Raw genomic sequence first — 288,358 nt, 5'->3', positions numbered from 1 at the left:
TACTTGTGAGCTCCAGCTCCAGCTCCAATTTTCTAAATGTGGAACATGCAAAGCATCCGAAAAAAGAAAGAGAACAAAATATACAATATAGCATATACAAAAATACTCTAGATAAGAAGTCAAGGATTCATGTTCTACATATGCATAATTGAGACATAATGTATAGGAGAAGAAAGCACTCTTGTATGAATAAAGGTAGGAAAAGATTACAAACCTTGTAGGCCTTGACTTTGTAGATCTCTCCTAGTTATATTTTCCTTCCTTTTCCAGAATAGTAAGCGTTCAATCACACCTCAAACACATTGATGGATTATGGAACTCTAGACACAAAAGAAAAACATAAAGGCATAATTTAGAGTCTCCAAAAGCCAACCTAAACTCTATTTCAGGTGCGGGATTTATAGGTTAAATGAGTTGGTTTTGGATTTACCATTGTAGGGATTAGATCCACTCTAGATGGAGGTAAGTTCTAGGAGATAAGACATAGGAACTTAATAGTAGGAGTTCGAGATCAAATCCAATAGTAAATGGTTAAATCCATCCCCAATGCTTATAGAGAGGGAAACTTCAATATCATTTTTATTTTTCTTCATTTCCAAGTTTTCATCACACTTTTTGTGAAAGCAACCTGTGATGATCAGTGCAAGTTGCATGCATGTAAATTGTGCCATCGTAGGTTGTCTTAAGGGAAACTGCGATGATCCTTCAAACTAGGGTTTTTAGCCAATGTAATCGAGGACTCTTGTGTCTTCGGGAAAGAGAATACTTTTGGTTTTATAGGGGATGATTGTAAAGTCTATATGGATGATGATAGATTTGGTCTTAGGGCCATCTGTTTGGGCATGAAAAAATGACTTGTAACATTGACAAACTTCCAATGTATTATTTCCAAGATCAAGCATCCAAAATACTATTACAAACACTACAACACCCCATGGCCTTGTACGTTGATATGTCATGCATGCACACAATAATGGCTGAATTTATGGGGTCTACCTAGAGATATCAAAATGAATAAAATAATATTAGTATCCACAGGTAAAACCAAAATTAATTAACAGAATAAGTTAAACCTAGAAATTTTGGTCTATTAAAGCATACCAACAATGCGCAGGAATAGGTATACATTATAGAAATATTTCTGACTTGCAATGCTCATGTGTATCCCTAAAAAGGAAACCAATATCTGTAGAAAATCCTATAATTGTCACATGATTGAAAATTTAAATCATATGTGATCAAAGACTAGAATTTAACGATTCAAAATAAACAAACAATGTAAGGGTGACATTAGAAATAAAAAATGATATGTATTGTTATAATATTTAGATTCATACTCACTCAGAACATATCATGAGAGACCTTTCAAGAATACAAGGAAACTTTCTTCCATATTTGGAATGACACTTGCCATTCCATACACCATCCAAGGGTTGAACTTGTACCATAAAGTAAAGTGAATCTGAAAGGGTGAAGAAATAGAATTTACTTGTAGACTATCAAAGTTGTATAAAAAAAACATATTTTCATTATTCTAAGACTCCGAGAGAAATTGCTCTTCAAACTGTAAATATTGTATAAAAGCACTAGAGTAATCACTTCGAACTTTAAAAACAATCAATTGTATCCACACCCCTTTAAAACCTCACCATTTTGTCTTTGAACCATAAGACCATGCTTAATCATGATACTACTTAATGTAAAAAATGAGGCATAGATGATTGAACCATTCATCTCCTAGCTAATCTTGTGGTTAACATGTTAGAGATGTTGACGTATAATTTTGAACTACTAATTGATATCTTCCATCAACAATTTCTAAAAAAGTTGATACTTTAGTTGTTTCATGTAAGCCTAGCTTGTCCATGTAGATTTTTTTTTTTTTAAGACATGATGCAGACAATACTATTAAAAAGAAAAATAATAGGTGGGAAATGCAAGCAATAGAAATACCTTCAAATTTCTGCCCAAAAATTAATATTTTTGTTTCTATTTTTCATGCAAAGGAGAGTAGCAACAATAATTCCTTCCAAACATACCTGAAATTGATTTTGTCTTTGGAAACATGGAATTATTGTTTGATGGAGGAGGATAGGTATAATCTTACATCACACCATCCTGACATAGACCAACAAACATTCCACCTAACTCCTAAACAATTTCTTGGAGGAGAAATGTTGAATTGTATCAATCCCATGGTCGAGCTCTTTGATAGAATGATAGGTGGGTTATTACCCCCTAAGTGTCTCGCTACATTGACACTACTAAGTTGTTTCATGTAAACCTATCTTGTCCATGTAGAAAATAAATTTTAAGCCATGATGCATACAATACTATTAAAAAGAGAAAGAATAGGTGGGACATGCAAGTAGTAGCAATACCTCCAAATTTGTGCTAAAAAATTAATATCTTTGTTTCTATTTTTTCATGCAAAGCAGAGTGGGAAAAATAATTCCTTCCAAACATACCTTCCATACATAATTTTTCTTTCAAAACATGGAATTCTTGTTTGATGGAGGAGGATAGGTATAATATTGCAATACAGCTTCCTGACATGGATCCACAAACTTTCCACCTAACTCCTATGGACCAACAAACATTCTACATAACTTCTAAACAATGATTTGGAGGAGAAATGATGAATTTTATCAATCATATCCATGAGTTGTTTCATAGAATGATAGGTAGGTTATGACCCCCTAAGTGTCTTGTTACATGGACACTACTACATATAGGTAACATAGAAGAAGGTGGTCTATGAATAACGGGAAGATGGACAAAATTTATGTGTCACAGTGTCGTTATGATGTTGTTAACATATCATATGATCCTCTAAGACCTATTCAAGTTCTCATCTAGCTACTTAGTGGCTAAAAATTTGTGCTTCTTTTTTTCCTTATTAAACAATTCTATGTATATAATTTTCCTTATATATTTATGGGTTAAGCTTATGAATATTAAGGATGTTTTATTTACTGCTACGAGACTAAGTAACTATGAAGTTAAACACGACTCTATTATTTTCTATTTAAATAACAAAATGATTTCTTTTTTTTATATGTAGTTTCTTATCTTAAAATTATTTTCTTTAAATATATCATATGAGAACCAAAAAACATATGAAAAAATTTATATTCATAACAAAAAAAATTCCAAAATAAAAACTACACAGTCATAAAAAAATGCATTTGAAATTGAAATAGAATTAACTAGTTGCCAAATAAGAATTTAGAAAAGCATTTAGTAGTTTCACATAATCCATTTATTATAGTTGATAAAGCCTCTCTAAAAAATCCAATTGAACATGCATTCATGTGCTCATAGTGAATAAAAATAACTTTGGTGGTATACAAATTGTCATATGAAATTATAAAGAATTGTCATTCCTAATATGAAAGAAACTCCTAGAGTATATTTATAACACCCTCACTTAATTGCTACGTTTGATATATATTTCTATTGAAATTCCATGGCCCTTTACTAAGGTGCAAAATATAGTCACCTTTCCATATTTCATCTTGAATGTATGATTTCCCCAACCCATAGTAAGGCACCCTTTTGATTACTAGACATATTTTATAGTGGTTATATGGAATATAGATGAACTTGGATGAATATAGAGACAAGTATAACAAAATAAAGAAGTTGGATGGCCTTGGCTAAAGTGAAAGATGGTTTCTACATGCAACCTCCTCATCCGCATAAGGAATTTGGTATAATATAATACATTACTTGTCTATATGATTTGGGTTCTTAAACATAAATTTATCACTAAGAAATAGAGTTAAGAAATTCATATTTGGGTGTTATGACCTAGGCTATAGGTTCCACAAAGAACATTTTTTTATGGAGCACACTATTAGAGAATAATAGGCATGGTAGGCATTGTAGCACAAATATCTTTTTGTTTGTTTTATGGTGAAGATATTTTTTTAATGTTAAAAAAATAAAAAGAAGCATGATTTTATTTTATGTTATTTATTTAAAGGTTTTAAAAGTTCATTGGTCATCAAATATGTTTGGGCTTACAAGTTCACAGATGCTGCTTAAAGTTTTTTTAAAACTATATAAAAGTGGCCTCTAGGTTGAAATTATTCTAAAACTTAAGAACTGTGCAAGTTCTAGCCCTCATTTCCCCATATGCGTATGAGGCCCACCATTAGACATCAGGCTGGGGTTCATTTTTATTAGAGTTTAAAACAAGTGCGAGTGGTTTGCTCCTCACCATTTCCTCCTTGTTGTCCTGAGAGTTCCTATTCATTTGTATGCTGCAAAGCTGATTCTTTGACTTTTTCTGTATCCGTGTGTTCTTTCTCAGAACGCCCTTTTGCAACACACTCTTTCTTAGCGCATTCGTTCACAACACATTCCTTTGTAGCACGCTCCTTTGCAACGTGTTCTTTTCCCGCAACTTCCTTGTTAGCAGATTCTTTCTTAGTTTGCTCAGCCAGAGATTGCGTTGCCTTATGTGATTCTTCTTTCCTTCATGGTGCATCTCATCCAGCATAGCTTCACCTGTCACACTCCTATCACCCATCGCGCAACCTCCCTACTACATTTTTCACCCCTTCGAGCAACATAGTTTATAGTCCTGCAATCCCTTGCAGCTGCCTAGATTACTAAGAATGTATTGCTTCCATATATTCATTTCATAGGGGTAGGATCCCCTGTGTACAACTTCAGCCTACATCCATTCACCTTCCGAGGAAATGGTTCTCCATTAACCTTCACGAGTTGAACTATGCCACCATCCGTGATCTCCTTAATGACATATGGCCCCAACCAGTGCATTTGAAATTTCCTTGGAAATTTGGCGAATTTACTGTCATATAGGAGCATTAAATCACCTTTCTTAAAAGTGTGCATCTTAATATTCCTATCGTGTCATTATTTATCGTGTTTCTTTTGCACATGCTAGAGAAATACTGTAAGAAAGTAGTCTTCTTCTAACTCCATGATCTGCACGAATCGTTTCTCCAAGGTCTCGCAATCTGCCATCTCTGTCAAAGCTACAATAATTAAACTTGGCACAATATATTCCATAGGCATTACTGCTTCAATTCCATAGACCAACCTGAACGATGTTTGTCCTGTCAACTTCTTACAGGTCATCCATCCTATATTCCCATAGCACCGCTGGGATGTGCATATCTTAGTAATTCCTCTATGCGTTGCAGACCTTCATCAATGAATTCTCTAAAATTTTATTAAATTCTTCCACCATTCCATTAGCCTATGGATGATACGGTGTGCTCCTCTATTGATACACCTATAATTATTCAAGCATCGCACTGATCATTTCATTCAAAAAATGTGTTCCTCTATCACTCATCAATATATTAGGGCATCCAAATCGCGTAAAGACATATTCAAACAAAAACTTCGCAGCAGTGGCAGCTGTACAGTCCTTCATTGGATGTGCTTCTTCCCATCTGGTTAAATACTCTGTTGCAGTAATGATATATCATGTGCCCGTCTTCTTACCTGGTGGTTTTAATGGACCTATAAAGTTAATGGCCCATTTATCAAATACCTACAACGAAACCTGAGGATTTTAGACACTAGATCCAATGGATCATCATCTTTCAACTCAAGGTTGAAGAGTTTCACCATCAATTTGAAAAACTCTAATTTAGAGTGTGAGTCACAAAAATCTTTCAACTTCTTTAATGCACCATACGATTTGTGATGGAAGCAATATGAAAAGGCAACTCTTCACTTACATAGGAAACAATCAAGGCATGGCCTTTGTAGTTCGTGTTCTCCCAAATGGCTAGATCCTTATCTAAAGTGAGATTGGTAGGCATGTTGTCTTCCTCTCTCTCACATATCCCTTTCCACAAGTAATTAAAATTGATGGTAATGCCTAATATTATAGGACCATTCTATGTAGTTCTCTTAGCTAGTCAACATTCTGCCCACAATGGAGATGAGGGAATGCTTCTAAACTCTATTTATCAATACGAGTGAAATTAACGAAATGAATCATCTTCTAATATAAGCACTACAATACCCCTATTAGATTGGGGAAGTGAATATGGTTGGAAAATATATGCATCACTCTAAAGTGGGAAAATTGCTACATGACTTGTTTTACAAGCTTATGTAAGGGTTTGAAGGGTAGCATGATCATGTAATTTACTATATGGGAAAACAATATTTCTTTAAAAAAAAAAAAATTGTTGTGTTAAGGGTACAATTCATATGCTGGTTTTTGAAGCAAAGGGGATCCATGGAAACCATCAAAATCCTATAGTGTGGATTTCAATTTCTTACATGAATATGTGGCATTATAAGTTACTTTAGGAATGGGGGTGCTAGAAAAGTGCCAGGGGTAATACATTTCAGTATGTAGGATCATTAAGTTTTGACTCTAGACACAACACCAAATTTGGGTCAAGAATAACCACGTAATTTACAACTCATAAATTAGAAGGTACTCCTTAACCTTTAGGAAAACATTTGTTTTTGTAACCCATAATAAGACTTTGTTAAAGATAAGTAAGGGGTTCACAGAAAGCATTGGAAAATGTTAAAGATAATGACTATATGTTGTCAAGAAATGTGGGCATGTGAATAATGTGAGGAATTTACATCTTTGAGAGTGATTCATGTGAATCTTCATATCCTTCTCTGAATGAGCATTAAAATAATTAAATTCTCATTTCTTCTTTTTGTTAATTTGTTTCTTCCATTAGATCATAAAACAAACATACAAAACATATCAAGGGACAATTTTAGTGTCGTCACTTAGCATAAGGGAAACCATACCAATGAAAGCAGAAGTATTGCAACATTCTTCCATCTATCAAAATGAACCAAAATAAACCTATTATCTGAGTATTCCTATGCTAAGATGATGCTGGAGCATAAGGATTGAAGACAAATTCGAAGAATTATTCCAAAAATACAAAAAATATTACAGGTGAAGGAGTGGGATCTTTTAGCCATCAATTTCCATGTTTTTCTAGTTAAGCATAGAGCTAGAATATAGGATTTGATCATGATGTAATAAGTTTTAGTTAGTTAGCCATAGTGGAGATTTTCGAGGAGAATGCCTCGCGGGACATATATGGTTAATAAATTTTAGCCTTTGAATTAGGATCTGGTTGTTAGGATGAACCAGTACTTATGTAATTTTCACACTATTGTAAGAGGATTTTGACCGATTGGTTTTATATCATATTGATTAAGGAAAGAGGAGAATATCTCTGTGTATTGGTCGATCTCGGAGGCATTGTGACTTCTAAAACCCTTTCTATACATCTGAACACCTGTTTATCTGTTAAATCTTGAATTTATGCATATCTTTGGGCATTCTCGCATCGCTTACTTTTAAGTCTTTATAACAGTGATTTGGCCTTGGTTTTCCAGTTAATACTCTGATAAAAGTCAATTTGAGTGTTTTCCTTCATATCATCGTGCCTCTGTTTCCAATTTATGCATCGTTTTAGTCCCGCAAGCCGAATTCCATTTTACACTAAGAAACAACGAAAAACATAGAACGGATTCAAAATCTGGACTTGAAATCTTAGAAAGGGTGGCTTATATCCATATCGGGTCTGTAAGGATATCGGATCGGTGCTTTAGAGCAGACAGAGCCTGGCTTGGAGGATTACGACTATGTGATATGTGATTTAATCGCGACCATCAGATTGCGATCAATTGCAACCGTTGGATCGATGGAGTATAATATCACATCACTTTGATCGGCGCATATCATAAATATTCACATAAAAAATAGTTAACTCATTGCAAGTTTTATGCGGAAGGAGCCTGGTGGGGAGGCGTTGAACCTGCCGATTGCGATCGCTGATAAGTGCCACCGTTATATCGCATCAGGGAAACACCGATAGTAAATCGCTGATAGTGTTGTTCCATTTCTCATGGAATAACGCGCCAATAGTGTATTTTTTCATATAATTGCATTATTTCCATTTTAAACAGTGCCGACAGTGTATTATCTAATTCCTATGGAATTACAGCATCGATAGTGTTAAGTGCCTCTGTTATGAAATTGTACCTGATAACCAAGATTAGGCCTATTACTGTAAAGGATTGGTAATAGTGGCTAAAAATGGGAAAGGTTAATAAAATAGTCAGTATTAAATAGATGACCGACACTCCACCTGGGATTGAAGAAAGGATTCCACCTAAATTAGAGGAAATAGTATCAGTGTTTGAGCATTTGTCAATATCGCCTACACCCAAGCCACCATTAGTGGCATCAGAGCAACTTGTTGACACTGAATTGAATCTCAGAAGCAAGAGAAGGAAATCCAATATGGATTTCAAAGTTGGAAGAGGACGAGGACATGGTAGAAGAGGATGACCAGTTGCAAATGCTGAGGTGATGGAAGCTATGCAACAGATGCAGGCTAGATTGGAAGCATTAAAAACAGGGAGAAATATAGATGATGGAGATGTTAGTGAGCCTGAGGTTGAACCTGAAGAAGAGGAGGAAACTATAGCAGTTACTCCTAATATGAGATTCTTCCAATCAGTTTTGAGATCCATAGCTAGGCCAAAATCTAAGGTTTCAATATATGCAGGAGGATTGAATCTAGAAGAATTGATAGACTAGATTAATGGAATGGAGAAATTCTTTGATTACGAAGAAATAGAAGATGTGAAGAAATTAAAGTTTGTTGTCACCAAGCTAAAAGGACATGCAACACTTTGGTGGGATGGAGTGCAGGTATAAAGAAAGAGTCTTGGCAAGCAGCCAATTAGAAATTGGAATAGGATGGTAGCAAAGCTAAGAGGTAAGTTTTTACCAAGTAATTATCAGCAAACCTTGTTCAGACAGATGCAGAATCATAGACAGAGGTCTATGACAGTGAGAGAATATACAGAGGAATTCTACAAGGTAAGTATAAGAGTTGAAAAAACTTAGGATACAGATGAGAAGGTGGCTAGATATGTGAATGGTCTTAGGATGGACATTCAAGATGAGATAAGTATATTGATTCCTAAAATAGTACAAGAAGCTTACTAGATAGTATTGAAACCTGAAGAAAAACTCATGAGGAAGCAGTCTGCCAGAGGAAGAGGTACATTCCGAGGAATAGGAAGTCAAGGTGGTAGAGGAAGATCTACAACACCTAGAGATGGAGCTAGCAGCAGTTCAAAACAGCATGCAACCACGGGAGGTGATGCAAGTGGAATAGCGAGTTTTTCTAGAGGAAGAGGAGGTAGAGGAATAGGAAGAGAAGTAAGATGTTACAGGTGTAACAAACTGTGACACAGAGATTTTGATTGCCCAGAGAATGTAGGAACAAGTTAGAGGAATGCAATTGTTTCTCAAGTTGAAGAAGAAGAAGCAGCAGTGACAGAAGAAGAAAATGTACCAGAGAGAGGAGAATCTTTGGTAATCAATAAAGTTTTGCTGAAGCCAACAAAGGAGATAGTTGAACCATCACAAAGGAACACTTTTTTCAGAACATTATGTAAGGTTCAAGAAAAAAGTTGTCAAATGATTATTGATAGTGGTGGAACTGATAATTTGGTCTCTATGGAAGTGGTAGAGAAATTGAAGTTGAAGACAGTGAGACATCCAACACCTTACAAGGTGTCATGGTTACAAAAGGGACATCATTTTTAAGTGAATGAACAGTTTGAAGTGGAGTTGCAGTTGGGAAAATATAAGGATAAAATTGTATGTGATATGATGCCTATGGATGTGTGTCACATATTTCTTGGGAGACCTTGGCAATATGATAGAGGAGCTATGCATGATGGGAAAAGAAACACCTACAAGTTTGGTAAATATGGTGTCAATCATACATTGCTGCCTATGAAAAAAGAGGATGCATCAAGAAAGAAGACTGATCCAAAAACTCTATTACTAGGAGAAAAGGAATACTTACAACAGATTGAAGAAAATGAGGTAAATTTTGTTGTAATTTGCAAGCCCAATGTAATAATGACTACTACTAAAGTTTTTTATTTACCCATTGAAATTCAAGAAATGTTAGACAACTATTGTGATATCATTGTTGATGATTTGCCTAATGAGTTACCACCCATTAGAAGGATTGGCCATCATATAGATTTGATTCCAGGAGCAAATCTACCAAACAAAGCAACTTACAGAATGACTCCCACAAAAAATGAAGAGGTTAGAAAGTAGGTTCAGGAACTACTTGACAAAGAACTAATCAAGGAAAGTTTGAGTCCTTGTGCAGTACGAACAGTGTTGAGTCCAAAGAAAGACGGAGGCTGGATAATGTGTACTGATTCAAGAGCCATCAATAAAATCACAATCAGGTACAGATTTCCTTTACCTAGAATTGAATATTTGATGGATTGTTTGAGTGGAGCAAAGTATTTTACAACACTAGATCTTAAGAGTGGGTATCATCAGATAAGGATAAGAGAAGGGGATGAGTGGAAAACTGCTTTTAAGACAAATGAGGGATTGTATGAATGGAGAGTAATGCCTTTTGGGTTGTCAAATGAACCAAGTATGTTTATGAGACTCATAAATGATGTTCTTAAAGAGTTTATTGGTAAATTTGTAATAGTATATCTAGACGATATATTAGTTTACAACAGGTCTAAGGAGGAGCACATGATACATCTAAATTCTGTCTTACAAAGGTTACAGCAAGAGAAATTATCATTGAATTTGAAGAAATGTTCATTCATGAAATAGGAATTAGTGTATTTGGGTTTTGTTATTTCTGCTGAAGGGTTGAAGATGGATCTAGAAAAGATCAAGGCAATCATGGAGTGGCCTTCACCAAAAAGTATTTTTGAGGTAAGAAGTTTTCATGTTCTTGCTAGCTTTTATAGGAAATTCATAAAGAATTTTAGTAAGATCAATGCTCCTATTGTTGAGATTATAAATAAGGATAAACAACCATTTAGATGGACTGTTGAGGCAGAAAATAATTTTCAGTTGTTGAAGAAGAAGATCATTGAAAAACCTATTTTGATTCTACCTGATTTTAGTAAACATTTCCAAGTGAAATGTGATGCCAGTGGAGAAGATATTGGAGGTGTTTTAAGTCAGGAAGATAGATCTATAGCCTATTTTAGTGAAAAGCTGAATGATTCAAAGAAGAAGTATTATTCTTATGATAAAGAGTTTTATGCAGTTGTCCAGTCATTGAAGAAGTGGAGACATGATCTAATGTCAAAAGAGTTCAAAAAAGTGTTGTCCTCAACACTCGAGTAGTCCTAGATGCTTCTCTATAAAATTCTCATCCTCCCATGTGGAATCTTTAGCGGATAAGTTCTTCCACTTGATGAGATACTCTGAAATTGATCGATTTCATAGCTGTCGAGTTTTTGTTTCTGTGACTGCTTCCAGTTCCAATATATTTTTTCCTTCCTCGTCAAGTTCTGGCAATATTGTTTGAACTGGGAGCTTTTCACTTATAACCTTCTTTAAACATGAAACATGGAAAACTGGGTGCACTCGAGACACTACAGGAAGCTCCAATTTGTATGCCATAGTACCAATCTTTTGCAACACCTTGTACGGACCATAATACTTTGGTGATAATTTATTATCCTTCTTAGCTTGCTTGAGGGACATTTGTTTATATGGTTGTAGTCGTAGGAATACCCAATCACCTACATCAAAACTTCTTTCACTGCGATGTTGATCTGCCTATTGTTTCATTCTATTTTGTGCCAACACGAGGTTATCCTTTAAGAGTTGGAGGACTTTTTGTTTATGTTCGATGTGATGTTCCATTGCTTGAACCTTAGAATTTTCTTTTAAATATGATGTGATGGATGGTCTCTGATATCCATAAAGTGCCATACATGGGGTCATTTTTGTTGTTGTATGGAAGGAAGTGTTATACCACCATTCAGCCAGAGGCAACCGTTTGACCCATTGTGTCTGTTTATCAGATACAAAGCAACGAATATATCCTTCCAAACATTTGTCTACTATCTCAGTTTTCCCATCAGATTGAGGATGATAAGATGAGCTATGAGCTAACTGAGTACCAAGACAAGAAAATAATTCTGTCCAAAAATTTCTAGTGAAAATGGGATCTCTGTCACTTACAATAATCTTTGGGCTTCCACGTACCTTTTGAATTGTTTCCATAAATGCAGTAGAAACTGCACTGGCTTTAAATGGATGTGATAATGAAAAAAAGTGTGCATACTTGGTGAGTCTGTCAACTACCACCATGATGACACTCTTTCCCTCAAACTTGGGTAAACCTATGACAAAATCCATTGAAACCTCCTCCCAACGTTGGCTTGGAATGGATGAAGGTTGTAATAGACCCAGGGTCTTAAGTGTTTCAACTTTATTTTGTTGGAAAACCAAACATTCCGCCACAAACTTTTGAATATCCGATTTAAGGCCATCACAAAAAAATTCCTTCTTAACCCTGTGGTGAGTTTTTAATAATCCTGAGTACCCTTCTAAGGGAGAAGTGTGCAATTCCATAAGAATTTTTTGTTTGAGTTGCGAATTCTTACAGAGGTATAAGTGATCTTTGTACCATTACGAATCATTTTTCCAACTAAATGTATATGATGTACTGGAATCTTGTTGTAACTTTTGAATAAGTGCCCATACTTCTTCATCATTCTTCCATTCCTCCCTTGCTTCATTTATCCAATCTAGTTGGATAATAGAAATGGCGCACAACAATGCTTCCACATCCTCATCCTTTCTTGAGAGTGCATCTACCACCACTTTTTGCTTCCCTTTTTTGTTGATGATTTCAAAGTCATAACCCAACATCTTTGTGACCCAGTTTTTTTGCTCTTCAGAGGATAATCTTTTTTCTAAAAAGTATTTAAGGCTATCATGATCTGTTTTTACCTTGAAGTGTCTTCCCATTAGGTAGGGTCGCCATTTCTTAAGTGCATGTAGTATTGCCAACATTTCCTTCTCATAAATAGCTTTGTGTTAAAAGATTCCCCTGATTAGACGACTTTCAAAAGCAATGCGCCTTTCATCTTGCATTAAAATAGCACCAATTCCATTTCCTAAAGCATCAAATTCCACAATAAAGGTTTTTGTGAAGTCCGGTGTAGCTAAGACCAGTGCTTGGCACATTGCCTCTTTAAGATGTTCGAAGGCCTTTGTTGCTTCTGGAGTCCATGAAAATGTATCTTTCTTCAATAATGTTGTTATAGGTGCTGCTATTCTCCCATAATTCTTAACAAACTTGTGATAATACCCTGTTAACCCGAGAAATCCTCGCAGATGCTTTATGGATGTGGGGATTTTCCATTCCTTAATGGCTTTAATTTTGCTAGGGTCTACCTTAACTCCTTCATGAGATACAATATGACCTAGATATTCCACCTCTTGTACTCTAAAGAAACATTTGGATCTTTTTGCATATAATTGTTTCTCCTCCAATAGTTGTAGCACCCTGTCAACATGTTCAACATGATCCTTCCAAGACTTGCTGTAGATTAGTATATCATCAAAAAATACCAACACAAATTTTCTAAGGAAGGGTTTGAAAATGGAATTCATCAAACCTTGAAATGTTGAAGGTGCATTGGTGAGGCCAAAAGGCATGACCAAAAATTCATAATGACCCTCATGAGTTCTAAATGCCGTTTTCGGAATGTATTCAATCTTCCTTCTGATTTGATGATATCCTGAACGAAGATCCAACTTGGTGAAGTAAATTGATCCATGCAATTCATCCAGTAATTCATCAATGACGGGAATGGGAAACTTATCTTTAATAGTGAGCTTGTTGAGCTCCCTATAATCTGGACACATGCGCCATGATCCATCCTTCTTGTGCACCAATACTAATGGAGCAGAGAAAGAACTTTGACTAGGTTGAATTATACGAACCTCTAGCATTTCTAGAACCATACGTTCAATTTCACTCTTTTGGGCATAGGGATATCTATATGGCCTGATGTTTGGAGTAACACTTCCTAGAATCAGATGAATAGCATGATCATGATCACGAATAGGTGGGAGACCTTTGGGAGTCTCCAATACCTCGGAATGATTGTCCAAGAGCTTTTGGAGATCTGGAGAAATAGATGATTCTGATGTGGAAACATCTAGCGAACATAATTGAGCAATTACACCTCTGTGTTCCTTTTTTAGAAGCTTTGTCATACCGTTAGAGCTGATTTTCTTTCCTGATTTCCATGCAATACCCCTTAATTCAACTTCCTTTCCTTCAGCAGAAAATTTCATGAAAAGTTCTTGAAAATTAAAATCTATTATACCCAAGGATTGTGGCCATTGGACTCCTAGTACAACATCAGCACCTCCCATTGGAATGGAAAGCATTGGGCTAGTCAATACATATTTTCCCATGGATAGCTTGATATTATGGCACTTTCCAGAGAAATTTATCATTCCTCCATTTGCAGTCATCACTTGACACTCTGGTGTTGGATATAGGAAGCAATTCAATTCTTTTGCTACCTTACAATGAATAAAATTGTGGGTACTTCCTGAATCAATCAACACTATTACCTTTTTCTTCTGATTTGTCCTTCTATCTTGATGGTTTGAGGAGTGGTAATTCCAGAAAATGCATTACAAGATATGGTCGGATTCATTTCTTCTTTATCTAGTCTTTGTTCTTGGAGTATATCCTCTTCCTTTGACCTTTCTTGCTCGTTTTCTTCTTCCTCTTCACAATCTATGTAGAATAATTTCTTCTTAGCACACTTATGACCTTTAGTGTATTTTCTATCACAATTGTAACAAAGCCCTTTTGCTCTTTTTTCTTCCAATTGTTGTGGTGTCAATCTCATAGGTTGTGGAAGGCTAGGGGTAACAACACTTCCATCTGTATAGTTGTGACTAGTATGTGTCTTGGTTGCCATAATTTTGCTTTTCATTTTTCTTGCTAACCTGAATGCCTTCTCTAATGAATCAAATTCCCAAAGGCGAACATCATGTTGGATATTATCCTTTAAAGTCCCTATGAACACATCAATCCTATGCTCCTCTGGAATATTTTTTACCCTTATGTTCAATTTTTGGAACTCCTCAATATGCTCCATTATTGAACCCTTTTGTTTGAGACTTATCAATTGGCTTCAAAAAGTGTTGCTTTTTGTATCCTCATAATGTGCTGTCAATTCTTCCGTAAAAATTGCCCAAGTGATAATTTCTTTACAAGAGAAAAGCCATTGATACCATACAAATTGATTTGGTTCCAAATATAAAGTTGCAATACGTACGTTTTGTGTGTTTTGCACATTATTGAGATCAAAAAATTGCTCCATCTGTAATATCCATGTTGCAGGATCCTTGCCATCAAACTTCCTCATATCGATTTTTGGAATATGGTGGGTCTTCGATCCAACATTAGAGTCTATGGAATCATGATTAACATTTTTTTTGTTCTCTTCATGAGTTTCCTTTACTAACCTTTCACCATTAGTGACCATTTCTTGTAGCAACTTATTCATATTTATCTTCAATTCTTCCACCTTATCATCCATGCCATCCATTTTAGTGTCCATGCCATTCATCTTAGTTTCCATGCCATCCATCTTAGCTTCTACATATTTCATCTTAGATTCTGTTACTTTTTGTGCAAGTGACACTTGTTGCACTTGGTCTCGTAATTTTGATATATCATGTTGCATTTCTTCCTTCATGAGTCATTCTAGAGCTTTCAGGTTGCTTACTAGGTGTTTGCATTTTCTTTCCTCGGGGCATCAATTACCGATAATAATGCTTTACTATGCCCTTTGAATTCCTTCAAACTAATTTTTCAAACCAAGCTTAACAAAAAAAAATTAAAAATTGCACACCTTTTTTCACTTTGTAGGAGCTTGATATTGAATCTGGTGTATCTTTATAATTCAGATCATCTATTTCTGAAATTGCGATCTGCAGTAGCCCTCTGCGTCCTCTTTCCAATGCCACTAGTCTAATACAAATTGGATTCTTCAAGAAAGAGTTATGCACAATCTCCCAAGATGACCTGATTATAGACCTTTCCAGAAGAGAAAAATTGTATGAAGTGCCACGTATCACTACTTCAATCTATGGCACTGAAAATTATATACAAGAAACTACAGTCCATCCTCTTTCTATACCTTCTTACAAAATTTCAATCCGATGCTCAGAGAGAAAGTTATGACAATTTTCCGCAGGTCACCTGTTTTGAATGTAATTCAGGAGTCTGCAAAAAGACCAACTTCCTCAGATCATATCTCCATAAATATAACGCGAAAATCTCTAAAATTCGGAACCGAGGTTCAGTGTAATTTCGTCTCAAATGGGTTTTTTTTCGCTTCTGAAATGTCGCAGAAAAAAGTTATAGCGAAAATGCCACGATGATCTATTTGGAGCAGCGAAACCCTAGAATCCAAAGCTTTGATACCAAATGTTATGAAACCAGCTCACAAAAAGATAGAAAAGAGAGATCAATGCCTTAGAATTCAGCCTCTTCGAGGGGGCAACCTCCTTTACATTACACAAATGAACAATTCTTGGATGATTCAAATGATGAAACCTCCTTTCTATATATAGGAGTCTACAGAGTCACAATATAACCCAGCCAACCTAACAATAATAATATAAAGCCACAAAAATAACAATAGAGGGATTCTATGGGGCACAGTAATAAAAATGTGGGAACAATAGGGTCTCAACAATATTAATAAGGGATACAACTACAATAGTAATGGGGTAATCACTAGTATTATAGGGACCTAACATGATTTTAGTAAACCTTTCCAAGTGAAATGTGATGCCAGTGGAGAAGCTATCGGAGGTGTTTTAAGTCAAGAAGACATACCTATAGCCTATTTTAGTAAAAAGCTAAATGATTCAAAGAAGAAGTATTCTTCTTATGTTAAAGAGTTTTATGCAGTTGTGCAGTCATTGAAGAAGTGGAGACATTATCTAATTTCAAAAGAGTTCATACTTTATTTAGATAACCATGCATTGCAGTATATTATGCAGCAGCCAAAGGTTAACCAGAAACATGCCAAATGGGTAGAGTATCTTCAGGGTTTCCATTTTGTCTTGAAGCATATAAATCGTCAATCAAACAAAGTTGCAGATGCTTTAGGTAGGAGAAATACATTATTTCTAGAGAGTCAAATTCAAGTGTTGGGTTTTGATTTTCTTAAAGAATTGTATGAGATAGATTTAGATTTTAAAGAGGCATTTGAAGCTTGTAAGAATCCTGTTTTTATGGATAGGAATAAAGGGTTGGATTATTTCTTACAAAATGGATTGTTGGTTAAGAGAAATCAGCTGTGTATACCAAATTTTTCTATGAGGGAGAATTTAATCAAAGAGAAACATAGTGGTGGACTTACAGGACATTTTGGTATAGATAAGACTTATGAGCAGTTGAACAGATTTGATTTCTGGCCGAAATTGAGATCTGAAGTGGAAAAGTATGTGAAAAATTGTAAAGTCTGTCAATATGCAAAGGGAAGAAGCCAAAACATAGGTTTGTATGTTCCATTACCAATTCCAGATATGCCTTGGGATATGGTAAGTATGGATTTTGTTTTGGGCTTGCCAAAGAATCAAAGAGGAAATGATTCAATTTTTGTTGTAGTGGACAAATTTTCAAAAATGACACATTTTATTCCATGTTATAAAACCAGTGATGCTACTCACATTGCTAATTTGTTTTTCAAGGAGATTGTAAGATTGCATGGGTTTCCTAAGAGTATTGTCTCAGACAGGGATTCCAAATTTGTTGGACATTTTTGGAGGACACTATGGAAAAGCTGGGAACTAAACTGATTTTCAGTTCTACCTATCATCCACAGACTAATGGACAAACTGAAGTTGTGAACAGAAATTTCGGTAATCTTTTAAGGAGTCTTACTACGAAAAATCCAAAGCAGTGGGATGAAGTATTGACATAGGTTGAATATGCATATAATGACTCACCTAACAGGAGTACATCGCAGAGTCCATTCCATATAGTTTATGGAATGCATCCAAGAGGACTGTCTAAATTAAGAAACTTGGAAAAAGATGAGTTGAGAAGTGCAGAGGAAGATTATTTTGCTTCAGAAATACAAGAAATACATGAACAGGTGAAGCAACAGCTACAGGATAGCAACATCAAGTACAAAAACAGAGCAAACATGAGACGAAGAGAAGTGAACTTTAAAGTTGGAGATTTGGTTTTAGCACACCTAAGGAAGGAAAGATTTCCAAAGAGGGAGTATAACAAATTGAAGTTCAAGAAAATTGGACCACGCAGAGTATTAAGGAAAATTTCTACAAATGCATATGAAATTGAATTACCCCTTGATGTTGGAATATCTCCAGTTTTCAATGTTGTTGATTTGTACAAGTATGAAGGTGAAATTGCAGTTGATACAGAAGAAGACCAAGAGACACAGGAAATTGATTGGGTAAAACAATTACCTACAGCAAAGGAATTACAGCCAGAAAAGATTTTGGACAAGAAAATGCTCAAGAAAACCAGGGGAAAGGAGTACTTTCAGTATTTGGTCAAATGGAAGAATCAACCAATTGCTGAAGCTACTTGGGTAATAGAAGACATGCTATAGAAATTAGGCAGTTCTGTAAAAGAACTCATGGACAAGAGCCCATGAATAATTTTGTCCTCAGGAGTTTGATACAGGAGCATAAGGGTTGAAGACAAATTCTAAGAATTATTCCAAAAATACAAAAAAATATTACAGGCAAAGGAGTGAGATCCTTTAGCCATCATTTTCCATGTTTTTCTAGTTAAGCATAGAGCTAGAATATAGGATTTGGTCATGATGTAATATGTTTTATTTAGCTAGTTGTAGTGAAGATTCTCAAGGAGAATGGCTCGCAGGACAGATAGGGTTAATAAATTTTAGCCTTTGAATTAGGATCTGGTTGTTAGGATGAACCAGTACTTATGTAATTTTTACACTATTGTAAGAGCATTTTGACTGAGTGGTTTTATATCATATTGATTAAGGAAAGAGGAGAATATCTCTATGTATTGATTGATCTCGGAGGCATTGTGACCTCCGAAACCCTTTCTATACATTTGAAAACCTGTTTATCTGTTAAATCTTGAATTTATGCATATCTTTGGGCATTCTCGCATTGCTTACTTTTAAGTCTTTATAACAATGATTTGGCCTTCGTTTTCTAGTTAATACTCTGATAAAAGTTGATTTGAGTGTTTTCCTTCATATCATCATGCCCATGTTTCCAATTTATGCATCGTTTTAGTCTGGCAAGCTGAATTCCAGTTTACACTAAGAAACAATGCAAAAACATAGAATGGATTTGAAATCCAAACTTGAAATCTTATCAAGGGTGGCTTATATCCATATCGAGTCCGTAAATATATTGGATCGGTGCTTTAGAGTGGATAGAGCCTGGCTTGGAGGATTACGACTATGCGATATGCAATTTAATCACGACTGTCAGATCGCAATCAATCGCAACCGTTGGATCGACGAAGTGTAATATCTCATCACTTTGATCGGTGCATCGCATAATTATTTACATCGCAAATAGTTATCACATCACAAGTTTTAAGCGGAAGGAGCTTGGTGGGGAGGTGTTGACCCTGCCGATTGCGATCGCTGATAAGTGCCACAATTATATCGCATTGGGGAAGCGCCAATAGTGTTGTTCCATTTCTCATGGAATAACCCACTGATAGTGTATATTTACGTATAATTGCATTATTTCCATTTTAAACAGCGCCGACAGTGTATTATGTAATTCCTATGGAATTACAGCACCAATAGTGTTAAGTATCTCTGTTATGAAATTGTACCCGATAACAAAGGTTAGGCTTATTAATGTAAAGAATTGGTAATAGTGGCTAAAAAGGGGAAAGGTTAATAAAACAGTGAGTCTTAAATAGATGACCGACACTCTGCCTGGGATTGAAGAAAGGATTCCGCCTGAATTAGAGGAAATAGTATTAGGGTTTGAGCATTTGTTAATATCGCATGCACCCAGGCCACCATAAGACAAATGTCTAGTACAATTATAAAAGAACTTACATACAATCAATAGGTAGTGGTAGAAAGCCACATTTGTTAAGCATATGAGAAAATAAAATATATTTCCTTAAAAATAAACATGAAAAACAAGAGACGAGTGCATGCATCAATCATAAGAGGAAGTAGCTAGGGTAGGATCTTGTGTGCTTGGGCCTATTGGAGAGTGTCTCTCACACTGAAGATACCTTTGAATCTGAGCCAACTAGGTATCCAAGCTAACCAAACAAGAGCACTATTGTTTTTGAATTTGTTGGATGTCATTGAGATATGCTATGATTTCATTGTGATCCTTCTATTTTTCTTTGATGACACATCCCAACAGAGTTTTCATTTGATAATTTAGGTAAATGGAATGAAGATATTTGGTTCCTATGACCTCTAGTATGGCTAGGGTATGAGACCTGGTCAAATACTTACCTTTGCATTTTTTTATTTTGAATGGGAATTCTATTCATTTGCATTCGGGGCTTCAAGTTGGAGAATTTCTTCTTAGATTTCATAAAGGGTGAAAAAAAGATATTTTTTGGTTATTGACTAAACTTGGGTTTAATTAAGAAGCCTCAAACACTTGAATTGTTCCTAGAGCGAATTCTTTTCCTCAATATGATGCTAAGTGTAACCACCTCCTCCCACATTTACCCAATTTTACAAGCTCTAGAGAATAAATATGAACTAAATGTTACATGATTACAAACTAGATTACATACTACCATCCCTCAAAAATACTAAACAACTTGACTTGTGAAAGCTTGTCAGTCGACCGCAACTAACCAACCTGACATCACATATAATAAACATGAGAAAACTCTTGACAGTGAAGTGTCAATGTCAAGCGATCATCATCGATATGGTATTTCAACACATCCTATCTTCCCAATGACGATGCTATGAGAAAGTACGTCCTATCTTCCCATTGATGATGATATCAGAAACTTCTATTAGATGGCTAATTTTGAAGAAAATTCAATCCACCGATCAATAGAAATGATACATTGAAATTTCATTCAGCATTCAAGGAAATCCAATTCAATGACTCGGAAAAATTTCACTCCAGTAAAACCTGATTCAATGATTACCAGGAAATTTTTAGGAAAATTCACAGGATTAAGTAGAAAGTTTCAAGAAAACGTTGAACATTCAAATTAATGATGCCATTATTATTTTAAATTGAGTGGCATTGTTATTTGAAATTGACCATGGTGGGTGTTATTATCGTGGAAATAGTTATCATTGGTCCTTTTCGTTAAGACTTTGCTAATAGATTTAATAAGTATTATTGAAATTGTATTTTTAAATGTAAAAATAAATTTAGTGATTTAGAAAATGTGTGGGATATTAAGGTTATGTAAATTTAAAAATTAAAATTATTGTTTTTTCTAATTTCACATTAGATTTAGATAAAATCTATTAAAAATTTAATCAGAAACCAAAGAAATCATTGCTTTTAACCATTATATTTGTGTTTCTAATATTTCAAAGAAAATATAAGAATCAACTTCTAAGTCAGATTTACTTCCCCTCCTATAAAGTCTATTTTTGTTTAATCATATATATAATTTTGTGTATGGGTTACTAGATCAATAGTATAATTATTTGTTGGGTAATTACATTTATAATTATTATTTTTAAAACTTAGGTTCAATTTCCATGGAAATTGTTATGAAACCAGCTCACAAAAAGATAGAAAAGAGAGATCCACGCCTTAGAATTCAGCCTCTTCGAGGGGGCAACCTCCTTTACATTACATAAATGAACAATTCTTGGATGATACAAATGACAAAACCTCCTTTCTATATATAGGAGTCTAAGGAGTCACAATATAATCCAGCCGACCTAACAATAATAATATAAAGCCACAAAAATAACAATAGAGGGATTCTATGGGGCACAGAAATAACAATATGGGGGTAATAGGGGCACAACAATATAAATAGGGGGTATAACTACAATAGTAATGGGGTAATCACTAGTATTATAGGGACCCAACATGCCCCTCTCCTTCAAAAAAGTGTTGTCCTCAACGCTTGAGCAGTTCTGGATACTTCTGCATAAAATTCTCATCCTCCCATGTGGAATCTTCAGCAGATAAGTTCTTCCACTTGATAAGATACTCTGAAATTGATCGATTTCGTAGCTGTCGAGTTCTTGTTTCTGTGATTGCTTCCGGTTCCAATATAATTTTTCCTTCCTCGTCAAGTTCTGGCAATATTGTTTGAATTGGGAGCTTGTCACCTATAACCTTCTTTAAACATGAAACATGGAAAACTGGGTGCAATCGAGAAGCTGCAGGAAGCTCCAATTTGTATGCCATAGTACCAATCTTTTCCAACACCTTGTACAGACCATAATACTTTGGTGATAATTTATTATCCTTCTTAGCTTGCTTTAGGGACATTTGCTTATATGGTTGTAGCCGTAGGAATACCCAATCACCTACATCAAAACTTCTTTCACTGCGATGTTGATCTGCCTGTTGTTTCATTCTATTTTGTGCCAACACGAGGTTATCCTTTAAGAGTTGGAGGACTTGTTGTTGATGTTCGATGTGATGTTCCACTGCCTGAACCTTAGAATTTTCTCTTAAATATGATGTGATGGATGGTGGTTGATACCCATAAAGTGCCATAAATGGGGTCATTTTTGTTGCTGTATGGAAGGAAGTGTTATACCACCATTCAGCCAGAGGCAACCATTTGACCCATTGTGTCTGTTTATCAGATACAAAGCAACGAAGATATCCTTCCAAACATTTGTTTACTATCTCAGTTTGCCCATCAGATTGAGGATGATAAGATGAGCTATGAGCTAACTGAGTACCAAGACAAGAAAATAATTGTCCAAAAATTTCCAGTGAAAATGGGATCTCTGTCACTTACAATAATCTTTGGGTTTCCATGTAGCTTTTGAACTGTTTCCATAAATGCAGTAGAAACTGTACTGGCTTTAAATGGATGTGATAATGCACAAAAGTGTGCATACTTGGTAAGTCTGTCAACTACCACCATGATGACACTCTTTCCCTCAGACTTGGGTAAACCTGTGATAAAATCCATTGAAACCTCCTCCCAACGTTGGCTTGGAATGGATAAAGGTTGTAATAGACCTAGTGTCTTAATTGTTTCAACTTTATTTTGTTGGCAAACCAAACATTCCGCCACAAACTTTTGAATATCTGATTTAAGGCCATCCCAAAAAAATTCCTTCTTAACCCTGTGGTAAGTTTTTAAAAATCCTGAGTGCCCTCCTAAGGGAGAAGTGTGCAATTCCATAAGAATCTTTTGTTTTAGCTGGGAATTCTTACAGAGGTATAAGCGATCTTTGTACCATAACGAATCATTTTTCCAGCTAAATGTATCAGAAGTACTGGAATCTTGTTGTAGCTTTTGAATAAGTGCCCACACTTCTTCGTCATTCTTCCATTCCTCCCTTGCTTCGTTTATCCAATCTGGTTGGATAATAGAAATGGCACACAACAATGCTTCCACATCCTCATCCTTTCTTGAGAGTGCATCTGCCACCACATTTTGCTTCCCTTTTTTGTAGATGATTTCAAAGTCATAACCCAACATCTTTGTGACCCACTTTTGTTGCTCTTCAGAGGATAATCTTTGTTCTAAAAAGTATTTAAGGCTATCATGATCCGTTTTTACCTTGAAGTGTCTTCCCATTAGGTAGGGTCGCCATTTCTTAAGTGCATGGAGTATTGCCAACATTTCCTTCTCATAAATAGCTTTGCTTAAAAACTTTCCCTTGATTGGACGACTTTCAAAAGCAATGGGTCTTTCATCTTGCATTAGAACAGCACCAATTCCATTTCCTGAAGCATCACATTCCACAATAAAGGTTTTTGTGAAGTCCGGTGTAGCTAAGACCGGTGCTTGGCACATTGCCTCTTTAAGATGTTCAAAGGCCTTTGTTGCTTCCGAAGTCCATGAAAATGAATCTTTCTTCAATAATGTTGTTAGAGGTGCTGCTATTCTCCCATAATTCTTAACAAACTTGCGATAATACCCTGTCAACCCGAGAAATCCTCGCAGATGCTTTATGGATGTGGGGATTTTCCATTCCTTAATGGCTTTAATTTTGCTAGGGTCTACCTTAACTCCTTCATGAGATACAATATGACCCAAATATTCCACCTCCTGGACTCCAAAGAAACATTTGGATCTTTTTGCATATAATTGTTTCTCCTCCAATAGTTGTAGCACCCTGTCAACATGTTCAACATGATCCTTCCAAGACTTGCTGTAGATTAGTATATCATCAAAAAATACTAACACAAATTTTCTAAGGAATGGTTTGAAAATTGAATTCATCAAACCTTGAAATGTTGAAGGTGCATTGGTAAGGCCAAAAGGCATGACCAAAAATTCATAATGACCCTCATGAGTTCTAAATGCCATTTTTGGAATGTCTTCAATCTTCATTCTGATTTGATGATATCCCGAACGAAGATCCAACTTGGTGAAGTAAATTGATCCATGCAATTCATCCAGTAATTCATCAATAACAGGAATGGGGAACTTATCTTTAATAGTGAGCTTGTTGAGCTCCCTATAATCTGGACACATGCGCCATGATCCATCCTTCTTGTGCACCAATACTACTGGAGCTGAGAAAGAACTTTGACTCGGTTGAATTATACCAGCCTCTAGCATTTCTGCAACCATACGTTCAATTTCACTTTTTTGGACATATGGATATCTGTACGGCCTGATGTTTGGAGGAACACTTCCTGGAATCAGATGAATAGCATGATCATGATCACGCATAGGTGGGAGACCTTTGGGAGTCTCAAATACCTTGGAATGATTGTCCAGGACTTTTTGGAGATCTGGAGAAATAGATGATTCCAATGTGGAAACATCTAGCGAACATAATTGTGCAATTACACCTCTTTGCTCCTTTTTTAGAAGCTTTGTCATGCCATTAGAGCTGATTATCTTTCCTGGTTTCCCTGCAATACCCCTTAATTCAACTTCCTTTCCTTCCACAGAAAATTTCATGAAAAGTTCTTGAAAATTAAAAGCTATTGTACCCAAGGATTGTAGCCATTGGACTCCTAGTACAACATCAGCACCTCCCATTGGAATGGAAAGCATTGGGCTAGTCAATACATATTCTCCCATGGATAGCTTGATATTATGGCACTTTCCAGAACAATTTATTGTTCCTCCATTTGCAATCATCACTTGACACTCTGGTGCTGGATATAGGAAGCAATTCAATTCTTTTGCTACCCTACAATGAATAAAATTGTGGGTGCTTCCTGAATCAATCAACACTATTACCTTTTTCTTCTTGATTTGTCCTTCTATCTTGATGGTTTGAGGAGTGGTAATTCCCGCCAATGCATTACAAGATATGGTCGGATTTTTTTTTCTTCATCTAGGCTTTGTTCCTGGAATATATCCTCTTCTTTTGACCTTTCTTGCTCCTTTTCTTCTTCCTCTTCACAATCTATGTAGAATAATTTCTTCTCAGCACACTTATGACCTTTTGTGTATTTGCTATCACAATTGTAACAAAGCCCTTTTGCTCTTTTTTCTTCCAATTGTTGTGGTGTCAACCTTGTAGGTTGTGGAAGACTATGGGCAACAACACTTCCGTCTTTATAGTTGTGAATGGTATGCTTCCTAGTTGCCATAATTTTGCTTTCCATTTTTCTTGCTAACCTGAATGCCTTCTCTAATGAATCAGGTTCCCAAAGGCGCACATCATGTTGGATATTATCCTTTAAAGACCCTATGAACACATCAATCCTATGCTCCTCTGGAATATCTTTTACCCTTATGTTCAATTTTTGGAACTCCTCAATGTGCTCCATTATTGAACCCTTTTGTTTGAGACTTATCAATTGGCTAAAAAAAGTGTTGCTTTTTGTATCCTCATAATGTGCTATCAATTCTTCCGTAAAAATTGCCCAAGTGATAAATTGTTTACGAGAAAAAAGCCATTGATACCATACAAACTGATTTGGTTCCAAATATAAAGTTGCCATACGTACCTTTTGTGTGTTTTGCACATTATTGAGATCGAAGAATTGCTCCATCTGTAATATCCATGTGGCGGGATCCTTGCCATCAAACTTCCTCATATCGATTTTTGGAACATGGTGAGTCTTCGATCCAACATTAGAGTCTATGGAATCATGATTAACATTTCTTTTGTTCTCATCATGAGTTTCCTTTACTACCTTTTCACCATTAGTGACCCTTTCTTGTAGCAACTTCTTCAATTCTTCCATGTCTGTCGTCAAATCTATCTTCAAATCATCCATCTTAGCTTCCACTTCAATCATCTTAGCTTCTACGCCTTTCTTTAAACATTCCATCTTAGCTTCTACACCTTTCTTTAAACCATCCATCTTAGATTCTGTTCCTTTTTGTGTAAGGGACAGTTGTTGCACTTGGTCTTGTAATTTTGATATATCATGTTGCATTTCTTCCTCTTCTTCATGAGTCATGCCAGAGCTTTCAGGTTCCTTACTAGGTGTTTGCATTTTCTTTCCTCGAGGCATCAGTTACCGATAATAATGCTCTACTATGCCCTTTGAATTCATTCAAAATAAATTTTCAAACCAAGCTTAAGCAAAAATTTAAGAAAATCTACACACCTTTTTTCACTTTGTAGGAGCTCGATATTGCCTCTGATGTATCTTTGTACTCTCTGATTATCTAGTCCTGAATTTGTGACCTGTAGTAGCCCTCTGTGTCCCCTTTCCAATGCCACAAGTCTGACCCAAATTGGATTCTCCAAGGAAGAGTTATGCGAAATCTCCCACAGTGATTTGATTATAGACTAGTTCAGTAGATAGAACTTGTACGGCGTGCCACGAGTCACTGTTTTGACCTTTGGATCTGAAAAACACCCACAAGAAACTAAAGTCGGTCCTCTTTCTGTAACTTCTTACAAAACTTCAATCCGATCCCCAGAGAGAAAGTTATGACGATTTTCCCTAGGTCACCTGTTTTGAATGTAATTCAGGAGTCTGCAAAAAGACCAACTTCCTAAGATCATATCTCCGCAAATATCGCGCAAAAAGTTCTGAAATTTGGACCCGAGGTTTAGTACGATTTCTTCTGAAATGGGTTTTTTTTGCGACTTCTGAAACGTCACAGAAAAAAAGTTATAGCGAAAATGCCACGATGACCTGTTTGGAGCAGCGAAACCCTAGAATCCAAAGCTCTGATACCAAATGTTATGAAACCAGCTCACAAAAAGATAGAAAAGAGAGATCCACGCCTTAGAATTCAGCCTCTTCGAGGGGGCAACCTCCTTTACATTACATAAATGAACAATTCCTGGATGATACAAATGACAAAACCTCCTTTCTATATATAGGAGTCTAAGGAGTCACAATATAATCCAGCCGACCTAACAATAATAATATAAAGCCACAAAAATAACAATAGAGGGATTCTATGGGGCACATAAATAACAATATGGGGGTAATAGGGGCACAACAATATAAATAGGGGGTATAACTACAATAGTAATGGGGTAATCACTAGTATTATAGGGACCCAACAGAAATTGATTTTTTTTTTTTGGTCTATTATTAAATCTAATTCCTTTAAATTTATTTAATTAAATTTCAAAAAAATAAAATTATTTTTATCTATTTAAATTTAGTTTTTATTAATTACTTTTTTTTTTGTGCACTTGAGAGGACTATATCTTCAACATGTCTAATATATCACCATTATCCGGCAGAAACTGAACCGATGACTTCACATCATGGAGTGCCTTAACAAAGCACCATATCACCTCTATCCAAGACCCCGTGGACAATTTTTTTTTAATTATTAATGATATTATATTATGTTTTTTTGTTTTCTTTGCTATGTTGTGTGATTCTTGAGATCATTTGCATATTTAACCTTTGACTTTAGAAACCATGACATTGGGGCATCTAAGGCTTCAACTAGAAAAAATATGGTTTTTCTAGTTTCACATTAGATTTGGATAAAATCTATTAAGAACTTAATCAGAAAAAGACCCAAAAAGTCACTGCTTTCAACTATTATGCTTGCTTTCAACTACTATGTTTGTGTTTCTAATATTTCAATTTAATATGGTGGAAAACAAAATATGAGAATCAACTTCTAAGTGAGATTTACTTCCTTCGGCTATTCATATATATAATTTTGAAGTCTATTTTTGTTTAATCATATATATCATTTTGTGTATGGATTACAAGATCAATAATATAATTATTTGTTGCTGTAGTTACATTTATAATTACTATTTTTAAAGCTCAAGTTCAATCTTCATGGAAATTGAACTTTGTTTTCTTTTCCACTATTAAATCTAAATCTTTTAAACTTATTTAATTACATTTCAAAAAGTAAAGTTATTTCTATCTATTTAAATTTAAATTTTATTAATTTTTTTAAAAGTTTGGTAGGACTATATCTTCAACATGTCCAATATATCACCCTTATTGGGCGGGAAATTGAACCAGTGACTTCACATCAAAGAGTGATTTAACAGAGCACGAGATCACATCTATCCAAGACCCAATGGTCAATTTTTATTAATTATTAATGATATTGTATTATGTTTTTTTTTGTTTGCTAAGTTGTGTGATTCTTGAGATCATTGCATATTTAACCTTTGACTTGAGAAACCATAACATTATGGCATCTAAGTCTTCAACTAGGAACATTATTGTTTTTGTAGTTTCACATTAGATTTGAATCAAATCTATTAAGAACTTCATGAGAAAAGGGCCAAAAAATTCAATGCTTTCAACTAGTATGCTTGTGTTTCTAATATTTCAGTATAATATGGTAGGAAAGAAAATATAAGAATCAACTTCTAAGTGGATTTAGTTCCTCTCACTATGAAGTCTATTTTTGTTTATATATATATATATATATATATATATATATATATATATATATATATATATATATATATATATATATATATATATATATATATAGATAGATATATACATATAGATATATAGATATATACATCTATATATATATAGATAGATATATATATATATATATATATATATATATATATATATATACATCTATATATATATAGATAGATATATATGTGTGTGTGTGTGTGTGTGTGTGTGTGTGTGTGTAATGGTTACAAGTTCAGTAATATTATCATTCATTGATGTAATTACCATTATAATTACTTTTTTTAAGGCTCGGGTTCAATCCTCATGGAAATTGAACCTTGTTCTCTTTTCCACTATTAAATCAAACTCTTATTTAATTATATTTCAAAAAAATAAAACTAGAAATTGCACCAAATGTTGCAAAGGAAACGTCGTAAGGCATAATTTGAAGAAGAATCCTACCATATACAACATCATTGAAAATAAAAATTAGTAAACAAAATGTCATTCAAAACTAGAAGATAAAATCACTTACAGATGGTGTTTCAAGTTCCAATAGCAAATATTGATAGATTTTAAAAAAATACTAGTAGATGACATTCGATAAGCTAAATAAAATATCATTAATTCATGAAAATATAATAGCTAACAATATGATGGCTATCTTTCAAAGGTAATTTTGCATCAAAATCTCACAAGTTTCAGACATCACCACATATTAGATGAAAATGTGTGACACACCAGTTCCCAAAAACTCTAGTGCAAATAAGTTAGACACCAATTCCTAAAAACTCTAGTGTAGTGCAGTTGATGATGTTCAATATCTCTAATGTTTCCTCTTAGAACATGATCTCCAAAATTGCCCCCTCAAATGTTCATTGTATACATATCGTGTTAGCCAAAATTCTGTACATTAAATATATTCTACAGGTATCTTTGATCTTAGACAAATATCAGCCCAAGGTATTTCTTAGACAAATATTAGCCCAAAGTATTTATTATTCATCATATAGACTGAATAATAAATTCTAAATTTTTACAAAAGTAACAAATCATCTTCTTCCTCATATAAAGCACTATTTCAGCAATTAGATTTGAATCTTACATCTTTAAGTACAGACATTAAAGTCAATCCTTCCATAATTTGTCGCCAAATCAATCAACTTCTTTTGTACTTTGACCTTTTAGCACCCTTTGATTCCTGGTTTAAGTTCGAGGCTATGACCTTGAAACGAAACCACTAAGAGTTTATTTAGGATTAAATTTTTCTGATTTTGTGGCTTGTTGTTGACCATTATTTTGAACAAGGATTTTAATTTGCTTGGCTGACCATTTTTTATGATTATTATGGAAAATTTTAGAATATCAAGTAAAGTTTTCCTCAACTCATTCTCCCAGAGATTATCAAATTAATATTGTTTTCCTCCACTCTTCATCCTCAGAAATTATTAAATTAAGCTTATCAATGAGGCCCTAAGAGAGATTTTGAAATTAAGCTTGTCAATGAGGCCCTTATACACGATCTTTGCATATGCCAACAACTTAACCAATTTGTTACAATAGAGCTTGCAATGACTCAATAGGCCAGTGACCTTTTGAAGTTTGTTATATATTTCAACAACATGTGCCTACCAATAGCTTCTTGTACAATTCCTCTCCAACCAAATCTTATGAGCAGAATGAACAACTGAAAAATACGACTTTCAAATAGATACATGGAAAAACCAGGACAACACAATAAAGAATTAGGAAAAATATTAATTATGAAAGGCTCTGCACAATAAAGACAAATACAGGGAGAAACATCAGCAAAAGGAACAACAAAATATACTATTTTTAAATAGATACATGGAAAAATCAAGACATCACTATCAAGAATTGGACAAAATATGAATTATGAAAACTCTACACAATAAAGACAAATGCAGGGCCCAATATCAACAAAAGGAACCACAAAAAATATTACTTTCAAGACAAATACTTGGAAAAACTGGCACATCGCTATCAAGAATGGGGAAAAATATGAATTATATAAAAATCTCTACACAATAAAGACTTTGGAGGGTATATGTAAACAAGAAAGATACCATAAAATGATGGTAGATATGGGTGGAATTAAGTATTTATGTACTCATGAATGGGAATTCTAAGTAAGAAGTATAGGCAGAAAAAGATGAAGCAAAAATAAGAAGCTTTTATACACCCTCATCACCAAATAACAATGGAGTTATCAGAACTAGCACCTCCATGAAACTTGGGTAATTAAAAACAATAATTATCTTTGCCCATCAAGAGTTCAGACTTAAACCACAACATTAAATGGTAATGATGCCGCATAAAGATTGCATCATGACAAAATGAACAATTAGACTTCAAGCATAGTTACCACCTGCTCATGTGATGCAGACAAGATCAAAGAATTTAACATTAAGCAGTAACAGTAAGTTTACAACTTAGCCAATGTAGAGAACCAAAGTATCCAATTATTTTTAGTGATGCATGTGTACAAAAGAACCAAGAAAGACAACATAAAACAGAAGATCAAATTTGAAGAATATGATGTGCAAATTTAGTTTGAAACTTTTAGGGTATAATATTGGATGGTGCTAATCAGCAACATTCTTCAAGCTCTCTTACCCGTTTGGAAAAAACAAAACTAGGAATTAGATGGGTTTCCACATAGATCCAAGAGGATAGACCTTTTACACAGTAATATGAACCCTTAACAAAATATATAGACAATTAAACAATACATAAGAAATAGAAAAATGACAAAACTTTTGCTGCTAGTAAAATTCCTCCCTAAAAATATTTAAGGATATCAATACAAGTAAGAGAAACCCCATCACACCATAATTATCTAGACATGGAAAGAAAAGGCTGAAAACCACTCTTACCCCTGGAAAAACCCATGCCAATGATAACAAGAGAACCAAAAATACACATGCATATACCATGCATGCCAAAACTAGCAAGGAAATCATACATGCAACTCGATACCTGCAATTAATCTCGTTGGAGTTGCTTGATCCCACTCTTCCTTGCTTAATATTTGTTTCCCTTTCATTTCTTGTCCTTTTGTTTCCTTTCTTCCTCCAATGTTAGAGTGATCCAATAATACTCTGTGTGTGCAAGAGTATGAGAGAGAGCTCCAAAACTGATCTTACAAAAGTTTTTGAACTAATCCTAAAAATCCTTTTTATTAATGAGGCCTCTATTTTCTTCAATATCCATTATTTTTCCTTCATTTTACTCCTCACATGCAACCTGTGACCTTTCATATTTTTTTATCCTAATTTCCTTAATTTTCATAAATAAAATGTGAATTAATACCTATTTCCTTTTCAAATCCTTTGCCATTGCCTTCGTCAATTTCCCCTTACCTATAAGAAACCAAATGAACACCCACACTACGATGTTTTCCCCAACATTTATCTTGGAATACATGTCCCATGACGTTGGTCTTATTTTTCCTTTATTAACTTTATTACATGGATTTTTAAATCAGGGTTATCACAGACCCCTCTCTCTTAGGGGAATATCTTCCTTAGTGTTCAATGACACTTAAAACTAGAAATACCACTAAAAAGAAAAACATATTGCCCATGATTTTTATAACTTGGCTCGATGTCGTATTTACAACGAAAAACCTACTTAAAAGGAAATTGTCATGACAAACATAACAACATGACATGCATATGATTTATTGGAGCTTTATAACATAACTCATGGTGCTATTTACATACATATACATGTATACATATACCAAAACCCCATGCCAAAACATATGCCAATAGACATATGCCAAACCAACAAATAAAGAAGGATACATATCCCGCATCTGATCAAAGATCTCCCATGTACCTTCATCGGGCCCAAAGTGCTTCATCTGCACTTTAACCTACTTGATAGCTCGATTCTGAAGCATGAACATCTTCCTCTGTAAAATATACTGAGGTTCTGATTGGAATTATCCTTTTGGCTCCACTTATAATACAAACCTATCAATGACATGACCAACATCCTTTACATATCTTTTAAGCAATGAAACATGGATAAAATCATGGGTTTTCACTCTCAAAGGCAGTCGAAGTTTGAAGGCCACTAGTCCAACCCTCTCAAGGATCTCTAAAGGTCCACAATACCGAGGTGTCAGCTTTGGACATCAACCAATCATCAAGGAGATCTTCTTTGGCTTGATGCACAAGTACACATGTTCCCCAACCTGAAGCTCCTTAAACAACCTATGTTGATGTGCATAACTTTTATGCCTATGTTGTGTTGCCTTTAGATTCTTCCTCATAACCTGCATTTCTTGTTCCATCTCTATCAACATGTCTGGTCCTATCAACACCCTATTCACTGGATCACTCCAACTGATGGGATTATTATGATTCCACCCATAGAGTACCTCAAACACACTCATCCTTATTGACTCTTGATACCCATTGTTGTAAGAAAACTCTACCAGTTGAAGATACTCTTCCTACTTTCACTCCTGATGCATGAAGTACATTCACAATATGTCCTCCAAAATCCTATTGACCCTCTTGTCTATCAATCTTTCTGCAGATGATAAGTTATGCTGAAGGCCAACTCTATACCCAAACATGCAACTAACTTTTTCCATAACCTTGGGTAGAAGATCATGTGGAATAAAGAATTTCAGATGTAGGGCTTTGAAACACAATCATGGAGAAATACCTGATATTCACTTTATTTGTTGTGGAAGAGATGGACATGATTCATCAACATGTAGAATCCTCTAAGAGATAATCGAAAATAATTGAAACCAAAATGAAGACATAAGTAAAACACCGAATCCGAATAAGGGTGAAGCACTTGAGTCTACTCATTATATTTTTTTCCATTGCAATATTGGATGATATAAACATTTTTTTCATGTGTCATTTTCTTCTAGAAGTAATGCAAGACTTCTCAATACAGACATAACGTTCCACATACCTTCCAAAGACGATTGGTTAATGAATTACGTGACTATTTAGATGGAACAATGCATTTTTTAGATAAATCAAGTATGAATACCTTGGGACTTGGAATCATTAGGCTTAAACTGCTAGATTTATTAATTTTCTTCTACATGATTTGCTCCACTTTTGAAATATTTCAAGAAATCTATTGCCCGTTTTTTAGATTCAATATCGTTCTCTTGATATTGATGATGGTAAAGTGTAAATAATAAAGTCACCTAACTACATGGTTGCAATGACTAGAGTTGAGTATGAATGATTGTGGAAGTGAAAGGGGCATCTGCTCATAGACATAATTATGTATGCATCTCTCATCATGATGAACGTACATTTCCATCTAATATTTTATGGCATGCTATAATTTGACATATTATTTATCACAACCTTCATTTATTGAAAATGAATGTGAAGCTTATATTTTTGGAAATCATAATAAACAACCATTTCATAATTCCACTTCTAGAACATATAAAAAGCTTTGATTGATGCACTCTAATTATTTTGGCCTTATGCACGTTCATCTAACTAATGGAAATAAATATGTAATGACCTTTATTGATTATTAGCCTAGAATGTATTGGATATATTATTGTAAAGTCAATCTAAACTCTTTAAAACATTCAAAAAATTTCTTGTATGGATTGACAGAGAACGCCAATCACATATTAGCTCTCTTCATATTGATAATGGAAGAGAATACAACTCTAATCAATTTGTACACTATATTTTCCTACATCATATTCAACATAAAACCATGGTTCCATATAATCCTTAAAAAAAAGTTGTAGTTAGAAGAATGAACATGACTACGTTGAATATGGTTCGTTCAATGATGTTTTTCCGAAAATGTGAAGTTAATGTTTTGGGATGATGTGGTTCTAAATGCAGTGTATGTGAAAAAAAAAAATCTGTCTCATGTCCTTATAAGTAAGGCTCCTTATGAATTGTGCTATGGATACATTCCTTGAGTAAGGCCTCTCAAGGTCATTATTTATGTTTGTTATGCTTTGAATCCTAATGAATAAAGAAGCAAACTTGATCCAAGAAGTTGGAAGTGCATCTTCTTAGGGTTGTCAAGTAGTAACAAGGAATATCTTCTTTACAATGGGGTAAACAAGAGGTTTATTATTTCTAGATATGTAAGGAGGTCTACGAGAACAAGTATAAAGTAGATGGCTCACTTTACAAGCACAAAGCAGACCGATGGAGAAATAGTTTTTATAGAGAGAACATGTTGATTATGAAGAAGTTGTTGCCCCTAGAATAAAATGGACCACCATCCCAACTCTCTTTGTGTTGCTAGCTTAGAAGGGATGGAAATTTCTTCAAATAGATATGAGGACAACTTTTTTGAACAGATAGATGAAAGAGAATGTATTCATGGATCAATAGCACATTTTTTTTGTGAAGGAAAAATTAAAAAAAAAAGTGTAAACTTATCAAATCCTTATATGGATGAAAACAAGCGCGAGGAGCTTGGTATGAAAATATTATTAATCATATTTTGGAATTGAATTTAAAGCACTTTAATCTTGATGATGCAACTTTTCTTGTTAAAAAAGTTAACAAAACTATTTATACCTTGTGGTAAATGTATAAAATGAAAACTATATAGAATCCAGAAAAGAAAGATTTGAAGCATGGATTTCAGATGAAAGCTTTGGGACACCTTCCCTACTACTTGGGAATTGAGGTTATTTCACATCCAAAGTATATATTATTCGAAAATAAGTACATTGGAGAATTGTTGAACATGTTTGGCATGGCTAATGCAACACTCTATCTACTATAATGGAAGAAAATTTGAAGCTCACACTGAATGAAGGGAAAGAATATGAGGATGCAAACAAGTACAAATAGCTTGTGGGAAGTCTAATCTACCTCCCAAATACTAGACCAAATAATTCATTTGTTGTTGGAATTCTCTCAATTTTAATGGAAAATCATTTCTAATAGTACAATGGTCTACCATAGAAAGGGATGTAAAGTACTTGAGAGGAACTCAATATTTGGACGCAAATATTCATAGGTGGATGACTTCGTTTTGATTGGATATTAAAACTTATACTTTGAAAAAGAAAAAGAAAATGGAGTTTCGACTTTAGGTTATCTCATGAGTATTAGACTAATAGTTGTCTCCTAGAGGTCATGCAAACAATAAGTTCTATCAGATTCCACGATAGAAACAAATATACAGTAGTTGTATAAGAAAAAAAAAAGATTTTTTAGCTTAGAAAATACTTGAATATTTGTAGAAGAAACAAGTGAATTATACTCCTCTTCTCATCAACAATACTTCTACAATCAAGTTGGCCAAGAATCCTAGATTCTATGATGGACCTAAACACATCAAGAGAAAACATCATTTGATTTAATGTCGTGTATAGACCAAGACTATTGTTTTAATAAATTGTTCCACTAATGAGAAAATTGTATACATTTCACAAAATCATTTGATTTTTTTTTCTTTTTCATTCAAAATAATGCTTGGTCTTACAAACAATCATTCGACTTAATGCAAAGGAACATGGGACATGACCCTTTAGTATTTTGTCCCCCAAGTATAACTATTTAACTGTAAATATATAAAATAAAAAACTACACCCAACCATCATCACACATCATGACATTCAAACCACACATGAAATTTAATTGTACAATGTGACAATATTATTGTCACGTCTTCTCACACATTGTATCATGTCTATCAACGTTATCCATATGCTCCTATTTAGATTATGCACAACCATATTTATTGTCTCAATGATCATATTTATATTTTTTAACATTGATGGAAAAGTAAGAGATGGGTTAATGTCTTTTAAGTTACCTAAAAAAACTAAATGACAAGTTCATCGTAAATATCACTTAATATTATTGAAAACTGGAACCTTATTTAACTTGGTTATCATTCAAGGTAAAACTAATTATGTTTCCTTTAGAGAAACAAAATCATATATATGAGATGTGATAATGATTATTTAAAGTAGCCGTAAGTAGAAGGTAACATATTCAACCAAGAAAAAATATAAAACTAAATTCCATGTTTCAAAGTTTTTAGAATATAATTCATCCATAACCTAAAAGATTTTGAGATTGTTTCAATGAAGCTCATTCCTTAAAAACACGTTACCAACATATCTCAAGTTGTGTATCTCATTTTTCTTAGTTTGCACTCACATAGGAGAACTAGTTCAACTATCAATACCCAGATAGGACAATAAATATTTTTACTTCAACGAAACGAATAACGGAAGCTTTTGGGCATAATTATCCTTAACACGTCTAACTACCACGTTACATAAAATCTGCATATAATGAATATAATTCAAAACAAATATTTATAGAAAGAATAGATGATTATCACACTTATACATCTTCTATCATAATCACGAAGCTTAAGAAGTTTTATGTATGCTTGAGATTTGCTTAGGCACGATTTTTTTAGCACGAGCTTTTATTTCATCCCTGCTTGAATCTTCAAACTTGCGAAAAAAAGTAGAAAGTTTAAGCTCTCTAGATTCTGATCAAAATTTGCCCAGGCTCGATACAATTTTAGCATGCACATACATCTGCCATAGATTTCTTGCGCCATTCTCGCAAGGTTTCTTTAACTGTATATTGTAGACTTTAAAATATTTCGGAATGATGTCACCAAATCCCATGGCATCACCTGGAATTTATCCCCAGTAGCAGCAACCTGAGCAATAGTTTACATCGATGCCCCTCAATCTAGGTTTGTCCCCCAAGAACCCCAGCACCAAGTTCAACTTCATATTGTGCAGCCATTCTCGAAATGAGTAAACTTTGTGGACGAGATTAGGAACCTCTGGATGGGAGGTTTGCAGCATTGAATGGATGAGAATTATTTGCTTCAATGTTTTGCTACGAACCGTAACCTTCTTTCTGTTAATATAATTCACAATAAACACACTCAACAATCAGAGGGTTATGACTTCTTGGAGTTTCTAAGCCATGCAACAGTGAAAATGGCTCTGAAAAATTACAATGGTCAACAAATGCCCCAGGCTAAAGAATTTTACAGGCTAAATTGGGCCAACTTATGGCGATAGAGAAAAGTGTGCCAAATAATTTACTATATTCGTGGGATATTTGGCATTTGATGACACAGAGGACTTGTTGCAAGAGACCTTCAAAGCTGTATACCCATCTGTAAAAGGAGCAAAGGTTATTACTGACAAGACTATAGGAAGTTCAAAAGGATATGGGTTTGTCACGTTTGGGGATGAGAATGAGCAAGTTTGGTCTATAACAGAGATGAATGGAAAGATTTGTTCTTCCAGACCTATGCAAATAGGTCCCACCATGACAACGCAGATTCCATCTTATCAGCAACTGTCTCCTAAAGTGGACAAGTCACCCTTAGAGAATGATCCAAACAATATGACTCTATTTGTTGGTGGCATAGACCCCACTATAATAGATACCTTTGGGAAAGTGTTGTGCATTTGTCCAGTTTAACAACAGGGCAACTGCAGAATTAGCATTACAATGCTTCATGGTTCGGTTCTGGGTCAGCGACCAGTTAAAGTTTCCTGGAAATGAAATCATGCAAATGAACCAGTGTGGTGTGCTCAAATACATAAGTCATAATACTTGCCTTCATAACCATCCCACCATTAATTAAAAGGGAGTTTGGTTTCTAAGTTTATATATGCAATTTTTAAACTCGAACAAATTTAAATGGCTAAAATAATCAATTAACGAGGAGCTTTACGAAACTCTAATAAACCCACCCATGAAAATGAAAAGCGTACAAAAAAAATTTCCCGTTGTCGCCATAGAGGGACTCCGTTGCAGAGTATTTCCTCGGTAAGGGTGATTTCTCATTGAAATGGTGAAATTCGCCTATCCTCCTTGTGGTGTCACCAAGAATGGTATCTAAAACAAATTAACATTACACACAATGCTCGAACCAATTAGATGAAATCGGCAATGGTCATAATAATCAATTAACGAGGAGCTTGAGGAGACTCTAGTACAAAAACCAGTGAAAATGAAATTTGTGCCGAAAAATTTTCTTGTGTCGCCTCAGACATCATGGCGAGGGACTCTGTTGCAGATCGTTTCTTGGGCAAGGGTGGCGAGACTTTCCTGCACATCCTTTAGCATAGCAAATGTTTAGTGCTCAAACGGATGATGGATCAGTTAATAGGGTGTTTGTATAACTGAATTGGCAACCAAATATTTCTAACTACTTTCATCCAATGGCTGAATATTTTTTAATCATCTAACATCGAATCCAACTGCACAAGGTTATGACAGAAAGGCAGAGAGGGAAGTTTTTTTTATATGGAAATGCCTTACGGCGTAATTATTTCTATATATTTATTATTTTTTTATTAATTATTAATGATATTGTATTATGTCTTTTTTTTACATTTAAAAATAGATAAAAATTATTTCTATATATTTAAAATTATTATTTTTTATTAATTATTAATGATATTGTATTATGTTTTTTTTGCTAAGTTGTGTGATTCTTGATATCATTACATATTTAACCTTAGGCTTGAGAAACCATGACATTGGGGCATATAAGTCTTCAAAATCATCCAGGATAGTACTAACCCTTAACATAGTTATATTTTTGCGCATCGATTTTTGAGCAACTGACCTCACATCACAAAGTGCCTTAACAATACATCCCATAACCGTCGATTCCACCGCATGGACTATATTGTATTATGTTGTTGTAATATGTATATGTGTGTGTGTGTGTGTGAGAGGGAGAGAGAGAATGCTAGACACAAGTGAAATTGTCTATATAAATTTCTTTATTACCATCCTAGATATATCTTAACTAGGGATTCAAACCTATCAATTTCCAAGAGTGATCAATTCTTTTGAGGTGCAAACCTTTTTTTTGAGTGCAAAACTTGAGGAAAGATTTGATTTGTGTCGAAGTTTGATAGATCCAAGGCACAATGGATCTAGGCTAGTTTAATTTTTATAAATAAAATGTAAAGCTAAAATGGTATAATTTTCATGTTTAAATATATTATATGGAAAATCAATAGTTATAATTTTGATTTTTCACCCTACGACATCCAAGGGCGCATTTACATGGACTCTTTACCCTTTCAATAAACAATATTCCACATGAATGAGTTCTCATAAACTTGGATTTCAAAAATGACTAGTAAGTTTATACTAGCCAACAAAAGTGAACTAATAAATTCAATATAAATTGAAAAGTGAATTCATAAAAATTCAAAATTCATACATTACATAAGGGCACATTTACATGGACTCTTTATTCTTTCAATAGAGAATATTTCACATGAATGAGTTCTCATAAACTTGGATTTCAAAAATGACTAGTAAGTTTATACTAGCCAACAAAAGTGAACTAATAAATTCAATATAAATTGAAAAGTGAATTCATAAAAATTTAAAAGTCATACATTACATAACGTAGAATTTTTATGTTTATCCTTTTAATTTGATTGAGTCAACATAAATACATTACATAAGGTTTTACAACATCTCTATCACACTACGATGTAGAGTACCTCTTGGCTCAATGAAAGACATTTATTTCAAATTTAATCTTTAAACAAAAAAATAAATTATTTTATTTTATTTTTTAACAACTAACTTATGCTTATAGAATTTGGTATTATCTAACAATTCTACATTTTGAATTTTTTGGTTGGTAAATGAACTTTGGGTTAGATCATTTTATTATTATTATATTTAAAATTAGTTTTTGAATACATAAACAGATTCAACACCCTCAAAACCTCTAGGGAATTTGCAATATGCAAAAGTAACATCTTAAACTTATGATTTTAACAAATTCCTATTATATTCCAGATAAATTTAACTAGAAAATATGACTTCAAAACTTTCAAAAAGTTAAATGATTAGACTATACGTATAGAATTTTATTAAATAAAAATGATGATTTATATATATATATATATATATATATATATATATATATATATATATATATATGAAGCCCATAATTATAATATTATATTACTTTTCTGTTTATTATTTTTCTTTTTTCCTTTTTATTTTTGAATTAAGATAAAGTATACATCATGAATAATGCTATTAAATACTAATTTGATTTTTTATTTTGTAATTTAATTTATTTAAATATAGTTTTGTTTTTAAGAATGCAATAATTGCCTATCAATGAAATGTTGTCATTAATATTGTGTAAGTCTAGATTGAGTCTAAATACCTTATGGAATAAATTATTTCCCTTATAAGTGGCTTCCACCCTTAACCCTCCCCATGAGATTTACATCTTATAGGTGAATTATTAACATTTTGCCACACAAATTTTCGATTAATGTTATTTTCCTTTTTCTCTCACTTCCAAGTGAAAGTGAAAATTGCATATCAATAATACCATGAGGTAGTCCATACACAATTTACTATTGTCATACATTTATATTATTGCAAAAAAAAATTACCAATGAAATTTAATTGTAATTTGATGTAGGTAAAACATTTCTCACATAGAAAATAACTTTTAGGTGAGTCTAGTTTCTCTCTCTTTCTTTAGAGTATAATTTTGTTTATTCATATTTTCAATATTCTTCTTTTAAAAAGACATATATTTTTAGCTAGGTAGATTTTAGGATGAGGTTAACCTTAATGTTGAATAGAGAAAGGACCTTCCCACCAGTGGGATGTTGTCACTAGGATTGTGCGAGACTCACTTGAGCCTAAACATCCATTGAAATAAGTTATTTCCTCCACAAGTGGCTCCCACTCTCAACCCATCCCCACAAGGTTTGAATTTAAAGCCTAATGAGACTAAACTCCACATATGCGAACTAATTTACACCTCATAAGCTAAATGGGTTCTTTAAACACCATCCTCCACTTAATTTTGGAAGGATTGGATTCTTCCAATAGGCTAGAGAAAAGTCTCTTTTCACATTATCTCTAAGACCCTTCCCCCCCCACTACCCCCAACACACACACACACACACACACACAATATAACATTCTAGTGGCATTCAAAAATCCTTTTGGGATCTATGCCATTGACATCTGAAATATAGGGATTCCTTTTAGTATAGCTTTGACTAGTACTAGGCATCCTCCTCAAGAAATCCACCTAGTACACTAAGTGTTTATCTTCCTTTTCACTTTAGCTATAAACCATTTCCAACATCATTTTGTCTACATGTTGGGCTCCAATGGGGAAAAAATAACTTCAATCCATTATCAAGTTCTGTTAATTTGAAGCGAGGAATTTTTGAAATATAGTTCATTTCTACTCAGGTGTACCCCATAGTGAGAGAGTTTATTTATCTAAATTTATGTTCATTCTTTTTACATTACAAAATAAGTCCATAATGTCCTTAAAATTCTCAATTTCTATTCTAGAAACGTAATGTAAAATAAGTATGTCGTCAAAAAATAGTAGATGAGTGAATTTATAATACTGCCCAATTATAACCCCTTACAACTACCAAGTTCAAAAGCCTCATTTAACAATTCACATAATACTTCAAGAATTAAAAGGAAAAGGAAAGGGGATAAGCGGAATCCTCTTCTTAGACCTCTTCTTGGCCTAAATAAGGGAAATGTTACTGCATTTATCATAACAATAAAGATGGATATGTAATATAATTCTTTACCCATACCACAAACTAATGATTGTAACCTAGATGTGTAAGAAAAAAGGTTCAGATATAGTTAGCTTACCCTATCATGTGATTTGGATATATACAATTTGACCACCCTTAATTTTTGTTTGTTGAGTTTCATTGAGTGGATTACTCCCTTAATAACTCCCATAGACTCATCCATTTATATTTTCTAAGAACCCAATCTATTCATCTGAACTTTACCTTGAAAATGATATTTTTAGTCTCCACCCTATTGCCTTAGATATAATTTTGTAGATACAATTGCATAAAAAGATTGATCTAAATTTGTTAAAGAATGTAGGACTATTATCATTTGGAATCAATGGAAGAAAATATATGTCGAATATCCAATCATCTTTCCTATTCTTGTAGTTTCCTTGACCACCCCTCTTAAGTCTTCTCTAATAAACTCAAGACACCCCATAAATAATTATATCTGGCCCAACACTTTTGTATTTCTAGAAACTTTGAAGAATCATAATTGGTTCTTCTTTCCCCACTTACTTTATCAAAGTTTTATTTTCCTTAGAATTGAAAAAACTTGGAAAGTAATTTGACATATTTATCACCTTTACTATGGTGAATTGAGATTCTTTCTTGAAAAGAGATGGAAAGTAATCTACCACTTATTTTTCTATCTCATTGAATTTTTTTCTCATGAACCATATTTTGTTTCTATTTTATATATTTTGTTGATGTTCTTCTTATAATTTACATATCTATGAAAAAATTGGTGTTGTCATCTCCCACCTTAAGCCATAATGGTCTATGCTTGAGCCTCTAATCCTTCTATTTTTGCAAGAGAAATTTACTATCTTTGTCCTCAAGCCTTTTTATGTATGTTTTATGATCCTTTGTTAAATAGTTAAACCCTACATTTTTATAGTATATTTCCTAATCTCACTCCACTTCCATAATTGCTTTGTCATGATTCATGCTTTGTGTCCTTTACCCATTGAATAACTACCTTTTAGATATCTTCAAATTTTGATGGAACTGTGTGCAGGTAGATTTTCTCAAGTCTCTATCATAAGACACACATATCTCTTTTATCTTGTTTATAATCTCCTCTTCCTTCATCCATTTAGATAAAAATTTAAAGGATTGATGGGTCTCTCTTGGAAAAAGGCTATTTCCAACATGACTGGATTATGGTTAGAATCCCCTCTTAAAGAAACTCGTTGTTTGATTCTAGTTTCTTTGTTAAAAAATTCCTCAAAAATAAATAAGCAATCGAGTATATTAGATATACAAGTATCTCTAGTTTTCTTATTAGTCCATGTTTGGGTCAATTTAGCCAGTTTCACATCTAGTAATCCTACTTCTTGCATGTTTTTTTAAAAGGTTAATAGAAAGACATTCCTCTTCTGTATTAATTACTAAGGAAACTGTTAAGGATAGAAATTTATCTTAAAGTTTAGAAACCTTTTTGAATATTACTATTCCCAAGGCTTAGTGATATTTTTGTAAAATTTTCAAATTTATAATGATTGTATATAATTGTATAAAGTTTGGCGATTCTTAAGGTAAAATAATTTTATAATATAAAAATTGGGTGAATCATTTTTAGTAAAAATAGGAAGCAACGAATATGTTTGTTGGAAAAAGAATGGAAAATTAGCCCACTACACATATTAGCCCCTAAAATATTCCCTAGCAATTACCAACATTTTTGAGACTCCCAAAGTAAAGTTTATATCTCCTACCACTACTACTAGCCAAGAGAATCCTTATAGAAGAACATATCTTGATAGTCCACTTTATCCATGTAAGGTCGATATAAATTCATAATAACAATATATTTTGAAGATCTAGAGATAACATAGTGGTCCCTAGACTTGAATAAAAGCATAGGAATTAGAAAGGGTAAATAAGAAATTCTTCCATCTTGTAATGTTCCCCCTCTGATCTCGTTATAGAATTAATATCTATATTTCTAGTTACAATTTGTTTTTTACAACCCTTGAGTAATTTTCTACCAATTAGTGATACGTTTTTGCAATACAATGATAAAGATATATGCAACCTCGTAAAATATTCTAGGGATAGTTTCTTTGAGGGGTTGGACATCCCTTAACAATTTAAGTTCATTAAGATAAATTTAAACCCTCTTTATGGGAATTTTACCTAAAATCCCCAATTAAGGATAAGAGCTCTACAGTATTCATTTATAAGGAAACTTGTTTTGTGCTAGAGACACAAAATACATACTTCCCTAATGTAAACCTTTTTTCGCTATTTATAAGTGACCCAATTATGCTTCCACTTTTCCTAGGAAATCAAGAGTTCCTTTGTTCCTCAACTTAATATTAGACTTTAAAATTCAGAAGGTGGGATTATATTGATCTCCAAATACATTTATATCTATGCTAAGGATAGTGAAGGATTTAGTAATGGAAGTCCCTTCTACTAGGCCCTCTTTTATCCTAGGAAAATGGATAAGGAAAAGGGGATTAAGTGTTTTAATTCTAGGTAATCTAGGTAGGAAATAATTGAAAGGTTTAAAGATTTTGATTCCATAACACAAATCCCATGAAAAAAAATACATTTTCAAATGAAGGAAAATTTGTATAATTACTTAGAAGAGGTGATTCTTCCTTCCCAACATTGGGGGCTTCCATTAATAGTTTCTTAAGATGGCTAGTTTTTAAGAACTAAGATACCTTTTCCAAGGTAGCCTTGTTTTGGGTATTCAATGGTCCCACTTTTCCCTTAGTTTTCCTTCACCCTCCACTACTGTGAATTCACTCAGTTTTTTATATCCTTTGGTCATTCTTTCGACCCTCTGGCGTCACTCTCAGAAGAAATTCAAATTCCAATAAACATTGCATGTCATATAGTGTATATTTAGACATCCCTAGTTTCTCTAGGAATGTTGACATAAATCATGATCAAAACCTTATTCATCCAAGCGAAAGGTATTCATTGAAATCCCTCCACATAGCCATCGTAAATTCGACACACTTTTTTTTTGGTCTAGTGACACCGAGCCAAAGGACATTGTCATAAAAAACTACACATCTACATTAGATTACTGTTAGATTGGTGAGTCAGCTTATCGAGAAAAGGGTCCCTTCTCTTTTGACACATTTATTGTATTATTCATGTTCATAGCCTCAGATGATTGACAAAAGGTGGGGTCAATCTTTTCAGAGTTTCAACATTATTTTTCATTATAACCATAATCAAAAGACTTATTCCAAAGCTAATTTTTTCTTTAGACAAATTTACTATAGCAGCTACATATTGTGCCATGAGAACCTATGTCATAAGACTGATGTCGTCACCAATTTTGAAAAAAGAATTTGAAAACAAAAATTTGTGCTAAGATAATAATATTTCTATTTCTATTTTTTCATGCAAAGGAGAGTGACACTATCTCTTTGACCAGTCATCACCTATAAGAATGAAATCACTACCTAAACACATGCATGCTAAAAATCGCAGTGACCCCTCCTAAAAATAGGAACCCTGGAATGCGAAAATAACACACATGCCAACACTTACTATAATAAGATGTTTAAAATAGGCACTGGTAATAACATGTCTAAATAAATAGCCATCATGTACGTAACGAAAAATTATCCTTTTCAAGTTGTGTCACCAAAGAATAATAATATGTCATCTAATTTACCATGAAACGCTTGTATCCACTGTTACACTTGCTAACTTACTTCCAACTTTAGCCAGTGATTACATGGTATCTAGAGTAAATCAGCACAAGTAGAGGGATAACGCTCCTTCTCTGTTGCATTCGAAAACAATGGTGGGATGTGTTTTACTCATTTCATAGGCAATGGAACCTTTATTAACGAGAACCATTATTTCAAATACAACATGAAGAAACTACATACATTTTTCATGGCCATCTATTTATCAAGGGGCAACAATTGGAGCATTACAAAATGAAAGCTCTCTTAAAGTGAAAACATAAAAAACACTTTTGACAAAATATATAGAGCAAAATTATATATATATATTTTTTTAAATAATAAATGATACACTACACTCTTAAAATTTGAACAACATTGACTATTTTGTGGATAAATTCCTTTTATGGACGAAAGAAATCTCCCTACACCTAGTGGCTTAGACTAGAAACAACCAAGACAAAATTGCAATTATTTTCCTTAGAGATGTTTGAAATATGGAAGGGAAACCTACTTGGAATCTAATGCAAGCTTCCATATTCTCCTTACTTGTTAGCTCCAGATCTAGCTCCAATTTTCTAAATGTGGAACATGCAAAGCATCCAAAAAAAGAAAGAGAACAAAATATACAATATAGCATATACAAAAAACTCTAGATAAGAAGTCAAGGATTCATGTTCTACATATGCATAATTGAGACATAATGTATAGGAGAAGAAAGCACTCTTGTATGAATAAAGGCAAGAAAAGATTACAAACCTTGTAGGCCTTGACTTTGTAGATCACTCCTAGTTATATTTTCCTTCCTTTTCCACAATAGTAAGCATTTAATCACACCTCAAACACATTGATGGATTGTGGAACTCTAGACACAAAAGGAAAACATAAAGGCATAATTCAGAGTCTCCAAAAGCCAACCTAAACTCTATTGCAAGTGCGGGATTTATAGGTTAAATGAGTTGGTTTTGGATTTACCATTGTAGGGATTAGATCCACTTTAGAGGGAGGTAAGTTCTAGGAGATAAGAGATAGGAACTTAATAGTAGGAGTTCGAGATCAGATCCAATAGTAAATGGTTAAATCCATCCCCAGTGCTTATAGAGAGGGAAACATCAAAATCATTTTTATTGTTCTTCATTTCCAGGTTTTCATCGCACTTTTTGTGAAAGCAACTTGTGATGATCAGTGCAAGTTGCATGCATGTAAATTGTGCCATCGTAGGTTGTCTTAAGGGAAACTGCGATGATCCTTCAAACTAGGGTTTTTAGCCAATGTAATCGAGGATTCTTGTGTCTTCGGGAAAGAGAATACTTTTGGTTTTGTAGGGGATGATTGTAAAGTCTATATGGATGATGACAGATTTGGGTTCAGGGCCATCTGTTTGGGTGTGAAAAAATGACTTGTAACATTGACAAACTTCCAATGTATTATTTCCAAGATCAAGCATCAAAAATACTATTACAAACACTACAACACCCCATGGCCTTGGACGTTGATATGTCATGCATGCACACAATAATGGCTAAATTTAGGGGGTCTACCTAGAGATATCAAAAAGAAGAAAATAATATTAGTATCCACAGGTAAAACCAAAATTAATTAATGGAATACGTTAAACTTGGAAATTTCGGTCTATTAAAGCATACCAACATTGCGTAGGAATAGGTATACATTATAGGGATATTTCTTACTTGCAATGCTCATGTGTATCCCAAAAAAGGAAACCAATATCTGTAGAAAATCCTATAATTGTCACATGATTGAAAATTGACATCATATGTGATCAAAGACAAGAATTTAACGGTTCAGAATAAACAAACAATGTAAGGGCGACATTAGAAATAAAAATTGAGATGTATTGTTATAATATTTAGATTCATACTCACTCAAAACAGATCATGAGAGACCTTGCAAGAATACAAGGACACTTTCTTCCATATTTGGAATGACACTTGCCATTCGATACACCATCCAAGCGTTGAACTTGTACCATAAAGTAAAGTAAATCTGAAAGGGTGAAGAAATAGAATTTACTTGTAGACTATCAAATTTGTATTAAAAAAACATATTTTCATTATTCTAAGACTCCAAGAGAAATTTCTCTTCAAATTGTAAATATTGTATAAAAGCACTAGAGTAATCACTTCAAACTTTAAAAACAGTCAATTGTATCCACACCCCTTTAAAACCTCACCATTTTGTCTTTGAACCATAAGACCATGCTTAATCATGATACTACTTAATGTAAAAAATGAGGCATAGATGATTTAACTATTCATCTCCTAGCTAATCTTGTGGTTAACATGTTAGAGATGTTGACGTATAATTTTCAACTACTAATTGATATCTTCCATCAACAATTTCTAAAAAAGTTGATACTTTAGTTGTTTCATGTAAGCATAGCTTGTCCATGTATAATTTTTTTTTTAAGACATGATGCATACAATACTATTAAAATGAAAAATAATAGGTGGGAAATGTAAGCAATAGAAATACCTTCAAATTTCTGCCCAAAAATTAATATTTTAGTTTCTATTTTTCATGCAAAGGAGAGCAGCGACAATAATTCCTTCCAAACATACTTGAAATTGATTTTGTCTTTGGAAACATGGAATTATTGTTTGATGGAGGAGGATAGGTATAATCTTACATCACACCATCCTGACATGGACCAACAAACATTCCACCTAACTCCTAAACAATTTCTTGGAGGAGAAATGTTGAATTTTATCAATCCCATGGTCGAGCTATTTGATAGAATGATAGGTGGGTTATTACCCCCTAAGTGTCTCGCTACATTAACACTACTAAGTTGTTTCATGTAAGCCTATCTTGTCTATGTAGAAAATAAATTTTAAGCCATGATGCATACAATACTATTAAAAAGAGAAAGAGTAGGTGAGACATGCAAGTAGTAGCAATACCTCCAAATTTGTGCTAAAATATTAATATCTTTGTTTCTATTTTTTCATGCAAAGCAGAGTGGGAACAATAATTCCTTCCAAACATACCTTCCATACATAATTTTTCTTTCAAAACATGGAATTCTTGTTTGATGGAGGAGGATAGGTATAATATTGCAACACACCTTCTTGACATGGATCCACAAACTTTCCACCTAACTCCTATGGACCAACAAACATTCTACCTAACTTCTCAAAAACGATTTGGAGGAGAAATGATGAATTTTATCAATCCTATCCATGAGTTCTTTCATAGAATGATAGGTAGGTTATGACCCCCTAAGTGTCTTGTTACATGGACACTACTACATATAGGTAACATAGAAGAAGGTGGTCTATGAATAATGGGAAGATGGACAAAATTTATGTGTCCCTGTTAACATATTTTATGATCCTCTAAGACCTATTCAAGTTCTCTTCTAGCTACTTAGTGGCTAAAAATTTGTGCTTCTTTTTTTTCTTATTAAACAATTCTATGTATATAATTTTCCTTATATATTTATGGGTTAAGCTTATGAATATTAAGGATGTTTTATTTACTGCTACAAGACTAAGTAACTATGAAGTTAAGCACGACTCTATTATTTTCTATTTAAATAACAAAATGATTTCTTTTTTTTTTATATGTATTTTCTTCTCTTAAAATTCTTTTCTTTAAATATATCATATGAGAACCAAAAAATATATGAAAAAATTTATATTCATAACAAAAAAAATTCCAAAATAAAAACTATAGAGTCATAAAAAAATGCATTTGAAATTGAAATAGAATTAGCTAGTTGCCAAATAAGGATTTAGAAAAGCGTTTAGTAGTTTCACATAGTCCATTTATTATAGTTGATAAAGCCTCACTAAAAAATCCAATTGAACATGCATTCATGTGCTCGTAGTGAATAAAAATAACTTTGGTGGTATACAAATTGTCATATGAATTTATAAAAAATTGTCATTCCTAATATGAAAAAAACTCCTAGAGTATATTTATAACACCCTCACTTAATTGCTATGTTTGATATATATTTCTATTGAAATTCCATGGCCCTTTAGTAAGGTGCAAAATATAGTCACCTTTCCTTATTTCATCTTGAATGTATGATTTCCCCAACCCATAGTAAGGCACCCTTTCGATTACTAGACATATTTTATAGTGGTTATATGGAATATAGATGAACTTGGATGAATATAGAGACAAGTATAACAAAATAAAGAAGTTGGATGGCCTTGGCTAAAATGAAAGATGGTTTCTACATGCAACCTCCTCATCTGCATAAGGAATTTGGTATAATATAATACATTACTTGTCTATATGATTTGGGTGCTTAAACATAAATTTATCACTAAGAAATAGAGTTAAGAAATTCATATTTGGGTGTTATGACCTAGGCTCTAGGTTCCACGAAGAACATTTTTTTATGGAGCACACTATTAGAGAATAATAGGCATGGTAGGTGTTGTAGCACAAATATCTTTTTTTTTGTTTTATGGCGAAGATATTTTTTTAATGTTAAAAAAATAAAAAGAAGCATGATTTTATTTTATGTTATTTATTTAAAGGTTTTAAAAGTTCATTGGTCATCAAATATGTTTGGGCTTACAAGTTCACAGATGCTGCTTAAATTTTTTTAAAACTATATAAAAGTGGTCTCTATGTTGAAATTATTCAAAAACTTAAGAACTGTGCAAGTTGTAGCCCTCATTTCCTCATATGCGTATGAGGCCCACCACTGGACATCAGGCTGGGGTTCATTTTTATTAGAGTTTAAAACAAGTGGGAGTGGTCTGCTCCTCGCCACCGCCTTCTTGTTGTCCTAAGAGTTCCTACTCATTTGTATGCTGCAAAGCCGATTCTTTGACTTTTTTTGTATCCATGCGTTCTTTCTCAGCATGCCCTTTTGCATCACACTCTTTCTTAGTGCATTCATTCACATCACATTCCTTCGTAGCACGCTCCTTCGCAACGCGTTCTTTTCCCACAACTTCCTTTTTAGCATCTTCTTTCTTATTTTGCTCAACTAGAGCTTGCGTTGCCTTATGTGATGCTTCTTTCCTTCGTGGTGCATCTCATCCAGCGAAGCTTCAACTGTCACACTCCTATCCCCCATTGCGCAGCCTCCCTACTACATTTTTCACCCCGTCAGGAAACATAGTTTATAGTCCTCCAATCCCTTGCAGCTGCCTGGATTACCAAGAATGTATTGCTTCCATATATTCATTGCATAGGGGTAGTATCCCCTGTGTACAACTTCAGCCTACATCCATTCACTTTCCCAGGAAATGGTTCTCCATTCAACTTCACGAGTTGAAGTATGACACCATCCGTGATCTCCTTAATGGCGTATGGCCCCAACCAGTGCATTTGAAATTTCCCTAGAAATTTGGTGAACTTACTATCATATAGGAGCATTAAATCATCTTTCTTAAAAGTGCGCATCTTAATATTCCTATCATTTCATGCTTTATCACGTTTCTTTTGCACTTGCTAGAGAAATACTGTAAGAAAGCAGTCTTCTTCTAACTCCATGATCTGCACAAGCCATTTCTCCAAGGTCTTGCAATTTGCCATCTCTATCAAAGCTACAATAATTAAACTTGGCACAATATATTCCATAGGCATTACTGCTTCAATTCCATAGACCAACCTGAACGATGTTTGGTCTGTCAACTTCTTACAGGTCATCCATCCTATATTCCCATAGCACCGCTGGGACGCACATATCTTAGTAATTCCTCTATGCGTTGTAGACCTTCGTCAATGCATTCTCTAAAATTTTATTAAATTCTTCCACCGTTCCATTAGCTTATGGGTGATAGGTCATGCTCCTCTATTGATACACCTATAATTATTCAAGCATCGCATTGATCGTTTCATTCAAAAAATGTGTTCCCCTATCACTCATCAATATCTTAGGGCATCCAAATCACGTAAAGACATATTCAAACAAAAACTTTGCATCAATGGCAGTTGTATAGTCCTTCATTGACTGTGCTTCTTCCCATCTGGTTAGATACTCTGTTGCAGTAATGATATATCGCGTGCCTGTCTTCTTACCTGGTGGTTTTATTGGACCTATAAAGTGAATGGCCCATTTATCAAATACCTGCAACGAAACCTGAGGATTTAAAGGCAATTCATCCCTTCGCAAAGGCCTCCCTGTCCTTTGGCAAGCATTGCATGCCTTACAATATGCATTAGAATCCTTGTGTAATGTCAGCCACCATAATCTAGCACACAAAATCTTATGTGTGGTTTCTTTCCTTGCATAGTGACCTCCTGCCACTCCTCTGTGTGCTTCAGTGATGATACTAGTGCGTTCAAACTCCAGAACGTACCTTCGCAGTATCTCATCCATTCCCATCTTATACAAATGACCCAAAATCACTGAAAAGTCCATGGTGCAAATTACTAACTCCTTTTTCTGCGTAGAATAGAATTTTGGAATTTTTCCTGGGGTTAAAAATTGAATGATATCAGCAAAATGATCGTTCGTGACACACACTGCAAAGAGTTGCACATCTGATAGTCCTTCCTCCAAACTATTTGTCTCATCACCTGCTTCAATCCTAGATAGATAGTCTAGACCTACATTCAGTCTTCGAGGCTTCATAATCACTTCAAAGCCATATTCCTGAAACAATAGTAGCCATCGGCATATCTTTCCCCCCAACACAAGATTATTGACCAGGCACTTCAGCGTGGAGTGATCTGTTTACATTTTAAAGTGTCCACTCAACAAATAATGCCTAAACTTCTATAGTATGTAGACCATCACTAGTCCTTCGTGCTCTGTAGCGGAGTAATTCTTCTCAGCTTTTGATAACTTTCTACTTGCGAAGTCTATTAGATGATCAATCTCTCCTTCAGATGCCTGTGTTAATACCACACCAAGTGCAATGCAAGATGCATCTACATGCACATGGAATTCCTTCTTCGAGTCAAAAAATACCAAAATAGGCACAATTACCATATTTTCCTTCAGAACATCCAAGCTGCACTGGAAATCTTCATCCCAGCAAAACATCATATTTTTCTTTAATAATTTCTCCATTGGCACAGTTATCTGAGAGTATGCCTTGATAAACATTCGGTAATACCCAGTGTCCCCAATGTCGCACACAGCTATTTCACATTCCTAGGAGCTTCCAAGCTCACAATTATGATGATCTTTGCAAGGTCCACCATCAATCCATGCTTACATACAACATGGCTGAGAAAAATCCCAAAGGGAACACAAAATATACATTTCTTCAAGTTCAACATGATCTAATAACTTCAACACATATCCAGCATAAGGCACAGACTCACAACATGGCACTTCACCAACCCAAACACAGTCCAATCATCGAAATACACCTCCAAAAATTTATGAATAAATTCCTTCAACACCACGATTACTACTTGGGAGAAAATTGCAGGCGCGTTCTTCAATTTGAAGGGCATTACAGTATATTCAAAGTAACCCCACTCTATCGCAAAGGTTGTCTTTCTTTGATATTCCAACAAGGTCTTTATTTGATGATATCCCAAAAACCATCAATAAATGAATATGCCTCCTATCCATCAACATTCTCTAATACTTCATCAGAAAACGGTGTTGGAAATGGATCATGCACACATGCATCATTCATCTTTGAAAGATCTACGCATATTCGAATTTCACCTTTCTATTTATTTTCTTGGACCACCATTGGGCTCACCTAATCTGATTCTTCTATAGGCTCAATAATACCAGCTTCCAGCATCTTATCTAGTTATTCGCACACCTTCTCTTTATATTTTGGATTTAGTCGATAAGGTATCTTCTTAATAGGCTTCACATCCGGCTTTGGCATAATCTTCATAACACCTAAATCTTTGATGATCCCTTTCAAATCTGAAAAATTCAATGGGAATAATTCCTGGTATTCACGCAGCAGCTCAGCTACCTTATCAACCGTATCTTCGTCCCAATAGTCTCCTATCTTCGTGAACTTAGGTTCTACTTCAGACCCATTATTTACTTGTTGAGTTTTCAAAGGTTCAGATATATCCAGGATCGCCACCTTTGTTCCTTCGACTTTGTGCTGTCCTTCTATCTCTAGAATGGTGATATTCCATGGATCTTGTTCTTCTTCTTCAGCAGTCACATTATAACACTCCAGTGCATGCCACAACTGCGCACTCCAATCCGGTTGAGACCTTCTACTAGTTCCTTTGTTGTTTTGAAAATGGTTGCTTTTATCTCCTAGAGCACTTTAGCAATGCTCTCAAACCCATCTTCAAAGTTTAAAGTTAATAAAAAAATCTCCCTTAAAATATCCCACTTGGTTGTTCCATGGCGAAACTCTATGTCCAGATACCAGTTCACTGGAATTGTGTCTAAAGTATGACATAAAATGTGCACCCATTTTGGTTTTGGTTCTGTTCCTAGGCCTTAGTCCATCGTGTCGAATGATCACATACCCAAACAATAATTTCATCATCCTCTTGTACTCCTTCCATCAAGCGAAGTTCTCCTTATGCGTACCCCACCAATGGGCAGGCATAGCACACAGCACCAACTCCAGTGCCTAGAAGTGATGTTCTTCTGGTACTTCCCTTTCAAATTCATCTAAAAAAAGTTCCACATCAGTTAAACCATCATAATGAGGAAGGTTTCTTACCTCAGTTGAGACACACACGCAATGACTTGGTCATCATATTGCAACAGAGCATAGATACTTCATGTAACTGATTTTGCCAGTGTTCAATCTCTTCATCTAAATCTGAGGTGTAGGAGCTATCCCTGTCCCACACAATTCATCCATCGGCTATGGGATTGATCCAATATTCGTCTCATGTAGTTATATTGTATATCTGATCCAAATCATCGTCACTTTCTACATAGTCATGTAGGTTCAGTATAACGCACTCCTTCTACAGGGTCTAGTAGTACTACCACCCTGAGCGACTTCTTTTCAAATGTCATCTTCCGCTTCTTCAAGTTGATTACCCAATTCATATCAATAACCCAGTCAATTCCTAGCAGTGTGGGATATGGGTTACTATCATCCTCGATTTCAATGACCTCAAAGTCAGCCAATGTGTTCGCACCTTCAATATCCACCGTTACACCATATTAGCACCCCATCGAAATAATCTTGTGTTGATTTGCCATGCACAGTTGAATAGGAGACCACTGTAATGCAGGTCTCCCCATTCTCTCCCAAGTCTACTTAGGTAGGACATTTGCATCTGACCCCAGTTCCAAGATTTCTTGGTCCACTTCATATTCTCCTATTTGGACAGTCAACCTCATCTCGCACCCCGTTCACTTCTTATGCTTATCAATATTTCTCACTATACGTTGTTCCGTAGGATTCTTTTCTTTATTAGTTCACTTATCTATTAACTATTGCAACCCTTCTACTGCTTTTTGATCACGTAGTAACTTCATACAGGTCTTCAGAAAAGTAGCTAGTACTGAAGGATCGACTTCTTGCGTCGCACTAGGCTCTGACAGTTTCTCCTAAATTCCTGAGGTAGAGGCCTGAGTGAAGTTCTTCTTTGCTTCCATGAAAGTCTCTTTAGTGCAATTAAGGTCAAAGTATACTTCCTTCTCAGCAACATTGCGCACCCATCCATCATCCTTAGGCTACTTACCTTTATCTGCACTAGTCATCATGCCACTTCTCAGCATGATATTTATGCTTTTATCTTTCTCTCAAGACTCCTCCATCATCATCTGATTGTTTTGCATAGGCTACATGGGATGCACCTTCATTTCTTGCATATTTTCCATAAGGACCTATTGACGGTGTTGGACCCGCCAACATTCAAGGGATCACCCCTGTATGAAGTCCCAATTAGACCTCACACCATTTGGTGTGGGAGTCCCATCTGGTATGATGGCCTAGTCTCCATTGTCTTAAGGATTTTCCTAAACTCTTGTTTGTCTGCATAGGAGAGTGGTTCGCTTTGTCTTCGAGAAGTGAGATTCACGTGCCTGGTGAGTGTAAGTATATATGTGACAATGGTTCTTTCACTGTGAGGGGAAAAATGTGAAGTTGAGTTCCAGGTTGAAAGGGATCAGTCCCAACTCGGCTAGGAACATACACCACAAAGGACATACACAGCTTCCGGTGAAGCAGTCCACTCAGATGTGGCAAACACAACATATAAGGTAATATAACACGTACAACACTCACAAATTAGTCCGAGACGAGTGCAACGATTGTTAAAACAAGGTTCATTTGAAAGGTCTATCTGATGTCGGCAGAGCAGTCGATACGGACGGGACAACATTAACAACATATACAACTCATATCCATTAATAGATTATGCATTACAACAAATGAATCAGTTCATATGTAGAACACATGGTTAAAGCAACATACATTACAAGTGTTAAAGATCAGTCTTACAAAAAATACAATACATGTGTGAAAATGTGTTGGCATGTTGATAGGCTTCTGAATTAAGCAAAAGTTCCAAGACACATCGTTACACCATACATCACTAACCCCGTAAGTGGGGTGTTGGAGCCACTACTTACTCCTCTAAGAAAATATTACAGAATCTCTTGGCTATGTGGGAGGAACTGAGATGAAAAGTCCTTTCATGTAAAAATGAGGGGGGTATTTATATCCAAGGGTGAAACTGACCCTTGTGGATGTTTGACTACCCTCTTGACCATTCGACTTCCATGACTTTCAAACTTACATGACTCTCTGTTCAACAAGTGGGTCTCTTGGACTTCCACGTTACATCACATTCAATGACAACTAGCCCATAGTAGAGATGTGGGAAACATGACTCATGACTTGACTCGACATGACTTGACATGACAATGCTGGTACATTCATGGTACTACTGGAGTGCATGTCAAGCTACAATGTTTTTGAGTGATGGATGTCTTCATGGCGTATCATAGCTTCACCTCCGCATGGCAAAGTGCGTGGAGTCTTCAATGGTCCTTGGTTTGCTTGATGAAGCTCTAGCATTTTGTTCCTTGCTTTCATGTTGGAAGGCTTGCGAGGCGCACTTGTTCACGAAGTTGCATGTTCATGGCATTCGTCCACTTCGCATGCTCCGTTCATTCATCTGCTTCCCATGCTTCGTTCATCTGTCCACTTCGCATGATTCATTAGTTTGTCCGTTGGTGAACATGTCCATCTGCATGTGCTCCCTTCATTCATCCCAGTCGTTGTCTTGACATGTTTGCTGGTGTACCTATACCTGCAGTGGCTAATGACGAGACATCAAATCCAAAACCTTCTAGTCTACCATAAGACATGATCATTCTGATGCGGTTGACCAAGAGAGGCAGCAAGACTATGATGCGGGATGATGGCTCCAGGAAACTGCTAACGAAAACTGTGCAAGAGTCATTGAGGGATGGAGATAGACATTTTGAATCGACAGTGACTGGCTACAAGGTCTAGCTCAGCTGGGAGGAAAAATTGCACAAATTTTGAGAGGGACAGTCTGGGATACATGAGGACAGGGCATGCATGCTCTTCACTTTTTTCGGAACGAATAGTCAGCAGGGGCTGGACATCAAAATTTTTGCAATTTTCTATAGGAACGGACAGGGTTGCATGAAAGGTTAGCAGGCAGGGGTTGCACAATTTTTTTTGGGAACTGCTTGGGAGACTGGTAGCCATATCTATGCAATTCCTAGAGGGCACTGCCAGTTGGCTACTGGGGTCACCAGCAGTCAGATCTGCACAATTCCCAGAGGGAACTTCCAGTTGGTTGCTCAGTCACAGGCAATAGAAACTGTGCAATTCTTGGAGGGAACAAGAAGTCTTCTGTTGGGAGCTACTGGTTGGGAAAATTGCATTAAGGGCGGGAGGTTGGCCTACTGATCATCTCTGCATAATTTCTGAGCTGAACTGATTGATGGGTGGTGGGAGGCCTTCTCATGACCACTACACAATTTCTGAGATGAATAGTCGATCGACTGTCTGGGTGGCCAACATGAGTGTTGTTTGAGTTGCTTGCAGGCAACGCAGCTTGAAAGAACTAGCTTGGTGCTTCTATGTTGCTCTGGTTGACAATTGATCAAGTCGAAAGTAGGGTGATGGTTCGGCTATCAGTGAGGAGTCTCATGATCATAACTTCAAAAAAAATGACTAAGTGTGTGAACAATAGAAAGATAAATAGGTGATCATAAGAACACACACTCGCATGACTTGATGACAAAATGACCAAACCATCCAGACACACATGTTTAACATGACTGACTGACAGTGCAAGCGACAAGCGCGACACTCATGATTGATGGTTCATGATCAAGATGACGCTTGTGTGACAGTGAATGTGAATCTGTGTGTGAGTGTGACAAATGCTTTCATGGCGAACACAACAAACACATACGAAGCAAAGACTTTGAGCATAACCAGAACATGGTCACAAGCATTACTTAGACATCAACATGAAGAGACTTGAGTGCAATAATCAAGTAAGGCGAATGTAAAGACCCACACAAGCTCACAGAGCGAACTCAAGTGTGTGTAGTCATCAAGTGAAACTCTCGAAGGGAGGCTCCAAAATTGGTACAGGCCAAAATTTTGGAGGCTGGTTGTAGCCGTTGCAACACTTGGCGACACACTGGTAGAACTCCAGCTTCTCTATTTCACTTCATTTCTAGCACAGGGCCTTGGTCTTTTAGGAAGTATTGAACCACTATGTAGGTTACTTTAGTTTCCCAACTTACCCCATGGACATTCATGGTTCACTCTTTTTGAACTCAGTCAAACACAATCAAAAGTTTATCTTAGATCTCATTGTTTTGAATCTAGGAAAGGTAGTTTAGGTCACGAGTTGAAGATTTTCAGAGTATAATTTTTCATCTCTAGTATTGTTCCACTGCCAGCAAGCCTAGACAGTACCCCAGAAAAGCCACGCAGGAACACACACATTGCTCCATTACCATCGAGCCTAGTCAGTACCCCAGTGGAGTTGTATACTTCACCTCTCTGTGCAAGAAGCCTTTCTCTTCTTTCACCTTTGTATTTTTTAAGAGAACTGTGCATAGGTACTTATTTAGTTTTGGGGCAGAAGAGGGATCCCAACTTATTGAGAGCAGAAGAGGTTGTTCCTTGAGAGAAGCATGTAAGACCTCTGACATAGGTTTGCTTGTTTAGATGTTTTCCCCTTCTCTGTTTCTACTAATTGGATTAGCTTCAAAACACAGAGAAAAAGGATGAGTACAGGCATGGGGCTTCCCAGTGTGGACACAAGTTCATGGTTGGAATAAATCTTCCCTTACAGATGGTTCATATTTTCCTTCAGAACTTCATCGACCAAAGGTTGTAACCAAGCATAGAGAAAATGGACATAATATTGGCCAAGGGTTGTAGTGTCATAAGTCTCTTCAAATTTCAGCCACATACTCTATTCAAAAGCCAAAATGTAGTAGTTGGCAGCACTTTTTTCCGGAAACAAAAAAATGATATATCAAACAAACCAAATGAACGTGAACAAAAATAGCAAGTATAATCAAACAAAGCAAAAGAAAAGATAATGATCAAAACAAACTGAATGAAAGCAACAAGCAGCAAGCAGACTATGTACATGGCACGGGCGTGGCCAGGCCTATTGGAAATAATGCTTGAGATCTTGGCCATTGATGGGAAGGTTGTCAATCCTCCCATCGAGTGATCGAAAATGATACATGTGTGGGCTAATATTCTCGTGAACTATGTACGGGCCAATCCACAGGGACTTGAACTTCATATTTTTCCTTTGTCTTCATGGGGTTTATCCCATTTCAGGACTAATTCATCCACATCGAAGCTAGCTTTCCCTACAAACTTCTTATCGAACTACCTGTTGATACAGTTCTGGTGGAGCATGATTTTTTCTTTTTCTTTCATCCTTTCTTCGTGGAGCTTATGGAGAGCATCCATCCTACGTCGAACTAGTTGGCAAGCCTTGCCTTGGGATTCCTGGGAAAGCTAAAGAGTAGGGAAGTAGATATTTGGCGGGAGGATGGCTTCTTTACCGTAGTCCAAGAAGTATGGTGAGGTGTTTAGAGAGGGCTTAGGTGTTACATGATCATCCCATCGTGCATTCGTCAGGGTGATATGCTAGTAATGTTGTTCAGAAGAAATGTTCTTCTTGATTATATGGATAAGGTTTTTATTTGTAGACACTGCTATACTGTTTCCTTGTAAACAGTAATTTTATTAATGCTTTAACACGATACCATTTTGTAATGCAAAGTCATAGAGTTTCAAAGATGAAAAATAAGTTGAATTATAAAAACCAAGTGATACTGAAACACCAAAGAATGAGATGATATTCTGCTAGAGGAAGTTGGTGACCTTTTGGTCATTCACTTGTTTGAGCGGAACTGCCTCTATCCACCACATAAAGTAGTCAATTTTTGTTAGGATATAATGGTGCTTCTTTGACGAGTGAGGGAAAATTTCCCCAATAATATCCAAGCCCCACTATTGGAATGGTTCAGTCACTGCAACAGGGTGTATTGGGGTTGCTGATCTTTGTGTTCTGTTGGTGCATCACTGATAGACCAGGCATAGGCATGCACATCCTTGAATAATGTGGGCCAATAAAAACCATCTCGCATAACCTTGTGTGCTGTGGTATTTCCTGCAAAGTGACCCCTGGCGGGTCCGTCATGCAGATCTTGAAGTACCTTCTCTGATTCCTGTGCCTCCAGGCACCTGAGAAAAACTCCATTACTGTGCTTTCTGTAAATCACTCCATGCACCGACTGATATGCTAAGGCTTTCAGATGCAATGCCCTCTTCTGTTTGATAGAAAAGTGAGAGGGTATGGTGCCATGCTCAAGGTACTTGCATACATCTACATACCAAGAGGTTTTGTTTTCCATGGGGTTTGCTCACCTTATTTCATACATTTCAATCTCCTGCTCCCAACTAGCGAGCTCTTCTTCATTCTCCAGAGCGTGTACTGCTTCAGCTACAAGTCTATAGAGTCCATGTCCTTTGATTATGTGTACTGGCTTGATTTCAATATCATATTCTTGCAAACTTGTCATCAAGTTCGCATGTCATTCTCCCAAATCTTGTTGTACTAGCAATTTACAAACTATTGGGTGGGGAATGAAGACTATGTTGTGGTTCTTCAATAAATAGGACTTGAAGTGTTTTACTGCCTTGTAGACTGCGTAAGCCTGTTTGTTAATTGCAAGGTAGTTAAGCTCTAGTCCCTGCATGCTTGCACTCATGAAAGAGATGGGACATTCATCATTAGACTCATATTTTTGAGTGAGTACTATAGCTAGTGAGTTATCGGAAGCAAAGGTGTATAGTAGGAAATCTTTTTTGAAATCTAGGATGTAAAGTGCGGGCGCTTCGTCAATGGCTTGCTTAATCTAGGTGAATGTGTGCTTTTCTTTCTTGCACCAAGTGTACACTACATCTTTCTTAATCATGTCATGCATGGGCTTGACTATTTGAGCATAATCCGAGATGAATTTCCAGAGGAAGGTTATCTTTCCCAAGAAGGACTGCATAGCTTTCTTGTTGACTGGGTGAGGAATCCATGTGATAGCTTGGACCTGGTCCGGATCCACTTTGATCCTGCTCTTGGCAACAATGTGTCTGAGGAGGTTCCCCTCTGACGTGGTGAACACGCTCTTCTTGGGATTCAAGGAAATCTTGTATCTTCGGCATCACTCAAAAAATTTCTTAAGATTGCGTACATGGTCTTCTTGTCTTCTTGAGAACACAACCACATCATCAATGTATACCACCATGCTCTACCCAAAGAGTCTGCGAAAGGTGATGTCCATAGCACACTAAAATGTTGCGCCTGCATTTACAAGCCCAAATGGCATTCACCTATATGCGAACGTACCCCACTTGGTATGGAAAGTAGTTTGAGTCTGTCAGGTTCTGCTACCAAAACCTGATTGTATCCTTAAAAACCGTCAAGGAGAGAGAACATCTGTGCCCTAGATATTGTTTGCAAAATATGGTCCATAGATGGCACGGGGTAGTTGTCTTTGTCTGAGGCGCGGTTAACATTCCAGAAATCGACACACAAGTGGATTTCCTCAGACTTCTTTCATACAGGCACAAGGTTGGAGACCCAAGTGGAATCACAAACTTTATATATGATCTGTGCATCCAACAATTTAGTAAGCACTTTTTGTATGATGGATTCAAGTGACGGATGTGCTTTTCTCAACTTTTTTTGATATGGCTTGAGCCCTTCCTTGATTGGATGATATGTTGGATGATCCGTGTGTCATAAGGTTTCAAGTCATCATACGTCCATGCGAACACACCTCGATACTGTTTGAACAAGCGGATGAAGGCTTGCCATTCTTACTGTGTACAACATGTGCCAAGATTAACAAACTTTGGATCCTTTTCTGTTACCAGGTTTATCAATTCGTGCCTCGTGGTGGGACTATGGGTCTTAATGTTCCTTATCCCTTGGAATCACTCTTGCAATTCATATAGCTTTTCCAGTGATACCACACCTTTTGCGATAATGTGTCCTTTCATTTCATTAGTTCTTGTTTGCAGAGAGCGCCCATGCTCATCATCATCTATTACTGCATCTTTGAAAATATCAGCATTGGCCATAAAATGTAGTATCTGTTGATCATCATTAAACACACGTAAGTTAGTTATGTTGTCCAGGATATACGATTTGTACAAAATTTCAATAGTGAATGTATCCCTAATCGGTGACATTCTTGAGGTTGCATTTGCTAGTGCATTGGCAGCTGCATTATGCGTATGCGGCACAACAATGATATTAAATGCTTGGAAGTTTGAAATTAGTTGCCATACCTCTTCTTGGTAGTTTTCTAGATTTAGTGATAAACAGTGAATGGTGTCATGTATCTGCCATACCACTATCTTTGAATCACCTACCACTTTAAGCATGACCACTTTGAGGCTGGTGGCCTTCTGCAAGCCCAACACGAGTGCTTCATATTCTGCTACATTATTCATGCACTCAAACTCCAAGCAACTTGACACTAGATGCTTCCTATTGCAAGGGTCAATCAGAACAAACTCAACTCCTGATTGATCCTGTGTCTTGGATCCGTCGACAAAGTCCACAACCCATCTATACATGGAACGCTTGATGTGCTAGTACTTCTACTACTACTATCGTTGCTACTATTGCTACTATTGGTACAATGTGTTGTACAAGTTTCATTACCATCAGTTGGGTAAGGAAGGAGTCCCAACTATGTGTCTAGTAGGGTTGGAGTTGGCCATGTAGGATAACACCCCAATGTTGTCTCAAGGAGGCAGTTGCCGAACATGAGCTCTGCAAGGGCCAATGGTTCATTCTCACCATTGATGGGAGTGACATTATGCTTCATGTACCTCTCAGATTCTACCTGTATTTTGTTGCATTTTCCCTTGTACGGAAGCCACATATGAGACCAGTCTGTAGCGAAATATCCATCTAGCTTACTAGACCAGTCTCTGTTGAGTAATAAGCCATATGCTTCTGGTATGTCCACAACAACTATGTTGATGCATTGGTGGACTCAACTATCATGGGATATTCAAATTTTCACATCTCACAGTTCACCAATGGCTGGTATCGACGTTTGGTCAAGTTGGATGATTCACGTGAATGTCTCACTCCATTGTGCATTGATCTTGTTAGCAATGGAGAGTGGCATGACGTTGGTTTCCGCGCTAGAATCAAACAAGAAGTTGTGAACATTGTAGTTAAAAACTTCAAATGAAAGTAAGAATGGAGGGCAACCTGAGTTTGCTTCTTCCATCCGAAGCGTATTTAGCACTGGGGAAAGTGATCAAGGAGGTGTGCTTGTTCCCTGGCTGGTAGAGACTGCACTTTCTACTGTTGTCTATCCCAAAATGCGTAGCAGGATATGTCGCTGACTCTGGATCTTAGCCAACTTGAACAAGATGATGTTCACTCGAGTTTTCTTCATGTCATCAAAAATGTTATAGTCCAGAGGTGGTTGACTCACCAAGGTGTCCGGGGTGGAACGAATGTTCGTGTTTTCTGGTGGAGTGTTTTACAACTTGCTGCTCATGGATGTACTCTTATCCACCGTTATCTTCCCGAACTTTCTTTGTGTTTGTTTCTTTGAGGGAGCTGGTGGGTCGGTCTTCCTTATCAGTAGTCTGACCTTTTCTTGCATCTCCTTCAGTGTGGGGGAGCCCCTTTGCTTCTAAGACTGTAATGGTCAGTTTGTTTCTGAAGCTTCTTGTCAATGTTCGTCTTTACAATTTTTTGTGAGCACTGATATGTGTTCACCACATGCTCAGAGCTTGATGATTCATTAGGTGAAACCTCTTCATCATTATACATGTCCTCCGATTGCTCCTGCATATTTTTTCCCACCTCAAGTGTATGACTATAAAAAGTATTTGTGACTCACTTCCAGCTAGGACAAGAGTTCTCAGGATGATGTTGTTTGTGGAAAGAATAGAATTTCAGGTTTGCACACTATTTGAGCTGGAACGCAAACTTATGTGTAGTGTTTGGAATGAATTGGCCACTGCTTGATTGGCTGCTTTCCTATTTCTACCTAGGAGGGTGACTTCTTGCAAATGTGTTTGATCCACATAGTTTGATTTCATACATTTCAATGGACAAGCTCTTGAAAAGACGAGTGAGGGTCTCAATGTCCGTTGCTTCCTTGTTTCTACCCTTACATGCCATTGCTTGGGATTTCCTGCTCACATCCTTAGAGTCCTTCGTTGATTGATCATCCTTGATTACTCGAGGTGCACGCAGGTCTTTCTCAACACTGATAGCCTCTTCACAGTTTTCCAATAGTGTTGGTCTCGCAGCTCTCTTGATGAACTACGCAATGTTGGTTGGCAGTGCGGATGTGTAGTAATCAGTGGTGATGGAGTCATGAGGCTTAGTGTCAGCTAGGAACCTATTCTGTATACATGTAAACCTTTGATTGGAATCACTCACTTCCTCTTTTCCCTCCATCTTGAGTCTTCCCAATTCTTTGAGTAGCATGGTTGGGGTCTTGTCATCAACAAACTTTTCAAGGAACATACATTTGAAAGAACCCTAGTTCTGTATAGAGTCGGGTGGAAGGTTGTGATACCAAGTAGCTACCCGGCCATCCAAGGTACATGGAAACAATCTACATGCTACATCATCATAACGTAGCTCAAGGGTCTGTAGTTGTAGGTAAAAGTTGGCTAAGTGGTCTTCTGCCTTCACCACACTGTCAGGGTTAAAATTGATGTTAATTCTCTCTGCTCACTTTGGAATTTTGTGCAAAATAGCCGAGAGTGCCAATGGTCCCTGAGTCATCCATTTAAGATTTGGGTGAGTCATCTCTTCATCCTCTTCATACTCTTCCTCTCCTTCGAAGTCTGTTGTGTCTGACTCTGAGTTTGTTGGTCCGCCTCTGCCTCCGCCTCCTTGGTTGCCTTCCCCTCCACCTCCTATACCCGAGTCTGATCCCAAGACCACAAGAGTGCCTTGTTCACTTTGCTGGAGGATTGGATATTTCCTTTCATCTTCAACACCTTCTCCTAGACCTTCAAGTGTGGCAAGGGTTTCTTCTTCCACTGATGATACAACAACACTTGTGGCAGTGGCCATTGGCTTCCTCGCTACATGTGGAATATGTTGTCTGTCTAGGATTAGTCCAATTACTTTAACGAACTAGAAAGTGATGGGGAAAATTGAGCAAAGGTATTGATTTGAAGTTTGGTGCTCAACACTAGGAGGTGAGGAATAACCAAACGTTGACTCGCGTGTAGGTGAGAGAGAGTGCGAGTTACTACCTTGACCATATGTTTGTTGAATGAGTGTGAGGGGAATTTCAGCCATGTGCAACTGGTTTCCCTCCTTCTAGTGTAAGAAATGTTGATGGTGCTGGACCCGCCAACATTCAATGGATCACCTTGGCATGAAGTCCTAACTAGACCTCACACCGTTTGGTGTGGAAGTCCCAACAGGTGTTATCACTCAAGAAAAAATTTTAAAATTTGCACAGCATTTCGATTGTTTGTCAATGGCACATAAATATTTTCTATCAGTTTCGCAGCGCAGCTCGGTTTAGGTGATTTCGTAGCGAAAAACATCAAGTTTGCACTAATTGCGCTACGAAATGGGAAATTTGTAAGGTCTTGCATGATGGTCACAATATGTTCTTCCTGCTTATGTGTAAGAAATGGAAATGAGCTGCCCTACTGTATCACTCATGTTCCAAGGTGGCGGTAATGCAACATGTCATAATATGGGTGCCTGCAAAGAGACAGTTGACGGTTGTACAAGCAAAAGTTGCGGTGGTCATAAAGTGGACATAATGCACTTTTCAATAGGAACCGCAATTTCAGGTCGTTTGTTTGGCACCAACATAAGTGATAATACAGATGGCGCTGGAGGAGATAGGTTTGGCCATTTGGTTGATTTATATGCATCCACACAGTCGGTATCTTGATGGATTGGATCCTCAAGGAAATGGAAATGATGTTAATTTTAGTGCGCAGAATGATTGGCAGGGAGCGTAGGGATAGGATTTGATTGCCAATTCCTTTGGTTTTCTGGAGAATGCAAGCCCATATGCATCAACTGGTAGCTAAGGAACTTATATTCTTGAGTTTTCCAGGCTCCTGCGCACATCTGATCGTCTTCAACAGGATGTTCGATTTGTTATAAGACAGGGGACATCCAGCAGGCTCGTATTGGTGGCCATATACGAGAGCGATGAGAGCGCTAACGCTCTTTATTGGGCTCTTAACAACGGGTTAACATCGTATCATTCTAATTCATGCTTAGCGCCCTCCAAATCCCCTTTCCATAGCTCGAAGATCTGGTTTCATGGTGCCAGCAAATGTACTGAAGGAATTCGAAAACGATGTTAAGAAGTCTACAGAGAGGAAGGCAAGCTGGAAAAAATGTTTTGGCGGATGACTGGTTTCTCTCTCCCTTCAGCGGTGGATTCAATTTTGGATAAAGAAGCATGTACAGTTGAAGATTTCTTTGCCGAGGAAGAAATTATTCAAAAGCGCTAGACTATCAACAATCGCCTTATTAATTTTCTTCGAGGCAAGGAACAAATGTAACAAATGCTATGTTATATTGTACAAGAGCCACCAGATGGCGCAGAAAGTAAGCGAGCTTTCAGGGTTCCATTTATAGCGTGTGAGATATTCTCTGGTGAAATTGACATTATTTTCAAGACACTGGTTGAAGAGGAAGATGTAATGAATTTACTGTTTTCCCTCTTGGAATCTGGCCGGCTCCATAGAACCTTGCTGGTTGGATACTTTAGCAAGGTTATGATCTGCTTGTTGTTATGAAAGACGGTAGCCACCATTCGTTATATTCAAGCACATCAAGAGATACTGGCTAAGTTGGTAAATTTGATTGGTATTCCATCGATCATGGAGATGCATTGAGCTCAACGAATTGTACTGCAGCACATTAAAATGCAGCAGAAACACTTTGTGCTATAACTCATCTTGCTCCATCTGCACTGGCCTTGGAGCTTTCCAGCCCAAGCTTTATGGAACGACTTTTTTGTAATGCCGTAGAGAACCCACAGTTGAAATCTACAGTAGTGCATTCGTTATCCGTATGCATTTCATTGTTGGACTGTAGTAAATGTAGTTAATTGGGAGCAGCTAGTTCAGCATGGGGAAATCATATCATTGAGCTAGTTATAACTCCAAATCCTGAGACAGGGGATGGCATGCTACACGGCCTCCCCATGGTAATCCTTGGTAAACTGCTTGAGCTATTGAATGTGTCTTCTGATGCAAATGTTCTGCATACCATATATGAAGAGACAGAACAGTTAAAATCTCATCTAAAGGTTGTAGAGTTGCGGCTGGAAGAGGTTATTTAACTCACATGCTTTCTGACTGTTATGGCATTAAGGATATAGTACTAATGGAGCGCAGGTTATATAAGTTCAAGGCTGATCAAAGTTTGAAACAGACAGAGGCCATCAATTTGGAGCGCCTAAGAATGGACATTGAAGATTTGAAATTGGAAGCTGTGGAATCTTTGAAGGACTTTTACTATGCTGCAAAAGGGTAACCTCCAATATTCCACCATCAGACTCAGAGATCAGTATGCTCGAAGGTGAAATTGTTTGGAGCAAATTCAAGACACAACACTCATTCCAATACTGAAGTTATCTCAGCTCTCAGGTTTTTCAAAAATAGTTCAGATAACTGATTATGCCCCTAGTGGTATTGAGCTGACAAAATCTTGATGCTGATTGCTTTCATTTCCAGATCATATATATCTCTTATCAAAAAAGAGAAGTAGATGAGGACCAGGGACCATTAAAAATACAGTAGAATTTATTATGCATATTACAAGACTGTGTTTTTAAAATTACACAGCAGTTTCGTAGCGCGCTACGAAACTGCTGTAGGTGGTGATTTTAAATGCAGAGCTGAATACGAAAAGTTTGGTTGGCACACTTGTCTACCAAGGAAGCCTCCGGCATATCAGGAGCATGGTGTTAACCTATTCTCTTGGGTTATTAAAGAATTAAAGTACCCACTGCTGTATACTCAGTGATGGGGGACCAGAACCAAAAATTTAGGGATATTTTCGGCCAATATAGAACAGATCAAAACCCTCGGTATTCAAAGCCAGCATGGGACATTAATTGCCCATCTTATGCCATCTCATGCCATCTCAACTGAACGAAGAGAAAGCCAGGTGTCAAAGTTGCAAGAAGGAATCTTCAACGAAGGAGATAGAATTAGAATTATAATTAAATTAGGACTTTTTAGAACTTCAGTTAGTGCTGATTGTATTTAATACGTTAATTCAATAGCGGATAGGGGTAATCAATGATAATAATGGAGCTCCCCTCATGCTGGAGGTGGCAGCTCTAAGCAGTTAGAAGTATGTGTCTATATAGAGGAGAATGATCGATGTAATCAAGGGTTGGAGTTTTATAAAAAAAAACAGAGTTTTCATATTGGCTTTTGTAAAAAAGACTTTGACAGTAATACAAGCAGTACTTTTTCTTCCCAAGATTCATCATGTGTTAAAATGCTCAGAGTATATGTAGTTTGGTCTTTATTCTTCTTGTTTTACAGCTCACTAAATATGCAATCACTCTGAATTCACCTAGTGCTCAGACTTCATGTGTATGTTTATGAGTTGAGTCCTTCTTGAGAAATGTTCTGAGGATTTAGACATAGTATGCCTTGGCTTCCATGAATGAGTAATTGATTATTTACTGCAGAAGTGTTTGACTCCATGAGCCCAATGGAAGAGGTCTTATTTTGTTGTTCCAACCAGCTTATTTTCAACATACTGTTTTAAGAGTTAGCCATCTTTTCTTGCCCTTAATTTATATCAAGAAGAAACATTTGTGAGAGAGCCCTCTCTGACTAAGGAGGCTAAGCCTTAGTCTAAAGCCTGGTTTGAAATAGTTACATGAGATCTTGCTAAGTAGCAGCCCTTAGTACACGATTTTGTGATAACAACAGGTATGATGGCTTCGTTGCCATTGTCTTAAGGATTTTCCTTAACTCTTGCTTGTCAGCACAAGAGAGTGGTTTGCTTCGTCTTCAAGAAGTGAGGTTTGCATGCATGGTGAGTGTATGTGTATTTGTGTGAATGGTTATTGCACTGTGAGGGAAAAAATTTGAAGGTGAGCTCTAGGTTGAAAGGGGTTAGTCCCAACTCGGCTAGGAACACACGACACAAAGGACATACACAGCTTCCGATGGAGTAGTCCACTCGGATGCAGCAGTCACAACATAAAAGGTAAGATAACACGTACAACACTCACGATCAGTCTGAGACGAGTGCAATGATTGTTACAGTAAGATTCATGTAAAGGGTTTGTCTGATGTCTGGCAGAGCAGTCAACACGGACGAGACAACATTGACAGCATATACAACACATTTCCATTAATAGGTTATGCATTACAACAAATGAATCAATTCAGATGTAGATCACATGGTTAAAGCAACATGAATTACAAGTGTTAAAGATCAATCTTACAACAAATACAATACGTGTGAAAATGTGTTGGCCCATTGACATGCTTCTAAATTAAGCAAAAGTTCCAAGACACATCATTACACCATACATGACTAACCCCATCAGTGGGGCATTGGATCCACTACTTACTCCTCAAAGAAAATATTACAAACTCTCTTAGCTATGTGGGAGGAGTTGAGGTTAAAATTCCTTTCATGTACAAATGAGGGGGGTATTTATGACCATTGTGGATATTCGACTACCCTCATGACTGTTCAACTTCCATGACTTTCCGACTTACATGACTCTATGTTCAACAAGTGGGTCTCTTGGACTACCACATTACATCACATTGATTGACAACAAGCCCATAGTAGAGATGTGGGAAACATGACTTATGACTTGACTTGACATGACTTGACATGACAATGTTGGTACAATCATGTTGCTCCTGGAGTGCGTGTCGAGCTATAGTGCTGTTGAGTGATGGATGTCTTCATGGTATATCATATCTTCACCTTCACATGGTGAAGTGCACGGAGTATTCGATGGTCCTTGGTTTGCTTGATGAAGCTCTAGCATGTTGTTCCTTGCTTTCATGTTGGAAGGCTTGAGAGGCTCACTTGTTCGCGAAGGTGCATGTTCATCGTGTTCTTCCACTTCGCATGCTCTGTTCATTCGTCTGCTTTGCATGCTTCATTTGTTCTTCCATTGGTGAACCTATCCATCCGCATGTGCTCCCTTCGTTCATCCCATTCGTCGTCTTGACATGTTTGTTGGTGTACCTATACCTATAGTCACTCATGACAAGACGACATCGAATCCAAAACCTCCTAGTCTACCACAACACATGATCATTCAGATGCAGGAGATCGCGAGAGGCAACAGGGCTATGATGTGGGATGATGTCTCTGGGCAACTGCTGATGAAAACTGCGCAAGAGTCACTAACGGATGGAGATAGGCATTCTAAATTGATAGTGACTGTCTGCAAGTTCTGGCTCAGCTGGGAGGAAAAATTGCACAAATTTTGTGAGGGACAGTCTGAGCCGCATGAGGGCAAGGGTAGGCATGCTCTATGAATTTTCCATAACCAATAGTTAACAGGGGCTAGACATTCAAATTTGCACAATTTTCTAGAGGAATGGGTCGGGCTGAATGAAGGGACAGCAAGCAGGGATTGTGCAACGTTTTTGGTGAACTACCCGTAACACTAGTAGTTAGATTTGTGCAATTCCTAGAGGGAGCTGCCAGTTGGCTGCTGGGGTCACTAGAAGCCAGATCTGTGCAATTCCCAGAGGGAACTTCCAGTTGGCTGCTTAGTCACTGGCAATAGAAACTGCGTAATTCTTGTAGGGAATAGGCAGTCTACTGATCGGAGTTGCTGGGTGGGAAAATTTCATTAAGGCCGGGAGGTCGGCCTGCTGATCATCTCTATGCAATTTCTGAGCTAAGCTGACTAATGGGCAGTGGGAGGCTTGCTCATGAGCACTGTGTAATTTATGAGATGAACAGTCAGTCGACTATCCTGGTGGCCATCATGAGTGTTGTTTGAGTTTCTTGTGGGCAACACATCTTGAAAGAACTAGCTTGGTGCTTCTGCACTGCTCTAGTTGATAGTTGATCAAGTCAAAAGTAGGGTGATGGTCCAGCTATCTGTGAGGAGTTTGGTCATCAAAACTTCAACAAAAATGACTAAGTATGTGAACAGTAGAAATATGCATAGGTGATCATGCGAACACACACTCACATGACTTGACGACGAAACGACCAAATCATCCAAACACACATGTTTAACATGACTAACCGATGGTGCAAGTGACAAGCACAACACTTGTGATTGATCAAGACGATGCTTGCGTGATAGTGAATGTGATTCCATGTGTGTGTGCGATAGGTTCTTTCGTGGCAAACACAAAAAACACATACAAAGCAAAGACTTTGAGAATAACGAGAACACGGTCACAAGCATGACTTAGGCATCAACATGCAGAGACTTGAGTGCAATAATAGAGCAAGGCGAATGTAAAGACCCACACGAGCTCATGGAGTGAACCCGAGTGTGTGTAGTCATCAAGTGAAACTCTCCAATGGAGGCTCCGAAATTGGTGCAGGCCAAAATTTTGGAGGGTGGTTGTAGCCGCTACAACAGGACCAAATATTCCTCTATGACATGGTAAAATTGTCATCATTACTAACACGAGGGATGTGTGGGGTTTGTACAATCTAACACGAAGTTTCCAGCTTCGCCATAGTTATAGCAGATTACCTGCCCAAGCCCTTGACCTGGTCCACCACTTCTTCATCGTCCTCGACCTTGGAATCCTCCACGTTCTTCTCTTGTGCCCTGATCCTGAGGCCGATTTTATGCTTGCATATGGTAGGTAGGGCTTCTATCCATCATCAACTCATAACTTCTACAATGGCATTCATCATGTCCCACAAATTTATAGAAATTGCAAAACAACTGTTGAGGGGTTTGTACAAACTTTTGAAGCAAATGGAAGTTATCAGTTGTGTGTTGTTGGTAACCTAACAAATATCGCACCGTAGCATATGTAGTGTTGTTTTAATTAATCTTAATTGACTAAGACTACAACATTTAATTGTCAACCCAGGGTAGGTCTTGCTGTTTCAACAGAGTACACACTGTCTGGGCCAATACACTCCAACCAAGAATAAGAAAATGCAGAAAAATGTAAAAAATGTCACTAATCTAAATTTCTAAATCAAACCATGTGTATAGACATAAAAACACTCTACTAAATTATATCACAACTCGCAGCTATCAAAGTAAAGGCACGCCACACAAGAATTGTAGGTTTTAACCCCATACAGAAATTGCCTGCATACAAATTCTAAAACACAGAAAATAAACAATGCGAGAGCATAACACATAAAACACATATACAGAGAGATTTTCCCCTGGATCCCAAAACCGGGACTACCAACTTGATTTTTCATTATTTTCCTTTCAGTATTACAATACATATTTATACATGCTCAATCATCCAATACCATGGACCGAAAACCATCGCATCCAAAACCATGGACCGAAAACCATAGGTAGGTCCGCCTAACCTAATATAGTGTCCAAAAAAAAAAAAATCCTGGGGTGCTACCCCGGACCCCATAGAGGGGGGCTACCCACCCCCCTCAAACCCTGCTACATAATTGGCACAATGAAGGGGGGCTCCGCCCTCCTTCTAACCCCCTGGTTCGCTACGTAGGTTAGTCGTGGAAAGAATATAACACAACCCAACATTATCCCACTTGTTGTTTTCTTTCCGCAGGAGGTCACAGGAGAGTTTAGTCATTTTTCCAGCCCTGAAACACCCATTGTTTCTCTACACCAGGAGAACTTCTCAGAGCTCACATATTTTTTCAATGCATCTGTAGTATTCTTCAAAGTGTCCACCTTTACCATCAACACGTTTTTATCTTCTATCATATCCATCACAAATTGATACTGAACATCAATGTGCTTTGTCTTTGAATGATATGCAGGGTTCTTTGCCAAGAAAATTGCACTTTGGCTGTCACAGTCTATCCTTATAGCTCCCTGTACTAACCCCATACTTGAACACAATCTCTGCAACCAAACTACTTCCTTGCTTACATGAGTGGCTACCATGTATTCTGCCTCTGTAGTTGATAGTGCCACTACAAATTGTTTCTTACTCATCCAACTGACTGCACCTCCAAATAGGTTAAACAAATACCCACTTGTAGATCTTCTCTAATCCAGATATCCAACCCAGTCTGCATCAACGAAGCCACGAATATCCAACACTTCATCCAATCTTGGTCTTCCTTGGTAGAACAAACCATAATCACTAGTGCCATGCAAATATCTGAAAACCCACTTCACTGTTGTCCAGTGCTCCTTCCCTGGTTTTGACATAAGCCTGCTCAATACTCCCACTACATGTGCAATGTCTGGTCTAGTACATACCATTTCATACATCAAGCTATCGACTGCACTTGCATATGGAACACAGGACATGTCCTCTTCCTCTTCTTGTGTCTTCGGACACTGTTCAACAGATAACTTTACACCTACAAGAATAGGAACCTTCACTGGTTTACTATCCTGCATATTAAACCTCTACAATATTGTCTCGACATACTTCCTCTGGTTTAACCAGAGCTTCCACTTTGCACGATCTCTTTTAATTTCCATGCCAAAAATATAGTTTGTAGCACCAAGATCTTTCATGTCGAATTTGGAGGACAATTGGGTCTTCAAATCCTGGATAATTTCTTTGTCATTTCCAACCAGCAACATATCATCCACATACAAGACCAGATAAATAACACGGTCACCAATTAATTTAAAATACACACAGTGATCTCCTTTGCTTCTGGTGAAGCCAAGTCCCCGTATAAATGTATCAAATTTATGATACCACATCCTTGGTGACTATTTTAACCCGTACAAAGACTTCTTTAACTTCCATACCAGTTCTTTCTTACCCTTCACTGCAAAGCCTTCATGTTGCTTCATGTAGATCTCCTCTTCCAGATCCCCATGAAGAAATTTTGTCTTCACATCCATCTGTTCTACCTCAAAATCAAAAGTAGCAGCAACAAATAAAAGTAATCTAATAGAAGTTACCTTGGCAACAGGAGAAAAAATATCACCAAAATCAATTCCTGACACCTAGGAATAACCTTTTGCTACTAACCGAGCTTTGTATTTCTCCACCTTTCCTTTTGCATTTGTCTTCTTCTTGAACACCCATTTTCTTCCAATGGGGTTCCTTGCAACCGGAAACTCAACCAAATCCCAAGCCTCATTTTTGTGCAAAGATGCCATTTCATTAACCATGGCCTCTTTCCAGAGTTTTCCATCCTTTGAATCTACTGCTTCCTTCATAGTTTTGGGATCATCATCAGTAATAGATAAAGCAAAATTTGAAGAGAAAGCAGATGGACTATACCTTTCTAGCTGCCTTCTTTCTCAAATTGATCTTCTTACACCCAGAGTTTGTGGCTCTTCATCATCTGATTCTTCTTCTGTTGTAGAGTCTGATTTTTCCTCCTTTAGCTCAAACTCTATCTTCTTAGGCTCCTTTGGTTGGACTTCATGTTTAATAACATCTTTCACCTCTCTGAACACCACATCTCTGTTGTACACAACCTTGCTTATTGCTGGGTTTCAAAGCTTATAACCCTTTAAACCATCCTTATACCCAATAAAGATGCACTTTTCAGATTTACTATCCAACTTGGTTAATTTCTCCTTTGGAACATGTACATATGCATCACATCCAAATACCCTCAGATGTGAAAGAGAGGGTTTCTTACCAATCCATACCTCTTGTGGAGTCTTATCCTCCAACGCTGATGAAGGTGATATGTTGACCAGGTAACATGCTATCTCCACCGCCTCTGCCTAGAATTCTTGTCCTAACTTGACATCACTAAGCATGCTTCTTGTCCTTTCCATCAACATCTTGTTCATTCTTTCTGCAACTCCATTTTGCTGATGTGTATATGGAGTAGTCTTCTGTTGTGCTATGCCACACTTCTTATAGAATTCTTCAAATTCCTTACTGCAAATCTCTCCACCGTTATCTGAACTCAACACCTTTATCTTCTTCTCTGTCTGGTTTTCCACCAGACCGTTAAATTCTTTAAACCTGTCAAAGATTTCAAATTTCTTCTTAAGGAAATATATCCATGTATTCCTTGAGAATTCATCTATAAATGATACATAGTACACAGACTTACCCAATGATGGAACCTTCACAGGTCTAAACACATCATTGTGCACAAGCTCTAATATTTGTTTCGCCCTCTTACCACCAGAGGGGAAACTCACCTGATTCTACTTCCCATATACACAATTTTCACAGAAATCAAAATCCAGAGAGCTATTACTCATACCTTCTACCATACCTTTACCATGAAGTATTCGAAGGCCCTTCTCTCCAATATGTCCCAGCCTTTGATGCCACAGCATAGTCTTCTCTCCAAAGATCACTAGATTTTCTCCTCCACTTTCAGGAACCACAGAACTGTTGCACCCGTCAACAACAATGCTACCTTGTAGCTTGTACAAAGTTCCAGTCCGAACTCCCCACATCAATACCAGTGCCCCTCGAACTATCTTGTAGGTATCCTTCTCGAACACTGTTTTTACACCTACATCATTCAATTTGCTTGCATAAATCAGATTTTTGGCTAATCCAGGAATATGCAGAACACCCGAAAGTGTTCTAACCCTTCCACCTTGCAACTTCAACTTTACTTTTCCACGACCAACAATTCTAGCCTTCCTCTCATCCCCTAAGAAGAAATAACCACCATCGTATTTATCATACTTGCAGAACCACTCTGTATGGGGAGTGAAGTGAAAGGATGCACCTGATTCAATCAACCATGCCTCATGATCTACATGTGTACTAGAAGAAGCTAAGTACACATCCCCACCTTCATCTGAGGTGGTTTTTGCCTTTGCAGAAGAAGCATCATCAGATCCCTTTCCTTTTTTAGGAGATTTAGAATTACAGTCCCTTTTATAGTTCCCTTCCTTCCGCATTTTCAGCACACCACCTTTACAGGTTTTCCTAGAGATTTAGATCTCCCTCTAGATTTAGATCTCCCACTTGATGACTTATTTTTGTTTCTATTATGGGATTGTCCTCATACAGACAAGGCATCACCATTCTGGCTCTCCATATTTTTCTATCTCATCTCCTCCATTAGCAAGGATGAGACTATTTCATCAAACTGCAAGGCAGTTGCATTGTTACCTATTGCAATAACCAGACTATCCCACGAATCTGGTAGAGAACATAACAAACTGATGCACTTATCTTCATCTAAAATTTTAATATCAATAGATAATAACTGAATTGCCACTGTATTAAAGGCATTCAGATACTCTGTCACGGAATCTCCATATTTCATCCTCAGGTTATACAACTTTTTCCATAGGAACAGTTTATTCACCAAAGATTTATATTGGTACAAAGTCCCTAACTTGTCCCACAAAGCCTTCATCGTAGCTTCCCCTGATACATTCAGTGATACTAAACCTGAGACACACAATCGTATTGTGCTCTTAGCCTTCCGATCCAACTTCTTCCATTCTTCATTAGACACTCCCATTGGTTTAGTACCTGCATCTACCGTGATCCAGTGATCTTTATCCACCAACAGATCCTCCATCTTGAGTTTCCACAACTCAAAACTCTGACCATTAAATTTCTCGATCTCTATCTTTCCACTGCTCGCCATCTTCTTTCACCACCAGAATTGATCCCGCAGATCTCCCACTGAAGAGGGTCTACCATAGGTCCGATCGAAACCCCTTAGCAACAAAGGTGTCCCCTTGAAGCCAAAACAGCTCTGATACCAAATGTAGGTTTTAACCCCGTACAGAAATTACCTGCATACAAATTCTAAAACAAAGAAAATAAACAATGCGAGAGCATAACACATATACACAGAGATTTTCCCCTAGATCCCAAAACCGGGACTACCATCTTGATTTTTCATTATGTTCCTTTCAATGTTACAATAGATATCTATACATGCCACAGCATCCAATTCCATGGACCGAAAACCATAAATAGGTCCGCCCAACCTAATATAGGGTCCAAAAAAAAAAATGTTGGGGCACTACCTTGGACCCTGTAGCGGGGGGCTACCTGCCCCCCCCCTAACCCCATGGTTCATACGTAGGTTAGTCATGGAAAGAATATAACACAACCCAATAAGAACTAATATCTACTCTAGCTGGTTACTACCATTCCATTAATTAACTCAGTGTAATACCATAATATAAATAGAAACAATAGCGAATGTAATCCATACAGAAAGAAACCATAAATCAATTAACTAAACTAGAATGTACACTACCTATATCATTGCAATCCCTATGAAAGAGGAGGGCCCTACCTCCTCAGCATGACGTAGGAATAACACAAAAGTGATTTAATGAATGAGTTGAACAACAATAACAACATCACTATGCTAATTGATATTAAAAATAAACACAGAATTACAAAAGTAGAGTAACGATACTCTTATATACGCCATCTCTTTGTATATGAAAAATTGAGTTTTTTATAGTTATTACAACCTGAAATTAGAAACAGATCAGTCATGAGAATCTCACGATTCTCATGCTGATAAAAAATAAAAGTAGTTACAACCTATTGCTAAATACAAATATACATCAGTTATGATTGCAACTGCTTGAGCCTTGTTGCTTCAAAAATAAAAAATCCCTATTGCCAACATCTATTATATGGAATAGTACCCACATTTTCCAACTTTGACGTAACAGTATCGAGTGAATGGTGGTTTGGGATGACACGGCATCATTGGCGACAACACTTTTGGTGTGACTGCAGAATCTTGTATCACCGCGTGGTCTAAAAACATCCAATGTGTAACAACAACCTGTAACAACAACCTGTAACAACAACCTGTAACAACATCCAATGTGTAACAAGAGCATGTAACAACATCCAGGGTGTAACAGCGAACCGTTCTACCCTTTTCTGCAGTTAATCTGCGCTGCCTGTCTGCTTCATAGCTTTGTTCTCACGATCCATCACCTAAAAAGAAGAGCTTCCCAAAATACTTCTTCAATACTCTCCTAGTTAGCCACAAAAAGGAATAAAGCCTCGTATTATTTGGTAAAATACAACAAAGTAACATGATAGTAGAATAGGTTAAAAAGGTAATAAAATAGGGAATTTGATCATGTAAAGTCGTAGGCCTGGAGGACAAAAAGGTCAAAACTAGGGAAAGAATGTGCAGAAAATAGGTAAAAAACCACACCCAACATTCCCCTGACTAAAGCAACTGCATGTCCCCATGCAGAATCGCAATTCATTCTACTGTACCCTTGATGCAAATCTATGAAGGTGTAGGCACCAGTAGTATCCTTGCTCGGAGCTCTGAATTCTTGAATGATCATCAACTAACATGGCCAAGATACCTCTTCGTAGTCACATAAATGGAAATCGAGTTGATACCCATCCAATGGCAACCATATCAAAGGAAATTTGAACCTGAGGCCAATCCAGAATGCCCCCAGTGTCTGCACAATCCAAGCATATTCCGGCACCCATGTAACAGCAACCATGAAGTTCCTGTATTCAAAGGGGTTCCCTTCTTGTAACTCCATGCTACAGGCCTCAGTGCACTTGAGACATCTGGCTAGCGCTCGACTTTTCATATTTGTAAACAGGTTAAGGCAGATCCTCACGATTATTTTTCTATAGCTGGCCGATTGTTATCTAATTTCTAGAGTGCTCAGGAATAGTTTAAACTCTCTCCGTATTTTGTAAGCCATTCCTGGTTCAGCCCTGACCCACAATGTTGTTCTTTCCTCATTGGTTTCTGCTATTTTCTTGGCCACATGCTACTCAATCTGATTCCTCATGAATGAAAGGAAGGCCCGCAACTGCAAGTCCCCCATGTAGGAGAGGACACTCACTATCATCTTCGTGTTAACATATTTTCATATGATATTGTGCAAGAACAGCTCACACAGCAAGCTCTGGTCATCAAATTCATAGAGCGAAAAAATTCGAAAAAGGTACGGGTTAAAGAACCAATATAGGGCCTATCAGGATTCCAAGAAACTCTCCTAGATTGTAGCTTGGAGATGCCTGGTAACATATAAATTCAACTATTTTTGCAAGTTTAATGGAAGGAATGATGGGTTGGTTCAAGCTAGATAACCACTTTTACTTTGTTTCACTCCAAACATGTGTGAACACCCTCAGACTACAAGGCTTTAGACCACCAATGCTCACAGTTTTAGATATTAGGTGAATATGGAGAATACTAACCACACCAGCAGATACACAAGACCATGTGATGGCCAGTTGCAACTAGTAAAGAAACCTGCAAATCTAATATACTAATACAAAGACAGGATGACAACTCTCGTACATTAGATAGAAAGAAACCTAGGCAACCTATTCAATGATGCATACAAGACTCTAACACAGAGATAAGATGATAGCTATCTAGTGCTAAACATCAAGAGATCAAGAACATAGCATATCAGGTACAAGCTTAGAATAGAGGAAAATGAAAAGTGAGTAGTTAACAACAAAAGAAGCTTGTATTAGCTGAAAATGAAGACGAGACACTGCAAGTGACAAAAATGTCTACAGTCTCCAGAAGTTGCACCTTACATCAAATGCCAACCTTGATTACATCTTGCTTCTGGATATTTATAGATTTACATTACAAGGGCACTTATCCGTTTAGGTATGGAGGGATCATAATTGACCACCAACTGCATTTAACTACCTGATGGAGTCTCTGAACGCACTTCAGTGAGTGAATCCAATCTGTTCAAGTGTTGTGCTGTCCTTTTAGGCAGTTGGTGTGCTCGTACCAATGGAGTCCATGATTGATAAATTCAGTTACAGGGTCGTGCTTCTCCTTTTCTCCCTTGGCCATGATTTCTGTTAAATATGGTTGTTGGGGGTCTGATAGTGACTGATACTAGCATAGCTGGTCATCTCCTTCTTTGGGCAAACAGAATGGTCAAGGACGTGGGATGCATGGGAAAACAGATAGTCAGAGTGAGAGAGAAGGATGACCGTCAGATCGGGAAAATGAATGGCGGAGATGGCTTGGCGGAGGCTATCGATCGAGTTGGGATCAGGGTGAGTTAGGGTCGTTGGATCTTCAGTAGATGGATCAGACGGTCATTGAGAAACAAAGTTGCATGGTTGTTTATCGGGCAGGGCGGATTGGTCAACCAGTAATGGTATTAGTCGCACCACTTTCAGGCACTAAGTGGTAAATGCTCAGGGTCGCGTGATTCCATCCAGTGATCGACACGTAGCAGTGAATGAGAGAGAAAAACCGCTCTCATTGCACGCTAATGCTCATTTAAGTTGCTGGCATGATGAGAGTGAAGACCGTCAGATCTTGGCGAAAATGATCTGACGATGGGGATGAGGTGCGATGAGCTATGAATGCATGAAGACATATGGTAGGGTCTTATGGTAGGTTTGGGGTTTTGCGCTCGGGGCTTAAAGTCAAAGGGGCTATTTTGCTGAGTTTAGGAGGAAAATAGGGGAAACGGAGATGGAGGAGAATAAGCGGGGTAGAGGAAGAAAGGAGATAGTGACCAATGTGAGCCCCTTTGAAAACACCACCAAACAAAACAAGCTTTTCTCTGACATTAGAAAGTCAGCGCTGCATAGCAAGGCTAACACTGGCTCCTTCTGGGGATGAAAGCCTCCCTACGAGGTTTCAAGAACCGTAGACCACTGCCTTTCATACAAAAACAAGATCAGCAATAATTCCTAGTGTTCCATTGGGCATGGAGTCTAATTAAGCCTACACTAAAACTTGTAAAAGAACATATTTACAATGCTGAGGCCTAAAAGGCCTTAATTAACATAAACCTTCAAAAACCGCCTATTAACTGGGCCATCAAAAACTGTTTCCCCTTCCATACTTTGCAGCATGAAAGGGTTGTTCCCTTGGACCTGAGCAATAATAAAAGGTTCAGCCCACAGAGCCTCGAACTTCCCATGATTGCCTTTCTTTTCTTTCAGTGCGTACCATTTAAGAAACAAGTCTCCAACTTGAAAATTGTTCATCTTTGGCTTTCTTTCAAAGGCTTCCTTGATTCTCTTTTGATGTGCTACAAACTTTTCAATCAATTGATCTTTGATTTGATGAACTTCAGCAAGGTCACTAATCCTCTTTGCCATGTCATTTTCCTCATTCTGCTCTTCCTGCAAGAAATTAGCCATAGGGAGGGTCAACTGAATTGGGAATATAGCTTCAGTGCCATATACAAGCCTGAATGGAGAATTCCCTGTGGATTTCTTGGTGGTTACCCTGTCAGCCCACAATGCATACTTCAGTTTGGAATCCCAGTTCCTTTTGTTGTCTTCCAGCAGCTTTTTTATTATCCTTATCAAGCTCTTATTGGATGATTCTACTAAACCATTACCTTGAGGGTAATATGAGGTGGAATGAACTAGCTTAATGCCCATTGAGTCACACATATCCACCAACTCTTTTGCCCTGAAGGCTGCTGCATTGTTCGTGACCAATTTGTGTGGAAAACCAACTGGTGAAAATATTTTCTGTCAATAATTTCATGACAACTTGGTGATCAATTTTCCTAGTAGGAATGGCCTCAATCCATTTAGTGAAGTAATCAGTGGCTACTAAGATCCATCTGTGTTGGCCACTAGAATGTGGATTAATTTCTCCTATGAAATCCAAACCCCACTGCTGAAAAGGGCCATTGGCATGTATTGGCTTCAAGGGAAAGGACTTCAACTGTTGTTTTCCTTCAAACCTCTGGCACCTGTCACAAGATTTTACAAATGAAAAGACATCAGAAAACAAAGTGGTCCAATAATACCCAGCCCTGAGGATCTTGTGGGCTATGGTTTTCCAATAGTGATGTCCTCCACAAAAGTTGGAATGAAATTGATGCATGACCTCCATAGATTGTTCCTTGTCCAGACATGTTAAAAGGATTCTAGATGGATCCCTCCAATAAAACAAGTCTTCATGAATACAGAACTTGGCTACCCTGAGCTTAATAGTCCTAGCTTGGCTAGAACTAAGGCCTGGAGGAATTTCTAGCTTCATCAAAAATTGAGCTATTGTAGAATACCATTCACAAGAAGCTAGATTTTCAGCCAACAACTGGTCATGCCCTACTATTTCTTCTTCTGTCTGTCCATCCTCTGAATTTGTACCCACGTAGTTTATGTCAAGCATTTTGTAATTTTCTTCAGCCATCAGCTGAGCAAGGCCCTGACCTCTGACAAGCTTGGTGGGCTTTAATTCTATGTCGAATTCAATAAGCTTTGCAATCCATTTAGTCCTTCTTCCATCAACATCTCGCTGTGTTAGGACATCCTTTACTGAAACAAAGGGCACATATGTAATTACCTTGGAGTGCAGAATGTATACTCAGAAAGCTTTCAAATATTTGATAAGGCCATTGGCCTATTTTTCGATAATATCATACCTTAGTTCAGCATCCCTTAAAGTTTTGCTGAAAAATGCCACTAGATGCTCTGAACTCTCATCATCCTTCTGTAGTAAGACTGCTGCAAGGGTGTCACAGGAAGCAAAGGAGAAGATATGGAACTCCTTGTTATAGTCTGGGCTAATCAAAGTGGGAGCTTCCATAATAGCCCTTTTGATGGCTTCAAAAGATCTTCTTGCTGCATCAGTCCATTTGATCTCTGATCCCTTTTTCAGCATGGAGGTGATGTGCTTTACCAATTCTGTAAAATTAGGAATAAACCTCACAAAATTTATTTTGCCCAGAAAGGATTGGATGTCCTTTTTTGATCTTGGGATAGACAATGTCTATATCGCTTTTACTCTCTCTGGGTCAATCTTGACACCCGCAGCAGAAACAATGTGTCCTAGAAGCTTGCCCTCTTCGAAAGCAAATTGTGACCTTTTAGGATTCACTGATATCACAAACCTTTTGCACTTCAGAAACACTTTCTTCAAATGCTGCAAATGATCCTGATGGTACTGGAGTATACTGTTATATCATCCAGGTAGACAAGGACAAACCTATCCTTCTCTCCTACAAATGCTATATCCATAGCCATTTGAAAGGTGGCTCTAGAATTCATCAGCCCAAAAGGCATCTTGGAGTACATAAAAGTGCCCCAAGGAGTGGTGAATGCAGTCTTTTCTTGGTCATCTGTATGTACAACAACTTGGTTATACCCTGAAAATCCATCCAGGAAAGACATGACTTTGGCTCCTGAGACCTTTTGCAGCAAATGCTCCCTCTTGGGCAGAGGATAATTGTCTTTCTTAGAGCATTTGTTTAGGTTCCTGAAATCAACACATAGCCTGATTTCTCCACTTTTCTTCCTCACCACTACCAAGTTGGCTACCCACTTTGAATATCTCAGGGGAACTATGATTTTGGCAACCAACAACTTCTTGATTTCCTTTTCAATTAGAGGGAGAAGTAAAGAATTAATGGGTCTCAGCTTCTATTTGAAAGGAATGGTGTCTTTCTCCAATGGGATCTTATGCTGGATGATATTTTTTTCATAAGTTTTGAGGTCACTGTATTCCCAAGCAAAGACATCAGCAAATTGCTTCATTAAGGTGCAGTACTCAGAACTTTGGGCAGCAAACAAATGAGTGGACAGATTGATATACTTTGGATGATCTGGACTCCCTATGTTATTTCTTTGGACTGCAGACTGATTTTATTTTTGGGCAATCTTATGAGGCACCTCATTATGGTCAAACAGCTTCTCAAGAGGCACTAGCCCTTTACGTATGTGATTTCTAGGCAACTGTACAATACTATCTCAGCCAATTTTGTTTCTTAGCTGGGTTGGGGACTTTGCTCTGAGGTTTCATTCTCTTGATCGATTTTCATTTCAGAGAATTCATCAATGACTTGCAGAAACCTATTCACTTCATCATCATCCTCAAAGATTTTCCAATGCTGGACATTATCAAGCAAGGATGGTCTATAATTTACCTGGACTTCATAAGCCAATCTAGGGGGCATGGGAGGGATGAACATGCTAGCAGACACAGCAAGGGAATTAGTAAGCTATTTTTTTACTCTAGGAATATATGAGATACAAAAGCTATCAAAAGCATCTTTGAGTCTCCATACCTCATCTCTCTATGCTTTCAGCCTTGGGTGCCTTGCTTGGAATGTTTTTTTCACTTGTTGAATGATGAGATCAACATCTCCAAACACCTTGATGTCCCTGATTCCCATGTCTTTAGCAGCGTTTAAGCCCAATATTAGAGCTTCATACTCTGCTATGTTGTTGGTGAACTGGAAAGTCAGTTTGAAAGACAGATGTGTGCTTTCTTGCTTTGGAAACACCAGCACCACTCCTGCTCCTACAGTTTGAATAGGCTCCATCAAAGAGCATATCCCAAACTTGTGTTACTTCTCCTTCCATGGCCTGGCATACTAGTTTTTTGATCTGCACTGAGGCCCTCTGGGATTCTTCAATTTGGAGAATGCATGCTCCAAAATCAGTGTCCACAGTGTAAATGGGATGATTAGTGGGGTTCTTCTCATCACTGATGATATAGGCCAGTTGGGCTTCCCTGTATAGTCTTCTACTTTCTCCTCCAAAAACTGGGACAGTGGCATAAGATAAGTCATTTTGTAATGTCCCACCCAACCTCTTAATCCACCCTCTGGAAAGTAGCATACCAAACTTAGGGGGAGACATCTGCTACCACAATATTCATCATCATGCTCTTCATGGGTAGCTGAGTTAGGGTGATAGCCAAGTCTTTGATTAACCCCAGACATTTCACCTTCCTCAAATCAAAGGAGAAAAAGTCATGATAAGGTCAGGTAATGTCGAGGCCTAACTCTTCCATGATAGCTTTGGGCATCAAATTATCACTCGCGCCTGTGTCCAACAGGCAGTTATGAAGGATTTTGTCGTGTATGGTCAAGGAGACATAAAATGATGAGGAATTGTCATCAGCAGGTTCAGTCATTAGGCTAAGCACAAATCCAGGTTTATCATCTTGTAAATTCACATAGTCATTGGATGCTTGTGTGGCTTTCAGCTCAAGGGCATCAAAGATGGGCTTCTTAAAGACCTCACTCTTTACAAGTTCTATCAGAGGTACAGATATTTTTAAATTCTGGACTTCTGATTCGAAACTGAAAGGGGAAGGGGACTTGTCAGGGCCTCTTACCTCTTGAGCTAGTGCTTTGAGGATGATGGGATCAGCTGCTGGTCTCTTCTGTTTGCTGATCTGCTGCTCTGTGGGGACAGTAGCTCTTTGGGTAGGATTCTCTTTGACATTACTTGTTCTTAACCTCAAGTTATATCTTTGCTGGTCTTCAATCTATAGAACAGCTTCTTTGTCCCACTCTTAACTAGACTGGTCCCTGAGTAATGACTCCTCATATGCAGCTAATGTCAAAAAGGCAGCATTGCCCTTGTCTTCCATGCAGTGAATCTCATCCTCTTCATCAAACTACTCCTCCTCCATGACTACGTTCTGGAAAGGAGCCTTAACCCTTTGTTCTTCACTGGCCTCTTTGCCCCTCTGAATGATCTGCAATTGTTCATTTGCTCTTCTGAATGGATTTAGATTTCTAGGAGCAAATGTGTTAGGAAGCCTTTCTTTCCCAAAACTTTGATCAACCTGCAGCTTAGATATTTCAGCAGCCAGTGACTCTATCATTTTAGTCATTTTGTCTATTTTAGGTTCTGAAGATGAAGAAGAGGAGGAAGCCTCACCTCTCTGCCTCCTTCTATCAGCATGTCCTTTGAGTTTCTCTGCAGCCATGATATTGGATTCCACCTCCAATGCTGCATCTTTCATTTTAGCTAGAGTAGCACATCTTCTTTCTCTTAATAGCAGGCAGAAATCAGAGTCAAAGGCATTGGCATAGGCAAGTTTTTCAGAGGTGGGGGTGGGCTATACTTCAGCTAGTATCTTGCTATACATACGATTAAATCTTTTATTAAAGTCAGACAATGACTCCCCATTTTCCCTTTTCAGGTTGCCAAACTCAGTATGGTAATATAGCAGGTCTTTCTTATCTCCCCAATGCTTTAAAAACACATCATCTAATGCTTCAATGTCTGCTATAGACCTAGAGGTCAGCTCTCTGAACCACTTTCTAGCCTCTCCATCAAGGCTTTGGATAAATACTCTCATCCACACATCATCTTCATTGATATCTAGGCTATCAGCATAGCTATAAAAAGACTCAAGGTGTTCTTCAACGGTTACTCCCTCCATACCAGTGAACTTAGGCATGTATTTCTGATATTCTTCAGCAAGCACAGCATTCAAAGGAATAGGCAGGACTAGGGGTCCATATCTAGCAGCTATGATTCTTTCCATTTTCGTAGGTGCTTGTGGACCTACCATGACTGGGGTAGATGGAAGGGTACTGGTAGTTTGGAAGGTAGGGAGCTAAGAAACGAATGACAGGGTTGAAGGAAACTGATGGACTATAGGGAAGGTTTTCTTTGGACTGAGATCCAAAGGGGAACTTATTGAACAAGGAGCTTTATAAATCTCTGAGAGTATTTCTTCCCTGATAGTGCTAGGCTCTATATTTTCAACATGTGCATGCTCAGCTACAAGCCTTTCTTGTATAGATACATAAGGTTGTTTAGGCTTACTTGATCATGATGCTCCTTTTTGAGAGGTCTTTCTTTGGTTGACAATCTTCTCAGGGTCAGGCACTGGGTCAGCTGGTCATTTTTGAGGATTTCTCCGAGTATGTCTCACAAACAGAGCCAGAATTGTGATGTGGAGTTGCCAAAAGGTTTGTCCTCCAGTAGAGTCGCCAGATAGATGATTACAACCAACAATGTGTCCAGAATTTGTCTATCATCAAAGCTAGATCTGTGTCGTTCTCCCAGGGAAGCTAAGTTTCAATCTCCTCTCCACCGCAACGGTGCCAATTATGTTAGGATTCCAAGAAACTCTCCTAGGTTGTAGCTCGGAGATACCTAGTAACATATAAATTCAACTATTGTTGTAGGTTTAATGGAAGGAATGATAGGTTGGTTCAAGCCAGATAACCACTTCTACTTTGTTTCACTCCAGACATGTGTAAACACCCTTAGACTACAAGGCTTTAGACCACCAATGCTCATAGTTTTAGATATTAGGTGAATATGGAGAATACTAACCACATGAGCAGATACACAAGACCATGTGATGGCCGGCTGCAACTAGTAAAGAAACTTGTAAATCTAATATACTAATTCAAAGACAGGATGACAACTCTCATGCATTAGATAGAAAGAAACCTAGGCAACCTATTCAATGATGCATACAAGATTCTAACTCAGAGATAAGATGATAGTTATCTAGTGCTAAACATCAAGAGATCAAGAACACAACATATTAGGTAAAAGATTAGAACAGAGGAAAATGAAAAGTGATCAGTTAATAGCAAAAGAAGCTTGTATTAGCTGAAAATGAAGATGAGACGCTGCAAGTGACAAAATGTCTACAATCTCTAGAAGTTGAACCTTACATCAAATACCAACCTTGATTACATCTTGCTTCTGGATATTTATAGATTTACATTACAAGGGCACTTGGCCATTTAGGTATGGAGGGATCATAATTGACCACCAACCGCATTTAACTGCCTGATGGAGTCTCTAAACGTGTTTTCTTGCTTCAGTGAGTGAATCTGATCTGTTCAGGTGTTGTGCTGTCCTTTTAGGTGGTTGGAGTGCTCGTACCAGTGGAGTCCATGACTGATAAATTCAGTTACAGGGTCGTGCTTGTCCTTTTCTCCCTTGGCCATGCTTTCTGTTAAATATGGTTGTTGGGGGTCTGACAGTGACTGATATTGGCATAGCTGGTCATCTCCTTCTTTGGGCAAACAGAATGGTCAAGGACATGGGATGCATGGGCAAATGGACAGTCAGGGTGAGAGGGAAGGATGACCATCAAATCGGGAAAATGAATGGCAGAGATGGCTCAGTGGAGGCTATCAACCGAGTTGGGAGTGGGGTGAGTTAGAGCCGTTGGATCTTCAGCGGACAGATCGGACGGTCGTCGAGAAACGGAGTTGCATGGTTGTTTATTGGGTGGGGCAGATTGGTCGGATGGTAATGGTATTCATTGCACCACTTTTTGGAACTAAGCGGTAAATGCCCAGGGTCATGCGATTCCACCCAGCGATCGACACGTAATAGTGAATGAGAGATAAAAGTCGCTCTCATCACACACTAATGCTGAATTAAGTTGTTGGCGCGATGAGAGCGAAGACCGTCAAATCTTGGTGGAGATGATCTGATGGTGGGGATGAGGTGCAATGAGCTATGAATGAGCAAAGAAATATGGTAGGGTCTTATGGTAGGTTTGGGGTTTTACACTTGGGGCTTAAAGTCAAAGGGGCTATTTTACCGAATTTAGGAGGAAAATAGGGGAAATGGAGATGGAGGAGAATAAGTGGGGTATAGGAAGAAAGGAGATAGTGACCAATGTGAGCCCCTTTGAAAACACCAGTAAACAGACCAAGCTTTTCTCTGACATTAGAAAGTCAGTGCTGCATAGCAAGGCTAACAGGGCCAACCTTCAAAGATTACATTTAATTGAAATAAGTAATAACGTTCCCAAAGGAACACTGGGTATGATGGGGATGGTCACCTGCATGCTAGCAGGTTTAGAGCAAGGTCATGGAGTTTGGTCTTATCATCCATCAAGTCCAAGACCTGTCGATTCATTTGACACAGTTGTTCATCCTTCTTCTGTATAACTTCATTGTGCCTCTGTGCCTCCTCTCCTCTTTCCCATTCTTATTTTAACCATTTTTTTCTCAGGGAATCCATCATTCTTTTATGTATTTTTAGTGAAATCACTCCCTCCTATAGAGAGAGTGCCAGCTGCTTCCACTTTTGCATCTCTAGAAACAACAAAAATCTCTTAGAACACCATCCTCATCAGGATCCAGTGTTCTTCCGCATGCACTATCAATTGAGGGTGTAGCAGTCCCCTGAGGGTGAAACTATTCCACCTCGGTTGCTGGTTCCTATGTAACAGTAGCTTCATTAGTTGATTTTGTCACTGTTTCTTTATCTTCCTAGTCAACTTCCATTTTCACTATTGGTTCTTGTGTAGCAGTAGTCTTATCCATAGACTTTTGTACATCATTTTTTTCTGGATCGGCTTATGTCTTCACTGTCAGTTCTTGTGTAGCAACAGTGTTGACCGTAGGCTCATGGATATTATCTTTCTCTTCCTCGTCTTGGTTGACTTCCACCTCTACTGCTAGTTCTGATGAAACAGTAGTGTCAGCCAAGTGCTCATATGTATCCATTACTCGATCACTTCCTGTGGATTGTGTCGTCTCGGTTGCCAGTTCTTGTGTAACAGCGACGTCCTTGACAGGTTCTTGTGTTATAGCTTCCTAGATTTTAGTTTGAGTCTCCCTCAAGGTGGCGTCTGTTGCACAGACTTTGAATCCTACTGCCACCATCTTTTCAGCATAGGCTACACACAAAGTTCCTGAGATTTCTCCCCTTCTGGCCCTATCCATGGCCTCTGCCAAAGTATCTAGTCGTAGGGCTCTTGCCTCTACCTTTCCTTCTGCTAGCTTTTCTCTCAACTCTATATTTTCTTTCTCTAAAATTTCAATTTTTGACAACACAGATTGTGTTTCGCTCTTACAAGGTGAAGAAGGTTCTTCTGGTTGAGCTGGCTCCTCATCCTTCTGATTTGTTGCTTATTTGTTCTTTCTTCACATGGATGGGGACTCTGGGTGCCCACTAACCCTTATCCTCTACTTTGGCCTCCTGTTGCCAATTGGTTTATTAACTGACCTCTTGTCGACCCTTACTGTCAAGGGTTGGGGTTTCTCCTTTGTCACCTCTGGAGCTTCCTTAGACATCTCGGCTTTCCTTCTGCGGGTGGTCCTGGGCCTTTTTCACATAAACTCTCCCCAAATCTTGCCCTGTCGGCTCAAATTATCCAGCACAATGAGTTTGATAAGGCCATGGTTGGTAACACAAGTTTTTGGGTGCGTAGCTTTTTTCACAGCTGCGACCATGTGCCTAATGTTTCCCTGCAAGAAATAAGGAAGTTTGATCAACCGTTGATGCTGGAGGTGGTTCGGCAATGGAAAATGATAATTAAACACAATTGTTTCCCTTCCCTTACAAGTAATGTACTTGATGAGGTAGAGGGAAACATCCACCCATGGCTGGGAGAGTGACAGTCTATCAATTCCCCTTCCTTTCTTTACCAGCGACTCTTTTTCTTGGAGGAAATCCCCTATTAGTGACGGGTCATTGACCTTCCTATTGAACCATCTCTTCCCTTCCCCTGGCAATCTTGTTACTCTAGCAATCACCTCTTCTGTGATTGCTAATTCCATGCAAATTCTTTTGCAAATTCCATGACAACACCACCGTCTGATCCTTCCAAACTCCAGAAGAATTCGAACCAGCCTACATCCTTAAAATTTTGGCATGCTTCTGGGCAATATTCCAAGGCTTTTGTGGACCTTGGCTCATGTCGTATTGCTGCTCCTCCCATTTCTTATACAATTTAGTGTTGTTCCATCTCCTTATCCTTCCCTTTAAGTGCTCCATGGTACTCAACAAACAATCTAGTTATTTCAGCTTGTGATACTATCTTCCTCTCCTCCAAGCGCTCTGAATGGGGTTCAGCAAGGGTGAATGGTAGGGTGACAAGTTGGTGCAAGTGAGGATTTCGAATTGGGATTTGGCACGCATGGTTCGTACTACATAATGAATTTTTCCTTAATGGTGAGTCATGGGGAGGTCTCGTCGATGGTACACATATCCTTTTCGGTATGTTTAGCATTAAGTAACAATAACTACCAGGTCATCATGCCTTAATTGTAGGATTTTTCAAATGATCACAAATATGCGACAGTCATGTCGCAATACGATTCGTTGGCCACCCCACTGGCTTAAATATGACAGTCATCCTCGGCCATCAAAAGTCATGTTAAGTTGCCATAATTACAAAATAAAATGAATTCAATATTACCTTTTTGATGACATACCTAGGTGACGTGGGGCGAAGTAATGGGTGGCGCGACGCAGGAACCAAGTTTCGACAGCGAGACGCATGAACTTAATTCTGATGATGAGGATCACAGTGATGTTCTGCTACTTTTCACAATAAATTATATCATTTATTGCTGAAAATTCGTCGGCTATTACAAGTGTAATAGCCAAGACGACAGATATATATTATTTTAATTTTTATAAAAAGATAAATAATAAAAGATAACGTAACAACACTTATTGTGAGGGATGCACTGAAATAACAAATGTTGTTACAGAGCGTGTAACAGCTGCCACCAGGTGGTTTTCAACTGCTACAAAAAGTGTTTGTCTGCACCTGGGAAAGGTTTTCACAGCCAGATTATTATTATTATTATTTTGTTTTTTTTTTTTTTTGAATGTGTCATAGCTGCCAACCAAAGTTTATTTTCAGTTGCTACACTTATTGGAAAAAATAATTTTTTTGCAGATCAGGGGGGCTTTCCCCTATTCCCGTAATCTGTAGATCTGAATTTGTGACAATGTTTACAAATGAATCCCTTGAGGTAGTTTTGTGATATAACCAAAGATGGTGCCCATTTGCAAGTAATGGTGTCCTCGCACTGTCAATGGCCACCAGATTTACAATCCCATTGTCAAATACTGCATCTACCTTATAAGGACCTAGCCATCTGCTGCAGAGCTTACCCTTGAAGTCTTTAAACCTTGAGTCATATAAGAGAGCCCAATCTATTTTTTTGGAACTTCTTTTTCCTTATTAATCTATCATGCCACTTAGCTCTCTATTATTAGATAATCTTTGTTTGTTGGATAGCAGCCAACTGTTTCTCCTCCAATTCATTGAGCTAGTTTAATCTTTGCCTTTGTACTATAGCCAAATCCAAATTGACCTCAAATGTTGTCCTTACTGTCTTGATTTCAAATTCAATGGGGAATAAAGGGTTCTTTCCATACGCAAGTTCATATGGTGGGAATCAGTGGTATTCCTCCATGTAGTCCTGTATGCCCATAACACTTCTAGAAGTTTGTCAGCCCAATTTATTTGATGACTGGCCACAATCTTAGTAAGGATCCCCTTAATGACTTTGTTGGTGCTTTCTACTTGGCCATTTTCTTCTGGATGATAAGGTGTTTTTCTTATGTGATGGATTTTATATTTCTTGACCAACTCCTTGATCTTATGAGATGTGAACTGAGGCCCTCCGTCTGTGACTATCTCTCTGGGTATGCCAAATCAAACAAATATATCTTCAAACAAAAATTCTAAGACAACCTTCTCTGTGGCTCTAGTTAGTGCCTTCACCTCAACCCATTTTGTGACATAATCAGTGCAGACCAAGATGTAGGATCTCTATCTAGATGAAGGATTAATTGGTCCCACAAAATCTAGAGCCCACTTCTCAAAAGGTTCTAGGACGATTTGGGGTTGTAATGATATCTCATCTGATTGTAGTGGTTGGCCCATCCTTTGACAACTATCACATCCCTTCACAAACTTCTTGGCATCATAAAATACTGTTGGCTAGTAATACCCTGTTGAAAGGACTTTGTATCATGTATTTTTGTCTGTGAAGTGTCCCCCATAGGGTTCCTAATGATAGGCTTTAAAGGATATCAAAGGCCTCATCTTCTCTAACACAACGTCTGATCTGGAAATCTGGTCCAGTGTGGTAGAGGTTCCCATCTATCCAAGTATATGTACCACTCTGTTGTATGAATTTTCTTTTCTCCTTGGAGGAAAAATACTGTGGAAACTTCCCTCCAACAAGATAATTGACTATATCTACATACCAAGGTGAGTAAGTAGAAATAGAAAAAAGATATTCATCGGGGAAAGAATCTTCAGTGGGAGTGCAATTGTCATCAATAGTTAGCCTAGAAAGAAAATTAGCTACTACATTGTCTTTTCCAGGCTTATCTACAATAGTGATATCAAATTTTTGTAACAACAATAACCAGTGTGTAATACTACCATTTGTAATTGGCTTATTCATTAAAAAATGAATGGAAGAATGGTCAGTGTGTACAAATAATTGATACCCGGTGATGTAATGTCGAAATTTATTGATGGCATGCACGACTTCTAAGAAATCCTTCTTAGTCATTGTGTAGTTGAGCTCAGCTGGAGTTAGATTTTTGCTTATGTAGTAAATAGCATAAGGTTTCTTATCCTCCAGTTGGCCCAAAACAACACCTACAGCAATATCTGATGCATCTGTAGCTATGTGAAATGGCAGTTCCCAATTAGGTCCTCACAAGACCGGAGCTGCTGATACACAACATTTCAGCTTTAAGAAGGCCTACTCACACTTCCATATCCATAAGAAATCAACATCCTTCATGAGAAAGGAAAATAATGGCGATGCAATTTTTGAAATATTTTCTATAAATCTTCTGTAATACCCTGCATACCCCAAGAAACTATGTACCACTTTTTGCATTTTTGGGGTTGGAATTTTTAGAATTACCTCTATTTTTGTAGGGTTTACCTTGATTCTGTTAGTAGAAATGTAGTGTCCAAACATGATCCCTTCAATCATCATAATGTGACATTTCTCAATGCTCAAAACAACATTAGTCTGTACACACCATTCCAGCACTTTCTCCAGATTGACTAACGTTGTTTCGAAAGCATCTCCATTAGGTGTGAAATTGTCCATGAAGATTTCTAGGCAGTCATTCAACAAGTAAGAAAAAATTCCCAGTGTTTCCCTTTGAAAGGTTGTTGGAACATTACATAGCCCAAAAGGAAGTACTCTGTATGCGTAGGTTCCCCAAGGACTAGTAAAGGTCATTTTATCCTGGTCTTCAGGGCAATCTATATCTCATTGTAGCCACTAAATCTGTCCAAAAATGAAAAGAATTTCTTTCTAGAGAGAGTATAAAGGACCTGATCTATAAATGGTAAGGGAAAATGGTCCTTCTGAATGGCTTTATTGAGTTCTCTATAATAAACTTAGACTCTCCACTTGCCATTATTTTTAGGAATGATGAAAATTGGTGACACCCACTGACTATCAGATATTGGATAAATAAAATTAGCACTCAGGAGTTTTTGTAGTTCTTCTTTCACCACCTCCTTTAGTGCAGGGTTCATGCGATGTTGTTGTTGTCTGACTAGTTTGCAGCCATCCTTCAAATAAATAAGGTGACTGCATAGGTTAGGGTGGATCCCTTTCATATCCATATAATCCCATGCAAATGCTTTTTTATACTTCTGTAACATTTGTTGGTTTTGTTCAGTAGTTAGGTTGGGATTAACATTCAAAAACTTTCCAGATTCAATCTCAATTGGACTACTAGCAATATTCGGAGCAGTTCTCATTTGTTAAAATCTATATCTTCCACCTCTTCCTCCTCATTCGTGTTTTAAAAAAAGAAACATAAAGTGAGTTATTAATAAAACCATTAATGACATCATCTTTTGTCTCATTTTTAAAGTACCAAGCTTTCCCCAGAGTGAGAAGTGGTAGGGAAAGATCTGACTTAGGCTCAAAATCATCCCACCAAGGGTTGTACACATCCATATTTGGTTTCGGGGGATAAATATTAAGGTTTTGTGTTGCCTGGCCATCCGAGAGCACCATAGATCCCATCCTGTAGCATATAAATGCATCTATAGTGGCCAACCATGGTCTCCCTAGGATCAAACGATGCCCCCCCAAGTTGGATTTGTGCTATAAGATAAGAAAATCAGCCAGATATCTCCAGGAAGCTATTGTAATCACTATATCCTCTAGCATCCCCTCAAGTTTAACATGGGACTTGTCTGTTAATTCAAGCACAATAGGAGTATGTCTGAGTCCCTGTAGCCTGAGAGAAATAAAGACATCCTTTGTCATTACATTAATGGCAGCCCTAAGATCAGTCAATGTGTTGGCTATGGGTTGATCATTAATGTAGATAGTGACCGTAGGATTTCCTGGATCATTATACTTTGTTAGGAGAGTCTAAGCAAACATTAATTCGGATAATTTCCCATCACATGTATGGTGGTAGGGTCTTTAGGCTTTCTCCCAGGTTTCTTGATGCACAAATATCTCAATGTCTTAGCATAGATGGGTACTCATTTAAGGGCTTGTAGCAGAGGAATTTGTACATGCAAATTTTGTAACTCCCTAAGAAAATCAGATTCAGGCTGTGAAGTCATCCTAGGTTTGGCTAACTCTAAGGATACAGGGGGGTCCTACTTACAACAGTCGAATCTATTGTTATAGGTGTATCAACCTTCCCCGAATTGGTTGTTACAACAGTAACAGTTCTTCGCGGTTTGGCTGTCACAGGTGTCACAACTTCCTCTACATCAGTTGTTGTAGGTGCAGTAGCCACCTCAGAGCCTCCAGCATCTCCTCTAGATGGTTCACAGTCCTCCTTTGCAATGATAGGGGAGTGACTCAGGTTAATTATCATGCCTAATCGCAATTGTATTTCATTAAGTCCCACGGGGGTAATAAGGTAGGTCTGGAAGGTAGTCAATGCCTTTATACCTTGATCTGCATTATTTTTTGGGTTTGGGTTAGGTTGCACAGGTAGTTGGGGTCGCACAAGTGGTGGAGGAGAAAGGGCTTGGAAAGGAGGTAACTGCAGTTGTTGTTGCATGGGTGGTCTAGGCAGAGCTGAATTCTAGGCATTTCCTCTCTAGTTTTTGTTCCAAGGGTATGGTTGGAATTGAGGATTTTAAACAGGAGGAGATGGAGACCATTCGTTCCAAGGTGAAGGGAACTATTTTGGAGGGGCAGAATATTGCCATGGATATTGTTGGTTATTATATGCATTGTTCCATGAATCGAAAGAGGAAAAGTCTTGAGACATATCTGGAGGTCGAAGTTGCCATGGCCTCCTTGGTGTGATGAAGTAAGAGGACTGCACCTCTTCGCTTGATTCTCTGAGTACTGCCTTTAGTCTAGGAAGCTCCAGACATTTCTCTGTCGAATGCTCTAGCTCGCAAATATTACACACGCTGATGTTGTTCAATTCGCATTCCCTGAAAGGATGCTTCTTCCGACAAGTCACTCAGAACATAGCCAAGGGTGTGTCAGCTTCTGCTTGTGTCTTCTTGATTTGTGCTATCGTTATCTGGGCCTAGAGAGTAGTAAGGACATTGGTCTTGAATTTTTTGAATAAATTCCCAATCTCCACTTTGGTTACTCCACCGCCTGCATATTTTTGTATATGAACAAAGGCATCTTGAATTGTACTCCTTCCTTTGGACGACGCTCGATAGCATCTTAGGTAGAGCTTGGTAGAGCTTTACAATTTCAACGAATGGCTCTTGCGATATATCCCCTTTTCCCAATAGGTTCAAGGTGTCAAGGTAGTCATCCCTCATTCCTCTGATGAATATAGTCTTCAAGATTTCCTGGTCTAAATCGCTGTGTTTAGACCTCTGCAGATTATAGTGGAACCATTCCACATAATCTTCCAGGCTTTCATCCTCCTTTTGCATCATTCTAAATATTTCTTCCCTTAAGTCCCTGGTCCTGCAATAGTCCTGGTACTTTGATAAGAATGTCTCCTTCATATCATTCCACATTGAAATAGAAGTAGAGCCCAATCCCATGAACCATCTTAAGGCTTCCCATTTTAACGTAGAAAGGAATAGCTTTAATTTATGAGCATCTGTTGTATAATCATAACTTATACATAAGACATCAAACTCAAATAGAAATGTGTTTGGATCTTCCACGGTCATCCCCTAAAAGGATGGTAAGGATGATAGAAGAATATTTTTCATAAGAGCTTCACCTCTTATATTCTCGATTGGGAATTGAAAGGTGGTGATAGTGGCATCTGTTTTAGCATTGTTATCATCGTTATCCCCCATGACTAATTCTTCTAACCCTTGCTGTAGAAGATGTCCTTCAAACTATTTTTGTGATGGCCCTGTAGATGTGATTAGTGCCTCAGATACCCCTGGGGCTAGCTGTTTCACCGCACTACCTGTATCTGGATATTGATAAACCAATAGGTGCTTTTCCATCTCAGGTGTCCGATGTTCCCCATCAATTTCCCCTTACCCCTCAGTCCTTAAGTTCTGGCTACTAGCTTCCCCTTCTTGCTCATGAATTGAATCCTTGGTCTTGGGGGTATGAGTACTAGCTTTAGAATGATACGGTCCTGAGATGGAGGAATTAGAGTTTTCTACTTTCGCTATGGGAGTAACAACTTTCTACAACCCTATTTTCCTTGCATTCCTTTGAGAGCTAGAGTGTTCTTTTTCCACCTTAGAGATTAGTTCCTGGATAAATGTCTTCCTTCCCAAATCTTCACCCTTCCTTTCCTTTTTACGACCCGTCGTTCCTGTGACTTATTAGAGTGGGGGTGATTTCAGTATCTCTATAATTCCTACAAGTGCACACATGGACCCTATGTGTATTAAATCACACCCTAAGTGTCTCAGTCTTCAACAGTGGTGAGCCCACCCAGGTATGTTAAAGCGATGTGCAGGCTCTTACCTCTCATCTTACAGCCCAGTGACTGAAGAGTTGAAGACAAGCTAATAAAACATCAAAATGTCCTAAGTTTCCTAGTAATCATAGTGGTGAGCATACCCAGTTATGTTAGAGCGATGTGTAGGTTCTTACCTCTCATCTTACCGCCCAACAACTATTGACTAGGAACACTCTATATCAAACAAACAACTTGGCTAACTGTATCGTCAACTTCCATCCCCGACAACGACGTCAAAATGTAGTGTCATTTTAATCAATCTTAATTGAATGAGACTACAACATTTAATTGTCAACGCAGGGTAGGTCTTTTTGTTTCAACGAAGTTCTCACTGCCTGTGCCAATACACTCTAGCCAAGAAAATGCAGAAAATTGTAAAAGATGTGGCTGATCTAAATTGTTGAATCAAACCATGTGTTTACACATAAAAACACTCTATAGAATTAAATCACAACTCACAGCTATCAAAGTAAAGGCACGCCACATAGGAACTAATATATACTACAACTGGTTACTACCATTCCATTGATTAACTCAGTGTAACATCATAATATAAATAGAAACAACATCAAATGTAATCCACGATTTGTACAGCAACAACGAGAAAACATAAATCAATTAACTAAACTAGAATGTACACTACGTATATCACTGCAATCCCTACCAAAGAGGAAGGCCCTTCCTCCTCAGCAGGGCGTAGGAATAACACAAAAGTGATTTAACGAATGAGTTGAAGAACATTAACAACATCACTATGCTAATTGATATTAAAAATAAACTCAGAATTACAGAAGTAGAGTAAAATACTCTTCTATATGTCGTCTCTTTGTATATGAAAAATTGAGTCTTGTATAGTTATTACAACCTGAAATTAGAAACAGACCAGTCATGAGAATCTCACGATTCTTATGTTGATAAAAAATAAAAGTAGTTACAACCTTTTGCTAAGTAAAAATATACATTAGTTATGATTGCAACTGCTTGAGCCTTGTTTCTTCAAAAATAAACAATCCCTACTGTTAACAGTTGTTATGTGGAATAGTACCCACATTTTCTAGCTTCGGCACAACAGTATCGAGTGAATGGCAGTTCGGGATGATGTGGCATCACTAGCGACATCACTTTTGGTGTGACGATGGAATCTTGTATTAACGTGTGGTGTAACAGCATCCAATATGTAACAACAACCTGTAACAGCATCCAAAGTCTAACAACAGCATGTAACAGCATCCAGGTTGTAACAGTCTTCAGTTCATCTACACTACCTATCTGCTTGATAGCTTTGTTCTCGCGAGCCATCACCTGAAAAGAAGAGCTTCGCAAAATACTTCTTCAATACTCTCCCAGTTAGCCACAAAAGGGAATAAAGCCTTGTATTATTCGGTAAAATACAACAAAGTAACATGACAGTAGACTAGGTTAAAAATATAAGAAAATGGGGAATTTGATCATGTAAAGTCGTAGGCCTAGAGGACAGAAAGGTAAAAACTGGGGAAAGAATGTGCAGAAAATAGGTTAAGAAACCACACCCAACAGCGTAGCTCAAGTGCTTGTCCCAATGTTATTCTTTGGTTTTAGGGGAACATGCCATCCCCTTATAATATAATTCTTATAGACCGAGAAATGGTCCTTATCATGTCCATGGCTCTTACATGTCAAATACCAGACATCAGCATGCACCTCTAACTGAGCTTCCTTTCCTTTCTTCAGGCTCTGCAACTCCAAGTGCATGCTTTCTAGCTATGAGTGAATCTGTTGCACTACAAGGTTTGTATCCTGTATAGGTGAAGCATCCAACCTCATCACTATTTCCAAAGCTTCTGATCGCATTGATATCTTTTCCTATGAGAGAGGAACTCTTAAATGTGGCAAGAGCGATGCTATATACCAGTCGCAATGCTGGGAATCTGTGATTATCATATTGGCTTGCTTGATTAGGAATTTCAACCTTTGATCGAAATCCCAAGGTGTCTCATATATATTCTGTCGGATTTCCTTAAATTCAATTACTGATTGTTCCTATGACTTAGGATTACTCCCTGTTCAGAGCTAGTTGAGTATCTTCCAAAGTCGCGTTGGGGTTATCAATACTATACATGATGTACCATGTTAAGGCACGATCCTATAAGGCTATAACCAGTTGCATTATCTTAATATTATCATCCATAATCTACTATGTTGTCCAAATAGCTCCTACGACAAACCAAAACTGTTTAGGATATGCATCCCCTATCCCTTTAAAAACTGGCATCTTCATTGCATTCGCCGTGTTGAATGGTGGAAGTGGAGGTGGAGGGGGTGAAGGTGTAGGCGTATGAGGAAATGGTGGAAGTGGAGGTGGAGTGGATGGATGAGGTATCCTCAAGATACACTCTGTAATTAACTAAACTACATTTCACGACATAGTCAGTACCATCCCTTTATCTTTGCCTGAAGGGGGTTCAATGAGAAAACTATATTCTGGACTTGATCTTCCATTCCTTCTAAAGAATCACTCGCTTCGTGTAGCCCAAAATATCAAGGTAACTACATAACCCACTTTTCACATAACAACATTTTAATTGTAGTCTTTAATGATTTCATATACTTACCTTGTGGTGTTTTAAAGAGCCTTCGTTCCACTTTGCTATAGTTGATATTTCTGTCATTTGCAAAATAAGTCACAAAACTTCCCAATGTGTGATCAATCCAATGATCCAACACCCACATGATATTGCTTTCTGATGCTTCCAAACGTCGCACCAGTTCAGGGGTCCACACTATAGGACCTTCAAGCCTCCATGTTCCTTGACTATTAGCTAGCTTAGACAACCACTCGTGTAGTTCCTCATGGAAGAAACAGAAGAATGTATCGGTCTCATCTGTTTACAAAAATCTTTGCAACCACTGTTCCTTGGATAATTTAGAGCTCCTGTTCTCTTGAGCCACAAACATGTGCACGTTTCAATCAATCCACTTATCAATCTCTTTCTTTATAGGAAACCATTTATCAAACATCTCTTAGATAGATCTTGGTCCCGGCAATGAAACCATTTGTTGGCTTAAGGGGGTCTGACCTAGGTTCAGAGTTGTTCGCGCCAACTAAAAAAACCCTAAATGTTAGCCCTTTTGGCAACAACCCACATAGCGCAGGTTGCAGTCACACCCAAAGCATTATTTGGGGATGCTAGAACCAGGTTTTTTTCATCCAAAGACAGTATGATAAGAGGTCTTTAAGCCCTGGTAGCTCAAATCTCCCTTCGCGCAGATCGGTATCCTTCTATGTATTTCTACTATAACTCTAGGAAAACGGCTTCTATACCTTCACGAATGTCTCTGATCAGTCTTTACAAACCCTAAAGAGGCAAACTATCCACTTTCACGCACTAATTAATAACCCTAGATCTGCCTTCATGCAGATCTATCTTATTTCACTAGAAACCATAACAGAATTAACCCTTATCTTTAAGAAATCAGATAATTACTTAATTCATGCATAAATAAGATAGATTCAGTAGATTCATGCAAAATTTATACATTATTCCACATAAAACATATTATTGAGTGACAAAACATAACATAAATAGAATTAACAATAATAATCAAATGCAAGATATTTCTTCAAAATCAGTGTTTATTCAGTTCCAGTGTTCAATTTACATACTTCTTCACCCTACACGCTTAGTTGCAGGCGTCTGTGCACTCAGTTATGGAATTTCCAAGGCCTCCTATGCACTCAGCTGCAAGATCCTTCCCCTTTCGCCAAGGTATAGGAAGCAGAGCCTTCCCGCCTTAGCACTTGCCCAAAAAACTCTATCATGACTTGTTTATTCTTCGTTACTTCTCTAGACTCCTATGACTCAACTATATATAGATTTTTCAATACAATACCATGGTCCACAGACCATGGGTGGTCTAAAAGACTAACCTATCACTTACCCAAACAAGGGGATAAATCCCCTTTGACTCCTATCTAGTTGCGCGCTCCGCATCCACATTTCACGGAGACTTTACATTCTTTACAAAAAAAATTACAAAATTGGGTTAAACTAAACCAAAAACTAACCCCAAGGACCCTATCCCAACACCATCATGTGACACCATTCAACTAACCTTGTTGTAAATATTTGATTATCATCCTTCTCCACCTAATTCACCTTCGTCCTCAGGAAATTCCTCTAGTGAAGAAGGTTCTTCTGAGTCCTCAAAATCAGAAGGATATCCTAGGATGGAAGATAATCAGGGCAACAATCATAACAACCCACAAAATTATTGTATATCCCCTTGGTTAGATAGGGATTTTGTGGTTATTCTTGGTGTGGAACATACCCAACTAAGGAACCCCCACAAGTTCTTACCAAATTTTGACCTTGATTCGAATCAATCTACTGAGGATCATATCAAAGCATTTATGCTTAGCATCAAGAAAAAAAAGCATCTTCCCTGAGGATGTAGTCTACATATTATTCCATATACCTTTGAGGGAAAGGCTACTACGTGGTGTTTCACTTAACCTCCCTAGAGCATCATTTATTGGGTACAATTTGAGTCATATTTTCTTCAAAATTTTGGAGATGGAAAGTGACCAAATGTTCTAGATGATGAACTATCAAACATGAAAATTCAAAACAAAGAGAAGGTAAAGGTCTTCAACGTTATATTTATGTCATTAAAAGACAAGATACATGTTGAATTCCTTTCCAGCTCAAAATCTCATTGTCACTTAATACGTCAAAGATTTACCTCATGATATAGCCATGTGGGTAAAAAGGGAACATAAACCCAACTTACAAGCAACCTTTCAGGAAGCCTTACAAGTTGAAATGGGCATTCTTAGTCTGAAACATATTACTGATAAACAATAAAGCATTGCCTTCTCTTCTGGAAAAAAACCAGAAACATCAAAATAGCCTAGAGTAAAAAAGGACCAATCAGCTTTAGACTTAGAAAGCCTGCAAAAGGTTATAAATAAATTAGTCAATGAAATAATTTACTTTAGAAAAGGAAAATTTTAATGATCAACTGACATGGGAAATTTTAAGAACCCATTTAGAAGACCACCTCCTCCAAAATCACCTCTCCTGAAGGAACGATTGAATGCTGGAGGACTGGAAAATATTTTTCAAGCTTTAATAACGTATGTTTATTCAACCCCTGATAATAGTGAAGAGAAAGAACTTGGATTAGATTATGAAAATCTAGATGAAATTCAGCCTCCTGATTTCTTAACTTAATTTATTTGAAGATTATATTAGTCCTATTTTTACCAATAGTAAAACTTTAGCTGAAGTCAACCACCACCTTCATAAAATAAAAATGCAAACAAATTATCACTTAGCACTTAGGAATCTACAATTTTAAATATTGAATATGGTCCAATAGATGATCTTAAGAAAGTAAAATCTAATATCTCCTTCTATGAACTTTGGAAACTTGTTTCATTTCAAAGAAAATTCAACAACATAATGTTGGCTTAAGATCTCCTGCAAGTAAAGATACAACTAATTTTGACAAGACATATATGGAAAAAGTTCAGATCTTAAAATTCCCTTCTATTTGGGAAAATAAACCCCCACCATTCTTGTTAACTATGTAAATTTGTAGTCGTAATGTCCATAATTGTATGATTGATGTAGGTGCTTCTTCAAACATAATGCCACTTTCCATTTGTAAAACTATTAATGAAAATATGAAACCTTATAATATAAAAATTGTACAATTCGACAGAACGTATGTTAAAGTAGTAGGGGAATTGAATGATGTTTTGATCATATTTTCACAACAACATAGAGTCCATCAGATTATAGATATTATGATTGTTGAGATTCTTAAAGTATATGATTTTTTTTTAGTAGGGATTGGATGTGGCATCTTAAGGGATTTATTGACATTGATTTGACCCAATTTTGGCTACCCTGGATGTTGGGTATGTGTTATATTCTTTCCATGACTAGCCCCTAGCATAGTGCGGGTGTCACAAGGGGGGCGACACCCCCTCTGCACGGGGTCTGGGATAGTGCCGCGGGAAAAAAAAATTATGCGGACCTAAGGATGGGGGGCATACCAAAATATGGTGGGTAGACCTACCCATGGTTTTATGCATGGGTTTTTCAAATGGTTTTGGGCATGATCGTTTTCTTCCCATGGTATTTTGCAGATGCAATCAAGGGAACTATGGTATCTATATGTGTATATATATGTATTGTAACATTGAAAGGAATATAATGAAAAATCAATCTCATAGTCTCGGTTTTGGGATCTAGGGGAAAATCTCTATGTATATTTGTTTTATGTTCTCGCAATTCTATATTTTTTGTTTAAAAATGTGTTTTCAGGTAATTTATGTACAGGGATAAAACCTACATTAGAAAGGGAAGTCGAATAAAATAAAGATTAATATAGAGCCATACATGAAACCTATAATTATTGATTGAGATGATTCAAATGAACTAGTAAATCCTGATGATTTCCTTGCATTTGACTCTATCTTTGGAAATTTTGTTGCCAATTTTTCTCTAAATTTTAAATTTAGAAAAAAAATATGATTTGGAAATAGTCAACACATTAGTTTCAACTGATCATGGGGTTTTTTATATTAGTAGCATGTCAAGTCTGTTGACACCTAATCTTTTGGATTAGGAAATTCATGTAAATAACGTAAATAGAAAATAAGGAGATTAGGAATATGAAGAGACACTAGGAGGTGAACCCCAAGAGTCTCTCCCTCCATGTATATATCTATGAGAAATATTAATGCAAAAACAAAATTCGCATTGAGGATTTACCTCCTGGCCTAACACGCAATCAGAGCCAACTCCATTTTTAGCTTTTCTGCCCTTGTAACTCCCTTCTGCCATTTCAGCAGTCTTCCCCATTTCTACTGTCTTCCATATTGTTTATTCCTATGTTATTTGACATCTGCGTTTGCGTTAGTTTTGTTGAATGCATTATTGTTATGCGTTGAACTATGCATATTGTTGTGCCTCCAAGAAGGACTAAACGCTGATGTGAACTATGGGTTTGTGCCTTCTTAGTGAATGTTGTCTAACATTGAAACCTCTATTGGTATGACCACTGGTTCTGTGTTTGTGTGGAAGACTGTGAGTGTGTGTTTGCTTTTAAGGCTGTTGAAATACAGTATTTATGCATTCAATCGTGCGTTGAATTTTTATGAGCATGAATTTTAATATCACTCGTATATGAGAAGTTTGGTATATTATTTTATGAGTGATGCACCTGCATAGATGACCCTTCTAGTTCATCACTCCATACCACCACTCCATCGGCATCGTCACTGAGCCCTTCGACCTGTCCCCAGTCATAATGCCCCTTCATGGCTTGTCTGTTGTGTTAAACAATGTAGAACCAACTCTCTCATACGTTGGCCTTGCGACATTGACTCTCCCATATCGGTGTTATCTCGATTGTCATCTCATCCCATACTTCCATGTTACACTCCTCAACTTTGGTTACAATACCTCCCTCTGTGGTAATACTACTCAGGTCCTACATGTGTAGTCGTATTACACAGTCATCCTTTAATACTACCTCTTGTGGCTTCCACCATACTGCTTTCCCATACAACTCCGCCATAATACACTCCATATGTTCCCATACCATAAATCCTCTCTCCAATCCATAAATCCACTCCCATTTTTTTATCTGTGATATATTTGTTTATATATGTGTTTTAATAGTGTCTCATACCGTAAGCCCACATACAATATATGTGTTTTGTTAATATATGCATTTTAATAATGTATCATAACATAAACCCACATACCATATATGTGTTTTGTTAATACCATAATCCCACATACCATAAGTCATAAGCCCGAATTTGCCTCCCCCATATAAATCCTCCCTCCCTCATATAATGCCTCTGCTCCATGTTTATATAAGAATTGTGATTTTTTTTACAAAACTACCACTAGAAGTGTAATTTCTTACAATATATTAGCAACACAAGTACATTTTTTTTACAGTACAAACATTTAAAATGCATTCGTTGACATATATTGTTGGAGTAGTTCTCTTGGGAAAGGAGAACTATCGTGAATGGTCAAGGAACATAAAACACACTCTCATTTTCAATGAGTTGTGGAAATGCGTTTTTGTAGGAGAAGGAGATAATGAACCGGCAAAGCCCACCTCAGATAAGGAGATTTCCATTTGGAAAAACAAGAACAGAAAGGCCTATCTCTTGATTTTAGAATCTTTAAATGAAGAGGTTAACTGCCATATTTCACCATTTTCAAATTCTTTTGAAGCCTTATAGAAGTTGTAGGAACTCTATGACTCATACTCTGAACTTGAAGTTGTCCAATTGGTGATTAAATTATTCAGTCTCGAATTGAAAAATGATTATCTTGTTGCTTTAGCATCAAAATTAATATTTGTTATGCATGATATCAAAACCATTGGTGTTCAAACAGGCATTCCTCTCATAGCTTACGTCAGGGCACTATATCCCACTTATTCAAATTATCTTGAGTCATCACAAGAAAGTGGAGCCATCAAGGAGATTACCTTTAACTCCCTTGAGAAGAAGTTTGTTGAGAGAGAGAAGGCTTTTGGGAAGAAGAAAACTCCTCAATCCTCTGAAGAAGTTGTGTGTCTTCCACATAAAGAGAATAATGATGCACAATATTCTTCTAGAGGAAGAGGTGACCGAAGAGGTAGAGGAAGAAGAAATTTTAGAGGCATGGGGAGAAAACATTTCCAAGGATAAAAGTTTGATCTTGATTGCATATGTTTCATTAGAGACGGACATGATGCATCCATATGCAAGTTTCCTTGGGGAAGAATTGATAAGGAAATAAATGAAGCCAAAGGTTAAAAAAATGAAAAATGGAAAAGTAAAGAACCTGAATCCACTCACTATGTTGTGGCACATTGTAATATTGGAGTAACTGAAGACTTGTTTAATGCTTCACTTTCTTCTTGGAAAAATGATTGGTTGTTTGATTCAGGATAAACTTTCCACATGAATTTTAGAAGATATTTTTTTGAATAATTTACTGACAATGTTGATGGAGCAGTATACTTTGTAGACAAGTCAAAACTCAAGCCATCAGGGCTTGGCACGACTAGGCTAAAACTTCCTGGTCTTTTAGAATTTCTTCTGCATGACGTTTTATATCTCTCGAAGCTAAATATAAGCTTGTTGTCTTTGGTCCACATCCTCTAGCAAGGACACTCCATTCATATGTTTGATGGTAGGTTTGAGGTTATAAAACCATCATATCGCTCACTTGTCATGACAAGGATAGAAGAAGAAATACTTCTGAAGTTGCAAGGTACCTATTCTCGTATATAAAACTTCTCGTACAGTTCTTGTTATGATGAAGGTACATTTCCATCAAGTATTTTATGGCATGCTAGATTTTGGACACTTTAATTATGACAACCTTCGTATGTTGAAGAAAGGTTGTGTTACCAGTTTGCCTACAATTCTTAGGAAACTTAAGCAATGTGATGCGTGTATCTTAGGAAAGTACAACAAACAGTCTTTTCATGATTCACAATCTAGAGCACATAGAAAACTTGAACTTATTCATTCAGAGTTATGTGGCCCAATGCATGTTCCTTATCCAAATGGAAATAAATATATAATGACATTTATTGATGACTACACCAAAATGTGTTGGGTTTATTTATTGAAGAAAAAATCTACTACTTTTCAAACATTCAAGAACTTTCATGCGTGGATTGAAAATGATGCACAATCTCATATTGGCTCTATTCACACTGATAATGGAAAATAATTGTAACACCCCCTCCCAGGTCTACCAAGAGTAACCATGCCAACCTGGGGTAAACATGAGAAGAGAGGCCACTATGATCCAATTCGACCTCCTATGCCACCTTAAGGAAGTGGAATCAATGGAACATCACATACAGTCATCCAACATGATCAACGGACCCCTCAAGAGACAAGTTGGCCACTTGGACAGACTTCCCCTAGGTCCCACTTATATTCTACAGCTCTTAACCCTCATTTTCTCTCATGCTATGGGCAAGTGAGCAACCAACAACTCAAAGTCGCTCTCATAGGGATGCCTGCTAGTGACTGTGGTCCAGAATTGCTAGTTTTCTGCCAGCGACCCTAGGATTTGGGACCCTTTTCTAGCCTAGAATCCTAGCCTGTGCCCAAAACTTATTGTAATTTTCAAGAATCATTAAAAACATGATAACGATATTGATTAATCAAAATCACCCTCAAGACTAGGCCTTACAATCCCCAACCGGGACTGACATTCTGTGAAACACTTGGCATCAATGTAACCTACAGGTCTAGGATACAAGACAAAGCATAAATGACTGAAACAACTTATGAAACATAACTAGAAGGATCACCTCCTTCTCCATGGAGCCACTACATCATCAATTAGGTCTTCAATTTATCCTTTTAACAGTTACTAGTAAATATATGAAATAACGATGACATGAACCAGTGATTCAACCATGCTTATAACTAGCATAAAACCATATAAATAACATAGATATGATAACCATTAAATCCACATAAAAATCAGTGAAGAAGTAAGAGAACTTAGATTTTATTAACCACATGCAAATCCGACCAGGTTTGGGACTTTCACGTACCACCCAACCATAGACATGGCTGAACCAAATCTCTCTTTTAGTCAGTCACCCACAAGCCATATTCCAAGCATGAATGTGGGATCTCATAGAACAACTAATCCAATAAAAACTAAGGGAATCCAAAGGTTAAACCACCTCCACCATCATCCAACCATGATCACACCAAAACTGGTGCTCTGATCACAACTGAATAGACCTTGGATTGCCATCCAGAATCCATCACTATCCTTGAGGAATTTTCCGTCTCCTTGTCTCTCAGGCTTTATTGCAATCCAAACCCAGATCACTAGGCCCTAAACCAAGACTTATTCCTTAGGCTTTACTGTGTATCTCGCCAAAACTGTTCAAAGGATTCCTAGGCCTTTGGGAATGAACCTTGAGACCACCCCAGCCCCAGATTCTGAAATCCATCCGACAATTCCAAAGTTCCAAAACCAAAATAAACAACCCAACATACCATGGCATCTATAAAAAGGCTAGGCTAAGCTGAAAACCATTGTCATAACCTGACAAAATCATGCCACTGACAGTAAGAGAACCATACACCAACATGCAAAGCCATGCATGTCCAAAATAGCTAGGAAAAAACACATGCAAAAGGTTACCTTCAAGTATTCCTACTGAAGTTTCTTGATCATGCTTTCATTTCCTTGTTCCTTGCTTTCTTTTCCTTTCATTTCCTTTCCTTCCCTTTCCTTTGCTCCAAATTAGAGAGCTCCAAGAAAACTCTAAGTGACCAAGAGAGTGAGTGAGAGAGAGAATGATGAGAGAGTTCCAAACTTGAACTTGACAAAAAGCCATGAACTGATCCTCAGAAGCGTTTTTATGGATGAGGCTTCTAATTTCTTCATTTTCCATTATATTCCTTCAATTTCCTTTTCACATGCAACATGTGACCTTTTACCTTCCTTTTCTCATAATTTCCTTTATTTTCATAAATAAATGTGCCAAAAATGCCTTTTTTCCTTTTAATGCCTTTGCCTTAGCCTTTGCCAATTTTCCTTAGCCAAAACACACATCCAGTGATTCCCACTAGGATATCTTGCCCAACATTCAGCTTGGAATAAGGGTCCCTTAACAGTGGTCTTATTTTGACTTTATTAAATTTGATTACAAGAAACTTTCACTAGGGTTGTTACAGAAACCTCCCCCTTGGGGAACACCATCCTCGATGTTAAACCACAGCAATACCTCAGAAAAACTATTGAAAAGTAAACATACTGCCTATGGAGCTTTATAACTTTTCTTGTTGCATTATTTACAGCATGACAAGATAATAACCATAATAACATGACACACATATCACTTATTGGAGCTTTATAAATTATCTCATGGTGGTATTTACATCCATATATATACATATACAAATATCAAAACATCAACAAAACATATGCCAACATAAACCAACATCAAACCAAAATTTCTTTGCCTCAATCGGCAAACAATGAATGATATAGGGCCCTGTTGTGCTATACAACAACCCTCCCCATTTCAAAATTTTTATCTAAAACTTTAATAAGAAATGGGTCCCCTTTTTAGAACTTAGATAAAATCAATAAAACTTTTAAAAAATCAATAGTTGTGATAAGTCTTTTTCTTTAAGGTTAAGTTCAATAATAATCGCAACTTTGCAAAATCTATACAACATATGAAAATGCTTATGAAAAGGCCCGATCTAATTTAATATTAAACAAGACCTTGTCATAAAACAAATATAAATGAATGTGTCACATCCTTTGTTTAAAAGATAGACTTAAGGTTTCCATTGGCAATCATCGATGCGATAATGCCATCGGAAAGCGCATATCGCAACTTATCAAGGAATCATTCCAAGGGGTCATATAAATCTTCCAATGCGATAAGCTGATCACAATCGGCCATCGCTGAAAGCACGAAACGCATAACAAATGCCCATTTGGAATCTGTCGATGCGATTTCATTATTGGAAAGTGTGCTTTTCAATAAAGGTGAAATATAATCGTTAAACGAATGTTTGCGGGTCTAAATTATAAGTCAATTATAAATAAAAAGAAAAACGTTTTATTCAAGTGATCTTGCTTACCATCTATCGCAATCGAAACTTTCCAAGGGAAATAGTTAAGCATCACGATTATACACCCCAATCTGCGATACGCGATTAATCGCTTATCATTGATCGAGAAGTTACGATATCTATTTTAAAAGAATCGTTATCAAGATTTGTGATGCGACATATCTTTATGGCATTTAATTGTCACATTGGCAGTTATGGAAAATCATTAATTAAGCAGTTATGGTTGAATCCTTCAAGGATTTCATCCGTAGTAGTGTAATATATCAAATCCATAACACTCATTGCGCTTAATTGCCGTTAATCTTGTATACTGTGTATTATCTTTGAGCAAATATTTCCTCTGTTACGTTCTTCTGTTTCGTTGTGCAGAGCAAGTTTGAATTTATGAATCCAGCGAAAATGACAAAGAAATCAAAGAAACCAAAGGTTCCCATCATAACCAAAGAGGAACTAGTAAAAAAGGTCTTGATAGCTGATACTACCTACCTCGGTCTAGGCCAGGCTTCATGGGAAAGCATATATAATTTACTGGAAGCCGAGGATCCAGAAGAGATTGAAGAAGAAAAGGGAACAACGGATTCCACTGACAAGTCAAAGAGTACTCTTAAGGATTTGGCCAGCTCTTATCTTCACAGAATAGTAGCTCGCGCTAAAATATTACCCTACAATGACTTGGTCAAATGGATAATTGAGAGTATCAGCATAACAGACAAAGCATTCTTTATGGCTGATGGAAGGATGTCCGGGTCATTCAAGGCGGAAGATATCAAAAAGATGTACCATTTGCCTAAATCACAGAAGCAGTACAACAAGGCATTTTTGGAATCCTTCACCAAGGAAAATGGCATGGCGACTGACCCTATCAGGTAGTGGACGCATTACCCAAACAAACACGAGCATGAATCATCGGGTATGTACTCCGTAGACTCCTTCGCATCTCCTTAGTGCTATGTTGGTGCTATGATATGCAGACTCTTTGGAGTCCATGATTCAGCTAAGTTTTCTATAGAAATGGTGCCCTTAATGAAAGCAGTAGTTAACTCTTATATCATGGATTGGGCAACCATTTTATCTGATAAAATGGCCAACCAAATCCTTGATTATATAAGAAACAAGTTTGTGACTACCTGGGTAATACCCCCTTTTTATATGAGTGCCTACATTTTGGACACCATCTGTTTCAATTCTAATTACCCCATTTTAGGTTGGAAATGGATTCCACAAGACCCGACCCCCATTCATATCTATCATAAGGAATTGTGGAAAGGCCATTGTAAAAATCATCTTTATACAATCTGTCATGGTTTCGTCTTACCTGTTCATTATGCTATATTCAACAAACCCGCTCCTCGGTTGTCCAATGAAGCCAGTGTTGACCTAACATCAATTGGTAGTTGGTTCGGTGAAGAGAAGTTCACCTACATCAAAATTTTTGGCATCACTACTAATCCACATGTCCTCCCCTTATACATTCCTAATAAACTATTTGCCATAGAAATAGCTTATCAAATAATAGAATCAGGGATGTCAAGGAACCTAAAGGAGTCCAAAAAACAAATGTAGCCTTCATTCCCCCTCTGATGTGGTACTTTCACACTGCATGACTTCAAACATGAAGAGAAGGAAGCTGAGAAAATTAAAATTTTAAAGTTAGCAGTCATCCCAAAGAGGCAGTATGATCCAAAAGCAGTCGCCTACAATTTCACCTCTCATGTCAAACTTGCCAAGTTTGTACATGAGAAGGAAGATTATGATGATTTTTTCACTTCAATTGAGTTATTTTCTCAAGTGAAACATCTAGCAAAAATTAGATTGGGAGCAAAGGGATTAGAGGAATTTTTGAAGTTCAGACATAGAGGTTGCAAACACTACCTCTGGACTTGTTAAATACTACCTCTATGGTGCAACTGGAAGGCCACTGTGAAGAAAAAAACTATTGAAGAGACTCTTGAAAAGGAAAAGAGCCTTGAAAGGGAGTAGACAAAGGAAGGAACTAGTGAGATCCTTGAAACTAATATAAATATTGATCCTACTTTAATCAAGGAATGGGAGCAGTTTGATCTAATCATCAAGAACCCGAATGACTCCAAAAATCTCACTACACCAAAATTGCCTGCAGCACAAAAGCCTTAGGTTATTAGTGTTCCAATTGAAGGGACAAGCAGCCTACCCAAGATTCAACAGGATACAAAAATCATTCTCGAAAATCCTACATAGTAGATTGTACTAAAAATAGAAGAAATACCACCCCTAAATGTATTCTACAGTCTGAAGCACATGGCTGTGGTTAAAAGACAGAGGAAAAAGAGGAAAATTGATCAAGGACCTCTTCTAACTCCTCGGGCCGAAAGAATGAATGTGGTATGGAAGGCAGAAGTCAATCCTTCTGATGATTTAACTAAATTATCTCAGTATGCAGGGGCTTATATAGCAACAAAAATGGACAAAGCCTCAGAGGTTAGCTAGCTAATCAGGGAAAAGGATCAAAGGATCACCCAACTTGAAGTGCAATCAGCAGAAGAACGACAAAGGATTAGTCATCTTGAACAGCAACTAAGCAGGCTTCAGATGACAATTGAGTAGGAAAATAAGGCCAAGGAAGATCAAATTGCACAATTCAATTACAGATAGAAAAGTATAGGGGTTATCCACAAGTTACTGAATTCAGAAAAGAAGCCTTAGAGATAACCAAAGCCTTGTCCCGACAGTTGAACATCCTTTGCCATAATATATCATTGGCTGACCCATTGTGCGATATCTCTACATCACTGATTGAGAAGGTAGTCGACACCAGACTGGAATTGGAAAAAACAGATGAAAGGATAACAAATTTTCTTTCTTGGCAAGATTCTGAAGAATGAATGGCTGCCAATTTTCCAAAAATACAAGAATCGCACAAGGAAATCCTATTTTCGGAATGGGAGTCCCAGCTAATGAAAGACAAAAGAGAAACTTCTAGATCCAAAGCTGCAATGAATGGTGTAATCAAAGTATTAAATAACATTTTACATATGTCTAATTTGATCTCCGATTGCTCTCTAGGTAAACTCCCAAAAGCAAAAGCACTAGAACATCATTGGAGACAGGAGCTAGCAAGTAGAGAAAAACAGATCGGAGAAGTGCAAAACTTGACATGGGATACATTCTATTTTTTTCTAGTCAAGCCACATAGCCAACAGATGGCCATGAAATGCCTTTCCGACGTAGTCAACTGCATGATTCCCGAACTCTCCGATGCCACCTACATAGCCCAACTACATTCTAGGATGTGTCAACCTCTGGAAATCTAGCCAATTCTCTCAATCTATCAGCTACAAGCACAAGAAAGGAAGCCGGTTCAATGAATTAGTTCAATCTCTATCGCATTGCTATTTTTATTGCAAATCTCAGATTTTCATGTCTACACTTTGAACAGCTCATAGCGATTTTTGTTGATAGTTTGTTTTTATTTTTATTATTTAAGACCCTATCATGTATTTAGAAAGGGTCCTCAATTTGTATAATATTTGACTTGGGAGTTGCACTTCTGTACTTGTAAATATTTTTTTATCAAAAGTGGATCAAGGTTCTACATTTTTGTGAAAGAAGCTTTTTCAAGACTCTCACTTTTGCATCTTCTAGAGGTTTTCTCAAATAGGAAAGTGGAATCGGAGTGTCGTTTACATTGAAAGGATTCAAATGCATGCAATACTTATATCACTGTTTTTGTCTTATTTCTTTATGTGAATGAACATTTCTTAAAAGTTTCTATTGTTGATATATGTATGCTTTTTCAAACGATTCTTTATTATATCATTTCTGAAGGTTGAGAATTGTTTATTTCAAAGGATATATGTTAGTGATATATATTGTGATATATATTGTGATGAATGTGATAATGTTTTTTATAATTTCTTTGTTTAATTTCTTAAACAAGGTAATCATTATATCAATACATCTTTCTATTTACGAATAAGCCATCTTTATGATTAATTGTCTATTAGAAATAATCAGAAATCGCATTGCGAACAAGCTACCCAAGTTATATAGTTATATTTGTATATTTTTGAATTGTAGGATAAAACACTTATCACCTTCATTACACATTATAAAACAATCACCCATCAACTCATACATCACTGGGAAACTGGTCCCATTATATCCAATCGGAGCCACCATACGAAACGGAAAAGGATCTGCACTAAGGTCTAGACCAGGTGGTTTTCCCCCATGTTGATGCTAGGATTTTAGAGGCATCAACAGGCCCGCATCTGATCCACCATCTCCCATGTAGCTTCTTCATGACCAATGTGTTTCCGCTGCACTTTAACTTTCTCTATGGCTTTGTCCCTAAGCATGAGATGTTTTTGTTGAAATATGCACTGAGGCTCTGGCTGGAACTCTCCTTCTTTCTCCACCTACAATACAAAACAATCAATAACATGATCAACATCCTTTATATACTTATTAAGAAATGATATATGGAAAACATCATCGAATTTCACTGTTGGAAGTAGTGCAAGTCGATATGCCACTGGCCCAATCCTCTCAAGAATCTCAAAAGGCCCGTAATACCATGGTGCCAGCTTGTCACATGAACTAATCCTCAAAGAGCTTTTCTTGGGCTTGATGCGCAAATACACATGCTCCCCAACCCGAAACTCTTTGAACACCCTGTGCTGATCTGCATAAATCTTATGTATTTCCAGTGTTTCCTTTAGATTCTTCTTTATAACCTACATTTCCTGCTCCATGTCCACCAACATGTCTGGTCAGATGAGTACCATGTTCACTAGATCACTCCAGTTGATGGGAGTGTTATAGCTCCATCCATACAATGCCTTGAAAGAACTCATCTTCAACGACTCCTGATAACTATTGTTGCATATGAACTCCACCAATGGTAGATACTCTTCCCATTTCTTCTGCTCGTGCATCACATACATCCTCAACATATCTTCTAAGATCTTGTTGACCCTCTCTATCTGACCATCTGTCTGTGGATGATAAGCTATGTTGAAGGCTAATTTTGTACCCAAGCATGCAAATAGATTCTTCCAAAACATGGAAGTGAACTTTGCATCCCTATCTGACACAATATTCTTTGGAACACCATGTAGCCTCACTATTTCTCTGATGAACACCTGTGCTACCTCACTAGCTGAATATGTAGTCTTTACCGGAATGAAGTGAGCTACCTTTCTCAACATGTCAACCACGACCATAATAGAATCATGTTTCTTCACTTTCCTTGGAAGACCTGTGATGAAATCCATGGAAATGACCTTCCATTTCCATTCTGGAATCGCTATAGGTTGTAGTAAACCACCTGGATGCTTGCACTTTGCCTTTACCTGCTGACAATCTAAGCATCTAGCCATGAACTCAACCACTTCTTTACTACTGTCAATGTCTTCTAATATCTTGGATAACTTGAATATGGTTTCACATGAAACTCCCTCAAGATAAGCTTCTTGAGCTCACTGGAATTCGACAAATAGATCCTGTCTTGAAACCTCACCAAGCCACCTACCATGAGATGATAGTCTGCATGTTGATCACCTGTACCTGTACTCTACTATAAAATGTGCATAAAATCCATGTATTTGTCATCTCATTGTCCTACCTACAAAATCCTATCTTGTAACTCTATCCCATAAGAGCTTATAGTTGTTATATTATTTACCTATACCTTCTTTCTAAGAGCATCTACAACTCGGTTCTCTTTCCCTTTGATGTATCTGATCTCAAAGTCAAACTCACTAAGGGTGGCCAACCATCTAGCTTGCTTGGCATTTATATTTGACTGGTCAAACAAATACCCCAGCCCACTATGATTTCTCATCAATGTGAACCTCATGCCCAGAGGATAATGTCTCCACATCTTTAATGCATGTATACTTGTTGCTAGCTCAAGATCATGCATCATATAGTTCTACTCATGCTCATTCATTTTCCATGATTCATAGCACATTACCTTTCCTTCTTGTATGAGAACTCCACCAAGTCCCCTTTTGCAAGAACCTATACACACAACAAACTCTTGGTCTAGATCCACAATCTTTAGCACTGGTGCATGTGTCAATGACTACTTAAGGTGCCCAAAACTATCTTCATATTCCATCATCCATTCAAACTTCTTACCTTTCCTCTATAATGATGTGATAGGATATGCAATGCATGAGAAGTTCATGATGAACCTCCTAAAGTAACCTGCCAATCCCATAAATGATCTCACCTCATCTACATTCTTAGGAGTTGCCCATTCCATGATGGCCCTTATTTTTTCTGAATCTTTTGCTATTCGTTCCTTAGAGACAACATGTCCCACGTAATGTACCTCAATCTAAAAGAAGTTTGACTTGCAAAGGTTAGCATACAAATGATGCTCTCTTAGCAATCTCAACACTGATGTTAAATGTTCAGCATGTTCCTCCTCATTCTTAGAATATACCAGTATGTCATCAATGAATACAATAAAAAAATTGTCCAAATAAGGATGAAACACACTATTCATCAAACACATGAATGTAGTTGGTGTATTAGCTAAGCCAAATGGAACAACAACAAACTCATAATGCCCATATCTAGTCCTAAACATAGCCTTGAAGATATCCTCTTCCTTGATGTGTACTTGATGGTATCCCAATCTCAAGTCGATCTTAGAGAATAATGATGCTCCCTTTAGCTGATCAAACAAACCATCAATCCTCGGCAAAGGATACATGTTCTTGATCATTACCTTGTTCAACTGCTGGTAATCAATGCACAATATATGAGTGCCATCTTTCTTATTTACGAACAACACTGGTGTTCCCCAAGGTGATACATTGGGTCTTATGTATCCTTCGTCTAACATTTCCTTTAGCAGCAACTTCAATTCTTCCAACTTAGGTGTGCTCATTGTGTAACTTGCTTTCGATGTTGGGGCTACCCCTGGCCCCAACTCGATAGAAAAGTCTACCTCCCTATGAGTTGGAAACTCTAAAATGTCCTCAGGAAATACATCCTGAAAATGCTGCAAAACTGGGTACCTGCTTAACACATCAGCATCCTCAACCTCCTTACCCTTTTCACTAGAAATGTGTACTACAAACATCACACAACCTTTTCTGTAACTATAATTAGCCTGCATAGTGGTAACCATCCTCATTAATGTAGGCTTCTTCTTCCCTTGCAAGATCCTCTTTTCCCCACTATCATCCACACACTCAATGGCCTTGTCAAAGAAATCCACTTTGGTTCTGCAAAGGTATAACCAATCCATACCCAAAAGAATACTATATGAACCCAATTGAAGTACATTCAAATGTGCTATTGTAGGCATACCATTTAACTCAAATGCACAAGCTCTTACCCAATGGTGAACTCGCTTCTTTGTACCTATAGCCAACTATACCAACCAAGATTCTACATGCACTTCATTTCTCAAACCACAGTTATCCACCAGGTCATGATTAATATAACTATAATTAGATCCAGGATCAATCAAAATAGAAACAACTTGATCACAAATATTACCATCTATCTTAATGATCGATCCCTGATGATCCGCCTACATGTTGTCCACAACTGCATAAATCCAATGAATGTTATGACCAGCACCACCAACTGTATGCACCTCTTGAGAACTATAGATATGGGTTCTACCACCACTTTGATACTATAGAAAATCCCTCTTACAATGATCCTTACCACATATCCAACACTATAATTGTTCCTTACCACCACCTCTAGCATGCTCCTCACCATGTCCCTTCTCAGCTGCATTGAATCTCTTGTAAGGAGTTTCATTATCTTTCTCACTTGCATCTTGAGGCCTTCCTCTCTTTGGTGGCCATTTTCCTTTAGCTTTGTTGTTTCTTTTCGAGTCATGCTTAGGCTCAACTTTGCACGAAGACTACTCATAACAATGCTTCGACTTTCGAATCGCCGAACTCAATCTGGTCTCTATATGCAACTAGAAATTCACTGATGAATCTCTAAACCTTGGCCTTATCCTCTCTAAGGTAAGGAACATATCTCAACAGCTCCAAAAGTATGCTACTATACTCCTCATCTGTCATAGAACCCATCCACAACTCATAAAAATCCTTAGCTATGTCATAATAATACCTCTCAGACAGGTACTTCTTCTTGAAGAGACTTTCGAATGCATGCCAAGTCAACTCATCCTCATGTATGTCCTTGACATTCTTTATGTCTTCCCACCAAATATCTGCTTTACCTTTGAGACTGAAAAGTTTTATCCTTGCTTTCATGTTTTCTGAGTAATCATGCAATCTAAAGAATTTCTGCATGCCAAACAACCAAGCCTCCCCATCCCGCGATTTCTTTATCTATCCATCAAAGTTAGGTGGCTTTGCCTTCTTTAACTCATCTAGAAAATATCCCCTATCATTCCTCCGATACTAATGATAATGATGATGATCATGAAGTCTATGAGAACTAGAACTAGAGTAATACATGTGTCTAGTACCCTTACTATCCGGAGTGTCCAACAAACTTCCATCTCTGATAGTGTCAGATCCATCTGACCTGTTTCTACTATGCGACCTACTACCATATGCCCCATTAGTTTTTTCCTCATGTCCATGGATGATTCGAAGAGGTCCCTATTGCTGAAAACTTGACAAACTCTAAAGTAATATCGCATTCAACTCTGCTTGTTTCTCTTGTGCCTACATTATTTTGTCATTGTCCAATTTACAAATCCTTATTTCTTCCTTTAGTCTTCTTAAGGTTTCTACTAAGTCAGAAGAGTGCACCACACCACACTATCCATTTGATTCTTAGGGAGATTCTATGTAGTCTACCACCTTGCTAGCCATCTGATCTATTTCCTGCAAGGCATACTATGTCAGCTAAACCAAATCACCATAAATCAACATACCTTAGCATACTTGGGGAGGATACCCTGTCTACAAGATCATCAAATCAGCGTGATGCATATACAATCATAACCATAATAACATATAGGCATATATCAATAAGTGCATCAACACATAACCATCATACTAACTAGGTCCAATCATCAATGCAAGGCCATATCAACAATTCATGTTATGACCTCATGCATGACAACAACCAATACTCCAGTATACACATTGCCTCATGCAAGTATCCAACTACATAAGCAATGCCTAGTCAACTACACATACATATAACTACATGTAGTTAAGCATAAGCAATCAATTCTTGTAATCAACCTACAATACTAATGCATGTAATCAAATAACCAAGAATGCAACCCAACATACAACAATGTAATCAAGTTGCATATAATTGTATAACCAGCCATATACTCATGATGATGAATTCCATAAAATTGACATCAAGTTACTCGTGATAACCTTACTTCTACCATGATCAATATGATGTAGTGCAATAAGCACATGGAACTTCATTGTAAGAGCCACACATGCAACTAACATGCATGCATGACCAACACATTCACCCATATCTGTAGCACCAGATATGACCCAAAGAGAGCGTAACCATGCTCTTATACCAATTTGTAACACCTCCTCCCAAGTCTACGCAAAGTAAGCATTCCAACCTGGGGTAAACATGAGAAGAAAGGCTCCTATGATCCAATTTGACCTCCTATGTCACCTTAAGGAAGTGGAATTGATGGAATATCACATAAAGTCATTCAACATGATCAACAAACCCCTCAGGAGATAAGTCAGCCACTCAGACATCCTGTCCCTAGGTCCCACTGCTATTCTGCAACTCTTAACCATCGGTCGCTTTCATGCTATGGGCAAGGGAGTGACCAACAACTCAAAGTCGCTCTCACAAGCTTGCCTGCTAGCAAATGTCATCCAAAATTTCTAGTTCTATGCTAATGACCCTAGAATATGAGCCACATTTCTAGCCCAGATTCCTAGCCTCTACCCATAACCTATTGTAACTCTTAAAAATCATTAAAAAACATGATAATAATGTTGATTAATCAAAATCACCCTCAATACTAGGCTTGAGCATCCCTAACTGGGATTGACATTATGTGAAACATTTGGCATCAATGTAACCTACAGGTCTAGGATAAAAGACAAAGCATAATAACTGAAACAACTTATGAAACATAATCAGAAGGATCACCTCCTTCTCCATTTAACCACTACATCATCAATTAGGTCTTGCATCCATCCTTTTAACAGTTACCAGTAAATATATGAAATAACCACGACATGCACCAGTAATTCAACCATGCTTATAACTAGCATAAAACCATATAAATAACAAAGATATGATAGACATTAAATCCACATATAAATTAGTGCAGAATTAAGAGAACTTAGCTTTTATTAATCATAGGCAAATCCGACTAGGTTCACATCTTCCACATACCACCCAACCATAGACATGGCTGAACCAAATCTCTCTTTCAATTAGTCACCCCCGTGCCATGTTCCAAGCATGAATGTGGGATCGCATAGAACAACCAATCCAATAAAAACTAAGGGAATCGAGAGGTTAAACCACCTCCACCATCATCCAACCATGATCACACCAAAACCAGTGCTTTGATCACAACTGAACAGAATTTGGAATGCCATCCAAAATCCATCACTATCCATGAGGAATTTTATGTCTCCTTTTCTCTCAGGCTTTACCACAATCCAAAACAGGATCACAAGGCCCTAAACCAAGATTGCTTCCTCAATATTTACCGTATATCCCTCCAAAACCGATCAAGGGATTCCTAGGCCTTTGGGAATGAGCCTTGAGACCCCTTCTTCCCTGGATTCTGAAATCCATCCAGCAATTCCAAAGTTCCAAAACCAAAATAAGCATCCCAACATACCATGGCATCCATAAAAAGGCTCAGCTAGGCTGAAAACCATTGTCATAACCCGACAAAACCATGCCACCAACAATAAGAGAACCATACACCAACATGAAAAGCCATGCATGTCCAAACTAGCTAGGAAACCACACATGCAAAATGTTAGCTACAAGTATTCCTGCTGAAGTTGCTTGATCCTTCTTTCCTTTCCTAGTTCCTTGCTTGCTTTTCATTATCTTTCCTTGTCTTCCCTTTCCTTTGCTCCAAACTAGAGTGGTCCAAGAAAACTCTAAGTGACCCAGAGGGTGAGAAAGAGAGATAATAATGAGAGAGCTCCAAACTTTAACTTGACAAAAAGCCATGAACTCATTCTCAGAATCCTTTTTATGCACGAGGCCTCTAATTTCTTCATTTTCCATTATTTTCCTTCAATTACCTCCTCACATGCAACTTGTGACCTTTTACCTTCCTTTTCTCCTAATTTCCTTTATTTTCATAAATAAATGTGAAAAAATGCCTTGTTTCCTTTTAATGCCTTTGCCTTAGCCTTTGCCAATTTGCCTTAGCCAAAACACACATCCAGTGTTGCCCACTAGGATATCTTTCCCAACATTCAGCGTGGAATAAGTGTCCCTTAACTGTGGTCTTATTTTTCCTTTATTTAGTTTTATTAAATGAACTTTTCACCAGGGTTGTTACAATAATACACTTCAAATGAATTTAAAAACTATCTTCCCTGGCATGGGACAAAAAATCAAACAACTCTACCTTATAATCCCCAACATAATGGGGTAGCTGAAAGAATGAATAGGAAAATCTTAAATATGGTACGTTCCATGATGTTTTTCAAGAATGTAAAATTGATTTTTTGGGCTGATGCAGTTCTATGTGTTGTGTATATAAAGAATAGGTGTCCTTTGAATTCTATTAGAAACAAGACTCCTTATGAAATATGGTATGGTCACATTCCTTCGGTAAAGCATCTCAGGGTATTTGGTTCCACCTGTTATGCCTTGATACCTAAGGAATAGAGAAACAAACTTGGTGTAAGGAATCGTAAGTGTATCTTCTTGGGGTATTCAAATACCTCCAAAGCATATCATCTCTATGATGAATTTAATAATAAGTTTTTTGTATCTATAGATGTGATCTTTCTTGAATCTTCCAAGGCTGACAATGTTGTTGAGTAGAAGCTTGATCGCTTGGATAGATTCAGACATTCAAAATCATTTCAAGAATTTGATAATAATATTCCATTGAAGGGGGGGATTCATGTACTAGATCAATCAGTAGAATCTTCTTCTACAATACTCTCTCCTCCACATGAATCTCTAGACACTGATGATAATTTGAGTGATGTGACTGAAAGAATTGGGAGGATCAATATTGATTCAATCCCAACTCAGTCAACAAAGAAGCTTGGGAAATCTCAGGAAGTTCCTCCAAAATGGCTAACAAAGACACTTGAAAGTGTTCATCGTGATGAGGTTGGAAAGACAGTAACAAGAAATTCAACTAGACAAAATGGAGGTGATGTATACGATTCTGATTCACCTATTGATATGGATGTTTCTTATGTTTTTGAACTGAATTTTTCTACATATTTTGAACCAAATCCCTTCAAAGAAGCTACTTCTCATGATGAATGGAAAGAAGTGATGCAGAAAGAATGTGATTCCTTGATAAATAATGGCACTTGGAAGCTGGTTGATCCTCCATTGGGAACCAAACCAATTGGCTATAATTGGGTTTATAAGAACATGTATAAAGTTTATGACTCACTTGAAAAGCACAAAACCAGGTTTATGGAAATAGGTTTTTCATAGAAGGAAGGGGTCAATTATGAGGAGACCTTTTCCCCAACAAAAAAATAGGCTACCATCCAAATAATCTTTGCCTTGGTAGCTCAAAATAGTTAGAAAGTCCATCAAATCGATGTAAAAACTACTTTCTTGAATGGAGATCTGAAAGGAATGTTTTATGTCCCAACCAAAATGATTTTTTGTGGAGGGCCAAGAACACAAAGTATGCAAGATTGTGAAATCCTTGTATGGCCTTAAGCAAGCACCGTGAACTTGGTATGAAAATTTAACTGAGCATCTTCTGAAACTCAACTTCAAACATTATTGTCTTGATGATGCAACTTTGTTTGTCAATAAAGTTGGAAAAATAGTTGTATATCTTGTGGTGTATGTAGATGATATCTTAATGATAGGGAACAATGAGAGCTACATTGCATCCATAAAGAAGGAATTGAGGAAAGTTTTTGAAATGACTAACTTGGGCTATGTTCACTACTATCTTGGTATTGAAGTAACTCAACATCTGAAGTTTATATTCCTCTCTCAAAATAAGTACATTGGAGATCTATTGAATAGGTTTGGCATGGCTGAGTGCAATCCTTTGACTACTCCAATGGAATAGAACTTTAAGCTCATATCCATTGAAGGACACTAATTTGAGGATGCAACAAAGTATAGACAACTTGTAGGAATTGTCAACTACTTGACTACTACCAGACCAAAAATTTCATTTGTTGCTGGAATCCTCTCCAGGTTTATGTAAAAACCTTGTAAGGGACATTGGTCTGCTACAAAAAGAGTTCTAAAGTACTTGAAGGGAACTCAAGACTTTGGACTGAAGTATACACAGGTGGGTTATTTCATCTTGATTGGATACTCTGATTCCGACTTCAACGGAGACAAAGAAACTGGGGTATCTACTTTGGGTTATGTTATGAGTCTTGGATCAAGAGTTGTTTCCTGGAGATCATGCAAATGATCAGTTCTAGCAGATTCCACAACTGAGGTAGAATATGTGGCAACATCTTAAGAAATAAAGGAAATTGTGCGGCTCAGGAAAATTCTAGAAGATTTGTAGGAGAAAAAAATGCATTCAACTCCTCTCATGATTGAAAACACTGCAATAAAGTTGGCCAAGAACCCAAAGTTTCATGATCGAACGAAACACATCAATACAAAATACCATCTGATTCGACATCATGTTGAGGCCAAGAAAATCCATCTGCTCCATTGTTCAACAAATGAAAAGATTGGAGACATCTTCACCAAAGCGCTTGTAAGAGAAAATTTCGAAAGATTTAGAATGATTCTTGGAGTCACCAACATCCATTCATATTAAGGGGGGGAATGTTGACACCTAATCTTTAGGATTACGAAATTCATTCAAATAATGTAAATAGAAAATAAGGAGATTAGGAATATGAAGAGACATTGAGAGGTGAAACCAAAGAGTCTCTCCCTCCATGTATATATCCATGACCAATCTTAATGCAAAAACACAGTTCACATTGTGGAGTTACCTCCTGGCCTGACAAAATCTTAAGAAATCTAAAATCTGGTCATTGTGTTTCGATAGTTATAAGTCTAAACAATGAGTTTGTGTTGGATGTATGATTTTATATCCTTATCAAAATAAAAATTTTATTGCATGTAGATTATAATTTCAATGTACTAACAATGTTGAAGAGTATGAATCTCTTATTAAAGGACTTCGCAAGCTTTGGACTTTGGAGTTAAATGTTTAAGATTTCATGGTGATTCTAGAATAATTGTTAAACAAGTAAAAAATTATATTCACTACCTTTCAGCACATTTAAAGGCATATCAAGATCAGGTATGGGATTTAATATCAATGTTTTCAGCTTTCAATATTGATTATGTCTCTATAAATGTAATTCAAGAAGAATACTTGTTAGCTAATGTAGCTTCTAAATTGATTCCATCTTTTACAGTAGAATTACTTTTTAGACCATCCCTAGCTAAGAACATCACTAATTGGCATATGTTTGACGATGATAGATATAGAATTGACTTTATACATATCGAGGGTACATGTAATGATGCAGTCATTGATGACACAACGCATGAAGAATATTTGAGGGACTTCTCTCATATCAACAAATAACAGTCATCAGATGAACTCTTTGACATAGTAAAAATGATCCATAAATTTGTTGTTATATTGAAGCATTTATATGAATTTATTGATATATTTAAGAGATTTAGGAATCGTAAAACCAATATCCCTACCATGGAAGTCGAAGTTATAAAATTGGGGTGAAAAGATATTCCACAGTGCATCAATTTAGGAATAAAATGTTCTCCCAAAGAAAGGTCATATTTTATTAACTTGTTCAAGAAGTACAAGGATGTATTTTCTTGGACTTATAATGATCTCAAGACCTTCGATCTAAATACTATATAGCATGTTATTCCTATGAAACCCCAAACCAAACCTTTTAAGTCGAAACTTAAGAAAATGCACCCAAGTCTTGAGTCCTCAGTTAAAGAAGAATTGAATAAACTCCTGACAACTAAGATCATTTTCCATGTGTGACACACTCATTGGGTTTCTAACTTAGTACATGTTAGGAAGAAAATTTGTGACATCCATATTTGTGTTGATTTTAGGAATTTAAGCAAAGCCTCTGAAAAATACCACTACCCAATACCACCCATGGAACAAATTCTCCATCACGTCTCAAGCTCTGAGATGTTATCCTTCTTGGATGGTCTCTCATGCTAAAATAAAATCATGGTAGAAACTGTTGATCAATTGAAGACCACATTTTGAACTTCTTGGGGTACCTTTGCCTATATGAAAATTCCCTTTGGATTGATAAACACAGGGGAAAATTTCTAGCGGGTGATGGATATCACTTTTAGAGGTCTAATTAATGAATCCATGGTTATATACATAGATGATATCACTATTTTCTCAAAATTGAGGCTTGGCCATTTATTGCACTTAAAGAATGTGTTTGAAATATGTAGAAAATTTGGAATCTCCCTTAATCCTAAAAAAATTATTTTCACGGTTACTGAAGGGAAATTACTGGGATGTATTATCTCTAAATATGGAATTAGGATCAATATTGATAGGATGTAGGCCATTAAAACATTAACCCCGCCAAATTCCAAAAAATCCATACAGTATTTTATGGGAAAGATTAATTTTTTCAGACGATTTATTCTTAGGTTTTCCGAAATTGTAAAACATCTTCAATATTTAGTGAATAAAACTGATGTTTTTAAATGGGGAGAATCACAAAATTAGCTTTTAGCACTATTAAAGAAGTAATTGTAGTTTCTCCTACCTTAATAAGTCATTATTTCTCTAAAGAGTTTATTTTGTATACATTGGCTTTAGACTTTTCCTATGTTGTTTTGCTTATGCAAAAGGTTGATCCTAATAATGAAAACCCTATTACTTTCATGAGCTCCACTTTTAAAGAGCATAAATAAATTATGCAGTAGTGGAGAAATAAGCCTTTGTTGTGCACAAAGTAGTTAATATTTTTTATTTCTACTTGCTTAAATCCAAGACAAAAGTTATAGTCACATACCCAGCAGTTAGAAATATTTTTATACAACAGGAACTTGGGGCGAAAAGGGCTCATTGGATGACAACTTTGCAAGAATTTGACCTAGAAATTAAACATGCACAAATCATTAAAGTCCAGGTTCGTTGTAAATTGGATCATGAATCTATTCCTTCTCCTAGTAACTATTCCAATTTTCTATATGATTCCTCTCTAAACAATGGAGTATCCCTAGTAAAAAATGAAGTTTTGTGCTAAGATTATGATCCTAACTCATGGTATGCAGACATTAGATTTTATTTAGAAAAAGGTACAACCCCCTCTCATCTTAATACAACTCAAAAAAATAGCATTGAGATTAAAATCAACACCTTACCAACTTATTAATAATGTTCTTTCATAAAAAATTATGATCGGGTGCTACATTGCTGCCTAGAATAGGAAGATGCTTCAAAAATACTTCATGAAATCCATTTTGGTCCTACTGGTGGACATTTTGGTGGTGATACCACTACACACAAGATTATAATGGTATCTTATTATTGGCCCACTCTATTTAAATATTCCCATTCCCTTGTTAGAAAATGTGAAACCTACCAAAAGATCATTGGTAGGTTGAAGAAACCTGCATTTCCCTACAACCTGTCATTGTTGAGGCTCCATTTCAACAATGGGGCTTGGACATAATTGGACCAATTAATCCTCTCTAATCCCAACAAAATAAATTCATTATATTAGTTATATATTATTTTAGTAGATGGGTTGACGCAATGCCTCGACATGTGGTCAATGCTCATCAAGTTATTAATTTTCTCGAATCTCAAATTATCACCCATTTTGGTGTTCATGAGTCATTGGTATTTGATAATTCATCTTATTTATTATCTCATGAATTAGATGCATATGACATAGAAAAAGGGATAAAGGTTAAATATTCAACAAACTATTATCCGCAAGGAAATGGCCTTGCTAAATCATCAAACAAGAACTTGTTAAAAATCCTTAAACGAACAGTTTCATAAAATCATAAAAACTGGCATACTTCTATTTAATCCATTATGATCTGATATGGTCACACTAAAAGTTGTTATTGGAAACTCACCCTTTTCCCTCGTTCATGGTAGAGAAGTTATATTACCCCCTCATAGTTTTCTTCCTTCTTTGAAATTGTCCCAAAGTTTCCAAGAAATTAAGTCATCAACTATGGAGGATAGAATCAATGCTTTATTAAAATTAGAAGAAGAGAGACATAAAGCTAAAACCAAGTTAAATCAACATTAACAACTAGTAAAATTATGGTTTCATACTAAGTATTATTCTAACAGGGATCTCAAAGTTGGTGACATGGTTTTAAAATGGCACAAGGCCCACGAGGACAAGGGGGAACACACCAAGTTTCATAGGTTATGGTAGGGACCATTCATTATAACAGAAAAGATCAGACCCGAAACATTTCAATTGCATACTTTGGAGGGTCAAAATGAGTCTCTCCCAGTCAATAGGCATCTATTAAAAAGATACTTTGCATGATATCCTTCGAGGAACTTTTGTATATATTTATGTTGATGATTTTATTTAATTTTGTATATTTGAGTTTTATCTTTTGAGTATGCTATTACTTGGTTTTTATTTCTTTTGTTACTACCTTTATATATCATTCCACAGTCAAATATTCCTGGAAACATTTTCAAGCTGTGTTTTTGTTAGATGATTTGTTAATTCATATACTAGTTTTTGAATCAATTCTTTTAGTTTGATTTTAACAAAGCAATTTCTATGTTCAAAGATATCTTTGGATATGGTCTTATTTATAGTAATTATCTCAATATATTATTATTTAGGAAGAATTCATATTTTGAAGAAAAAAAAAACTTTTAACGATGTTATTGATCTAAAGTTTGAAAGGTAAACTTTTCATGCCATACCTAGCTCTTAAGGAGAACATTTTCTTCCCCATCTATTAAGTAATCCATCAAGGATTATCAATTATTAGAGTGTAATTCAAAAATTAAAAATAAAATAAAAAATATACACTAAAATATATGAGGTTTCATTATGAACCGACCTACCAAGATCATCAGTCCTAACAGAAGTGGCATTACTCTCGGTGGTCACCGAGCCAAGGTAATGGATTTTAGTTGTAAGGAAGAAAAACAAGAGGTGTCATAATGGGTTGGATTGTTGATTATTTTAGTTCTTGTGACTGACACTGACATTATTTTCTTACGAAGCCAAGATAGTGACTTTTAGTTAAATACTAAGAAAACTTTTAAGGAAAGTAAATATTTTTAATAAATCTGAAGTCATACCTAATGGATGGTATACAAGCATACTAGTGGGTTAAAAGATACCTCTACCAAGGATATGGATGCCTGCTGGAAGCAATGGCTCTACTTGTGGTATTAAAGTTATAATTGCACCAAATTTCATAATTTTTTGTTTATCTTTTAAATCTTTCATCAATGTGGATCCTTCTAAATATTTAATTAATTATATTCTAATTTATATAAATTGCTAATTCTTTTAATAAAAGTATTGATGAAAAATTATATTGTTTTGCAAATTGAATTCAAATAGGCTAATTTTCAATATATGATATATGGCTATAATTCCATCTCATTCTTTCTCCTTGAATTTTAATTTTTAGGCAAAGAAATTTGATTCAGCCTAGTGAATAGCCAATGTTGGCAGGCCAACGTAGTCCCTTTTATTTTTGACAAACTAAAGGGCCCCTCCTAAAATTTGTACTTTTGCTTTTTTAACTAAATTGGATTTGTGTTGGTTTGATTCCTGAATGCCTTCCTCTAATAATCATTTTGTTTTTTATGGCATGATGGTTCATTGTAGGGTCTATTCCTCCATTCATTGGGATATAAGTATTATTTTCTTTAATTTTTATTATTAGAATCATTTAACATTTCTCTTAATAGCAACCAAATTTTTCAGTTCAAGGGCCACTACAAAATCATAGATTCCATAGCAGCCCAAAATTGAGTTTATGATGGGAATGGGATAATTTTCTTGAACTATCATATTCATTCCTATGTTTATCCTTTTATTTCAGTGTGATGTGTGTTTTGAAATATTTCATGATCGAATCAATGGCCATAACCTAAAATGTATAACCTATATCGTGGCATTGTATATTTCAATTTCTCATTGATATCATTTAATTATGTCGTATCCACTTTTGATATGCACTTTTTAATGGTCCATTGATTTCGAATTAAATACATGATTTTAGATGATGTGTTTTACAGATCAAAACTTATGATAAATAATTGTTTCAGGCAATGTGATATGTTATTACGCCTAGTCATCCACTGATATGGAACCTTAAGTCTTATTTTCTATCTGTAGTAGTGCTAATTTTCATATGGCTCGTGATCCCATGACTATGATTCATTTCTCATATCCCAAGTCCATCCTATTCCTCTACCAACTCAGTACTTGGAAGTAGTTGAATTGATCATTGGGATTTTCTTGAGAAATCTTCATCAAATTACTTCATTTCAATCTTTCTCATTTTGGTCCTAAGGTTTTTGTAACCTAGGGTTTTATGTCTGGTCATTATTTTCCCAAACCTTGTTTCATTATGACCTATAACTATTCCTTTGTAGTATGCTACCAGTAGTTCGAACCGAGCTTATTAGAGCAAAACTTGTCAAGGAAAATGAGGAATCCTTGCCTCTTTTTTGTCAAGTTTGGTGGTGGGAGTTTTTGCAAATATTTCGAGGACACAATGATGAAGAATTAAAATACTTTGTTGAACATTTCAATGGAAGGAGAGCCTACATAGGTGTCTTGGAGATTAAAGTTAATCTATAATTTTTGGCAGCACCACACATTTACCCCTAGAGGGAAAATGCTTGTCAAAAAATATTGTGATCCAAGGCATTCCATGGAGAAAATTGCTAGCTTACAAGGACTATAAATATATGGTCAAAAGTATGCTAGTATCATTCCTAAAACTAAAATGGCGTGAGTTGTGTATTTGATTCATACATACATAACTTGTGAAGGTCGATATAGTGTTGTTTCCATGTATCATGTTCAACTTCTAATGGTTTTCTTAGGCCGAAAGATTAACTTCTCTCATTATGTTCTTAAGAGCTTAACCAAAATGTCTAGCGCTTATGAAGCTGACCAAAAAAACCCCAAAAAGTCAATTTTCCACCATAGTTTAATCTACATGTTACTCAAGTATCATTTGGCTCAAACTGGTGATAGTTGGGAGTCTTTTCTCTCTCATAAAAATTATGGTAAACCTTTGTAGTTTGACCTTGTTCAGCCTTCCAACACTTTGGCTCCTCAACCTTCTCCCATATATTCAACTCCATCATTGGTTGAGGAGTTACAATAGGATGACTGTGAGGCATCTATCCAAGCACCAGGGTGACCTTCTTCAGATGTTAGTTAGGTTAAGGTTTCAAAAATTCTGACCTCTCTTTGAGTTACCAAGAGTGCATTGAAAGCTCACATTTGGAAGCCCTTTTTTTAATCTCCTCGGCATGAACCACTATCTATTCAACTTGCACAAAAACAAGAAACTATTCAAATACATAAAAATGAACAGGGCATGGCTAAGGTAAAACAACTATAAAGGAAAATTGCTAGAGCCCAAAGGACCAGACATAAAATCCCCCTGAGACTATTTCCTTGGTTTTCCTAGAAACTAATCCTGAGCCATCATTGAAAAGAAACAAGCCCCAGTTGTACGTTTCTCCTCATGGTCATGATAATACTGCCAATAGTGGTGATAGTTCTTTAATCACCAATATGTATTAGAAGCAATAGTATTTTCTCACTATCCCTCATCTAAAACACCAAATCAAGCAACTCAAACCTTCGTTCCAAACAAAGGACAAGTCTAATGAATGAAAGTCATCCAGTGTCAAAGGTAAAACATGGTCCAACGATACTCACGTTGTGATAAATTCTATGAATCTCAAGGTTACCATTTCCTCATAATTAGAGTGATTTTTTTTTCCCGTAGAAAAAAGCCGTAATTTTATTCATATTGATAAAATTACATTTTGTAGATGCATGAAGCATATGCAGATGGTTGTTCCTGTAATGACAGGCAGCAACAGAAAAAACAAAATAGAAGATAGCTACTCATGTAATGATAGGAAGCAAAACAGAAAAAACAAAATTGAAAACATAAGTTCCAGCAAGCTTAAACTTTTTTGCCCTTCTTCTTCTCCACCCGTCGCCAACCTCCAGTGTCGGGAGTGGGTGTAATAATAGCTAGCTGATTTTCCATTGGGATCAATGGAAGTTCTTTGTCAGATTTCGAGCCCTCTGATCCATGAGTTCGTTTGATGCCGCTTACTTCCATTTGTGGCTCTTGTTGCAGATCTGAAATGTGTGGCCCCAAATGAGTAATTGGGGCATTCTCTTCCTGAGTGTATTTCTGTCTCATTTGAGTATCAGGTTCTATCTGGTTCTCTGTAGGATCCGTGTTTATGTCTTCTTCTTCCAATGGCTCAGTATGCTACCACCCTCTGGGTTTCTTTTGTTGTTTCTTAGTTGTCCCGGGGTCCTTTCGAGCAAATGGGCAGTCATATTGAAGGTGCCATGTTTGCATGCAGCCCCTGCATCGGAACGTTGTGTTCTCGTAGTCAAGCGGTTGTATCCATTGAGAATTATTGAAGTTCAGAGTGATGTGATCAGGTAGCCCCTGACTCAGGTCCACTTCTACACATATTCTGGCAAATGTAAATATTCCCCTGATAGCTCTGTCTTCATCCATTTTTAGGAATTTCCCCAAGGAGTTCCCAATGGCAATTAATACTTTGTGATGCCAAAAATGTAGAGGGAGACCATGTAGCCTTACCCATACAGGCATCGTTGAGACTTTCATTGTATTGGCGTCGAAATCAGAAAACCAGGGGGTGATGAAGAGGCCAGCACTGCCCCAGAACCAAGGCCCCTGATTGATAATGTTGTCTCGTTCTTGTTCTGTGTTAAATCTAACTATGAAAAACCCTTTTGGGCATAGGTAAATTTCACAGTTAGATGTCCATGTTGAAAAGATCCATTGGTGCAGAGCATCTGATTTTGGCCAGAAACCATTAAATCTACAAATAACTGCATTTTTGGATAGATCTGTGTGTAGACTAGTTACCTCTGGCATAGATACTTGTAGCGTTGGTGATTCTGGCTTTTGTTCAACAATGTAGGGGCCTGGTAGCTCTGGTGGTGGTGCTACTTTATTTTTCATTTTTTCCTTCCCTTTCACTGCATCCCGAAAGGAACCTACATTTTTAGAGCTGGTTCCAGTGCTTCTACCGCGCAGTCAGAGATTTAGAATAATGGTTGAATATTTGGCAATGTCGTAGTACTGTAGAGTTTGGTTGTCCTGCAAACTGTATCCTAAATATATAAGGTTTTGATGTTGTGCTGGGGTTCCAAGGTGACCCTGGATCTCTTTTTTTAACACATGGATGCTCATCCCCTTGCTAAGCCGCATGCAAAAGTGTTTGCCCCCAATCGATTTAATGAAAATTTGAATCAGATCTGCATCCATGCGAGGTAGTTTGGTCTTGTGGAGACCTCGCTTTGTTGGATCTGGTAGTTCCTCTTTGAATCCAGATGCCTCATTTAGCTTTGGATCTTGTCCACTCCTTGGTTTCTCCAGATCTGGCTTATAGAGGTCATTTGTCAGAGATCCACCCGCTCTGTCATGGGCATTTGTATCCAGCAGGAAGATCCAGGCCTCCGGGCTCGTGGCCGCTATGGTTAGGGTCGCTATACCTGACTTCCATTCGATGGTGTATACCCTCGCCTGTTCAGCCGGGTACTGGGGCGTCGCAGCCTGCACAGTCCATAAACTCCTTCGTGCTGTCCAGATCAGCCTTCCTGCCTCGCTTTTGTCCTCTACTACTGGCTGATCTGAACAATTACCCTTGTGCGTGAGTAGAGGGTGCCCAAATATCAATTTTATGAGTGGGGTTCCTGCATGTCCACTGCCTCTGGTGTGCAATACAGCGATGGATTGGCTAGCTGGTACAGTAACCCTAGCCCTCCTATCGTCATAAGCGAAACTGCCTTTGTCATTAAACATGAAAGGGGGCGATCTGTGAGGAATGAGCTCCTCGACTGGAGGATTCAGTTTGGTGAACAGAACTGCCTGTTCTCGTTTGACGCCATTGATACTGCCTTTCAGATCCGCCCAGGAGAGATCAAGGGATCGATTCCCGTAACTCGCCCCTTCTGCGCGCGCCTTGTTCTTTGAAGCCATCCCACGTTCCTCCATAATTAGAGTGATTTGATGCAGGAATATAGTGAATTTATCTTTATCTAAGCATGATAAGTGTTATAGATAACCTTTTTTTATTTAGTTTTTTATTTTAGAATAAAAATGCTTCCACAAAATCATAGATTTTACGGTAGCCCCCATTCGAGTATCATTATCGGAGTGTCTAATGCTAGTCTGTTTCTTTAACAGGTTTTACATGCTCGTAAGAAAATCATCTTGTATATCATGACTTGGGATATCTTTAATCACAATGCTCCCATTCTTAACCTCATATGGGAATCCTACTTGCCACATGTTTTATTTTAATTTGGTCATTTGGCCAAGAGGCCTGAAAATGCAATAACTCTCTTTATTTTCTATAATTTACAAATTTAAAGATAATTTTTAGTTTTAATTTGTGGTGAAAGTCTTAAGGACTATGGTTATATATACCCCTCACTTTGATTATAAAGGGGATTTGAAAAAGGAAAATTTTGGCACAAAGAAATGTTGTTTATATTTTTATTGTGGAATTACATTAATTTAAGTGTGAAGATTTGGCTTTATTCAATCTAGTTCTTGAGTTGTTATGCTCCATAGTCATCTAAATCTCCTCTTTATTTATCTTGTTATTAGTTCTTAAAGAATGAGAGAATAAAGCCTTGTTTGTTTAATGGTTTTATTCCTTAAGAAAACAATTTTTTTATTACATTTTGTGTCAATTACAACATAAATTTGATTTGTAATTATTTCAAGTCGATTGATATTCTCTTTCAGTGACTTAATTCCTACGAAGATATATCAATCTAAGTATTAGTTTAATTTCAATTTCTGTGATTAAATTACAAATTTTCAACTTGGTATAATATGTCAATATTTATTTGCAGGTTAATGATAATGTTGTTGTTATAGATGATAGTCATATTTCTGTTATTACTTTCGCTGATTGTTGACTGATTTTGTTCATTAGCCACTGATTAAAGTGAAAAAGTTTTAAAACTATATCATTTGTAATTGTCCTTTTCATCAATCTTGTCGAAGCAATAGTTAGAGTTGTAGATCAGTTAGCTTTTGAAATTGTTTCTTAATGTAAAATATGAAAAGAGATATAGTTTATTTGTGTTCATATTACAGGATAAGAAACTCTTCATTTACAGTTACTCATTCTAATTCTTATTGACATTCAGGAATAGTATGAATTGAATTTATCATTTCATTTAGGAAAAAAATTATATTTTATTCCAGTTTGTGAAATAGTTCATTTTCTTTTAGCCAGTTACGTTGTGGTCTATCTTGTCTCATTCATTGTTACATAATACTGTACATTTAGTATTATAATATGATTATGTAACAAGATTATTGTATCATACTCTAATTCGAATATATAACTTAAATATATAAATTAGAATTACTTAGTATATATTTAGTTCATTTATAATGAAACATTTAGCCATTGTTTTAATATTTATATATATCGGAATTAAGCTATTGGATTTCCATTATTTCATTTATAGATCTAACTTAATACTTTAATTGTAGTGTATTTTTAACCATAGTTTAGTGTAGAATTAGTTCATATTTGCGCAAAATATCTATAACTTAGATTAGTTTAGATTAGGATAAGTTTTTTCGGATTTAATCCTTCATAAGAAGAAAGGATCCAAGGCTAACACAACCTATGAACTTGTCAAGGGTAGCTATACAAAATGGATTCAGATATTAAAGAGCCTCAGTCCAAACTATTCCTCCCTTGGTTACTTAATTGTACAATGCCCGCATCAACACGTTGGAAATCTCTTTCTGATAAGTATCCAACTACACCATTTCCAAGAGCATATGAATTGATCTCCTAAGACAAAAATGTCTTCAAATCTATAACTCCCCATTTGGCTATGTCAGAGGGTCCAACTCGAGCAGAACAAGAAACATACCACATCAATGTCAATCACACTATGCATCTAACATCAATGCTAGCCCAGTTAACATTAATGCCAACACACTTGATGCCTACTACCATCCTAACAATGCCAACTATCTAACAATCTCCCCGTTTGGAATTAATGAAAACACATCATCATTGATGGCCACTCCTAAAGCTACATCCAACAAACAAAATGTCATCCAATGAATGGTTGTCATTGAGTTTTTTCTATCTTGCATGATCCACTAGTAGTTCTCTCTCCCCCTTTGACATCAATGGAAAAGGGTTACAAAATACTTTATCTCCCCCTTCCAATTAATGTCTAAGATTCTAGTTCCTAATGTACATTCTTCTTTGCAAACTTGTATTCAAGGGCTAATATCTCCTTGATGATGCACTTGAATTCTGCCATCCAAACTCAATAATGCCATCATGGGCAAAGACACCTGCAAAACCAAGCATTAGAAAAACATGTTCTTGTATCTTCTTCATAGCTTCTCTTCCACTTCGAGAGAATTGGGTATATATGATATGCTCCCCTTGAGCATATATTGCCATTTCTTTGAATGGTCATCCAATTTTGGACACCTTATGGTCGTTGGATTAAAACTCTCTGTGCCAAGGCATCTTTTTTACCAATTCAAAATAAATTGATACTAATTAAAACTGAAAATGGTATTGTTATTGTTACAAATACCATAGTTAACGATGCATTTAGGCTTACTCTTCATTGTTGTTACTCCTTCAGAGAATGTGCTCACTTCTCCAAAGCATCCTAAACATCAACTCTTATCCCCTAGATATCATGCTACTCTAGAATAGGGACTATTTCTTAACAACACTAATTGCACTAAAAGATTGATACAAATTAGGTAGTGCACAAGGAAAAATCTTATAATTTATTTTTAAAAAGATGTCCATTTATCATCAGGTGATCAAATTTATGCTCAAAAATGAAAGTGCCCAGAACTTGTTGAAATGGGAACCAAATCGAAGTGCTCATCATTCTAAATCCAATGACATTCATTTCACCTAAATCCAACACAATATGCTCAATTTATCCTGTGCTAACCGTTTGGTGAAACAATTAAAATTTGAGCAGAGCAGTTGATTGGAAAGATGACTAGAATTTTGTACTATTGAGATAGTAGGGTGACTATGCACGCTATAACCCAATCACAGGCTTCCAAGCTTCATCCTCTGATTTGTTGGCATGTGGTTAAATCTGATTGGTTGAGGTGTTTCTGCATGGACCAATGAAATGGTGCTACGTGGCCCAATCACAAGCTTCCAAGTTTCATCCTATGATTCATTGGCATGTAGTTAAATCCGATTGGTAGAGGTGTTTCTGCACAAACCAATGAAATGATTCCACGTGGCCCAATCACATGTTGCGATGTGGCACCCCAATTTCATGCAAAATATTGGTTTGGATGGAACAACACCACACAGGATTCGAACATGAGACCTTGTGCCCACAAGTCTAAAAACCTACCACTATGTCATGCTTTGGTCCTTATTAATCATAGTGGCCAACATATATTTGAATGGGTGCACATTGTATATCGGGGAAGGGGCCATAGCTAAGCCCTAGCCCACGGACACACCCCACACCACAGGATCGACGGATGGAGCCAAGGGCTCGATGCCTAGACCTAGCCCCAAGCCACAGTCACATGATATAGCCCATGGACCCGTGACCCCATGTAACTATTCACCTGGAATTTAAGGGCTAGGCCATCGAGGTCGAACGTTAAGGCCCATCCCTCAGCCCTATGTGGCCATATGGCCACGGTTTTCTCTCTCAAGGGGTTAGAGGGAAATCTAATGGCCCAACAAATTACGCCTATAGAAGGTGAATTTTTCGCTCAGTTAGTGATTTTCAGGGTGGAATTGTAGGATCATTATCCAGAAGGGCGAAATTGTAGGATGGTTAATAATCAAGTTCATGGATGAGCTTGTAGCTCATAATTTTTTGAGATTTTCACCAATTTGAGCTCAAAAAGAGGCCACTTGGAGGCTCTTGGATGTTCTGAATCCATTGGTGACCTCTGTTTGATGGTTTGAGCACATCTAGATGGCCTTTTTTTTTTAGGTTGGAGGCTAAGAAATGGTAGCATTTTCTGAGGGTGTTGGGCATGAAGAAGAACTTGTAGAGGTTTCTTCACCTTCATAATTCATTTGCAGAAATTAATACTTGCAAGTTTTAGATCTTGGACATTTTTCTCTCTATGTAAAGATGAGCGAAGCTTGAATTATGTCCTTCTTTTTGCATGCATGCTCTTTTTCAAATGAGGTCTAGGGTCTTTACAAAAGACTCCTTGTATTGTTGTATTTTACATGGTGATTGCAGGTTGTCATGTTGTTTTTATGTGATAGTTCTCTGAAGAAGAACATTTCCTTAAAAGGAAAATAGCTACATGGTCATCAACATACTTTAAGAACTTCAATTTTACACTGAAATATGAGTGGTCAAGTCATGTTGATAGACCTCGAGATGTAGCCCAGGAGAGGTGAACTCTGTCATCAAACCTTGTGTGTCTCTTCTCATTGCCTACATGAATTATATGTTTTATGTTCATTATGATCCACTTGCACATGATAACTAATTCATTCTTGAATGAAGACTAAACAAACATGTTTCTTATGAAGACTCATTTTCATGCTTGCAAAGTGTCGACACGGTCCTAATAGTTTTTGTTTCATTTGGTTTTGGAAATAGATGCATAAATCACGTATTCCACTTTCAGATCAATTTATGCAAAAGGTAATTGAACAATAACCAAAGGCAACCCACTGACATAGTGATACCAATTGATAGTGAAGAAACTTATAAATATCGCACCAGCTGTGTTCATGAACCTAAATTTTCTAGGCATAATCAAATTCATAAATTAAATGAAATAAGGGTATTTCACCCAACATGCAAACCTTTCATTTCTTAAGAAATAAATCTTCCTAAGAGTAAATATTTTTTCCTTGTACTACTCCTAAAGAAGCCCCCCCTTGAGTTAGTTCTCTCTTCTTTTATGTTTCTTCTTAAGGACTAATCGTGTGGACCTTATTTAAAACTTTGGGTTCCTTATCACTCCATAGTTCTGCTGCAACTCCTCTTCTTTTCACAACATAAAATATCGTTGTGTACACCCCCTGAAACCATGTTGAATACACTTTTCTCTCTCTTTTAATGATGATACATTTGAATAAACAAATTCATCATTGTAATCAATAAGGGGAATCGACCATTCCTCTAATCATTCAAATGCACCTCTTAGTATATTCCTTCTTGAAGCTTGCATCTGGCTTATTTGGCTTCCCTTGAAGCCATTCTATTCTTTTAATGAAGATAAATAAAGCATCTATTCCCCCTAACTAGATTATCCCTTTTTTTATTCCACACCTTCATTGGCCGATTCCACATAGGAGCTTTCCCTTTGGTCTTCTTGTTAATATTTCTTTGTGTTTTAACCTAACTACACAAGGTTAAAAGACACTCCTCATTTCTTTCCTCTTTATTCACCCAATTCTTATCGCTACCATTTTTCTTTGCTTGTAGAGAATAAATATCTCCCATCTTTCTTCTCTCACTGACAATTTCAGAGACATCCTCAATAGGGATAAGAGGGTTGCATCTTTTGTTTTTTCTCTGAATATTCTTGAGAAGGAGATAATATCGCTGCCAACTTCTTTCCCTTTTCTTCAACTTTCCATTTCATTGAGTGTTGAAAGAAAGACTGTATTGCTTTTCCATTTTATTTATTCTAACCTTCATAGGTTGAGTTTCTTCATTTGCATGCATATTCTGAGTGGAATTCCTTGTCTTCTCATATATATAGCTTGTTTCTTAGTGCCCAAAATTTCCACGGTTGTAGCATTCAATATGGCTTAGGAAAGGAGAAAAGGGGGTTTAATTTCTCATACCACTTTCACTATTTATTCTCTTACTATTATCATACCCACTCCTTGGGTAATAATCAACTCTCTTATTGTTATTACTATACTCCTTCTTGGGCATCCTTTGCATCCTTGGATTGCTACTACCCAACACATTTTGTTTTATTGCATGCCATCTACAAATCTATGGATTTATGCCCATAATTATTGTAGGAAAATAAATAATCATAAAAGAGCCTTTGAAAATTAAATACACCTTTTCTTTGAGGGATTTTTCCTTGATGGGGAAAGGACCTCCACTAGTTCTTCATGTTCCTTCCATGGTTGTTTGAATTTCTGCCTCTAGTTTTATGTTGTTGCTTTCTCTTATGCCCATTCATCTCTTCTCCTATCCTTTTTGGTTTTTACTTAACGTTATTAATTACTTTCCTTTGTCATTTCTTTTTCTCTTGCTTCTATTGTTGTCTAACAATCCCTTCACCTTTATTAATGTTGGATTATTTGACTACACCATCCTAGATAGCTAATTCTTTGACCTTTTCTTTCTTGGAGATTAGTTCTTCATTGAAGCCTAAGCCAACCTTGTTGAAAGGGGATCTTTTTTTTCCAAGAATTTCATCCAAAATCTTGGAGCCTCCTTTTTTATTCTAATATTAAGACAATTGATCGTTTACCTTTTCTAGATCATTTATCACTAAAACTAATTTGACTTGTAGTTTCTCACATTAGGATTCCTTCTCATTTTTCTGACTTGTCAGCGTTTCATTCAGTTTATTGGCTTCCTCTTGTTGAGCTCTAATATCAATAATTATTTTGCTCAACATTTCATTCTCAAGCTCATATTCTTGTGACTCCTTTTTCTTGATATTTTCTTCTAAAAAATACTTGATCTCCTTAAGAGCATAGATGATCTTTTTCTTGAAATAAATATTTTGATGTATATCCCTCTCTTCACTATCATATGTGCTAGAAAAATAATCACAAATATCTAGACCCATTTCTAATTCTCGAGAATCCTCCATGGGTATGAGGAGTATTCCTTCTTCATCACTATAGGGAATGCATTAATTTTCACCTATAGATGAACACTCATGGGATCTCTCTTTAATATCTACATGATATGTTCTTCCCTCTTCTAAGAGGTACCTTAATTATCTATTGATACAAATGTAGGTCTTTCTTCACCATTGCTAGATGCATCTCTATCTTTTTCTTCATAAACTTCATATGAAAATCTAGAAGATAAATGACCCATTATCTTAAATTCATAATAGAATAGTAGCATACTTTCTAAGCTTCTTGTAATCTCATCTGAGTCTTCTTCTTGATCATGTTTCGAGAGATGATCAAAAACTTGTGCATTGGGAGGAAGATCTTCAATATTTTGAGCATTGTCCTTATGAGATGCATTCTTCTTCCTCTTTCTTCTCTTCTTCTCATCTCCAGCAACAACTTCTTTAAGATTTGATTCATTACTCAAGTAGTAAGGTTCATTATCCTTATTTGATGCTTTGTAACTATCTCCTCCATATAAGCATTGCAATTTGTCTAGAATTTCCTTTGTTGCCACACAATGTCTCACTTTATCAACATATGACTTTGATATCCCTTTCTTGATAATCATCTTAGCCTCTATATTGAACTCATTCTTGTCTCCATATTTTGTATACAACCAAATATATTCATTGATGGACATTAAATGGGCTCCCATTCTATTCTTCCAGATCTCATAGCTTGATCCATTTAAAAATCGGATTCCCTTTGGTGTAGGCAAAGTTTGATTAATTAGAGAAATTTTGAGGTCTAAAATGGGTCTCAAAACACAAAAGTACAGCCAAAACAAACTTTATAAAAACCAATAGGATTCAATAGGAATTTAATTTTGGATCTAATGAGTGCTCCTATTAGAAGTTTAAGTAAAATCATAGGGAGATAAGTTTAAAAAGTATTTTTTATTTTATCCCTCTAAAATTTGATGATGTAATCTAATATTACTTTATTATTTCCACTACTATTTTATAATATTTCTTAGGAGGCCCATTTTAGACCTCAAAATTGGTATAATGACCATGTTTCGTTTTGATCTACCTTCAAGAAGTTAAGTTGTTCCTAATGGAACCTTTCTCTAATACCAATTGTTGGAAACAATATTTACAATTGAGAAGGGGGGCGAATTAGTGTTAAGGCTAATTTCAACTATTAATGCCAATTTTTATTTTCACATTCAAACTTGGAAACCATCATGTGTGCAAATACTATCATCTAATGTGTAACAAAATTAAATCATCTCAAATATACACACAACATAGTATCATAAGCAGCAAACAGGTGGAACACAAAGGATTTAATGTGGAAACCCAAAAGGGAAAAACCACCAAACATTTGTTTGTATTGTGATGTAAAATATGAGCTCTTATTCCATTTACATCAATATTTGTGAGCACTCACTAGAAGGAACCGCCAACTCCCTTCTTTTGTAGACACCTAATCAACTTATCAAAAGAACCAGATTCTTGGATTTGTTGCAAGCACCAACTTGTAGGAGGCACCAACCCCAAATCTCTCTTCAGACATCCACTAATATGGAAGCTCCAAATCCTTTTTTTGTAGGCTCCAACCCAAACTTAATAAGGAAATCACTGCTCTTTTTTGTGGCACCCACTTGGTCTGATCTCAACTCCTGTTCATCAACTTGGCCCTCAGTTCTCAACAACATACACTCACCCTTCTCCTTACTCCATGTCCACTCTGCAACACCACTTTGTTCTATGCTCTTATCCCTCATATAGTCTATAAGATCAAAAAATCTTAGCCTTGAGTGTTCCTTAGGCTCTCTCAGTGTCATGTAACCAAGTCATAAAATAAAAGAAAAGATAGATCAACGACTTCAAAATCAGCCTCTTTGAGGGGGAAACCTCCTTTACACAAATGGACAATGCTTAGATGATTCAAATGAAAAAAAATCCTTTCTATATATGAGTCTAAGGGGTCACAATATAATCAAAGCCAGCATAAAAATAATAATATAAGAGCACAATAATAACAATAGTGGGCTTCTATGGGGCACAATAATAACAATATGGGGACAATAGGGCCACACGAATAACAATAAGGGCTACAATGACAATATTAATGGGGGAATCACTAGTATTATAGGGACCTAACATACCCCTATCCTTTAGAAAAGTGTTGTCCTCAATGCTTGGGTAGTTCTGGATGCTTCTATATAAAATTCTCATCCTCCCATGTGGAATCTTCAGTGGGTAAGTTCTTCCACTTGATGAGATACTCCGAAATTGATCGATTTCATAGTTGTTGAGTTCTTGTTTCTATGAATTCTTCAGGTTCCAATATGACTTTTCCTTCCTTGTCAAGTTCTAGCAATATTTTCTGAACTAGGAGCTTCTCACCTATAACCTTATTTAAGCATGAAACATGGAAAACTAGGTGCACTCGGGAAGTTGTAGGAAGCTCCAATTTTTATGCCATAGTATAAATCTTTTTCAACACCTTGTACCGACCATAATACTTTTCTGATAATTTATTATCCTTGTTAGCTTACTTGAGGGACATTTGTTTATATGGTTGTAGCCATAGGAATACCCAGTCACCTACATCAAAACATCTTTTGTTGTGATGTTGATATGCCTATTGTTTCATTCTATTCTGCACCAAAGCGAGGTTATCCTTTAAGAGTTGGAGAAATTGTTGTTGATGCTCAGTGTGAGTTGGGTTGTGTTATATTCCTTCCATGACTAGCCCACGTAGCTAACCAGGGGGTTAGACGGGGGCAGAGCCCCCCTTCATTGCGTCGATTATGTAGGGGGGGGGGGGGGGGGGGGGGGGTCATAGGGGGTTTGAGGCATACCCATAACCCCACTTTATGGGGTCTGGGGAAGCGCACCGGAAAATTTTGGTTTTGGACCCTATGTTAGGTTGGGCAGACCCACCTACAGTTAGCGCCCTGGAAAATTTTGGTTTTCGACCCTATGTTAGGTTGGATGGACCCACCTATGGTTTTATGCACGATTTTCACACATGTTTTTGGATGTGATGGTTTTTGGTCCATGGTTTTGGACGCGATGATTTCGGTCCATGGTATTGGATGCTTCAGCATGTATAAATATGTATTATAACATTAAAAGGAATATAGTGAAAAATCAAGCTGATAGTCCCAGTTTTGGGATCCAGGGGAAATCTCTCTGTATATGTGTTTTATGTGTTATTCTCTCCCATTATTTATTTTCTGTGTTTTAGAATTTGTATGCAGGTATTTTTTGTACGGGTTTAAAACCTACATTTGGTATTAGAGCTGTTTTGGCTTCAAGGGGACGCCTTTGTTGCTGAGGGGTTTCGCTCAGACTTGTGGTAGACCCTGTTCAGTGGGAGATCTGCGAGATTGATTCTGGTGGTTAAAGAAGATGGCGAGCAATGGAAATATAGAGATCGAGAAATTTAATGGTCAGATTTTTGAGTTGTGGAAACTCAAGATGGAGGATCTGTTGGTGGATAAAGATCAGTGGATCGCGGTAGATCCAAGTACTAAACCAATGGGAGTGTCCGATGAAGAATGGAAGCAGTTGGATTGGAAGGCAAAGAGCATAATACGATTGTGTGTCTTAGATTCAGTATTGCTGAATGTATCAGGGGAAGCTCCGGTGAAGGCTTTGTGGGACAAGTTAGGAACTTTGTACCACTCTAAGTCTCTGGTGAATAAACTATTCTTGCAGAAAACGTTGTATAACCTGAGGATGAAAGATGGAGACTCGGTGACAAAGCATCTAAACGCATTTAATATTGTGGTAAGTCAGTTAGCATCTATTGATATTAAAATTTTAGATGAAGATAAGTGCATCAGTTTGTTGTGTTCTCTACCAGATTCATGGGATAGTCTGGTTATTGCAATAGGTAGCAATACAACTGCCTTGCAGTTTGATGAAATAGTCTCAGCCTTGCTGACGGAGGAGATGAGACGGAAAAATACGGAGAGCCAGAATGGTGATGCCTTGTCTGTACGAGGACGATCCCAAAACAGAAACAAAAATAAGTCATCGAGTGGGAGATCTAAATCTAGAGGGAGATCTAAATCTCTAGGAAAACCTATAAAGCTGGTGTGCTAGAAATGCAGAAAGGAAGGGTACTACAAAAGGGATTGTAAATCTAAAGCTCCTAGCAAAGGAAATGGATCTGATGATGCTCCTTTTGCAGAGGCGAAAACCACCTCAAATGAAGGTGGGGATGTGTACTTGGCTTCTTCAAGTACACATGTAGATCATGAGGCATGGTTGATTGACTCAGGTGCATCCTTTCACTTCACTCCCCATAGAGATTGGTTCTTCGAGTATGATAAATACAATGGTGGTGATGTCTTCTTAGGGGATGATAGGAAGGCTAGAATCGTTGGTCATGGAGAAGTAAAGCCGAAGTTGCAAGGTGGAAGGGTTAGAACACTTCCGGGTGTTCTACATATTCCTGCATTGGCCAGAAATCTTATTTCTATAAGCAAGCTGGATGATGCAGGTGTAAAAATAGTGTTCGAGAAGGATACCTACAAAATGGTTCGGGGAGCACTGGTATTGATGCGGGGAGCTTGGATTGGAACTCTGTACAAGCTACAAGGTAGCAGTGTTATTGATGGGTGCAACAGTTCTGTGGTTCCTGAAAGTGGAGCAGAAAATCTAGTGGTCTCTGGAGAGAAGACCATGCTGTGGCATCAAAGGCTGGGACATATTGGAGAGAAGGGCCTTCGAATACTTCATGGTAAAGGTATGGTAGAAGGTATGAGTAATAGATCTCTGGATTTTTATTTCTGTGAAGATTGTGTATATGGGAAGCAGAATCGGGTGAGTTTCCCCTCTGGTAGTAAGAGGGCGAAACAGATAGTAGAGCTTGTGCACAGTGATGTGTTTGGACCTCTGAAGGTTCCATCACTGGGTAAGTCTGTGTACTATGTCTCATTTATAGATGACTTCTCAAGGAATACATGGATATATTTCCTTAAGAAGAAATCTGAAGTCTTTGATAGGTTTAAAGAATTTAAGGCTCTCGTGGAAAATTAGACAGAGAAGAAGATAAAAGTGTTGAGGACAGATAATGGTGGAGAGTTTTGCAGCAAGGAATTTGAAGAATTCTATAAGAAGTGTGGTATAGCATGGAAGAAGACTACTCCATATACACCTCAGCAAAATGGAGTTGCAAAAAGAAAGAACAAGATGTTGATGGAAAGGGCAAGAAGCATGCTTAGTGGTGCTGGGTTAGGATAGGAATTCTAGGCAAAGGCAGTGGATACTGCATGTTACTTGGTCAACAGGTCACCTTCATCAGCATTGGAGGATAGGACTCCACAAGAGGTATGGATTGGTAAGTAACCCTCTCTTTCACATCTGAGGGTATTTGGATGTGTTGCATATGTACATGTTCCAAAGGAGAAACAAACCAAGTTGGATAGTAAATCTGAAAAGTGCATCTTTATCAGGTATAAGGATGGTTTAAAGGGTTATAAGCTTTGGAACCCAGTAACAAGGAAGGTTGTGTATAGTCGAGATGTGGTGTTTAGAGAGGTAAAAGATGTTATTAAACATGAAGTTCAACCAAAGGAACCTGAGAAGATAGGGTTTGAGCTAAAGGAGGAAGAATCAGACTCTACAGCAAAGGAGGAATCAGAAGATGAAGAGGCACAAACTCCGGGTGTGAGAAGATCAGTTCGAGAAAGAAGGTAGCCAGAAAGGTATAGTCCATCTGCTTTCTATTCAAATTTTGCTTTGTCTGTTACTGATGATGATCCCAGAAATGTGAAGGAAGCAGTGGATTCAGAGGATGGAAAACTCTGGAAAGAGGCCATGGTTGATGAAATGGAATCTTTGCACAAAAATCAGGCTTAGGATCTGGTGGAGTTGTTGGATGGAAGGAAACCCATTAGCAGCAAATGGGTGTTTAAGAATAAGACAAATGCAGAAGGAAAAGTGAAAAAATACAAAGCTTAGTTGGTAGCAAAAGGTTATTCCTAGGTGCTGGGAATTGATTTTGGTGATATTTTTTCTCCTGTTGCCAAGATAACTTCTATTAGATTACTTTTATCTATTGCTGTTGCTTTTGATTTTGAGGTAGAATATATGGATGTGAAGACAACATTTCTTCACGGGGATTTAGAAGAGGAAGTATACATGAAGCAACCTGAAGGCTTTGTGGTGAAGGGTAAGAAAGAACTGGTATGCAAGTTAAAGAAGTCTCTATATGGGTTAAAAGAATCACCAAGGATGTGGTATCAAAAATTTGATACATTTATACAGGGACTTGGCTTCACCAACAGCAAAGCAGATCACTGTGTGTATTTTAAATTAATTGGTGACTGTGTTATTTATCTGGTCTTGTATGTGGATGATATGTTGCTGGCTGGAAATGAAAATGAAATTATCCAGGATTTCAAGACCAGATTGTCCTCCAAATTTGACATGAAAGATCTTGGTGCTGCAAACTATATTTTGGGCATGGAAATTAAAATATATCGGGCAAAGAGGAAGCTCTGGTTAAACCAGAGGAAGTATGTCAAGACAATACTGCAGAGGTTTAATATGGAGGATAGTAAACTGGTGAAGGTTCCTATTCCTGTAGGTGTGAGGTTATCTATTGAACAATGTCCCAAGACATAAGAAGAGGAAGAGGACATGTCTCGTGTTCCATATGCAAGTGTAGTCGGTAGCCTGATGTATGCAATGGTCTATACTAGACCATACATTGCACATGCGGTGGGAGTATTGAGCAGGTTTATGTCAAAACCAAGGAAGGAGCACTGGACAATAGTGAAGCGGGTTTTCAGGTATTTGCGTGGCACTAGTGATTATGGTTTGTGCTACCAAGGAAGACCAGGATTGGACAGAATGTTGGATATTCATGGCTTTGTTGATGCAGACTAGGCAGGAGATCTAGATCAGAGAAGATCTACAAGTGGGTATGTGTTTAACCTATTTGGAGGTGGAGTTAGTTGGATGAGTAAGAAACAATCTATAGTGGCACTATCAACTACAGAGGCAGAATACATGGTAGCCACTCATGCAAGCAAGGAAGCAATTTGGTTGCAAAGATTGTGTTCAAGTAGTACAAGGAGCTATAAGGATAGACTATGACAGCTAAAGTGCAATTTTCTTGCTGAAGAACCGTCATATCATTCAAAGACAAAGCACATTGATGTTCAGTATCACTTTGTGAGGGATACGATAGAAGACAAAAAGCTGTTGTTGGTAAAGGTGGAAACTTTGAAGAATACTGCAGATGCATTAACAAAATCTATGAGCTCTAAAAATTTCTCTTGGTATAGAGAGACAATGGGTGTTTTAGGGCTGGAAAAATGACTAACCTCCCTTGTGGCCCTCTGTGGAAAGAAAACAACAAGTGGGAGAATGTTGGGTTGTGTTATATTCTTTCTAGGACTAGCCCATGTAGTTAACCCAGGGGTTAGAGGGGGGCGGAGCCCCCCCTTTGTTGCACCGATTGTGTAGCGGGGGGGGGGGGGGTGTCATAGGGGGTTTGAGGCATACCCATAACCCCACTTTATGGGGTCCAGGGCAGCACCCTGGAAAATTTTGGTTTTGGACCCTATGTTAGGTTGGGCGGACCCACCTATGATTTTGTGCATGATTTTCGCACATTTTTTTGGACGTGATGGTTTTTGGTCCATGGTTTTCGACACGATGGTTTTCGGTCCATGGTATTGGATGCTTTGGCATGTATAAATATGTATTATAACATTGAAAGGAATATAATGAAAAATCAAGATGGTAGTCCCGGTTTTGGGATCTAGGGGAAATCTCTGTGTATATGTGTTTTATGTGTTATGCCCTCCCATTATTTATTTTCTGTGTTTTACAATTTGTATGCAGGTAATTTCTGTACGGGGTTAAAACCTACAGAACCTTAGAATTTTCTCTTAAATATGATGTGATGGATGGTGGATGATATCCATAAAGTGCCATAAATGGGGCCATCTTTGCTACAGTATGGAAGGAAGTGGTACACCACCATTCAGTCAGAGGAAACCATTTGACCCATTTTGTCTATTTATTAGATATAAAGAAACAAAAATATCCTTCCAAACATTTGTTTACAACCCCATTTCTCCCATTAGATTGAGGATGATAAGATGAGCTATGAGCTAACTGAGTACCAAGACAAGAAAATAATTTTGTCCAAAAATTTCCAGTGAAAATGGGATCTCTGTCGCTTACAATAATCTTTCAGTTTCCATGTAGTTTTTGAATTGTCTCCATAAATGAAATAGAAACTGTACTAGCTTTAAATGGATGAGATAATGCACAAAATTGTGCATACTTGGTATGTCTATCAACTACCATGATGATGACAGTATTTCCTTCGAACTTGGGTAAACCTGTGATAAAATCCATTGAAACCTCTTCCCAACATTGGCTTGAAATGGCTAAAGGTTGTAATAGACCTAGGGTCTTAATTGTTTCAACTTTATTTTGTTGGAAAACCAATAATTCCTTCACAAACTATTGAATATTTGATTTAAGGCCATCCCAAAAAGTTCCTTCTTAACCCTGTGGTAATTTTTTAAAAATCTTGAGTGCCCTCCTAAGGGAGAGGTGTGAAATTCCATAAGAATCTTTTGTTTGAGTTGGGAATTCTTACATAGGTATAAGCAATCTTTGTACTATAATGAATCATTTTTCCAACTAAATATATCATATGTACTGGGATCTTTTTGTATCTTTTGAATGAGTGCCCACACTTCTTTGTTGTTCTTCTATTCAACCCTTGCTTTGTTTATCCAATCTCATTGGATAATAGAAATGGCACAAAGCAATGCTTCCACATCCTCATTCTTTCTTGAGAGTGCATCTGCCACAACATTTTGCTTCCCTTTTTTGTAGATGATTTTAAAGTCATAACCCAACATCTTTTTGATCCATTTTTTCTACTCTTTTGAGGATAATCTTTGTTCTAAAAAGTATTTAAGACTATCATGATTCGTTTTTACCTTGAAGTTTCTTCCCATTAGGTAGGATCTCCATTTCTTAAGTGCATGTAGTATTGCCAACATTTCCTTCTCATAAATAGCTTTGTGTAAATAATTTCCTTTGATTGGATGACTTTCAAAAGCAATGGGTCTTTCTTCTTGCATTAAAATGGAACCAATTCCATTTCCTGAGGCATCGCATTCCATAATAAAGGTTTTTTTGAAGTGCGGCATAGCTAAGACTGGTGCTTGGAACATTTCCAATTTAAGATTTTCAAAGGCCTTCATCGCTTCTGGAGTCCATGAAAATGCATATTTCTTCAATAATGTTGTTAGAGGTGCTGCTATTCTCCCATACTTCTTAACAAACTTGCAATAATACCTGTCTACCTGAGAAATCCTCACAAATGCTTTATGGATGTGGGGATTTTCCATTCCTTAATGGATTTAATTTTTCTAGGGTCTAACATAACACCTTCATTAGATACAATATGACCCAGAGATTCCACCTGTTGTAATCCAAAGAAAAATTTGTAGCTTTTTGCATATAATTGTTTCTCCTCCAATAGTTTGAGCACCTTGTCAACATGTTGAACATGATCCTTCCAATACTTGTTGTAGATTAGTATATCGTCAAAAAATACTAACACAAATTTTCCAAGGGTTTGAAAATGGAATTCATCAAACCTTGAAATGTAGAAGGTGCATTGGTAAGGCCAAAAGGCATGACCAAAAATTAATAATGACCCTCATGAGTTCTAAATGTTGTTTTTGGAATGCCTTCATTCTTCATTCTAATTTGATGATATCCTAAATGAAGATTCAACTTTGTGAAGTAAATTAATCCATGCAATTCATCTAATAATTCATCAATGACAAGAATAGGAAACTTATCTTTAATAGTGATCTTGTTGAGCTCCCTATAATCCAAACACATGCACCATGATCCATCCTTCTTGTGCACCAATACTGCTAGAGTAGAAAGAGAACTTTGACTAGGTTTAATTATACCAGCCTCCAACATTTCTGCAACCATACATTCAATTTCACTCTTTTGGGCAAAGGGATATTTGTAAGGCCTGATGTTTGGATGAACAATTCCTGGAATCAAATGAATAGCTTGATCATGATCACAAATAGGTGGGAGGCAGTTGGGAGTCTCAAATACCTTGAAATGATTGTCCAAGACTTTTTGGAGATCTGGAGAAATAGATGATTTTGATGTGGGAACCTCTAGCGAACATGATTGTGCAATTATGCGTCATTGTTATTTCTTTAGAATCTTTGTCATTCCATTAGAGCCGATTATCTTTCCTGGTTTCCCTATGATACCCCTTAATTAAACTTCCTTTCCTTCCGAACAAAATTTCATGAAAAGATCTTTAAAATTAAAAGCTATTGTACCCAAGGATTGTATCCATTGGACTCCTCGTACAACATTAGCACCACCCATTGGAATGGAATGCATTGGGATATTCAATACATATTCTCCCATGGATAGCTTTATATTATGGCACTTTCTAGCTCAATTTATGGTTCTTCCATTGGCAACCATCACTTGACACTCTAGTGATGGATATAGGAGGAAATTCAATTCCTTGGCTATCTTACAATGAATAAAATTATGGGTACTGCCTGAATCAATCAACACTATTACCTTTTTCTTCTTGATATGTCCTTCTATCTTGATAGTTTGAGGAGTGGTAATTCTAGGCAATGCATTACAAGATATGGTCAAATTCATTTATTCTTTCTCTAGGGTTTGTTCCTAGTGTATATCCTCTTCTTTTGATGTTTCTTGTTCCTTATCTTCCTCTTCTTCACAATCTATGTAAAATAATTTCTTCTCAGCACACTTATGACCTTTAGTGTATTTGCTATCACAATTGTAACAAATCCCTTTTTCTCCTTTTTCTTCCAATTGTTGTGGTGTCAACCATGTAGGTTGTGGAAGGCTAGGGGCAACAACACTTCCATATTTATAGTTGTGAGTGGTAGGCTTCCTTGTTGCCATAAATTTTCTTTCCTTTTTCTTGCCAACCTGAATGCCTTCTCCAATGAATCAGGTTCCCAAAGGCGAACCTCATGTTGGATGTTATCCTTTAAAGTCCCTATGAACACATCAATCCTATGCTTCTCTGGAATATATTTTATCCTTCTATTCAATTTTTGGAAGTCCTCAATGTGCTCCATCATTGAACCCTTTTGTTTGAAATTTATCAATTGGCTAAGAAAAAGCGTTGCTTTTTGTATCCTCATAATGTGCTATCATTTCTTCTGTAAAAATTTCCCAAGTGATAATTTTTTTACGAGAGCAAAGCCATCAATACCATACAAATTGATTTGGTTCCAAATATAAAGTTGCAATGCGTACCTTTTGTGTGTTTTGCACATTATGGAGATCAAAATATTGTTCCATCTATAGTATCCATGTTACAGGATCCTTGCCATCAAACTTACTCATATTGATCTTTGGAACATGGTGGGTCTTCAATCCAACGTTAGAGTCTATGAAATCATGAATAACATTTATTTTTTTCTCATCATTATTTTCCTTTACTACCCTTTTTCCATTTGTAAACATTTCTTGTAGCAACTTTTTCAAATCTGTCCTTAAATATTCCATGCTTCCTTTATGTTTTTATTTTATACCATCCATCTTAGCTTCCACATCATTCATCTTAGGTTCCATGTCATTCATCTTAGCTTCCATGCATTTCTTTAAACCATCCATCTTAGCTTCCATGCCTTTCTTTAAACCATCCATCTTAACTTATGTTACTTTTTGTGAGAGTGAATTTTGTTGCACTTGGTCTCGTAATTTTGATATATCATGTTGCATTTCTTCCTCTTATACATGAGTCATGCTAGAGCTTTTAGGTTACTTACTAGGTGTTTCCATTTTCTTTATTCAGGGCATCAACTAATGATAATTATGCTTCACTATGCCCTTTGAATTCCTTTAACTAATTTTTCATACCAAACTTATGCAAAATTTTAAAAAAACTGCACACATTTTTTCAATTTGTAGGAGCTCGATATTGAATCTATTGTAACTATGTAATTTTGGATCTCCAAGGTCTTAAATTTCGTCCCACGGTAGCCTCTACATATTATTTCCAACCTCACAACGCTGATCAAGATTGGATTCTCCAAGGAAGAGTTATGCCAAATCTCTCACGATGACCTGATTATAGATTGATTCAGTAGAGTGAACTTGTATGAAAGTCCACATGTCATTGTTTCGACCTGAGGACCTGAAACACATACACCGAAAATGACAAGCCATCCTCTTTCTACAATGTTTTATGAAATTTCAATCTGATTCTCAGAGAGAAAGTTATGCCTATTTTCCCCAGGTCACCTGTTTGATATATAATTTGGAAGCCTGCAAAAACCCTAACTTCCTTGGATCCTATCTCTGAAAATTTAACAAGAAAAGATTTGAAATTTGGACCCAAGGTTCATCATGATTTTGGCTCAAATGGATTTTAATTTCATCTTCTGAAATATTGTATAAAAAAAGTTATAGTGAAACTTCCACAATGACCTATTTGGAGTAGTGAAACCCTAAAATCCAAGCCTTTGATATCAAATGTTATGTAACCATCTCATAAAATAGAAGAAAAGATAGATCAAGGGCTTCAAAATCAGCTTCTTCGAGGGGGAAGCCTTCTTTACATTACACAAATGAACAATTCTTGGATGATTCAAATGAAAAAACCTCCTTTCTATATATAGGAGCCTAAGGGGTAACAATATAATCAAAGCTGACATAACAATAATAATATAAGGGCACAATAATAACAATAGTGGGCTTCTATGGGGCACAATAATAACAACATGGGGACAATAGGGGCACAAAAATAACAATAAGGGATAGAATGAAAATAGTAATGGGAGAATCACTAGTATTATAGGGACCTAACACTCAGCCTCTCTTAGTAGCCCTCACACACACATATCTTTATACATAGATCTCAACAATGTTGTATTCCCCCATAGTGCACACCGGCGATCCTATTTTTTTTTCTCTGTAACATAGAGAACAATGTAGCCTCTGTTAGATCATCACTCTACCTGATATCATGCTCTAGCCAACCCCTCAATTCTACAATTACATCTAATTTCTTAGCAACTAAAGTTATGTTATATTTTAGAATGGGCTTTGGAGGTTTTTCCATGCTTAGAATTAATTCTTAGCCCACCTACACAATGAGAGAGCTCCTCTGTTATATTCTTCTTGTAAAAACAACATGTCTCTCCAATGCTTGATATGTACTTGGACATGGAATTCTGAGATTTTGGTCTAATCTCCATTAATACTCTTCCACATTTCGTGGTCCTTATTGCCTTCTTCATTGCCTTGCTTCTCAATTCTCTACAATCACCATTAATTCTAGTAGTAGGTTTTACTTGTTCTTGTTTGAGCGAGGCTCCATTAATTTACTATGCAAAATCATGGTCCTTTTTTGTCTTAATCTACTGCTCTCGGTAATCACCATTGAATTCATTAAAGCCAACTTGTGCATTCAAACCATTTATTTCCGGTGGTTTAACACAAAACCCCCTTATGTGGTTTTCTAGTATGATGGGGAGGGGCCCCTATTTGAACTTGGATTGTCAATCATTTGATCGACAGTTTGGGAAAATCGCCATCCATGAGACCTCCCTTGTTGTTAACCCACTGGAGGGCATGGGCCTTGCATTTTTTGTGATGATATGGTGGTACAACATCATATCTATCCTGGGCTTGACCATTCTTTAACCTTTCACAACAACGTTTGTCACTCCATTCATGTCATAGGTGTTAATCCCTCTCTAATATGCATGCAACCCCTTTGAAATAATCCCTTCGGCCCTCGGTCACTTTAACACACAAAACCACCCCAAAACTGGCTCCTAGGTTCCCCTTTTGGTAAGCCTAAAGGGGCTTAAACTATATGCACTAACCTTTCACACCTGTGGTCACATTGCATGCACAACACCAAGTACTAGAGCTTTACCTTTACCCATGGTATAAATAAATTGTGCACCTTTTTTTTCCTCTAGGGTAAGCCTACCAGGGTTACTTATCCTTGTGGGACCACTTTTCTATGCCACTTGTGCCCTTCCTATTACTTTACAACCCCAATTCATATGCCAACTAGTACACCATGTTGGCCTAACACCTCATCACCTCTATGAAACTACTTGCAACAAACTTAATAACCTCCAAGGTAAGGCCTATGGGATTACGTGTCTTGGTGGTTCCCTTTCTTCAAACTTGTGATAATCATAAACCTCTCAAGATGGTGTATTCCTACCAACATGCTAAATTGTATGCCACCTATACCAACTGCCACATTTCATCAACTTTTGGCCCACTTGGGTACCCAAAAATTTTGAATCTACTTTCCATGTGTCATGGAATTGGACTTCCACGTGTCTAGTGTTACATCATGCTGACACCATCACTAGCCTTGCACATCCTTTGGATCTTCTAGGGTGACGTACCTAGTGGGATCCTTTGTTGCAGTGATGCACCAATGAAGGCACATTCCATCAGTTGTGTGTGAGCCCACCCCGACACGTTATTACCCCAGCGCTTCATCCTTCTTCCAAAATTTGTAGCTTCAAGGGTAGACCCTTTGGGGTTACTTGTCTTGGGTGGGGCCTACTCACTTCCTCCTGAGCTTAAAAATGGGCAATCCTATTCTTCCACCTATACTCAAGTGCCACATGTATGTTGACTCGATTATTGGGCCTGTGGCTAGGTCACCAAGTTTAACTTTTTGCCTTCTAATTTTGACCAACCATAATGTTTGATCCTAGAGGCCTTTTTTGGACTTTAGCATAGCCTTGGAAAGCTATTTTTGAACACTATCCAATTCCACCATTTCTAGGAGCATTTGAACTAATCTCTTGAGATAGAAATTCCTTTAAATATATAACTCCCTATTTAGCTCTATCGAAGGGTCCAACTCAAATGGAACAAGAAACATACCACATTAATACCAATCACACTATGCATCTGACATAAATTCTACACTAGCTGACATCAATTCCAACACACTTGATGCCACGTGCCATCCTAACAATGCCAACTATCTAAGACATTTTTGCCATCTTATCTTGAAATCCTTGTCACTCTTCTTCCCATATTTGGTAGTGATGGTTTGAACCCATAGCTACATTAATGCTTTGGATTTTTGGAGGGCTATTGTTAAGATATGTTGAAAATAGCAACTAGAAATGTTAGAAATAACATCAAGAAAAATCCTAATTTAATTTGTCCTTGAATTAAATTGGGAATTAAATTCTAATTCTAATTCTCATAGCAACTTCTAATAGTTAACTAAGTTAATTTGACTTAGCTAACTCAGTTAATTTGATTTGGGAGTCTATCTAGAGTAATGTAGAGTGGTTCCTAAATTTTAGGGGCCCAAGTTGAGTTGATTTAAGTTGTAATTATTTAATTCATCTTAACCGAGTTAAATTCAGTTAAACTAGCTCCAATTGATGGAGGAATTAGTGGGAGATCCAGTAATGGGATGTAACATGCAGTAGTGGGGTGTAGCCAACATTTCTAAATCTATGAACTGAATATTCACATATAATTAACTCATGCATGTTAGATCAGAGAAAAACCTAGTTGAGATTAGAGTTTAGGGACAATGTACTATCAGTTGTAAAATCATCTAAATTGAATAGATGGTGCATGTAATCATAAGAAGGCCTAAAATTAATCATTCCTTAATTAGAAAAAGCACGAAATTTAATCATTAAAATTTCATTTAAAAGGAGGAATGAAGGCACAAGTTTAATCATTGTTTTGGTGAGCACGAGTTGGTGATACCAAGCAATAGGAAGCACGAGTTTGTGCATGGATCTTGTAAGAGAAAGGTGTGCCAAGAGAAGCTTGTGCACAAGTTGGTAGTGAGATAGATACAAATAGTGCAGAGGTTGCTCGGGCTTGAGCAAAGCATTGTAATCTTCTCATATTTTCTGGTTAATGTAATATATAGATAGTAGGGGTTTTTAGCTGTGGCTTTCCCCAGAAAATTATCGTGTTATGTCTAATTGAATTCCTTCTCTTTTATGCTTCGTGATTCCATCGATCATTTATTTCTTTCGTTGATGAGTAGAGAAGATTCAAGTAAATTTTTTAGCATATTACAATCTATAGTTTGAATCTACAAGGAATTTGTACATGGTATCAGTGTTGAAATCACTATAGAAAAGGAGAATATGAGTTTGTCTTTTGCAAGAGAAATTGAATTTGCAGTATCATACTTCAAAGCCAGTAGGATGTCATTCTATGGATTGAGATTCGAATATGCCCTTGAGGGTATTTCAAATTATAGTTCTTGGAAGAAGAGGATGGAGGTAGTGTTGGAAGACAACACGCTCAATGAATTCATAAACAAATATATTCCTAAGCGAGTTGATGCTCAGGATCTGGCAGAGTGGAGAAAGTGTGTAGCAAAGGTGAGAAGGATTATTCTAGAAGGAGTTTGAGATCATGTTGTCTCGAACCTCTGTGGTAATGACACTCCCATTTGCAATGTGGAAGGCCTTAATAAACCTGTTTCAAAATAGAAATGACCACAAGAAGATGGCATTGAAGGACAAGCTCAGAAAGATCAAGATGGATAAGGGCGACACAATACCCAAGTACTTGACCAAGTTCACCCAATGTTAGGATGAGCTTGGAAATGTTGGTGTTATAGTTGTTGAAGATGATATAGTGAGCCTATCACTTCTAGGCCTTTTCGGAAGCTAGAATAGCTACTAGGAATCAATTATTGGGAGGAAGAAGCTACCAGAGTGAGAGCGGTTGTGGTCTAACTTGGTGCAAGAAGCGATTCGGTGGAACACCAGAGATGGGATCTCATCCAAAGAAGTGGAATAAGAATTTTCATTAGTCAACCAAGAAAAGTTATCCAAGGGAAATAAGTCCCAAGGAGAGGACGACAATAAGAAGAATGACTTTTCGAACATCAAGTGTTTTCACTATCATGAGTTTAGGCACTATGCCACGAAATCCCCACATAAGAAAACAAACAAGAAGGAGCCTATAGTAGCAACAACAAGTGAATCCCTAGCTTCACAATTCAAACTTAATTTCACTCTCGTTGCATGCATGGAAATCACTGTAAAGGGAAGTATGTGGTATGTCGACAATGGTGCCTCTTTCTATATGATGGGGAACAGAGATCTCCTTAGTGACTTGGAGGAGAAATACCTCAAGCAGAACATAGAGTTTGAAGATGATGTAAGGTTTAGTGCGACCAAAATTGGTATTGTTACCTTCAAGAGGGAGTTTGGCTCCCCTCTTAGACTCACATATGTGATGTATGCTCGAGGACTAAAGAAATATCTTGTTTCCATCACAGTATTGGAGGACTATGGCTACGATATGATATTTAGCAAAGGAAAGGTTTTCCTTAGACAAATTTCCATGGTATGGGTGAAACAAATTGGTGTGTGAGTCAAGAACCTGTATGAAATTGAGGTACAAGATGCATGAAAAGCCTTGAGGAGGAAGGAAAAGGTTAGAGACTTGGTTCTTGAGAGGGAGCATAAATTACCTCTCAACATGCAGCCTCAGAAGCAACCTCAGTAAATTGTGGAGCAGCCACAATTGGAGAAGCATAGAGGAGACCGATTGGAGACATCCACTCAAGAAGATATCTCCATTAGGGGGAAATTTCAAGCCAATTGGGCAGAGGGAGCACATGCATCCATACCTCTAGGCGTGAGGTGGGGAAATATGAAACCATAGTGCCAAGAGTGCAGAAATTTGGGCAGGGTCCATTGAGGTGTTTTTTGTCTCATGGGTCATTACCTTGCTATGGGGGGGCCATAGTATTAGTAGCAGGAAGATCATTGTCAGTCATATATTGAGGAAGTGCAAAGAAGATTTGACAATAGAGCAGGAGGCTCAGTAGTAGAGTTAGCAGCAACACAATTTTCCTAGTAGACAGTTGCATAGACAGTTGATTTTTTTTATTTTGTTTGGATGCTTTTTTGTTGTAGATGTTGTAGTAGCAACAACAACAGTGACGAGAGTTGCATGCATAACATTCCAAAGCTATTAGATTAGGATAGAGTTGAATTCCTTTCTTTTTGAGAGGGATTGTTGAAAATAGCAACAAGAAATGTTAAAAATAGCATCAAGAAAAATCCTAGTTTAATTTGTCCTTAAATTAAATTGGGAATTAAATTCTAATTCTAATTCTCATAGAAACTTGTAATAGTTAACTAATTTAATTTGACTTAGATGAATCAGTTAATTTGACGACTTGGGAGTCTATCTAGAGTCATGTCGAGTGTGTCCTAAATTTTAGGGGCTCGAGTTGATTTCTTTTGAGTTGTAATTATTTAATTCAGTTAAACTAGTTCCAACTAATGGAGGAATTAGTGAGAGATCTAGTAGTGGGGTGTAACCAACACTACTCAACCAATAAACTAAAGATTCACTCATAATTAACTCATGCATGTCAGATCAGGGAAAGACTGGTTGAGATTTGAGTTCAAGGACAATGTACTCTTAGTTATAAAATCATCTAAATTAAATAGATGGTGCATGCAATCAAAAGAAGGACTAAAATAAATCATTCCTTAATTAGAAAACTCACTAATTTTAACCATTCGAATTTCCTTTAAAAGGAGGAATGAAGGCACGGGTTTAATCATTGTTTTTGTGAGCATGAGTTGGTGAGACCAAGCAATAGGAAGCACAAGTTTGTGCATGGAGCTTGTGAGAAAAAGGTGTGCCAAGAGATGTTTGTGCACAAGTTGGTAGTGGGATAGATAGAGATAGTGCAGAGGTTGCTCAACCTTGAGCAAAGAAATGTAATATTCTCATATTTTCTGATTAATGCAATATACAGATAACATATGCTTTTAGGTGTGGATTTCCCCAAAAATTATTGTGTTTTGTGATTGAATTCTTTCTCTTTTATGATTCGTGATTTCATTGATCATTTATTGTTTCCATTGATGAGTAGAGTAGATTCAAGTCAATTGTTTTAGCATATTACAATCTACAATTTGAATGTACACTGAATTTCTACTAGATGTTGATATGCTTAGCAGGAATACTTTTCATCGCATTTTTGCAGCATGCGTATTCTAGGGCCATCATATCAAGCCCTTCAATATAAGTGAAATCTTCTTCCTCGGTCATAATAATGTCCTCTTATTGCTATGGGTTTGATTGTACTTGCTGATAATTATGGGTCACTTCCTCCAGACATTTCCCTTTGTCCTTAATGTTTGGTTACTTAGGTCTTTTAGGTTGACCTTCCTTGGCAAGTTTTTGAGTTGGCTTGGGGGGATTCCTTTGGGAGGTCTCCTAACACATCAAAGTTGTTATTGGTCATTTGGATTTTGGGAGAAACATTGGTGCTAGAATATTTATTATAACATTTCTTGGAGGTGATTTTGGTTTTGGATCGTTCAAAGGGAAATTGTTGAGGAGGCTCCCGTGTTGATGGCATTTCCAGCATTGGTAAGGAACATGCTCATAGATTACAATTTGGACCCAATATTTGTCTTACAATTCCAAGGCTATTTCTTTAGGAAGTGATGCCAAGTTGTTCATATATATGGAAATCATGGCATAGGAAGTGTAGAAGCTATGTTTTGTTTTCTTAGAAAATCAAACAAATTTTCCAATCATATTTCCTATATCTTGTAAGGTTTCTAGATATTGTTAATCATATGGGAGGGAGTACATGTGAATTTAAATGAGGGACCAAGAGAAATCTTCCTTGTATAGGTTGAACCTTTCCCTCCATTGAATCATATAAAGACCTCATGAGTTGAAGAAGTAGGGACCTCCCTCCATGACCGCCTTCAAATCTTCTTAGTATGTGAATATCATTATGAAGAAGCCCTTCAAGCCAAGTTTGACGTCGTAGTGAGATTTAGGTTTCTAGCGCTATTCGATCTAGTTCAGGAGAGCTTCTTTAGTGAGTCAAATCCTGATAAACTTGCAAATCATGGCATGATATTGCATGAATTGTATCCTACCATTTAATCTTACACAGGGAACATGGACTCACAAAATCTCTATCGATTTGGAAATATAGGTATTGGTGTTTCTTTGAGTGGAGGGTTTGATCTGATCTTGTCCTGTGCTAACCTCTGCATCAGCTAGGATGTTGTCAACATTGTTTGAGTTCCTTGGGTGATTCCATTGATTGGCAGGGGTGAGGGATTCCTAACGGAATTGAGCTATTTGTAAGGTTGGAGGGGCTAGGGGCCCCTCCTCCTGGGGTCAAAAGTAAGCCAAAACAATCAACCAAGTTGGAATTGGAACATAGTTGAGAAGGGAGATGAAAATCAAGGACTGAAGACAATTTGTCGCCAGAGCATTGTTGCAGAGAGCTACCATCAAGGGACTTTTACTGCCCGCACTTTGGAGTGTAAAATATTATTTATTAATTAATAGTTTATTATAATCAATAAATTAGAATATTTATAATAGTTTATCAATTAAATAATATTTAATAATAACTAAGTTTCTTATTATTAATAAGATTAATAATTATTACTTAATTAATTTATTAATTATTTAATAATAATAATAATAATAATTACTTAACATTAATTATTTTAAATAATAATGGTAATGATATTTTACTAAGATCCATAATAGCTTCAACTATAAAAATAACATTGTTTTTAAAGAGTTAACGTCATGTAAATTTCAAATGGTTTATTATAGAAAATAAATTATTAAAAATTAAATAATGATTTTAAATTTTATTTTCATAATCTAAAATCACTAAGAATTTATCTCAAATGAAAAATAATTCATTTTGTTCCACCTATCATTTTTTTGTTAACAAAAACTTTATTATTATTTTAAAAGTAAATATATCAAATCCTCGCCATTGGTTAAAAATTCAACGTGGGTTCATCCACCTGAGGTTGAAATAGGATGCCTTCGGCGAAATATGTAAATAATAGGAAATGTGAACAATTAGAATAAGAATCGGCGTTTTAATATGAATTGCAAAGATCACTCTTTTATATTATATAATTATATTCTCATTAATGCAATTGCATCCAAGTTTGGGAGTTACTTCACCTAGCCTAAAAGGGCATTAGAGCTAAGTTTATACATTACCACTTAACTCCAATGTCCATTAGTTTACCCCTATCTCTAAAAAATGTACCCTTCACATCTAATACTAGTCTCTTATAAATACATACTGCATGTGGTACAATAACGCTCCCCTCCTATCATGATTTCCTTTATTTTTCAATTACCTTATTTTCCTTTGGATTTTGCCTTTCGTATTTCATGCTTTGGGTCCCTTTGGAACATTAATGGGCTTGGCAAGAAGCAACAGGGACATGGTAAGTGAGTTGAACAAGACCAATAGGAACAAGACCTGAAATAGGCCTAGCGAATAATTAAAGAGCATTAAGAAAAGAAAAATGATGGGAAGGGTTGGGTGAGGGTGAGGGTTGAGAAAGACCATTGTTGGTGTGTGTTGGGGCATTTCTCCTAAATATGATAGCAGGAAAAATAGAAATAATTTGCAAGCTACAAATTGTTGTGTGAATAACAACGTCAATACAGGGATATCTGATATCTGGGGAGGCAGCCACCATGGGCGAGACAAGGTTAATAGCATATACAATACATTTTCATTAACAGATTATGTATTACAACAAGTGAAATAAGTTCAAGTGTTCAACACAGGTTAAAGAAACATGCATTACAAGTGCTCAAGATTAGTCTTACAACAGTTACAATACATGTGTGAAAATGTGTTGGCCTGTTAGTAGGCTTCTAAATTAAGCGAAAGTTCCAAGACACATCGTTACACCATACATCACTAACCCCGTGCGCGAGGCATTGGAGCCACTAGTTACTCCTCAAAGAAAAGATTATAGACTCTCTTGGCTATATGGGAGGAGTTGAGGTGAAAAATCCTTTGTATTTACAAATGAGGGGGTATTTATAGCCAAGGGTGAAACTGACCCTTATGGCTGTTCGACTACCCTCATGACTATTTGACTTCCATGAATTTTCAACTTTACATGAATCTTTCTACAACAAGTGGGTCTCTTGGACTTCCAAGTTACATTACATTGATTGACAACATGGCCCAGAGTAGAGATGTGGACAACATGACTCGACATGACAGTGCTGGTCCATTCGTGTTGCTACTGGTGTGCATGTCGAGCTGTAGTGTTGTTGGGTGATGGATCTCTTCATGGTGTGTCACATCTTCACCTCTTGTTGTCTTGAGGGGCCTTGACCCAAGTTCAACATTAATTATCCAAGAAAATCCCTACACTACTGGCCCTTTCGGCATCAATCCACAGAGCGTAGACTGAAGTCTCACCTAAAGCAGTATGGGGGGGTGCAGGAACTAAGTTTCCGCACCTTGAGATAGTTGTGATGTTGTTTTATACCCTAACACTTCCTTCGTGCAGATCGACGAGCCGTTTAGGTCTTATCAATGTACTTCTCTTTATTCGGCTTCGAGACCTTTGCGAAGGTCTGCAATCGTCCTTCACGGACCATAAATAGGAAATTCAGATGCTTAAATGCCTCTGTAACTACTCTTACTTCTGTGTCAACCCACATTAGCTTAAGTATTGGTTAACTTCAACAAGTATTATGATTATCTTCACCTAAACAGATATTCTTACTTACGTTCATATGACAAAGTAAAACACACATATTTGCGCATCAATACATCATTAAACCATAAACCTAGTATTCAACATAATATAATCACATACATTCATAACAGAAGTAAAATAAGTCATACACAGATATCTCCAGAACAATTCTCTTTATTGATGGTTCAGATTTCCAGTACAAACTAACTTCCCTGCACACACAGTTGCAGGGGTCCATGCACTCAGTTGTGGAGTTCTACCCTAGGCCTTTGTGCACTCAACTACAGAGCCTCTTCCTACGCTAAGATTCTTTGCTCTTAGCTCTCACAGACTGATTACATCAATTAATTGCCCAAAAAATTACTAAGACCGAACTGCCTTAGACTCGTCTAAGACTCCCTTTTTATACATTCCCATAGCCCGCGGACCAAGGGTGTATCTCATAAAGCTGAGACAAGCTACCTAAACTAAGGGAAGAAACCATTTTTTCCTATTTACATCTTCACACTCCATGACCACAAAATGCAGAGACTTTACATTATTTATACAAAACTTGGGCCTTTAGCCCGAAAACTTGGGCTTTTAACCCCAAAAATTGACCCTAGGGGACCTGTTCCCAACATGCCCCCAAAACAAATCTGGTGACTCATCCTGAGTCACTCGGCCAATGCATATATCTTGGTGTGAAGACCTCCCATATTTGACAGGGGTCTCGCACTGCTCTCTGACTTCTGGTGGAGTCGAAAGCTAGGCCCTCAACTCAAGTTCTGTGATCTTAAGGTTCAGTTCAAACTAAACCTTAGCTAGCTCTGTTCATGCCTCACACACACCTTCAGCAAGCCTTCGGATACATGCATTAACTGGTGCATCTTCTAGGATGTTCATCTCTGGAACAGTTCGGCATGCCTCAGCCACCACAGCTGTTATGCACTCACTCTTTTCTGTGACCTTCTTAAGAAGATCATTCACGGACGATTTTTCGATGAACATCTATGCATTGTTCACCTTTTTCTCACTGATAACATTCAAGGCGTGTTGTTCCCCATCCCGTTCTTCCATGATCACACCATCGTGTAGGGTGTGAAGGGCTTCACCTAGAAGCACGACCAAGTTTAACCCAACTTTCTTGAGGGTGCTCACGGTAGCCCTGTTAGCCTCTGTTTCTGCGGTCAATGCTCCATCCAGCAGCGAGACAGCCCAGGGATCCATTGAACAGACCATATCTACTGTATTTGAGGTTCTAGGCACAAAATCGCTCGACGCTGCATTGCCCCGCCCTACATTATTCTACACATCAGTTGCCTGGATCTGCTGTTCATGCAGACCCATTTGAATGGTGAGCAAGGCCTGTTTCTGTTGCTGCTCAAACTACTACAATAGTTCCACAGTCACGTTCCTTATTGTATCATTGATAACATTCAAATCACCCTCTGTCAAGGTGATTGGGTCAAGGGAGGATTTTTTGGCCTTGGACTTCTTCTGTGGCCCTACTTTCTCCTTCTCCCTTGTGTGCTTAACCTAGAATGGAGTAGTCTCCAAGTCTGCTCCTCCCTATTATGAGTGTTGCTCCTCATCCTCTGTCTGTGGAGAAGGTGACTTCTGACTCCAATTAGAGTCGTAGTCTTCCCCTTCCTCCTCCACTTCTGCCTGCTTTTTGGCCGCGCACTCTGCTTTCGCTTTGTCCTTGGCTTCCTTCCTCCATCTTTTGGCCAACTGCCCCATCCTTAACTTGGCCTCTTCCTTCTTTTACTTTGTGGTAAACTTACTAGACCTAGTTGATAAGTCTGAGGCTGTGCACCACTCTACTGACCAATTCTGCAAAACCGCAATGATTGCGTCATCCGTTGCAAGGTATGGAAGATCATACCATTTTTTTTGTGGGGTCCTTCCGTGATCTGATGGAAACGCAGTGGAAGTTCACCTTGAACTCCACATATTTAGACAACTACTCAAAGACAATCTATGAGAGCCACGACTTTCAGTTGATTGTGGCGTGGACTCTTGATTCCATGAGAATCCAGAATATCTTGTTGTCCTTGACCCTTTGGGGGTCCTTCATGGCCCAGAGCAAAGTGAACTTCCTCGTGATTTTTCCCGCCAAGATCTAGGTGGCTACTTTAACTGGAGGGTCAGTTATGCTAGAGATGGAGTAGCCATGTGGCTTTTTGGAAAGCTTGAACTTGTCCTTCATTCATTCGGCGAGGTCACACTCACCCGTCTTTTTGCCAAATTCCATGGCCAGATTCAAGCCCGAATGCAAGAGAAAAGTGATCATGTGGATCATCATGTCCATGATTAGTATCAGATCTCTTAACCACGGGCACCCATCATGCACCAAGCATAACAGCTACTTGATCACTATCAAAGTTATGGGCACGCGGTTGTAATGCATCACCCATAGTAGGTTCAACAGTCCTGCCTTATCCACCCCTTTTAACCACTGTCTTGGCTCTAGCACAGTCACACCAGAGTCTTTGTAGAAGACGTGGTGCATGAATGTATCAGTCACCAAGTGGGGAAGCACTAGGTATCTACCAAATCCCAATCCTCCAACTTCAAATGGGGGACGTGTGCCAAGCGCGGTCCTTCAAATGTGATTTTGTCTGGTAAAAACAGGGCGAAAAGTGTGATTTTGTTCTCATCAATATCCTTTCGTTCCTTCGCCTTGTCTCGACGCAGAGGGACATATGGTGGTAGCTTCGAGATATGGTCTACTCCCTCAATGTCAAAGTCTTCTCCCCCCATGTCAATGTCTTCCATGTCCACACCAACGTCTTCTATGTCCCCGTCAGTTCCAAGTCTACTACCTTGCCCTTCCCATGTGCAGTAGTATTTTCTTTCTTCTGGTGCTACCTTGGCGACTCACGCATTAGTTGTGTTGTTTTTTTCTTATCTTCTTCATCTTGGGACCCTCTTTGGGCGGTCTAGGCCTCGGTCTAGGCGAACTCGGCGATCTGGGTACTTCCGTAGGGACCTCTACACTCACTACCTCTGAGGCAACTCCCTCAACTACCACCGCTTCTCCAACACTTGCAATCTCCACAGGTGTTTCTAGGAAAACTAGTGTCTTTTTGATTTGCTAGTCCCACTAAGATGGGTAGTTATCTTAGAAACAAACAATCAAAGAACTTTGTAATTTCCTTTATGTATGATAGATAAGAGAGAAGCAAAGAGGGCCAACCTGGATCTTCCGCTTGACTCCTTGCTTGATTTCTCTCTCCCTTGATGGAACTTGCAACTCTTCTCCTACTTGTCCCACTTTACAGAATACTTGTAGAGACAAAGCAACAAAACACCATCAAAGCATCTTGATCTATAATATCATAAACAATGTAGAATCAGAAATACATTGACCATACAATTGCATTCACAAATAACAACATTCACAAATACATGATTGTATGGAGGAAAACTAAAAGAACTTTATTAATAGTAGAAGAGAGGATTACAACCCAGCGGTCTAATCTAGCATCATCCTCCCAGCATCAAAGCCCTTTTCACCTCATGAAAAGCAAGATCACCCAAAAATACAAAGCTTCTTCTCAAAGACAAACTAACAACACTTCTTTACAAATTACAAAGTTCCAGCCTCTAGATCTCTCAGATGAGGGATCCATTTATAGATGTTTGCTGAGGTGTGAGTCATCTCTAGGTTTTTGATTAGTGTCATTCCACTTGTAGTTCTTAGTTCCACTTGGAGATTTCTTGGATCTCGTACTCACCCCTGGGCGAATTCAGAGAGGCAAGTGTCACAGAGGAAGTTTCTAGAAGATTCCATGAGCATCCACTTAGCAAACTGCCTCATAAATTTGTCCATTCTCACTCATCGCACCCCACAAAAGGCCTCTTCAGTATGCATCGCACCTAGCTAGTGTAGGAGTCAGTATGCATTGCACCTTGACCAAGGAGTAGTCAGTATGGTCTAGTTTTGGCTAGTTCTAAGTGGTTTTTCAGGTGGAACTTCTGGGAAATGATGTAACCAGTTGACCATGATCTTTTAGGGTATGAAACAACACTTTAGGGGTTAAAGATCCCTTGGTTTGTCGACATATATGATTGGGGTTGCTGTGCCCAAATATGTCTATAAAAGTTGCCCCCTAAAGCATGAGGTCGTAAATCTTCTGATGTCGAGTGAAATGCTTTATCATGAGGATCCGAGGTATTCGAACTGGAAGGTGACCTGTATAAAATACAATACAATACATCATCATCACATTATTTTCATGATCTCGCTGAGGCAGGCATTCCCATGCTCAGCTTTATAAATTCATTTTCATGCACATAAGACAGATAATCATTTGTTGTTGCAGACTGGTGATTCTTTGTATGTAGAGTCATCATCCCTTAGCTTGGATGATCATCTGTGCAGCTTCTGTATACATTTGATGTCTTTATATTCCTGAATATATCACAGCCTGGATGGATGAAACTAGATCCGAGGTCTTCAAAACTCGTTCAATATTCGCCCGATGTACAAGTCGATCCATGTGAAAAGATGTTCTGAAGTCGAACATGGAAAGACATCGCCTGATTACCAACCAATGATGTAAGTTGTTAACAGGCACGAGAGGAATCACCGATAATGATAATGATCCTCAAGGTACTACAGTACAATTCATGTGGTGTGAATATATGATCTGACGTTGAACACCACGTAAAATCTTTCGGTCGAAGGCCATTGATGTAAACCTGTCGCCGGAAGTGAGAAACTTGCCATTGAGGCATGCAAGCTCTAAAGTACTGAAAGGGTTGTTTCTAAGTCAACTTCTTGGATAATGAGCTAATGTCGACAAGAAGTGACCTGTCATAGGAGTGCCTTAATGTATCCCACATCTATGACATGAAACAAAGCAACTAATTTTCTGGAGGTGAAAACAATCTGACGATACAAGGTTCAGGAATGGCGGTCATGAAAAATGGAGGGTGAAGGTATTGCAGTGGATGAGGCGTTAGCTGGGTGGTGAATTATCTGAATGACTTATCTTGAACATATCGGTGACACTAAAATGGATTGGTAACATTAATCCCAAAAGATGGATGGTGTGAAGGACCAATGGTGATATGACCGGTGAACGGAATAACCCAACCCGACTCAATCATGGTGATGGAGTGAAAGTGTCATGTTCAAGAGCGACCTACTACCAATGAAGTTATTCATGTTTTATTCCCTTTTTCCCCAGTCATTGCTAACTAATACCTCTTTATTTTTGTCAAGCTTGGGGAGGATAACATATGCTTGTTCTATAATTTTCCCTTCGGGCAAACCTGTCGCTATGCTTTAGCGAGCCTAGCGATAGTGAAATGCATTCTTGTCTGGGTGGACAAGTTTGTCACTATTGTTTTAACAAGTTTAACGACAAGGATAACTCGGTCCTTTTCATGTTTAGAGAGTTTGAAAAGAGATGAAAAGGAAACTCCAGCAATCCTTTTTCGTAGCATAATCCCTTAAGTCCAAAAAAGTATAAAATAATATGAAAGGGATGACTTTTCGATCACTTTAGTGAGCCAAAAAAGACAAGCGCTTGATCTTTTTGTGGGATGATCCCTTAGGTCCAAAAAGATTAAAATGTAGATGAGGGATGGCACTTCCCCTTACTTTAACGAGATGGAAAGGCCAGTAGCTCAGCAATCTTTTCATATTTAACGAGTCTAAAAAGAGCTTAAAAGAGACTCGTTTTTTAGGAACGAGTGATGTTTTTGGGTAGCAACTGGTTCCAAGTAAGTTTGGAACTTCTCAAAACATGGCAGTGTGAAGAGGGTGGCTAACAGAATCACTCGTTGTAGCTATTCCTCAAAAGGGTAAACAATCAAGTGGAGGCATATGATCGGCCAAAGAATGGAGGTGATGGTAGGAACATCACAAAGGCTTAAAAGGCTGATAGCAATGCAATCACAGAGGTCGTTTACTAAAGGTGGGTTTATTTTTTAATGAGCTTGAACCTTGCGTTAACATGTGCTTAGTGGCGGGTTTATTTTTTAATGAGCTTGAACCTTGCAGAAACATTGCTCATGATAGTGGTCAAAGATGTTCACTTCACCATTTAACATGTTAGATTCTTTCACTGGTCGTTCAACCTGCTCAACTGCTTCGTCAAATTGATTAGAAATACATATACATGCCTGAAAAAATGAGTTAAAAACCAATATTTTACTCGAAGTACGTGAATAGTAACATAAAAAGCAGTTTTACCTCTCATTTTACTATTTCATTTCAAATTTGGGATTTTGGAGCTCTGGAGTGGTTTTCCCCCTCAAATTTCATCAGTTGATTTCATGAGATCTGGTAGACTATTCTTCATGTCGTCAGGACTAGGTAGGAGCTAACCCTGAGCTCTTCATTTGCATTCCATCCTTTTCTGATTTTGAGCAAGTTTTTTCCTAAGTTTAGGCCCTTGGGGTGTGAAGAATTCATTCTCCCTCCATTGCACCTGGCCTACATCGAAAAGTGCGATGCATAATGAGCTGGACACTGGCCAGTTAGTATGCATCTCATCCTGTGCATAGGTAGGGTGCGATGGGCGCAAAAAGGAAACTTTGTACAGTGATTTTTCATGAAATTGTTTCCTGTTTTTGCTCAAATCAGGATCCTAATTCATCTTTTGTTTGTGTTTCAAAGATTTATCAGATCAATATGGTCATCATATGGCATGAACATGAGCATGAAGAAGAGGACATGATTTCCTTACATGATCAGGGTACAATTACTGCATTGCGAAACTATGGCTTGCTAAAATTCTTCCGCATATCCAGCATGAGGCAACAAATCAGTTTGGTTCAATATTTTCTCGATGCATGGGATCCGATCAACCAGGTATTCTAGATTATAGGCAAATCCACTCCATTGACAGTCGAGGATATCTACTTTTTGACGGGGTTATCAAGGCGTGGGGCCTCTCTCTCACCATCAGGATCTACCCGTGGGGGTGAATCTGTGAGGGATTATATTTGCCAGTTTTGTAGAGATGGATCTCAGCCCAACAGGGACGGTAAGATCAATATCCGAGATGTCACTGATCAGCCCTTGATGGCCATTTTATTCACCTTTGCTAGATTGGCTGGTAGCACGACTCTTCATTTGGCCAACAAATCTTATATGCAGTACGCCCTAGAATGCCTAGAACCAAAGGTATTCAACTGGTGTGAGGCGGTACTTCTGGTCATAAAAGAATAGCTCTCCAAGGTAAAGAATGGAAGATCCAAGAACTTTGGCTATGGTTCCATTTTGACTACTTTTTCCTTAGAGAAGATTCCACTGATGTAGCCATAGTACATTTCACTAGGATTTCCAGCACCGAGGGAACCACAGATGCAAAGACGGGTTGATCTCATGGCCAGACATGCTGGTCAGTCATAGATTTCTTTCTTTGATGCCTTCTTTGAGTGGTTCGACCGTCAGGAAATGGTCTTTGTGGAGTATCCATATGTTGGGATGGATTTCCGAGGCGACCCAGATTTGGCTTTACTGGCTGACAAGCAGTGGAGTGTTATGGTTAAAATTATTTGACCATATCTTTGTTTATCAGTTTTATAATGTTTTCGTGTTTTTAAATGTTATCGAGACTAGTCAAACTCCTATATTTGTGTAGATGTTGGGCCAGTGCAACCAGTGGCACACCCAAGGGCGGCAGCTAACGTTCCAGCAGGAGAGGCTATAGGGAGAGCTTTCCTTCACGATTTAGACATAGTGGAGACCTTGGCAGTGCTGCAAGATCGTATCGAGGGTCTCACTCTTGGTATTCAGGATGTGAGGACCGATGAGTTACCTCTGAGTTTACAGCGACATACTACTGGCGTGTCGAGTCGATGGACTAGGCTCCTACGTATGATCGCACAGGCGGTGACTTGCTATCACCAGCACCATTAGTCTAGGGTGCTTTTCTGCATTCATTTTTGAGTTTCTTGGTCATATGACTGATTTTGTCTTGGACACAAAACTTTTTGTAAAAACTATAAACAGTTATATATTTTTGATTTTCAGAGTTTTATTTTGGTTAAGTTATGTGATCCTGATGCAAATGTTAATGTGAAATGCTTTTCTTTTCAAATGTTGCAAGTGTCTGTCTAACACATAATTTGCTAATGAATCAGTTAATGTGTTTAAGTTTATGGAAATGTGTTGATGTCGAATGGAATCAAACTGCCTTTCCAAAATCCTGACTCATAGGAACATACGATAGATAGCTGGGTTCCGAATGGAATAGACGCCAGTAAGCTGTAAAATGACGAATTGCGAATATAGCCTGACAACAAGTCGGCGTATGCCATGTGAAATGGCATCAGAGAGAAGCTCCATCAATGCACTGTACTCAACGATGTTATTCATTGATCGACCAATACATATCCCCCTGAAACTCACTAACTCGCCGCTTGGAGCAAAAATAGCCCAGGCTGCAGAAGATAGGTTCCGCGTACTATGACTAGCTCCGTCGACATACCCAACGAATGTTTCCAAATAGTCCAACATCTGCAACAAATGCAAAGTAGATTACCTAACCAAAATGACAACTCTTAATGAAAACAAAAATATAACAAAAGCATATTTACTAAGAGATTACTACACTTAATCAAGCATAGTAACACTTAAGATACAACCTGTTTCAGGGTTGCGACAATGGAATCCCATTGTAATCTACTAGCTTGTAGGCTCCTTTTGCCAATACTCTTTTAAAAATGTAGGGGCCCATCGATAACGGTTCAAACTTACCTGCTCCCAATTTTTTAGAGTCCTGATCATACAGTAAGACTACGCCACCTTCTGAGAAGATGCGAGGCTTGAAATTTTTGTCAAATTGTGCTTTGACATGTTTCTTATGAGCTTCGTTAGCCAATGCAGCATCACAACGAGTTTCATCCAAGTGGATTAGTTCCAAGAAATGAGCCTCTTCCTCTGAATTTTCGGTAAGTAGATCGATTGCGAGCTTGAGAGATGAAATTTCACACTGAATCAATAAGACAGCTTCTAGACCATACACCAACTGAAAGGGTGTAAATCTGGTCACATTTCTCACCGATGTCCTATATGCCCACAGAGCTGAGTATAGGATTAAGTGCCAATTTCGTTTGTGGACTCTAATCATCCTTTGCAGCATGCGCTTCAAGACTTTGTTGATTGCCTTAACCTGTGCGTTAGCCTGCGAATAATATGGAGTAGAACTATCGTGGGACAGTCGTAATTTGGTAGCCAATTCAATCATCATGTGATTGCGAAAATGCGATCCATGATATGTGATTATAGCTTGTGGAACACCAAATCTAGAGACTACATGATTGAAAAAGAAAAGAGTAGTCATTTCGCCGCTGTTGTTTAATGTAGGCATCACCTCGGACCATTTTGTAAAATAGTCGACTGCGACTATGATATACCCATGCCCCCTGGCCGAGGTGGGGTTACATGTCATGAAATCTATGCCCCATTTAGCGAATGGCCCAAAAGCGACTATTGGATGCAGTGGTGTAGGTGGTAATCTAGTTTTGTGGTCAAAAATCTGACAAGCATGGCAACTTCTGATTGCAATTATGCAGTCTTTGAATATAGTGGGCCAGAAGTAACCAGCTCGTAAGATCTTTTGTACCATAGCATAACCAGATTGATGCTCTCCACACGCAGCTGAATGACAATCATTTAGGACTTTTTCGACCTCCTCATGCGTGAGGCACCTTCGCAAAACTGTATCGACACCACAACGATAAAGTGTATCACTGACGATCATGTAGTCTTTAGCTTGGTATCAAGTACGTCGTTGTTCAGAGCAAGAGATGTTAGGCCTATAGGTTTGGGTTTGGAGATAGATCAGTATATCTCCATACCACAGATCACTAGATGATATCAGAAACAGAGTTTCATCCACAATTGATGCTTTAGATGTTGAATCATTGGACGATGATGGGAGGTCACAGAGTAACTCTGCGAAAATTAGAGATTTCTTTGATTTGGATTTGGAGAATTCCAGATCAAACTCATGCAAAATGGCTATCCATTTTGAATATTTAACCCGTAGAAATTGACGCGACAGAATGTAGGTCATAGGGTTGCAATCTGATAGAATGGTAGTTTTGCGAAAGAGTATATAGTGTCGAAATCTCTGTACTGCTTGAACATATGCTAGAGCCAGCTTTTCAACATAGGAGTACTTGCTTTTTGTGTCATTTAAGTTACAGCTTAAATAATATACCGAATGCTCTATTCCATTGCCTTCTTGTACTAAAACCATTGTGATTGTTGTATCTGTAGTGGCGAGATACAAGTTAAAGTCTTTTTGATAATCAGGAGCATACATTAACGATGCTTCTACTAGGGAATCCTTTAAAGCATCAAAGGAAGCTTGCACAACCTAATCCTAGTTGAAGGGTACTTATTTTTTCAAAAGACGTGTATAACCTTTAGCAAGTTTGATGTAATTTGGAATGAACCTCCTTAGAAAGTTTGCTTTCCCTTGGAGTTTCTAAATCTGAAGAAAATTTGAAGGTGGAGGCATGTCAATAATTTCCTGAACCTTACATGGGTCGAGTAGAATCCCGTCCTTAGAAACTACGAAACCAAGTAATCGACCTAAACCAATGCAAAACAAACATTTGTGTGGATTGAGTTGTATCTTGTAGTGTCGCCAACGAAGAAATATAACTCTCAAATGTTGCGGATGATCAGTCCACTTTCACGAATGAGCTGGTAGATCGTCGAGATATGGTTGAACAATGTGTTTGATGTCATGGAAGGCATAGTTCATTGCCCTCTGAAAAGTTGCCCCTGTGTTTTTCAAATTCAAAGGTAGTTAACGGTACGCGAATGTGCCCCATTGACATATAAATTTAGTATTTGACTGGTACTATGGGTGGATATTGATTTGATTGTATCCGGAAAATTCATCCATAAATGAAAAGATTTCGCATCCGGCACATTCATCAATTTTCTAGTCGATGAAGGGTGTAGGGTAGTTTTCTTTTAGACAAGCTCGATTTACATTCTGTAATCGATGCACACTCTAATTGTTCCTTGCTTTTTCATCACAGGAACAATATTCAATACCCAATTAGTTAGAGGAATAGGGTAAATGAAACCAGCATGTAGAAGTTTTTCAATTTCTGCCTTAATGGTAGTGGCTTTCTTCGAGTGAACCGGTCGAAGCCGTTTTCGTACTGGTTTGACATCTGGATACATCTTGATTTTATGTTCAATGATGCTCGAGTCAATGCCTGGAATTTCTTCATATGACCATGCAAATACATCCCTGAATTCGCGAAAGAGAGCTCAATATATTTCCAGTTCTGAAGGAGAACAAGATTTTCCAACATGAATATTCTCTACAACATTAGTTTTGGTCGAGATATTAATGGTGATAGTTTCCTCAATATTGGAAAGATTTCACTAGAAATCCACTGTATTTACAGTATTTGATAGAAAATAAAAAACTGAAGGATGTTTAAGGTCGCTGGAATAATATTCGTTGTTATCTTGAAGATGGGAACGATGGTGGTAATCTTCCTATGGTGCCTCTCCTGTCATCATTGACTGAATGATTCCTTCGTCTGTAGAATGTATAAGAGACCAAGGATCGGAAGAGGTGCCATACTCTAGAGACCTGTCTATCTGAACATTCGATGAGTGTTGATTTGGAATTACCGCCCAGGCCCAGAAAATTGATTGCTACAAAATTTCTATGGGGCTTGGAGGCAACACCTGGCGATGATCCATACTAACAAAATGTTCATATTTCTTCTTAATCTTTGATGATGTAGAAGATATCATATGACAGGTTTCAAATGTGTCCACTCCTACCAGATTACTCGGAGGCAGGAGGGCAAAAGTACCCATTAAGGTGGGGTCTTTAAGAGACCTACTTCGACTTTTTGAAGCGATTGAGAGCTTCCATGGATCATTGGAATGCCTCCAGTAGCTTGTGAACTATTGAGGAAAAAGGTTAGTTGGTCAACGATTGTAATTCTGCCTTGGAAGGGAAATGTAATCTTTCTATCTAAAATATGTTGACACAACAGCAGCCATAGCATAAATCCAGTGCCTTCCGAGTAAGATATTGTATTCAAGGTTTCCATCGATGACCTCGACTTCAATTTCTATTGTCTTGCCCCCCAGTTCAGCTTGCAAGTTAATTAATATCCCATATGACATGTATGTTATTCCATCGAACGCTTTTAATGTTGTTGATGATCGTGAAAAGGGTGGTGAGGCTAAATTTTTCCAGCAACTCATTGACATAATACAGGTAGATGCCCCCTCATCAATGATTGTCCGATGAATAGTTTTATCCCCAGTGGAGTCACCATTTTGCTTTCGGGAAAACTAGTGCATTTTCGATCTGCTAGTCCCACTAAGATCGGTAGCTATCTTAGAAACAAACAATCAAAGCACTTTGTGATTTCCTTTATGTATGATAGATAAGAGAGAAGCAAAGAGGGCCAACCTGGATCTTCTACTTGACTCCTTGCTTGATTTCTCTCTCCCTTGATGGAACTTGCAACTCTTCTCCTACTTGTCCCACTTTAGAGAATACCTGTAGAGACAAAGCAACAAAACACCATCAAAGCATCTCGATCTATAATATCATAAACAATGCAGAATCAGAAATACATTGACCATACAATTGCATTCACAAATGCACGATTGTATGGAGGAAAACTCAAAGAACTTTATTAATAGTAGAAGAGAGGATTACAACCCAGTTGTCTGATCTGGCATCATCCTCCCAGCATCAAAGCCCTTTTCACCTCATGAAAAGCAAGATCACCCAAAAATACAAAGCTTCTTCTCAAAGACAAACTAATAGCACTTCTTTACAAATTACAAAGTTCCAGCCTCTAGATCTCTCAGATGAGGGATCCATTTATAGATGCTTGCAGAGGTGTGAGTCATCTCTAGGTTTTTGATTAGTGTCATTCCACTTGTAGTTCTTAGTTCCACTTGGAGATTTCTTGGATCTCTTACTCATCTCTGTGAAAATTCAGAGAGGTAAGTGTCATAGAGGAAGTTTCTAGAAGATTCCATGAGCATCCACTTAGCAAACTGCCTCAAACATTTGTCCATTCTTGCTCATCACACCCCACAGAAGGCCTCTTCAGTATGCATCGCACATGGCTAGTGTAGGAGTCAGTATGAATCACACCTTGCTAGTGTAGGAGTCAGTATGCATCGCACCTTGACTAAGGAGCAGTCAGTGTGGTCCAGTTCTGTCCAATTCTAAGTGGTTTTTCAGGTGGAACTTCTGGGAAATGTTGTAATCATTTGAACATGATATTTTAGGGTATGAAAAAACACTTTTATGGGGTTAAAGTGCCCTTTGTTTATCGACATATATGATTGGGGTTGCAGTGCCCAAATATGTCTATAACAACAGGTGCCAACATAATGCGAGATAAAAGCTCCTGAGTTTCCTTTGGCAATTTCTCAACCACTGAACTTGCTACCAAAGCCTCGAAATAGTCAAGGTTCATGCATGCTTGATATCTCAACACCTCAATTCTCAAAATGCCAAGTTTTTTTCATTGTTCAGTCATCTGTAACTTATAGGCAATTTCAAATTTGAATCCGACCATTCTCCCAAAAATTTGTTCACAAATGCTAGAGTGGTAGCAAATTTTCAAAGATCTTGCTCTTAAATTCCAACTTAATTGCCGCCCCCTCGCTCCATTTAGTCGTTTTCCCACTATTAAGTCATGAATAGTGACCATAACGATCACTTTCCAGCTTCCCTGCATGGTCTCTCCTTCACTAGCGTAGATCCCCTCACACTTCTGTTGACATTATGAAATCCTCCATTCTATGTAGTACCCCAGTCGCACAGCTCTACAACCCGGGCAGTGTAGTTTATAGTTCCACACCTCCTTTCAACTGCCTACAGTGCTAAGACTATGCTTCCACCATATAGTCATCTGGTTAGATCTCTGGTGTATGGCTTCAATTTGCTACCATTCACCTTCCTTGGGAATGGCTCTCCATTCAACTTCACCGACTGAACTGCTCCACCATCGATAATATCCTTGATGACATAGGGCCCCAGCGAATGCATCCAAAATTTTCCAGAAAATTTATCAAACTTACTATCATATAATAACACTAAATCATTTACCTTGAAGGTGTGGAGTTTGATGTGCCAATCGTGCCATGCCTTTTCGTGCTCTTTTTTAACTTGCTAGTGGAATCCAGCCAAAAACCTATCTTCTTCTAGTTTCATCAGCTGTACGAGACATTCTTCCAGGGCTCCGCAATCTGCCATTCCTGTGAATGCTGTTATGCACTGACTAGGTACAATGTATTCCATTGGCATCACAGCTTCAATGCCATAGACCAGCCTGAAAGGTGTTTGTCCAGTCAGCTTCTTACATGTTGTTCTGTAATCCCATAGCACAGCGGGTACACACACATCCTAGTCATTTCTTTGTGCATTGCAAACCTTCATCAATGTGCTCTTTAGTATCTTATTAAATGCTTCTACCATTCCATTAGCCTGCGGGTGATATTGCATACTCTTCTGATGGTAAACCTGAAATTTCTATGTCAATGCACTCATCATCTCATTAAGAAAATGTGTACTGCGATCGCTCATCAAAATTTTCAGACAACCAAGCCTCATCAGCACATACTCAAACATGAATTTTGTTGTTGTTGTGCTTGTACAATCCTTCACAAGCTATGCCTCCGCCCATCTGGTTAAATACTCATTCGTGGTGATGATGTACAGCGCACCAGTCTTCTTTCCTCGAGGCTAAATTGGTCCTACAAAGTGAATCACCCACTTCTCGAATGGTTGTAACGATGTCTACGGATTCAGCAACAGCTCATCCCTCCCCAATGGTCTTCCAATCCTTTGGCATGCATCGCATGCCCTATAATATGCTCTTGAATCCTTATTCAATGTCAACCACCACAACCCAGTGCATAGAATCTTTTGTGTTGTTGCTTTTCCCGCATAATTTCCTCCTGCAACTCCTCCATGAGCCTCAGCAAGGTTGTTGTTTCATTCAAATTCTGGCACATAACGTCATAGTATTTCATCTGATCCCATTTTATAGAAGTGCCATGTAATGACAAAAAAAATATGTCGCGCGCACCACCAATTCCTTCTTCTGTTGGCTAGTATATTCTTCTGGATCCGTTCCCGTCGTTAGGAAGTGTATGTTGGGCATTGGATCCCCCGTAGTATGCTTTGGGGCTCAAAGCCCAAGTTTTGATCAATTAGATTATAAGACTCCACAAATTGCGGGCGTAGAGCGCAAAGTCTAGGATGAGTCATAGGGTTATCCGCCCTAAAATATTGTAATTTAATGTAAAGCTGTGTCAGCCTACCCATGGTCCACGAACCATGGGATTGTATAAATAGAGCGAGGCTCTAAGTGTAAATATAGCTAGAAAAGGTAATAATAGATAGAATAGTGAAGGCATGGTTTGAGGTTAGAGTGGAATTTGAAGTGCGCTGGGTCATAGTAGTAGGAAGAGGCTTTGTAGCTGAGTGCATAGAGGCCTAGTAGAGTCCGCAGCTGAGTGCGCGGACCCCTACATCTGAGTGCGCAAGACAGATTCAAGTCCGTAATTGGAATTGAAAGTTAATAAAGAGAAGTTTACTCTGTGCATCTATTCTTGAATCCATATTTTGATGTTATACATTACTTTTAATCTATTTATTTACTGCGCGCACTTGATGAATACTCATATGAATGCTTATATATGAAAATAATCTAAGTAATCAGCTAACAAAGCCTAACTAAGGAAGACTTGGGTAAATAACATGGGTTGCGTTGTGGCTAGAACTGCGCAAAGACAGTATCGCAAGGCACGGGGTACCCACTGGTGTGCATAGCGCAGTGAGTGCGAAGGTTGGACCGCGTACCAATCACCTCATATCAGACATCCCCAGGGTGTGGAAACCTGGTTCTAGCACCCTCCCATACTACTTCGGGTGAGACTTCAATCTACCCTCCACAGAATATTGCTGAAAGGGCCAGTAGTACCGGGATTTGCTTGGCTAAATCACTTCTCAACCTAGGTGGCTAAGCCAACAAATGGTTCCATTGATGGGACTAGGATCTGCATAAAGGATGTCTGATGTCATGCCACTGGAACCCAACAAAGAAGGAAATTGAAGAGTGGTTGGACAAGAAGATTCACGAGTTCGCAACACAAGAAAATAGAACTCTGCAAGTATCTGAGGAAAAGTTGTTGGAGCGCTAGGTGTATACAGAAATCCACAAGATTTTCTTTACATCCTTTCCTTTTGAGTTGTATGAGTGGATTGCAAGGTTAGCCGATAGCCAGGGAGGGTGTAGGCTCGACCAATCGATAGTGTGGACTCTAGAATTAGTGCACAGACTAGAAGCATCAGAAGATAAGATTGTGCAAGCTATGGACCATTGACTCGACCGGATAATAGGGGGATTTATTACTGAGTTTGCAGTAGACACGACCATGAGCTACCGCGAGGCAGAGTGACACTTTCTCAAAGGACCGCGAGGTAAGTATATTAAATCTTTGAATACTTGGATTAACATTCTATTGTGTGAAAAAAGGGTCATGCGAATACATTAATGTTTGGGACAATGCGGAGCGGAAAAATATACAAAAGTAGCGAAGAATTAGAAAACAGTCCCTTAATTTCACCCTCACAAGAGAGCGAGGAGGAGTTTGCTAAGGTCTCTCCAAGAAGCGCGGTCAGTTTGATAAGGCAACGCATTTCACGCTTACCACCTCCACCCACACCGCCACCCACTTCACCTCCCTCACCTCCATCTCCACCCACTCCACCTCCAACACCTCCACAGTTCAGTATGGCGAGCGTGTTAAAACTACCAGTATTCAAAGGAGTGGAGAATGAAGATCCGAACCAATTTTGGTTCGTGGTAAGAGCAGTATGGGAAGCACAAGCTGTCATAGACGAATATATTAAGAAGGCTACATTTGTGAGCGCATTGCAAGATCGCGCATTAACATGGTATATCAAGGACTCTAATGACCACCCAAATGCCAGGATAATAGAGATCCAGAACATACTGAACAGGGAATTTAGCAAGCCAAAGTCAGAAACACAATCGATCATCGGGTTTAAGGAAATCGCGATGCTCCCGGGCGAGACTCCCTAGGATCTGGATTAACAGCTGAAGAGTACGATCCGCGAAGCCAATATGAAATTGAATATGGACAGCAACGCGCATGGTTTGTAGCATCTCTGACACCGCACTTGAGGACGGTGCTATCACAGCAGAAAATTTCCACCCAGGACGAAGTGTTGGAAATGGTGATGAGATTACATGAGACCCCAATACAAGACCCTGGGTTGGGAGTTCAACAAATCCACGCACAACTATAGAATCTGTGTTTGGAAATACAAAGCTTGGGGCAGGATAGGGCACTACAGCCAGAGGTACGCAAGGAAGTATGGTGCGTAAAATGAAAAGGCTGAGGCCATTGTTGGCTTATATGGGCCTAACCCAAGTTTGGAAGAATTATTTAGCCAAGCAAATACCGCAGCTACCAGCCCTTTCCGCAACATTCCGTGGAGTGCGGATTGAGGTCCCACCCAAGGTAGCAGGGAAGGGTGTTGGAACCTATTTTTACACACCCTTGGGGCATCTAGATGTGATCTGGAGGGTTCGCGCAACCTCTCGCAGTGTCACGTTGGCCTATTTCACGTAGATCTAAACCCGGAACACTCTTTGCTAGTTATCAGTGCATTGTTTATAGATCTACTTTATGTGATGAAGTATTACTTAGAAAGATCTTTAAGAATACATTTATTAGCTTTACTCAGTTTTCATACTTAGATTAACCATAGATTCACATGTATTCAGAATGTAAGCAGATGTGCATAGATCAAACAGCAATATTAATCATTCAAAAAGCTAGATCCGCGATACTTCAGATTAACACAAAATTATATCAATGGAACTTATCTTTATTTCCTTTATTCACCAATACATCCAGATCTTCCCTGTGCACTCACCTGTAGGGGTCTGTGCACACAGCTGTGGACTCTTCCAGGCCTCTATGCACACAGCTGTAGAGCCTCTACCCACTACTGACACTCTTGACTCAGACTTGTTAACTCTTACTGATTCTTCTCAAAAACCCATTACATCAAGATCATAACCAAGACTTAGCTACCTCTACCCATAGAGCCTCACTCTATTTATACCTTTCCATGGACCGCGATCCATGGGCATGCCGACTCAACTTACATTTCTTTACATTATTCTTGGGCGGACTACCCTTTGACTTTGACTTATTGCAAATCGCGCTCTGCGGTCCTTGCAGAAACTTTACCTTTACCTTTCCCAAAATTGCGGGCTTCGCGCCCCATGACCATTGCATGGGGCTTCTGCTACCTAACAGTCCCCAAAAAAATCATCGTGACTTGTCCCGAGTCACTCTTGGTGCTGCTATCTTTGCGCAGATATCGGTTAACAGCCTTTGTGCGTTGTTGGTGCTAGTGGCAAACTCTTCCATCATTCATCGCATTCATTCCACATGTGTTGTAGACACCTTGGTTCCTAACTCTGTTGTCTCCATGGCGGCATACTCAGCCTGCATGTGGGCTACTTGGCGCTCGATAGTGGTTGAAACCACAAATGCTTCATCTAGCCAAGGCTAGAGACGAGCTTTAATCACTACTTCCTCTTGTCTGGCAGCATCAGCTTGGATTTTCAGATCCTGAGCCTCCCGTATCTTTGCCAAGCACTGTGTAATCGCAACAATCTACGTAGTTCCTTGGATCTGATCATAAGCTTGTTGAATTTCCCGAGCCTCGGTTTCCAATCAACGAAGTGTTGGATCCTCCTGAAGGGATGTGAGCGTAACAATCAACTGAGTGAGCAGCTCGGTACATTCTTCCATAGAACATGTAAGCATTGCACGCCCCATAGTGATAATGTTCCTGCGTTGCTCCAGGATCTCTTGTGGTACCGTCGGTGGAACCTGCAGTTTTAAGTCCGCAATCTGCATGTTGAGTTCGCACTGGATCCGCGCGGCCTCCTCCTTTGCATGTCAGAATCCAGTAGCCAATTTCTGGATTTGTGTCTTGGTAGGCAAGTCCACCACAATCTCTAGTTCACAGGCACTCGAGCAAGCTTCTGCTACGACCTTCTCCACCTATTGCTTTTGCGTAACTGCTTCTTCCTGACGGAGCCGCAGTTGGTTGATATTAATTTTTTGTTCCTGGAGTACTTGTTCAGCGCAGCCAGTCCTTGCAGGAGCTTCATTGTGGCACTGTCCTAGAGCTACTACAAACTCTCTCGCAGTAGAGTAGAGAAATTTAATCCCATCCCTTTAAGTTGTCCTAGCACCGCACGATCCTCCGCATTTGTGATGATCAGTGCTCCTATCGGAATCAGGATGGAATGAGCCATTTAGGCCTTCAACAATGGTTCAGTGGCGGACATGCCAGGAATCTCTTGCGTAGCGCTGGTGCTTATTAGTGTGATCCTTGTTCCAAGTTCTTAGAGCTATAACACTTATTTCATTAAATTTGGAATTAAATAGTGGATCTAGAATTTCAAAATAACCAAAATATTTAATTATAATGATGTCATTGTAATAAAAAATTTCCAATTTTAATGAAATATGTGTTCTATGTACGGATCTCTCCCAACACAATCTACTGCTCGGACATAGCTTCATTGATGGCATCCCGAGCGACATCCCACACAGTGTTCTCTATATCATTTAGATCCCCCTCAGTGAGGGTGGTCACTCCAGTGTCTGTCTTGGATGCTTTTGCCTTTTTTCATGGCTTTGACCTTTCCTATTGTATTGGCCATTTCAAAGGTGAAGCCGTGCTAGTTGCTGGTGGCGCTTTTGTGGTCGTCTCAGTGGGCAGCTTTTGACTAGTCTTGGCCATTGCTGACGTAGCCCCTCCTAGTGGTGGTTGTCCTGCCATCGCCCGCGCCACTTCTCGAGCTACTTGAACTTCCACAGCGAGCTGTTCATTCTGTTTCTATTGCACATAATGCTTAGCATCCACCTTTTGCCATTAGATAACAGCCTCGTTGCGCTATACTGTCCCTGGTCCGCGCCATGCCGATGGCCAGGTGTCCACAACCCCATCTATAACGTCATCAATGGAAATAAAGCTGAGCGAGGTCCATTCTTGTGCCAGGTCCTTGTGCGCCCTAATGTAAATATGATGCATGTCTGCTTTAAACTTGGAAATATGCTTCATGCTTTCATAGATCCTGTCGGATAGGCGGGGTAACTCATTAATCCACTGATGCACAGTTGTGTCCATCAGTACCCAAAAGATTTTGATATTTCGAATTCGTCCTGCATCCCTTGTCACCTAGAGGGAAGCATATGATGCGGCTTTCGGCCATTCCGAGTCCAAGACTGGAAACTGGCTTTCTTCGGGTAAGTCAGTGGTGACTAGCATGATGGACAGGAGCAACCACGCATAATAGAAAGTCTTGCCCTCTTCCCACACTTCGCGGCAATTTGTTTAAAACTCTTCACAAAGGAACTATGACAAATTGAACCGTACGATGGCTGCGCATTTCTCAACGAGTGTGATAACTTTGGCGGGAACCTCAGTACCACAGCATTTCCTCATTACTTTTCCTGCCAATAACTGAGTGGCAACGCGAACCGCGTTGTCTAAGATATTGTCAATGATGTACCGTCATTGTCCCTTGGCGAGCTGATACTTCTTCTTTAGTCGCTCTATCATCACGACATCTTACTTCTATCAGTAATTTCCTGAGGGTCTCTTCCATCGTAGGGAAGGTGCAAGACCCGATGAACAAGTTCTGCGGTGATACTGACGGGTTTGCTAACCCATAATATTTCCTCATGTACTAAATAGAGAAACTGATTTATGACCAACATGGTGATCGGAGGCCATACAAAGTGAGGAATCGACAATAGACAAAGCAACCCAGCTTTGTCGACCTTCCGCAACCACTCTTGTGGCTGTAGTGTTGTCACCATCCCTTCAACAGTCTGCTCCATTAGTGCATCTGTTGCCAGGTGGGGGAATTTTACGATATCTACGAGGTCCCAACATTTGAACTTCATTGTCGCAACACAGCCAACCATCGAGTTTTCCACTGGGAAAGCTTTTAGCAGAGACTGGGTAACGATTACAGTGTCGACTTCATCTAAGTTTGCAGGTACCTTCGCCTTCCCCTCGCTTGGCGGTACATACTTGGTTCATCACATTGGTTGTATGGGATCCTCCTCAAGGTTTACTTCATCGATATATGTGGGAGACTCTTCTGCTTCCTTGTCACTGTCAATTGTGATAGTTTTACCTTTTTCCTCCATTGTAAACTTGCTAAAGTGCAGGTGTCGCAGCAATCGTCTTACTGGTTCTAGACCTTGAGGGTCCTTCTTGGTCTTTGGCATCTAGGGTGATTTAGGGAGCTCAGCTGCTTATGACGTAGCTTCCTGTGGACTACCTACAGGAGGGTTTTTTTCTTTGAGGATTGCTTCCTGGTAATGTTTTGGCAATGCCTGAAACCACGGACTTGCTTTGAGGTGCTTGTCACTCATCTTGCGCTTGTCTTGGACCCAAGGTGGCTTTCTTGCAGGACAGTAAATCGTGGAAGTGTGACCCCTATTATGCTTATATAGAATTTTGAATTTTCATTTGGTTGTTTTTGCATGCGGCAGCTCATAAATGCAAGTTTGGTAGTTATTCCTCTGTCTTAATTGCCCGCCGCCCACTCCATGGTGTCTTAAATGGGCCATCATATCATGAACAGTACCGATAATGGTCGCTTTCCACCTTTCCTTTGCAGCAGCAAATCCCCAAGGACGCAAGTGCGGTTCTTGTGTGTATGCTGTGGCCATATTACGTAGCTTCACAACAACTTGTTTTATAGTCCCACGCCCTCTTCCAACTGCGTGGGGTGTTGGGACTATGCTACAAATGGATAGTCAGGTGGTCGAATCTCTCACACGGGTCTTCCATTTCCCGGCTAGCCTGGGCTGCGAGCACCCATTACATTCCCCTGATTCTACTAACGAATTGTCGTGTGTGCATCATCATCTTTCCGGGTGCGGGCACAACCATGCTAGCAGCGCCATTACTTGTAGTAGGGTAGGAGAGTTAGCCATGTCTGTTTTCTTCATTAACTCCTCTGTATAGGTGAATTCTGACTATAGCTTATCAATTGCTTCATCTAACTTGACACTCTGTGCACAAAGTCTGGCCTTTGATACTTCTAGCTTTTCAATTTGCATTTTACCTCACCAAATGGCTTCCCAAAGCTATTGAATCCTTCCATGGGTGTTGTCCCTGGAAGGGTGGGCTGTATCTGTGCTAGGTTGCTTGGGCGTAATGAGAATTTCTTGTCTGGCTGTGTGATCCTCCGATCTGTGCAGATCTAAGTGGGTGGATGGTCATCTGAGAAGTACTTGTACTCTTCATCGTTGAGGTATGCTTGCTCTATACCAACTTGGCTACCACACACGTCCTTCAGTCCCTCCCTAGAAGTGCCTCCTTCGTTTTAGCTTCCGCGGCTCCCTTCTAGTTGTGCACAATACGTCTTCCGACCCACTATACTGCTCTCGTGCTATGCATAACATGTCAAGTTGGACGACTTGCCTTTCCTCTGTCGCGACGCTTTCTTTCGGCCTTCATCATTCCTCGGTGGTTATGCGTCACAATGACCGAGTCATCAAATTGTAGTTTAATGTTGTAGCTTTTTGCAACCGGTTTTGCCATTGCTCGATCTCCTCATCAGAATCCACTGTATAGGTGCTATCATGCTCCCACGCGACTCCTTAATCTCTATAGAATGTGTCAGATCTGGGTTTTGCGTTGTTATCTGATAGATTCAATCTAGTTCTTCGTCGCTTCCCTCATCACGCATGGGTTCGGTGTAGCGTTATCCTTCGGCTGGGTCCAATGGAATTACTACCAATAGTGACTTCTTTTCGAATGTCATTTTCCACCTTTTTAAGTTAATGATCCCTTTCATGTTCGTCGCCCAATCAATCCCAAGCAGTGCAGGGTAAGGATTACTGTCATCAACAATCTCTATGACTTCGAAATCGGTCTATGTACTTACACCGTCGATATCCATGGTCACCCCTGGCAGTCAGCCCATTGGTAAGAGCTTTTGTTGGTTGGCCATTCATAGCTGAATCGGGGACCATTCGAGTGTGGGCTTGCCCATGCGTTCCCAAGTTTGCTTAGATAATATGTTCGCATCCAAGCCTAGGTCCAAGATGACCTGATCCATTTCATACTCACCGATTTGCGTTGTCAATCTCATTTCCCCCCTGATGCGCAGAGCATGCCTTCATATTTTCCAAACTGCCTGCAGCTCATCTGATCCGGCACACCTTATGATCAGCTCCTGGTGTCCCTGAACAGCTTTACTATCTCGTAGCAGTTTCATGCATGTTTCGAGAAAGGTAGTAATCATCGAGGGGTCCACTCCTGGTCCCGTTTGATCCCTCCTACCTAGAGTAGAGGAGTCCGTGAAGCTCCTCTGAGCTTCTCTTGGCGTCTTCATCCCTAGTTCTAACTCAGAATCTGGTTCCTTTGAACAAGTGTCATGCCTCTTTCTACTTTCTTCACCCTCTTTTCACAGATTTCCTTCTGTAGTTGTGCCGCTCCTTAATACCATATTTATAGTAGGGTCCTCTTCGTGAGGTTTTGATCACATCATCTAGACATTCTGGGTCGGCGGAGATTGTAGCATGCCCTTTTCGCGGATTTGGGCAATTAGCGTTGGACAGTCCACCATCTCATGATCAAATTGTTCACAATAGGGGCACGAAATCCTGGTCGGGTTAGTGCAGTCGCGAGCGTAGTGTCCCGGCCCTCCGCAGTTATAATAGATTAGCTGTTCAAGGCCTCGCCCGGGTCCCATTCCTCTTCCCTGGCTGCGTATTTGAAATCCTCCACACACTTCAGCCTGCATTCGGTAAGCTAGGGTTCTTTCCATCATTAAGTCATAACTCTGACATGTTCGCTCATCGTGTCCTACTGATCGACAAAAAATGCAATATAGCTGCTGCAGGGTCTGAGTATGCTTTTGTAATAAGTGGCAGTTATCTGTTGCATGTTTTCCACCCACTTGACAAATCGCGCACTACAGCGCAAGTACAAAACTTGGTCCTGGTTGTACCTCCAATTTCAATGGCATTGGGCCTCCCCCTGCTAGATAACTTGCAAAAACAGGACAATGGTCCTTGTCATGCCCCTGGCTCTTACATTTAAGACATCCTACCTCTGCGCATGCCTCCAGTTGGGACACTCTTTCTTGCTTCAGGCTTTGCATTTCTAAACTCAGGTTTTGAAGTTGTGCGTGGATTTACTAAACTCCCAATGCTGGGTCTGGTATGGGGGTCTCGTGCAACCTCATTGCTATCTCTAGTGCCTTGGCTTGGGTTGAGATCTTTTGTTGTGACAGAGCCGTCCTCAAATGTGGTGTCAATGATGCCACAAACCACACGCAATGTTGTGCATCTGTCAATGTCATATTAGCTTCGCGAATAGTGCTCTTTAATCTCTGGTCCAAATCCCATGGGGTTTCGCCAGGCAACATTACGATCTCCTTGAACCCAATAACCGACTGGGTTTCTGATTTTGGTCAGCCAAACTCTTTGTTTAATGCATCTTGGATTGTCGTTATTCCCACATTCGGATGATTGGCCGAGTATTTTATGTACCACGTCAACGCGTGGTCCTGTAGTGCACTAACTAGGGTGGCCTTTTTGATGTTTTCATCTGTTATGCCCTGGGCATCCCATACAGACCGTATCACAAACCAGAACCATCCTGGTTCTTCATTTCCTACACCCTTAAATGTTGGCAGCTTGATCGCACTCGCCATCCTGACTTTTGGTGGGGGTGGGGTGGATGGGTTCGATGAAGGCGATGTGGGGGGTGGTGTGGACAGAGGTGGTAATAGTGGGAAGTGCTCCTTGATCAACTAGACTGCGCTCCCTGGTGAGAACCTCATGAGCTCTTTCTTGCTTTCCTGGGAAATAGAAGCTAAAGGACTATTCTCTACTCCTTCCGTTTCACAATAACCTCTTCTGCACCTCGTTACTCCAGACATCAGTATACGTGCATGATCTGTTTTTCACATAACAACATCTTAATCCAAGTATTTAAGGATTTGATATACCTACCCCGAGGTCCTTGAAGAAACCTTCTTTCTAATTTGCTATAGCTCACAGTTGTATCTATATCAAACTCGGTAATAAATCCTCCTATTACTCGATCTAGCCAATGGTCTACTGCGTGTATGATTTTATCTTCTAAGGCTTCTAGCCTGCACACCAGTTCTGGGGTCCACACAATAGGTTGGTCCAGTCTGCACCTTCCCCCACTGTCAACTAGCCTTGTGATCCACTCATATAGTTCTACCAGAAATGTCGCAAACAAGATCTCATGAATGTCTGTGAATATATACCATTCCTGCTAATATTCTTCTGACACTCACGGGTTTCTGTTCTCCTGAGTTGTGAACTCGTGGAGTTTCAAATCCCACCACTCTTCAATCTCTTTCTTCGTAGCGTTCCAACGTCCCAACATTAGACACCCCTTAGGCAGATCCCAGTCTCGACAATGGAACCATTTGTTGGCTTATGTGGGACTAACCCAGCTTCGGAAGAATTATTTAGGCAAGCAAATCCCACAGCTACCGGCCCTTTGAGCAACTGTCCATAGAATGCGGACTGAGGTCTCACCCGAGGTAGCAGGGGAGGGTGCTAGAATTAGGTTTCTACACCCTTGGGGTGTCTAGATGTGATATGGAGGGTTCGCGCAACCTCTCGCAGCATCGCACTGGCCTGTTTCATGTAGATCTAAACCCGGAACACTCTTTGCTAGTTATTAGTGCACTGTTTACAGATCTATTTTATGTGATGAAGTATTACTCAAAAAGGTCTTTAAGAAAACATTTATTAGCTTTACTCAGTTCGCATACTTAGATTAACCATAGATTCACATGTATTCAGAATGTAAGCAGATGCGCATAGATCAAATAGTAATATTAATCATTCAAAAAGCTAGATCCACGATACTTCATATTAACACAGAATTATATCAAAGAAACTTATCTTTATTTCCTTTCTTCACCAATACATCCAGATCTGCCCTGCGCACTCAGCTGCAAGGGTTTGCGCACACAACTGCGGACTCTTCCAGGCCTCTGCACACACAGCTGCAGAGCCTCTACCCACTACCCACACTCTCAACTTGGACTTACAGACACTTACCGATTCTTCTCAAAAACCCATTACATCAAGATCATAACCAAGACTTAGTTACCTCTACCCATAGAGCATTGCTCTATTTATACCTTTCCATGGACCGTGATCCATGGGCGGGCCGACTCAACTTACATTTCTTTACATTATACTTGGGCAGACTACCCTTTGAATTTGACTTATTACAAATCGCGCTCCACGCTCCTCACAGAATATTTACCTTTACCTTTCCAAAAATTGCGGGCTTCGCACCCCATGACGTTACGAGGGGCTTCCACTACCCAACAACCATGATAAGGATCATTGTCCAATATTCATGAACTACTTGGCAAGAGGAGGGCCAATGTTGTTGAGACCGAAAGCACAAGCAAGGGCGAGCATGGCACCCACTTTATGGTGAGAAATCTGTCAGAAAGGAGTGAAACACACGATGAATAATTGTCATTTGTTGCAGAAGTATACATAGACACCCCAACAATTGTTTTGTAATTTGTCCAGGTCAGTAGGCCATGATGAGCACAATTGTCGCATTTACGAGCTAATGATGGATCAGAGCCCTGCCTATAGGATGCATACTGAAACGCGAGCCCTCGTCCCAGATGCGAGGTCGAGGACAAGGTGGAATGGGGCCAGGAAGGGGCCGCGGACAATTAATCTGTTACAATTGCAGAGGACCAGGGCATTATGCCCATAATTGTACCAATCTGACAAGGATATCTTGTATGTATTGTGCTCAGTTTGATCATGAAACAATAGACTGTCCTACGTTGATCACGAGGATGCACGAAAAAGGGGTATTCCAGCATCCTCTGACTCAGAATATACAAATGATGAGGTCTGAACCACGTGAAGAGGACCTGAATGTAAACATGAAGCTCAGAAGCGGTACAACCATGGGAGAGGATACGGGGAAGCAGCCAAAGGAAAGTACATGGGTTCGCAAGGCTCTTGCAAAGGAACCCGAGTTTGACTTATAATGCACAAAGGAGACATTCATGGAAGCTAAGAAGAACTTCATGAAGGCCTCCACTTTAGGTAGTAAAGATCAACCAAAGCCAGAAATGGATCCTTCAATGCTCATTACCTTTCTGGAGACATGCATCAAATTGTTGTGTGACAACAAGGTAGTTAAAGGACTACAAGAATTGATCACCAGGTGCATGGGGTCAGGAGAACTGCACGTAGTCCAGAAATTGGGGAAGCACGCATTGCGCACTAGAAGGGAAATGAGGTTGACTGCACAGATTGATGAGTATGAAATGGATCAGGTAATCCTAGATTTGGGCTCAGACGTGAATGCATTGCCGGAGAAAACATGGGAATGCATGGGCAGGCTCACATTACAATGGTCCCCTATTCAATTACGAATGGCAAACCAACAGAAGATTTTGCCCATGGGAAGGTTGCAAGGGGTAACAATTGATATTGAAGGCACGAGCACGCAGGCGGATTTTGAAGTAATAGAGATTGTCGATGATAACAATCTCTATCTCGAGTTGTTAGAGATAGACTGGGTCACTGATATGAACAGAGTCATCAACCTGAAGAAGCACAAATGATCTTCGAGAAAAAGTCACTACGCGTAGTAGTCCCAATGGACCCAGCTGAAGGAGTGCGCTACACTGAATCGGTGCACGACAATGATAGCGACGATGATCTTAATTGTATTTACAAGATAACTATGTGATACTAGGATTGGGTGAATCCAAATGTAGATGGAAGGATCTCGTGGAAGTGCGAAAGCTCTTGCGCTTCGGATTCAGATGAAGAAGTAGAGAGATGGCAGAATCAGTTGCACGAAGTGACGATGTTGAATTGCAACATAATGGTTAGATCATTGTGTTGCATGACAACGAAGGCCAGAGAGCTGCCGACATATGATGGATTGACAGCGGTGGATGAATTCCTAAGGAAATTTGAAAGCTGGCATAGCAGTGGTTTGATGTGTTGAAGTGGGCACTGCGTGCAACACCCACACGATGGTGGGGTACACATCAAGGAAATTTTGAGGACTAGCACGGATGTAAAAGGATGATGCGCCTATGATTTGGAAGCCCCTAGCTTCGAACAAGAGTTGGCTAGCAAGAATGAAGCAACTTGCGCACCCACCTGTGTCAATGGGTACACACATGTGCTGGGCAACAAGTAAACCCCAAACTTAGGATCGAAAATCAGAACAGGATGCAGCAGCAGGAAAGGAGATGCGCACCACAAACATTCCACGTGGAAGCATTCAATAAGGTATGCAGAGTCTTGAACATGGTTCACCAAGTGAGACGAACTGATTAGGACCTGCGCATGCCAGTGATTCAATGGGCCTATAGAACCATATGCAAAAACCTGAGCGCGGAGATGATTCTGAAGTTGAGGAGCAGAGTCGAGACCAAAATTTTGGAGGAAAGGAATCCTCACACAACAAATCCCACAGTTGGGACAATACGCAAGGACTAGGAGGAAGGAATTATATAGTTACGTGAGGGCGAACATATGCGGATTTAGGAAGCCATTCGATGAGGGAACCTTAAGTTTCGCGAAATCGAAGAAGATCGGGTACGCTTGAGGATGAAAAGCATGTTAATGGACACAAAAATCAAAACACTGGAAAACGAAATCGTGCAAGCATGTCTCATCGATAACCTAAGAATTACAAGACAAGATATGGACAACCATACTACTGCATTAGAAAATTGTCGCCTAGAATTCAGGACTCTACTACCATGGCTACAACCGCACCTTACCAAACAAAGTAAATAGGGGAGCACACCACATAAGGAAGAACGTGCGACGCTAATTGTCACGAGGATAATTGATGAGTGCCCATGGACTAGGCTGGAAGCTAAATTGAAGTCTCACACAGGTGGTGCGACCACCTAACAAGCTGTAGGGAGCACAGTCTCAATGCTCCAAGCAATTGAAAGAGAGCGTGGGACTATAAAAGAGTCTGTGAGGGAATTGCGCAATAAGGTGCTTCTGTGCAGGATTGGCATGTCACAAGGGTCGCGCCCATGTAGAAGGGGTTGCACTACTGTGCGGGTAGGCTGGGAAGTGACCATTGGTATCACTGTTCATGGCAAGATGTCCAATTTAAGACAAAGAGGAGTGGGCAGCAGGCAATTAAGACACGAATTAAGAGCTAGATTTGGGATGATCTGCTGCCAAGAAGGCATTAATGACTCAGAAGTGGGGGGAATGGTCGAATTCAATTTCAAAGGATACTAGAAAACCCTTAGGGCTATCCACGAGAAAACACTTGGTTGTTTGAGATTTGAGCAATTACAGAGCAATAAGCGTCGAACACTCTTACCACCTTTGAGTACGTGACAGAACATATCCCGTGTAAACACGATGACTACTACCAAACCAGGAGTGTGATTCACTAAAGATACTGCTGGTGAGATCGCGGAGCCCCATATGGTCCATGAGGAGCCTGGAGATGTGGGGGTTGCACCGGAAGTTCCAAAATCACCATGGACACCACAACCAAAGAAAGATAAGCAGACTATGGTACCAATTCGTCTATTCCCAACAAACCCACGGTTTAGCAAATTTTCAATGGAAGAAAAAGGCAAAGCTGTCACCATTGAATCAGATGAAGAGGAGGAAGAATTACAGGATCTAATTGATCAAATAGAGGCGCAAGACAATGTGGAGGAGGATGTCCCACAAATGCCTGTTGTGACAAAGTTACCCACGCATGTCCCTCTGTGGAAAGGGAAAGTTAGGGTGGCCAAAGACCTAGAGGCCATGAAGAGTGCGCTCCAGACCCCACTCCTCCCCAATAGCATTACTTTTGAAGGTCCGCCCCTTGGCCGGGTGCCTACCCTGAAATTCGAAGATTGGGACCTCGCAGACAGTGAGAAGTTCCCACACCTGACGATGGAAATCTTGATGAAACAGAAGTTGGAGGGGCCAATGATCATGTTGGAGCTGCGAAAATGGTTGCATGGTGTGGATAAGGTCGGGTTACTTCATCTACAATGGATACCCCACTTTCACCACGCGCCCATCACCATTTTCATCATCAGGCAGCTGTTGTGCCTAGTGCATGATGGGTATCTATGGCTGGAGGAGCCTATTCCCATCATGGCAGAATTTATTCACAGGATTTCTCGGCTTCCTTGTAAGGGAAGAGACCCCGGGGAAATAGCTGGTAAAAGCAACGATTTGGCTCTCGCAGAAGCCATGAAAACCAGGTACAAGCTGGAGAATAAGAAGCACGGCTATGAAATTGTGAGTATCAAGGACAAAGGCATGCGTGTAGCCACCCAACTCTTGGCCAGAAAATTAATGCAGAAGTGTCGTGCCGATGAAGTACCAATGCTTGTGGTTACGCTTGCTGAGTAGTGCGCGAAGGGGGTCTAGTTCAACTAGGTTGAGTTCCTCTGTGAGGAATTTTTACTGAACTGTAACGAGGCCCAAGAGCAGGGTAAGACCTTCCACTACACGTGGTTACTCTTATCCATATTGCTGGTAGTAGGCAAACTACCGACAGATAGCCAGTTCTCGCCTATCGACCAAGACTTTACTAAGGCCGCGAAGTACACTTCACTCTGGGCCACGAAGGATGTAAATCGGATTCATGCGATCAAGGTTTTTTGGGTGCTGATGGAGACAAGCATCCGGATGTGGAACAATAGAAGACTACAGTTTTCATCCATAGTGTATGCCACTCTAAAGAGCTTTGTAGAGTTTAAAGTGAACATGCACAACATTCAAGTGCAGGCGCGGAAGGATCCAACAAAGGAATGGACAAAGCTTCCATTTATTTCCACTGATGATGCCATATTCATAGCATTGGAAACATGGCCTCTGGAGTGGCGTGCCGCAAACTTGGGAGGAATAGATAAGGTTGCAGGCCAACAAAGGAAGGACTGCATAGCTGGCCGAAAAGAGGCTCCAAGAACAAGAAGTAGCCACACAACAGAAAACGGCCGATGTAGCAGCAACGGTGCAAACAACAGAAACAACAACAACACTAATAAAAGAGGCTGAGGGGGGCCATGAAATGTCCACAGGGCAGGGGGCTGAGGACATCGACCTGGACGAAGAGCACGCGGATCCGGAAACTACCTCGCAACAGTTGAAATGGCCATGTGTCCCTGAGAAACCAGTCCCCAGAAAGAAGATGAAGGCATCCAAGACGTCCATGGACCCAATCACACTTACAGAAGGTGATCTTTTTGGCATTAGAAAAACAATTCACGATGTCACTAAGGACGCGCTCTAAGAAGTGATGGTGGAGCAGAACACTATGTTGGGGGCACTACGAACATAGTTACAGGGACTACAGGTGCAACCTCCTCAGACGGGAATGATGGCCCCATATGCCACAGCAGGTACATCAGAGACAGAACAAATGTTGCGAGCCCACGTGACCAACACTTTTGTGTTCCCTGAGGGCGTGTTAGTAGCAGCAAACAAAGTTAACCGAGCTGCGATGGGCAGGATTAATGGGTTGAGCATAAACTTGGTTACCCTTCCATGAGAAACCCTATACCAGTTACAAGATGGGGTCATAGCCGAGCTCCATGCCAAGGAAGGTCGTGCGCTACAGGTATTGAGTGAACAAAAGATCAATATGGAACAGCTTAGTCGGCAACATGATGAACTCATTGTGCAGACTCAAGGACTGGTGCAGATAGTGGACGATGCTTATAGAACTATTTCGGAATTGGCTGTCACGACAGATCTACCAGTAGGAGAGTGAATTCACAGATTGGCTAGTGGATTCCACGAGACAAAGGAGGAAGCAAGGAGGATACACCTGGACCTCAACCTTCATATTGCCAAATTGTGATTAAAGTCGCAGTAATCCACACCCCCGGAAGTTAGGGAACAGTGCACTGGCACTATCCAAAAAATGGTTGGAGGAAATAGGATAGGTAGTGCAGAACTATACTACTATGTTGGAAGAATCCTTCGCGGTCCTCACTTCCTTACAGGAGGACCACACCATACAACGCCTGGAAATAGAGGTGCGGGAGCTTCAAATGCAATATGATAGTGTACGCAGAATGGCGCAGACAGTTGTCCTGACCCAACAGCTGGCGAAGCTACAACAGGCGAAGGAATTGAAAGAATAGGTGGATGTCGCGCAATAGAAAGAGGCAATACTTAAAGTGCACATCCAGCCTTGGATTGATGAGGCCTTCCTCATCACTACCGACATTAAAGGAAAGGTTGCACAGATGAAGGTGATGCATGCCATAAGATAGGGATTTTCCCCTAACAGCGAACATTCGACAGAAAGAGTTGAGCAGATCCAGCAGAAGGCAGAATAGTGCGTTGCATACCTTCGCACAGCCCAGGCACAGTTGGAGGGGCTCCATGCCAAGATCGTCGCACCAGTGGAGTGACTTGGGATGAGTCACGATGATTGTGTTGGGGGCCTGTTGGGCATGGGATCCCCCGCAGTATGTTTTGGGGCTCGAAGCACAAGTTTTGTTCAACTAGATTGTAAGACTCCATGAATTACGAGTGTAGAGCATGAAGTCTAGGATGAGTCATAGGGTTTTCCACCCTAAAATATTGTAATTTAATGTAAAGTTGTGTCGATTGTATAAATAGAGCAAGGCTCTAAGTGTAAAGATAGCTAGAAAAGGTAATAATAGATAGAATAATGAAGGCATGGTTCAAGGTTAAAGTGGAATCTGAAGTGTACTGGGTCATAGTAGTAGGAAGATGCTTTGCAACTGAGTGTGTAGAGGCCTAGTAGAGTCTGCAGCTAAGTGCATGGACCCCTACATCTGAGTGCACAGGGCAGAGTCGGGTCTGTACTTAGAATTGAAAGTCAATAAAGAGAAGTTTACTCCGTCCATCTGTTCTTGAATCCATATTTTGATGTTATACATTACTTTTACTCTGTTTATTTACTGTTCACACTTGAAGAATACTCATATGAATGCTTATATATGAAAATAATCTAAGTAATTAGCTAACATAACCTAACTAAGAAGACTTAGGTAAATAACACGGGTCGCTCTGTGGCTAGAACTGCATGAAGAAAGTATTGTAGGGCGTGGGGTACCACTAGTGTGCGTAGCGTAGTATGTGCGAAGGTTGGACCGTGTACCAATCACCTCATATCAAACATCCGCAAGGTGTGAAAACCTAGTTCTAGCACCCTCCCATACTACTTTGCGTGAGACCTCAGTCCACGCTCCGCGGACTATTGCAGAAAGGGCCAGTGGTACCGGGATTTCCTTGGCTAAATCACTTATGAACCTGGGTCAGGCCCCACTAAGCCAACAGTGTATAATATCTTAAAAGTGACTGTCCATGACGCACACTGAAAAGAGCTACGTTCCAGGTAGTCCTTCCTCCAGATTAGTAAGCTCCTCTCCTGTTTTAATGCATGACAGATGATCCGGCCTAGCATTGAATCGTCATGGTTTCACAATAACCTCAAAATCATATTCCTGAAACAGCAACAACCATCTGCATATTTTTCCCCCCAACACAAGCTTGATCACCAAGTACTTCAATGAACAATGGTATGTATACATCTTAAAATGTCCGCCTAGCAAGTAGTTCCTGAACTTTTGGAGCACATATACCATAGCCAGACCTTCGCACTCTGTCATTGAATAATTCTTCTCAGATTCAAATACCTTCCTACTTGCAAATGCTATAGGATGATCCAACTCTCCCTCACTGGCCTATGTCAGTACTACTCCCAGTGCAATACATGACGCGTCCACATGCACATGAAATTCCTTCTTCCAATCCGGGAAGACTAGGATCAGCACGGTGACCATTTTCTCTTTTAGCACATCCAAGCTCCTCTGACATTCCTCATTCCAGCAGAATGTAGCATCCTTCTTTAATAGTTTCTCCATTGACGTGGTGATCTGGGCATAGCTTTTGATGAACTTTCTATAGTACCCTGTATGCCCCAACATTGCGTGCAGCTGTTTCACACTTCTTAGTGCTTCCAAATTGATTATAACCATGATCTTCGTAGGGTCTACCATCAAGCCTTGTCTACATACCACATGACCTAGCAAGATCCCAGAAGGGACGCAGAACAAACATTTCTTCAGATTGAGTGTGATCTGGTACCTTTGACATGTATCTAGCATCAAGCACAGACTTGCTACATGGCACTTTACCAGGTCAAATACTGTCGAATCATCAAATTATACCTCCAGAAGTTTGTGAATGAAATCTTTGAACGCTGTGATGACTACGAGCGAGAAGATTTCCGGTGCATTCTTCATCCCAAAGGCATCACCGTATATTGGAAGCATCCCCATTCAGTTGTAAAGGTCGTCTTACTTCTATCCTTCGGCGTGATCTTAATCTGACGGTACCCTGAGAACCCATCAGTAAATGAATACGCTTCTTGGCCACCAAAATTATCCAACACCTCATCGGTGAATGGAGTTGGGAAAGGATCATGCACACAAGCATCATTCAAATTCCCGAGATGTACACATATCCGTATCTCATCCTTCTGTTTCTTGTCCTGAACTACCATGGGACTTACCCTATAAGACTCTTCTACTGGTTCAATGATACCTACTGCAAGCATTTTATCCAACTCCAAGTGGACCCTTTCCTTATTCTTCGGGTTGAGGTGGTAAGGCCTTTGCTTAACTAGCTTCACGTTCATTTTTAGAGTGATCTTCATGAAACCCAAGTCCCATATTATCCCTTTCAGATCTAAAAACTTTGTAGGGAACAGATCCTCATATTCGTGAAGAAATTCGGCGACCTTACCTATTGTTGCATCATCCCAGTGGTCCCCAATCTTTGCAAACCTCGGCTCTACCATTGACATGGTCACAAGCATGACATTACCATCAACATGCAAAATCTTGGGTGGAATAACTGAGCAAGGTGGGTGCGAAGGCTCACACGAGCTCACGGAGTGAACCCGAGTGTATGCAACCATCAAGTGAAACTCTCGAAGGAGGCTACGAAATTGGGTGCAGGCCAAAATTTGGAGGGTGGTTGTAACTGCTACAACAGTTGGCAACACACTGGTAGAACTCTAGCTTCTCTATTTTGGTTCATTGATAACACAGAGCCTTGGTCTTTCGAGGAGTATTGAATCATTGTGCGGGTTACTTTGGCTTCCCCACTTACCCCATGGATATACATGGTTCAGCTTCTGCCAACTCAATTAAACACAATCAAAATTTCATCTTGATCATGGTGTTTTGAAGCCAGGAAGGGTAGTTTAGCTCGTGAGTTGAATATTTTTAGAGTATAAGTTTTCATCTCTAGTGTTGCTCCATTGCCAGAAGGCCTAGACAGTACCCCGATGGAGTCACGTAGGAACACACACATTTCTCCACTACCAGTGAGCCTGGTCAGTACCCCAATGGAATTTTATGCTTCACCTCTCTACACAAGAAGCCTTTCTCTTCTTTCGCCTTTGTAATTTTCAAGAGGACTGTGCATAGACACTTATTTATTTTTGGGGTGGAAGAGGGATCCTGACTTATTGAGAGCAGAAAAGGTTGTTCCTTTAGAGAATCCTGTAATACCTCTGACATAGGTTTTCTCATTTAGATTTTCCCTTTCTCCATTTCCCTACTAGTTGGATGACTTTGAACACACAAAGCAGAAGGCTGAGTACAGGCATGGAGCTTCCCAGTGCAGACACAGGCTCATGGTTGGACAAAAACTTCCCTTGCAGAGGGTTTGTATTTTCCATCAAGACTTCATAGGCCAAAGGTTATAACCAAGCACAGAGAAGACGGGCATAAATTTTCCAAGTGTTGCATTGTCACAAGTCTCTTCAAATTTCAGCCACATACTCTATTCAAAATCCAGAATGTAGTGGTTCACAACACTTATTCCTAGAAACAAAAATAGTAATATATCAAACAAATCAAACAAATGTAAAAAGAAATAGTAAGTAGAACAAAATAAAGTAAAACAAAGATAGTAAGAAAAGCAAACAAAATGAAAACAACAAGTAGCAAGCAGACCATGTACATGGCATGGGCACGACCTAGCCTACTAGAAGTGATGCTTGAGATCTTGGTTGTTGACAGGAAGATTGTCAATCCTCCCATCAATTGATGGTAGATGGTACATGTGTGGGCCAAGATTCTCGTGGACCAGTATAAGACTGTCAGGTTCTGCTACCGGAACCTGGCGGTATCCCAAAAGACCTTTAGGTGAAGACAATATTGCTGCTTCAGATACTACATGCAACATAGGTTTTGATGATGTCATGGGGTAGTTTTTCTTATTCCAGGAGTGGTTCAAGCTTTTGAAATCGATGCATAAGTGAATTTCCCCAGATTTCTTACATGCAAAACTTAAATCAGAAACCCATGTATGGTGACGAACTTTGTAATTAATCCAAACATCCAAAAACTTAGTCAATTCTTTCTGTATAAGGAGTTCAAATGACATATATGTTTTACCTAACTTTTGCTACAATGGTTTGGCTCCTCCTTTACTTAGAATCCCATGTTGGATTCTTCGTGCATTGTATGCACTAAGGTCGTCATCTACCCACGTGGATACATCCTGGTACTGTTTGATCAAGCAGCCAAAAGTTTTTCGCTGTTGCGGTGTGCAGTTTGTACCGATACTAACTATCTTCAGATCATGATTGGTTCCCAAGTTGCTTTGTTCGTTTGTACTAGTGGACCCGAGGGTTCTATTGTTTCTTGGCCCTTGATAGAAGTTCTATAAATCATAGATATTGTTGAGAGAAACCGAAACCTTTGGAATGAGGTTGCCTTCCTTGCCATCAACCATAGTTTTCAGAGGCTGCTCGTGCTCGTCTTCATCAGCTATTGTGTCTTTGAAAGCATCAATACTATTCGCGGGGTGCAATATTGCTTTGGGTGTGACCATGTTGAGGCTGGTGGCCCTTTGTAAGCCCAAAACGAGTGCTTCATACTTAGCAACTCTGTTTTTGCATTTGAACTTCAAGAAGCTGGAAATCATGCATTTTCTATTATTTTGGGCGATTGCGATATACCCGATTCTTGAGCTATCGTGTGTTTTTGATCCGTCAAAATCTATGATGCACAGCTCATTTATACACAGACCGTCTGGCATGCTAGTACTGCTACTACTACTGTTGCTACTGCTACTGCTACTATTGGTACAATGCATTGTACATGTTTCATTACCATCAGTTGGGCAAAGGAAGGAGTCCCAACTACATGTCTGGTGGGGTTGGAGCTGGCCATGCAGGATAACACCCCAATGTTATTTCTAGGAGGCAGTTTCCAAACATGAGTTCTGCGAAGGCCAATGGTTCATTCTCACCGTTAAGGGGGGTAACATTGTGCTTCATATACCTCTTAGACAGTACCTAGATTTGGTTGCATTTTCCCTTGTACGAAAGCCACATGTTGGACCAATTTGTAGCAAAATATTCGTCCAGCTTGTTGGACCAGTCTCTGCTGAGTAGTAGACTGTATGCTTCCGGTATGTCCACAACAACTATGTTGATGCATTTGTGGACTCAACTTTCATGAAATAGTTGGATGATCACATCTCGTAGTTCACCAATGGTTGATACTGATGTTCAATCAAGTTGGATGATTCACGTGGATGTCTCACTCCATTGTGCATTGATCTTTTATGCAATGGAAAGTGGCATGACGTTGGCGGCCACATTAGAATCAACCAAGCAGTTATGAACATTATAGTTAAAAATTTAGAATGATAGCATGAATGGAGGGCAACCTGAATTTTCTTCTTCCATCCAGAGTGTGTTGAGCACAGTGGAAAGTGATCCAGGAGTGTGCTTGCTCCCTTGTTGGTAGATGTTGTGTTGTTCGTTTTTGTTTGTCCCAATGAACGCAGTAGGATGTCTCTATGACTCTGGATCTTAGCTAACTCTAACAAACTAATGTTCACCTGAGTTTTCTTCATGTCATCCATAATGTTGTAGACCAGAGGTGGTAGACTCACTGAGGTTTCTGGGGTAGAACGAGTGTTCGTGTCATCCGACGAAGTGTTCTGCAGCTTGCTGCTTATGGAGGTACTCTTCTCTGTCGCTGTCTTCCAGGACTTGTTCTATGTTTTATGCTTTGGGGTGACTGGTGGATTATCCTTCCTCAAGAGTAGTCTCATATTTTCTTGTGCTTCCCTAAGTGTAAGGGGAGCCCCTTTACTCCTAATATTGTAACGATCATTTTTCTTTTGGGGTTGCTTCTCAGTGTTCATCTTCATCATTACTTGCGAGCACTGATATGCATTCACCACATGCCCAGAACTTGATGCTTCATTAGGTGCAACATCTTCTTCATCATCAGTGTATTTCAGCTGCTCATGCATACTGCCCTTCGCATCGAGTGTATGACTGCAGGGAGAGCTTGTGACTCGCTTCCAGTCTGAACAAGAGTTCTCGGGGTGATGTTCTTTGTGGGAAGAAAAAAACTTACGATCTGCACATTATTCGACCCGGAACACAGATTTCTGTGCAGTTTTTGGAGCGAACCGGTTGCTACTTGATGAGCTACTTTCATGTCTTTTTCTGGATGGATGGATTCTTAGAAATGTGTCCATTTTCTGTTGTTTGAGCTCAGACACTTCCCTAGTCAAGTTCTTGACATGGTGAGTGAGGGTCTCAATATCAGTCGCTTCCTTGTCTCTACCCTTGCTCGCCATTGCTTGGGACTTCCTACTCACATCCTGGGAGTCCTTTACTAATTCATTATCCTTGATGACTCTAATCATGTGTAGGTCCTTCTCAATAGCAATAGCCTCTTTGTAGTTTTCTAAGAGGGTTGGTTTCGCAGCTGGCTTGACGAACTACGTAATGTTGGTCAGCAGTGTGGACATGTAGTAATCAACAAGGATAGACTCATGAGGTTTAGTGTCCACTGGAAACTTGTTCAATATGCGTGTAAACCTCTGATTGAAGTATTTTACTTTTTCTTTTCCCTCCATCTTCAGGCTTCCCAATTCTTTGACTTTCATGGTTGGGGCCTTGTCAACATCAAACTTTTCAAGGAACGTGCATTTGAATGCACCCCAATTCTGTATAGAGTTTGGTGGAAGGCTGTGATACCATGCAACTAGGTGACCATCCAAGGTACATGGGAATAATATACATGCTACATCATCATATTGTACCTCAAGGGTCCGTTGTTGTCGGAAGAATTTGTCCAAGTGATCTTATGCCCTCACCGTGCTATCAGGGTTGAACTTGATGTTCATTCTCTCTGCTCACTTCGGCATCTTATGCAAGACACCTGGAAGAGCCAATGGTCCCTGAGTCATCCATTAAAGATTTGGGTCAGCCATCTCTTCTTCTTCCTCGACCTCTTCCTCTCTTTTAGAATCTGATGGTTCTGGCTCTAAGTCTGTTGGTTCGTCTCTGCCTCCACCTCCTTCGCTACCTTCCCCTTCGCCTCTTGTACTGGAGTTCGATCCCAAGATCACAAGAGTGTCTTGTTCACCTTGCTGGAAGACCATAGGTTCCTATCCATCTTTGATAGCTTCTATCAGACCTTCAAGTGTTGCAAGGACTTCTTCTTCCACCGACGTTACAACAACTCCCGTAGGAGTGGCTTTTAGCTTTCTTGATGCGTACGCAATATGTTGTATGCCTGGGGTTAGTTTGACTGCTTTTTTGAACTAGTGAGTGATGGGATGGATGGAGCGAAGTTGATGATACAGAATCTCATGTTCAATCCTGGGAGGTGAGGAGTAACCAACTGCAGAGTCACGTGTAGGTGAGAGGGAGTGCGAGTTACTGCCTTGACCAGATGGTTGATGAATGAGTGTGAGAGGATGTTTAGCCATATACAACTGGCGGCCCTCCTTCTAGCACTGGAAATGTTGATGGTGTTGGACCCTCCAACATTCAGGGGATCACCCCAGTATGAAGTCCCAGCTAGACCTCACACTTTTTTGTGTGGGAGTCCCATCCGATATGATGGCTCGATTGCCATTGTCTTAAGAATTTTCCTCAACTCTTACTTGTCAGCACAGGAGAGTGGTATGCTTTGTCTTCGAGAAGTGAGGTTTGCGTGCCTAGTGATTGCTAGTGTTACTTGTGTCAAAGGTTCTTTCTGATCCAGGTGGCTCCAGTGAGACACATAGGACAAAGAGGGCCTATGAACGCTTGAAAATCAAAGTGTTCAGTATGATGTCAACCCAGGACCATAGCGTAGTTCTCATCATCCTGATCATGGAGGTGCGAATAGTTCATCAAACCGAGCTTGTATGAGGAAGAACGGGCCAGTCAAAGTTTGGTCAAAGTTGGGTTGTGGGCCAAGTTTAAGTGTCCTACAATTTGACCAACCCCGAGGCATGAACCTAGCTCCCGAAATTGGTCAAAATTATTGCCTTGTTAATTTGAAAATGACCCTTATTTTCTAGAAGTTTCAAAACGCCCCTTCCTTATAAAAATCAAATATAATTTGTTATGAGGTGACAGGCCACCACCCTCGCCACCCCAAAAATTTCATAACAAATTATATTTATTATAAGGCTGACGGGCCATAACTCACCACTAGCCTAATCACCCCAACCCTTTAAAACAAATTGCATATATATTTTAAGGCCAACGGCCATAACCCCCGTCGGCCTAATCGCAATCGAAACCAAAAAAAGAGTCAATATATGGTTTTAGTATCAGTGACCATAACCCCTACCGAACCCTTCTCCACAACCCTCCCCATATATATATATATATATCATAACTATATATTGTTAAAATATCGTATATCGGGGTGGGCGGGCCACCAGCGGTGGACGCAGCCCACACTCGATTGCCCTGACCCTTCATATATCGCCGATATATATATCAACGAAACCACCATATATCGTTCTGATACATATGCGATAACAACACCATATATAGCGTCGATCGCCGATACCTTAAACACGTCGATACATAAGCACTGATTCTAAAGGCCGATCGCTGATATTTAGTACGTCGATAATGTTGTTAGTACGAGGTTTAAGGGGCGAGCCACACAATGTGGACCCGACCCCCATTTCAAATACATTTTTGGTTATAAATATATATATATATATATATAGAGAGAGAGAGAGAGAGAGAGAGATAGAGATAGAGAGAGAGAGAGAGAGGGGCAGGATTTGATCCCTCGACCTCTCCTTAACCATTTGCCCATTTTACCAGTGCGCTAACCAAATTCATTGGTATATCCGCCCATAAATTTATTTAAACAGTCATCTTTACCTTTACACATAGTTCGAGGCACAAGGTGGGCATAGATTTCGAGGTAGTTAGTTAATATTTTAATGCAAGAACCATGAATTTTGCAGGAGGGTAAAATTTTCACTTTGTCAGAATTTGACAAAATTTATATGGATTCTACACCTCTCATCTCCACGAGTGCAATGGTGTTGTCAATTTCTCCATCAGATTTCTTCATTTTTTGATCATTTCCAGAATGCATGTGGAACCATGATTTTAGAAAAAACAGGGAGCGAAACCATGAGCGTTGAAATTTTCCCAAGGATGTAAAATTTTGATATGTCAAAATATAGTCAAGTTTATACTTGTTTTTCATGGTTTTCGACAGGGATCGCAATGGGAGATCAGATTCGCCATCTGAGTTGTAGAACAAAATATTTGAGGAATCTTGGGGGAATCTAAAAGATTCCTTGAGCCCAGAATTCTCAACTTCTCAGAATTTGGATTTTGGACAGTTGATTCAGCACTACTCGACACCACAAATCTGATGGTTTCTTCAGATTTATTATTCTCTCATTTCTTCTTCTAGTCACTTTTCTATGTGCTAGTGTAGATGTCCACATTCATGTGCGAGTAGTCATCTTCATACGATCGATGCCTTGAGATCGATGGTTCGAGCAACTTCAACAGTGTGACATCCACTTCTTCAGATGGACCTTGGCTGTGAGGTACATGATGTGTTCATGTACTTCTTATTTATGCATTATGTTGCACAGATCCTTGATTTATGTTGATGCAAGATCTTGTTTATTACATGTTGTCATGATTCCTTGCTTGATTTGATGCGGAATCTTTTATGTGATGTACTTGTTTCCATAACTCATCATCTTATGCTTTTAGATCCCTTGTTGTATGTTGTTGGGATACTCTTGTTGTCGTCATGCATGTGTTTTTCTTTGAGATCCCTTTTGTGCCCTATTGGCGAGATGCTCATCATGCATGTTTTAGTGTCATACTGATAGGAATCTTTTGATTGAGAATTCCAGTAGTGGAATATCCCTTAGAGCCACTCCTGCGTGAGGGCATTTTTCCTTGTATGATCGAGACATCATCTCTTGTGTACATCACCATTATTGACAGCACTTAATGCATCGGCCTACACCATCTTGACACCGGGGCCCAGAGACGTAGTCCCTCCTAGACGAACTCTGTTATCAACGACTTATGTTTTCATGTGCTGATGATTGTTATGTTCCTCTTCTTTTCCACATGCAGATGTATTAGTTAATGTTATTTTAAAATGAAATTTAACACATCATGAAAGTAAAATGACTTGGAAGGGTCCTTCTTCACACCCGAACCTGGATCAAGTGGTATCAGAGTAGTCTTTGCATGTATGTGAATTGCAGCGTGAACAATCGAACATGCAGCGACAGAGAATGAAAGAGCGATGTATGAGACCATGGTCAACATTTCCAAAAGGGTGGAAATCATGTATGAAACTATACAGAAAGAGATAGAGAAAAAGGAGCAATTGTAGCTTCAGTTGCAAGCCACAAAAGAGGCCATGGAAGAACTGAAGCAAAACAAACATAATCTTCAAAAAAAAAATGATGAATTGAAGATGCGCCTACATGAAGAGAAAGAGGAAAAACAAGTTTGCCAGGATAGCTGCAAGCAAAGGACAAAGTTTGGAAAAGTTGCAGCATGACCCATGTGAGGTAAAATGTAGTTGTCCATCTTCATGTATGTTTCCTGATAATGATTTCGTTGTTTTTGAAAATCATACCACAGGAATTGGCTCCAAACTGTTAAAGAGAATGGGGTATGAAGGAAAAGTCTTGGGCATTAATGCCCAAGGCATTGTCAAACCCATCAAAGTGGAGGAATTACCATGTTGAACAGGACTTGGGTATGTCAGAAAGGAAGTTGGGGAAAGCGCCACAACAGTTAGTGAACCACCAATGATGGATGATGAGTAGCCCTCATCAGTTCTTTCCAAATCAAAAAAGGAGGTAAAAGATGTTGATTTCCTTTCGGTTTCATCTTCTCATAGTATGACGTCTGTTGGAGATTTGGAGATTCCAATTACAGGGACAAACATGAGGCTCCTTACAAGGATGAGGCTCGAGGAGAAAGAAGAAATTGGTGTTAATAACCAAGGCATAACTCCACATTTGGAGGTTGTGCAAAACATCCATTTGCAGGCTCGAGATACACTAAAGGAGAGTGCTTGAAGGTGTCAAAGTTGTCCAAGACATCAATGAAATCATTGAGGAAAGAGAATGATGGGAACACACCCCCATCATCCCACGACAGTGCCCATTGCAGGGAGAGAGCTAAGGCAAGCTCTCATCGCCATACTAACATCAGAGACAACAAAGGAAGGTATAACCATTTTCGATCTTCGAATGTGCATTTTGATTATGATCATGTTGTTAATAATGAACTAAGATCAAGGCATCGAAAAACATGTACCTTTTGTGGTTTACCTAACCACACCTTTTCTAAGTGTTGGAAAAGAATGGCAGCACTCATGAGGCATGAAAGATTCTCTCAACATCATGAAAGGAAATAGGTTAAGCAGATATGGAGGAAGAAAGCCTACTACAGTCATTGCGAAAGAAATGGCCATCAACAAGCCACTTGTTGGAGGCTCCATCTAGAGCAGCACCTTAAAGGCAGAGCATCAATGCATCAACTAGGAAGAGCAGTTGTTTGACAAGAAAAACCACCTCAAGGAGGTGACCCATTCACATTGATAAGTGAAAAATGGTTTCTAGACATGTTGTCGTTTCATGGTCATTCTTTTGTAAATCATTTGTTGCATTTTAAAGTGTAAAAGTGATGATGTGTTTCCATCACTTGGTTAGCAACAATGATGTTTGGTCATGTTTGAGTTGTATTTTGAGTCGCATGTTAAAACTCTAGAAGTGATGTTATGTTTCCATCACTTGTCAAAACAATAGTGTTTGGCCCTATGTATGTAAATCATATGTTGTAGTGATGATGTGTTTTCCATCACTTTTTGAAGCAACAATGATAAGTTGGCCTTGTTGTCATAGCTGGGGTATTATGTCCATCTTGTTGTAAACTTGACCAACGAGTATGTGTTATGAACTTGTGGCAAGTATGGGACGTTTGGGTCATTAGTTGGTCATGTCATTCAAGCATGTAATTTGCAAACAAGGTACTACAGGTTGCAGAAGTAGCAGGTGATGGCTCATCGCTTAAGGCTCTGAAGAACAAAGGTGAAGGAGATGGAACCTTGTGATGCAGACAGGGTATAGAGAAAGTTGAAAATTATTCTTCATGCTTTTGGAGGACCAAAAGCTCCTTAGTGGGGAGGATTGATCCAAGTGGCTCCATAGAAACACACAAGACAAAGAGGGCTTATGAATGCTTGAAAATCAAAGTGTTCAGTATGACATCAACCTAGGACAAGAGCGTAGATATCGTCATCCTGATCATGGAGGTGTGAACGGTTCATCAAACCGAGCTCATATGAGGAAGAATGGGCCAGTCAAATTTTCGTCAAAGTTGCGTTGTCGGCCAGGTTTAAGTGTCCTACAATTTGACGAACGCCAAGGCATGAACCTAGCCCCCAAAATCGATCGAAATTGTTGCCTCATTAATTTTCCCAATGACCCTTATTTTCTAGAAGTTCTAGAATGCCCCTTCCTTATAAAAATCAAATATAATTTGTTATGAGGTGGCAGGCCACCACCCCCACCACCCCAAAAATTTCATAACAAATTATATTTATTATAAGGCCGACGGGCCATAACTCCCTGCCGACCTAATCACCCCAACCCTTTAAAACAAATTGCATATATATTTTAAGGCCGACGGCCATAACCCTCGCTAGCCTAATCGCAATCACAACTAAAAAACAAGTCAATATATGGTTTCGGTATCGACAACCATAACCCCCTCCAAACCCTTATCCACAACCCTCTGCATATATATATCATAACCATATATTGTTAAAACATCGTATATTGGGGTGGGCGGGCCACCTACAGTGGACTCGGCCCACACCCTATCGCCACGACCCTTCATATATCGTTGATATATATATCGGCGAAACCACCATATGCGATAACAACACCATATATAACATCGATCGCCGACACCTTAAACATGCCGATTCTAAAGGCCAATCGCTGATATTTAGTACGCCGATAATGTTTTTAGTGCAAGGTTTAAGGGGCGGGCCGCCCAATGTGGACCCGACCCCCATTTCAAGTACATTTTTGGTTTTAAAAATATATATATAGAGGGGCGGGATTTGATCCCCCGACCTCTCCCTAACCATTTGTCCATTTTACCAATGCACTAACCAATTTCATTGGTATATCCACCCATAATTTTATTTAAACAGTCATCTTTACCTTTGCACACAATTTGAGACAGAGGAGAAAAAGACTGCAGGCATAGATTTTGAGGCAGAAGGTGGGCATAGATTTCGAGGCAATTAGTTAATATTTTAATGCAGGAACCATGAATTTTGTAGGAGAGAAAAATTTTCACTATGTCGGAATTTGACAAATTTTATATGGATTCTACACAGGGAAAATTTTAAGAACCCCCCCAAATTTACATGTATAATAAATGGGCGAATCTCCATGGTATACAGGAAAAATGGAAGACGATTTTATCAATAATATGATATGTATATATAATTTTTTGGCGAATCTCTCACTAGGCATGGCGAATATTTTACTCAATTATAAAATCTTGTGTTTATTGAATACACAAATGAAATCATTGCATTTCTTTAAAATATCTTTTGAAATCATAATTACTGAAATTACATATCGATAACCTAGTGGGTGTAGGATAAAATTCACCCCTGCCATTCACAGAAAGCATGAGAAAAAACCTAATACTATATATAAAACCAAGAAAAATTCAAATTCATCACTTCTAGGGACCTTGTAACCACCCTGCCAATACACATGCACAAGTATGTTCCTATTTGCAATTAGAAAAATTACCCAAATTACAATCTGTTTACTCCAGCATATGTTGGAAAGTTATAGAAGGATGACTAGTGCAATCAATCCATTCCTTTTAGCCCTGGATTTGTTTCAGTTTAAAACAGAAGTATACAAATTGTCCAATGTCTATGCCTTAACCATTCACCTTAAGATGTTTTTACAATATAATTTCCTAAGTCTATTTAATATCTTCATTATCATAAAAACCAACCTATATCCATCTTAACTCCACATCTACCACTCTTAGGGGGATGAAATCTATTTATCCCTCTGAGCACTTGGTAGACCCATAATTAAGATGGATCTAAGATGATAGAATTTCCCCTTTAAATAGGCTATGCTCACATGAATACCATGGTATTACCATGGGTCAATAGCATGGGTTATCATAAACTTGGAGCTTAAAAATTACTATTAGTAATTTATAAAAATTAATAGTTGATTTTTATTTTATTTTTTATTTTAACCAAGCTAAAATGTTTAACATACATTAAATTATAGCATCCATTTTTACTCTTGATCGGATCAAATATTTTTTCACTCTATGCTAGTTTGCATATCACGATATTTGATACCTCTCGGGGGTTAGTAGATCCAGAGTAAAGATGGATCTATGCTGGTTTAATTCCCCCATTTAAATAGGCTACATTCCAGGTCAATACCATGGGTCAATACCATGTGCCATTTTGGTGAATACCATGGGTCAATACCATGTGCCATTTTTATTTTTATTAATACTAATATTAGGGTTAATAATGCTTTTTTTTCATGGTATTAATCACAATCTAGTCCATGGTATTTGTCCCATGGTATTTTGCCCATAGGTTTCACCTAAATATAATGCATTTTTTGAGTGTTCGTAAATATAAGGTGACTTATGGAGTAAATATAAAAAAATGTTTTATTTATTTACCATACCTCTCGTTTATTTATATTTTTATTAATTTACCATACCTCTTTACAAATATGGTATTTTTATTTATTTACCATACCTCCACTTTACTTATATTTTTATTTGTTTACACCCTTGCATGTATATAAGGTGACTTATGGAGTAAATATAAAAAAATGTTTTATTTATTTACCATACCTCTCATTTATTTATATTTTTATTAATTTACTATACCTCTTTTATAAATATGGTATTTGGGCCTTTGGCCCATAGGATTCACTTAAATAAAACCTATTCTTGAAAATGGGCGAATGGATTCACTTAAATAAAACCTATTATTGAAAATGGGCGAATGGAAGGTTGTAACTCCTAATTTCAAGGGCTAAATTTACCTTTTTTACCCTCTCCCTTAAAATAAGGTGGGCTATTTGAGGTGATTTGTAAAAATGTACTATGATACAAAATATTTGCCCACTAAAAATTTAAAACCCCTTAATTTCGCCAAAGGGCGAACATTCGCCCCTAAAATTTTCTATGATTCTACACCTCTTGTCACCACGAGCGCAATGGTGTTGTCTATTTCTCCATCATAGTTTTTCATTTTTTGGTCATTTCCAGAATTCACGTGGAACCATGATTTCAGCGAAAATAGGGAGCAAAACCATGAGCCTTGAAATTTTCCCGAGATAAAATTTTGATATGTCAGAATATAGTCAAGTTTACACTTGTTTTTTATGGTTTTCTGTAGGGATTGCAATGGTGAGATCAGAGTCGCCATCTGAGTTGCAGATTTCCAGTCCATCCATGGAATAGAATCTTTGAGGAATCTCGGGGGAATCTAAAAGATTCCTTGAGCCCAGAATTCTCAACTTCTCAAAATTTGGATTTTGGACAGTCAATTCAGCACTACTCGACACCACAAATCTGATGGTGTCTTCATATTTCTTATTCTCTCATTTCTTCTTCTAGTCACTTTCTAAGTGCTAGTGCAGATGTCCACATTCATGTGTGAGCAATCATCTTCATACGATCGCTGCCTTGAGATCGATGGTCCGAACAGCTTCAGCAGTGTGACATCCACTTCTTTAGATGGCCCTTGGTTGTGAGGTATATGATGTGTTCATGTACTTCTTCTTTATGCATTGTGTTGCACAGATCCTTGATTGATGTTGATGCAGGATCTTGTTTATTACATGTTGTCATGATTCCTTGCTTGATTTGATGCGGAATCTTTTATGTGATGTACTTGTTGCCATAACTCACCATGTTATGCTTTGAGATCCCTTGTTGTATGTTGCTAGGATACTCTTGTTTTCATCATGCATGTGTTTATCTTTGAGATCCCTTTTGTGCCATGTTAGCGGGATGCTCATCATGCATGTTTTTGTGTCATACTGATAGGAATCTTTTGATTGAGAATTCCAATAGTGGAATATCTCTTAGAGCCACTCCTGCGTGAGGGAATTTTTCCTTGTATGATTGAGACATCATCTCTTGTGTGCATCACCATTATTGACAACACTTAATGCAACAGCCTACACCATCTTGACACCAAGGCCCGGAGAGATAGTCCCTCCTAGACGAACTCCTTTATCAACAGCTTATGTTTTCATGTGCTGATGATTGTTATGTTCCTCTTCTTTTCTGCATGTCGATGTATTCATTAATGTTATTTTAAAATGAAATTTAGCACATCACAAAAGTAAAAGATCTTGGAAGGGTCCTTCTTCAGACCCGGAACTAGATCATTTTCACTGTAGAGGGAGAGAGGGTGAGAGTGAGTTCCAAGTCATTTGGGATGAAGCTCCAACTCTACTAGGAACACACAACACAACAAGATGTGCACAACTTCTGGAGGAGCAGTCCACATGGATGCGGCAGTCACAACACACAAGGGAAGATAACATGTACAACACTCAGCGGATGAGTCCACACGAGTGCAACGGTTGTTACAACAAATTTTATGTGAAAGGTTTTTCTGATGTCCAAGGAGGTAGCCACCATGGGCGAGACAATGTTAACAACATATACAACACATTTTCATTAACATATTATGTATTACAACAAGTGAAATAAGTTCAAGTGTTCAACACAGGTTAAAGCAACATGCATTACAAGTGTTCAATATTAGTCTTACAACAATTACAATACATGTGTGAAAATGTGTTGGCCTGTTAGCAGGCTTTTGAATTAAGTGAAAGTTCCAAGACAAATCGTTACACCATACATCGCTAAGCCTATGCATAGTGTTAGGTTCCTATACCAATAGGAGTCATAATTTTTGAATGGCTGAGATTAAACCTATAATATGTACATACCTTTGCTTTCTACAAATGTTTTCCATATTCAAAAAATTAAAAAATGTAAAGAGGGTATGTCCTAAAAGAAAAATCAAAGGACAAAAAGAATAAAAAGGTCAAAAAAGATAATATATATATATATATATATATAAACCCCAAGAAAAGAAAAGACCATGAAAGTGAGCAAGTCAAAATGCCACTCCTAGTTACTTTTGATACAAAATAAATGATTTTGTGCAGCTTGTTACCTTTGCCACAATCCATGATAGTCAAAATGTTTAAACTTGACTATTTCATGTTTTCAATTTTATGTTGATAGATAGCGAATAAAATCTGACCAAACTGTTTAATCTTGGTAGATAATTAGATTAGGTAGAGTAAATGAAAGGAGCTGAACTGTTTAATCTGAGCCCTTGGATGTAATAAGGTTAAACTTAGTTAGATTACTATTGTAAATGAAAAGAAAATGTCTTTATAAGGGTTTGCCAGCTTAAGTGCACCCTAATAAAGAGAAGTAAAAATGGTAGGATGAGTAGGTGGGTAAGTAGAAGAAAGGTTACAGAATTGTGATGATTGTTAGATAAAAGCATATTTATCACCTTCATCATCAAAGTTCTAAGTATGGATGAAAATTGCACATGCATCAATGTAGGTTTTAACCCCGTACAGAAATTACTTGCATACAAATTCTAAAACACAGAAAATAAACAATGCGAGAGCATAACACATAAAACACATATACACAGAGATTTTCCCCTGGATCCCAAAACCAGGACTACCAGCTTGATTTTCCATTATGTTCCTTTCAATGTTATAATACATATTTATACATGCCAAAGCATCCAATACCATGGACCGAAAACCATTAGGTCCAATATCATGGACCAAAAGCCATCGCGTCCACAAAACATGTGCGAAAATCATGCACAAAACCATAGGTGGGTCCACCCATCCTAACATAGAGTCCAAAACCACCCCATAAAGTACGGTTACGGGTATGCCTTAAACCCCCTGTGACCCCCCCGCCCGACCCCCGCCCCACCCCGCACTACACAATCGGCGCAACGAAGGGGGGCTCTGCCCCCCCTCTAACCCCCTGGTTAACTACGTGGGCTAGTCATGGAAAGAATATAACACAACCCAACATTCTCCCACTTGTTGTTTTCTTTCCACAGGGGGCCACGAGAGAGCTTAGTCATTTTTCCTACCTTGCAATGCCCGTTGTTTCTCTACACCAAGAGAACATCTCAGAGCTCATAGATTTTGTCAATGCATCTGCAGTATTCCTCAAAGTGTCCACCTTTACCAGCAACACCTTTTTGTCTTCTATCATATCCCTCACAAAGTGATACTGAACATCAATGTGCTTTGTCTTTGAATGATAAGCAAGGTTCTTTGCCAAGAAAATTGCACTTTGGCTGTCACAGTCTATCCTTATAGCTCCTTGTACTAACCCCATACTTGAACACAATCTCTGCAACCAAACTGCTTCCTTGCTTGCATGAGTGGCTGCCATGTATTCTGCCTCTGTAGTTGATAGTGCCACTACAGATTGTTTCTTACTCATCCAATTGACTGCACCTCCAAATAGGTTAAACACATACCCACTTGTAGAGCTTCTCTGATCCAGATCTCCAGCCCAGTCTGTATCAACAAAGCCACAAATATCCAACATTCTATCCAATCCTGATCTTCCTTGGTAGCACAAACCATAATCACTAGTGCCACGTAAATACTTGAAAACTAGCTTCACTGTTTTCTAGTGCTCCTTCCCTAGTTTTGACATAAACCTGCTCAATACTCCCACTGCATGTGCAATTTCTGGTCTAGTACAGACCATTGCATACATCAGCCTACCAACTGCACTTGCATATGGAACACGGGACATGTCCTCTTTCTCTTCTTGTATCTTCGGACACTGTTCAGCAGATAACCTCACACCTACAGGAATAGGAACCTTCACCGGTTTACTATTCTGCACATTAAACCTCTGCAGTATTGTCTCGACATACTTCCTCTGGTTTAACCAGAGCTTCCTCTTTACCCGATCTCTTTTAATTTCCATGCCCAAAATATAATTTGCAGCACCAAGATCTTTCATGTCGAATTTGGCGGACAATTGGGTCTTCAAATCTTGGATAATTTCTTTGTCATTTCCAACCAGCAACATATCATCCACATACAAGACCAGATAAATAACACGGTCACCAATTAATTTAAAATACACACAGTGATCTGCTTTGCTTCTAGTGAAGCCAAGTCCCCGTATAAATGTATCAAATTTATGATACCACATCCTTGGTGACTATTTTAATCCATACAGAGACTTCTTTAACCTGCATACCAGTTCTTTCTTACCCTTCGCCGCAAAGCCTTCAGGTTGCTTCATGTATATTTCCTCTTCTAGATCCCCGTGAAGAAATATTGTCTTCACATCCATCTGTTCTACCTCAAAATCAAAAGCAACAACAACAGATAAAAGTAATCTAATAGAAGTTACCTTGGCAACAGGAGAAAAAATATCACCAAAATCAATTCCCGACACCTAGGAATAACCTTTTGCTACCAACCGAGCTTCGTATTTCTCCACCTTTCCTTATGCATTTGTCTTCTTCTTGAACATCCATTTGTTGCCAATGGGTTTCCTTCCAGCCGGCAACTCCACCAAATCCGAAGTCTCATTTTTGTGCTAAGATGCCATTTCATCAACCATGGCCTCTTTCCAAAGTTTTCCATCCTCTGAATCTATTGTTTCCTTCACAGTTATGGGATCATCGTCAGTAATAGATAAAGCAAAATTTGAACAAAAAGCAGATGGACTATACCTTTCTGGCTGCCTTCTTTCTCAAACTGATCTTCTCACACTTGGAGTTTGTAGCTCTTCATCTTCTGATTCCTCCTCTGCTGTAGAGTCTAATTCTTCCTCCTGAAGCTCAAACTTTATCTTCTTAGGTTCCTTTGTTGGACTTCATGTTTAATAACATCTTTTACCTCTCTGAACACCACATCTCAGTTGTACACAACCTTCCTTGTGACTGGGTTCCAAAGCTTATAGCCCTTTAAACCATCCTTATACCCAATAAAGATGCACTTTCCAGATTTACTATACAACTTGGTTCGTTTCTCCTCTGGAACATGTACATATGCATCACATCCAAACACCCTCAGATGTGAAAGAGAGGGTTTCTTAACAGTCCATACCTCTTGTGGAGTCTTATCCTCCAACGCTGATGAAGGTGACCTATTGACCAGGTAACATACAGTATCCACTACCTCTGCCCAGAATTCCTGTCCTAACCCGGCACCACTGAGCATGCTTCTTGCCCTTTCCATCAACGTCTTATTCATTCTTTCTGCAACTCCATTTTGCTGAGGTGTATATGGAATAGTCTTCTGTCATGCTATACCACACTTCTTATAGAATTCTTCAAATTCCTTGCTGCAAAACTCTCCACTATTATCTGTCCTCAACACCTTTATCTTCTTCTCTATCTGATTTTTCACGAGAGCTTAAATTATTTAAACTTGTCAAAGGCTTTAGATTTCTTCCTAAGGAAATATATCCATGTATTCCTTGAGAAGTCATCTATAAATGATACATAGTACATAGACTTACTCAGTGATGGAACCTTCACAGGTCCAAACACATCTTTGTGTAGAAGTTCTAATATCTGTTTCACCCTCTTACTACCAGAGGGGAAACTCACTCGATTCTACTTTCCATATACAAAATTTTCACAGAAATCAAAATCCAAAGAGCTATTACTCATACCTTCTACCATACCTTTACCATGAAGTATTCGAAGGCCCTTCTCTCCAATATGTCCAAGCCTTTGATGCCACAACATGGTATTCTCTCTAGAGACCACTAGATTTTATGCTCCACTTTCAGGAACCATAGAACTCTTGCACCCATCAATAACAGTGCTACCTTGCAGCTTGTACAGAGTTCCAATTCGAACTCCCCGCACCAATTCCAGTGCTCCCCGAACCATTTTGCAGGTATCCCTCTCAAACACTATTTTTACACCTGCATCATCCAGCTTGCTTACAGAAATCAGATTTTTGGCCAATGCAGGAATATGCAGAACACCTGGAAGTGTTCTAACCCTTCCACCTTGCAACTTCAACTTTAGTTTTCCGCGACTAATGATTCTAGCCTTCCTATCATCCCCCAAGAAGACATCACCACCATCGTATTCCACATACTCGCAGAACCACACTCTATGGGGAGTGAAGTGAAAGGATGCACCTGAGTCAATCAACCATGCCTCATGATTTACATGTGTACTTGAAGAAGCCAAGTACACATCCCCACCTTCATCTGAGGTGGTTTTCACCTCTACAGAAGGAGCATCATCAGATCCCTTTCCTTTATCAGGAGCTTTAGATTTACAGTCCCTTTCGAAGTGCCCTTCCTTTCCGCATTTCCAACACACCACCTTTACAGGTTTTCCTGGAGATTTAGATCTCCCTCTAGATTTATATCTCCCACTCGATGACTTATTTTTGTTTCTGTTCTAGGACCGTCCTCGTACAAACAAGGCATCACCATTCTGGCTCTCCATATTTTTCCATCTCATCTCCTCCGTCAGCAAGGCTTAGACTATTTCATCAAATTGCAAGGCAGTTGCATTGCTACCTATTGCAATAACCAGACTATCCCAAAAATCTGGTAGAGAACACAACAAACTGATGCACTTATCCTCATCTGAAATTTTAATATCAACAGATGCTAACTAACTTACCATAATATTACATGCGTTCAGATGCTCAGTCACCGATTCTCCATCTTTCATCCTCAGGTTATACAGCTTTTTCTGCAAGAACAGTTTATTCACCAGAGACTTAGATTGGTACAAAGTCCCTAACTTGTCCCACAAAGCCTTCGCCGTAGCTTCCCCTAATGCATTCAGCAATACTACATCTGAGACACACAATCGTATTGTGCTCTTTGCCTTCCGATCCAACTTTTTCCATTCTTCATCGGACACTCCCATTGGTTTAGTACCTGGATCTACCGCGATCCATTGATCTTTATCCACCAACAGATCCTCCATCTTGAGTTTCCACAACTCAAAACTCTGACCATTAAATTTCTCGACCTCTATCTTTCCACTGCTTACCATCTTCTTTCACCACTAGAATCGATCTCGCAGATCTCCCACTGAATAGGGTCTACCACAGGCCCGAGCAAAACCCCTCAGCAACAAAGGCGTCTGGCTGAAGCCAAAATTGCTCTGATTCCAAATGTAGATTTTAACCCCATACAGAAATTCTTGAATATGAATTCTAAAACACAGAAAATAAACGACGCGAGAGCATAACACATAAAACACATATACACAGATATTTTCCCCTGGATCTCAAAACCGAGACTACTAGCTTGATTTTCCATTATGTTCCTTTTAATGTTATAATACATATTTATACATGTCAAAGCATCCAATACGATGGACCGAAAACCATCGCGTCCAAAAAACATGTGTGAAAATCATGCACAAAACCATAGGTGGGTCTGCCCATCCTAACATAGGGTCCAAAACCAAAATTTTCTAAGGCGTTGCCCCGGACCCCATACAATGGGGTTACGGGTACACCTCAAACCCCCTGTGAACACCCCCCCCCCATTACATAAATGGTGCAATGAAAGGGGGCTCTGCCCCCCCTCTAACCCCCTGGTTAACTATTTGGGCTAGTCATGGAAAGAATATAGCACAACCCAACAATCAAGTCCACAAAGTCAAATTGATTAACTTCCCTCACTCATTACACCTTTCACTTAACTAATTTCCAATAAAAAGTCTTAAGTACCCAAAATCTTAAGTCAAAGGGGTTTAGAGCATTTCTCTGACTTCTAGAGGGACCAGACCCTCAGCCAAATTATTTACAAGTCCTAAGTACTAAAAACCCCCTCATAAACACTCACCGCCTTCAATTCACTCATATTCCCAAACAAATCCCTTTCTTAAGAAAGACACCATTTTCCTAAGGAAAAGTCATTTTCCCCAAATAAACCCTTTTTTCTAAGGATAAAACCTTGCTATCCTAGGAGAAGTGATCACCCCCCATGAAAGAGAACCATTTTCTCAAAAAACCCAAAAATACTTTAACCCTAAGTATAATGTGTTTATGACAATGACAAGTGAATGAAATACATTACACTTTAGCGCTTTTTCATTATCATATTAACTTCTAACCTTTATATGTATTAAATCCCAAAAAAGCAATAAACCTTTTCCCCATATAGTTATAAAATAAATCCATATGTATTAATACCCCACCTCCAAAAGGTTTGAAACATAAACTTTATAAAACCCCTATGCGATAAAATAATTAATCAATTGATCTGCAATTAATTAATAATCTAACCCTTTGCTAATGAAAAATGCCCCCGACGCCCTAACCCCACCATAATCTATTCATTTAATCTAACCCACCATGCTTAATCATGGGTTAGGCCCATCCGTTACCCTCTGTACGAACTCCTCACCTCGATCACTGTGCGATCGGCTCCCTGTTAATCCAATGGTGGTCATACATATCGAGCGGCCTCCATCTCCCGAACTTTACCCGCCCGATATGTGTTTTTTTCTTTTGGGCCCCGATGCTACGTGGCACCTGATGAGTGGCATCGGGTGGCTTCCCCCCAAAACCACTCCAGCCACAAAAATGGTGCGATCAAACCCGCTTACCACCTCCCGCTAGATGACAAAATGTCACATCTCCCGCTAAAAGCCAAACGTACCTTTTCTCTATGTGCCCGCCAACGGTTGACTTTGCGAATAAAACTAAAAGACTCATTATTTTTTGTTTTATCATGAAAGAGCACTCCAGACCTCCATGCACATGACAGACTATGTTCAACTGCCAACCCACATCCAACCGCCAACCTACAGAAGCCACTCAACTTCCAATCAACCCTCCAGTTCAAATAGACCTCCTGCAAGTGTGCACAGTCACCTGTCGACCCGACAGAGCCAAAAATTCTAGGTATTTATCCAAATACACTGAGAAACCCTGTCTCATTCCTAAACCTGTTACTCAATTGCTTAAAATTATTAAGTAATTAAGTAAAATAACTCCACAGCAACCTCAAACTACTCTGTAATTGAACCAAATTCCCCCAATTTGACTGACAACCATTTTCCCCATTCTTAAATCCACAAGAACTAAGAATGGCCACTCCAATTGCAATGGATGTCCGACCAATTACCACTCCCCATCTAGATTTAGACCATCTCCCTTTGGTGGATAAAGATTTCCAAATCAAGGTCACTGTCGTTCGTGAATCCCCTATTAAGCTATACTGCCAATACAGGGACCAATACCTAAACCAAGCTGACCAAATTGGGCTTTGGAAATCCAATTCTCCCAAGTACCAGTTCCCAGAGGTGCATATCTTCCCTGAAATTGTTCATTATTGCCATACCAACTACAACCTTAGTCAAAGAGCAGTGATGTCTCCAAACCAGGATGTACTCTTTACCATCACTGCTAAATCCATCAATGAAATGTTGCAGTTGCAACTAGGACAAAATCTGACCCCCATTTCCATTGGAGACCTGCTAGACAAATTCCCCAAGATTACGCCTGCCAGACTTGCTGAAATATTCCAAACCTTTATTGTGGAAGAGGAGCATATTCCAAAGGATCCTCCCCCATACATGTGGACCATCTTTTCTAAAGTTAGCCAGCACATTGTGTCAATGATATCTAGTGTCTTAGGCCATACTACCAGTGAATATATTAATGAAATCATTCTAGCCTTCATGTCCATCTTAACTCCAGGATAACCCCCTGCCATCACATATGATTATGCCAAATTCATAGCAGATAAAATGCATGATCAATTCTTAAGAATGAACAATGAAAGAGTATTCAAGTATTCCTCAGTTCTGTACCACCTTTTCTTATGTTATCAAGTTGATAAATTCCCATTTACTCTTCAAAATCTTGATACCAAAGGCCACCCTAGCTTAGTAGTCTTTTGGAATCCTTTGATCCACAAATATGAATCACCATATCCATGCACAGACTTCATATATCTTTTTGTATATCCTATAGTGACCATGCTCCTAGGAAGTCCTCCTCCAAGGATCAATTCAGATATCAGGAGGATCCTACAGCTTTCACAACAACACAAAGTGGGAGATTGGTACTTGTACCAAAATCACACTGAAATTAGGATATATGGCTGTGAGTTAGCACCATACAAGTTACCCAGATACCTCCAAATGAGGCTATTTGCTTTGGATTACTACAGACAAATAATCAACTCAGATGAGGTACATTTTGTGAAAGCCAAAAAGAAGGCTCAACTCAGAATCAAAGATCAACTAGGCCCCTTTGTGTGCAATAGTCGAGAAGCTGGAAGAGAATCAGAAGAAATCCTTCAAAGGCTCAAACTGAAACAAAGCTTCATATGGAGATATGACCCCTTTGATTTTATCTACAATAGAAGGCAGACAAACAAGTTGTCTCCCTATATCCACCACAAAATTCTTGAGATAGAAAACTATGCAAATCAATTGGAATGGGTGGAAAATACTCTAGTGGACAGAGATAGCATTGAAGTTGTTGTTGAAAATGCATTAATTGATTTAGAGAGGAGGCTTGATGAAGGTTCTTTCATGCAGGTGCTAGGAAAATCTCAAGCACAAAGGGAATCACAGGCACCTAGTGAACAACAACAAGAAGAAAGACCCCAGGTTCAAGAAGAGTCAGAACAACCAGATCTATCAGAAGAATTGACTCAAACAAGACTGCCAGAGCCCATCATGAGTACTCCCCCTATCGTGCAAACTCCTCTCAATGAGGATAGAAACCTCAAAAGAGACAAGGAGAAGGCCACTCCTTCAGGCAAAACCATTTCACAAACATATGTCAAAAGACAGAGGTTAAATCCTTTCTCCGAGCAAGAATTCACAGAAGAAACAGTTGGAGCCACAAGCACAGAAAGAGAAGGGAGCAGGCATGCTACTCCCTCTGGAGGAACATAAGAACCTTCCATATCACATGCTCAGATGTTGGAAAGATAGCAAAGTGTGGAAGTATCCTCATCCAGGATTCCAACTAACCAAGACCAAGATATCAGAGAAAAGTACAAGGAAATAAATAACAGGAATGAAAGATTAAAATCCTAAAGCTATGCTCAGTACCTCAAAATGGCTCCCACCAATTAAACAAGGCTTATGTTAGCCTTTGATGTGAAAGAAGGAAAAATGCAGATGACTTTCTTGAAGCCCACCACTCAGCAGCCGAAATCAGCAGCTGACTACCAGAAGACAGATTTTGAAGTGCTGGCAAAAGACATACATCCTATTGACCAGATTGAATTGTGTAAATAGACAGGAGAGATGGTATATTCCACTTTAACAAGCAAAGCCATTGCAGCCCACTAGTTACAAAATTCGCTGAATAATATATCAGCACAGTTTCAACTAGAAAATGCCTCCTCACAGGCCAAGGATACCAAAATCAAGTCCTTGGAGGAATTAATCATAGAGTTGGGACATGATCCCAAAGATGTGAAAGCTGTAGAAAGGTTAATTAAAAAGAAGAATGATGACATAGCTGCTTTGAAAAAGCAGCTCAAAATTCCACATCTTCATCATCCGCAAATATTAGAAGTCTTAGAGACTCAGAAGGAACAAGAAGAGCTTATGGACTTGGTCCTTAAGCTAAACGATTAGCTGAAAGAAACTAAGAAAGAGTTGGACACATTGATTCAGTCTAAATAGAGTGAGTTGGACACCACTCCACAAACTGTTATTCCCATAATCTCTACTTCAGTTCCCTCAACATTGACAGCCTCCTTAGCACCAATAGCTCCACCTGCTACATCATTGCCAGTCACAACAGAGTTTACAACTATAGATACTTCAACAGAGAAAACAAAAGAGTTAGTAAAATTCATGGAGGAAATGTCCATCTAGGATATAGAGCTTAAAAAATCTTGAGAAAGTGACAAGCTTAGAAACTGACTGTCAGCTTGCCCAAATACAACAGAAAGAAGAAGCACAAAAATCCCTAAGGATGGGTGAGAGGATAAAGTTCCTTGAAAAAGATTTAACATTGCAAAATCCACTAGGACAAATTAAGGAGATGCTCTAGGCCAATATCATTGACTCTGTCAATGATGTTTGGCCATCAATTCAAGTAATATTCAAGCAAACAGAAATGGTGAAAGTGGCCACCGAAGCAATACAAAAGGTAAAGGAAGACCTAGGAGACCAGCCTGAGGAAGCTAATCGACTCATCCATTTCTTGAACAACAAGAACAGGTATGAACTAGATGAGCTTGGTGTGGAGGACAGAATAGAAACCATCATTAAAATAAAAAAGGTTCTCTCTAAAAGAAGCCTTATGCTTAACATAGAGAAAAAATTCCATGACTTGCAGGTTGGTATTCACAGATTCATGGCAAAACTTCAAATTTTGATAAGTAAAGGCCTTCCCAATCCCATGGTAATCAATGACAAACTTATGACCCAATTGGACTACGTTGACAGATTAGAGAAATTGTCCAAGGAATAAGCAAGCACTTTAGGAGTCAAAGCATTACCAATAGGGAAAGTATTATCCGATACTTTAGAAAATCTATTCTTCCTAGAGCATGAGGTGAAGTATCTCTTCGTCACCAAGCAAATTTTTTCCAAATACACTGAGGCAGAAGAGATATATAGAAGGATGCTCAAGGTAAAGTTGCCTGAAAATGAATGGTGGGTAACAATGACAGATTTACTATAATTTACCACAGTGAATCTAAAAGAAGGTGAAAGGACAGATAAATAGGGTCAAAGAGTATCAGTAAAAAGATTAAAGACAAAGGTGATTCCAGCATAAAAATATCAGCCAGCTTAAAGAACTCAAAATTCGAACTGTAAGCAGCCAGCACAATCACAATAAAAGGGACAGCATGATGCAGTTTTCCATCTTTCTCTATCTTCATGCTTGAAGATATTTTGATTTCCTAGATTAATTCTCAAACTGTTATGAGATATTTTGTAAATATTTTTTGTATAGATACTTCACCTTTCGAAGTATTTAGGGTGGATTCAAAGACATTTCTATAGACATTTTCTTCTCAAGTTATGGAGCTATCGTAATCAAGATTGGATTGGCTTTCTGGATCAAGGAATAAAGTAAATACATTTCACAGGATTCTTGTGTAAAGAAGAAATCAAATAAGTATTATCTCTCTCATGTGTTATATTGTTTCTCTTTATGTTTATTAATAATCATATGTGTCTCTATGAAATCTAAATGTTAAACTAGGAATGATATTTCAAAACTGGCTTGAATGCTCTCTGTCTTGACTGTTTACATTCTTAATGTTTTTTGCTAAACTATCTTAGTCTAGGAATTCTTAATTGCTCCCTTACTTCCGTAGTTTCCCCCCTAGGTCTATAGTAAAGGATTCTTAGTTGCCCTTTGCTCATGATCACTTCCTGCTCTTCATCTTGATCCCAGTCTAAGGATTCTTCATTGCCCTTTCACCCTGGTTAGGATTACCTCATCCATTGGAACCTAAAGATTTTCCTTTTGCTTTGCTAACCTGCCCTATGAACTCTTCCTTTAGTGATTGATCTGATCTAGTTAAGCCATCCTTTGATTGACTCCATAGCCCAATGGCTTGAAAGCCTTGCTCTATCCATCTGTTCCTATAATTCCACCACCCAACCAAAATCAAAACCTTATGAGCACTAAGAACTAGCCTAAAATCCCACCAAAAAAAAGTTAAATTATAAAGAGAGATCCCTCTCTGGACTTAGGTTGGCTAGAACTCGAGTCTAAAAGATTAGGTTTGTGCTTACCTCAGATTATTCCTTCTTTTGATAACTTCTAGGGAAGACTTTTGAGTGATAACACATGGGGCATTGGAGCCACTACTTACTCCTCAAAGAAAATATGACAGACTCTCTTGGCTATGTGGGAGGAATTGAGGTGAAAAGTCCTTTGCATATACAAATGAGGGGGTTATTTATAGCCAAGGGTGAAATAGACCCTTGTGGCTATTCGACTACCATCATCACTATTTGACTTCCATGAATTTCGACTTTACATGACTCTTTGTACAACAAGTGGGTCCCTTGGACTTCCACATTACATTACATTGATTGGCAACATGGCCCATAGTAGAGATGTGGATGGCATGACTCATGACACGACTCAACATGACAGTGCTGGTACATTCATGCTGTTGTTGAAGTGCATGTCGAGCTGTAGTGTTGTTGGGTGATGGATGTCTTCATGGTGTGTTACAGCTTCACCTCCACACAGTAAGGTGCGTGGAGTCTTCGATGGCTGTTGGCTCCCTTGATGTTGCTTTGGCACGTTGCTCCTTGCTAGTATGTTGAAAGGCTTGACAGGCTCATCTGTTCGTGAAAGGTGCATGTTCATTTGTTCGTCCGTCTGTGAGCACATCTTGCATGTTTGCTCACTCATTCGTCTGTAAACACATCTTTGAATTATCATCCGTTCATGAGCACATCTCTTCGCATGCATCGTTCGTTCGTCTATTGGTGAACCTATCCTTCTACATGTGCTCCCTTCATTCATCCCATTCATCGTCGCACCATGTTTGTTGGTGTAACTATACCTACAGTCACTCATGATGAGACGACATCAAATCCAAAAGCCTCCTAATCCACCATGACACATGATCATTTCAGATGCAGGTAACCAAGAGAGGCAATAAGGTTGCGAGGCGGGATGATGGCTCCAGGAACTGCTGATGAAAATTGTGCAAGATTCACTAGGTGATTAAGATGGGCAATCCAAGTCGATAGTGACTTTCCATGAGGTATAGCTCGACTGGAAGGTAAAACTGCTCAAATGCTGGGAGGGATAGTCTAGGTTGCGGGAACACAGGGCAGACAAAATCTACGCATTTTCCAGAATGAGCCGACAATAGGGGCTTGATAGCAAAATTTGTGAAATTTCTTGGAGGAATAGTCTAGGCTACAGGGAGGATTGGCAAATAGGATTTGTGCAATTTTTTGGCGGAACAGGCCAGGGGCTTGGTAGCCAAAACTGCGCAATTCCTGGAGGGTACTAGCCACTAGCTTCTATGTCACTGGTACCAGAAATTGTGCAATTCCTAGAGCGAACTGGCAGTCAGCTACCCGAGCATGGCAACAAAAACTGCGCAATTCTTGGGGGAAACTAGTAGTCTGCTGATTTGAGTTGTTGGCAAGAAAAGCTACACTGATTCTGGAGGCCAGCCTGCTGGTCACCTCTACGCAATTTTTGAGCTGAGAAAACTATTGGGTAGTGAAGGGATTGTTGATGAAAACTGTACAATTTTCTGGGTGAGCATTCAGTTAGCTGTCATGAGCACTGGCTGGAAAAACTGCGCAATTTTCTTAGGGAGACATGGATGAGCACTGGGTGTATATCTGGCCTGTCTATACAATTTTCCCAGCCAATAGAGATGGCAAGGTCTGCAGCATCTGTGTAGTTTTTTAGGGGAATGAGTCCTGGGGTAGCTATCGAGTCAAATTATCCAGTTGACCAACTTGAAGGCTGATTTATTTTCTTGTGAGCAGCGTAGCTTGAAACTACTTGCTTGTTGCTTCTATGCTATTTTGTGTGAGAGTCGATCGATTCGATGGTAGGGTGATGGTCCGAGTGTCAGAGGGGAGTCTAGTCATCAAAAATTAAGCAAAATTACTAAGTGTGTGAACGAGCGAGAGATGCATATGTGATCCTGTAAACACACATTTACATGACTCGAAAACGAGACAACTCAAACCATCCAGACACACATGTTCAACATGACTGGCCAACAGTGCAATCGAAAAGCATGACACTTGTGCTTGATTGTTGATCGAACATGACGATGTTTGCACGACAGTGAATGTGACTCTATGTGTGAGTGCGAAAGATGTTTTCATAGCGAACATAACATGTAAACATGAAGCAAAGACCTTGAGCATGGCCAGAACATGGTCGCAAGCATGACATTGACATCAACATGCAAAAGCTTCAGTGGAATAACTAAGCAAGGTGGGTGTGAAGGCTCACACGAGCTCATGGAGTGAACCCGAGTGTATGCAACCATCAAGTAAAACTCTCGAAGGAGGCTCCGAAATTGGGTGCAAGCCAAAATTTAGGAGGGTGGTTGTAGGCACTACCAAAAAAAAAAAAAAAATGGCAAGGAGGAGAATGCACTATGACATTCTCTCACTCACTCATTATTCCATTTTGGCATGCACGTGTAGTGGAAGAGAATAGAGAAAAAAAAGTGCCAGCTAAAGAGTCCTCGGAAAAAGGATTGTTGAGTGAAATATTCATAGGCTTGTGTGAGGGTTGAAGAACCCACTGGGAATATTATTGGATTAGTGAATCTATCTGATAGGAGCAAAGGATATTTTGGTGTTGGTGGGGTTGGTGGGGTTGGTAAACCATAATGTGTTTCCTTGGGGGACGGATAACATTCATGCTTGCTCCACTTGTGAACCACCAATGGAAGGAAGCCCATGTACTCCGTGGTAGGTTAGCTAACTAGTGGACCTTTTTTTTAGGTGGGAACTCTTGTATTGAAGTTAGGTCGCACTCCTTATATTAGAACCTCTATTATGATGTTGTGATGATGTAATTTGCTTAGATAGTTGGTGGGGGAAGGCGGTGTAGCCTTGGGGACACCATGTTTCAACTGTGATATTGGTTAAAACATACCATTGGTATTGGTTGTGTATAAGTGAAGGTTCGATGGTTCATTTACCATTTGAATAGATTGTGGGTGAAGAATGTGTGGCCTTTGGACACCCTGTTTCAACTCAAGATTCAATTATTCCTCGAAATCATTTCACCTCAAGCACTGGAATTTAGATTTTGGGTGACACCTATAAGAAATACTTGGCTACAATTTTTTTATGGTTGGGTGGAGAGTTAGAGTCCCACTCTTAGTTGCCAAACCTTGCATAAGATAAGTATTACATTATGATTGTGCTTGTGATTACCGTATTTCCTCTGTAACTTGCAAACAAGATAATGTCATGCTAATAATTGAGGAGTGTTGATTCTTTCATTTATCAATTACATCAAATGTTGCGTTGGCCACAGGCATGCATTGATGTTAAATTCAATGCTCAAATGTGTGATTCATGTCTGTGAATCAAGTGAGTACTGATATTTCATGTATACCTATGGAATGTGATTTCCTATACGAGTTTAGGCATCATATGTTTCACATTCAATTTCATGAGTTTTTTTTTGTTTATTAATAGCCCAAGAGACCAGTGGATATCTAAGATAATATGGGCTAATTTTTGTCTATTAATATCATCCTAAGAGGTTTGTAGAACTTTCAGTTATGATGGGCTTGCAATTTGTTTAATGGGCCTTAATGGTTATGAATGGCAAGCCCCATCTTATTTATTGTATTGCTTATACAATATGCTACTAGGCCTTCTTCCTTTAGTTTCAAGCTCATGAAGGATAGTGCTACATATCTATATATATATATATGTCACTTCCTTCACCCAAAGGAAGGATTGAATCTGTTCATGCTTGCAGCAAATCATGATTGTGGGATAGGGATGTTGAGAAATGGAAACAAAAAATTCTAGTTTAATTTTTCTTTGAAATAAAATGAGAATTAAAATTGAATTCTATTCTCATAACAACTTGTAAATAGTTAATTAAGTTTAATTAGCTTAGGAATTTTGTGTTGGAATTCTTTCTTCACTCATGTATATGTTCTCCCTAAATTTTATGGGTCTGGTATGAGTTTAAATTGAGTTGGAAATTAGATCACTCAGTTTATTAAGCTAAGTTCAGTTAAATTATTTCCAAATTATTTTTGGAACTAATAGAGGAATAACATTCAGTTGGTGCACTAGTACATCCACTAGTGCTATTCCAGTTAACTGAAGATTCCCTCATTAGAAACTCATGCATGTCAGTTCAGAGAAAGACCCAGTTGAGACTAGAGTGCAGGGATAGTGTACTATAAATGGTATTATTTACTGGAGTGTAAATATCATGCCTGCATCAAATATTGATCTTGTGTTTGGATTGCATAGTTTTGGAAGAATGAATTCCCTTTAAATACATGCTATTCATCCTAGGAACTATGAAAGAGATTAGAGACTTGGAGAGTTGCAAAATTGGCTAAGTGTTGGCCAAGAGCTAGCTTGTGAGTTAAGAGAGTTGACCATACTTGTGTGGAATTTTTGTAATGAGAAAAATCTTTGTATATTCACTCATATTTCTAATATATGCAATACAGATAGAAGGTTTTTAGTAGTGACTTTCCCCAAATACATCATGTGTTATGTGCCATTGATTTATCTTCTTCTTGTTCATATTGATTTCATCTATCTATTGGCTTATGTTGGTTGAAAGTAGAAGCATATTTTTGTCCTCTACTTTAGTGCATTGCATGATCTTGTGAATCTACAAGATATTCTACATGGTATCAGAGTTGAAGACAATATACTAGAGGAGATTTTGAAGTTTTGAGTTTTGGGTTATAGGTGAAATTTGAATTTGCAATACATCAAGATCAGAAAATGTCGTTCTACGTTTTGCAACTCGAGTATTCCTTGGAAGGCAACTCAAATTTTACAGTTGAGAGGGATATAATGGAGGTTTTTCTAGAGGATAATGGCTTGAAGGAGTTTGTTGATCAAGAAATTCCTAATCCAGCAGCATCAGATGCATAGAATTTGGCCGAATGGAAGAAGTGTGTGGTGAAGGTGAGGCAGATAATCCTTGAGGGAGTTGGAGACCACGTTGTCTCGATTCTCCTTGGCAAGGAAAATTTTTATGCTAAGTGGAAAACATTGACAGACTTGTATCATAACAGCAGTGACCAAAGGAAATTGGCACTAAAGGACAAACTTTGAAAAATCAAAATGGAGAAAGGCGAGACTATTCCAAAATACTTGACCAAGTTCACTCAATGTTGTGATGGACTTGGAAGTGTTGGAATCATGATTACCGAGGACGATATGGTGAGTCTTTCTCTTCTATGACTCGCAAATAGTTGGCATAGTTATCAAGACTCTGTCAATGGGCGGGAGAAACTGCAAGATTGGGAATGACTATAGTCGGATTTGATATAGGAGGAGACCAAGAGGAACACCATGGATGGTTTTTCATCAAAGACTGATGATGAAGAGAACAATATCTTAGCGATTAAAGCGAATAAGGGGAAAGGGAAAGATTCCCATTCCAAATCAGATTCTTATCATGGAGGTAAGAAGAAAGACATTACGAAAGTTAAGTGCTTTCATTGTCATGAGCTAGGTCATTTTGCTACAAATTGTCGGAGCGGCAAGTGAGGCTTTGGCCTCTCAATTCAAATTAGACCAGGGAAAATTTTAAGAACCCCCCCTAAATTTATAAGTATAATAAATGGGCGAATCTCCATGGTATATGGGAAAAATGGAAGGTGATTTTATCAATAATATAATATGTATATATAATTTTTTGGCGAATCTCTCACTAGGCATGGTGAATATTTTACTTAATTATAAAATCTTGTAAGATCTTGGTATTACCATGGGTTATCATAAACCTGGAGCTTAAAAATTACTATTAGTAATTTATAAAAATTAATAAAATTAATAGTCGATTTTTATTTTAACCAAGCTAAAATGTTTAACATACATTAAATTACAACATCCAATTTTACTCTTGATCCACCAAGCCCTGAGAGGGATCAAATATTTTTCACTCTATGCTAGTTTGCATATCACAATATTTGATACCTCTCGGGGGTTAGTAGATCCAGAGTAAAGATGGATCTATGCTGGTTTAATTCTCCCATTTAAATAGGCTACATTCCAGGTGAATACCATGGGTCAATACCATGTGCCATTTTGGTGAATACAATGGGTCAATACCATGTGCCATTTTTATTTTTATTAATACTAATATTAGGGTTAATAATGTTTTTTTGCATGGTATTAATAACAATCTAGTCCATGGTATTTGTCCCATAGTATTTTGCCCATAGGTTTCACCTAAATATAACACATTTTTTGAGTGTTCGTAAATATAAGGTGACTTATGGAGTAAATATAAAAAAATGTTTTATTTGTTTACCATACCTCTCGTTTATTTATATTTTTATTAATTTACCATACCTCTTTTACAAATATGGTATTTGGCCCATAGGATTCACTTAAATAAAACCTATTTCTTGAGCCTTCATAAATAGAACGAGGGTTATGGACTAAATATAAAAAGAGGTTTTATTTATTTACCATACATCTAGTTTATTTATATTTTTATTTATTTACCATACCTTTTGAGTAAGTATAAAAATACGTTTTATTTATTTACCATACCTCCACTTATATTTTTATTTGTTTACACCCTTGCATGTATATAAGGTGACTTATGGAGTAAATATAAAACATGTTTTATTTATTTACCATACTTCTCATTTATTTAAATTTTTATTAATTTACCATACCTCTTTTATAAATATGGTATTTGGCCCATAGGATTCACTTAAATAAAACCTATTCTTGAAAATGGGTGAATGGATTCACTTAAATAAAACCTATTCTTGAAAATGGGGGAATGGAAGGTTGTAACTCCTAATTTCAAGGGCTAAATTTACCTTTTTTACCCTCTCCCTTAAAATAAGGTGGGCTATTTGAGGTGATTTGTAAAAATGTACTATAATACAAAATATTCGCCCACTAAAAATTTAAAACCCCTTAATTTCGGTATAGGGTGAACATTTGCCCCTAAAATTTTCTATGAATTAGACTTTTCCCTCATTGCATGAATGGTGTCATCAATGATGGGAAGTGTATGGTACGTAGACAATGGAGCTTCATTCCACATGATTGGCGACAAAGATTTATTCAATGATCTGGAGGAGATAGATCTCCATATGCATATCGAGATGTGTGACGACAGGAAGTATAGTGTTAATGGATTGGGCACGATTACTTTTCAGAGGGAAATTGGGGATCCAATCACCTTGAAGAATGTTATGTATGTTCCCGGGCCGAAGAAGAACTTGGTATCCATTGCCACGCTTGAGGATAGAGGCTATGATGTGATCTTGTCGAAAGGAAATGTGTTCCTTCGACACATAGCCACCGGCCAAATAAAGAAGATATGGATTCGGGTGAAGAATCTTTATAAGTTGGAGGTAGAGGAGTGTGCTGTGTTGAGAAAAAAATAAGAAAGGGTGCAGAGCCGAGATGTTGGCGAATTGTGGCACAGGAAATTAGGCCACTTGCATCATGGGGCTTTGAAAATATTGTAGCAGATCTCTACCAGTCTTCCGAAAGGTATGCTTGAGTGAGTTGAGACATGCAAGGGGTGTACTTTGGGAAAATAAACCAAGTCTTCCTTTCAAGACACAAATAGTCAAGCAGAGGCTATTCTAGAGTGATTCCATTCAGTTGTGCATGGACCATTCTTGATAGTATCCATGGCCAAACTCAGGTGATCTGGAAACACTCATGAATGATCACAGTTAATTAATGAAGGTATTACAGACTCATGTGTTGGGGTGTGCCTATGTTATTTTAAGCAACGAATCGATAAGATTGTGAAATACACAGGCACTTGAAACAGTAAGAGAAAAACAGTAAGCAAATACAAAAACACAACAAATTTAATAAGGAGTTCACCCAATCCTCCTGGGCTGCGTCTCCTGGTCCAGTGTTCAGTGGTGGCCTCTTCTATTGTGTCTTAAAGCAGAGATTTTATGATAAGGAGCTCAATTTGAGTCTCACTTAACAAAGAATGATCAGTAGGATTGTACTTGGATCCCCCAAGTCTCTAGAGTACACAGACTCTCGTTACTAAATCTCGACCTCAGCTGGTCTCGGTGGTATGAGTCCAATTTGGTACTCAATACCTGACAGGTACACATAGAGGACTTGCTTGAACCTCTCAAGCCTTCTCTGGAGTTCACAGACTCTCGGACTCTCTCTGTTCTGTCTCTGTCTGCTCGATGCTACCTTTGCTCTGTATGTCACCTCGACTTCTTTGTTCTCTGCAACTCACTTCTTTCTCTCTACTTTTGTTCCCCCTTCTTCTCTCTCTCTTTCTCTCTATCTGTTCGTGGCTTAAAGCCAATCTGCTCCCTGACTTTTCATTTCTGCTTCCCGGCTCTCCGAATCGCCTACCTCTGTCTGCTTGAATTCCCCTGCTCTACGTCATCATCATTGTGTAATGCTTCTCACGGAGGTTTCAGTTCTCTTTGAACGGTCATTATTTCCATTATTCCAAGATTTCCCGTGAAACTGTTCCTCTGCCAACTCATCGGTCATGTTGGACCTAAAATTTCATATACCTCAGTCTATTTCCCCATCAAATCTGGTCTTCCATCGTGTTGATTCTCCATCGTTGATCTGGAGCATCCAGATCCTACAGTATCCATCTATATCGCACGGGTGAGTTGCTCGACTGTTACTTACGTGATGTAAGTTGTTTTCTCTCTCATTCGCTGGACATGTGTCACCCAGTGTGTGGCATCGCGCTGAATTTAGCCAAACCCGCTTACCGGTCGAAGTGCACATGATATCCTGCCAGTTTTGGGTGCGGGACCCACCTTCTGATGGAATCAATGATTTCTGTGTGGTTCTATGCTTCGAGGATTTCCTTCACTAAGGGTTTTTCCCTGTGATACACGATTAGCACTTTGTGCTAATCACGTATCAGAAACTGCCTATGTTTTCAGATCTGGGCTTCCGATTACCAATTTGCATCCATGCGCGGTCTCCATGGGCCAACGGTCAACGCGCTTTGACCAAGGGTCCTGGTTGTTCCATGCTGGCCACAAATTTCCATTGTCCAGAGGTAATTTCTGATAAGCTCGTCATTCATAAGATTTTGAAGCCTGACATAATTTGAAACAGTCATGGAAATGTTTTAAGGATCCAATTTGAATCATGGCCTTCCCACTGAAAAATATTTTGGACCACCAAAAGTTGGATTTCAAGCATCGACTAAGTGAGGGTATAGCTGTCTCACTTGTCCAATCTCTATCCATTTTTCACTGCTTGGATTTGAACCCTTGAGTCCAATCCTGAGGTACTCAACATCTCTCCTACACATCGCCCTCACCTTCCTGTCCAAAAAAATGTCTTCCTACAATTCATTGAGATATTCAGGTAACATATCATCAATAGAAGGCAATTGACTCTGCTCTTCAGGATCTTCAATTAATGAAGGTTCAAATAGTCTCAAGATGTCTTCATTAACGACTGAGTAGATGTGCATGTAAGCTGGTAAATCAAGGCGAAAAGCATTCTCACCAATTTTCTCAAGTATCCTGAAAGGTCCATACCTTATTGGCTTTAGCTTTTTACCTTCACCTTGCATTTTGTCTTTGCTGATATATAGCCAGACTTGATCACCAGCTTGGAAACTATGCTCCATCCAATGCTTGTCATGCCTTGCCTTGTCTTTGGCCTGGCTCTTTTCCAGCTATTCCTGTACTGCCTAGTGATTCTCTTGGATTTGTTCAATGAACTTGGTTGCCTTGTCTGCATCACTGTGTCCATCAATTGCTATGTCTTTACCAAAGACAAAATCCAAGGGAGACCTTGGTGTGAAACCAAAGCAGGTCTCAAAAGGAGATCTCTGTGTAGAAGAATGTTTTGCTCAGTTGTAAGCATGCTACACATAACACAAATGTTCATCCCAAAGTTTGGGATGCTTGCTACAATATCCTATGAGAAACTGGATCACTATCCTGTTGACCACTTCTGTCTGGCCATCTGTTTGTGGATGAAAGGCTATGCTTTTCTTTAGTTTAGTGTCCATCAGTTCCCATAGACTCGACCAAAACTTCCCAACACATCGGGCATCTCGATCAGATACAATGGAAGTGGGTAATCCAAAATGAACCCATACATGCTGAAAGAACAACTTTGCAGTTTGTTCAGCTGTAATCTGTTTATTACAAGGTATCAAAATACACATTTTGCTGAATCTATCCACAACATTTAAATAGTCATGACCTTTGCTAGATTTAGGCAATCCTCCCACAAAGTCCATGGAAACACTTTCCCAAGGATGAGAAGGAACTGGCAGTGGAGTGTACAAGCCTAGTTTTCTATTGTTGGGCTTGCTTTTAGCACACATGGTACACCCTCTTACATATCTAGAACTGTCTCATTCATTTTAGGCCAATAACAAAATCTTTGCAGCTGTGCAACCATTTTACTTACACCAAAGTGACCTGATATTAGAGAAGTGTGTGCTTCTTGAATTATCTTTACTCTTTCAGTTTGTGGAATGCATAGCTTCCCACAATGATACAAGAGTTGGTCCTCAATGTGATAATCCAATTGTTCTATTCATTTGCCTTGACTTAAATTTGCATATGCATCTTTAAAATCTATATCTTGAGCATATTGTTCAATGTAGCTCTCATGCAATACTGAGTTATGCTTATGTATAGTAGATGCATTTATAATTGGTCTAGATAACATATCTGCAACTTTATTATGTATGCCCTTTTTATATCTGATGACTAAATGAAACTGTTGTAGAAAACCCATCCATCTATAGTGTCTTGATTGTTGCAACTTAGTTTGGGAGTGTAGATACTGAAGTGGTTGATGATCAGTATGTATAACTGTCTCTTTACCCATTAAGTATGCATACAGTTCTTTATCATATTTGGGATAATTAACTACTGCAGAATTAAATGTCTCAGAATGATAACATATGGGTTTACCGTGTTGTATCAACACTGCTCCCATGGCATAGTCATTGGCATCCATTTGGATCTCAAATGGTCTTTGAAGATCAGGCAGTGCTAGTACTGGTGCTATACTAATCTTTTCTTTCAAGGTGTCGAAGGCTTTCTGCTATTTGCCTCCCCACTGAAACACCTTGTTCAATCCTGTTAAAGCATGTAAGGGAGCTGAAATTAAGGAAAAGTTAGAAATGAACTTTCTCCAATATTGTGCTGCGCCTAAGAAGCTTCTAACTTCTATAGAAGATTTGGGTTTAGACCAGTTTACAATGGCTACCACCTTAGAGGGATCTATCTTCAATTCACCACCCCCTACTATATGACCCAAATAATTCAAAGATGTTTTGCCGAATTCACATTTTGAGAGTTTAACATAAAGTTTTTCTCCTTTCAAAACATCTAGTGTTTTCTTAACATGATTTAAATGTTCTTCCCATGTTTTGCTAAATATAAGAATGTCATCTAGATATACAATAACAAAATCATCAAGAAAAGGTCTGAGTACATCATTCATTATTCTCATGAAAGTAGCAGGAGCATTAGTTAAGCCAAAAGGCATAACCAGTCACTCATACAATCCCTGCTTTGCTTTGAAACCAGTCTTCCATGCATCTTGCTCTACAACTCTGACCTGATGATACCCACTATGCAAGTCTAACTTGGAAAAATAAACAAATTCTTTCAATTGATATAATAGATCATCTATGCGAGGAAGGGGATAATGATTTTTTATTGTTATCTTATTCAGTGCTCGGTAATCAATGCACATTCTACACGAGCCATCTTTCTTTCTCACCAAAACGATTGGAGACCCACATGGTGATGTGCTAGGTCTGATGAACCCCTTCTCGAGCAACTCCTACACCTGCTTCTTGATTCCTGCATTCTATAAAGCGAACAACCTGTACATTCTGATGTTAGGCAATGGAGCATCTTGTTGCAAATTAATATCATGCACTATTTCCTTTCTGGGTTGCAGACCTTTAGGTTCTTGAAACAAGATATCATATTCTGAAACAACTTCTTCTAAATCAGCTTGTTGTTTAGTATCATAGCCCTCAAATACATTGGTTTTATCAGGTTTCTTTTCCTTTACAACCATCAATAAAATTCATTTGCATGAATTTACAATTCGTTTCATCTACCCTAAGTTTATGAGAGTATAATTATTCTTGAGCTTATGAGCTCTTACAAAGTATTCGATTCCATCTTTAACGAGTAGATACTTGTTCTCAGCTCTATAGAAAATAGTTTTTCTATCATTCAAGTAAGGACTTCCTAAAACAATTCCACATATATCCAGAGGAACTATTTCTAACTCAACCTCATCTACAAATGCTGACCCAAAAGAAAACTTATTTTTACATTGTTTGGTCACTTGTAGTTGTGCTTTATCACTTAACCAACCTAATGGGTATGGTTTCTTGTGAGGTGTAGTCAGTAATCCCAACTTCTTTACAATTGCTTCAGAAATTAAATTTACTTGTGAGCCACTATCAAACAAAGTATCAATCTTTTGATGCTTGGAAATAACTCGAATATGGAAAAGCTCATGTCTTTTTCTCTCATTTTCTTCATCATTAATAGATTGTGCAGAATTACTAGTAGATGCTTCAAAATTTTTACCTTTTATACCTATGGCTACAATTGTTGTTTCATATCCTGAGTCCAACCTCAAATCTTTCTGAATAGTTGTAGCAGTCTTCTTCTTCTTGCCCTCAAACTTCTTAGGTCTTAGCTCCAGGTGCAGAATCCAACAGTGCTCATCATCATGCCCATCCTTCTTACAGTGAGTGCATGAAGACTTGATTTTCTGTGCAGTGTTAGCCTTCCTCTCTTTCCATTTCTATTTTCTTTTCTCCCTATTCTTGCTTGCAATGGGCTTGGATGATCCTCCAATTTCTGGGTTCCCATTCTTTCCTCTAGCTTCTAGATGTGTAGCTTGAATAGATACCTCATCTATGATAGTGGGATTAAACATGAGGATAGTGTGACTCATGTAGTTGTGTAGACCACAAATGTACTTCAACAGAGTCTCAGGTGAGTCTAATGAAATTCCTAGAATCAAAGCTCTCTTCCTAAATTCTTGGGTGTAACCTTGTACACTTTGCCCTTTCAATTGATGAAGAGTTTGCCAACTCATCATGGCTTGTTGCATGTAAGCTAGTGGATAGAACTGCTTTTTTATTGCAGAAACAAATTCACTCCAGAAAAAAATAATATTACCATGTTTCTTCATGTCAGCTTGGGTCTTGCCTTCCCACCATACCAAGGCAGTGCCTCTGAGGCATAGGCTGGCCAGCTAAATCTTACTCTTGTCTGAGTCGATACTCTACACTCTGCATTAAACATCAATTTGTCTGATCCAATTATCCAGCTTCTCTGCATTCAACTCTCCATCATATATTGGTAAATAAAATTTAACATATAATTTAATCAAAGATGTCTTCTTTTTATGTTTAGGGCTATTAGGAGGTGTGAGAAAGTTTTCCTCTTTCCCTTTGCCTTTTGAGTGGTCATGGAGGAGATACTTTTATTCCCCTTTATCTTGTTTGGATCCTGATGAATCTTCATCTTTATGTTTCCTAAAATCCATATATATTTCCTCTACCATGGACCTCATGGCTAGGAAATTATCTATAAATTGGGGATCTAGTCCCAAGGGACTTTATTCTGACATTTTCTTCTGAGGATAGAATCTTGCAATTTCCGGGTTAGTTTCGACCAACTCTCTTTTTCCTAATTTAAGCTATGATCTAGTTAGCATTCAACAACAAATCCAGCATAAGCTTATCTAACCTTAAACAACCTAGAAGCTCTGATACCACTTGATCTGGAATCACTCGTGAATGATCACAGTTAATTAATGAAGGTATTACAGACTCATGTGCTGGGGTGTGCCTATGTTATTTTAAGAAACAGATCAATAAGATTGTGAAATACACAGGCACTTGAAACAGTAAGAGAAACACAGTAAGAAAATACAAAAACACAACAAATTTAATAAGGATTTCACCCAATCCTCCTGGGCTACATCTCCTAGTCCAGCCTTTAGTGGTAGCCTTTTCTATTGTGTCTTAAAGCAAAGATTTTACAATAAGGAGCTCAATTTGAGTCTCGCTTTATAGAATGGTCAGTAGGATTGTACTTGGATCCCCCAAGTCTTTAGAGTACACAAACTCCCCTTACTGAATCTCGACCTCAACTGGTCTCGATGGTATGAGTCCAATTTGGTACTCAATACCTGATAGGTACACACAGAGGAGTTGCTTGAACCTCTCAAGCCTTCTTTGGAGTTCACAGACTCTCAGACTCTCTCTGTTCTATCTCTGTCTGATCGATGTTGCCTTTGCTCTGCAGGTCAGCTCAACTTCTTTGTTCTCTGCAACTCAGTTCTTTCTCTCTACTTTTGTTCCCCCTTCTTCTCTCTCTCTCTTTCTCTCTGTCTGTTCGTGGCTTAAAGCCAATCTGCTCCGTGACTGTTCGTTTCTGCTTCCCGGCTCTCTGGATCACCCGCCTCTATCTGCTGGAATTCCCCTGCTCTGCATCATCATCATTGTGTAATGCTTCTCAGGGAGGTGACCACCTATATCCTCACAAACTGAGTGTCAGTTCTCTTTGAACAGTTGTTATTTCCGTTATTCCAAGATTGCCAGTGAAACTCTTCCTCCGCCAACTCATCAGTCATGCGGACTCAAATTTCATGTACCTCAGTCTATTTCCCTGTCAAATCCAGTCTTCCATCGGGTTGATTCTCCACCATTGATCTGGAGCCTCCAAATCCTACAGTCTTCTTCTATATCTCATGGGTGAGCTGCTCGACCATTACTCATGCAATGTAAGTGGTTTTCTCTCTCATCCGCTGGACACGTGTCACTCGGTGTGTGGCATCGCGCTAAATTCGGCCAAACCTGCTTACCGCTTGAAGTGCACATGATATCCTGTTGGTTTTGGGTGCGGGACCCGCCTTCTGACGAAATTGGAAATTTCCGTGTGGTTCTATGCTTTTCCCCTTGACCAAGCGCTCGAGGCTTTCCTTCGCTGAGGGTTTTTCCCTGCAATACGCGATTAGCACTTATCAAAAACTGCCTCTATTTTTGGATTTGGGCTTAAGATTGCCAATTTTCATCCATGCGCGGTCTCCATGGGCCAACGGTCAACGCGCTTTGATCGAGGGTCCTCGTTGTTCCGTGCTAGCCACAAATTGCCATTGTCCAGAGGTCATTTCTGATAAGCTCATCATTCATAAGATTTTGAAGCCTGACATAATTTGAAACAGTCATGGAAATGTTTTAAGGATCCAATTCGAATCAACAGGTATTATGTTATATTTTTTGATGACTATTCTCGTAAATGTTGGATATTTTTCCTGCAAAAAAAGGATCAAACTTTTAGAAAGTTTTGTCAATTTAAATCATTGGTGGAGAAAGAGTCGAGCAAGAACATTAAAACTCTATGGATTGATAATGGTGGTGAGTATGTCTCAAACGAGTTTAAGAACTTTTGTGCAGTGGAAGGGATTAACGGTAGTTGACGACACCCCATAACCCTCAGCATAATGGGGTGGCTAAGAGGAAGAACAAAGCATAGTAGGGAAGCGAGGGCGATGTTGCATGATCAGGGCCTACCACTACACTTGTGGGTTGAGGCATGCCACACAGTGGTTTATGTTCAAAAATATAGTCCACATCAGATACTTGAGATGAAGACACTAGAGGAGGCTTATTTTGGTAAGAGGCCAGATGTTGGTCACTTTAGGATTTTTAAGTCATCGGTATATTTCGAAGTGACAAAAGTTGCATGGAAGAAGCTTAAGCCAACAACAGAGTTGGGGATATTTGTGGGGTACAATAATACACCTCACAACTATCGGGTGTACATTTCGACCAGAAGGATGATAGTTATTCGTAGGGATGTCAGATTCAATGAAGGGAAGGCCATGCGATTTTCCCTGGAGAGGGAGCTTGAGCTACATGCGGATGAGGAGATTTTAGCTCCTAAGGTTGAGGAGCCTCAGATTGATGTGGAGAAGCCACATGCAGAGTATTTGGGAGTGGAGACATACACTCAAACATAGCCTTCTAGAGAGGTTAGAAAGAACACGAGAGAGGTTGATAGATTGTTGGATGATGCACAGGAGAATGTGGGAGAACCCACTTCTCAGCGCAGGTAGAGGAGGTCACCTGAGAGGTACACTAGATACATCGCTCTTATGGGCAAATTTGTTTTGATAGAGCCATCTTCCTTTAAGGAAGAAGTGCAGCAATGATTTTGGGTTGATTCCATGGTGGAGGAGTATGACTCTATTGGCTTATATGGGCCTGATCTAGGTTCAGAAGAATTATTTAGCCAAGCAAATCCTGCAGCTACCGGCCCTTTCAGAAATAGTCTATGGAGCGTGGATTGAGGTCTCACCCGAGGTAGCAGGGGAGGGTGCTGAAATCAGGTTTCCACACCCTTGGGGTGTCTAGATGTGATCTGGAGGGTTCGCGCACCATTTTGCAGCATCGTGCTGGTCTGTTCTGCGTAGATCCAAACCCAAAACACTCTTTACTAGTTATTATCGCACTGTTTACAGATTTACTTTATGTGATGAAGTATTACTTAGAAAGGTCTTTAAGAAAAAATTTATTAGCTTTACTTAGTTCGCATACTTAGATTAACCACAGATTCACATGTATCCAAAATGTAAGTAGATGGGCATAAATCAAATAGTAATATCAATCATTCAAAAAGCTAGATCCACGAAACTTCAGATTAACATAGAATTATATCAAAGCAACTTATCTTTATTTACTTTCTTCACCAATACATCCATATGTTCCCTGCACACTCAGCTGTAGGGTTCCATGCACACAGCTGCGGACTCTTCCATGCCTCTGTGCACATAGCTTGCAGAGCCTCTACCCACTACCCACACTCTCGACTTGGACTTATAGACGCTTACCGATTGCTCTTCTCAAAAACCCATTACATCAAGATCATAACCCAAAACTTAGCTACCTGTACCCATAGAGCCTTGCTCTATTTATACCTTTCCATGGACCATGATCGATGGGCAGGCCGACCCAACTTACATTTCTTTACATTACTTTTGAGTGGACTACCCTTTGACTTTTACCTACTACACATCGCGCTCCACACTTCTCGCGGAATCTTTACCTTAATTTTTCCCAAAATTGCTGACTTCGTGCCACATGGCCATTGCGCGGGGTTTCCGCTACCCAACAGTCCCCCAATATAATCATCGTGACTTGTCTCGAGTCACTCAGTTGGTGCTGGGATCTTTTCCCGAAGGTCACTCAGCACCTTCTGCATCTCACTCGTCTCTGCAGCAAATTACGCTGTGAGCCTCTATACCTTTTCCAATTGAGCCACGGAGGCATCCCTTTCACCTGCAACTGCATGCTCTATCACATATACTAACTGCATCTACGTTACCTTGCCTTCAATGCTTTCGATACACTAAATGCTTCCTCAAGCCAGGGTTGGATACGCTCTTTAAGTACTGCCTCCTGTTGCCACACCTTGTCCATTTGGGCTTTAAGCGCCTCGGCCTCTTTCATTGTGGCCAACTGTTGTGTGATAGTGACCATCTGTGCAGCCCCGCAGGCAATATCGTAGGCTTGTTGTAGTTTACGTGCCTCGGTTTCTACCTACTGTATAGTTGGGTCCTCCTGGAGGGCAGTGAGTATCCCGAGCAACTGTCCGAGTAGTCTCGAGCATTCGTGAACAGCGCTACTCATCATTTCTAGTATAGCTATAACTTCGTTGCGGTGGCGTTCCTGTTCGGTTGGGAGTGTGGGAGGTCGGGCCTTAAGACGGAGCTCTGCAACCTGTAACATTAATTCCTCCTAGTTTCTTGCGGCCTCTGCTTAGGCTGTGCGAAAGCCGGCTGCCATGTGCCGAATCTTGGTGGCTAGTGGGAGGTCCTCGGGGATAGCTAGCTTGAGTACCATGCTACACATCTCTGTCACCGCTTGTTCTGCCACCTGGTCGCGCGTAGCCAAGTCATCATGCTGAAGAGTGATATGTTCGATCTTTGCCCTCTGTTATGTCAAGATGTGGAAAGTGCAACCTTCCCTGGCTCGAACCTCCTGCGCTACTCCCTCTTGTAGTAGGTATATCATATCTCTAGACAGGGTGGCTAGATTTAATTCCCAACTAATCGCATCACCTGCAGCTACGGCTCAGACAACATCTGCTGGCAATGGGAGAATATATGGCGTGTGCGTGCTGATCCCATGTTCGGCGGCAGCTATTTCGTCTGTGGGCTCGTGAGGGACCCAACCCAAGGGTCACTCTTGTAAGGCCTGCAGCTGTGCTCTAATATCCCCCAACACAGTGGTTTTCACGGAGAGTAGTTCGGGTAACACGTCAGTGGTAACGTTGCTTGTGGGCTGGCTACTATCCATGAATTTGTTTTCAATAACCTTCGCTGTTTTAGAATTTTTCTCGGTGCCCAGTGTTTCCCTATTGCGCAACCGCTTGAGGTGGTCCTATGTCTCTGATTCTTATTGCGGGTCCTAATCCAAATCCATGCCCTGCTCTCCCTGATTTCGCATTGTTAGTGGGCTTGTCATAGCCTCCTGTTGCAAAGCGGCCTATTGTTCCTGACATGTTTTTTCTGCCAGTTGAGAGAGTTGTTGCTGGCATTCATTCTTCTGCTACTGGGCGGCCAATCTGTCGAGAACAGCCTTGTTTTGGGTGCACCATTCCAAAGGCCATGCTACCAATACCGTGTAAATGGCATCATCGATTGCAAGGAACAAGAGTGTGACCCAAAATCGTCCCGGATCCTTTCGCGCACGGATATACACATGATGCATGTCGGCTTTGAACTCGGTCGTGCTTTGAAAATTATTGTAGATCGTAGGGGACATGCATGGTCTTCGAGCAATCTGCATCCGTATATTTCCTTCCATGGAGGTCCACAATGCCCGGGTCGCAGAAACCCTTGCTGCGTCTTTTGTAGCCCAGAGCGAAATATATTGTGCCCCTTCAGGTAGGCTGTCCTCAATGTGGGGAAACTGGCTCTCCTACGACAGTTCACCTATAACCAGAAGGATTGATAAGAGTAACCAAGCATAATGAAAGGTCTTACCCTTGTCCTGTGATTCATGACAATTGGTCAGAAACTCATCACATAAAAACTACGCCCAATTGAATTGAACCCCCTTGGTGCACTGTCCTACCAATGCGATGACAGGGGCTAGTACTTCATCCACGTGACATTTCCTCATGAGCTTGCAGGCTAGTAGCTATGTGGTGACTTGTATTGTGTGATCGCTAGTGCTTATTATGACATACCCGTGCTTTCCTTTATCCATATGATACTTTGCCTTCACTGTTTCGATGAGGCCTCCCTCAGTACTGGTTCCTGCGATGTCTACTGGGTTATTCCCTTTAGTCGGAAAGTTCGTGATCCAGTGGATTAAGTCAGCTGTGATCAGGATCGGTTCTTCCAACCAAAGATATCCATCATGGAGGAGACATAGCAGCTGCTGGATCAAAAATATGGTGATGGTCGTGCGGTGATAGTGAGGTATCCATCTGAGATTTAGTAGCCCTGCCCTCTCCACACCTAGTAACCACTTCTACGGCAATAACTTGTCATCGGTGAGTTTGGGGAACTTGTCGCTATCTGCAAGGTCCCAATCTTCGAATTTGATGCTTGGAACGTGCCCCATTGGCAATCCTTCGAACCTTATATCGTCCAGAAGAAGCGGGCTTTTGCAGTGTAGTTTTCACAGCGTCTACGTCTTTCGATATCTTGGTCTTCCCGGTCCATGGAGAAAGGTATGGGGGTAACAATGGAAGTTGGAACGTAGGTTCTTCTTCCTCCACCTGTGCATCAATCTGATCGATTAGGTCTTATAGATCATCCTCTTCTTCAGCGGGTTCGGTAGTTACTGCTTTGCTCACATCCACGGCCGAGTGTTTGTTAAGCCTTGGGGAGGCCTGGATTGTTCCCATCTTTTGCTTATTCTTTCTGGGTCATGAGGTATGTGTGGATTTAGGAACTTCAGGGGCTGGAGTCATAGCCTTGGGCTCTTCTTGATTCAACTGCATCTCTTCTGTGACCCATGCTCGAGCTCTTGCCATAGTACTCATGGAGTGCCTGATAGCTACATACTTGCTACTTTTTGCTGGTTTAAAGTGCCAAAAGTCCAGTGTCGGCCTCAAAGCATGCGATTTGAAAAAATCCCTTCCCTCCATTTTTAGTTCATTAATGGCGTCGAGTGGGCAGATCTTTGCATATCTCGTCCAGAACTTGCGTCTTAATGTCCCGCCGCCCGCTCCTTTCTGACGTGATCGGACCTTCGTGTCAGGGCCAATGTGGCTAATGGTTATATTTTGACTTTCCTCTGTGGTAGTGCTATCTGTGGGGCATGACTATGGACTTGGGGACTGCCAATTTCTTGCAGACTGGTTTATAGTCCCACGCCTTCTGTCAACTGCTCGAGGTGCTGAGACTGCAGTTTCCACTGCTAGTCAGGTATTTACACCTTTGGTGCGAGGTTGGAATGGCCCTGTTAGCCTGGGCTGCGAGCACCGTTCATGCACCTGGTTAGCTGATTGAGGGGTTATGTTCTTTCATGAGTGCAGGTGCAGCCATGATAGCAGGGTCGCAGCTTGTTCCTAGTCTATTAGGCTAGATCTGGCCCTTCATAGTGCGCATTGCTTTCTTGGTTGTAACCACAATGTATTGATGCTGCAGGGCTTGCGGCTACTTTGTTTTTTCTGATCTTCCCTCTGCCATTTATTACAGACCCAGTGGATCTGCGGTATCCGTAACATCCTTGAGCCTTCACTGATCTTGGCGCCGGCCGCTGGTGCATCGGTCTGTTGGGGTGGCTTGGGACTACTGATGCTAGGAACGCTGTCTAGGAATGCTTACTTCGTTGTGCTCTCCCCTCTGTACACACGCCTACCTTCGACATCGGCACCCTTTCCTTTACATCCTTGGGGATATACCTTCGCCTGAAGTAGTGGTGGTGCCAAATGATTGCGCAAATACCTCCAGTTGTTCTTTTTCCCCTATTGCCACCATCCTATTACAATTGAGTATGGTGACCTCATGCAGTCGATTCTGCCATCGTTCAATCTCTTCATCTAAATCCGACATGTAGGAACTATCACAGCCCCAAGAGAGTCTACCATCTGTTGTTGGATTTACCCTGTCATGATCCTGCGGTATAATCGTGTAGATACAATCCAACTCCCCCTCGCTGTCTTCATCGTGTACAGGCTCGGTATATCGTGCCCCCTCCGCTGGATCGAACGGGATCACTATGTCGAGAGATTTCTTTTCGAGTATCATTTTTCGTTTCTTGAGGTTGATGACTCCATTCATATTAGTTGCCCAATCTATCCCCAGTAGAGCAGGATATGGGTTACTATCATCCACAATTTCGATGACCTCAAAATTAGTTTGTGTGTTGGCACCATTGATGTCTACTGTAACTCCGCGCAGGCGTACCATGGGCAAAATCTTCTGTTGGTTAGCCATCCATAGTTGAATCGGTGACCATTGCAGTGGAGGCCTACCCATGCATTCCCAAGTCTGCTTTGTTAAAACATTCGCGTCAAATCCTAAATCTAAGACGACCTGATCCATCTCATAGTCTCTGATATGGACGGTTAGTCGCATTTCCCCCCCTAGTGCGCAAAGCATGTTTACATAATTTTCGGATCGTTCGTGGTTCATTCGCTTCCGCGCACCGGATTATCAATTCTTGCAACCCCTTTACCACATTAGCATCCGTGAGTAAGTTCATACAAGATCCCAAAAAGGTGGTTAGCACAGATGTATCCTTCTCTGATCCTACTTGGTCCTTACTTCCTGACGTAGAAGCTTCTACGAAGTTCTTCTTGGCTTCCATAAAGGTTTCCTTCGCACGTTCCAAGTCAAAGTCTAGTTGTTTCGGGGTGACCTTACGGACCCACGCATCCAGCTCTGGTTGTTTCCCCTTATCTTCTCCAGTGGTAGCGCCACTACAAAACATCATATTTATGTTCAGTTCCTCCTAGTTCAACCTTCATCATCTGGACGTTCTTAGTGGGGTCGGCCGGGAGCACCCCCTTTTCTCGCATCTGAGCAATCAACATGGGGCAATCGACTACTTCGTGGTGAAATTGGTAACAGTAAGGACAGGAGACCTTGGGCGGGTTCATGAAATCCTGCGCATAATGTCCTGTCTCTCCACAATTGTAGCAAATTAAGGGTCCTCATCCCCGCTCAAGTCCCATGCCTCCACGGCAGCGTCCGCGTCCCTGGTATCCCCCTCATTCGAAGGACGCGGTGGGATCCTATCCACGCATCTCTGTTTGCACCCTATAAGCAGGTGTTTGATCCATGAACATTTGAGAACTGTGGCAATTTCTTTCCTTGTGGCCCACCGTCCTGCAGAAGTTACAAAATAATTGTTGAGGAGGGGGCTGTCTTAAGTTTGGTAATAGGTGACAATTGTCTATATCATGCTTCCCTCCCACCTGACAGATTGCGCACCAGAGTGCGGGCACCATGCTTGGCCCAACTTGTATCTCTGGTCACAACGCTATTGGTCCCCCTCCTGCCACATGGTTTGCGAAGGTCGAGCAGTGGTCCTTGTCGTGGCCTCATCCCTTACATTTGATACACCACACTTCTTCCCATGCTTCTGTCCATAGTGCTTGTCCTTGTTTCAAGCTTCTCATCTCTAAACATAAATTTTGTATTTTCACTTGGATTTGCTGTACTCCCAACCCTGGATCCTGTATTGGGGTTTCGTGCAGTCGCATGGCTACTTCCAACGCTTTTGCCTGGGTTGAGATCTTTTGTTGTGATAGCATCGATCTTAGATATGGCGTTAATGATGCGACAAACCAAGCGCAGTGTTGTGCATCTGATAGGGTCATGTTAGCCTCGTGGATGGTGCTTTTTAACCTTTGATCCAGATCCCACAGGGTTTCACCAGGAAACATTACAATTTCCTTGAACCCAATAACTGACTGTGTTTCTTACTTTGGTCGCCCAAATTCCTTGTTCAGCGCCTCTTGGATTGTTGTTATTCCCTCATTTGGATGGTCACTTGAATATTTCATATACCAGGTCAGGGCGCGGTCCTGCAGCACACTAACCAAGGTAGCCTTCTTGATATTCTCATCTGTGATGCCTTGGGCATCCCATACAGATTTTATCACAAACCAAAACCGGCCCGGTTCCTCATTTCCTAGACCCTTAAATGCTGGCAACTAGACTGTGCTCACCATCCTGGCTTTTGGTGGCTGTGGGGTTGGCTTGGACACCCCTGATGTAGGTGAGGCAGGTAGTGGTGTGGACGGAGGTGATATCAGTGGCAAGCACTCCTTGATCAACCAGACTGCACTTCTAGGTGAGAACTTTGTGAGCTCTTTCTCACTTTCCTATGCAGTAGATGCCAAAGGACTATTTCCTATCCCTTCCATTCTGTGGTAACCTCTTCTGCTTTGCATTACTCCAGTCATCAACACTCACGCATGATGGGATTTCCACATGATAGCATTTACTGATTTGATATATCTACCCCACAGTCCTTAACGAATCCACTTTTCTGCTTCAGTAATAACTCCTTCTATTACCCAATCCAACCACTCTTCAATCTATTTCTCTGTCGAGTTCCAGCATTCCAACATCAGATGCCCCTTAGGCAGATCCCAGTCCCAGCAATGAAACCATTTGTTGGCTTATATGGGCCTGACCCAAGTTCGAAAGAATTATTTAGCCAAGCAAATCCCGCAGCTACCGGCCCTTTCGGCAACAGTTCGCAGAGCGCGGACTGAGGTCTCACCTGAGGTAGCAGGGGAGGGTGCTGAAACTAGCTTTATGCACCCTTGGGGTGTTTAGATGTGATCTGGAGGGTTCACGCACCATTTCACAGCGTCGCGTTGGTCTGTTCTGCGTAGATCCAAACCCAGAACACTCTTTACTAGTTATTAGCGCGTTGTTTACAGATTTACTTTATGTGATGAAGTATTACTTAGAAAGGTCTTTAAGCAAACATTTATTAGCTTTACTTAGTTCACATACTTAGATTAACCATAGATTCACATGTATTCAAAATGTAAGCAGATGCGCATAGATCAAACAGTAATATCAATCATTCAAAAAGCTAGATCCGTGATACTTTAGATTAACACAGAATTATATCAAAGCAACTTATCTTTATTTCCTTTCTTCACCAATACATCCAGATTTTCCCTGCGCACTCAGCTACAGGGGTCCGCGCACATAGCTGCAGACTCTTCTAGGCCTCTGCACACACAACTGCAGAGCCTCTACCCACTACCCACACTCTTGACTCGGACTTACAGACGCTTACCGATTGCTCTTCTCAAAAACCCATTACATCAAGATCATAACCCAAAACTTAGCTACCTCTACCCATAGAGCCTCGCTCTATTTATACCTTTCCATGGACCATGATCCATGGGCGGGCCGACTCAACTTACATTTCTTTACATTATTTTCGGGCAGACTACCCTTTGACTTTGACCTACTACACATCGTGCTTCTCGCGGAATCTTTACCTTCATTTTTCCCAAAATTGCGGACTTCGTGCCCCATGACCGTTGTGCAGGGCTTCCGCTACCCAACAGACTCCATAGTTCGTAACATTGTTTGGCATGTGGTCTCAAGATTGGAGGACAAGTCAATGGTGAGCTCCCATTGGCTTTATAAGGTAAAGCAAGCTCTAGATGGTAGTGTGGAGAACCATAAGGCTATATTTGTAGCCTGTGGCTTTTCGCAAGTAGAGGGGATTGACTATGATCAGACCTTTTCTCCTATTGCAAGGTACTTATAAATCAGATCTATATTGGCATTATCAGCACAGATGGGTTGGAAGATACATTAGAGGGATGTGAAGACATGCTTTCTTAATGACATGATTGAGGAAGAGGTGAACATAGAGTAGCCTGAAGGTTTTGAAACCTTTGACCGAGAGTCGCATGTGTGCCGGCTCAAGAGAGCATTGTATGGGCTTAAGCAAGCACCCCATGCATGGTACACCAGGATAGATAGTTACTTCACCTAGTTGGGCTTCATGAAGAGTGAATCAGATGTGAACCTATACCACATAGTGGTGGAAGGTAAACTATTTATCATTGTACTTTATGTTGGTGATCTCATACTGACAGGTGATGATTATTTGATCAAGTCTTCCAAGGAGGACCTTGCAAGAGAGTTTGAGATGAAGGACATGCGACTCATGCATTACTTTCTTAGCATGGAGAAATGGAAGGGAGATGGTTGTTGGAGAGGTAAATCCCCTCTACGGATAGAGGCGATCCCTACTAGGCCAGAATGGGTCTAGCAACAATCAGTCAATGCTACTATGCAAGTTCCTAATTGCAAATAAAAGGTAGGCAATGAACACCTACTTGGATTCCAACGCTATTGTTTGATGAAGAGTCATCGCTCTCGCTCCTTCGCTTTGGCCGGTCACGATCCTCCACAATCCTCGTGGATAGACACCTGCACACACAAAGAGAAACACAAACACAAGCGTGAAATCTAATAAATGCAATTATACATCAGTCAGAAAGGACATAACCCACATTAACCATTACAAAGACAAATGAGAGTGGAACCATAATAGTAGTCATCTATTATTAATCAATAACAGAGAAGAGTACAACCAAAGTTCTGACATCGAATCCTTCTCCAAAGGGTCCAGCCAGCAAGTCTCTTAAGCATTCACCCTTGGAGGTAGATCTCCCAAGACAAGAACTCTCTCTCACACAAGCAACACTTCACAACCTTCCTTAAGCTCTTTAGCAATCCCACACTTGTCACACCAACTACCTACTAACAACAGCACTCTAAGCACTATCAACTCCACACTATCCAAACTAGCTGCTCATGGCAATGGTAGAGGCTTAAATAGGAGAAGGAGTCTCCATCAATGGTGGGAGGATGAGCTTATCTCCAAGGAAGGTGGCTCAAATGACGAAACAGACATGCCATAGAAGGGAGGGCGACATTCACAAGTCCAACAACTAGGTCTGGAGTCATCTGGAAGGCCGGCTGTTAGAACAAACTCGCCCAAACAAGATCAGCGCGGGCGTATAACTGCACTGGAGCACTGACATCGCATCTGAATAATAGGGAAGGGTATGTCAGCGCGACTCAATATGAATATAAGATGTGCTGGTTCATGAAATTTGACCAGCGCGGAAAACACGTGTGCTTCCGCGCTGGCAGCGCATTCGTTGTATTATGAGGCACCAGTCAGCGCGGTTATTTTAATAACAGTCGCGATGATGGGAAAAACCTTGGCAAAGTGGGTCCTTTGGCCACATTAGAGAGCATGAGCATGATTAATTTGAACTCATGACACAGTAGGAAGACTGACAGGGAAACAGTGACAAATTACTGTTGGAGAGGTAAATCCCCTCTACGGATAGAGGCGATCCCTACTAGCCCAGAATGGGTCTAGCAACAATCAGTCAATGCTACTATGCAAGTTCCTAATTGCAAATAAAAGTTCGGCAATGAAAACCTACTTGGATTCCAACGCTATTGTTTGATGAAGAGTCGTCGCTCTCGCTCCTTTGCTTTGGCCGGTCACGATCCTCCACAATCCTCATGGATAGACACCTGCACACACAAAGAGAAACACAAACACAAGCGTGAAATCTAATAAATGAAATTATACATCAGTCAGAAAGGACATAACCCACATTAACCATTACAAAGACAAATGAGAGTGGAACCATAATAGTAGTCGTCTATTATTAATCAATAACAGAGAAGAGTACAACCAAAGTTCTGACGTCGAATCCTTCTCAAGAGGGTCCAGCCAACAAGTCTCTTAAGCATTCACCCTTGGAGGTAGATCTCCCAAGACAAGAACTCTCTCTTACACAAGCAACACTTTACAACCTTCCTTAAGCTCTTTAGCAATCCCACACTTTTCACACCAACTACCTACTAACAGCAGCACTCTAAGCACTATCAACTCCACACTATCCAAACTAGCTGCTCATGGCAATGGTAGAGGCTTAAATAGGAGAAGGAGTCTACATGAATGGTGGGAGGATGAGCTTATCTCCAAGGAAGGTGGCTCAAATGACGAAACAGACATGCCATAGAAGGGAGGGCGACATTCACAAGTCCAACAACCAGGTCTGGAGTCATCTAGAAGGACGGCTGTTAGAACAAACTCGCCCAAACAAGATCAGCGCGGGCGTATAACTGCACTGAAGCGCTGACATCACATCTGAATAATAGGGAAGGGTATGTCAGTGCGACTCAATATGAATAGAAGATGCGCTGGTTCATGAAATTCGACTAGCGCGGAAAACACGTGTGCTTCCATGCTGGCAACGCATTCGTTGTATTATGAGGCGCCAGTCAGCGCGGTTATTTTAATAACAGTCGCAATGATGGGAAAAACCTTGGCAAAGTGGGTCATTTGGCCACATTAGAGAGCATGAGCATGATTAATTTGAACTCATGACATAGTAGGAAGACTGACAGGGAAACAGTGACAAATTACTGTGTAACAGATGCCCCCTAAAGCATGAAGCCCGAGAGAGTGGGAGGGGTGAAATGCTTTACAAAACTCGTTGAACTGGAACACCACCAGGAAGAATCTGCACGTATGTACAACTGATATCTCTATTACATGTAGTCTAGGCATGGGCGCAGCCATCCAAAAGACATACGAAGAAGGTCTGTGGTATGGACGCAGCCACCCAGCTGAAGAGACCATGATGATAATAAGGTATGGTCGCAGCCACCCCAAAAGACTCAGGTATGGGCGCAGCCATCCATCAATGAGTCATGTAATAATAATCCACAAAATCGCAACCTGGATTGCAACAGACAAAAATCCAGGGTCTTGCACTCCATCCCGACCCGAACAAAGTACAAGTCCAAGCATGTGAATACATGGGCTGAAGTCGAACATGCATGAACATCGTCTAATTACCAGCCAATAATGAAAACTGTTAACAGACGCGAGAGGTACCACCAATAATGACAATGGTCCTCAAGGTACTTATAGGTACAATCCGCAGCATGTGAATCAATGAGCTAGTGTCGAACACCCGCAGAATCATTTGATCGGAGGCCAATGATGAAAACCTCACGTCGAACACGAAGAACCTGCCATTGAGGCATGCAGGCTCTAAGGCACCTGAATGGAGTCTCTAAGTCACCTTCCTGGATAATGAGCCGAAGTCGACAGGAAGTAACCTTGATCGAAGGTGGGCCATAATGTTTCCCACATCATCGACACGAGACAGAGAAGGATAAAATATTTTGTGTGAGGTATCAGAGGGAGGTTGTAAGTTTGCAGAGGTCAACTTCTCTTGAACATATCGGCGGCACGACAGTGGATTTGGCAGTATCTGACGTCAAATGAGCAGAGGTCATGGTGACAAGGCAACGAGTAGATCAGAGGTCAAATAGGATAACCCAAACCCACGGAGGCTAGTGTAAAACAAGATGAGAAATCCCCACCCAGACACGAATGCAAACTAGTGCCATGTTCAAGAGCGACATACTGCCGACACGACAATTATTACAGTTCCATTTTCCCCACCATTTCTGGCAGGTACGCCGATTATTTTTGGATGAGAAGCTTGACGGGGATAGCATATGCTTGGAAAGTGTCATTTCGACGGTGTCCGATGTCATTAAGTTTTAACGAGTCTGACAAAGGAAGAACTCGGCGTCTTTTCCTGTTTAGAGAGACTGAAAAGACAGCGGAAAAGAAAACTCCACGGGGGTCCTTTTTCGTAAAGTTGTGTCTCTCGAGCCCGAAAAAGTATAAAACAATGCTCGAAAGAACCGCCCGACCAGTATGATCGAGGAGTACTTTTCATAAGTAGTGACTTCGACCTGAAAAAGTAAAAAAGCGGTCAGAAGTACGTCGTTTTGGAGCCAATAACGAGTGCTAAATGACAAACACCCGGCAATCTTTTTAGTTTAAACAGTCGAAAAAAGAGCTTTAAAGGCGACCGCCTCTCGTTCTTTTTAATGAACCGAGAGGGGGCTCGGCCATATTTTCTTGCTTTATGTCGAAAAAGAGCTTAAAGACGAGGTTTTGGGACCAAGTGTGTATAGGACCATCGTGACCCCACCGGTATGAGAATCTGCACAAGAAACACCGCACGCGTAAACTTGTTCGACATGTTAAAAACATAGTAAAACATGCATAAACATAGTAAAATGACATTGGCACCAAGTACATGGTAAAAAACATGACAAAACCCACATTTATGAAAAATAATAGTTAATTACAAAAATTTTACCATAAATAGGGGGGTAAAAGGAGGTTTTTACCATTGTTACCATTTTGAGCCGTGGAGGACGTTGTGGAGCTGCGAGGTTGACGAAGCAAATTCCATCCCGTATGGAGATCAACCACCCTGCAATCTGTTCCAGGTAGGTTCTCCTTCTCCTGCGCTTCATTTTGAGTCATTTTAGCCGCATTTCCACGGTGGGAAGTGGTAGTTTGGGCGAATTTTGTGAACTTCAATTCACTCTCAGTCAGCATGGATTTCCTCATCGTGTCTGCGCTGATCGAGTAATATTTACACACACCACCCCCCGGGTCAGCGTGGAAAACACGTGTGCTTCCGCGCTGACCCAAGGAAAAAAACAAAGGGCACCATTATCAGCGAGACTATTTTAAAAACAGTCGCGCTGACGCCGCGAAACTAAATTTTTAACAATTTGAACATATAAATTTCAACTGTCAGGGCTCTAATGATTTTTTGTGGCCATGCAGGACAAAATGGCATTTTTTTGGCAAGAGCAAGATCACAATAATGAGGATATAGCGGCATTCGCCGACGCTGGGTGCCGTAACGCAATGCGGGCATGCGGGTTGCTCAAATTCTTCCTCACTCCGCGCCTGCGAGCACAGCCCGATCTTCTCGAGTTCCTAATCAGAGCCTGGAATCCTGTTGATGGAAAGTTTGTGATTCGAGGCCGTGATATCGAGTTCGATTATACGGATATCTATTTTTTGACTGGGTTATCACGTCAAGGTGAGATGCCCATTCTGGAGGGGCAGCGACCCAGTGGTGAAACCCTAGATATGCTGATGGCTCGGGTGTGCCCATGGGCACGCAAAACGCGGAGTGGGAAGGTAGCTATTCCGACGGTGGAGGACATCGTCCTTCGAACCATACTCTTCATGGTGACCCGGGCAGCGAGCTGCTTGGCCAATCACGAGGCTTCGAAGACCCATCTTCTATTAGCTCTCGAGTGTTTACATCCCACCATATTCAACTGGGCGACAGCAGTAACAACCAGTATGAAGAGACAGCTGAGCAACTGCCGACGTGGTGAGTCGAAGCATTTTGGTTATGGGTCGCTTTTACCCCCGCTCATGCTGGAGCGTGTATCGGCCTTACAGCTACAGAACATGGTCGTGGATCCACCCAGAGGTCCCCGAGAGACGAGGGCTAGTCGATGGCGCCATGTCATGCCACGGGGAGGTGGCGGCCGCCCAGTGGCATGGGGAGTATATTTCCGAGAGTGGCTGGATCGACAGGTTATTTTTGTAGAGGATTGGCCATATGCTGGCATAGACTTCCGCGGAGATCTAGACATGCCACTGCTTGCGGGAGAGCATTGGGACGATGGTGGTAAGCCACTTGGTCTCTTTTTAAATTTTTATTTTTTGTAATGTTTTTAATTTTTCATGTACATGTCTTTACAATGAATGCTACGGTATGCAGATGTGGGACCCATGAGACCCCTTGGTCTAGCCCCAGAGGCGCGGAGAGAGGCACAAGGCGCTGGAGCCCTGGCCCTGGCTCCTCCAGGAGTCGATACGATGGAGACCGTGGTACAGAACCTCGAGGGCTTACTGGCGGGGATTCCAGATTACCAGGGGATAGAGGAGGTCCCCATAGCATCTCAGATCCATACAGTGGGGGTAGAACCCAGGATGCACCGCCTTTTGAGGCGGGTGGCACGGGCGGCTGCACTATACAGAGAGCATAACCCACCACAGTAGACATCTAGGTCTTATTTTCGACTGATGCTTTTTGAGAGACATGTGTCTCAGATGTACTGAGGACACAGGCCTTATCTAGACATATACACTTATTTTTTAGCGCCTTGGTGCGCCACGTGATATATATATATATACTGATTTTGGATGGATCTTTTACACGTGATGATGTTTTTATATGCTATGCAAATGTCTAACACAAATGTAATCTAATGTATCAGTTGCATAACATACGACCCACATATTTTAATTTTTTACGCAAGCTTAAAAGCACACATGACAACACACATGCAAACTATGCTTGGTAAAGGATTTTATATATATACATATGCTTATCCTATGGTCTTATTATGTTTTCTATGTCTTCTTGTATAATGTTTATCTGTTACGCAAATGTCTGTCTAATACATGGTTTGCCAATGCATCAGTCAACGTGTTTAATCGTCTCGGAATATGTTGATATGTGATGTAATCAAAGTTCCTTTCTAACAATCTTACACGTAGATACAACCTTAGAATGCGTTGGTCTCTGACGGAATATCGCCCGTTGAGTTGATGGACGACAAGTTGGGAGTCCAGGTTCACCACCAATGCATGAATGCCGAGATCAACTGCTTCGGCTAATAACTCAATTACGGCACTGTATTCGGCAACATTGTTAGTGGTACGACCCAAGCACACGCCTTGAAGATCTAGCAACTCGCCGTTAGGATCATAGATCGCCCACGCCGCAGAAGACAAATTGCAAGTGCTACGGTAGGCACCATCAGCGAAACCAACATAAGGTGCACTAGACATATGCACAAGAAGCAGAAAGCACAATAAGAGGCAAACACGCTTTCACACCAAAGCAAAACGTGAAATCATACACACATAACACACTTGCTAAAAACACGTATGTGCAAGCTAGATGCACGAAATCATGCATAGTATTTTTTCAAATAAAGCCCATTACGAGGCTTATCGAGAGGATTTCCTTCGTAGTCAATCAGCTCATATGCCCCCTTCTGCAAAACTCTCTTCAAAATATAGGGGCCTAGCCACATGGATTCGAGTTTGCCTGCCCCTAGCTTATCCTTAGCTTGATCATAGAGCAGTACTAGATCTCCCTCAACAAAGGAACGGGGTTGAATGGTATTGTCGAAGTGAGCCTTAACTCTCTTCTTCTGCGCTTCGATAGCTAGAGAAGCTAAGCGACAGGTCTCGTCTAGCCGTTCTAAATAAAGAAGCCGTTCCTCCATCGGAGTGGTGTTGGGAAGCAACTCGACAGCTAACTTTAACGAAGGAATCTCACATTCAACAGGAAGGGTGGCCTCCAGTCCATAAACTAGCTAAAAAGGGGTGAAACCGGTGGCGTCCTTCACAGAGGTCCGGTAGGCCCACAAGGCGGGGAACAACATCAGATGCCAATTAGACTTGTGTGTACCAACGGTACGTTGGAGAATTGTGATCAAAATTTTGTTCACGGCTTCAACTTGACCATTGGATTGAGGGTAGTACGGCGTCGAACTATCTTGATGCAAGCCTAGTTCGGTCGTTAGTTCCGTCATCATGTGATTACGGAAATGTTTTCCGTGATCCGTGACGATAGCCTGAGGGACTCCAAACCGAGTAATGACATGATTAAACAAAAACTGTGCCACTGTGTGACCATCTTCATTCAATGTAGGCATCGCTTCGGCCCATTTGGTGAAATAATCCACAGCAACGATGATATACCCATGCCCCCCGGCCGAACGAGGGTTACAGGATGTATAATCGATGCCCCATTTGGCAAAAGGACCTACGGTAACAACAGGGTCCAGTGGTGCAGGAGGTGCACGGATTTTCCGGTGGTAGATCTGGCATTCAGGGCATGAACGGACAGCAAGGATGCAATCCTTGAATATAGAAGGCCAGAAATAACCAGCACGGAGGATTTTCTGGGCAGTGGCATATCCGGACATGTGGCCGCCACAAGCACCGGAGTGGCAGTCATTCAACACTCGCTCAGCCTCCTCGAGAGTCAAACATCGGTGGAGAACAGAATCAGCGCCGAGGCGGTACACGGTATCGCCAATAATGCGATAGGGTTGAGATTGATGACGAATCCTCCATCGAGCGTCTTTCGATACATTGGGACGAAAGAAAGACGTCTGCAAATATACTATGATGTCCCCATACCAAGGGTCGAGGGTGCTGATTAGAAACAACGTTTCGTCCGGGATATGCTCTTCCGAAAGAGATGGTGCAGAAGGAGATGGCAAAGAACAGAGCAATTCAACAAAGACCAAAGACTTCATAGACTTGGCAGCAGTAAATTCCAAGTCAAACTCTTGGAGGATTACGATCCATTTCGAGTATTTGCCCCCCAGCAACTGACGCGACAAGATGTACGTCATTGGGTTGCAGTCAGAAATCACGGTCGTGGTGCGCAACAGGATATAGTGCCGGAAACGTTGGACGGCGCAGACAGCAGCCAATGCCAACTTCTCGACATAGGCGTAGCAAGTTTCCGTATCCAAGAGGTTGCGGCTAAGGTAATAGATAACGTGCTCATTGCCGTCAGCATCATCCTGCACTAGAACCATGTCGATGGTGGTATCGGCAGCAGCCAGATAGAGAGTATAATCACGGTGGTAATCCGAAGGTCTTAATAATGGAGCCGAGACAAGGAGGTCCTTGAGTCGCTCGAAAGACTCCTGAGCGATAGCATCCCAATGAAAGGGTGTGTCTCACTTCAATAACCGTGTGAAACCCTTAGCCACCTCGGCATAATTCGGAATGAATCGTCTAAGGAAATTCGCTTTGCCCTGCAAGCTCTGCAACTGCTGCAAAGAGGCAGGGGGAGGAAGATTCAGGATGGCCTCGACTTTGAGGGGATCCAGATGGATGCCTTCTCGGGAGACGATAAACCCGAGTAGTCAGCCTGATTCCACGCAGAAGACACACTTATGAGGATTGAGCCTAATACGGTAGTGTCGACAGCGGAGAAAAATTTCGCGAAGATGAGAGGGATGGTCTTGACGCTTGACTGAATGAGCTAGGAGGTCATCCAGGTACGGCTGTACAATGTGACGAATATCATGAAAGGCATAGGACATTGCACGTTGGAACGTAGCACCGACATTCTTTAGACTGAAAGGGAGCTTCTTATAGGGAAAAGTGCCCCAAGGACAGATAAAAGCCGTCTTATGTTGATCAGCAGGTGCAATGTTGATCTGGTTATATCGAGAGAAGCCGTCCATAAACGAGTAAATTTCACTTCCTGCACACTCATCAATAAGCTGATCTATGAAGGGTGTAGGGAATTTGTCCTTAGGACAGGCATGATTGATATCACGGTAATCAACACAGACTCGGATAGTGCCCTGCTTTTTGTTGACAGGGACTATATTGGAAACCCAATCCGTCAGTGGAATGGGGTAAATGAAACCAGCCTTGAGAAGCTTTTCGACTTTTGCTTTGATGGCTACGGCCTTTCAGGGGTGCACAGGGCGTAGGCACTGACGGACAGGCTTAGCACTTGGATACGTAGGTATTTCGTGCACCACGATACTGGGGTCGATGCCGGGCATTTCTTCATAGGACCACACGAAGACATCACGAAATTTGCGAAATAGAGCGGTGTAGAGTTGAACCTCCTCTAGAGTACAAGTGACTCAAATGTAAATGTACTCAATAATCCCTGGTTGCACAGAGATGTCGATGGGTTTGGTTTGGTAGATGTCTCCCATATTGCCCTCAGAAGACACTTGGTAAAGCTGAATAGGTGCTTGAAGGGGTGGGGATGGGATACACAAAGCAAACCGTTCGAGACATGCGATCATTTCTGGATGGGGAGGGAGAAACGAAGAGCGGTGGTGATGATCTGACCAAGGGAGCTCTTCGAGAGACATGGTCTCTATGATGGCTTCATCGGAAGGAAATATTTCCTTCAATGGATCCGAAGTAGCATCATCTCCTAGCCAAGGGAAATGAACATATGAATCGGGAACACTGCCCGGAAAAGCAAGTTCAGCAGGGGGAGCCAATGCAACGACGATTTCGACGTAGTTGAGCTCGGCAGGACTCAACGGCATCATATCACCCCAAGAGTCTATCTGATTAGCGGGAGGAAGAACCCACGAATCAGAACGTACAGAGATCATGTTAATAGGGGCGATGTTATAGACATTTTTGTGCCTCACAGCATTGAGCATGAAATGTCCATAATCCAAGGGATCCAAAGTCCCTAAAAGAGTTGTTCCTACCCCTAAAGGAACAAGGTCAACCAATGACAACTTCTCCCAGAAGTTCTCCACCAGAAACTGCGCAAAACTAGTAAAGTCAGGATCAATTCAGAGGCTCCACCAGCTGCCTGCGTTGAAATGCAGAGGCTACACTGGCTAGGTGCACTAAAACGCAGGTGGAAGCACTACCAGGGTGCGCTGAGCGGGAAATGACAAATGGCAAGCTCATTCAACGAGGTGGAAAGACCATGGAAGCTTCCAGAATCTTCTCCAATGACACTTGCCTCAATGAATTCGACTAGTGATGAGTAAGAGGCTCTCAACCTCCAAGTGGAAGCAAGAACTGACAGAGAGAAGCCACAAGTCAAAACATAAGCTGACTCATCCTCTCTGCTTACATCTATATATGGATCTCTCACCCAGAGGTTCAAGAGGCTGGAATTTTGTACTTTGCAGAGAATTGCTGTTGGTTTGAGATTGAGATTAGTACATTGGGTGATTTATGCTGTGTTGGAGGAGAAGATGCTGGATCGGGACTCACTTGGTTGTATCTCCTCTTGGACTTTGTTATCATATCAATAAAGCTATTTGAGTTTCTCCTATATGCTTGTATCTCAATGATGTTTTGTTATATTTGCATATTTAGTTTATATCTGATCCTAAACTAGTTATGAATGTAAATCCATGTCTTTTGTGTAGTTTTCCTCTCTTGTGATCTTGCGGGGACTTGGTGAAGCTGGACCAGTGGAAGAGTAGGAAGCGAGAAGCGAACAAAAGAGAGAGTGATTGGATCGACAAACTAGCGGAAGACACCGGTTAGTTACATCCTTCTTTCTCTATTTACATCTCATAAAGAAGAATACTCAGATAGTTTTCCTTGTTTGTTGCTAAGGCACTATCACACCTTAGAGTGGGATAGGGACATTCCGAATTGGATACTTTTCCCAACAACAAATTGGTGACTTTGCTGGGGAAAGTATCTTGTTAGTTTATTTGTGTTTCTATTGCTATTCATTTCATAAACTCAAGAGTGCCGAATCGAACTGCATTTGCCATTTACAAATGCAAAGTAGAGTTCTGCTACTCTAGTCCATTCGCTGGGCCTGTTTATGATCTGAACAGCTGATCCACAAGTTCTCTAATAGCCCTTTGTGATAGATCTTAGTCCTCCTTTAAATCATCTTTCTTATTGTACCTAATTGATAGCTTTTATCCGGCCAAAAACCGTAGATTAAACTACAAACCGTGACCCAGAACCCAGAAAAAACTCTCGTTTCTGCTTCAGCGCAGACTCTGTGAAGAGGTTCTGCATTTCAACGCAGGTCCCGTGAAGGCTGCCTGCGCTGAAGTTCAGTTTCTCTGTGCTGAGGGTGCACTGATCAGCCTTTGCCTTGTACAGCTGTGGTTCTCTGTTTCTTTTGGCTCAGTTTTCTCTCTGTTTTTTGCAGCCTGTTATCAGTCAGTGTACCTATCTGAAACCCCTTTTCTTTGCCTCAATTCTGCCTCAGTTGTATAAAGAAACTGTATTTGTTCTTTGTGTATTTGTTACATCATTTGCAGTTTCCCATTACAAAAGTAAACTAGTCATACTGTCGCCCTTAGATCTAGACCTGTCGTAAGTGTCGTTTTGATCTTAGGAGTGAGTTTGTTTGCTGTTCACAGTTGATTTAGCTTTTACTTTTGTCTTTTGGTTTGAATTTATGCATTTCAAGTGTCGAAACAAGTAAATCATAAAGTGTCGTAATCATCTTTTTGATTTCGAAAAAGGAACTTGTTTGTGTTTTTCACTTGAAATCGAATTCAAATTTGTACAACAGCTTTCTTTTTAGGCATCAATATTAAGAAAGTGAAAACAAATACATGCATATGTGCATTTGCATTTTGATAGTTTGTATGTTGATTTAGGGAAAAGTGCATTACTGTGTGCTCTATGCTCTTTGAGAAAAGATGGTGTCTTTCTTTTCCCCTTGTAGCTAGGATTTTCATTGTTGAAAAGATATAAAAGCTTGCTTATCATCTTTAGACTGCATTTAGGAATTGTATCATACATCTCGTGGTGATCCAAAAAGGAAAACTTCTAAGAAAGATCAACCTAAAATAAATTGAATGAACTTAACAATGCTTTGTAACATAACGCACAACATAGAGGTCTAGGCTAGAGACATGTTCCGGCGTCGTAAAACTTGGTCACTGGTCGCCTCACTGATGGTTGGGTGATTCCTCCTGAGAGACGATAAGTGCCAGTACGGATTGTGCTCCCACGTACCGTCGAGTATATATTGGGAGACCCCTATAGGAATAAAACCTTTATCCATAGGAAGCCGTGTCGGCCGCCCTACTGATCGCAATGCACTGAACACAACATTCGGGAAGATTGACTGCCCGTACCCTAAAAAGTATTCTGCAGTTTTGCGAAAAGTTTGGCACACCCTCTACCTAGAACTCTAGAGCAGTCCCTTTCATTCCTTTTCAGACTCTTTAACGGAAAAGTCCATCTGAGCACTTGTCACTTCAGGCTCATTAAAAATCGAAGGAGACTAGAGTCATCTTTAGCTTTTTCTCGACTCTTTAAAATTGAAAAAGCAAGTTGTGTCTAAAGCGTCTAAAAATTCATTTAATTCGGAAACACACTTTCCCCCTTTTTGTATTTTGGTTGATCGAGTAATCCGCAATCGTGGAAGAAAGTCAATTGAAACCCCGTCGTTCGCGGAGGCTTACGAGTCAACCGTCTTTGTCTCCGGAATCGAAAACAGTACGGACAAATCGAACTCGTTTAACCGGTTCGAAATCTTCTATAAAAGTTAGAACAAGTGTTCCAACAACATCCGAGATTCCGGTTACTCCAAACATTTCTGGAAACCCTGCCTCTACAGAAGAAGTTCAACAGCCACAGAGGGACAGTGATACTGATCCTAGTCTGAGAGTAAACACTTGTGTTACTGAACCAGTTCCATCATCAACCGGTTCAGAGAGTCTTGCTCCTCAAACATCTGTTGCTGTCGATTCAACCCCTTCTTCGGCACCAGAAATATTTTACGGACCTGACGGTCTTCCCCTTCCACCTGGTTTGATTGCGATAGAGGAAATTGTAGAAGATCCGCAAGCAAGTACTCCAACACATTTTGGAGTCGGGGTCACTCTATTTCCTTCGACAACAGAAGTTAGTCTACCACCAGTGGAAGTTCCTGTAGAATCGCTAGGTAATCTTTTGGATAGACTCAAAATGTCTGAACAACCGTCAACATCTAGGACTGTGTCAAATGACACAGCGACGACAGAACTCCCTGCCGTCACTCCGACAATGTTTGCCGGCGTACCATCTGTCCCGACTAGCTCACAACCGCTAGAAGGAGTCCATCCAGGGACTATTTCGACAGTGTGGTCCGTTCCTGTTTGTTCCTTCGGAATAATATCCGACAACTCTTATGTTGAGACTCGACAAATTGATCCATTTGGAGGTCAATTTGGGCCATCCAGTCCCCAAGGGCAAACAATCCCCTTGAGTTCCGGATTACCACCGTATGGGGGGCAGTATGCCCTTTCATTACCCCCTCCAGGAGGATATCCATACGGGAGTTCTCAATAATATTCAGGTTATACTGGAGTTACGACAAGTGGTTGGGTACCTATACTACCCCAACAACCAAGAGTTGTGTATTCTATGCAACAATGTGTACCTATGTCGAACATCCCGACAACACCAGCTATTGTAACAGTGTCACAAGTTCAAACGATGCCTGTTGTATGTCAACCTCAGATTTCTCAGGTTGTAATGCAACAGCCCCTTGACCCTGTGACTCAACCACAATCGCCAACTGGTGGGGCGACACAGGTCCAAACGGGTACAATTACCCCACATCTTGGTCTGACGGTTAGTATAGCACAGCAGAGCATGGCTTCACAACCGTGGCTGGTGCAATACCAACAACCACAATTCCAACAAGTGTACCAAGGTTCTAAGCAGCAGATCTTTGCGAACAGTGGACAACCGTACATTCAAAATGGTCAAAATCAACCACTTTACAATCGTCATGTCCACCAACCGTATCAGTCATACCAGCATCAACTACATTATGCTGGTATGCAAAGGCCAACTGCTCAGGCAATTCCATCGTATCCTGGGTATGCTTCACCTAACCTGAATCAACAGTTACCATTCGTGGCAACTTTAGAGTTACCCGATTTACACCGGTTAACAAACGATCCAATTGCTTACGCCCCTTTGTGGCCAGCGATTCCTCACAAACTTCCTTCAGATATTCCTAAATTTAATGGAAATCCAGGTGAGGACCCATCGAATCACGTGATGACATTTCATCTGTGGTGTTCATCAAACACCCTAAACGATGATTCGATAAGGCTTCGCCTTTTTTAGAGGATGTTAACGGGTCCAGCGGCAAAATGGTATATTGAATTGCCTAGAGCTTTGTTTGACAATTTCAGCACCTTAGCCACGACTTTCTTAACCCATTTTCAATTACCGATAAGGTATGAAACGGGAACGGAAATCTTAACCAACTTCAAACAGACAATGGCCACTCACATATCTAATCATATACATGAGTGGCGACGTCATCGTAGGATGGTAAAAATGTATGTTCCCGATCAGCTATTAGCTGAATGGTTTATCAAGTCGTTACTTCCTACCATAACAGAAGATGTGGCAAAGGGGGGAGTCGTAACGGAAGAGCAAGTTATCGCTCGTGCGCAATATCTAAACTTGGTCTATACTCAGTCTGGCACGCTCTACGACAAAATACCTGATGCCCCTAGCCCGGAATTCTCAATTCCTCCTCCTCCTAAATCAAACAATGACTCTCATGCCGGCGATGGCGTGATTGGCACGACAAACGCGAAATCGACAAAGGCTACCTCCAAGAAAGCCCGTAAGATTTCAAATCAAAATGCAAAAGACGAAATTCTTGCTTCGGAAGTAAATGTCGTATCAGCAGATAAGGGCAAAGAAACCAAACAACCAGGAAGCAAGAAGAAACAAAGCAAAGGGAATAAGAAGAAACAAAGAGAGTCATCTCCTGAAAAAACTTCTTCAAACCCTCCTGGAGATAGGAAACAAAAATATCCATGCATGATATGCGATGAGGATCATCGGACTTTACAATGTCCATACAAAGCTGAGCTTAAAAGATTCTTTAAGAGTTCGCAAACCTCAGCTGTGTTAACTGATCCGTTTCCAAATCCAGGCACAAATCTGGTTGATAGTGGAAATGCTTCCCCGTCGCAAGTGCTAATGTTGTCGATTTCCAAGCAACAAAATGATGCTTTGATTTCGACAAGGAACAAAGATTACGGGAATCCGCAGCTGTCGAACGACAAGGGTAAAGATCAACCAAGTAGTTCAACAACAACTTCGACAGAAGTTGTACCACCCATCATTCCTGAATTAACGATAAAACCGCCAAAGGGAGTAGTACACAAGTCGACATTTAATCCTCGCGCTAGAGCAGCGCAGCATTATAACATAGTGGAAGATTTGGCCCAATCGCCATCTGCTATGTCGACTCTTGAAGTACTACAAAATTGTCCATCCCAAAGGTAGGCTTTGTTATCGGCCATTGGTGGGGTTGATCCTAAGGATTCCAATCTTGTATCCTTCGACCACAAAGGATACGATCCTCAGTTACCAGCTCAACTATCTTTCCTTATTCAAGTGAAAGCCCTCAACAAAACTGTTCACCGAACAATTATTGATGAGGGGGCATCTACATGTATTATGTCAATGAGTTGCTGGAAAATTTTAGGATCTCCAACCTTGTCGCGATCTTCAACGACATTAAAAGCATTCGACGGAAGGACATATACCCCATATGGTATCCTAAATAAATTGAAGGTTGAACTAGGGGGAAAAACAGTAGAAATAGATGTTGAAGTCATCGATGGAAATCTTGATTACAATATCTTGCTAGGAAGACCGTGGATATATGCCATGGCAGCTGTGGTGTCGACCTATTTTAGAAAGATCGCATTCCCCTTTCAAGGGGGGATTATGATCGTCGACCAACAAAACTTCCTCCCAAATGGTTCACAAGTTACAGGAAGCATTCCCATGATCCATGGAAGCCCCCATTCACTTCAGAATATCGGAGTAGACCTACTGAAAGATCCTATACTAATGGGAACTTTCGCTCTTCCACCTCCAATTGATTTGGCAGAAGTAGCATCGATAGGTACCTGCAATATGATATCTTCCATGAAGATCTCAGAAGACGATATCAACATGGATCATGCAATGGTTTTCCCCCAAGCCCAATAGAAATATTGTAGCAGTCAATGTTTCGGGCATGGGAGGCGAACCCAAATCAATGCTCATCAAGAATTTGGGTAGATAGGTCTAGAGAATATGGTACCCCTTTAGATCCCTGGTCGAGAGTGCATGGAACCGACGAAGGAATTCTACAATCAATGTTGATTGAAGGGACACCATGGAATGATTGCCACCATCGTTCCCTTCTTCCAGAATATGAAGAAGATACTCAAGATGACCTTTATCACCCTTCAGTTTTTGAATTCCTATCAAATACAGTAAATACGGTGGATTCCGAGTGAAACTTATCCAATATTGAAGAGACTATAGCCATAAATATCTCGACTAAAATGAATGTTGTAGAGAATATTTATGTCGGCAAAGGTTGTTCTCCTTCAGAACTGGAAATATATAACACTCTTTTTCGCGAGTTCAGAGATGTCTTTGCTTGGTCATATGATGAGATGCCAGGCATTGACTCGAGTATCGTTGAACACGAAATTAAGATGTATCCAGATGTCAAACCGGTACGACAACGGCTCAGGCAGGTGCACCCCAAGAAAGCCGCTGCCATTAAGGCAGAAGTTGAAAAACTTCTCCATGTTGGTTTCATCTACCCGGTTCCTCTAACCAATTGGGTATCGAATATTGTCCCTGTTATGAAGAAACAAGGGACAATTAGAGTGTGTGTCGATTATAGGGACGTAAACCAAGCTTGTCCAAAAGACAACTACCCTACACCCTTCATCGACTAGATAATTGATGAATGCGCTGGATGTGAAATCTTTTCATTCATGGATGGATTTTTTGGGTATAATCAAATAAATATCCGCCCACAGGACCAGTCAAAGACTGCATTCATTTGTTCGTGGGGCACATTCGCATATCGAAAATTACCCTTTGGTTTAGAGAACGCAGGGGCGACGTTTCAGAGGGCAATGAATTATGCCTTCCATGACATCAAGAACATCGTTCAACCATACCTCGACGACCTTCCGGCTCATTCGCGAAAGCGAACTGATCATCCGCAGCATTTAAGAGCGATATTTCTACGTTGCCGACACTACAAGATACGACTCAATCCGCACAAATGTGTATTTTGCATCAGTTCTGGTCGTTTACTTGGCTTTGTAGTCTCCAAGGATGGGATTCGTCTCGACCCTTGCAAGGTCCAGGAAATCATCAATTTGCCTCCACCTTCGAATTTGCTTCAGATTCAGAAACTCCAAGGGAAAGCAAAATTTCTGAGGAGGTTCATTCCAAATTACACAGAACTTGCTAAAGGTTATACACGTCTTTTGAAAAAGGAGGTGCCCTTCGTTTGGGATCAGGTTGCACAAGCTTCCTTTGATGCTTTAAAGGATTCCTTAATAAAAGCATCATTAATGTACGCCCCCGATTATCAAAGAGATTTTAACCTGTATCTGGCTGCAGTAGATACAACCATCGCAATGGTTTTAGTTCAAGAAGTAGACGAAATTGAACACCCTATATATTATTTAAGTAGAAACTTAAATGATACAGAAATTAAATATTCTTATGTTGAAAAACTAGCGCTTGCAGCTGTTCAAGCGATACAAAGGTTTCGACATTATGTCCTCTTTCGGAAAACTACCATTCTGTCAGATTGCAACCCCATGACTTATATATTTTCGCGACAGTTGCTGGGGGGCAAATATTCAAAATGGATAGCAATCCTTCAAGAGTTTGATCTGGACTTTGTAAAATCCAAATCAAAGAAAGCTCTAGTTTTCGTAGAATTATTGTGCGATCTCCCATCGTCATCCAACGATGAAACATCCAAAGAATCAATCGTGGACAAGAATTTGTTTCTGATATCTACAAGCAATGAGTGGTATGGAGATATAATAATTTATCTCCAAACCCAAAAGTTCAGGCCAAATACCTCTCACTCTGAACAAAAATGTATACGATACCAAGCAAAAGACTACATGATCGTCAGTGATACGCTTTACCGTCGTGGTATCGATACAGTTCTGAGGAGGTGCCTCACCCATGAGGAGGCCGAAAAAGCCCTGAATGAGTGTCATTCATCCGCGTGTGGGGCGCATCAATCTGGATATGCTACAGCACAAAAAATCTTACGAGCAGGATACTTCTGGCCAACCATGTTCAAAGATTGCATAACCGCAGTCAGAAGTTTCCATGCTTGTCAAATTTTTGATAGCAAAACCAGAAAACCACCCGCACCTTTACAGCCAATAGTAGCTGTTGGGCCTTTCGCCAAATGGGGCATCGATTTCATGACATGTAACCCCACCTCGACCGGGGGCATGGGTATATTATAGTCGTCGTTGACTATTTTACCAAATGGGCCGAGGCGATGCCTACATTAGATAACACTGGTGAAACAGCTGCCCTTTTCTTTTTCAATCATGTAGTCACCAGGTTCGGCGTACCATAGGCTATAGTTACAGATCATGGATCGCATTTTCGCAATCACATGATGGTTGAATTAGCTGCCAAGCTAGGGCTATCTCACGACAGCTCTACACCGTATTATCGGCAAGCCAACGGACAAGTTGAAGCGATCAACAAGGTCCTGAAGCGTATGTTGCAAAGGATGATCGGGGTTCACAAAAGAAGATGGCACCTAATCCTGTACTCAGCCTTGTGGGCTTACCGAGCATCGGTAAGGAATGCGACCGGGTTCACACCTTTCCAACTGGTATATGGCCTGGAAGCAGTCTTACCAGTCCAATGCAAAATCTCGTCTCTTAAACTCACGATCGATCTCCTCCCCAGAACTTCAGAAGAAGAGGCCCGTTTCTTGGAATTAATCCAATTGGATGAAACCCATCGTGATGCCGTTTTGGATAACGAAGCCCATAAGAAACGAGTCAAGGCGCAGTTCGACAAAAATGTCAAACCCCGTGTCTTCTCAGAAGGTGACTTGGTCTTGCTTTACGACCAAGAATCCGATAAATTGGGAGCAGGTAAATTTAATTCTTTATGGATGGGCCCCTATATTGTTAAATGAGTGTTAGCAAAAGGAGCCTATGAGTTAATGGATTATGACGGAAATCCACTGGCGCAACCTCGTAATGGGTTGTACCTTAAGCGTTACTATGCTTAAATAATAACCAATATGCTTTTGTTGTATTTTTTTTGGCTAAAGTGGTTGTTTTGGTCGAGTAATCCACCCCTTTTACATTTATTGCAGATGCCAAACCTTTTGGAGACATGTGTGGGATATGCCGACGGAGCGAGTCGTAGTTCGCGGAACCTGTCCTCCGCAGCCTGGGCCATTTTTGATCCAAGCGGCGAGTTAGTAAGTTTCAGAGGTGTATGTATTGGTCAATCAACGAATAACATCGCTGAATATAGCGCGTTGATAGAACTGCTCTCTGATGCCATCACCCATGGTATACGCCGACTAATCGTCAAGCTAGACTCACAACTCGTAATACTACAACTCAATGGTATATATTCCGTCCGCAACACAGCTATTTATCGCATGTTCCTAAGGGTTAAGATTTTGGAAAGACAATTTGATTTAATTCAATACCAACATATTTCCAGAAACTTAAACACATTAACCGACTCATTAGCAAACTATGTGTTAGATAGACATTTGCGACATTTATAAAAAGAAACACATCATCAATGTTGTACATATGGATCATATAACTCAACCAGAATAAAACCCCGAAAATCAAAATATATATATATAAGCTATTTATGGTTTACATATAATGTTCTGTAACCAAGACAAAATTAGTCGCATGACCCAAAACTCAAAATGCTAGGGGGCACCCTAGTCTAGTGATGCTCATGATAGCATGTCACGGCCTGTGCGACCATGCGTAAGAGACGAGTCCATCGTCTAGGCACACCAGTAGTATGCCGCTGCAACTGTAGAGGTAACTCATTGATCCTCACATCTAGAATGTCGAGAGTAAGGCTCTCAACCTGCTCCTGCACAGCTTTGAGGGTCTCAGCCACATCAAGGTCATGAAGAATAACCCTCCCGGCAGCCTCTCCTGCTGGGGCAGCGGCTGGCGCTCTCGGGCGAACTACTGGACGAACAGGACCAACATCTACATGCACACATGAGTTTGATTAAAGTCTTGAGAGAATAAAGCACAAGGACATTATGAATAAAAACAGTAAACAGTGATATGGTCGAAGATTTTACCAATAGCACCCCACTGCTCGCCATCTGGCAGTACCAAATCCGGATCACCCCGGAAGTCCATGCCAACATATGGATACTCGGAATAGACCATCTCCTGACGCTCAAACCACCTGAAGAAGGTATCGGAGAAAGAAATCTGAGATTGACCAGCATGCCTAGACATGTGATCAACCCATCTCTGCATGCGTGGTTCAGTAGCAGAAGGCAAGTCGAGTGCAATGTACTGTGGCTGCATCAGTGGTATCTTCTCCAAAGCGAAGGCGGTCAAAATAGAACCAAACCCAAAGTTCTTCAACTTCCCGTCCTTTACCTTGGTCAACTGACTTTTCATCTGAAGAAGTACTGCATCACACCAGTTGAATATTTTCGGTTGGAGGCACTCCAAGGCATGCTGCACATAGGATCTGTTGGCTACATGAAGAGACGCACTACCGGCCATCCTACCAATAGTATACAGGATAGACCTAAGTGTTATAGACATTTTTGTGCCTTACAGCATTGAGCATGAAATTTCCATAATCTGAGGGATCCAAAGTCCCTAAACATGTTGTTCCTACCCCTAGAGGAACAAGGCTAACAAACCACAGCAATTCACAGAAGTTCTCCACTAGAAACTGCTAAAAAACAAGTCAATTCAGGATCATTTTAGTGGCTACACTAGCTTTTTGCACTGAATGTCAAAGCCAACACTGGCTACCTACGTTGAATGTCAACTGGAACAAAGGCTACCTGCGCTGAACGAGAGTGGACAAGTGGCAGGCTCATTTCTCAAGGTGTCAAAACCCAGGAAGCTTCCAAAATGACACTTGCCTCAGGAAATTCTACTGGTGATGAGTAAGAGGTTCCAAATCTCCAAGTGGAAGCAAGAACCTCCAAGTGGAATCAAGAACTGATAGAGGGAGAGGACACTAGTCAGATCTCAAGCTGACTCATCCTCTCTCCAAACATCTATATATGGATCTCTTCTCCATGAGATCTGGAGGCTGGAATTTTGTTATTGCAAAGAATTGCTGTTGGTTTGAGATTAAAATCATTGGGTGCTTAATGCTTTGAAGGGAGGTGAAGATAGGAATTCCATTCTGCTGGGAAGGAGATGCTGGATTGGAGCCCTCTAGGTTGTATCTCTTCCTAAACCTTGTTATTTATCAATAAAGCTATCTTGGTTTTCTCCTATATACTGATGTACTTTTGATGTATGATTGCATTAGTGTATTTTATTTATTTCTAATCCTGAATCATTTATGAATGTGAATATCTGTCTTTGTGTTGTGTTCTTCTCTTGTCGCAAGTAGCTGTTCTCTTGTGATCTCGTAGGAATCTGTTGAAGCTGGGCGAGCGAGGAGGCAAGTAGCTGTGAACACCCAAAGAGAAGAGGATCTGGATCGAGGGATAAATGGAAGACACCGGTAAGTCTATTGATCTCTCTTCTTTCGCATTTCATAAAGGAAGAAACCAGAATAGTTGTTTCTGTTTGTTGCTAAGGCACTGTCACACCTTAGGTGGATAGGATCGTCCTGCATAGGCATTTTTCCCCACAACAAATTGGCGACTCCACTGGGGAAGATTTGTTTTATTCATTTTATTTGTGTTTCTATCATTGTTTGTTTCATAGACTCAACAGCAACAATCGAACTGCATTTGCTCTTCTCAGATGCAAAGCAGACAGTTGCTGCTTTGATCCAATCACTGGATTTGTCTATGATCTGAAAAATGGACTCACAAATGATTTGATGATCCTTTGTGATAGATCTTAGTACCCCCTCAAAGCATCCCTTTGATTGTACCTTGCTTGTTGCTTTTATTTGGCCTAAAACAGTGAATTAAATAGCAATCTGTGACCCGGAACCTGTGGGAAACGAGAGTTTCTCCTTCAGTGCAGACCCAGTGAAGGCATTCTGCATTTCAACGCAGGTCCCGTGAAGGCTACCTACGCTGAATGTCAAAACCATAGTGTTGAGGTTGCGCTGAACCAGTTTTGCCTTGTGCAGCTGGGTTCTCTGCTCTCTGTTGCCCTGTTTTGATCTCTGTTTTTGCAGCTTGTAACCAACATAGGTACCAGTCTGATAACTCCTTTTCTCTGCTTAAATTCCGCCTCCTTTTGTACAAAAAGACTGTGAGTGTTTTTATGTGTTTGTGGCGTCATTTACAGTTTTCCTTTGCATGAGTGAAATAATCATCCTGTAGCCCTTGATTCAGATCTGTTGATTGTGATCTTAGGAGAGAGTTCATTGGCTGTTTACAGTTGATTATACATTTGCTTTTGCTTATTGGTTTCAATTTGTCTCTTTTAAGTGTCGAAACAAGTGTTCATTTCGAAAGTCGTAAAGTGTTCTATTCTCTTCTACCCTTTCTGATTTCGAAAAAGTAAAATTGTTTGTATTTGTCATTTAAAAGCGAATTCAAAGTTGTACAAAAATCTTTCTTTGTAGGCATCAATACTAAGAAAGTGGAAAACAAACACCTGCATTGTGCATTTGCATGCTTGATTTAGGAAAAGTGCATTAGAGTGTGCTGATTGCTCTTTGAGAAAAGATGGTGTCTTTCTTTTCCCTTAGTAGCTAGGATTTTCAAAGTTGAAAAGATATAAAGCTTGCTTATCATCTTTAGACTGCATTTAGGAATTGTACCATACATCTCGTGGTGATCCAGAAAGGCAAACTTCTAAAAAGATCAACTTAAAATAAACTGAATGAACTTAACAACGCTTTGCAACATAATGCACAACATAGAGGTCTAGGCTAGAGACGTGTTCCGGCGTCGTAAAGACTGGTGACTGTCGATCTCGTTGAAGGTGGGTGATTCCTCCTGAGGGACGATAGCGCCAGTACGGATTGTGCTCCCACGTACCGTCGCGTATATATTGGGAGACCCCTATAGGAATTTAACCTTTATCCTTAGGAAGCCGTGTCGGCCGCCCTACTGATCGCAATGCACTGAACACAGCATTCAGGAAGATCGACTGCCCGTACCTTAAAAAGTATTCTGCGGTTTTGCGAAAGGTTTGGCACACCCTCTGCCTAGAACTCCAGAGCAGTTCCTTTTGGCCTTTTTCAGACTCTATAACGGAAAAATTCCATCCGAGCATTTGTCACTTCGGGCTCGTTAAAACATCGAAGGAGACTAGAGTCATCTTTAGCTTTTTCTCGACTCTTTAAAAGTGAAAAAGCAAGTTGTGTCTAAAGCGTCATTAACAATTTATTTTAAATGGAACAATCACCCTTTATTCCCGCGTTGATCTTTAGGTTGAAAAGATGGAGCACACCAACCAAGGAATTCCCCTTGGTGGAAATCCTAGTCCCTTCTCCTCTTGGGGAGATGTTGGTGCACCCCACATGGCCACATTGTCGCTTCCAGGACTGACAATTGGCCTACCAGTCTGGCTCTTTTCAACCAATGTCATTCAGAACACCACGATTCCTGAACAGTCGAGTCAACAGTTAGACCAGACAAGAGTTGCCCACCAGCCTTCGACTTCATATAATTCTTCCTCTCCTCCTTCCTCTTTGCTTGACGGAACCGGTAGAACAAAAAACTGAGTTCCTAAGGAGAAGAAGGAGAAGAAGAAGAAAGAGAAGAAGAAGAAGGAGCCAAAGGCGACTGGGGGCAAACAAGTGTCGTCTGACAAAAATCCACACACAGCACTCACTAGACCTAAATCGCCATGTGTCATATGCAAGGGAGACCACTTCCACAGAGACTGTCCCTGTATCCCTCGGATACTAAGGGACTGGTCCCCCCGTTTGCACAATTTGGTAGCATCGACCTCTGATAGCCATGTTGACTGCTCACCGTCAACTAGCGGGAGTGAAGCCCCAGGACAGAGAGGGAAAGCTAGATTTCCCTGCAGACTGTGTGAAGGCGATCATGCCATCCATCATTGTCCCTTCTTAGACGAGGCAAAAAGAGTTCTGGAATATTGCCCGATTTTATGAGCGCAACTTCCTCCTGGATATCAAAGACTCCTGCCAAGTCCTTCGCTAGTTGAGAACCCGGCTGACCCGCTCAGGTGGTCAGCTGAAGCACTTATCATTGAAGATGAACCGTCTGAATCCATACCTGACGAAAGTCTTAAGGTTGAAACGGCAGTTGACCCGGTTTTTCCTTCAGAGGCTCTATCTTCGAATGATACCATCACAGAGGAGAATAAAGACGACACCGTCCAAATTCTCTTCATCAGCACTGACTCTGATGAACAAGGGGGCAACGCCCCCATTCCTTTATCACAGGAAGGAAGTTCATCAGAGCGTTATCCGGCCGTCTATTCAGTCCCACCACCAAGCAACCTAGTTGTCTCGTTCGACTGGAACCAACTAGGCAGACCCCGCTTGCCAGCTAGCATACCATTCAGAATTATCGTTCAAATATACAGAATGGTAATGGCTGGCACTATCATTGATGAGGGGGCATCTGTGAGTATCCTTTCCTCTATTGCTTGGAAAGCACTTGGTTCGCCAGCGCTTTTGCCTGAGATGAGAAATCTGACAGGCTTTGATAAAGGAACCAGTCGACCTTTAGGGATCCTCCCCAATGTGCCCATAACATTGAAAGGGAAGACCGTTCAAATGAACGTGATGGTCGTTCAAGGACCCTTGGATTATAACCTACTCCTTGGATGAGACTATATATATTGCATGGAGGCCCTTGTCTCCTCACTCTTTAGAGTAATGTGTTTTCTGCATAAAGGAAGAGTGGTCAAGCTCGTGGACCAACTTTCATTTCTCGGATCACGCATCATAAATAGTCATGTACCTTCCCTAAATGGTCTTTTCACGCAAGAAGTGTCTCAACCCACGGTCCGTCCTCCTGATGAGCGTGAGTAATCCAGGAGGATATGACTGGAACCCAGGGGGCATGCGTCCTGGTCTGCTTCGGTAGGGAAACTTTGGGTATAGAGTAGGTTTCCGCGGGAGAATATGACTAGTCCATACCCCGTCCGTCTAGGAAGAGGGTTGTTCTAGAATAAGATTCTTTTGTCAAAGTTATGTGAGTTGGCGGGCTACGTCGCTCACCTTTGTCTATTTCGGTAGACATTGTCGAGGAAGTGTTTTGTTTGAAAGATTAACGAGACAATCTTTGGGTAACCTGAAAGAGGTAAGCCTCTCTCGTTAAAACAAATGTTTTGGCGGAAGTGAAGTAGAGGTAACCTTGAAACTCTGTTTTATACCTGGGGGCATGCAAACCTTTTGGAGTGCAAGCAAAGAGTGGTTATTTATCTGTTTTTTGGGTTAGCCGTTTCCTAACTTGCATAAGGAAAGGTGCGGGGCAAAGCTTCGTGAGATGAAGCTCCATAAAAAATAGAATCTCAATGAGACACTCTTATCATATGACTGGTATATTCGAGCAGTTTTAGCACACAGTTCATGCTCGTTAAAAAATAAACGCAAGATCCGAGCAGTTTTAGCGCATAGTTCATGCTCATTAAAAAATAAACATAAGTTTGAGCAATGTTTTTCCGCGTTCAAGCTCGTTAAAAAATGAACCTATTCCGGTAAATAACCACTGTGAATGTAACTTTATCAGCCATTAAAGCTTTGGTCGTGTTTGCACCATCACCTCCACTTTTCATTTGGCCGACCATTCACCTCCATTTGATTGTTTACCCATTTTGAGGAACAGCTGCGAAGAGTGATCTCACTTAGCCATCCTTGTGACACTGCCGTGATTGGAAAATTCCAACCTGTACCTGGAATCAGCTGCTAACCTGTTTCATCACTCGTTCCTCAAAAGACGAGTCTTCTTTAAGCTCTTTTCAACTGACTCATAAAATATGAAAAGATTGCCGAGTCCTTGGCCTCCCAGCTTGTTAAAGGGACAGGAAGAGCTATCCCTCCTCTAGATTTTAATCTTTTTGGACCTGAGGGATTATTGCACAAAAAGATCGAGCGCTTGTTTTATTCGGCTCGTTAAAACTATCGAAAACTCATCCCTTCTGTATTGTTTTATACTTTTTCGGACTTAAGGGATTAGATGACGAAAAAGGAATTTTGGAGTTAACTTTATGTACCTTTTCAGACTCTCTAAAAATGAAAAGGACCGAGTTATCTTTGTCGTTAGACTCGTTAAAATCATTAAATAGCGACAAAACTTGTCTTTAGACGAGAACGAGTTTCACTATCGCTAGGCTCGTTAAAACATAGCGATGGGCTTGCCCGAAGGGCAGGTTATAGAACAAGCATATGTTATCCTCCTCAAGCTTGACAAAAATAAAGAGGTACTGGTCAGCAATGAGTGGGGAAAAATTGGGAGAAACTCAAGAAAACTTTGATGGTAGCAAGTCGCTCTTGAACATGACACTTTTCCTCCGAACAACAATTGGGTTGGGTTGTTTCATTCGACGGTCACATCACCATGGTCTCACCATACCATCCATATTTGGGGTAATGCTACCGATCCATCGCATCAGTGTCGCCATATGTTCAAGAGAAGTCATTCAGAGAGAGTCAATCGGGTCCCATCCACTGCCATACATTATCCTTCATCCATTCATGACCGCCACCCTGAATCATATGTCACAGATCGTTTTCACCTCCATCAAAATCATTAGCTCCGTTTCGTGTCACTGATGTGGGATTCATTATGGCCCTCCTTTGACGGATCGCTTCTTGTCGACATCAGCTCATTATCCAAGAAGTTGGTCTAGGAACACTCCCTTCAGTACTTTGAAGCTTGCATGCCTCAATGGCAAGTTTCTCACTTTCGGCGACAAGTATACATCAATGACCTTCGACCGAAAGATTTTGCATGGTGTTCGATGCCAAGTCCTTTATTCACACCACGTGATTTCTACTGCAGTACCTTGAGGGTCATTATCATTATCGGTGATTCCTCTCGCGCTTGTTAACGGTTTACCTCATTGACCGGTAATCAAGCGAGGTCTTTCCATGTTCGACTTCAGAACAATTCTCACATGGATCGACTTGTACTTAGAGTGAAGATCGAACGAGTTTGAAGACCCCGGATCTAGTTTCATCCATCCGGGCTGCGATATATATTCAGGAAAAATAAAGACATTGACATGTACATCATTGCAGTAGATAATCATCCTACCCAAAGGATGATAATTTCATCAAAATTATCGGTCTACCATCAGACGATTGTCTGTTCTATGTACAGAAAAATGAATTTATAAAGCTGAGAATGGGAATGCCCGCCTTGGCTAGGTCATGAAAGCAGTATGAAAAATAATGTATTGTATTGTATCTTATTACAGGTCTCCTCCCAGCATTGGATGAACTTCGGACCCTCCTGGATATAGCATTTCACCCGATAAACGACCTCATACTTTAGGGGGCAACTGTTATAGACATTTTTGTGCCTTACAGCATTGAGCATGAAATGTCCATAATCTAAGGGATCCAAAGTCCCTAAACATGTTGTTCCTACCCCTAGAGGAACAAGGCTAACAAACCACAGCAATTCACAGAAGTTCTCCACCAGAAACTGCTCAAAAACAAGTCAATTCAGGATCATTTAAGTGGCTACACTAGCTGTTTGTGCTGAATGTCAAAGCCAACACTGGCTACTTGCGTTGAATGTCAACTGGAACAAAGGCTACCTGCGCTAAACGAGAGTGGACAAGTGGCAGGCTCATTTCTCAAGGTGTCAAAACCCAGGAAGCTTCCAAAATGACACTTGCCTCAGGGAATTCGACTGGTGATGAGTAAGAGGTTCCAAATCTCCAAGTGGAAGCAAGAACCTCCAAGTGGAATCAAGAATTGACAGAGGGAGAGGACACTAGTCAGATCTCAAGCTGACTCATCCTCTCTCCAAACATCTATATATGGATCTCTTCTCCATGAGATCTGGAGGCTGGAATTTTGTTATTGCAAAGAATTGTTGTTGGTTTGAGATTGAAATCATTGGGTGCTTAATGCTTTGAAGGGAGGTGAAGATAGGAATTCCATTCTGCTGGGAAGGAGATGCTGGATTGGAGCCCTCTGGGTTGTATCTCTTCCTGAACCTTGTTATTTATCAATAAAGCTATCTTGGTTTTCTCCTATATACTGATGTACTTTTGATGTATGATTGCATTAGTGTATTTGATTTATTTCTAGTCTTGAATCATTTATGAATGTGAATATCTGTCTTTGTGTTGTGTTCTTCTCTTGTCGCAAGTAGTTGTTCTCTTGTGATCTCGCAGGAATCTGTTGAAGCTGGGCGAGCGAGGAGGCAAGTAGCTGTGAACACCCAAAGAGAAGAGGATCTGGATCGAGGGAAAAACGGAAGACACCGGTAAGTCTATTGATCTCTCTTCTTTCACATTTCATAAAGGAAGAAACCAGAATAGTTGTTTCTGTTTGTTGCTAAGACACTGTCACACCTTAGGTGGATAGGATCATCCTGCATAGGCATTTTTCCCCACAACACTAAGGGACCTGTCAGCAACCTCACGGATAATGATCTTGTCGTCTTTACTCAGCTGAGATCCTTCCCTGCAATACTGGCGGACATAATCTCTCACAAAGTCACTCCCTCGGGCCGAACCTGACAAAGAAATGGGGGCACCCCGCCTCGACAAGCCAGTCAAGAAATAAATGTCTACTGTGGTCAAGGGGATAGATTGGCCCCTAATCTAGAATACTTGGTTGATAGGATCCCAAGCATCGAGCAAATACTGCAGTAGGTTGATCTGCTGTCTCATGCTAGAGATGCGGAAGAACTTCAGCAGGCCACAGTTCCGCAGTGCGTTCACCGTGACCGGATCATGTAGGGCAATCATGTCCTCTTCTTCATGTTCTCGTTCTCACCATGTAAGGGTCATTTTGCTCCAATATCTCTGAAAAACAAACATGAGAGGAGTTAGATCCTGGTTTTGATGAGAAACTGGCAAAAAATTTCATCAAAAACTGTGCAACAAAACCCTTTTCTGCGCCCAGCACACCTGCCCAGTGTTCCACCTGCATTGAAGGTCAAGCTGCCTTCATACTGCTTGACATTCAGCGCAGGTTTCGAGTGCACAAGGTGCGCTGATGGCAGAGCAACCCCATCAAACCCCAGGGGTTCAGAAAAACAGGAAATGAAGCACAGAATGCAGAAAGGAAACCATGAAATGAAAGAGCTCAGGTTTAGCTCCTACCTGGTCCAGACGGCGTCGAGAATCGTCCACAGAATCTCCCGAAATCAGCTGATGAAAATCAAGGGGGAAGAGGCACCTCCAAAGCTCCAACAAACCAAGTTCAAATGAAATGGTAAAATGAGAGGTAAAAAAACTTTTTAATTGCTTTTTACGTAGTTCAAAGCGAAATATTAGGGTTTTAATCTCATTTTCAAGAAAATGTTATTCATTTCTAACTAGTTTGATGCAGTAATTGAGGGTACAGTACTATCTTTGAAAAGGGCAAAGCTATTTATGGTAAAAAATCAAAACTAGACCATGTTATCGAGCAGTTTTAGCACATAGTTCATGCTCGTTAAAAAATAAACATAAGATCGAGCAAGTGTTTCAACCCGCGTTTAAGCTCGTTAAAAAATGAACCCTCCGGTAAATAACCACCGTGAATGTAACATTATCAGCCATTAAAGCCTTGGTCGTGTTTGCACCGTCACCTCCACTTTTCCATTGGCCGATCATTCACCTCCATTTGATTGTTTACCCATTTTGAGGAACAGCTGCGAAGAGTGATTTCACTAGCCATCCTTGTGACACTGCCGTGATTGGAAAATTCCAACCCTTACCTGGAATCAGCTGCTAACCCGTTTCATCACTCGTTCCTCAAAAGACGAGTCTTCTTTAAGCTCTTTTCATCTGACTCGTAAAATATGAAAAGATTGCCGAGTTTTGGCCTTCCAGCTCGTTAAAGCTACCGGAAGTGCTATCCCTCCTCTAGATTTTAATCTTTTTGGACCTGAGGGATTATTGCACAAAAAGATCAAGCGCTTGTTTTGTTCGGCTCGTTAAAACTATCGAAAACTCATCCCTTCTGTATTGTTTTATACTTTTTCGGACTTAAGGGATTAGATGACGAAAAAGGAACTTTGGAGTTATCTTTACGTACCTTTTTAGACTCTCTAAAAATGAAAAGGGACCGAGTTATCTTTGTTGTTAAACTCGTTAAAAAACATTAATAGCGACAAACTTGTCTTTAGACGAGAACGAGTTTCACTATCGCTAGGCTCGTTAAAACATAGCGATGGGTTTGCCCGAAGGGAAAATTATAGAACAAGCATATGTTATCCTCCTCAAGCTTGACAAAAATAAAGAGGTACTGGTCAAAAATGACTGGGGAAAATTGGGAAGAAACTCAAAGAACTTTTGTTGGTAGCAAGTCGCTCTTGAACATGACACTTCCACTCCGTGCCTGAGTCGGGTTGGGTTGTTTCATTCACCGGTCACATCGCCATGGTCTCGCCATACCATCCACCTTTGGGGTAAATGCTACCGATCCATCACACAAGTGTCGTCGATATGTTCAAGAGAAGTCATCCAGAGAAGTCAACCGTGTCCCATCCACTACCATACATTATCCTTCATCCTTTCATGACCGCCACCCTGAACCATATATCATCAGATCGTTTTCAACTCCATCAAAATCATTTGCTCCGTTCCGTGTCACTGATGTGGGATACATTAAGGCCCTCCTTTGACGGATCGCTTCTTGTCGACATCAACTCATTATCCAAGAAGATGATCTAGGAACACCCCCTTCAGTACTTTGAAGCTTGCATGCCTCAATGGCAAGTTTCTCACTTCCGGCGACAGGTATACATCAATGACCTTTGACCGAAAGATTTTGCGTGGTGTTCGACGCCAAGTCCTTTATTCACACCACGTGAATTGTACTGCAGTACCTTGAGGGTCATTATCATTATCGGTGATTCCTCTCGCGCTTGTTAACAGTTTACATCATTGACTGGTAATCAAGCGATGTCTTTCCATGTTCGACTTCAGAACATTTCTCACATGGATCGACTTGTACTTAGAGTGAAGATCGGACGAGATTGAAGACCCCGGATCTAGTTTCATCCATCCGGGCTGCGATATATATTCAGGAAAAATAAAGACATTGACATGTACAGCATTGCAGCACAGATGATCATCCTACCAAAAGGATGATGATTTCATCAAAATCATCAGTCTACCATCAGACGATTGTCTGTTCTATGTATAGAAAAATGAATTTATAAAGCTGAGCATGGGAATGCCCGCCTCAGCTAGATCATGAAAGCAGTATGAAAAATAATGTATTGTATTGTATCTTATTACAGGTCTCCTCCCAGCATTGGAAGAACTTCGGATCCTCCTAATAAAGCATTTCACCCGATAAACAGCCTCATACTTTAGGGGGCAACTGTTATAGACATTTTTTGTGCCTCACAGCATTGAGCATGAAATGTCCATAATCCAAGGGATCCAAAGTCCCTAAAAGAGTTGTTCCTGCCCCTAAAGGAACAAGGTCAACCAATGACAACTTCTCCCAGAAGTTCTCCACCAGAAACTGCCCAAAACTAGTCAAGTCAGGATCAATTCAGAGGCTCCACCAGCTGCCTGCGTTGAAATGCAGAGGCTACACTGGCTAGGTGCACTGCAACGCAGGTGGAAGCACTACCAGGGTGCGCTGAGCGGGAAATGACAAATGGCAAGCTCATTCAACGAGGTGGAAAGACCATGGAAGCTTCTAGAATCTTCTCCAATGACACTTGCCTCAATGAATTCGACTAGTGATGAGTAAGAGGCTCTCAACCTCCAAGTGGAAGCAAGAACTGACAGAGAGAAGCCACAAGTCAAAACATAAGCTGACTCATCCTCTCTGCTTACATCTATATATGGATCTCTCACCCAGAGGTTCAAGAGGCTGGAATTTTGTACTTTGCAGAGAATTGTTGTTGGTTTGAGATTGAGATTAGTACATTGGGTGATTTATGCTGTGTTGGAGGAGAGGAAGGGATTCCTTTGCTGGGAGGTAGATCCTGGATCGGGACTCACTTGGTTGTATCTCCTCTTGGACTTTGTTATCATATCAATAAAGCTATTTGAGTTTCTCCTATATGCTTGTATCTCAATGATGTTTTGTTATATTTGTATATTTAGTTTATATCTGATCCTAAACTAGTTATGAATGTAAATCCATGTCTTTTGTGTAGTTTTCCTCTCTTGTGATCTTGCAGGGACTTGGTGAAGCTGGACCAGTGAAAGAGCAGGAAGCGGGAAGCGAACAAAAGAGAGAGTGATTGGATCGACAAACTAGCAGAAGACACCGGTTAGTTACATCCTTCTTTCTCTATTTACATCTCATAAAGAAGAATACTCAGATAGTTTTCCTTGTTTGTTGCTAAGGCACTATCACACCTTAGAGTGGGATAGGGGCATTTCGAATTGGATACTTTTCCCAACAACAGGCGAGATTCAAAGGTGGGAGGGGAAAGACTCCCATTAAAGCGGGATCTTTGAAAAGTCCAGCACCCACACTCTCGAATGACTTAGAGGTATGCTCCACAAATGGCACATTACCTTCGGAAGAAGAGGCGAAGAAGGAGAGCTGGTCCACCGTGAAAATCTTCCCCTGGTGAGGGAAACGAATGACACGGAAAAAGGAGGAGGCCACGGCTTGCATGGCATATGTCTAGCTACGTCCGAGGAGGAGGTTGTAGGTAAGATTGGCGTCGACAACCTCGACCTCCACTTCTACCATCTTCCCTTCCAAAGAGATGGGCAAGCGTTGGAGGATACCATAAGGACGGGACTCTCTTCCATCAAAGGCTTCTAACGTCATAGGAGACTGACTCAACGTAGGAGAACCAATAGCTTTCTAGCAAGCAACAGACATGATGCAAGTTGAGGCACCTTCATCAATGACTGTACGATGAATTGTTTTGCCATTGATGATGACCTGTATAAGGAAAGCGACTTGGTGAGGCAGTCTCGGTGTAAAGCCCTTGAGATCAAAAGAAATCAAATCTGAATCCGCCAGGTCTATGCCACCGATGGCCGATAGCAAGGACTTCCTCTGGGAGGGGCAACTCTGGAGGACTTCTAGAGCAGACATAGCAGACGGAGCCTCAGTTAAGTCCTTAACAATGCTATAATGCTGGGCAGCACAAGCATTAGGGTTGTAAGACGACTTCCGGAGTACACCTTTCGGAGGGGGTCGGGGGATCGTCTCAGTGCTGGGCCTTTCAATGTGGAGAGGACCAGAACTGGACGGAGGAGCGCTGGAGGGGACCTCCGGCTCTTTCCCGGCAAGAGAAGGATATTATTTTGCTCGAGTAGAAACATGGATGGGAATCGTTCCAGCCATGAACACTTGAGAGCCGATAGAGGAAGAGGGTTGAGATGGGTCTGCCACCATTTGAGTTTGCTGGGAAGGGAAAGGTTCTTTAAGCATGGCAGGAGGCCCAGGAGCACCTTTCAATAATCGACTAACTTCGAACCGCCTCGGGCAGTCCTTATTGTAGTGATCCTCATCACAGATAAGACAAGGATACTTAGGTTTTCGTTTGGCTCCTTCCTCGGGTGGAGGCTTAGGGGAATCCTGCTTGGGCTGTTCGGATTTATCCTTAGCTTTCCCTTTCTTTTTCCCTTTTGAGGATTTATCCGCCACGGTGGACTGAACGGCGTTTACCTCGGAGGTACTTCCAGAATTAGATTGGCCCTGAGAAGCATTTCCATTAGAAGCGTTCTGTTTTTGCTTCCCAGGGTTTGCGGCCGATTTCTTTGATGACGAGTTTACAGAGCCAATAACTCCGTCAACAGATGGTTTTGGCGGAGCCTTGGATTGTCCAGGCCTCGGGGCGTCTGGAAAATAATCATATAAAGTACCCGACTGAGAGTATACTAAGTCAAGGTACTGAGCATGCGCGATAGCTTGCTCTTCAGTTACACAAGCTCCCATGGCGATGTCTCGCGCGATCGCAGGGACAAAGGAAGTCATGAACCAATCGGTTAGGAGTTGATCAGGAATCCAAAATTTGATCAAGTGACGACGCCTTCTCCATTCATGTATATGATCAGATATATGCGTAGCCATGTCCTGTTTGAGAGACGTGAGGAGATGTGTCCCTGTCTCATACCGAATGGGTAAATGAAAATGAGTTAGGAATGCCATAGCCAGTGAGTTGAAATCTTGAAATGTTCTGCAATTGAGCTCAATATACCACTTAGCGGCTGAGCCGGTGAGAGTTCTTTGAAAGAGGCGGAGCCGGATAGAGTCATCAAGCCATGAGTTCGATGAACACCAAAGGTGATAGGTCATGACATGGGCTTGAGGGTCTTCACCAGCTTTGCCATCAAAAATTGGGCAATCACCGGGTATTTTAGTCGGAACTGGTGGCCAATACGGATTATGAAGAATGGGATCATTCGTTAACTTGGACACATCCGAAAGTTCCAACGTCGCTAAGAAAGGCAACCGAGGGTTAAAGGACGTTTGTGGCTGTGGAAGAGAGGTAGTACCAGGGTTCCAACCAGGTGGTGGTTGCCCCCATGGACTTTGTCCAGATGGGCCTGGCCCGAAGGGGCCTTTCCCATAAGGATTTTGCCCGTAGGGGTTCTGTCCGTACGGATTCTATCCATATGCAGACAGTTGACCCTGGGTCTGCCCCCCAGCACCCCATGGATTAGCAACTTGGCCTGCAGGTGCAGCATACTGATAATTCTGGTAAGGAGTGACCTGCATCTATTGATAATTTTGATAAGGGGTAAACTGAGTTTGCCCCTGGGGTTGCTGGTAGCCATACATTTGCTGAGCTCCATACTGAGCCTGATGAGAAGGCTGCGCTTGGTAAGAAGGTTGGGGCCGCGGCCCACCTTGCATTTGATAACCCATTTGAGTTTGGGGCCTAGAAAAATGTCCTTGAACAGGTTGGGCTTAGACCATCTGGCCGGAAGGTTGGCCTGGTTGGGTTTGGGATGGACCTGCTTTCCCAGAAGGATGTGCTTGCTGGGTGCCAGGTTGTCCTTGAGCAACCAAGGGTTGTCCTTGCGGAACAGATGGTCGAGCGGGCTGGACGGTCGGTTGACCTTGAGGTTGGCCAGCCTGTCCAGAAGGATGACTAAACCGGGCAGTGGGTTGGCCTTGCTGCATAGAAGGCTGGCCCGTTTGCCCAGGAGGATACCCCTGTTGGACTGCCGGTTGACCTTGTGGAATATAAGTTTGTCCAGCTTGTCCAGAGGGATAACCCTGCTGGAGACCAGGTTGGCCTTGTTGGATGTAAGGCTGTCCTGGTTGTCTAGACGGGTAACCTTGCTGGGTACCAGGTTGCCCCGGATAACCAGAAGGTTGATTCTAATAGGTAAACGATGGACCACCAGTGGCCGAAGGTTGTCCCTGATAGGGTTGTCCTTGTGGGCCCCCAGATTGTCCTGGGTAAGACTGGCCATAATGTGGCTGCCCTTGGGGGGCTTGCACATAAGGTGGCTGGCCTTGATTAGGCGGTCCTTGAAGCTGTGCAGGGATTGCTTGGCCCCCATGAAAAGAGTGAGTACTAGAGTCCCAAGCAATGGATAACGGTACCGAAACCTCAACGAAAGGTTGAAGAGGCAAGGTTTGAGAGAATTGGAGGTATTGACCAGTAGAATCATAATAAAAGAGTGGACCTTGCGCGTTCGGATCCTGAACAGCTTGCCCATAGGCATCATATGGCCCCCCTCCTGGAACAGGACTAGAAGAGGGTGGAGCACTTTGTGCAGGGTGGACGACTCTAGGCGAGAGTTCCGGTTGGCCACTACTCACTTGACCGTGAGGAGAACCAGCACCAGTGTTCAAAGATGAAGACGTTGTTATGGCACTAACGACCGGAGTCGAGTGTGCTACACAAACAGTTGGATTCGTGGGAACTGAGGTAACAAGTGTAGTATGGGGTTGTGAAACAAAAGGTCCCGTGGTGGGAGTGACATGAGGATCCCACATGGTCGTAGCAGGAGTCCTGGCAGCTACCCTATCCCTCAACGATTGATAACGCGGGGGGAGTGGAGAAGTAGTTGGGATGGGAGTGTCAACATTCGACACCACACGTGTCTCACTTGTGCTAGGAGATGTCTCATCCATGTGGGAGGTAGACATTGGAGATGAAACACCAGGGGGGGTAACATGAATATCGTCCTCGTCAGGCTCCCAGATAGGGTTCCAATCGTCTTCGTAATCTTCGTCGCCCGGGGCACGTGAGTTGATAGGTTGGATACTCGGGATAACAGGAAGAGTATCACTTACAACTGGTACCTCAGGAGCAGCGGAAGATGGAGAGCCTTGATCACTTGGAACGGGAGTTGACGGGTCAGCCAAGATGACAAACCCCAAACAAGACCTAAAGGAATCTAACGATAAAAGACCCTACTCAAACTAACGCACACAAGATCTAACCAGGTGATGTTAACGTGGCCGAATAAATTTTTAAGACACAGGAACTAAACTTGACCTTTTCATGTTTCAAGAGTCAAGAAAAGGACGAAAAGATGACTCTAGTCTCCTTCGAATGTTTAATGAGCACGAAGTGACAAGACGCTCACTGGCACCTTTTCTTTTAAGGAGTCCGAAAAGGATCAAAAGTGACTACTCTGGAGACTCTAGCCAAACGGTTTACCAAGCAATCCGTAAAACTGCTTATACACCTTGGCAATCGTATGAGAACCAAGGACTTTCCGTACTGCAGTCAATCTTCTTGAATGCTGTGTTCGGTGCGTTACGGTTCGCAAGGCGGCAGACTTGGCTTCCTATGGATCAAGGATAAAAGCCTAGTGGGGTCTCCCTATATACGCGACAGTACGTGGGAGCACAATCCATGTTAGACCACTATCGAGTCACAGAAGGAGGAATCACCCAACCGTAATGTGAAACAATAGTGACTATCTTTAAAGACGCCGGAACACGTCTCTAGCCTAGACCTCTAAATTTTTGCGTTAAGTTCCAATGCGTTTTTAGGTTTATTCAGTTTATTTTATGGTTGATCTTGAATTAAGTTTCGGTTTCAGGTCCTACCGTGTGATCTCTCACAATTGCCTAAATGCAAACTACATGCCAAAGAATACCATTTCGTTCGATGAATTATAACTATGAGAGGGTTAAGAATTTTCGATAAAAAAAAATGAACACAATCAATCAAACCATCTAATGCAGCTAATGGCAAGGAAATAAAACTTTTTCTTTTGAGAACACAAATCAATGAAACGCTCTTTTTCCCATTAACTATTGAATGCAAAAGATATTAGTTCGATTTCTTTTTCCAATGGCACAATGCACTTAAAATGAATTTTGAGAGACAGCAACATTGAGTAAAGAGAAATAAAACCACTCAATGAAAAACACAACAAATGTGAAAAGAACCGATTGAGCCCAAACAACTGTAATCTGTGTCTGGGTAGTGAGAAGTAATCGAAACAATCCGAGGACTAGTTCAATGACAATCACCTAAACAACCAAGGGAAGCAAGCAAAGAGGAAGGTTCTCGCAAAAGCAAAAGGCAAGTAGTAAACGAATCTTTGTGAACGAGTAACAAAACAAAGCCAATCCAACGAAATCGGGATGATAACACCAGGTCACAAGACACAAAAACAAGATCCGCCCAACAAGACTTCGCAAGCAAGTGCTCCAATGTTCAAACAATAGGAATCAAGTCATAAACCAGGTGGAAAGAGCAGGGGATAGTCAAACCAACAGGCTCAGGAGGCAAAATTGAAAAAAAAATTCAATTCTACAGGATCAGCGCGGGTAATACACAGCAACAAAGCGCTGACCAGAAACCACGCGTAGCAACAAAGTGCTGTCAGCGCGGAAGTACACGGCTTAGTCGCACTGGTTCATTTTTCAGAATCGTCGCGACTGTTAAATGTACAAACGCGATGACCACAAAGTCAAAGAAACAGCTATGCGATGTCAGCGCGACTGTTTTGTTATAAACCGCGCTGAGGCTAAAAACAGGCACAATCAAGCCAAAAGCTCCTAAACCAAGGCAATAACTCTTTAAACAATCAAGACACCTCCCAGACTGAACCAGGAAGTCTAAAAGCAGAGAACTAATCCCAAATCTTTGAAAAGAGAGTAATAATCAAACTCAAAGCAAGAATGAACAAAAAAGGACAAAGGCCAGCTCCCCAATGGAGTCGCCAAATTGTTGGAGAGGTAAATCCCCTCTACGGATAGAGGCGATCCCTACTAGCCCAGAATGGGTCTAGCAACAATCAGTCAATGCTACTATGCAAGTTCCTAATTGCAAATAAAAGGTAGGCAATGAACACCTACTTGGATTCCAACGCTATTGTTTGATGAAGAGCCGTCGCTCTCGCTCCTTCG

Source organism: Pinus tabuliformis, chromosome 1_2, assembly GCF_031772625.1.
Source record: "Pinus tabuliformis cultivar Carrire ecotype Pingquan chromosome 1_2, CPIR1, whole genome shotgun sequence".
NCBI lineage: Eukaryota > Viridiplantae > Streptophyta > Pinopsida > Pinales > Pinaceae > Pinus > Pinus tabuliformis.
Note: the sequence above shows the minus strand (reverse complement) of the source record.